Source organism: Scyliorhinus torazame, chromosome 4 (genome assembly GCF_047496885.1).
Source record: "Scyliorhinus torazame isolate Kashiwa2021f chromosome 4, sScyTor2.1, whole genome shotgun sequence".
Classification (NCBI taxonomy): Eukaryota; Metazoa; Chordata; class Chondrichthyes; order Carcharhiniformes; family Scyliorhinidae; genus Scyliorhinus; species Scyliorhinus torazame.
In genome coordinates, this window is record NC_092710.1 from 369,107,211 (window position 1) to 369,395,568 (window position 288,358).

Consider the following 288,358-nt stretch of genomic DNA (forward strand, 5'->3'; position numbering starts at 1 on the left):
CAGGTCCTCTTTCCTAGTCTTACCTATGTTGTTAGTCCCATCCTGGACGACAACAACTGGATCCTCCCCCTCCCTCTCCAAAATCCTTTCAAGCCGATCAGAGATGTCCCTCACCCTGGCACCGGGCAGGCAACATACCATGCGGGACTCACGATCTGGCTTACAAAGGATGTCATCAATCCCCCTAATTATATAATCCCCTACAACTACCACTTGTCTTTTTGCTCCCCCCTCTTGAATGGCTTCCTGTACCACGGTGCATTGGTCAGTCAACGCATCCTCCCTGCAGCCCTCTTCCTCATCCACACAGGGAGCAAGTACCTCATACCTGTTGGACAAGGTCAAGGGCTGAGGCTCCTCAACTCCTGAACTCAGGATCCCCCAACCTGCCTCCCTTGCTGTCACACCACTCTGTCCCTGACCACTGTCCGAATTAACAGTACTTATTCTACCGGGTGTGACTGCCTCCTAAAACAAAGCATCCAGGTAATGTTCCCCCTCCCTGATGTGCCGCAGTGTGTGCAGCTCGGTCTCCAGCTCATCAATTCTGAGCCGAAGTTCCTCGAGCAGCCAACACTTGCTGCAGATGTGGTCACTGACGGTCTCAATGGGATCCGCCAGTTCCATCATCATACAGCAACAACACATCACCTGTCCAGCCATATTCAACTAGTTAATTAATTTAAATTTAAAAAAAAAAAAAAAAAAATTTTTTTATATAACCTCAAGCATAAACCCGAACAGCAACAAAAACACAGCCCTCTCTCGCCACTCACCCGAATTCAGTCACTCACCTAAACTCAGTCACTCACCCGAACTCAGTCACTCACCTAAACTCAGATGCACTCTGTTCCAATCAGCACTCAGTCACTCACCTAAACTCAGATGCACTCTGTTCCAATCAGCACTCAGTCACTCACCTAAACTCAGATGCACTCTGTTCCAATCAGCACTCAGTCACTCACCTAAACTCAGATGCACTCTGTTCCAATCAGCACTCCGTGACTAAAGGCACTCCTGCCACACCTTTTGTGCACTCACCTCTCCCAGCACTTTCTGACGTGCACTTTCTATTTTGTGGTGCATTTTGTGCCCCTGGTCCTGACCACTGTTAGGAGGCCTGTACATAACTCCCATTATGTTTTTTTTGCCTTTGTGGTTCCTCAACTCTACCCACACAGACTCCACATCATCTGACCCTATGTCATTTAGTGCTATTGATTTAATTTCATTCCTAATTAACAAGGCAAACCCGCCCCCTCTGCCCCCATCTCTGTCTTTTCGATAGGTTGTGAATCCCTGGATGTTTAAATGCCAGTCTTGAACCCCCTGCAACCATGTCTCTCTGATGCCTACCACATCATACCTGCCAGTCACAATCTGGGCCACAAGCTCATCTGCCTTGTTCCGTACACTGCGCGCATTTAAATATAGCACCTTTAATTCTCTATTGACTGTCCCTTTTTGTTTTCTTAGTGTGGTGGACCTTGGTTTACTGAGCCTTTCCATACACTGTGTCATATTTTGTGGGATGGGGACTATCGTAACCTCTCCTGAGTTCTGTCTTTTCGTGCTTTTTTGTATTCCTAAGCAGCTACGCTTCCCACTGATTACTTCACCTCTTGGTTCCCTGACTTTCCCTTCCCCCCCAATCTTTAGTTTAAAGTACTATTGACCACCCTATTTACTCTTTTCGCCAGAACACTGGTCCCAGCTCGGTTCAGGTGGAGACCATCCCAATGGTATAGGTCCCCCCTGTCCCAAAACTGATGCTAGTGTCCCATGAAAAGGAACCCCTCATTCCCACACCACTCTTCAGCCACGTGTTAACATCCCTTATTCTTGCCTCCCTATGCCAATTTGCACGTGACTCGGGCAGTAATCCGGAGATTATGACCCTTGAGGACCTGTTTTTTAATTTGAATCCTAGCTCTTTATAATCTCTAAACAGGTCCTCTTTTCTAGACTTGCCTATGTTGTTGGTACCGACATGGACCACAACAACTGGATCCTCCCCCTCCCTCTCCAGTATCCTTTCAAGCCGGTCAGAGATGTCCCGCACCCTAGCATCGGGCAGGCAACATACCATGCGGGACTCTTTATCCTGCTCACAAAGGATACTATCTATCCCCCTGATAATAGAATCCCCTACAACTACAACTTGCCTATTTACTCCCTCCCCTTGAATGGCCTGCTGAACCATGGTGCCTTGGTCAGCTGACTCATCCTTCCTGCAGCCCTCTTCGCCATCCACACAGGGAGCAAGTGCCTCGTACCTGTTGGACAGGGTCAAGGGCTGAGGCTCCTGAGTTCCTGACTGCTGGTTCCCTTTACCTGCCTGACTTGCAGTCACACCCTGCTGTCCCTGGCCACTGGCAGGATTTAAACTACTTACTCTGACAGGTGTGACTGCCTCCTGAAACAGTGTCCAGGTAAGTCTCCCCCTCCCGGATGTGCCTCAGTGTTTGAAGCTCAGACTCCAGCTCATCAACTCTGAGCCGGAGCTCTTCAAGCAGCCAACACTTACTGCAGATGTGGTCGCTGCAGCTCGCAATGGGATCTGCCAGCTCCCACATCAAGCAGCCCAAGCACATCACCTGACCAGCCATCTCTAATTAATTAATTAGTTTAATTTAAGTTTACGAGTTTAGCTGTGTTTTAAAAAAAATTTGGGGCAGATTTGCTATCAACCAATCAGATCACAGCTTCCCTCTGACGTCACTTTTGGGAAAAAAACTGGAAAACAGGAAGTTACCGTTAGGTTTTTATACTCACAGAGACTGCTCCTCCTCCTCCGAACGGCTTTCCTGGTTACCTCACTGCACCAAATTACCAAATTCTCACTCTGTCTGTGTCTCACGCACTCGGGCTGTGTCTCCTTGACCTGCACAATGCTTACTAATGTGCGCTTTCTGTCTGTCTTTTATACAGACTTTAGGATGACTCACACTAAAACTTCAAAGAGAAGAATACAATGTGTACCTTTGTGCCCCTTAACAGGCCTCACAATCTGGAGATTGTGCTGGTATCTGGAGTTTGTGCTGGTACCTGGAGCTGTGCTGGTATCTGGAGATTGCGCTGGTATCTGGAGATTGCGCTGGTATCTGGAGATTGTGCTGGTATCTGGGGATTGTGCTGGTATCTGGGAATTGTGCTGGTATCTGGGGATTGTGCTGGTATCTGGAGTTTATGCTGGTATCTGGAGTTTATGCTGGTATCTGGAGTTTGAGCTGGTATCTGGAATTTGAGCTGGTATCTGGAGTTTGTGCTGGCATCTGGAGTTTGTGCTGGTATCTGGAGTTTGTGCTGGTATCTGGAGTTTGTGCTGGTATCTGGAGTTTGTGCTGGTATCTGGAGTTTGTGCTGGTATCTGGAGTTTGTGCTGGTATCTGGAGTTTGTGCTGGTATCTGGAGTTTGTGCTGGTACCTGGAGTTTGTGCTGGTACCTGGAGTTTGTGCTGGTACCTGGAGATTGTGCTGGTATCTGGAGATTGTGCTGGTATCTGGAGTTTGAGCTGGTATCTGGGGAATGTGCTGGTATCTGGAGTTTGAGCTGGTATCTGGAGTGTGTGCTGGTATCGAGTGTGTGCTGGTATCTGGAGTGTGTGCTGGTATCTGGAGTGTGTGCTGGTATCTGGAGTGTGTGCTGGTATCTGGAGTGTGTGCTGGTATCTGGAGTGTGTGCTGGTATCTGGAGTGTGTGCTGGTATCTGGAGTGTGTGCTGGTATCTGGAGTGTGTGCTGGTATCTGGAGTGTGTGCTGCTATCTGGAGTGTGTGCTGCTATCTGGAGTGTGTGCTGCTATCTGGAGTGTGTGCTGCTATCTGGAGTGTGTGCTGCTATCTGGAGTGTGTGCTGCTATCTGGAGTGTGTGCTGCTATCTGGAGTGTGTGCTGCTATCTGGAGTGTGTGCTGCTATCTGGAGTGTGTGCTGCTATCTGGAGTGTGTGCTGCTATCTGGAGTGTGTGCTGCTATCTGGAGTGTGTGCTGCTATCTGGAGTGTGTGCTGCTATCTGGAGTGTGTGCTGCTATCTGGAGTGTGTGCTGCTATCTGGAGTGTGTGCTGCTATCTGGAGTGTGTGCTGCTATCTGGAGTGTGTGCTGCTATCTGGAGTGTGTGCTGCTATCTGGAGTGTGTGCTGCTATCTGGAGTGTGTGCTGCTATCTGGAGTGTGTGCTGCTATCTGGAGTGTGTGCTGCTATCTGGAGTGTGTGCTGCTATCTGGAGTGTGTGCTGCTATCTGGAGTGTGTGCTGCTATCTGGAGTGTGTGCTGCTATCTGGAGTGTGTGCTGCTATCTGGAGTGTGTGCTGCTATCTGGAGTGTGTGCTGCTATCTGGAGTGTGTGCTGCTATCTGGAGTGTGTGCTGCTATCTGGAGTGTGTGCTGCTATCTGGAGTGTGTGCTGCTATCTGGAGTGTGTGCTGCTATCTGGAGTGTGTGCTGCTATCTGGAGTGTGTGCTGCTATCTGGAGTGTGTGCTGCTATCTGGAGTGTGTGCTGCTATCTGGAGTGTGTGCTGCTATCTGGAGTGTGTGCTGCTATCTGGAGTGTGTGCTGCTATCTGGAGTGTGTGCTGCTATCTGGAGTGTGTGCTGCTATCTGGAGTGTGTGCTGCTATCTGGAGTGTGTGCTGCTATCTGGAGTGTGTGCTGCTATCTGGAGTGTGTGCTGCTATCTGGAGTGTGTGCTGCTATCTGGAGTGTGTGCTGCTATCTGGAGTGTGTGCTGCTATCTGGAGTGTGTGCTGCTATCTGGAGTGTGTGCTGCTATCTGGAGTGTGTGCTGCTATCTGGAGTGTGTGCTGCTATCTGGAGTGTGTGCTGCTATCTGGAGTGTGTGCTGCTATCTGGAGTGTGTGCTGCTATCTGGAGTGTGTGCTGCTATCTGGAGTGTGTGCTGCTATCTGGAGTGTGTGCTGCTATCTGGAGTGTGTGCTGCTATCTGGAGTGTGTGCTGCTATCTGGAGTGTGTGCTGCTATCTGGAGTGTGTGCTGCTATCTGGAGTGTGTGCTGCTATCTGGAGTGTGTGCTGCTATCTGGAGTGTGTGCTGCTATCTGGAGTGTGTGCTGCTATCTGGAGCTTGTGCTGCTATCTGGAGCTTGTGCTGGTATCTGGAGCTTGTGCTGGTATCTGGAGCTTGTGCTGGTATCTGGAGCTTGTGCTGGTATCTGGAGCTTGTGCCGGTATCTGGAGCTTGTGCCGGTATCTGGAGTGAGTGCCGGTATCTGGAGTGAGTGCCGGTATCTGGAGTGAGTGCCGGTATCTGGAGTGTGTGCCGATATCTGGAGTGTGTGCCGATATCTGGAGTGTGTGCCGGTCTCTGGAGATTGTGCCGGTCTCTGGAGATTGTGCCGGTCTCTGGAGATTGTGCCGGTCTCTGGAGATTGTGCCGGTCTCTGGAGATTGTGCCGGTCTCTGGAGTGTGTGCCGGTCTCTGGAGTGTGTGCCGGTATCTGGAGTGTGTGCCGGTATCTGGAGTGTGTGCCGGTATCTGGAGTGTGTGCCGGTATCTGGAGTGTGTGCCGGTATCTGGAGTGTGTGCCGGTATCTGGAGTGTGTGCCGGTATCTGGAGTGTGTGCCGGTATCTGGAGTGTGTGCCGGTATCTGGAGTGTGTGCCGGTATCTGGAGTGTGTGCCGGTATCTGGAGTGTGTGCCGGTATCTGGAGTGTGTGCCGGTATCTGGAGTGTGTGCCGGTATCTGGAGTGTGTGCCGGTATCTGGAGTGTGTGCCGGTATCTGGAGTGTGTGCCGGTATCTGGAGTGTGTGCCGGTATCTGGAGTGTGTGCCGGTATCTGGAGTGTGTGCCGGTATCTGGAGTGTGTGCCGGTATCTGGAGTGTGTGCCGGTATCTGGAGTGTGTGCCGGTATCTGGAGTGTGTGCCGGTATCTGGAGTGTGTGCCGGTATCTGGAGTGTGTGCCGGTATCTGGAGTGTGTGCCGGTATCTGGAGTGTGTGCCGGTATCTGGAGTGTGTGCCGGTATCTGGAGTGTGTGCCGGTATCTGGAGTGTGTGCCGGTATCTGGAGTGTGTGCCGGTATCTGGAGTGTGTGCCGGTATCTGGAGTGTGTGCCGGTATCTGGAGTGTGTGCCGGTATCTGGAGTGTGTGCCGGTATCTGGAGTGTGTGCCGGTATCTGGAGTGTGTGCCGGTATCTGGAGTGTGTGCCGGTATCTGGAGTGTGTGCCGGTATCTGGAGTGTGTGCCGGTATCTGGAGTGTGTGCCGGTATCTGGAGTGTGTGCCGGTATCTGGAGTGTGTGCCGGTATCTGGAGTGTGTGCCGGTATCTGGAGTGTGTGCCGGTATCTGGAGTGTGTGCCGGTATCTGGAGTGTGTGCCGGTATCTGGAGTGTGTGCCGGTATCTGGAGTGTGTGCCGGTATCTGGAGTGTGTGCCGGTATCTGGAGTGTGTGCCGGTATCTGGAGTGTGTGCCGGTATCTGGAGTGTGTGCCGGTATCTGGTGTTTATGCTGGTATCTGCTCTGAGTGTTGCTGATCTACAGGAGCAGTGAGATGCTGAAAGATTGACTGGCATTGCAGCCATACAGTGTACATTGTTCTCATTGCGTTTTCCAATCTCCACCCATGCGATGTGTAGGTTTGAGCTCAGTCGTCACCCGTAGTCCATCTGGGAGCAGTCTCTTGGAGCAGAACATCGAAGAACAAACAATCTTTCCATGGGAATTATTGACACCTTTCCAGTGCCTCATCTTGGTAAGAAATATATTCCTTACTCCAGACAGGAAACATGACTCGAATGCAACCTGTGAAGTATTGACAAAGCGGATACAAGTTGTGACAAGATGTAGAAAGATGTTTGCAATTGTTGGTGAAGTTCAAAATTAGGGAGTATAAATATGATAGCTACGAGTAAATCTGATCACTTCTGAAGAAGTAATCCTCAACTTGAAAGGTTAACGCTGCTCTTCTCTCCACAAAACCTGAGAACAAAGAACAGCGACACATGACAGCACAGGAACAGACCCTTCGGCCCTCCAAGTCTGCGCCGACCATGCTGCCCGTCTAAATTAAAACCTTCTACACTTCCGGGGTCCATGTCCCTCGATTCGTATCCTGTTCATGTATTTATCAACACGCTCTTTAAATGTCACGATCATATCTGACATAGAACCACCTCCTCCGACAGCGAGGTCCAAGCACCCACCACCCGTTGTGTAAAAAAGCCTCCCTTGCACATCTCCTTTAAACGTTGCCCCTCACATCTTAAACCTATGTCCCGTAGTAATTGACTCTCCCACCTTGGGAAAACCCACCCTGGCATCACACAAGCTCGCCACCCTCACATTGATTCTGTCTACACCTCCCGCTGCATCAGGAAGGCAGGCAGCATTATCAGAGACCCCTCCCACCCAGGCATTACGTCCTTCCTGACCCTTCCATCAGGCAGAAGATACAGAAGTCTGAAGACCCTCACATCCAGACATAGGAACAGCTTCTTCCCCACAGCTACAAGGCTCCTCAACGACTCCCCCTCGGACTGATCTGTTCCCTGTAAGAACACTATTCACGACGCCCTATGCTGCCCTTGCTCATGTATTTGCTTTGTTCGGCCCCTTGTTCCGCACTGTAACCAATCACTGTTTGTCGATGTACCATTTGTCAATGTTCTCTGTTGATTATTCTTTTGTCTATTGTGTTCATTCCCTTGGCCACAGAAAAATACTTTTCACTGTACTTCGGTACATATGACAATAAATCAAATCAAATCAAAAAGCTTCTGACAATCCACTCTGTCTCTGCCCCTCATAATTTTGTAGACTTATATCATGTCGCCCCTCAACCTCTGTCGTTCCAGTGAGAACAAACCGAGTTTATCCAACCTCTCCTCATAGCTAATGCCCTCCATACCAGGCAACATCCTGGTAAATCTCTTCTGCACCCTCTCTGTTATAACCTGCCTACTTACCATTGGCTGGGGACTAATGACAATCCCACAATCCTGTGGGAGTATGAGCTTCCCCAATGAGGGGGGCGGAGAAACCATTAGTAAACTCCTAGTATAAATAAATCTGGCCAGTTCAGGAACCAGCAGGAAGGAGTATGTAGCAAGGGAAGTTACTGCTACTGTTATGTATATATTGCTATAGTAAATAAATGTTATTACTTTGTATCCTTAAAACTCGTGCTGGATTCTTCGTGGCCCTCACAAAACTGGCGACGAAGGTAAAAGTGAATAGCTGTCTACACTGCTGAAGCCACCTCCCTGGATTTTTGTTGGATACAGGTTGGAAGTTGTTTTCTATTACACCATGCCTCTGTACGGACGTTTGGATGTATTTGATGCTGCGCTGGAAAGCTGGAACCAGTACACACAACGGATGCGTTACTATTTCCGGGCAAACAATATCACCGAAAATGAGCGCCAGGTGGTCATATTGCTCACCGCCTGCGGCCCGCATACGTTTGGGGTGATTAGGAGCCTTACGTATCCAGCTGCGCCGGACACCAAAACGTTTGATGAACTTGTGAATATAGTGGGGCAACACTTTAACCCAACCCCGTCCACGATAGTCCAGCGTTACCGGTTAAATACCGCTGAGAGGACCCCTGGAGAATCCCTTGCCGATTTTCTATCCAGGCTACGCAGGATTGCGGAGTACTGTGACTATGGTGAGACCTTGTCAGAAATGTTACGCGACCGTTTGGTTTGCGGTATTAACAATGCGGCCACCCAGAGGAAGTTGTTAGCTGAGCCAATATTGACTTTTCAACAGGCCATTCAAAGAGTATTGTCCCGAGAGAGCGCAGAACGAGGAGTGCAGGAGCTACAGGGAATGGAAGTGCATGCCTTGGGGCGCAACCCCTTCCGTCCGAAAACGTCCCCCCGCACTCCTGCGGTACCTTGGGCGAGGCAACGCCCGGACCGACGCCAGTGGCCGTCGGACATTCCTCCCCGAAGGGAGCCTTCTCCAGAGCCAATGGATGAGGAGCCATGTCCGTGTCAGACTTGTAGGCGCCGACCCCGTCGCGGACGGCGGTCCTGGGGGCGCCAGAGGCGCCGTCGTTCCGACCGAAACTGGGACCAGCCCAGGGGCCGTAACTGGGATCAGCCCAGGGGCCGTACCTTCCATGTGGATGAACCTGCGGCGACTACTCCTGAGGACGTGGAGACGGAGGACGACTGCCTGCAGCTGCATTGTGTGGCAGCTCCCCGTGTGGCCCCCATTAAGGTGACAGTACGGGTCAATGGCCACCCGCTTGAGATGGAGTTGGATACTGGCGCAGCGGTCTCCGTGATCGCCCAGAGGACATTCGACCGCATCAAGCAGGGTGTACAGACCCTTACATGAACCGACTCACAGGCCAGGTTGGCCACCTACACGGGGGAACCACTGGACATTGCAGGAACTACAATGACCCCTGTTGCTTATGGACGCCAGGAGGGGCGTTTCCCACTTATCGTGGTGCGCGGCCATGGACCCAGCCTGTTGGGTCGGGACTGGTTGCGCCATTTGCGGTTGCAATGGCAGCACATCCTCCAAACAGTTTCTGAAGGGTTGACTGAGGTGCTAGGACGATACCCAGAGGTATTCCAGCCTGGTCTGGGGAAAATAAAAGGGGCCGTAGCCCATATCCAAGTCGAACCAGGAGCCACGCCGCGCTATTTCCGGGCACGCCCGGTGCCTTACGCCTCGCTCGAGAAGGTAGAAGGGGAGCTCACTCGTTTGGAGAGTTTGGGTATTATCAGGCCCGCCTGTTTTGCTGACTGGGCAGCACCAATTGTACCTGTAATGAAGCCAGATGCCACAGTTCGCTTGTGTGGCGACTATAAACTTACAGTGAATACGGTTTCCCAACTCGGCCAATATCCAATGCCTCGCATAGAGGATCTCTACGCGAAACTTGCAGGCGGACTCTCGTTCACAAAATTAGATATGAGTCACGCCTACCTGCAGTTGGAGCTGGACCCTGCCTCCCGACCATATGTAACGATTAATACACACCGGGGCCTGTATGAATATACACGGTTGCCCTTTGGAGTATCCTCTGCCTGCGCAATTTTTCAACGTGTTATGGAGGGCATTTTGAGAGGTTTACCACGTGTGGCTGTCTACCTAGATGATGTTTTGATTACAGGGACGTCGGAGCAGGAACATTTGGAAAATCTGGAGGCTGTCCTTTGACGCCTTTCGGAGGCTGGAGTCCGTTTACGTCGCACAAAGTGCATATTTCAGGCTAAGGAAGTAGTCTACCTAGGTTATCGGGTGGACCGCGAAGGTTTGCACCCCGTCGCAGAGAAGGTGCGTGCAATTCAACATGCCCCCACACCGACTGACACTTCGCATCTTCGTTCTTTTCTCGGTCTCGTAAACTATTACGGGAAGTTCCTCCCCAATCTGGCAACTACGCTGGCCCCTTTGCACCTTCTGCTAAAGAAAAATCACACCTGGGTTTGGGGTCAGCCGCAAGAAACCGCTTTCCGGCGGGTAAAGCAACAATTGTCGTCGTCTGGGTTACTAACCCACTATGATCCTGGAAAGCCTTTGCTCGTCACATGTGATGCATCCCCGTATGGTATTGGGGCTGTCCTGTCCCACAAGATGGAGAACGGGGCCGAGCGACCGATAGCTGTCGCCTCCCGCACATTGACTGCAGCGGAGAAGAAGTACGCGCAGATCGAGAAGGAGGGCCTGGCAGTGGTTTTTGCGGTGAAACGCTTCCACCAGTACGTGTATGGCCGCCATTTCACTATCGTGATTGATCATAAGCCCCTGCTGGGACTTTTCAGAGAGGATAAGCCAATACCGCCCATTGCTTCCGCACGGATCCAGCGCTGGGCTTTGTTGCTTGCTGCATACGAGTATCCTCTGGAGCACAAACCAGGTACGCAGATAGCGAATGTCGACGCACTGAGCCGATTGCCTTTATCGACCGGCCCCATGTCGACCCCCACGACCGGTGAGGTGGTTGCAACCCTAAATTTTATGGACACCTTGCCTGTCACGGCAACACAGATCCGTGAGTGGACCCAGACGGAGCCAGTCCTGTCAAAGGTTCGGCACATAGTCCTGTATGGTGGGCAGCATAGACAGCTCCCAGGCGAGTTGCGGGCATTTTCCTACAAGCTGTCAGAATTCAGCGTGGAAGACGGCATCCTCTTGTGGGGGACGCGTGTGATTGTCCCGGAAAAAGGCCAGGAGCTGATACTATCAGACTTGCACAATGGGCATCCAGGCGTGACCAAAATGAAAATGTTGGCCCGGAGTTATGTCTGGTGGCCAGGCCTCGACACCGACATTGAGAAGGTGGCCCAAAACTGCTCCATTTGCCAGGAGCATCAGAAGCTTCCGCCGGCCACGCCCCTACATCACTGGGAATGGCAAGGGCGGCCTTGGGCACGTTTACATGCAGATTTCGCAGGCCCTTTTCAAGGATCCATGTTCCTTCTACTAATTGACGCCCAGTCTAAATGGCTAGAGGTGCATAAGATGCAGGGGACAACGTCCTGCGCAACAATTGAAAAGATGTGTTTATCGTTTAGTACGCATGGCCTCCCCGAGGTGCTGGTATCGGATAACGGCACTCCATTCACGAGTGAGGAGTTTGCGAGGTTCATGAAGATGAACGGCATCCGCCATATCCGCACTGTCCCTTACCACCCGGCTTCAAATGGGTTGGCAGAGCGCGCAGTGCAGACATTCAAAAGAGGCCTAAAGAAGCAGTCTTCCGGATCAATGGACACGAGACTGGCTCGCTTTTTGTTTACGTACAGGACCGCCCCCCATGCAGTGACTGGGGTAGCTCCCGCAGAACTCCTAATGGGCCGGAGACTTCGCACCCGCCTTAGTATGGTTTTCCCGGACATTGGCGCAAAAGTACGCTGCACACAAGAACGGCAGGGACAGGGATTTTCTCGGCATCGGCCGATTCGGCAGTTTGCGCCCGGTGACCCAGTGTTCGTTCGGAATTTTGCTGGTGGTGCCCAATGGGTTCCTGGTGTAATCTTTCGCCAAACGGGCCCTATATCTTACCAAGTGCAAGCCCAGGGTCGTCTCCAGCGCAAACATGTAGACCACATTCGGTCCAGAAGACTATCCCCTCAAAAGATTCCCTGCCCCCGGAGCTCATTTCTACAGCCGCAGAGACCAGAGACAAGGGAAGGTAGTCCTCACAATCTTCCACTGGTGCCTCACTCGAAGCCTGCGCAGGTCGTTACGGAACCGAATGGAGATAGAGACGCTGACATGACGGAGGCAGCAGACTCTGACTCCGAGATGGAGACACATGATGCATCAGAGGGGGAATCCTCAGGTCCATGGGCCGTGGATGTACAACCGTTGCGCCGTTCATCACGGAAGCGCCGGTCTCCGTCTCGTTACACGCCGCCTAATCCAGCGCCGCGTGCAAATGGTGTCCGGCCTGCGGCCAAACGAGTCCGACGCCCTCCTTCGCCAGGGCCTTCGGTGGATTCCTTGGACTTTGAGGGGGAGGGATGTTATAACCTGCCTACTTACCATTGGCTGGGGTCTAATGACAATCCCACAATCCTGTGGGAGTATGAGCTTCCCCAATGAGGGGGGCGGAGAAACCATTAGTAAACTCCTAGTATAAATAAAGCTGGCCAGTTTGGAACCAGCAGGAAGAAGTGTGCAGCAAGGGAAGTTGCTGCTGCTGTTATATATATATATATATATATGTTATTGTAAATAAATGTTATTACTTTGTATCCTTAAAACTCGTGCTGGATTCTTCGTGGCCCTCACAAAACTCTCCAAAGCCTCCACATCCTTCCGGTAGTGTGGTGACCAGAATTGAACACTATATTCCAAGTGTGGCCTAACTAAAGTTCTATACAGCTGCAGCAAAACTTGCCGATTTTTAGACTCAATGCCCAGACCAATGAAGGCAAGCATGCCGTATGCCTTCTTGACTACCTTCTCCACCTGTGCTGCCCCTTTCAGTGACCTGTGGACCTGTACACCAAGATCTCTCTGCTTATCAATATTCATGAGTTTTGCCATTTACTGTATATTTCCCAACTGTATTAGGCCTACCCGAAATGTATTACCACACATTTGTCCGGATCAAACTCCATTTGCAATTTCTCCGCCCAAGTCTCCAACTCATCTATATCCTGCTGTATCCTCTGACAGTCCTCATCACTGTCTGCAATTCCACAAATATCATCCTCTGCTCTTCCGTCATCAGTCATCCTTGTCACCTCCTCAAAAAACTCGATCAAGTTAGTGAGACACGACCTCCCCTTCACAAAACCGTGCTGCCTCTCGCTAATACGTCCACTTGCTTCCAAATGGGAGTAGATCCTGTCTCGAAGAATCCTCTCCAATAATTTCCCTACCACTGACGTAAGGCTCGTCGGCCTGTAATTTCCTGGATTATTCTTGCTAACTTTCTGAAACAAAGCCACAACATTAGCTATTCTCCAATTCCCTTGGGCCACAACCATCTTCCTTTGTATGAGGTACGACTTCAACAAATTTAATCTGTGTTGGTGGAAAATATGAAATTCAGAGAAACTGATCATCACATGTGCTGTCTTTCCCAGATAAAGGTCCTGCGGCGAGAGTGCCTAATCGCGGCAGTGAGGGAGTTTGTTGCAGAGAAGCTTGGACCAGACTTTCTGCCAAGTCCCGCAGTCAACCTCCAGGACGCATTTGATGAGACTGATGCCTACACGCCACTGATATTTCTCGTGTCGCCTGGTGAGGGGAAACAGACTGACCAAAAAACATCAAACAAGTATGGGTGGAGGGGTTGGCAACTTAACGACCCAGGTTTAAATGCAGCGGTTTCAGGAGCTCAACAAAGCTTGGGGAAAGAGGAGACGAGATGAACAATGGAAGGATGGAGGGTGGCAGGAACGGGGAGTGTGTGGAGAGATGGATAGTATCAGTGTGTGTGGAGAGATGGATGGTATCCGTGTGTGTGGAGAGATGGATAGTGTCAGTGTGTGTGGAGAGATGGATAGTGTCAGTGTGTGTGGAGAGATGGATGGTATCAGTGTGTGTGGAGAGATGGATAGTATCAGTGCGTGTGTGGAGAGATGGATAGTATCAGTGTGTGTGGAGAGATGGATAGTATCAGTGTGTGTGGAGAGATGGATAGTATCAGTGAGTGTGTGGAGAGATGGATAGTATCAGTGTGTGTGGAGAGTTGGATAGTATCAGTGTGTGTGTGGAGAGATGGATAGTATCAGTGTGTGTGTGGAGAGGTGGATAGTATCTGTGTGTGTGGAGAGATGGATAGTATCAGTGTGTGTGGAGAGATGGCTAGTATCAGTGTGTGTGGAGAGATGGATAGTATCAGTGTGTGTACGGAGAGATGGATAGTATCAGTGTGTGTGTGGAGAGATGGATAGTATGTGTGTGTGTGTGGAGAGATGGATAGTATCAGTGTGTGTGGAGAGATGGATAGTATCAGTGTGTGTGGAGAGATGGATAGTATCAGTGTGTGTGGAGAGATGGATAGTATCTGTGAGTGTGTGGAGAGATGGATAGTATCAGTGTGTGTGGAGAGATGGATAGTATCAGTATGTGTGGAGAGATGGATAGTATCAGTGTGTGTGTGGAGAGATGGATAGTATCAATGTGTGTGGAGAGATGGATAGTATCAGTGTGTGTGGAGAGATGGATAGTATCAGTGTGTGTGGAGAGATGGATAGTATCAGTGTGTGTGTGGAGAGATGGATAGTATCAGTGTGTGTGGAGAGATGGATAGTATCAGAGTGTGCGGAGAGATGGATAGTATCAGTGTGTGTGGAGAGATGGATAGTATTAGTGTGTGTGGAGCGATGGATAGTATCAGTGTGTGTGGAGAGATGGATAGTATCAGTGTGTGTGGAGAGATGGATAGTATCAGTGTGTGTAGAGAGATGGATAGTATCAGTGTGTGTGGAGAGATGGATAGTATCAGTGTGTGTGGAGAGATGGATAGTATGTGTGTGTGTGTGGAGAGATGGATAGTATCAGTGTGTGTGGAGAGATGGATAGTATCAGTGTGTGTGGAGAGATGGATAGTATCAGTATGTGTGGAGAGATGGATAGTATCAGTGTGTGTGTGGAGAGATGGATAGTATCAATGTGTGTGGAGAGATGGATAGTATCAGTGTGTGTGGAGAGATGGATAGTATCAGTGTGTGTGGAGAGATGGATAGTATCAGTGTGTGTGTGGAGAGATGGATAGTATCAGTGTGTGTGGAGAGATGGATAGTATCAGAGTGTGCGGAGAGATGGATAGTATCAGTGTGTGTGGAGAGATGGATAGTATTAGTGTGTGTGGAGCGATGGATAGTATCAGTGTGTGTGGAGAGATGGATAGTATCAGTGTGTGTGGAGAGATGGATAGTATCAGTGTGTGTAGAGAGATGGATAGTATCAGTGTGTGTGGAGAGATGGATAGTATCAGTGTGTGTGGAGAGATGGATAGTATGTGTGTGTGTGTGGAGAGATGGATAGTATCAGTGTGTGTGGAGAGATGGATAGTATCAGTGTGTGTGGAGAGATGGACAGTATCAGTGTGTGTGTGGAGAGATGGATAGTATCAGTGTGTGTGGAGAGATGGATAGTATCAGTGTGTGTGTGGAGAGATGGATAGTATGTGTGTGTGTGTGGAGAGATGGATAGTATCAGTGTGTGTGGAGAGATGGATAGTATCAGTGTGTGTGGAGAGATGGATAGTATCAGTGTGTGTGGAGAGATGGATAGTATCAGTGTGTGTGGAGAGATGGATAGTATCAATGTGTGTGGAGAGATGGATAGTATCAGTGTGTGTGGAGAGATGGATAGTATCAGTGTGTGTGTGGAGAGATGGATAGTATGTGTGTGTGTGTGGAGAGATGGATAGTATCAGTGTGTGTGGAGAGATGGATAGTGTCAGTGTGTGTGGAGAGATGGATAGTATCAGTGTGTGTCGAGAGATGGATAGTATCTGTGTGTGTGGAGAGATGGATAGTGTCAGTGTGTGTGGAGAGATGGATAGTATCAGTGTGTGTGTGGAGAGATGGATAGTATCAGTGTGTGTGGAGAGATGGATAGTATCAATGTGTGTGGAGAGATGGATAGTATCAGTGTGTGTGGAGAGATGGATAGTATCAGTGTGTGTGGAGAGATGGATAGTATCAGTGTGTGTGTGGAGAGATGGATAGTATGTGTGTGTGTGTGGAGAGATGGATAGTATCAGTGTGTGTGGAGAGATGGATAGTATCAGTGTGTGTGGAGAGATGGATAGTATCAGTGTGTGTGGAGAGATGGATAGTATCAATGTGTGTGGAGAGATGGATAGTATCAGTGTGTGTGGAGAGATGGATAGTATCAGTGTGTGTGTGGAGAGATGGATAGTATGTGTGTGTGTGTGGAGAGATGGATAGTATCAGTGTGTGTGGAGAGATGGATAGTGTCAGTGTGTGTGGAGAGATGGATAGTATCAGTGTGTGTCGAGAGATGGATAGTATCTGTGTGTGTGGAGAGATGGATAGTGTCAGTGTGTGTGTGGAGAGATGGATAGTATCAGTGTGTGTGTGGAGAGATGGATAGTATCAGTGTGTGTGGAGAGATGGATAGTATCAATGTGTGTGGAGAGATGGATAGTATCAGTGTGTGTGGAGAGATGGACAGTATCAGTGTGTGTGTGGAGAGATGGATAGTATCAGTGTGTGTGGAGAGATGGATAGTATCAGTGTGTGTGTGGAGAGATGGATAGTATGTGTGTGTGTGTGTGGAGAGATGGATAGTATCAGTGTGTGTGGAGAGATGGATAGTATCAGTATGTGTGGAGAGATGGATAGTGTCAGTGTGTGTGGAGAGATGGATAGTGTCAGTGTGTGTGGAGAGATGGATAGTGTCAGTGTGTGTGGAGAGATGGATGGTATCAGTGTGTGTGGAGAGATGGATAGTATCAGTGTGTGTGGAGAGATGGATAGTGTCAGTGTGTGTGGAGAGATGGATAGTATCAGTGTGTGTGGAGAGATGGATAGTATCAGTGTGTGTGTGGAGAGATGGATAGTATCAGTGTGTGTGGAGAGATGGATAGTATCAGTGTGTGTGGAGAGATGGATAGTGTCAGTGTGTGTGGAGAGATGGATAGTATCAGTGTGTGTGGAGAGATGGATAGTATCAGTGTGTGTGGAGAGATGGATAGTATCAGTGTGTGTGGAGAGATGGATAGTATCAGTGTGTGTGGAGAGATGGATTATGTACTCTGCGTGCTGCCTGCCCTTCTGTTTTTCCCTTGTTTGGAAATGCGGAGTGCTGGGTGAGTGGTTATGAGTTTGGTGATTGAGTGGAGGAGGGTATATTTTTTTGAATGGTGAGATTTTGATGTGTTGCTGCTGCTGTTGATCAGGAATATATTGCGGATCAGCAGAGCTGTCATTCCAGATTCTTACTGATTATGGTTTGTGTTCTTCGCCAGTTTTTAATATATTTATGGACACAGTTTGCTTTCTCTTCATTGTGTCAATGGAGCCAGTGATGAGCCTTGTACTCTGCAGCCCCATGAGATACATAGCACTGTACACATTCTGGGTGAATTAAACCTTCTTCAGCGATGGTATATCTAGATACAGAACTCTGAAATCTGCATTGATATTTTTCTCTCCAGGTACTGACCCAGTTACTCAGGTGGTCCGTTTTGCTAAAGAAAGTCAGGGTCACACGGACCACCTGAACATGGTGTCTCTGGGTCGGGGCCAGGGGCCCATCGCAGAAGAGCTGATCCACAAAGCTCAGAAGGGGAAGGGGCGTTGGGTCTTTCTGCAGAACTGTCACCTGGCTGCCTTCTTCATGCCCGCACTTCAGGCCATCATCGAATCGTGAGTCCATCCATCATCACTCCATCATCGGGAGGCAGAAACCCATTGTGGACTAGAGTTGGAACCTTAGTATAGCCCCTTATTGAAGTTCACATGACAGTATACCCCCTCTCAGACTCTACTCCCCTTTGAGTGTCCCTTCCCCAAAGGTCTAGCCTCCTTCAGAATATACCCTTCCAAAGACTTTACCCACTGTGAGAAGATTGGCTCCCTGACAGTATAGCCCCCTTAGAGAATACTGTACCTGACTGGATGCCCTCCTTGAGACTGTGCCCCCCTTAAGAGTACATCTATCTGATAGTATCTCCCTTAGACTATGCCACCCCCTTGAGAAGAGCAGCACGGTGGCATAGTGGTTAGCACTGCTGCCTCACATCGCCAGGGACCGACGTTCAAATCCGGCCTTGGGTCACTGTCTGTGACGAATCTGCACATTCTTCTCATGTCTGCGTGGGTTCCCACAGTGCAAAGATGTGCAGGCTAGGTGGATTGGCCAAGCCACATTGCCCCTTATTGTCCAGGGATGTGCAGGTTTGGTGCAGTTAAGGGGTTATGGGGATAGGGCGGGGGAGTGGGCCTGGGTGGGGTGCTCTTTCAGATGATGTTGCAGACTCGATGGGCCGAATGTCCTCCTTCTGCACTGTAGGAATTCTATGATTGTATAATATACACCCGCTGAGTGTACCACCCTCGAATAGTATACTTCCCAGAGCGACCAGAATTGTGCGCAATATTCCAAGTGCGGCCTTATCAGGTTCTATACAACTGTAGAATGACTTGCCAGTTTTTATATTCAATGCCACATCCAATGAAGTCTTACAACACCAGGTTAAAGTCCAACAGGTTTGTTTCGATGTCACTAGCTTTCGGAGTGCTGCTCCTTCCTCAGGTGAATGAAGAGGTATGTTCCAGAAACACATATATAGACAAATTCAAAGATGCCAAACAATGCTTGGAATGCGACCATTAGCAGGTGATTAAATCTTTACAGATCCAGAGATGGGGTAACCCCAGGTTAAAGAGGTGTGAATTGCATCAAGCCAGGACAGTGGGTAGGATTTCGCAGGCCAGATGGTGGGGGATGAATGTAATGTGACATGAATCCCAGGTCCCGGTTGAGGCCGCACTCATGTGTGCGGAACTTGGCTATAAGTTTCTGCTCGGCGATTCTGCGTTGTCGCGCGTCCTGAAGGCCGCCTTGGAGAACGCTTACCCGGAGATCAGAGGCTGAATGCCCTTGACTGCTGAAGTGTTCGCCGACTGGAAGGGAACATTCCTGCCTGGTGATTGTTGCGCGATGTCCGTTCATTCGTTGTCGCAGCGTCTGCATGGTCTCGCCAATGTACCACGCTTCGGGACATCCTGTCCTGCAGCGTATGAGGTAGACAACGTTGGTTGAGTCGCACGAGTACGTACCACGTACCTGGTGGGTGGTGTTCTCACGTGTAATAGTGGTATCCATGTCAATGATCTGGCACGTCTTGCAGAGATTGCCATGGCAGGGTTGTGTGGTGTTGTGGTCACTGTTCTGAAGACTGGGTAGTTTGCTGGAACATACCTCTTCATTCACCTGAGGAAGGAGCAGCGCTCCGAAAGCTAGTGACATCGAAACAAACCTGTTGGACTTTAACCTGGTGGTGTAAGACTTCGTACTGTGCTCACCCCAGTCCAACGCCGGCATCTCCACATCATGACATCCAATGAAGGCAAGCATTCCGTATGCTTTCTTGACTACCTTGTCCGCTTGTGTTGCCACCTTCAAAGACCTGTGGACCTGCACCCAGATCGCTCTGACTTTCTATATTCTTAATAGTTTTTTCCCCTCTATGTTAGACCTACCAAAATGTATTACCTCACATTTGTGTGGGTTAAACTCCATTTACCATTTCTCTGCCCAAGTCTCCAACCTAACCAGCTGTATCTTCGACAATCCTCAACACTATCTGTCACTCCACCAACGTTAGTATCGTCCGCGAGCTCACTAATCAGACCGGCTCCATTGTCCTCCAAATCGTTTATGTACGCCACAAACAACAGAGGCCCCAGCACAGATCCCTGTGGAACACCACTAGTCACAACCTTCCATTCAGAAAAACATCCTTCTACTGCTACCCTTTGCCTTCTGTGACCGAGCCAGTTCTGTAACCATCTTGCCACCTCACCTCTGATCCCGTGTGACTTCACCTTCTGTACCAGTCTGCCATGAGGCACCTTGTCAAAGGCTTTACAGAAGTCCCTGTAAACAACATCTACCACCCTCACTCATCAATCATCTTTGTCACCGCCTCAAAAAACCTGATCAAGTTAGTGAGGCACGACCTCCCCTTCACAAACCACACGGTCTATCGCTAATGAGTCCATTTGTTTCCAAATGGGTATAAATCGTGTCCCTGAGAATTCTCTCCAATAATTTACCGACGTGGGGCTCACCGGCCTATAGTTTCCAGGATTATTCCTGCTACCTTTCTGAAACAACAGTACCACATTAGCTATTCTCCAGTCCTCTGTCCTCTAGTCTCCAAACAAATATTCATCCGGGAGCATCCGGGTGCCCTGGAACCCGCTCGGCGATGTAGAATCATAGAATCTCTACATTACAGAAAGAGGCCATTTGGCCCATCGGGTCTGCACCGACCCTTTGAAAGACTACCCTACCTCGGCTCTATCCCCCACCCTGTAACTCCCCCACCCTGATTTAGCATGTCCAATCACCTAACCTGCCCATCTTTGGACTGTCGAAACCGGAGCACTCGGGGGAAATCCACGCAGACATGGGAAGAACGTGCAAGTTCCACAGAGACAGTCGCCCAAGTTGGGAATTGAACCTGGGTCCCTGGTCCTGTTGTATAACAATCCTGTGAGGACCATCAGGTATAGCAGCAGAATTAGGCCACTCGGCCCATCGAGTCTGCTACGATATTCAATCATGACTCATATTCTTCTCATCCCCATTCTCCTGCCTTCTCCCCATAACCCCTGATCCCCTTATTAATCAAGAACCTATCTATCTCTGTCTTAAAGACACTCAGTGATTTGGCCTCCACAGCCTTCTGCGGCAAAGAGTTCCCCAGATTCACCGCCCGCTGGCTGAAGAAATTCCTCCTCATCTCTGTTTTAACGGATCGTCCCTTCAGTCTGAGATTGTGCCCTCAGGAACTAGTTTTTCCTACAAGTGGAAACATCCTCTCCACGTCCAATCTATCCAGGCCTCGCAGTATCCTGTAAGTTTCAAGAAGATCCTCCCTCATCCTTCTAAACTCCAATGAGTACAGACCCAGAGTCCTCAACTGCCCCACATATGACAAGCTCTTCATTCCAGGGATCATTCTTGTGACCTCCTCTGAACCCTTTCCAAGACCAGCACATCCTTACGGGGCCCAAAACTGCTCACAATACTCCAAATGGGGTCTGACCAGAGCCTTATACAGCCTCAGAAGTACATCCCTGGTCTTGTATTCTCGCCCTCTTGACATGAATGCTAACATTGCATTTGCTTTCTTAACTGCCGACTGAACCTGCACATTAACCTTAAGAGAATCGTGAACAAGGACTCCCAAATCCCTTTGTGCTTCTGATTTTCTAAGCCTTTTCCCATTTGGAAAATAGTCTATGCCTAACTTCCTCCTCCCAAAGTGCGTAACCTCACACTTTTCCACATTATATTCCATCTGCCACTTCTTTGCCCGCTCTCCCAGCCTGTCTAAGTCCTTCTGCAGTCCCCTTGCTTCCTCACTAGTACCTGTCCATCTACAGATCTTTGTATCATCCGCCAACTTAGCAACAGAGCCTTCAGTTCCTTCTTCCAGATCATTAATGCACAAGGACTGCAGTAAATTGAAGGGGTTGATCTTAGATTAGATTAAATGGTCGGCACAACATCGTGGGCCAAAGGGCCTGTATCTGCTGTACTGTTCTATGTTCTATGTGCATTGTGAAAAGTTGTGGTCCCAGCACAGACCCCTGAGGCACACCACTAGTCACCGGCTGCCGTCCTGAAAAAGACCCCTTTATCCCCACTCTCTGCCTTCTGCCAGTCAGCCAATCCTCCATCCATGCCAGGATCTTACCCTGAACACCATGGGCTCTTAACTTATTTAACAGTCTCCTATGTGGCACCTTGTCAAAGGCCTTCTCGGAAATGTAAATAAATCACGTCCACTGGTTCTCCTTTGTCTAACTTGCTTGTTACTTCCTCAAAGAACTCTAACAGATTTGTCAGACACATCCTCCCTTTGACAAAGTCGTGCTGACTCAGTCCTATTTTACCATGCACTTCCAAGTACTTTGCGATCTCATCTTTAATAACAGACCAATCTGACCAATGACCAAAATCAGGCTACCCGGCCTATAATTTCCCGTCATCTGCCTCCCTCCCTCCTTAAACAGTGGTGTTATATTAGCCACTTTCCAGTTCTCTGGGACCCTTCCTGCCTCATCCCCAGCCTCTTCGAGGAGCACCCTAGGATGAATGGTTGGCTCTTGGGGGATAAAGGGTACCCGTAGACGGTCTGCCTAATGATGCCAGTATGGAGGCTGGAGACTGAAACGGAGACCTGGTCCAACGAGGCCCGTGTGGTCACCCGGGCTGTGATTGAGCCGTGCCTCGGACACCTCAGGATGCCGTTATGATGCCTCGACCGCTCCGTTGGTGCCCTGCAGGTACATCGCCCGGAGGGTCGCCCGCTTTGTGATGGTCTGCTGTGTCCACCACGACCTCGCACAGCAGCAGGGTGACGAGATAGTGGTTAGTGATGAGGAACCTGTGGCCACCTCCGAGGAGGAGGAGGATGAGGACGAGGAGGATGAGGCGGTGTCAAACCAGCAGGGGCTGGAGGATGAGGCCAGGGTTAACTGGAGGCCCAGCTGGCAGCTGCAGGACAGGCGGCAGCGGTGAGGGTCCAGTAAGTCCGGAGGGCCAGGGAGGCCCTCATACTCGCCCGATTCAAATGGTCTGGTCCGTCACCCCCCACACCCATTTCCCTCCTTCCCAGGGTCTGTGTCACATCACCCCAGGGTGCTGGGACTGTGTCGGCACCATCAGCGGGTCACTGTCGAGGGCAGGGTGGTGGTGACAACCCCCCAGAGAGCTGAGCGCCAGCGCTCCTCAATCTATGCCATAGTCCGACCCCTGCCTGTCTGCTGAGTGCACACTCACACCCATCACCTGCACGCAGTGTGCCCGAGGAGGGGGAGATGCCTGGAGAGAGGGGCCAAGGGTTCGGAGGTTCTAGGTGTTTCTCCAGGATGCACATCTGAGGTGGGGAAACCGGCTGCTTACCACGTCCCGTGGTCTTCGCTTCCCCTCCCGGGTGTCCTCTGGGGGCTCTGAGGCCGGAGAGCCCGGCTCACTTGTCGGCAGCACATGCACCGCCGTACTGCCCTGTCCCGTATGCTGACCTCGAGACGCAGCGTCAGCAGAGGGGTGGAACTTGTGGGAGCTGGTGGCCACCATCGCCACCCCATGGGATGGGTCCGGGTTGGCACCCCAACAAATGTTCTTTTCCCCTTGATGTTTCTTAACGCGACCCAGACAGATTCCACATTGTCTATGCTGATCCTGAATAGCCCTCAATGTTTCATTCCCATTCTTGGTCACCTTGGTGCCATGTGTCTGTAATCCCCATTGCATCATACCCCATTTACATCTATCTGCGCAAATAATTCATCCATTTTACTTTGAATGCTCTGAGTGTTCAGGTACAAAACTTTAAGTCCTTTTTACGTTCCTTGTCCCATCCCTACTATTTTTTATTACGGTGTCATTATCTGATCCTGGCCCTTGATTTCTCTGCCTATCACTTTTCCTATTCTCCTTGCTGTCTTTTTCTCTTGTTCTTGATTCGACTGCTCTGAATCTTTACATACGTTCCCATCCTCCTGCCATATTACTTTAAGCCCTCCCCAATCTTTAATCTTGCAGAATTTCAGGCTTGTTCAGCATTTTCTCTGAGGTTGAGGGTTTTTGATCTCCAGCTGCCACCATTTTGTGGGGATGTTGGTCATAGAATGATATCTCTTAATTAAGTCTTTGCAGTCTTCAGGCTATTAACCGTAAGTCTTTACTAACAAGCAGAAGGAGTTACGCATGTGCAGTAAAGGATACAGGCTCGGAGTCTTCACCATTGTGGTGTTCTTTGCGTTGCTAAATTCAGGATGGTTGGCGTAGTGTTCACAAAGACCACAAATAGCTTTAAAATGAACAAAGCTATAAATTTATTAACTCTACTAATTTGGATTCAACACTTACTCCTAGATAATGCACAGTTGCGAATAAACATATAATCTACACTCATCTATTACTAATTTTGACACTATTACATTAACTATGATCTGCTCTCACTCACACTATCTTTCCTTCAGTCTGTTCTCTAGCTTTCTTCTCAACCTCTCACCCATAAGGGTTAGCATCAATGTCTTATACATGTGTATAACTAGCTCCCTCTAGTGGTTGATTTAGACATTGCATTAACCCTTGCAGTTCTTACATTTCTGATAATATCCCACCCATGTTTAAGTATTTTCCCATCTCTGCTCAGCACCCCTGGGTTTGGCCCTGTGCATTATTATATCACTGTGTGGGTACTCAGCCCCACATTAACCCTGTATGTGTTAACCGTTTTAGTTGCTGTGATATGAAGAGTCTAAAGTTCTTCTTCCTTTTCACCAAACACCATTTATTTCACTACCACAGCCTCTGCACAAAACTCTTAACAACACACCACCTGACAGAGGCCACCTGAAGCCCCTTTACATATCGGTGTCAATTAAATGAATACTTAACATAAATGAGACAACTAATTGCAATGTCTCTTAACCCATTACTTAACAATCGCCCTTTCCTTGGAGAAAAAATAATAATTAGGTGAAAACAAAATTTCAAGAAACTCAAAAACACACACATGATGTCCCCCCCTTTTTCTTTTTGTTTGGACGAGAAAAAAAACAGTCACAGAAACAAGCGCCCTTCATTAACAATATCCAAAAGTTTCTGTGAACTCGCCCCTCTTTTCGGAAAACAGTCTGACAATTGATAGCTCCTGTCGACCCATTTAATTTTTGTTATTTCCCCTCTGTCCAACATCTGCTTCAAACTTGCGATGTCTATCCGTAACCTCTTTTCATTGACACTTTTTGTAGAGTGCACATTTTCCCACAGGGATTTATTGTCAATGTGACAGTCAATAGGTATATTACCCAAATCCCCTAATCCCAAAATTTCTGTCAATATCATACTTATATAAAAGGCCATATCCACCGCCTCTACAAGGCTTGACGTCTCAGCAGCCAAAGTGCTTTTTACCACTCTCCTTATTTGCTTAGTTTCCCACACAAGCGGGCAACATTTACCATTGTTCCCCAAAAGGAAAATTATAAAACCTCCTGCGCTTGAAACCCCATCACATAAATTTGCGTAGGACGCATCACTATAAACTATGAGTTTCAAGTGCTTAAGGTCACCTAAAACCGGGAACTTCAAAACACACTCCTGCATTTTCAGTTTGGCCAACGCTTTATTTGCTCTTATTATGTCTTCCACTTTGGGATCATTCATTTTTGTACTCCATTCTAAGACATCAAAACTCACGTCCGGTCTAGTCTGTCTACCTAACCAGGTCAGTTGCCTAATTAAACTTCGCAGTTGCTCTTTTTCTATCTTTGAAACCATTGCGGCTTTCTGTGAAACTCGGCCACGACTAATTGCTATTGGGCTGATGCTTTCCAAATAAGATTGCTGACGTAAAGTTGCCCCTAACTTAGTCTGTCCAATTTCCAGTCCAATATATTTAAATGCACCGGAAGCCTGGCTTCCAACCCTGAATTCTTTCCTCAATACAGAGATTACAATAGCTTCAAAATCACTAGTCCCACCCCACAAAAAATCATCGACATGCATCATAAAAATGCCAGAAAGATTTCCTTTATAATGCCAGTAAAACATTGCAGGATCTGCTTTCAACTGGTAACAGCCTAACTTTAACAAAACTGACCTTACCGAAAAATACCAGACTCTAGATGCAACATTTAATCCATATACACATTTGTTCAACTTCCAGAGTACCCCTTCTGTGTTAGCTGCTTCTTTAGGAGGACGGAGAAAAATGTCTCTCTGGAGCTGATGCCCCTGCAAAAAGGCAGCTTTTATATCCATAGATTTGCATTCCCATGCCTTTGTGGCTAATACAGCCAAGAAGATCTTTAAAATAACCTTTCCTGCTGTAGGTGAATCTACCCTTAAATCCTGATCTTCTAAGTTTTCTTCAAATCCCCTTGCCACAAGCCTGGCCTTTGCCTTATAAGTTCCATCCGGAAGAACCTTTTCCGTGCAAATCCATCTGTGGGATAGAGCTCTTTGTCCCCTATCCGGTACTTCCGTGTATAACCCAAATTGACTCCAACTATGCAGTTCTTGCTGTTTAGCATCTTTGATAACTTTTTCATCTAATTTATTTGAAGCCACCAAAATCTCACGTGCATGTGGGCTTCTACTCCTATTAGTATTCGTAGTCTTACTCATGTTCCGAGGTCTTGATAAACTACGTCCCCTCTCCCGCCTGGTCTCTCGTTCTGTACTGCTGCTGCTTGATCTTTCCCTTCTGCTGTGGGATGTTCTTTCAATGTTTCTCGACCTTTTCCTGCGGACCTGTTCACTATCCGATGTACTATCTGAACTGGCACTGTGTTTCTGTGCCCTCCATTTTTGAACTTTGGTTTCCCAATCCATTGTCTTGACTCCTTCCCCTGAATGCTGTACATTCAACCAATGTTTATACTTTCGAGTGGCCTTCCCTGCTCTACTAATAACAGTTGCATCCTTCCATTGACTAGATCCTTCAGGCAAGTATGTCACTTTTGTACCAACTTTTGGCAGTTGCCCTTTCGGAAAAATGGCCTGTTTTAATTCACCAGAAGTGTTGTGTTCCTCCACAGAAACACTGTCTATGTCAGTTAATTGGTCCTCATACTTCTGTAACACATGCGTACCAGATGACTCTGGTTCCTCGTCATGTCTGTCTGCTCTGTCTAAATTTGAAAATTTGTAATCTGTACCCATTATCCTTGATGAATGGACCCTAACAGTTTGATTACCATGTTGCAAAATAAATGTTTTGCCATCTATGCCTATGATCTTCCCTGGGCCTTTCCATTCATTAGAATTGTCTCTCTCATAGTATACCATGCCTCCTTGCTGAAAAACGGCATCTGATGGCCGTACGTTATGTCTTAAAGCTCTGCGAATTCTTTCAGAGACTTCTGCTTCCAAAAAAGCTTTTCTACTGCTATGTAATGCATTTAAATGTTCAGCAGAACCAGAGCTAATTGTAGTCCCCTCCCAAGCTGGAGGCTGGTCATCCAAAATGGACGGAATTTTAGGATTTCTACCAAACACTAATTGATAAGGATTATAGCCCCCAACCATTTGCAATGAATTCTTTGCATGTACTGCCCATGCTAAAGCTGAATTTAGCTTGCAATTTGGTCGATCTGCCAAAATTTTCCAAAGCATGTCATCGATGACAGCATGATTTCTTTCACAGACACCATTACTAAATGGGCTTTCTGCAGCCGTATTCATAACTGTGATATTCATGTTTTCACACATATCCCTAAACTCATCATTAGCAAATTCTCCCCCATTGTCCGTCAGGAATTTTGCCGGTGGACCCATTCCTCTCCCTATCCATTTTTCCACGATTTGATCCAGAATTACCCTCTTTTCTTTACTTCGTACAATCGTTGATTGACTAAATCTGGTTGCTAAATCTACAAAATGCAAAATAAATATATTATTTGCTTTATCCCAGATCTTAAGGTCCATGGCCACAATGTCGTTAAAATCCCTGGCCAAAGGTAGGGTTACTATCGGTCGTGCTGGTGTCCTTCTGTACTTCCTACAAACTTCACAGCAATCACTAACCTGTTCTATCAGTTTAGTATAGTCGTCATCCCTTACCCCTGCATCCTTTTATAAATTTTTCAGCCTCCGAGGAGACGGATGTGCAAATTGCCTATGCAGTTTTAATACCACAAGCTTTTAATCAGCTAAAGTCCCATTTTTAACACATCCTTAACCACTCTACTTGAAAAATTATTTGTCAGTTATGGAATACAATAGTGTCCCGACTGTGTAAATTGTAAGTCCACCGTCTTTCCAAAAAGTGTTGCCTTATCCTGTTCCATATCCAGTTTCATGTGTGCTTTCTTCATCGACGGTCATCCGTGCTAATGAAATGATTCACTCCGGCAATATTGCAAGCGATCACCACTTTTTTCAGCGACTTCAGAGTATTATCCCCAAACCTGAAACTTGTGGAACTTTCAAATTCCTTAACCTTGTTACGATTTTCAACATTCAAAGAGTCCAGGTAACATTTTAACCAGTCAATTCCACACACAGTAGATGCGCAGCCACTGTCCAATCAGCACAGTTGAAGGATTCTGCAACCAACACCCTCATTACCGGCGTAAAACTGCTTGTCAATAGGACAATGCCTTCTTTCTGGTCACTATCTTTTTCCTCTTCTGAATCTTCCGTGTCATGTTTCGCTTCAAACACTCTATCATAACGAGTTGGACAGTTGAAAGCATAATGATATTGAGAGTCACATCAAAAACATCGATTTATCATGCCCCGTGCATTTCTGGGGTTCATCTTCCTATTGTAGGTTCTAACTGGGTTTCTGTCTTCATAATTTCCTTGTCTCAGTCTCCGTCGATAGTCTTGAGCCCTGTTCGTAGCCATACGATTTCGCCATCCTGTTAGTAGTGTATCTTCCATATTCTGCCTTATTGCAGGCATCAATTGCCTATTTGGGTCATCAGAGCCATCGGAATCGAATGTTTCCCCAGAAACTTTTGTGAAGCTTTTGTCATTTGTTCGAATAAGGGGCGTCATTCTCCGACCCCCCGCCGGGTTGGAGAATGGCCGTTGGCCGCCGTGAATCCCGCCCCTTCCGGTTGCCGAAGTCTCCGGTACCGGATATTCGGCGGGGGCGGGAATCGGGCCGTGCCGGTTGGCGGGCCCCCCCGCTGGATTCTCCGGCCCGGATGGGCCGAAGTCCCGCCGATAAATTGCCTGTCCCGCCGGCGTGGATTAAACCACCTTTTGAACGGCGGGACAAGGCGGCGGCGCGGGTGGGCTCCGGGGTCCTAGGGGGGGCGCGGGGCGATCTGACCCCGGGGGGTGCCCCCACGGTGGCCTGGCCCGCGATCGGGGCCCACCGATCCGCGGGCGGGCCTGTGCCGTGGGGGCACTCTTTCCCTTCCGCCTCCGCCACGGTCTCCACCATGGCGGAGGCGGAAGAGACTCCCTCCACTGCGCATGCGTGGGAAACGTTCAGCGGCCGCTGACGCTCCCGCGCATGCGCCACCCCGACATGTCATTTCCGCGCCAGCTGGCGGGGCAACAAAGGCCGTTTACGCCAGCTGGCGGGGCGGAAATTCCTCCGTCGTCGGCCTAGCCCCTCAATGTTGGGGCTCGGCCCCCAAAGATGCGGAGCATTCCGCACCTTTGGGGCGGCGCGATGCCCGTCTGATTGGCGCCGTTTTGGGCGCCAGTCGGCGGACATCGCGCCGTTTTGGGAGAATTTCGCCCAAGGTATCCTTATCAGTAAACTGAACTCCTGTCAAAACCAGGAGCCTATCCATGTTGCTCACTCTAGCACAGTCCAGTAATGTAAAGGCCAACACAGACTGTGGAAATTCCAGGTTGTGTTTCTGCAGCCTTTTATATAGTCTGCCAAATTCCATTATATAGTCTTCCATGGAGATATCCTCCATTTTCCGGAACTTATCAAAATCCGACCATGCTTCATACGCACTTAACAAGTCATCTTTCTTATAAATCTTATCCAAATAATGTAATAAAGTCTCCAGACCTTCTTCTGAGTCTAACTCTTCCAATTCCAGCTCAGAAAGCACTTTGTTTCGGATTTTACTGCCATATGGTAGAGAAAGAGCCAATGCCATACCTTGTTTTCTCTTTCCCAAAGCAGTTACTTTAGTCCACATAACTACTGCATTTCTCCATTGGTCGTACGATTCCCTTTCAGAAAATAAGGGAGGATAGTCATATCCAGCCATCTTTATCCTCGGTTCAGCCATATAGCCCTCTTTTTTTTTTTTCCTGTTCTCACTCACTCCTTGGTTTTATCTGGAAAAGTTGTATCTTTCAACCCTTCACATTTACACAGCAACCATCCTCTGCTACCACTTGTTAGACGTTTTAGTTGCTGTGAAATGAAGAGTCTAAAGTTCTTGTTCCTTTTCACCAAACACCATTTATTTCACTTCCACAGCCTCTGCACAAAACTCTTAACAACACACCACCTGACAGAGGCCACCTGAAGCCCCTTTACATATCAGTGTCAATTAATGGATACTTAACATAAATGAGACAACTAATTGCAATGTCTCTTAACCCATTACTTAACAGTATGTGCCAGACCCTTAAACTACAGTTGTTGCCAAATCCTCAAGCATTGCATTTGTGTCATTCTTTCTAGGTTCAGAAAACCAGAAGTGCACATGGACCCTAACTTCAGGCTATTACTGAGCTCCAAGTCTGACTACACATTTCCCATCTCCATTCTTCACCATGGAGTGAAGGTAAGGTGACAGTTGACTGGTTCTAGCCCCGTAATAGACATTTCATAGAACTGCAACGTCCTGTCATGGCCTGCTGTGTGGAAGTGTGTGCGCAGAATCACCAGAGAGTGGGCGATGTCCAATGTCCGGTAGACTTCCTGCCAAGGGTGACCGGTGAACCATTGGTGAGCTGAGGATGACAAGAAGCACGCTGGAACCAAGGGGGTGGGGGGGTAGCAGCTCAGTGTAAAATCAGTACAGATATTATTTTGAAGAATGTCCATTTGGCTCTTTGAAAGGTCGCAGTGGAGCCCCCACAGGGCCTGAAGAACAAGCTGCTGACCAGCTTTGGAAGCAGTGGCTCCGGGGAAGTGACAGAAGGAATCTTCATGAAGGAGAACAAAGGGCTGAGCTGGAGGAGGCTGCTTTTCAGTTTGTGTTTCTTCAACGCCATCATCCAGGAAAGGAACAAGTACGGGGCTTTGGGCTGGAATATCCCGTATGAGTTCACCTCTTCGGACCTGGAGGTATGTACAAACTTACAGAAAACGCATCTCATTGTGCAAAAACAGGTGGCAGGTCAGAAGATTGGGCAGAATATAAGGAACAGTAAAAGATGACAAACAGATTAATAATGGGGAAAGGTTAGAGTTTGAAAGAAAGCTCGTCAGAAATATAAAAACAGAGGGCGCGATCCGCCGGCCGCGTTGCGCTCTCGCCCGAGCGCGGTGCCGTGTGGCCTGTGAATCCCGGGAGAGACCTCTCGCTGGCTCAGTGGCAATCTTCACTCCTCGTGGGATCCAGCCAAGTCCAGCCAGACAACCGAGTCAGGACCCTGCCCACAAGGGGCGATGCCAAACGGCACCCGCCAAAGTTTTAAACCGCCTTCGGTGAATTTACCCGATACTCACCGGCCTCACAGGATCCAGCGGCCTCCCCAGCCGGGCACCGTTCAGCACTGATCCACACTAAGGTGGACCAGCACTCAGGGGGTCTCCCAGGGGCACTGCCAAGGTGCCTGAGTGCCACTGCCAAGCTGGCAGGTGCACTGCCTGGGTGCCAGGGCGGCAGTGCAAAGGGTCCAGGCCCAAGAGGGGCTATGTCCATGAAAGGAGGGTAGAGGGGGGGATTGGTGGTGTAAGTAGGGGCCACCGGGAGGTTGGGGTTATGGGTGGGGGCCCTGGAAGGGACGGGGCCTGTAAGTGGGCGTGGGGGGGGTCTGAAGAGAGGAGGATCCCCAGGGGCCCCATAGTGGGGTGTCCTCGCTTGGGGGAGTGTGGGGTAGCGCCCTTGTGTGTGGGGTGTGACATTGCCCATGGGTCCAGTGTGTGGGGGGCCCACAGGCTCACTAAGAGATCTGAGTTCAGCTCCCCAGTGCTAAATAAAATTCAAAATGTCTGTTAAACCAGTGAGAAACTCCCCAGGGCCCAAAAAGTGACTCAGCTGGATTCTCCGTTCCTTAGACTAAGGGCGCAATTCTCCTGAAATATTGTGGTAGGGAGCAGGAATTGCTGCGAGCTTCCCGGTGCTCAGCCCAGCTAGGCTGACAATGCAATTCAACGTTAACTGCCAGGCGCCAAACAGTTTGCGATGCAACCGGCCCACTCACTGCGAAATCGGGATCTCGCAGGAGCGTGATGAGAAACCAATTATCACCATTTAAGCTCCATTTCCATACAATTAACGGGAGCCACCCCATATCCAACGGCCTCCCGTCATTCAGCGGCCTCCCCAGCAAGGCATATAGAGGCATATAAAATGATCAGGGGGTTAGATAGGGTGGACAGTGAGAGCCTTCTCCCGCGGATGGAAATGGCTGGCAGGAGGGGACATAGCTTTAAACTGAGGAGTAATAGATATAGGACAGAGGTCAGAGGTGGGTTCTTTACGCAAAGAGTGGTGAGGCCGTGGAATGCCCTACCTGCTACAGTAGTGAACTCGCCAACATTGAGGGCATTTAAATGTTTATTGGATAAACATATGGATGATAATGGCATAGTGTAGGTTAGATGGCTTTTGTATCGGTGCAACATCGTGGGCCGAAGGGCCTGTACTGCGCTGTATCGTTCTATGTTCTAAGTGTTCACACTGCGCCAATTAGTACTCCTCTTGAGAAACGTGAGGGGCTTCTGTCATGAGCCGAGGAGGGGGGTAGCCATCTTTGCTCACAAGCAAAGAGTTTGGGGGCGCGGGGATTGCCATCCCAGTGCTCGGTGGGGGTGGGGGACACTCGGCTGGGGGTGGGGGATCCTCCGCAGGGGAGGGCCGCCATGGGCGGGTGGGGGGGAGGCGCTGGGGTGGCAACCGGGGGGCAACCGCTTGCAATACCACCATGCCAAGCCCTGGATCATCTACCCATTCCGGGCAACACTTGTAGCTTCCCACCTGCCTCAACGACCACCTGCAACCCCCCACCGCTGCCGAGGCCTCCGGCTGCGCAGCTGAAAGCTATTGCCAATAGCGAATTGCCAATTGTAGTCACAGGTGCCAAGTGGATTCCCATGGATGGAGAGGCCATGTAGCATGTGGGGGTCAATGCCTAGCATCCCAAACACACCCTGATACCTGGACAGTGCTTGAACACTGCAGGAGGCAACACCACACATGCAACATCCAAACGCCCAGGGTTGTGACACAGCTCCGGGGACATGGCCAAGGCCAGAGGGTGGGTGAGCACCATGGGGAGGGGGTGGGGAGATGCGTGGAGAGATGGGCAAAGTGTTCAGAGGTCAGCCCGCCTTGCGGAAGGAAGTGACAGATGCATCATAATGGTTGCGCAAATAGGTGTTTAATGTGTTGTACAAACCCCACTCCGTTTACCCCCCCACCCCCCGCCCCGGTGTCCTCAGTGGTCCTCTACGCGTTTGGTCCTCCTAGCTCCTACCGCTACGCCAAGGTGTTTCCCCAGGATTCACATCTGAGGGAGAGGCTGCCAGCTGCCGACCTCGTCCCGTGGCCTTTGACGCTCTTGGCGGGCGTTCTCTGGGGGTTCTAGGGTCAGAGGAGTCCAGCTCACTTGTCGGCGGCACATATACAACCGCGTCGCCCTGTCCCGTCTGCAACCTCATCAGGGAGGTGGAATTCGGAGGAGCTGGTGGCCACCGTCGCCACTCCATAGGACGGGTCCAGGTTGGCACTCAGCGTCCACTCTTCCCGCACGGTGCCCATAAGGCCCTGGGTTCACCTTGGGGCGGAGGGACAGCTGGTCCGAGCCACGGCATCATCCGGCTCTGCCAGCCCTGGTGGTTCCCCATGGACCGCACCATGGTGGGTCTCGGTGGGGGGGGCGGAATGGTGGGGATGGGGGATGGGAGGGGTGGTGGTGGGTGGGGGGGGGGGGCTGAGTGGGAATGGTGGGTGTGGGGGAGGGGCTCGGGCTGAGTGGGAATGGTGGGTGTGGGGGAGGGGCTCGGGCTGAGTGGGAATGGTGGGTGTGGGGGAGGGGCTCGGTCTGAGTGGGAATGGTGGGTGGGGGAGGGGCCCGGGCTGAGTAGGAATGGTGAGTGTGGGGGAGGGGCTGAGTGGGAATGGTGGGTGTGGGGGGGCTGAGTGGCAATGGTGGGTGTGGGGGGCTGAGTGGGAATGGTGGGTGTGGGGGAGGGGCTGAGTGGCAATGGTGGGTGTGGGGGGGGCTGAGTGGCAATGGTGGGTGTGGGGGGCTGAGTGGGAATGGTGGGTGTGGGGAGGGGAAGGCTGAGTGGGAATGGTGGGTGTGGGGGAGGGGCTCGGGCTGAGTGGGAATGGTGGGTGTGAGGGAGGGACTCGGGCTGAGTGGGAATGGTGGGTGTGGGAGGGGAAGGCTGAGTGGGAATGGTGGGTGTGGGGGAGGGGCTCGGGCTGAGTGGGAATGGTGGGTGTGGGGAAGGGGCTCGGGCTGAGTGGGAATGGTGGGTGTGGGGGAGGGGCTCGGGCTGAGTGGGAATGGTGGGTGTGGGGGAGGGGCTCGGGCTGAGTGGGAATGGTGGGTGTGGGGGAGGGGCTCGGTCTGAGTGGGAATGGTGGGTGGGGGAGGGGCCCGGGCTGAGTAGGAATGGTGAGTGTGGGGGAGGGGCTGAGTGGGAATGGTGGGTGTGGGGGGGCTGAGTGGCAATGGTGGGTGTGGGGGGCTGAGTGGGAATGGTGGGTGTGGGGGAGGGGCTGAGTGGCAATGGTGGGTGTGGGGGGGGCTGAGTGGCAATGGTGGGTGTGGGGGGCTGAGTGGGAATGGTGGGTGTGGGGAGGGGAAGGCTGAGTGGGAATGGTGGGTGTGGGGGAGGGGCTCGGGCTGAGTGGGAATGGTGGGTGTGAGGGAGGGACTCGGGCTGAGTGGGAATGGTGGGTGTGGGGAGGGGAAGGCTGAGTGGGAATGGTGGGTGTGGGGGAGGGGCTCGGGCTGAGTGGGAATGGTGGGTGTGGGGAAGGGGCTCGGGCTGAGAGGGAATGGTGGGTGTGGGGGAGGGGCTCGGGCTGGGTGGGAATGGTGGGTGTGGGGAAGGGGCTCGGGCTGAGAGGGAATGGTGGGTGTGGGGGAGGGGCTCGGGCTGGGTGGGAATGGTGGGTGTGGGGAAGGGGCCCGGGCTGAGCGAATGGTGGATGTGGGGGAGGGGCTCGGGCTGAGTGGGAGTGGTGGGTGTGGGGGAGGAGCTCGGGCTGGGTGGGAATGGCAGGTGTGGGGGAGGGGGAGGGCTGAGTGGGAATGGTGGGTGTGGGGGAGGGGCTCGGGCTGAGTGGGAATGGTGGGTGTGGGGGAGGTGCTCGGGCTGAGTGGTAATGGTGGGTGTCGTGGAGGGGAGGGCTGAGTGGGAATGGTGGGTGTGGGGGAGAGGCTCGGGCAGGGTGGGAATGGTGGGTGTCGTGGAGGGGAGGGCTGAGTGGGAATGGTGGGTGTGGGGAGGGGAAGGCTGAGTGGGAATGGTGGGTGTGGGGGAGGGGCTCGGGCTGAGTGGGAATGGTGGGTGTGAGGGAGGGACTCGGGCTGAGTGGGAATGGTGGGTGTGGGGAGGGGAAGGCTGAGTGGGAATGGTGGGTGTGGGGGAGGGGCTCGGGCTGAGTGGGAATGGTGGGTGTGGGGAAGGGGCTCGGGCTGAGAGGGAATGGTGGGTGTGGGGGAGGGGCTCGGGCTGGGTGGGAATGGTGGGTGTGGGGAAGGGGCTCGGGCTGAGAGGGAATGGTGGGTGTGGGGGAGGGGCTCGGGCTGGGTGGGAATGGTGGGTGTGGGGAAGGGGCCCGGGCTGAGCGAATGGTGGATGTGGGGGAGGGGCTCGGGCTGAGTGGGAGTGGTGGGTGTGGGGGAGGAGCTCGGGCTGGGTGGGAATGGCAGGTGTGGGGGAGGGGGAGGGCTGAGTGGGAATGGTGGGTGTGGGGGAGGGGCTCGGGCTGAGTGGGAATGGTGGGTGTGGGGGAGGTGCTCGGGCTGAGTGGTAATGGTGGGTGTCGTGGAGGGGAGGGCTGAGTGGGAATGGTGGGTGTGGGGGAGAGGCTCGGGCAGGGTGGGAATGGTGGGTGTCGTGGAGGGGAGGGCTGAGTGGGAATGGTGGGTGTGGGGGAGAGGCTCGGGCAGGGTGGGAATGGTGGGTGTGGGGGAGGGGCTCGGGCTGAGTGGGAATGGTGGATGGGGGGAAGGGCTCGGGCTGAGTGGGAATGGTGGGTGTGGGGAGGGGGAGGGCTGAGTCGGAATGGTGGGTGTGGGGGAGGGAGGGCTGAGTGGGAATGGTGGGTGTGGGGAGGGGAGGGCTGAGTGGGAATGGTGGGTGTGGGGGAGGGGAGGGATGAGTGGGAATGGTGGCTGTGGGGGAGGGGAGGGCTGAGTGGGAGTGGTGGGTGTGGGGGAGGGGCCCGGGTTGAGTGGGAATGGTGGGTGTGGGGAGGGACTCGGGCTGAGTGGGAACGGTGGGTGTGGGGGAGGGGCTCTGGCTGAGTGGGAATGGTGGGTGTGGGGAGGGGCTCGGGCTGGGTGGGAATGGTGGGTGTGGGGAGGGGCTCGGGCTGAGTGGGAATGGTGGGTGTGGGGGAGGGGCTCGGGCTGAGTAGGAATGGAGGGTGTGGGGAGGGGCTCGGGCTGAGTGGGAATGGTGGGTGTGGGGGAGGGGCTTGGGCTGAGTGGGAATGGTGGGTGTGGGGAGGGGGAGGGCTGAGTGGGAATGGTGGGTGTGGGGGAGGGGCTCAGGCTGAGTGGGAATGGTGGGTGTGGGGAGGGGCTCGGGCTGGGTGGGAATGGTGGGTGTGGGGGAGGGGCTCGGGCTGGGTGGGAATGGTGGGTGTGGGGAGGGGCTCGGGCTGAGTGGGAATGGTGGATGTGGGGAAGGGGAGGGCTGAGTGGGAATGGTGGGTGTGGGGGAGGGGCCTGGGCTGAGTAGGAATGGTGAGTGTGGGGGAGGGGCTGAGTGGGAATGGTGGGTGTGGGGGGGCTGAGTGGCAATGGTGGGTGTGGGGGGCTGAGTGGGAATGGTGGGTGTGGGGGAGGGGCTGAGTGGCAATGGTGGGTGTGGGGGGGGGCTGAGTGGCAATGGTGGGTGTGGGGGGCTGAGTGGGAATGGTGGGTGTGGGGAGGGGAAGGCTGAGTGGGAATGGTGGGTGTGGGGGAGGGGCTCGGGCTGAGTGGGAATGGTGGGTGTGAGGGAGGGGCTCGGGCTGAGTGGGAATGGTGGGTGTGGGGAGGGGAAGGCTGAGTGGGAATGGTGGGTGTGGGGGAGGGGCTCGGGCTGAGTGGGAATGGTGGGTGTGGGGAAGGGGCTCGGGCTGAGAGGGAATGGTGGGTGTGGGGGAGGGGCTCGGGCTGGGTGGGAATGGTGGGTGTGGGGAAGGGGCTCGGGCTGAGAGGGAATGGTGGGTGTGGGGGAGGGGCTCGGGCTTGGTGGGAATGGTGGGTGTGGGGGAGGGGCCCGGGCTGAGCGAATGGTGGATGTGGGGGAGGGGCTCGGGCTGAGTGGGAGTGGTGGGTGTGGGGGAGGAGCTCGGGCTGGGTGGGAATGGCAGGTGTGGGGGAGGGGGAGGGCTGAGTGGGAATGGTGGGTGTGGGGGAGGGGCTCGGGCTGAGTGGGAATGGTGGGTGTGGGGGAGGTGCTCTGGCTGAGTGGTAATGGTGGGTGTCGTGGAGGGGAGGGCTGAGTGGGAATGGTGGGTGGGGGGGAGAGGCTCGGGCAGGGTGGGAATGGTGGGTGTCGTGGAGGGGAGGGCTGAGTGGGAATGGTGGGTGTGGGGGAGAGGCTCGGGCAGGGTGGGAATGGTGGGTGTGGGGGAGGGGCTCGGGCTGAGTCGGAATGGTGGGTGTGGGGGAGGGAGGGCTGAGTGGGAATGGTGGGTGTGGGGAGGGGAGGGCTGAGTGGGAATGGTGGGTGTGGGGGAGGGGAGGGATGAGTGGGAATGGTGGCTGTGGGGGAGGGGAGGGCTGAGTGGGAGTGGTGGGTGTGGGGGAGGGGCCCGGGTTGAGTGGGAATGGTGGGTGTGGGGAGGGACTCGGGCTGAGTGGGAACGGTGGGTGTGGGGGAGGGGCTCTGGCTGAGTGGGAATGGTGGGTGTGGGGAGGGGCTCGGGCTGGGTGGGAATGGTGGGTGTGGGGAGGGGCTCGGGCTGAGTGGGAATGGTGGGTGTGGGGGAGGGGCTCGGGCTGAGTAGGAATGGTGGGTGTGGGGGAGGGGCTCGGGCTGAGTGGGAATGGTGGGTGTGGGGGAGGGGCTTGGGCTGAGTGGGAATGGTGGGTGTGGGGAGGGGAGGGCTGAGTGGGAATGGTGGGTGTGGGGGAGGGGCTCAGGCTGAGTGGGAATGGTGGGTGTGGGGAGGGGCTCGGGCTGGGTGGGAATGGTGGGTGTGGGGAGGGGCTCGGGCTGGGTGGGAATGGTGGGTGTGGGGAGGGGCTCGGGCTGAGTGGGAATGGTGGATGTGGGGGAGGGGAGGGCTGAGTGGGAATGGTGGGTGTGGGGGAGGGGCTCGGGCTGGGTGGGAATGGTGGGTGTGGGGGAGGGGCTCGGGCTGAGTGGGAACGGTGGGTGTGGGGGAGGGGCTCGGGCTGAGTGGGAATGGTGGGTGTGGGGGAGGGGCTCGGGCTGTGTGGGAATGGTGGTTGTGGGGGAGGGGCTTGGGCTGAGTGGGAATGGTGGGTGTGGGGGAGGGGCTCGGGATGAGTGGGAATGGTGGGTGTGGGAGAGGGGCTCGGGCTGGGTGGGAATGGTGGGTGTGGGGGAGGGGCTTGGGCTGAGTGGGAATGGTGGGTGTGGGGGAGGGGCTCGGGCTGGGTGGGAATGGTGGGCGTGGGGGAGGGGCTCCGGCTGGGTGGGAATGGTGGATGTGGGGGAGGGGAGGGCTGAGTGGGAATGGTGGGTGTGCGGGAGGGGCTCGGGCTGAGTGGGAATGGTGGGTGTGGGGGAGGGGCTCGGGCTGAGTGGGAATGGTGGGTGTGGGGGAGGGGAGGGCTGAGTGGGAATGGTGGGTGTGGGGGAGTGGAGGGCTGAGAGGGAATGGTGGGGAGGGGGAGGGCTGAGTGGGAATTGTGGGTGTGGGGGAGGGGAGGGCTGAGTGGGAATGGTGGGTGTGGGGGAGAGGCTCGGGCTGAGTGGGAATGGTGGGTGTGGGGGAGGGGCTCGGGCTGAGTGGGAATGGTGGGTGTGGGGGCGGGGCTTGGGCTAAGTGGGAATGGTGGGTGTGGGGGAGGGGCTCAGGCTGAGTGGGAATGGTGGGTGTAGGGGAGGGGCTCGGGCTGGGTGGGAATGGTGGGTGTGGGGGAGGGGAGGGCTGGGTGGGAATGTTGGGTGTGGGGGAGGGGGAGGGCTGGGTGGGAATGGTGGGTGTGGGGGAGGGGCTCGGGCTGAGTGGGAATGGTGGGTGTGGGGGAGGGGAGGGCTGAGTGGGAATGGTGGGTGTGGGGGAGGGGAGGGCTGAGTGGGAATGGTGGGTGTGGGGAGGGGCTCGGGCTGAGTGGGAATGGTGGGTGTGGGAAGGGGGAGGGCTGAGTGGGAATGGTGGGTGTGGGGGAGGGGAGGGCTGAGTGGGAATGGTGGGTGTGGGGAGGGGCTCGGGCTAAGTGGGAATGGTGGGTGTAGGGGAGGGGCTCGGGCTGGGTGGGAATGGTGGGTGTGGGGAGGGGGAGGGCTGAGTCGGAATGGTGGGTGTGGGGGAGGGAGGGCTGAGTGGGAATGGTGGGTGTGGGGAGGGGAGGGCTGAGTGGGAATGGTGGGTGTGGGGGAGGGGAGGGATGAGTGGGAATGGTGGCTGTGGGGGAGGGGAGGGCTGAGTGGGAGTGGTGGGTGTGGGGGAGGGGCCCGGGTTGAGTGGGAATGGTGGGTGTGGGGAGGGACTCGGGCTGAGTGGGAACGGTGGGTGTGGGGGAGGGGCTCTGGCTGAGTGGGAATGGTGGGTGTGGGGAGGGGCTCGGGCTGGGTGGGAATGGTGGGTGTGGGGAGGGGCTCGGGCTGAGTGGGAATGGTGGGTGTGGGGGAGGGGCTCGGGCTGAGTAGGAATGGAGGGTGTGGGGAGGGGCTCGGGCTGAGTGGGAATGGTGGGTGTGGGGGAGGGGCTTGGGCTGAGTGGGAATGGTGGGTGTGGGGAGGGGGAGGGCTGAGTGGGAATGGTGGGTGTGGGGGAGGGGCTCAGGCTGAGTGGGAATGGTGGGTGTGGGGAGGGGCTCGGGCTGGGTGGGAATGGTGGGTGTGGGGGAGGGGCTCGGGCTGGGTGGGAATGGTGGGTGTGGGGAGGGGCTCGGGCTGAGTGGGAATGGTGGATGTGGGGGAGGGGAGGGCTGAGTGGGAATGGTGGGTGTGGGGGAGGGGCCTGGGCTGAGTAGGAATGGTGAGTGTGGGGGAGGGGCTGAGTGGGAATGGTGGGTGTGGGGGGGCTGAGTGGCAATGGTGGGTGTGGGGGGCTGAGTGGGAATGGTGGGTGTGGGGGAGGGGCTGAGTGGCAATGGTGGGTGTGGGGGGGGCTGAGTGGCAATGGTGGGTGTGGGGGGCTGAGTGGGAATGGTGGGTGTGGGGAGGGGAAGGCTGAGTGGGAATGGTGGGTGTGGGGGAGGGGCTCGGGCTGAGTGGGAATGGTGGGTGTGAGGGAGGGGCTCGGGCTGAGTGGGAATGGTGGGTGTGGGGAGGGGAAGGCTGAGTGGGAATGGTGGGTGTGGGGGAGGGGCTCGGGCTGAGTGGGAATGGTGGGTGTGGGGAAGGGGCTCGGGCTGAGAGGGAATTGTGGGTGTGGGGGAGGGGCTCGGGCTGGGTGGGAATGGTGGGTGTGGGGAAGGGGCTCGGGCTGAGAGGGAATGGTGGGTGTGGGGGAGGGGCTCGGGCTTGGTGGGAATGGTGGGTGTGGGGGAGGGGCCCGGGCTGAGCGAATGGTGGATGTGGGGGAGGGGCTCGGGCTGAGTGGGAGTGGTGGGTGTGGGGGAGGAGCTCGGGCTGGGTGGGAATGGCAGGTGTGGGGGAGGGGGAGGGCTGAGTGGGAATGGTGGGTGTGGGGGAGGGGCTCGGGCTGAGTGGGAATGGTGGGTGTGGGGGAGGTGCTCGGGCTGAGTGGTAATGGTGGGTGTCGTGGAGGGGAGGGCTGAGTGGGAATGGTGGGTGTGGGGGAGAGGCTCGGGCAGGGTGGGAATGGTGGGTGTCGTGGAGGGGAGGGCTGAGTGGGAATGGTGGGTGTGGGGGAGAGGCTCGGGCAGGGTGGGAATGGTGGGTGTGGGGGAGGGGCTCGGGCTGAGTCGGAATGGTGGGTGTGGGGGAGGGAGGGCTGAGTGGGAATGGTGGGTGTGGGGAGGGGAGGGCTGAGTGGGAATGGTGGGTGTGGGGGAGGGGAGGGATGAGTGGGAATGGTGGCTGTGGGGGAGGGGAGGGCTGAGTGGGAGTGGTGGGTGTGGGGGAGGGGCCCGGGTTGAGTGGGAATGGTGGGTGTGGGGAGGGACTCGGGCTGAGTGGGAACGGTGGGTGTGGGGGAGGGGCTCTGGCTGAGTGGGAATGGTGGGTGTGGGGAGGGGCTCGGGCTGGGTGGGAATGGTGGGTGTGGGGAGGGGCTCGGGCTGAGTGGGAATGGTGGGTGTGGGGGAGGGGCTCGGGCTGAGTAGGAATGGTGGGTGTGGGGGAGGGGCTCGGGCTGAGTGGGAATGGTGGGTGTGGGGGAGGGGCTTGGGCTGAGTGGGAATGGTGGGTGTGGGGAGGGGAGGGCTGAGTGGGAATGGTGGGTGTGGGGGAGGGGCTCAGGCTGAGTGGGAATGGTGGGTGTGGGGAGGGGCTCGGGCTGGGTGGGAATGGTGGGTGTGGGGAGGGGCTCGGGCTGGGTGGGAATGGTGGGTGTGGGGAGGGGCTCGGGCTGAGTGGGAATGGTGGATGTGGGGGAGGGGAGGGCTGAGTGGGAATGGTGGGTGTGGGGGAGGGGCTCGGGCTGGGTGGGAATGGTGGGTGTGGGGGAGGGGCTCGGGCTGAGTGGGAACGGTGGGTGTGGGGGAGGGGCTCGGGCTGAGTGGGAATGGTGGGTGTGGGGGAGGGGCTCGGGCTGTGTGGGAATGGTGGTTGTGGGGGAGGGGCTTGGGCTGAGTGGGAATGGTGGGTGTGGGGGAGGGGCTCGGGATGAGTGGGAATGGTGGGTGTGGGGGAGGGGCTTGGGCTGAGTGGGAATGGTGGGTGTGGGGGAGGGGCTCGGGCTGGGTGGGAATGGTGGGCGTGGGGGAGGGGCTCGGGCTGGGTGGGAATGGTGGATGTGGGGGAGGGGAGGGCTGAGTGGGAATGGTGGGTGTGCGGGAGGGGCTCGGGCTGAGTGGGAATGGTGGGTGTGGGGGAGGGGCTCGGGCTGAGTGGGAATGGTGGGTGTGGGGGAGGGGAGGGCTGAGTGGGAATGGTGGGTGTGGGGGAGTGGAGGGCTGAGAGGGAATGGTGGGGAGGGGGAGGGCTGAGTGGGAATTGTGGGTGTGGGGGAGGGGAGGGCTGAGTGGGAATGGTGGGTGTGGGGGAGAGGCTCGGGCTGAGTGGGAATGGTGGGTGTGGGGGAGGGGCTCGGGCTGAGTGGGAATGGTGGGTGTGGGGGCGGGGCTTGGGCTAAGTGGGAATGGTGGGTGTGGGGGAGGGGCTCAGGCTGAGTGGGAATGGTGGGTGTAGGGGAGGGGCTCGGGCTGGGTGGGAATGGTGGGTGTGGGGGAGGGGAGGGCTGGGTGGGAATGTTGGGTGTGGGGGAGGGGGAGGGCTGGGTGGGAATGGTGGGTGTGGGGGAGGGGCTCGGGCTGAGTGGGAATGGTGGGTGTGGGGGAGGGGAGGGCTGAGTGGGAATGGTGGGTGTGGGGGAGGGGAGGGCTGAGTGGGAATGGTGGGTGTGGGGAGGGGCTCGGGCTGAGTGGGAATGGTGGGTGTGGGAAGGGGGAGGGCTGAGTGGGAATGGTGGGTGTGGGGGAGGGGAGGGCTGAGTGGGAATGGTGGGTGTGGGGAGGGGCTCGGGCTAAGTGGGAATGGTGGGTGTGGGGGAGGGGAGGGATGAGTGGGAATGGTGGCTGTGGGGGAGGGGAGGGCTGAGTGGGAGTGGTGGGTGTGGGGGAGGGGCCCGGGTTGAGTGGGAATGGTGGGTGTGGGGAGGGACTCGGGCTGAGTGGGAACGGTGGGTGTGGGGGAGGGGCTCTGGCTGAGTGGGAATGGTGGGTGTGGGGAGGGGCTCGGGCTGGGTGGGAATGGTGGGTGTGGGGAGGGGCTCGGGCTGAGTGGGAATGGTGGGTGTGGGGGAGGGGCTCGGGCTGAGTAGGAATGGAGGGTGTGGGGGAGGGGCTCGGGCTGAGTGGGAATGGTGGGTGTGGGGGAGGGGCTTGGGCTGAGTGGGAATGGTGGGTGTGGGGAGGGGGAGGGCTGAGTGGGAATGGTGGGTGTGGGGGAGGGGCTCAGGCTGAGTGGGAATGGTGGGTGTGGGGAGGGGCTCGGGCTGGGTGGGAATGGTGGGTGTGGGGGAGGGGCTCGGGCTGGGTGGGAATGGTGGGTGTGGGGAGGGGCTCGGGCTGAGTGGGAATGGTGGATGTGGGGGAGGGGAGGGCTGAGTGGGAATGGTGGGTGTGGGGGAGGGGCCCGGGCTGAGTAGGAATGGTGAGTGTGGGGGAGGGGCTGAGTGGGAATGGTGGGTGTGGGGGGGCTGAGTGGCAATGGTGGGTGTGGGGGGCTGAGTGGGAATGGTGGGTGTGGGGGAGGGGCTGAGTGGCAATGGTGGGTGTGGGGGGGGCTGAGTGGCAATGGTGGGTGTGGGGGGCTGAGTGGGAATGGTGGGTGTGGGGAGGGGAAGGCTGAGTGGGAATGGTGGGTGTGGGGGAGGGGCTCGGGCTGAGTGGGAATGGTGGGTGTGAGGGAGGGGCTCGGGCTGAGTGGGAATGGTGGGTGTGGGGAGGGGAAGGCTGAGTGGGAATGGTGGGTGTGGGGGAGGGGCTCGGGCTGAGTGGGAATGGTGGGTGTGGGGAAGGGGCTCGGGCTGAGAGGGAATGGTGGGTGTGGGGGAGGGGCTCGGGCTGGGTGGGAATGGTGAGTGTGGGGAAGGGGCTCGGGCTGAGAGGGAATGGTGGGTGTGGGGGAGGGGCTCGGGCTTGGTGGGAATGGTGGGTGTGGGGGAGGGGCCCGGGCTGAGCGAATGGTGGATGTGGGGGAGGGGCTCGGGTTGAGTGGGAGTGGTGGGTGTGGGGGAGGAGCTCGGGCTGGGTGGGAATGGCAGGTGTGGGGGAGGGGAGGGCTGAGTGGGAATGGTGGGTGTGGGGGAGGGGCTCGGGCTGAGTGGGAATGGTGGGTGTGGGGGAGGTGCTCGGGCTGAGTGGTAATGGTGGGTGTCATGGAGGGGAGGGCTGAGTGGGAATGGTGGGTGTGGGGGAGAGGCTCGGGCAGGGTGGGAATGGTGGGTGTCGTGGAGGGGAGGGCTGAGTGGGAATGGTGGGTGTGGGGGAGAGGCTCGGGCAGGGTGGGAATGGTGGGTGTGGGGGAGGGGCTCGGGCTGAGTCGGAATGGTGGGTGTGGGGGAGGGAGGGCTGAGTGGGAATGGTGGGTGTGGGGAGGGGAGGGCTGAGTGGGAATGGTGGGTGTGGGGGAGGGGAGGGATGAGTGGGAATGGTGGCTGTGGGGGAGGGGAGGGCTGAGTGGGAGTGGTGGGTGTGGGGGAGGGGCCCGGGTTGAGTGGGAATGGTGGGTGTGGGGAGGGACTCGGGCTGAGTGGGAACGGTGGGTGTGGGGGAGGGGCTCTGGCTGAGTGGGAATGGTGGGTGTGGGGAGGGGCTCGGGCTGGGTGGGAATGGTGGGTGTGGGGAGGGGCTCGGGCTGAGTGGGAATGGTGGGTGTGGGGGAGGGGCTCGGGCTGAGTAGGAATGGTGGGTGTGGGGGAGGGGCTCGGGCTGAGTGGGAATGGTGGGTGTGGGGGAGGGGCTTGGGCTGAGTGGGAATGGTGGGTGTGGGGAGGGGAGGGCTGAGTGGGAATGGTGGGTGTGGGGGAGGGGCTCAGGCTGAGTGGGAATGGTGGGTGTGGGGAGGGGCTCGGGCTGGGTGGGAATGGTGGGTGTGGGGGAGGGGCTCGGGCTGGGTGGGAATGGTGGGTGTGGGGAGGGGCTCGGGCTGAGTGGGAATGGTGGATGTGGGGGAGGGGAGGGCTGAGTGGGAATGGTGGGTGTGGGGAGGGGCTCGGGCTGGGTGGGAATGGTGGGTGTGGGGGAGGGGCTCGGGCTGAGTGGGAACGGTGGGTGTGGGGGAGGGGCTCGGGCTGAGTGGGAATGGTGGGTGTGGGGGAGGGGCTCGGGCTGTGTGGGAATGGTGGTTGTGGGGGAGGGGCTTGGGCTGAGTGGGAATGGTGGGTGTGGGGGAGGGGCTCGGGATGAGTGGGAATGGTGGGTGTGGGGGAGGGGCTCGGGCTGGGTGGGAATGGTGGGTGTGGGGGAGGGGCTTGGGCTGAGTGGGAATGGTGGGTGTGGGGGAGGGGCTCGGGCTGGGTGGGAATGGTGGGCGTGGGGGAGGGGCTCGGGCTGGGTGGGAATGGTGGATGTGGGGGAGGGGAGGGCTGAGTGGGAATGGTGGGTGTGCGGGAGGGGCTCGGGCTGAGTGGGAATGGTGGGTGTGGGGGAGGGGCTCGGGCTGAGTGGGAATGGTGGGTGTGGGGGAGGGGAGGGCTGAGTGGGAATGGTGGGTGTGGGGGAGTGGAGGGCTGAGAGGGAATGGTGGGGAGGGGGAGGGCTGAGTGGGAATTGTGGGTGTGGGGGAGGGGAGGGCTGAGTGGGAATGGTGGGTGTGGGGGAGGGGCTCGGGCTGAGTGGGAATGGTGGGTGTGGGGGAGGGGCTCGGGCTGAGTGGGAATGGTGGGTGTGGGGGCGGGGCTTGGGCTAAGTGGGAATGGTGGGTGTGGGGGAGGGGCTCAGGCTGAGTGGGAATGGTGGGTGTAGGGGAGGGGCTCGGGCTGGGTGGGAATGGTGGGTGTGGGGGAGGGGAGGGCTGGGTGGGAATGTTGGGTGTGGGGGAGGGGGAGGGCTGGGTGGGAATGGTGGGTGTGGGGGAGGGGCTCGGGCTGAGTGGGAATGGTGGGTGTGGGGGAGGGGAGGGTTGAGTGGGAATGGTGGGTGTGGGGGAGGGGAGGGCTGAGTGGGAATGGTGGGTGTGGGGAGGGGCTCGGGCTGAGTGGGAATGGAGGGTGTGGGAAGGGGGAGGGCTGAGTGGGAATGGTGGGTGTGGGGGAGGGGAGGGCTGAGTGGGAATGGTGGGTGTGGCGAGGGGCTCGGGCTAAGTGGGAATGGTGGGTGTGGGGAGGGGGAGGGCTGAGTGGGAATGGTGGGTGTGGGGGAGGGGAGGGCTGAGTAGGAATGGTGGGTGTGGGGGAGGGGAGGGCTGAGTGGGAATGGTGGGTGTGGGGGAGGGGCTCGGGCTGAGGGGGAATGGTGGGTGTGGGGGAGGGGCTCGGGCTGAGTGGGAATGGTGGGTGTGGGGGAGGGGCTCGGGCTGAGTGGGAATGGTCGGTGTGGGGGAGGGGCTCGGGCTGAGGGGGAATGGTGGGTGTGGGGGAGGGGCTCGGGCTGAGTGGGAATGGTGGGTGTGGGGGAGGGGCTCGGGCTGAGTGGGAATGGTCGGTGTGGGGGAGGGGAGGGCTGAGTGGGAATGGTGGGTGTGGGGAGGGGCCCGGGCTGAGGGAATGGTGGGTGTGGGGGAGGGGAGGGCTGAGTGGGAATTGTGGGTGTCGGGGAGGGGCTCGGGCTGAATGGGAATGGTGGGTGTGGGGGAGGGGCTCGGGCTGGGTGGGAATGGTGGGTGTGGGGAGGGGCTCGGGCTGAGTGGGAATGGTGTATGTGGGGGAGGGGAGGGCTGAGTCGGAATGGTGGGTGTGGGGGAGGGGCTCAGGCTGACTGGGAATGGTGGGTGTGGGGGAGGGGCTCGGGCTGAGTGGGAATGGTGGGTGTAGGGGAAGGGGCTCGGGCTGAGTGGGAATGGTGGATGTGGGGGAGGGGAGGGCTGAGTGGGAATGGTGGGTGTGGGGGAGGGGCTCGGGCTGAGTGGGAATGGTGGGTGTGGGGGAGGTGCTCGGGCTGAGTGGGAATGGTGGGTGTGGGGGAGGGGCTCGGGCTGAGTGGGAACGGTGGGTGTGGGGAGGGGGAGGGCTGAGTGGGAATGGTGGGTGTGGGGGAGGGGAGGGCTGAGTGGGAATGGTGGGTGTGGGGGAGGGGAGGGCTGAGTGGGAATGGTGGGTGTGTGGGAGCGGCTCGGGCTGAGTGGGAATGGTGGGTGTGGGGAGGGGCTCGGGCTGAGTGGGAATGGTGGGTGTGGGGGAGGGGCTCGGGCTGAGTGGGAATGGTGGGTGTGGGGGAGGGGCTCGGGCTGGGTGGGAATGGTGGGTGTGGGGGAGGGGCTTGGGCTGGGTGGGAATGCTGGGTGTGGGGGAGGGGCTCGGGCTGGGTGGGAATGGTGGGTGTGCGGGAGGGGCTTGGGCTGGGTGGGAATGCTGGGTGTGGGGGAGGGGAGGGGAGGGCTGAGAGGGAATGGTGGGTGTGGGGGAGGGGCTCGGGCTGAGTGGGAATGGTGGGTGTGGGGGAGGGGCTCGGGCTGAGTGGGAATGGTGGGTGTGGGGGAGGGGCTCGGGCTGAGTGGAAATGGTGGGTGTGGGGGAGGGGCTCGGGCTGAGTGGGAATGGTGGGTGTGGGGAGGGGCTCGGGCTGTGGGAATGGTGGGTGTGGGGGAGGGGAGGGGAGGGCTGAGAGGGAATGGTGGGTGTGGCGGATGGGCTCGGGCTGAGTGGGAATGGTGGGTGTGGGGGAGGGGCTCGGGCTGAGTGGGAATGGTGGGTGTGGGGGAGGGGCTCAGGCTGAGTGGGAATGGTGGGTGTGGAGGAGGGGCTCGGTCTGAGTGGGAATGGTAGCTGGGGGAGGGGCCCGGGCTGAGTAGGAATGGTGAGTGTGGGGGAGGGGCTGAGTGGCAATGGTGGGTGTGGGGGGGCTGAGTGGCAATGGTGGGTGTGGGGGGCTGAGTGGGAATGGTGGGTGTGGGGGAGGGGCTGAGTGGCAATTGAGAGGTGTGGGGGGGCTGAGTGGCAATGGTGGGTGTGGGGGGCTGAGTGGGAATGGTGGGTGTGGGGAGGGGAAGGCTGAGTGGGAATGGTGGGTGTGGGGAGGGGCACGGGCTGAGTGGGAATGGTGGGTGTGAGGGAGGGGCTCGGGCTGAGTGGGAATGGTGGGTGTGGGGGAGGGGAAGGCTGAGTGGGAATGGTGGGTGTGGGGGAGGGGCTCGGGCTGAGTGGGAATGGTGGGTGTGGGGAAGGGGCTCGGGCTGAGAGGGAATGGTGGGTGTGGGGGAGGGGCTCGGGCTGGGTGGGAATGGTGGGTGTGGGGGAGGGGCCCGGGCTGAGCGAATGGTGGGTGTGGGGGAGGGGCTCGGGCTGAGTGGGAGTGGTGGGTGTGGGGGAGGAGCTCGGGCTGGGTGGGAATGGCAGGTGTGGGGGAGGGGAGGGGCTGGGTGGGAATGGCAGGTGTGGGGGAGGGGAGGGCTGAGTGGGAATGGTGGGTGTGGGGGAGGGGCTCGGGCTGAGTGGGAATGGTGGGTGTGGGGGAGGTGCTCGGGCTGAGTGGGAATGGTGGGTGTCGTGGAGGGGAGGGCTGAGTGGGAATGGTGGGTGTGGGGGAGAGGTTCGGGCAGGGTGGGAATGGTGGGTGTCGTGGAGGGGAGGGCTGAGTGGAAATGGTGGGTGTGGGGGAGAGGCTCGGGCAGGGTGGGAATGGTGGGTGTGGGGGAGGGGCTCGGGCTGAGTGGGAATGGTGGATGGGGGGAAGGGCTCGGGCTGAGTGGGAATGGTGGGTGTGGGGAGGGGGAGGGCTGAGTGGGAATGGTGGGTGTGGGGGAGGGAGGGCTGAGTGGGAATGGTGGGTGTGGGGAGGGGAGGGCTGAGTGGGAATGGTGGGTGTGGGGAGGGGAGGGCTGAGTGGGAATGGTGGGTGTGGGGGAGGGGAGGGCTGAGTGGGAATGGTGGGTGTGGGGGTGGGGCCCGGGTTGAGTGGGAATGGTGGGTGTGGGGAGGGACTCGGGCTGAGTGGGAACGGTGGGTGTGGGGGAGGGGCTCGGGCTGAGTGGGAATGGTGGGTGTGGGGAGGGGCTCGGGCTGGGTGGGAATGGTGGGTGTGGGGAGGGGCTCGGGCTGAGTGGGAATGGTGGGTGTGGGGGAGGGGCTCGGGCTGAGTAGGAATGGTGGGTGTGGGGGAGGGGCTCGGGCTGAGTGGGAATGGTGGGTGTGGGGGAGGGGCTTGGCTGAGTGGGAATGGTGGGTGTGGGGAGGGGGAGGGCTGAGTGGGAATGGTGGGTGTGGGGGAGGGGCTCAGGCTGAGTGGGAATGGTGGGTGTGGGGAGGGGCTCGGGCTGGGTGGGAATGGTGGTTGTGGGGGAGGGGCTCGGGCTGGGTGGGAATGGTGGGTGTGGGGGAGGGGCTCGGGCTGAGTGGGAATGGTGGATGTGGGGGAGGGGAGGGCTGAGTGGGAATGGTGGGTGTGGGGGAGGGGCTCGGGCTGGGTGGGAATGGTGGGTGTGGGGGAGGGGCTCGGGCTGAGTGGGAACGGTGGGTGTGGGGGAGGGGCTCGGGCTGAGTGGGAATGGTGGGTGTGGGGGAGGGGCTCGGGCTGTGTGGGAATGGTGGTTGTGGGGGAGGGGCTTGGGCTGAGTGGGAATGGTGGGTGTGGGGGAGGGGCTCGGGATGAGTGGGAATGGTGGGTGTGGGGGAGGGGCTCGGGCTGGGTGGGAATGGTGGGTGTGGGGGAGGGGCTTGGGCTGGATGGGAATGGTGGGCGTGGGGGAGGGGCTCGGGCTGGGTGGGAATGGTGGATGTGGGGGAGGGGAGGGCTGAGTGGGAATGGTGGGTGTGCGGGAGGGGCTCGGGCTGAGTGGGAATGGTGGGTGTGGGGGAGGGGCTCGGGCTGAGTAGGAATGGTGGGTGTGGGGGAGGGGCTCGGGCTGAGTGGGAATGGTGGGTGTGGGGGCGGGGCTTGGGCTAAGTGGGAATGGTGGGTGTGGGGGAGGGGCTCGGGCTGAGTGGGAATGGTGGGTGTAGGGGACGGGCTCGGGCTGAGTGGGAATGTTGGGTGTGCGGGAGGGGCTCGGGCTGGGTGGGAATGGTGGGTGTAGGGGAGGGGCTCGGGCTAAGTGGGAATGGTGGGTGTGGGGAGGGGGAGGGCTGAGTGGGAATGGTGGGTGTGGGGGAGGGGAGGGCTGAGTAGGAATGGTGGGTGTGGGGGAGGGGAGGGCTGAGTGGGAATGGTGGGTGTGGGGGAGGGGCTCGGGCTGAGGGGGAATGGTGGGTGTGGGGGAGGGGCTCGGGCTGAGTGGGAATGGTGGGTGTGGGGGAGGGGCTCGGGCTGAGTGGGAATGGTCGGTGTGGGGGAGGGGCTCGGGCTGAGGGGGAATGGTGGGTGTGGGGGAGGGGCTCGGGCTGAGTGGGAATGGTGGGTGTGGGGGAGGGGCTCGGGCTGAGTGGGAATGGTCGGTGTGGGGGAGGGGAGGGCTGATTGGGAATGGTGGGTGTGGGGAGGGGCCCGGGCTGAGGGAATGGTGGGTGTGGGGGAGGGGAGGGCTGAGTGGGAATGTGGGTGTGGGGGAGGGGCTCAGGCTGAGTGGGAGTGGTGGGTGTGGGGTTGGGGCTCGTGCTGAGTGGGAACGGTGGGTGTGGGGGAGGGGCTCGGGCTGAGTGGGAATGGTGGGTGTGGGGGGGCTCGGGCTGAGTGGGAATGGTGGGTGTGGGTAGGGGCTCGGGCTGAGTGGGAATGGTGGGTGTGGGGAGGGGCTCGGGCTGAGTGGGAATGGTGGGTGTGGGGGAGGGGCTCGGGCTGAGTGGGAATTGTGGGTGTCGGGGAGGGGCTCGGGCTGAGTGGGAATGGTGGGTGTAGGGGAGGGGCTCGGGCTGAGTGGGAATGTTGGGTGTGCGGGAGGGGCTCGGGCTGGGTGGGAATGGTGGGTGTAGGGGAGGGGCTCGGGCTAAGTGGGAATGGTGGGTGTGGGGAGGGGGAGGGCTGAGTGGGAATGGTGGGTGTGGGGGAGGGGAGGGCTGAGTAGGAATGGTGGGTGTGGGGGAGGGGAGGGCTGAGTGGGAATGGTGGGTGTGGGGGAGGGGCTCGGGCTGAGGGGGAATGGTGGGTGTGGGGGAGGGGCTCGGGCTGAGTGGGAATGGTGGGTGTGGGGGAGGGGCTCGGGCTGAGTGGGAATGGTCGGTGTGGGGGAGGGGCTCGGGCTGAGGGGGAATGGTGGGTGTGGGGGAGGGGCTCGGGCTGAGTGGGAATGGTGGGTGTGGGGGAGGGGCTCGGGCTGAGTGGGAATGGTCGGTGTGGGGGAGGGGAGGGCTGAGTGGGAATGGTGGGTGTGGGGAGGGGCCCGGGCTGAGGGAATGGTGGGTGTGGGGGAGGGGAGGGCTGAGTGGGAATGTGGGTGTGGGGGAGGGGCTCAGGCTGAGTGGGAGTGGTGGGTGTGGGGTTGGGGCTCGTGCTGAGTGGGAACGGTGGGTGTGGGGGAGGGGCTCGGGCTGAGTGGGAATGGTGGGTGTGGGGGGGCTCGGGCTGAGTGGGAATGGTGGGTGTGGGTAGGGGCTCGGGCTGAGTGGGAATGGTGGGTGTGGGGAGGGGCTCGGGCTGAGTGGGAATGGTGGGTGTGGGGGAGGGGCTCGGGCTGAGTGGGAATTGTGGGTGTCGGGGAGGGGCTCGGGCTGAGTGGGAATGGTGGGTGTGGGGGAGGGGCTCGGGCTGGGTGGGAATGGTGGGTGTGGGGAGGGGCTCGGGCTGAGTGGGAATGGTGTATGTGGGGGAGGGGAGGGCTGAGTCGGAATGGTGGGTGTGGGGGAGGGGCTCAGGCTGACTGGGAATGGTGGGTGTGGGGGAGGGGCTCGGGCTGAGTGGGAATGGTGGGTGTAGGGGAAGGGGCTCGGGCTGAGTGGGAATGGTGGATGTGGGGGAGGGGAGGGCTGAGTGGGAATGGTGGGTGTGGGGGAGGGGCTCGGGCTGAGGGAATGGTGGGTGTGGGGGAGGGGAGGGCTGAGTGGGAATGTGGGTGTGGGGGAGGGGCTCAGGCTGAGTGGGAGTGGTGGGTGTGGGGTTGGGGCTCGTGCTGAGTGGGAACGGTGGGTGTGGGGGAGGGGCTCGGGCTGAGTGGGAATGGTGGGTGTGGGGGGGCTCGGGCTGAGTGGGAATGGTGGGTGTGGGTAGGGGCTCGGGCTGAGTGGGAATGGTGGGTGTGGGGAGGGGCTCGGGCTGAGTGGGAATGGTGGGTGTGGGGGAGGGGCTCGGGCTGAGTGGGAATTGTGGGTGTCGGGGAGGGGCTCGGGCTGAGTGGGAATGGTGGGTGTGGGGGAGGGGCTCGGGCTGGGTGGGAATGGTGGGTGTGGGGAGGGGCTCGGGCTGAGTGGGAATGGTGTATGTGGGGGAGGGGAGGGCTGAGTCGGAATGGTGGGTGTGGGGGAGGGGCTCAGGCTGACTGGGAATGGTGGGTGTGGGGGAGGGGCTCGGGCTGAGTGGGAATGGTGGGTGTAGGGGAAGGGGCTCGGGCTGAGTGGGAATGGTGGATGTGGGGGAGGGGAGGGCTGAGTGGGAATGGTGGGTGTGGGGGAGGGGCTCGGGCTGAGTGGGAATGGTGGGTGTGGGGGAGGTGCTCGGGCTGAGTGGGAATGGTGGGTGTGAGGGAGGGGCTCGGGCTGAGTGGGAACGGTGGGTGTGGGGAGGGGGAGGGCTGAGTGGGAATGGTGGGTGTGGGGGAGGGGAGGGCTGAGTGGGAATGGTGGGTGTGGGGGAGGGGAGGGCTGAGTGGGAATGGTGGGTGTGTGGGAGCGGCTCGGGCTGAGTGGGAATGGTGGGTGTGGGGAGGGGCTCGGGCTGAGTGGGAATGGTGGGTGTGGGGGAGGGGCTCGGGCTGAGTGGGAATGGTGGGTGTGGGGGAGGGGCTCGGTTTGGGTGGGAATGGTGGGTGTGGGGGAGGGGCTTGGGCTGGGTGGGAATGCTGGGTGTGGGGGAGGGGCTCGGGCTGGGTGGGAATGGTGGGTGTGCGGGAGGGGCTTGGGCTGGGTGGGAATGCTGGGTGTGGGGGAGGGGCTCGGGCTGAGTGGAAATGGTGGGTGTGGGGGAGGGGCTCGGGCTGAGTGGGAATGGTGGGTGTGGGGAGGGGCTCGGGCTGTGGGAATGGTGGGTGTGGGGGAGGGGAGGGGAGGGCTGAGAGGGAATGGTGGGTGTGGGGGAGGGGCTCGGGCTGAGTGGGAATGGTGGGTGTGGGGGAGGGGCTCGGGCTGAGTGGGAATGGTGGGTGTAGGGGAGGGGCTCAGGCTGAGTGGGAATGGTGGGTGTGGAGGAGGGGCTCGGTCTGAGTGGGAATGGTAGGTGGGGGAGGGGCCCGGGCTGAGTAGGAATGGTGAGTGTGGGGGAGGGGCTGAGTGGCAATGGTGGGTGTGGGGGGGCTGAGTGGCAATGGTGGGTGTGGGGGGCTGAGTGGGAATGGTGGGTGTGGGGGAGGGGCTGAGTGGCAATTGAGAGGTGTGGGGGGGCTGAGTGGCAATGGTGGGTGTGGGGGGCTGAGTGGGAATGGTGGGTGTGGGGAGGGGAAGGCTGAGTGGGAATGGTGGGTGTGGGGGAGGGGCTCGGGCTGAGTGGGAATGGTGGGTGTGAGGGAGGGGCTCGGGCTGAGTGGGAATGGTGGGTGTGGGGGAGGGGAAGGCTGAGTGGGAATGGTGGGTGTGGGGGAGGGGCTAGGGCTGAGTGGGAATGGTGGGTGTGGGGAAGGGGCTCGGGCTGAGAGGGAATGGTGGGTGTGGGGGAGGGGCTCGGGCTGGGTGGGAATGGTGGGTGTGGGGGAGGGGCCCGGGCTGAGCGAATGGTGGGTGTGGGGGAGGGGCTCGGGCTGAGTGGGAGTGGTGGGTGTGGGGGAGGAGCTCGGGCTGGGTGGGAATGGCAGGTGTGGGGGAGGGGGAGGGCTGAGTGGGAATGGTGGGTGTGGGGGAGGGGCTCGGGCTGAGTGGGAATGGTGGGTGTGGGGGAGGTGCTCGGGCTGAGAGGGAATGGTGGGTGTCGTGGAGGGGAGGGCTGAGTGGGAATGGTGGGTGTGGGGGAGAGGTTCGGGCAGGGTGGGAATGGTGGGTGTCGTGGAGGGGAGGGCTGAGTGGGAATGGTGGGTGTGGGGGAGAGGCTCGGGCAGGGTGGGAATGGTGGGTGTGGGGGAGGGGCTCGGGCTGAGTGGGAATGGTGGATGGGGGGAAGGGCTCGTGCTGAGTGGGAATGGTGGGTGTGCGGAGGGGGAGGGCTGAGTGGGAATGGTGGGTGTGGGGGAGGGAGGGCTGAGTGGGAATGGTGGGTGTGGGGAGGGGAGGGCTGAGTGGGAATGGTGGGTGTGGGGGAGGGGAGGGCTGAGTGGGAATGGTGGGTGTGGGGGAGGGGCCCGGGTTGAGTGGGAATGGTGGGTGTGGGGAGGGACTCGGGCTGAGTGGGAACGGTGGGTGTGGGGGAGGGGCTCGGGTTGAGTGGGAATGGTTGGTGTGGGAGGGGCTCGGGCTGGGTGGGAATGGTGGGTGTGGGGAGGGGCTCGGGCTGAGTGGGAATGGTGGGTGTGGGGGAGGGGCTCGGGCTGAGTAGGAATGGTGGGTGTGGGGGAGGGGCTCGGGCTGAGTGGGAATGGTGGGTGTGGGGGAGGGGCTTGGGCTGAGTGGGAATGGTGGGTGTGGGGAGGGGGAGGGCTGCGTGGGAATGGTGGGTGTGGAGGAGGGGCTCAGGCTGAGTGGGAATGGTGGGTGTGGGGAGGGGCTCGGGCTGGGTGGGAATGGTGGTTGTGGGGGAGGGGCTCGGGCTGGGTGGGAATGGTGGGTGTGGGGGAGGGGCTCGGGCTGAGTGGGAATGGTGGATGTGGGGGAGGGGAGGGATGAGTGGGAATGGTGGGTGTGGGGGAGGGGCTCGGGCTGGGTGGGAATGGTGGGTGTGGGGGAGGGGCTCGGGCTGAGTGGGAACGGTGGGTGTGGGGGAGGGTCTCGGGCTGAGTGGGAATGGTGGGTGTGGGGAGGGGCCCGGGCTGAGGGAATGGTGGGTGTGGGGGAGGGGAGGGCTGAGTGGGAATGTGGGTGTGGGGGAGGGGCTCAGGCTGAGTGGGAGTGGTGGGTGTGGGGTTGGGGCTCGTGCTGAGTGGGAACGGTGGGTGTGGGGGAGGGGCTCGGGCTGAGTGGGAATGGTGGGTGTGGGGGGGCTCGGGCTGAGTGGGAATGGTGGGTGTGGGTAGGGGCTCGGGCTGAGTGGGAATGGTGGGTGTGGGGAGGGGCTCGGGCTGAGTGGGAATGGTGGGTGTGGGGGAGGGGCTCGGGCTGAGTGGGAATTGTGGGTGTCGGGGAGGGGCTCGGGCTGAGTGGGAATGGTGGGTGTGGGGGAGGGGCTCGGGCTGAGAGGGAATGGTGGGTGTGGGGGAGGGGCTCGGGCTGGGTGGGAATGGTGGGTGTGGGGGAGGGGCCCGGGCTGAGCGAATGGTGGGTGTGGGGGAGGGGCTCGGGCTGAGTGGGAGTGGTGGGTGTGGGGGAGGAGCTCGGGCTGGGTGGGAATGGCAGGTGTGGGGGAGGGGGAGGGCTGAGTGGGAATGGTGGGTGTGGGGGAGGGGCTCGGGCTGAGTGGGAATGGTGGGTGTGGGGGAGGTGCTCGGGCTGAGAGGGAATGGTGGGTGTCGTGGAGGGGAGGGCTGAGTGGGAATGGTGGGTGTGGGGGAGAGGTTCGGGCAGGGTGGGAATGGTGGGTGTCGTGGAGGGGAGGGCTGAGTGGGAATGGTGGGTGTGGGGGAGAGGCTCGGGCAGGGTGGGAATGGTGGGTGTGGGGGAGGGGCTCGGGCTGAGTGGGAATGGTGGATGGGGGGAAGGGCTCGGGCTGAGTGGGAATGGTAGGTGTGGGGAGGGGGAGGGCTGAGTGGGAATGGTGGGTGTGGGGGAGGGAGGGCTGAGTGGGAATGGTGGGTGTGGGGAGGGGAGGGCTGAGTGGGAATGGTGGGTGTGGGGAGGGGAGGGCTGAGTGGGAATGGTGGGTGTGGGGGAGGGGCCCGGGTTGAGTGGGAATGGTGGGTGTGGGGAGGGACTCGGGCTGAGTGGGAACGGTGGGTGTGGGGGAGGGGCTCGGGTTGAGTGGGAATGGTGGGTGTGGGAGGGGCTCGGGCTGGGTGGGAATGGTGGGTGTGGGGAGGGGCTCGGGCTGAGTGGGAATGGTGGGTGTGGGGGAGGGGCTCGGGCTGAGTAGGAATGGTGGGTGTGGGGGAGGGGCTCGGGCTGAGTGGGAATGGTGGGTGTGGGGGAGGGGCTTGGGCTGAGTGGGAATGGTGGGTGTGGGGAGGGGGAGGGCTGCGTGGGAATGGTGGGTGTGGAGGAGGGGCTCAGGCTGAGTGGGAATGGTGGGTGTGGGGAGGGGCTCGGGCTGGGTGGGAATGGTGGTTGTGGGGGAGGGGCTCGGGCTGGGTGGGAATGGTGGGTGTGGGGGAGGGGCTCGGGCTGAGTGGGAATGGTGGATGTGGGGAGGGGAGGGATGAGTGGGAATGGTGGGTGTTGGGGAGGGGCTCGGGCTGGGTGGGAATGGTGGGTGTGGGGGAGGGGCTCGGGCTGAGTGGGAACGGTGGGTGTGGGGGAGGGTCTCGGGCTGAGTGGGAATGGTGGGTGTGGGGGAGGGGAGGGCTGAGTGGGAATGGTGGGTGTGGGGAGGGGCCCGGGCTGAGGGAATGGTGGGTGTGGGGGAGGGGAGGGCTGAGTGGGAATGTGGGTGTGGGGGAGGGGCTCAGGCTGAGTGGGAGTGGTGGGTGTGGGGTTGGGGCTCGTGCTGAGTGGGAACGGTGGGTGTGGGGGAGGGGCTCGGGCTGAGTGGGAATGGTGGGTGTGGGGGGGCTCGGGCTGAGTGGGAATGGTGGGTGTGGGTAGGGGCTCGGGCTGAGTGGGAATGGTGGGTGTGGGGAGGGGCTCGGGCTGAGTGGGAATGGTGGGTGTGGGGGAGGGGCTCGGGCTGAGTGGGAATTGTGGGTGTCGGGGAGGGGCTCGGGCTGAGTGGGAATGGTGGGTGTGGGGGAGGGGCTCGGGCTGGGTGGGAATGGTGGGTGTGGGGAGGGGCTCGGGCTGAGTGGGAATGGTGTATGTGGGGGAGGGGAGGGCTGAGTCGGAATGGTGGGTGTGGGGGAGGGGCTCAGGCTGACTGGGAATGGTGGGTGTGGGGGAGGGGCTCGGGCTGAGTGGGAATGGTGGGTGTAGGGGAAGGGGCTCGGGCTGAGTGGGAATGGTGGATGTGGGGGAGGGGAGGGCTGAGTGGGAATGGTGGGTGTGGGGGAGGGGCTCGGGCTGAGTGGGAATGGTGGGTGTGGGGGAGGTGCTCGGGCTGAGTGGGAATGGTGGGTGTGAGGGAGGGGCTCGGGCTGAGTGGGAACGGTGGGTGTGGGGAGGGGGAGGGCTGAGTGGGAATGGTGGGTGTGGGGGAGGGGAGGGCTGAGTGGGAATGGTGGGTGTGGGGGAGGGGAGGGCTGAGTGGGAATGGTGGGTGTGTGGGAGCGGCTCGGGCTGAGTGGGAATGGTGGGTGTGGGGAGGGGCTCGGGCTGAGTGGGAATGGTGGGTGTGGGGGAGGGGCTCGGGCTGAGTGGGAATGGTGGGTGTGGGGGAGGGGCTCGGGCTGGGTGGGAATGGTGGGTGTGGGGGAGGGGCTTGGGCTGGGTGGGAATGCTGGGTGTGGGGGAGGGGCTCGGGCTGGGTGGGAATGGTGGGTGTGCGGGAGGGGCTTGGGCTGGGTGGGAATGCTGGGTGTGGGGGAGGGGCTCGGGCTGAGTGGAAATGGTGGGTGTGGGGGAGGGGCTCGGGCTGAGTGGGAATGGTGGGTGTGGGGAGGGGCTCGGGCTGTGCGAATGGTGGGTGTGGGGGAGGGGAGGGGAGGGCTGAGAGGGAATGGTGGGTGTGGGGGAGGGGCTCGGGCTGAGTGGGAATGGTGGGTGTGGGGGAGGGGCTCGGGCTGAGTGGGAATGGTGGGTGTGGGGGAGGGGCTCAGGCTGAGTGGGAATGGTGGGTGTGGAGGAGGGGCTCGGTCTGAGTGGGAATGGTAGGTGGGGGAGGGGCCCGGGCTGAGTAGGAATGGTGAGTGTGGGGGAGGGGCTGAGTGGCAATGGTGGGTGTGGGGGGGCTGAGTGGCAATGGTGGGTGTGGGGGGCTGAGTGGGAATGGTGGGTGTGGGGGAGGGGCTGAGTGGCAATTGAGAGGTGTGGGGGGGCTGAGTGGCAATGGTGGGTGTGGGGGGCTGAGTGGGAATGGTGGGTGTGGGGAGGGGAAGGCTGAGTGGGAATGGTGGGTGTGGGGGAGGGGCTCGGGCTGAGTGGGAATGGTGGGTGTGAGGGAGGGGCTCGGGCTGAGTGGGAATGGTGGGTGTGGGGGAGGGGAAGGCTGAGTGGGAATGGTGGGTGTGGGGGAGGGGCTAGGGCTGAGTGGGAATGGTGGGTGTGGGGAAGGGGCTCGGGCTGAGAGGGAATGGTGGGTGTGGGGGAGGGGCTCGGGCTGGGTGGGAATGGTGGGTGTGGGGGAGGGGCCCGGGCTGAGCGAATGGTGGGTGTGGGGGAGGGGCTCGGGCTGAGTGGGAGTGGTGGGTGTGGGGGAGGAGCTCGGGCTGGGTGGGAATGGCAGGTGTGGGGGAGGGGAGGGCTGAGTGGGAATGGTGGGTGTGGGGGAGGGGCTCGGGCTGAGTGGGAATGGTGGGTGTGGGGGAGGTGCTCGGGCTGAGAGGGAATGGTGGGTGTCGTGGAGGGGAGGGCTGAGTGGGAATGGTGGGTGTGGGGGAGAGGTTCGGGCAGGGTGGGAATGGTGGGTGTCGTGGAGGGGAGGGCTGAGTGGGAATGGTGGGTGTGGGGGAGAGGCTCGGGCAGGGTGGGAATGGTGGGTGTGGGGGAGGGGCTCGGGCTGAGTGGGAATGGTGGGTGTGGGGGAGAGGTTCGGGCAGGGTGGGAATGGTGGGTGTCGTGGAGGGGAGGGCTGAGTGGGAATGGTGGGTGTGGGGGAGAGGCTCGGGCAGGGTGGGAATGGTGGGTGTGGGGGAGGGGCTCGGGCTGAGTGGGAATGGTGGATGGGGGGAAGGGCTCGGGCTGAGTGGGAATGGTGTATGTGGGGGAGGGGAGGGCTGAGTCGGAATGGTGGGTGTGGGGGAGGGGCTCAGGCTGACTGGGAATGGTGGGTGTGGGGGAGGGGCTCGGGCTGAGTGGGAATGGTGGGTGTAGGGGAAGGGGCTCGGGCTGAGTGGGAATGGTGGATGTGGGGGAGGGGAGGGCTGAGTGGGAATGGTGGGTGTGGGGGAGGGGCTCGGGCTGAGTGGGAATGGTGGGTGTGGGGGAGGTGCTCGGGCTGAGTGGGAATGGTAGGTGTGAGGGAGGGGCTCGGGCTGAGTGGGAACGGTGGGTGTGGGGAGGGGAGGGCTGAGTGGGAATGGTGGGTGTGGGGGAGGGGAGGGCTGAGTGGGAATGGTGGGTGTGGGGGAGGGGAGGGCTGAGTGGGAATGGTGGGTGTGTGGGAGCGGCTCGGGCTGAGTGGGAATGGTGGGTGTGGGGAGGGGCTCGGGCTGAGTGGGAATGGTGGGTGTGGGGGAGGGGCTCGGGCTGAGTGGGAATGGTGGGTGTGGGGGAGGGGCTCGGGCTGGGTGGGAATGGTGGGTGTGGGGGAGGGGCTTGGGCTGGGTGGGAATGCTGGGTGTGGGGGAGGGGCTCGGGCTGGGTGGGAATGGTGGGTGTGCGGGAGGGGCTTGGGCTGGGTGGGAATGCTGGGTGTGGGGGAGGGGCTCGGGCTGAGTGGAAATGGTGGGTGTGGGGGAGGGGCTCGGGCTGAGTGGGAATGGTGGGTGTGGGAGGGGCTCGGGCTGTGGGAATGGTGGGTGTGGGGGAGGGGAGGGGAGGGCTGAGAGGGAATGGTGGGTGTGGGGGAGGGGCTCGGGCTGAGTGGGAATGGTGGGTGTGGGGGAGGGGCTCGGGCTGAGTGGGAATGGTGGGTGTAGGGGAGGGGCTCAGGCTGAGTGGGAATGGTGGGTGTGGAGGAGGGGCTCGGTCTGAGTGGGAATGGTAGGTGGGGGAGGGGCCCGGGCTGAGTAGGAATGGTGAGTGTGGGGGAGGGGCTGAGTGGCAATGGTGGGTGTGGGGGGGCTGAGTGGCAATGGTGGGTGTGGGGGGCTGAGTGGGAATGGTGGGTGTGGGGGAGGGGCTGAGTGGCAATTGAGAGGTGTGGGGGGGCTGAGTGGCAATGGTGGGTGTGGGGGGCTGAGTGGGAATGGTGGGTGTGGGGAGGGGAAGGCTGAGTGGGAATGGTGGGTGTGGGGGAGGGGCTCGGGCTGAGTGGGAATGGTGGGTGTGAGGGAGGGGCTCGGGCTGAGTGGGAATGGTGGGTGTGGGGGAGGGGAAGGCTGAGTGGGAATGGTGGGTGTGGGGGAGGGGCTAGGGCTGAGTGGGAATGGTGGGTGTGGGGAAGGGGCTCGGGCTGAGAGGGAATGGTGGGTGTGGGGGAGGGGCTCGGGCTGGGTGGGAATGGTGGGTGTGGGGGAGGGGCCCGGGCTGAGCGAATGGTGGGTGTGGGGGAGGGGCTCGGGCTGAGTGGGAGTGGTGGGTGTGGGGGAGGAGCTCGGGCTGGGTGGGAATGGCAGGTGTGGGGGAGGGGGAGGGCTGAGTGGGAATGGTGGGTGTGGGGGAGGGGCTCGGGCTGAGTGGGAATGGTGGGTGTGGGGGAGGTGCTCGGGCTGAGAGGGAATGGTGGGTGTCGTGGAGGGGAGGGCTGAGTGGGAATGGTGGGTGTGGGGGAGAGGTTCGGGCAGGGTGGGAATGGTGGGTGTCGTGGAGGGGAGGGCTGAGTGGGAATGGTGGGTGTGGGGGAGAGGCTCGGGCAGGGTGGGAATGGTGGGTGTGGGGGAGGGGCTCGGGCTGAGTGGGAATGGTGGATGGGGGGAAGGGCTCGGGCTGAGTGGGAATGGTGGGTGTCGGGGAGGGGCTCGGGCTGAGTGGGAATGGTGGGTGTGGGGGAGGGGCTCGGGCTGGGTGGGAATGGTGGGTGTGGGGAGGGGCTCGGGCTGAGTGGGAATGGTGTATGTGGGGGAGGGGAGGGCTGAGTCGGAATGGTGGGTGTGGGGGAGGGGCTCAGGCTGACTGGGAATGGTGGGTGTGGGGGAGGGGCTCGGGCTGAGTGGGAATGGTGGGTGTAGGGGAAGGGGCTCGGGCTGAGTGGGAATGGTGGATGTGGGGGAGGGGAGGGCTGAGTGGGAATGGTGGGTGTGGGGGAGGGGCTCGGGCTGAGTGGGAATGGTGGGTGTGGGGGAGGTGCTCGGGCTGAGTGGGAATGGTGGGTGTGAGGGAGGGGCTCGGGCTGAGTGGGAACGGTGGGTGTGGGGAGGGGGAGGGCTGAGTGGGAATGGTGGGTGTGGGGGAGGGGAGGGCTGAGTGGGAATGGTGGGTGTGGGGGAGGGGAGGGCTGAGTGGGAATGGTGGGTGTGTGGGAGCGGCTCGGGCTGAGTGGGAATGGTGGGTGTGGGGAGGGGCTCGGGCTGAGTGGGAATGGTGGGTGTGGGGGAGGGGCTCGGGCTGAGTGGGAATGGTGGGTGTGGGGGAGGGGCTCGGGCTGGGTGGGAATGGTGGGTGTGGGGGAGGGGCTTGGGCTGGGTGGGAATGCTGGGTGTGGGGGAGGGGCTCGGGCTGGGTGGGAATGGTGGGTGTGCGGGAGGGGCTTGGGCTGGGTGGGAATGCTGGGTGTGGGGGAGGGGCTCGGGCTGAGTGGAAATGGTGGGTGTGGGGGAGGGGCTCGGGCTGAGTGGGAATGGTGGGTGTGGGGAGGGGCTCGGGCTGTGCGAATGGTGGGTGTGGGGGAGGGGAGGGGAGGGCTGAGAGGGAATGGTGGGTGTGGGGGAGGGGCTCGGGCTGAGTGGGAATGGTGGGTGTGGGGGAGGGGCTCGGGCTGAGTGGGAATGGTGGGTGTGGGGGAGGGGCTCAGGCTGAGTGGGAATGGTGGGTGTGGAGGAGGGGCTCGGTCTGAGTGGGAATGGTAGGTGGGGGAGGGGCCCGGGCTGAGTAGGAATGGTGAGTGTGGGGGAGGGGCTGAGTGGCAATGGTGGGTGTGGGGGGGCTGAGTGGCAATGGTGGGTGTGGGGGGCTGAGTGGGAATGGTGGGTGTGGGGGAGGGGCTGAGTGGCAATTGAGAGGTGTGGGGGGGCTGAGTGGCAATGGTGGGTGTGGGGGGCTGAGTGGGAATGGTGGGTGTGGGGAGGGGAAGGCTGAGTGGGAATGGTGGGTGTGGGGGAGGGGCTCGGGCTGAGTGGGAATGGTGGGTGTGAGGGAGGGGCTCGGGCTGAGTGGGAATGGTGGGTGTGGGGGAGGGGAAGGCTGAGTGGGAATGGTGGGTGTGGGGGAGGGGCTAGGGCTGAGTGGGAATGGTGGGTGTGGGGAAGGGGCTCGGGCTGAGAGGGAATGGTGGGTGTGGGGGAGGGGCTCGGGCTGGGTGGGAATGGTGGGTGTGGGGGAGGGGCCCGGGCTGAGCGAATGGTGGGTGTGGGGGAGGGGCTCGGGCTGAGTGGGAGTGGTGGGTGTGGGGGAGGAGCTCGGGCTGGGTGGGAATGGCAGGTGTGGGGGAGGGGAGGGCTGAGTGGGAATGGTGGGTGTGGGGGAGGGGCTCGGGCTGAGTGGGAATGGTGGGTGTGGGGGAGGTGCTCGGGCTGAGAGGGAATGGTGGGTGTCGTGGAGGGGAGGGCTGAGTGGGAATGGTGGGTGTGGGGGAGAGGTTCGGGCAGGGTGGGAATGGTGGGTGTCGTGGAGGGGAGGGCTGAGTGGGAATGGTGGGTGTGGGGGAGAGGCTCGGGCAGGGTGGGAATGGTGGGTGTGGGGGAGGGGCTCGGGCTGAGTGGGAATGGTGGGTGTGGGGGAGAGGTTCGGGCAGGGTGGGAATGGTGGGTGTCGTGGAGGGGAGGGCTGAGTGGGAATGGTGGGTGTGGGGGAGAGGCTCGGGCAGGGTGGGAATGGTGGGTGTGGGGGAGGGGCTCGGGCTGAGTGGGAATGGTGGATGGGGGGAAGGGCTCGGGCTGAGTGGGAATGGTGTATGTGGGGGAGGGGAGGGCTGAGTCGGAATGGTGGGTGTGGGGGAGGGGCTCAGGCTGACTGGGAATGGTGGGTGTGGGGGAGGGGCTCGGGCTGAGTGGGAATGGTGGGTGTAGGGGAAGGGGCTCGGGCTGAGTGGGAATGGTGGATGTGGGGGAGGGGAGGGCTGAGTGGGAATGGTGGGTGTGGGGGAGGGGCTCGGGCTGAGTGGGAATGGTGGGTGTGGGGGAGGTGCTCGGGCTGAGTGGGAATGGTAGGTGTGAGGGAGGGGCTCGGGCTGAGTGGGAACGGTGGGTGTGGGGAGGGGAGGGCTGAGTGGGAATGGTGGGTGTGGGGGAGGGGAGGGCTGAGTGGGAATGGTGGGTGTGGGGGAGGGGAGGGCTGAGTGGGAATGGTGGGTGTGTGGGAGCGGCTCGGGCTGAGTGGGAATGGTGGGTGTGGGGAGGGGCTCGGGCTGAGTGGGAATGGTGGGTGTGGGGGAGGGGCTCGGGCTGAGTGGGAATGGTGGGTGTGGGGGAGGGGCTCGGGCTGGGTGGGAATGGTGGGTGTGGGGGAGGGGCTTGGGCTGGGTGGGAATGCTGGGTGTGGGGGAGGGGCTCGGGCTGGGTGGGAATGGTGGGTGTGCGGGAGGGGCTTGGGCTGGGTGGGAATGCTGGGTGTGGGGGAGGGGCTCGGGCTGAGTGGAAATGGTGGGTGTGGGGGAGGGGCTCGGGCTGAGTGGGAATGGTGGGTGTGGGAGGGGCTCGGGCTGTGGGAATGGTGGGTGTGGGGGAGGGGAGGGGAGGGCTGAGAGGGAATGGTGGGTGTGGGGGAGGGGCTCGGGCTGAGTGGGAATGGTGGGTGTGGGGGAGGGGCTCGGGCTGAGTGGGAATGGTGGGTGTAGGGGAGGGGCTCAGGCTGAGTGGGAATGGTGGGTGTGGAGGAGGGGCTCGGTCTGAGTGGGAATGGTAGGTGGGGGAGGGGCCCGGGCTGAGTAGGAATGGTGAGTGTGGGGGAGGGGCTGAGTGGCAATGGTGGGTGTGGGGGGGCTGAGTGGCAATGGTGGGTGTGGGGGGCTGAGTGGGAATGGTGGGTGTGGGGGAGGGGCTGAGTGGCAATTGAGAGGTGTGGGGGGGCTGAGTGGCAATGGTGGGTGTGGGGGGCTGAGTGGGAATGGTGGGTGTGGGGAGGGGAAGGCTGAGTGGGAATGGTGGGTGTGGGGGAGGGGCTCGGGCTGAGTGGGAATGGTGGGTGTGAGGGAGGGGCTCGGGCTGAGTGGGAATGGTGGGTGTGGGGGAGGGGAAGGCTGAGTGGGAATGGTGGGTGTGGGGGAGGGGCTAGGGCTGAGTGGGAATGGTGGGTGTGGGGAAGGGGCTCGGGCTGAGAGGGAATGGTGGGTGTGGGGGAGGGGCTCGGGCTGGGTGGGAATGGTGGGTGTGGGGGAGGGGCCCGGGCTGAGCGAATGGTGGGTGTGGGGGAGGGGCTCGGGCTGAGTGGGAGTGGTGGGTGTGGGGGAGGAGCTCGGGCTGGGTGGGAATGGCAGGTGTGGGGGAGGGGGAGGGCTGAGTGGGAATGGTGGGTGTGGGGGAGGGGCTCGGGCTGAGTGGGAATGGTGGGTGTGGGGGAGGTGCTCGGGCTGAGAGGGAATGGTGGGTGTCGTGGAGGGGAGGGCTGAGTGGGAATGGTGGGTGTGGGGGAGAGGTTCGGGCAGGGTGGGAATGGTGGGTGTCGTGGAGGGGAGGGCTGAGTGGGAATGGTGGGTGTGGGGGAGAGGCTCGGGCAGGGTGGGAATGGTGGGTGTGGGGGAGGGGCTCGGGCTGAGTGGGAATGGTGGATGGGGGGAAGGGCTCGGGCTGAGTGGGAATGGTGGGTGTGGGGAGGGGGAGGGCTGAGTGGGAATGGTGGGTGTGGGGGAGGGAGGGCTGAGTGGGAATGGTGGGTGTGGGGAGGGGAGGGCTGAGTGGGAATGGTGGGTGTGGGGGAGGGGAGGGCTGAGTGGGAATGGTGGGTGTGGGGGAGGGGCCCGGGTTGAGTGGGAATGGTGGGTGTGGGGAGGGACTCGGGCTGAGTGGGAACGGTGGGTGTGGGGGAGGGGCTCGGGTTGAGTGGGAATGGTGGGTGTGGGAGGGGCTCGGGCTGGGTGGGAATGGTGGGTGTGGGGAGGGGCTCGGGCTGAGTGGGAATGGTGGGTGTGGGGGAGGGGCTCGGGCTGAGTAGGAATGGTGGGTGTGGGGGAGGGGCTCGGGCTGAGTGGGAATGGTGGGTGTGGGGGAGGGGCTTGGGCTGAGTGGGAATGGTGGGTGTGGGGAGGGGGAGGGCTGCGTGGGAATGGTGGGTGTGGAGGAGGGGCTCAGGCTGAGTGGGAATGGTGGGTGTGGGGAGGGGCTCGGGCTGGGTGGGAATGGTGGTTGTGGGGGAGGGGCTCGGGCTGGGTGGGAATGGTGGGTGTGGGGGAGGGGCTCGGGCTGAGTGGGAATGGTGGATGTGGGGGAGGGGAGGGATGAGTGGGAATGGTGGGTGTGGGGGAGGGGCTCGGGCTGGGTGGGAATGGTGGGTGTGGGGGAGGGGCTCGGGCTGAGTGGGAACGGTGGGTGTGGGGGAGGGTCTCGGGCTGAGTGGGAATGGTGGGTGTGGGGGAGGGGAGGGCTGAGTGGGAATGGTGGGTGTGGGGAGGGGCCCGGGCTGAGGGAATGGTGGGTGTGGGGGAGGGGAGGGCTGAGTGGGAATGTGGGTGTGGGGGAGGGGCTCAGGCTGAGTGGGAGTGGTGGGTGTGGGGTTGGGGCTCGTGCTGAGTGGGAACGGTGGGTGTGGGGGAGGGGCTCGGGCTGAGTGGGAATGGTGGGTGTGGGGGGGCTCGGGCTGAGTGGGAATGGTGGGTGTGGGTAGGGGCTCGGGCTGAGTGGGAATGGTGGGTGTGGGGAGGGGCTCGGGCTGAGTGGGAATGGTGGGTGTGGGGGAGGGGCTCGGGCTGAGTGGGAATTGTGGGTGTCGGGGAGGGGCTCGGGCTGAGTGGGAATGGTGGGTGTGGGGGAGGGGCTCGGGCTGGGTGGGAATGGTGGGTGTGGGGAGGGGCTCGGGCTGAGTGGGAATGGTGTATGTGGGGGAGGGGAGGGCTGAGTCGGAATGGTGGGTGTGGGGGAGGGGCTCAGGCTGACTGGGAATGGTGGGTGTGGGGGAGGGGCTCGGGCTGAGTGGGAATGGTGGGTGTAGGGGAAGGGGCTCGGGCTGAGTGGGAATGGTGGATGTGGGGGAGGGGAGGGCTGAGTGGGAATGGTGGGTGTGGGGGAGGGGCTCGGGCTGAGTGGGAATGGTGGGTGTGGGGGAGGTGCTCGGGCTGAGTGGGAATGGTGGGTGTGAGGGAGGGGCTCGGGCTGAGTGGGAACGGTGGGTGTGGGGAGGGGGAGGGCTGAGTGGGAATGGTGGGTGTGGGGGAGGGGAGGGCTGAGTGGGAATGGTGGGTGTGGAGGAGGGGCTCAGGCTGAGTGGGAATGGTGGGTGTGGGGAGGGGCTCGGGCTGGGTGGGAATGGTGGTTGTGGGGGAGGGGCTCGGGCTGGGTGGGAATGGTGGGTGTGGGGGAGGGGCTCGGGCTGAGTGGGAATGGTGGATGTGGGGGAGGGGAGGGATGAGTGGGAATGGTGGGTGTGGGGGAGGGGCTCGGGCTGGGTGGGAATGGTGGGTGTGGGGGAGGGGCTCGGGCTGAGTGGGAACGGTGGGTGTGGGGGAGGGTCTCGGGCTGAGTGGGAATGGTGGGTGTGGGGGAGGGGAGGGCTGAGTGGGAATGGTGGGTGTGGGGAGGGGCCCGGGCTGAGGGAATGGTGGGTGTGGGGGAGGGGAGGGCTGAGTGGGAATGTGGGTGTGGGGGAGGGGCTCAGGCTGAGTGGGAGTGGTGGGTGTGGGGTTGGGGCCCGTGCTGAGTGGGAACGGTGGGTGTGGGGGAGGGGCTCGGGCTGAGTGGGAATGGTGGGTGTGGGGGGGCTCGGGCTGAGTGGGAATGGTGGGTGTGGGTAGGGGCTCGGGCTGAGTGGGAATGGTGGGTGTGGGGAGGGGCTCGGGCTGAGTGGGAATGGTGGGTGTGGGGGAGGGGCTCGGGCTGAGTGGGAATTGTGGGTGTCGGGGAGGGGCTCGGGCTGAGTGGGAATGGTGGGTGTGGGGGAGGGGCTCGGGCTGGGTGGGAATGGTGGGTGTGGGGAGGGGCTCGGGCTGAGTGGGAATGGTGTATGTGGGGGAGGGGAGGGCTGAGTCGGAATGGTGGGTGTGGGGGAGGGGCTCAGGCTGACTGGGAATGGTGGGTGTGGGGGAGGGGCTCGGGCTGAGTGGGAATGGTGGGTGTAGGGGAAGGGGCTCGGGCTGAGTGGGAATGGTGGATGTGGGGGAGGGGAGGGCTGAGTGGGAATGGTGGGTGTGGGGGAGGGGCTCGGGCTGAGTGGGAATGGTGGGTGTGGGGGAGGTGCTCGGGCTGAGTGGGAATGGTGGGTGTGAGGGAGGGGCTCGGGCTGAGTGGGAACGGTGGGTGTGGGGAGGGGGAGGGCTGAGTGGGAATGGTGGGTGTGGGGGAGGGGAGGGCTGAGTGGGAATGGTGGGTGTGGGGGAGGGGAGGGCTGAGTGGGAATGGTGGGTGTGTGGGAGCGGCTCGGGCTGAGTGGGAATGGTGGGTGTGGGGAGGGGCTCGGGCTGAGTGGGAATGGTGGGTGTGGGGGAGGGGCTCGGGCTGAGTGGGAATGGTGGGTGTGGGGGAGGGGCTCGGGCTGGGTGGGAATGGTGGGTGTGGGGGAGGGGCTTGGGCTGGGTGGGAATGCTGGGTGTGGGGGAGGGGCTCGGGCTGGGTGGGAATGGTGGGTGTGCGGGAGGGGCTTGGGCTGGGTGGGAATGCTGGGTGTGGGGGAGGGGCTCGGGCTGAGTGGAAATTGTGGGTGTGGGGGAGGGGCTCGGGCTGAGTGGGAATGGTGGGTGTGGGGAGGGGCTCGGGCTGTGGGAATGGTGGGTGTGGGGGAGGGGAGGGGAGGGCTGAGAGGGAATGGTGGGTGTGGGGGAGGGGCTCGGGCTGAGTGGGAATGGTGGGTGTGGGGGAGGGGCTCGGGCTGAGTGGGAATGGTGGGTGTGGGGGAGGGGCTCAGGCTGAGTGGGAATGGTGGGTGTGGAGGAGGGGCTCGGTCTGAGTGGGAATGGTAGGTGGGGGAGGGGCCCGGGCTGAGTAGGAATGGTGAGTGTGGGGGAGGGGCTGAGTGGCAATGGTGGGTGTGGGGGGGCTGAGTGGCAATGGTGGGTGTGGGGGGCTGAGTGGGAATGGTGGGTGTGGGGGAGGGGCTGAGTGGCAATTGAGAGGTGTGGGGGGGCTGAGTGGCAATGGTGGGTGTGGGGGGCTGAGTGGGAATGGTGGGTGTGGGGAGGGGAAGGCTGAGTGGGAATGGTGGGTGTGGGGGAGGGGCTCGGGCTGAGTGGGAATGGTGGGTGTGAGGGAGGGGCTCGGGCTGAGTGGGAATGGTGGGTGTGGGGGAGGGGAAGGCTGAGTGGGAATGGTGGGTGTGGGGGAGGGGCTAGGGCTGAGGGGGAATGGTGGGTGTGGGGAAGGGGCTCGGGCTGAGAGGGAATGGTGGGTGTGGGGGAGGGGCTCGGGCTGGGTGGGAATGGTGGGTGTGGGGGAGGGGCCCGGGCTGAGCGAATGGTGGGTGTGGGGGAGGGGCTCGGGCTGAGTGGGAGTGGTGGGTGTGGGGGAGGAGCTCGGGCTGGGTGGGAATGGCAGGTGTGGGGGAGGGGGAGGGCTGAGTGGGAATGGTGGGTGTGGGGGAGGGGCTCGGGCTGAGTGGGAATGGTGGGTGTGGGGGAGGTGCTCGGGCTGAGAGGGAATGGTGGGTGTCGTGGAGGGGAGGGCTGAGTGGGAATGGTGGGTGTGGGGGAGAGGTTCGGGCAGGGTGGGAATGGTGGGTGTCGTGGAGGGGAGGGCTGAGTGGGAATGGTGGGTGTGGGGGAGAGGCTCGGGCAGGGTGGGAATGGTGGGTGTGGGGGAGGGGCTCGGGCTGAGTGGGAATGGTGGATGGGGGGAAGGGCTCGGGCTGAGTGGGAATGGTGGGTGTGGGGAGGGGGAGGGCTGAGTGGGAATGGTGGGTGTGGGGGAGGGAGGGCTGAGTGGGAATGGTGGGTGTGGGGAGGGGAGGGCTGAGTGGGAATGGTGGGTGTGGGGGAGGGGAGGGCTGAGTGGGAATGGTGGGTGTGGGGGAGGGGCCCGGGTTGAGTGGGAATGGTGGGTGTGGGGAGGGACTCGGGCTGAGTGGGAACGGTGGGTGTGGGGGAGGGGCTCGGGCTGAGTGGGAATGGTGGGTGTGGGGAGGGGCTCGGGCTGGGTGGGAATGGTGGGTGTGGGGAGGGGCTCGGGCTGAGTGGGAATGGTGCGTGTGGGGGAGGGGCTCGGGCTGAGTAGGAATGGTGGGTGTGGGGGAGGGGCTCGGGCTGAGTGGGAATGGTGGGTGTGGGGGAGGGGCTTGGGCTGAGTGGGAATGGTGGGTGTGGGGAGGGGGAGGGCTGCGTGGGAATGGTGGGTGTGGAGGAGGGGCTCAGGCTGAGTGGGAATGGTGGGTGTGGGGAGGGGCTCGGGCTGGGTGGGAATGGTGGTTGTGGGGGAGGGGCTCGGGCTGGGTGGGAATGGTGGGTGTGGGGGAGGGGCTCGGGCTGAGTGGGAATGGTGGATGTGGGGGAGGGGAGGGATGAGTGGGAATGGTGGGTGTGGGGGAGGGGCTCGGGCTGGGTGGGAATGGTGGGTGTGGGGGAGGGGCTCGGGCTGAGTGGGAACGGTGGGTGTGGGGGAGGGGCTCGGGCTGAGTGGGAATGGTGGGTGTGGGGGAGGGGCTCGGGCTGTGTGGGAATGGTGGTTGTGGGGGAGGGGCTTGGGCTGAGTGGGAATGGTGGGTGTGGGGGAGGGGCTCGGGATGAGTGGGAATGGTGGGTGTGGGGGAGTGGCTCGGGCTGGGTGGGAATGGTGGGTGTGGGGAGGGGCTTGGTCTGAGTGGGAATGGTGGGTGTGGGGGAGGGGCTCGGGCTGGATGGGAATGGTGGGTGTGGGGGAGGGGCTCGGGCTGGGTGGGAATGGTGGATGTGGGGGAGGGGAGGGCTGAGTGGGAATGGTGGGTGTGCGGGAGGGGCTCGGGCTGAGTGGGAATGGTGGGTGTGGGGGAGGGGCTCGGGCTGAGTAGGAATGGTGGGTGTGGGGGAGGGGCTCGGGCTGAGTGGGAATGGTGGGTGTGGGGGCGGGGCTTGGGCTAAGTGGGAATGGTGGGTATGGGGGAGGGGCTCAGGCTGAGTGGGAATGGTGGGTGTAGGGGAGGGGCTCGGGCTGAGTGGGAATGGTGGGTGTGGGGGAGGGGCTCGGGCTGGGTGGGAATGGTGGGTGTGGGGAGGGGCTCGGGCTGAGTGGGAATGGTGTATGTGGGGGAGGGGAGGGCTGAGTCGGAATGGTGGGTGTGGGGGAGGGGCTCAGGCTGACTGGGAATGGTGGGTGTGGGGGAGGGGCTCGGGCTGAGTGGGAATGGTGGGTGTAGGGGAAGGGGCTCGGGCTGAGTGGGAATGGTGGATGTGGGGGAGGGGAGGGCTGAGTGGGAATGGTGGGTGTGGGGGAGGGGCTCGGGCTGAGTGGGAATGGTGGGTGTGGGGAGGTGCTCGGGCTGAGTGGGAATGGTGGGTGTGAGGGAGGGGCTCGGGCTGAGTGGGAACGGTGGGTGTGGGGAGGGGAGGGCTGAGTGGGAATGGTGGGTGTGGGGGAGGGGAGGGCTGAGTGGGAATGGTGGGTGTGGGGGAGGGGAGGGCTGAGTGGGAATGGTGGGTGTGTGGGAGCGGCTCGGGCTGAGTGGGAATGGTGGGTGTGGGGAGGGGCTCGGGCTGAGTGGGAATGGTGGGTGTGGGGGAGGGGCTCGGGCTGAGTGGGAATGGTGGGTGTGGGGGAGGGGCTCGGGCTGGGTGGGAATGGTGGGTGTGGGGGAGGGGCTTGGGCTGGGTGGGAATGCTGGGTGTGGGGGAGGGGCTCGGGCTGGGTGGGAATGGTGGGTGTGCGGGAGGGGCTTGGGCTGGGTGGGAATGCTGGGTGTGGGGGAGGGGCTCGGGCTGAGTGGAAATGGTGGGTGTGGGGGAGGGGCTCGGGCTGAGTGGGAATGGTGGGTGTGGGGAGGGGCTCGGGCTGTGGGAATGGTGGGTGTGGGGGAGGGGAGGGGAGGGCTGAGAGGGAATGGTGGGTGTGGGGGAGGGGCTCGGGCTGAGTGGGAATGGTGGGTGTGGGGGACGGGCTCGGGCTGAGTGGGAATGGTGGGTGTGGGGGAGGGGCTCAGGCTGAGTGGGAATGGTGGGTGTGGAGGAGGGGCTCGGTCTGAGTGGGAATGGTAGGTGGGGGAGGGGCCCGGGCTGAGTAGGAATGGTGAGTGTGGGGGAGGGGCTGAGTGGCAATGGTGGGTGTGGGGGGGCTGAGTGGCAATGGTGGGTGTGGGGGGCTGAGTGGGAATGGTGGGTGTGGGGGAGGGGCTGAGTGGCAATTGAGAGGTGTGGGGGGGCTGAGTGGCAATGGTGGGTGTGGGGGGCTGAGTGGGAATGGTGGGTGTGGGGAGGGGAAGGCTGAGTGGGAATGGTGGGTGTGGGGGAGGGGCTCGGGCTGAGTGGGAATGGTGGGTGTGAGGGAGGGGCTCGGGCTGAGTGGGAATGGTGGGTGTGGGGGAGGGGAAGGCTGAGTGGGAATGGTGGGTGTGGGGGAGGGGCTAGGGCTGAGTGGGAATGGTGGGTGTGGGGAAGGGGCTCGGGCTGAGAGGGAATGGTGGGTGTGGGGGAGGGGCTCGGGCTGGGTGGGAATGGTGGGTGTGGGGGAGGGGCCCGGGCTGAGCGAATGGTGGGTGTAGGGGAGGGGCTCGGGCTGAGTGGGAGTGGTGGGTGTGGGGGAGGAGCTCGGGCTGGGTGGGAATGGCAGGTGTGGGGGAGGGGGAGGGCTGAGTGGGAATGGTGGGTGTGGGGGAGGGGCTCGGGCTGAGTGGGAATGGTGGGTGTGGGGGAGGTGCTCGGGCTGAGAGGGAATGGTGGGTGTCGTGGAGGGGAGGGCTGAGTGGGAATGGTGGGTGTGGGGGAGAGGTTCGGGCAGGGTGGGAATGGTGGGTGTCGTGGAGGGGAGGGCTGAGTGGGAATGGTGGGTGTGGGGGAGAGGCTCGGGCAGGGTGGGAATGGTGGGTGTGGGGGAGGGGCTCGGGCTGAGTGGGAATGGTGGATGGGGGGAAGGGCTCGGGCTGAGTGGGAATGGTGGGTGTGGGGAGGGGGAGGGCTGAGTGGGAATGGTGGGTGTGGGGGAGGGAGGGCTGAGTGGGAATGGTGGGTGTGGGGAGGGGAGGGCTGAGTGGGAATGGTGGGTGTGGGGGAGGGGAGGGCTGAGTGGGAATGGTGGGTGTGGGGGAGGGGAGGGCTGAGTGGGAATGGTGGGTGTGGGGGAGGGGCCCGGGTTGAGTGGGAATGGTGGGTGTGGGGAGGGACTCGGGCTGAGTGGGAACGGTGGGTGTGGGGGAGGGGCTCGGGCTGAGTGGGAATGGTGGGTGTGGGGAGGGGCTCGGGCTGGGTGGGAATGGTGGGTGTGGGGAGGGGCTCGGGCTGAGTGGAAATGGTGGGTGTGGGGGAGGGGCTCGGGCTGAGTAGGAATGGTGGGTGTGGGGGAGGGGCTCGGGCTGAGTGGGAATGGTGGGTGTGGGGGAGGGGCTTGGGCTGAGTGGGAATGGTGGGTGTGGGGAGGGGGAGGGCTGCGTGGGAATGGTGGGTGTGGAGGAGGGGCTCAGGCTGAGTGGGAATGATGGGTGTGGGGAGGGGCTTGGGCTGAGTGGGAATGGTGGGTGTGGGGGAGGGGCTCGGGCTGGATGGGAATGGTGGGCGTGGGGGAGGGGCTCGGGCTGGGTGGGAATGGTGGATGTGGGGGAGGGGAGGGCTGAGTGGGAATGGTGGGTGTGCGGGAGGGGCTCGGGCTGAGTGGGAATGGTGGGTGTGGGGGAGGGGCTCGGGCTGAGTAGGAATGGTGGGTGTGGGGGAGGGGCTCGGGCTGAGTGGGAATGGTGGGTGTGGGGGCGGGGCTTGGGCTAAGTGGGAATGGTGGGTGTGGGGGAGGGGCTCAGGCTGAGTGGGAATGGTGGGTGTAGGGGAGGGGCTCGGGCTGAGTGGGAATGTTGGGTGTGCGGGAGGGGCTCGGGCTGGGTGGGAATGGTGGGTGTAGGGGAGGGGCTCGGGCTGGGTGGGAATGGTGGGTGTGGGGGAGGGGAGGGCTGGGTGGGAATGTTGGGTGTGGGGGAGGGGGAGGGCTGGGTGGGAATGGTGGGTGTGGGGGAGGGGCTCGGGCTGAGTGGGAATGGTGGGTGTGGGGGAGGGGAGGGCTGAGTGGGAATGTTGGGTGTGGGGGAGGGGAGGGCTGAGTGGGAATGGTGGGTGTGGGGAGGGGCTCGGGCTGAGTGGGAATGGTGGGTGTGGGGAGGGGAGGGCTGAGTGGGAATGGTGGGTGTGGGGAGGGGAGGGCTGAGTGGGAGTGGTGGGTGTGGGGAGGGGCTCGGGCTAAGTGGGAATGGTGGGTGTGGGGAGGGGGAGGGCTGAGTGGGAATGGTGGGTGTGGAGGAGGGGAGGGCTGAGTAGGAATGGTGGGTGTGGGGGAGGGGAGGGCTGAGTGGGAATAGTGGGTGTGGGGAGGGGAGGGCTGAGTGGGAATGGTTGGTGTGGGGAGGGGAGGGCTGAGTGGGAATGGTGGGTGTGGGGGAGGGGCTCGGGCTGAGTGGGAATGGTGGGTGTGGGGAGGGGAGGGCTGAGTGGGAATGGTGGGTGTGGGGGAGGGGCTCGGGCTGAGTGGGAATGGTGGGTGTGGGGGAGGGGCTCGGGCTGAGTGGGAATGGTCGGTGTGGGGGAGGGGAGGGCTGAGTGGGAATGGTGGGTGTGGGGGAGGGGCACGGGTTGAGTGGGAATGGTGGGTGTGGGGGAGGGGCACGGGTTGAGTGGGAATGGTGGGTGTGGGGAGGGGCCCGGGCTGAGGGAATGGTGGGTGTGGGGGAGGGGAGGGCTGAGTGGGAATGTGGGTGTGGGGGAGGGGCTCAGGCTGAGTGGGAGTGGTGGGTGTGGGGAGGGGCTCGGGCTGAGTGGGAACGGTGGGTGTGGGGGAGGGGCTCGGGCTGAGTGGGATTGGTGGGTGTGGCGGGGCTCGGGCTGAGTGGGAATGGTGGGTGTGGGGAGGGGCTCGGGCTGAGTGGGAATGGTGGGTGTGGGGGAGGGGCTCGGGCTGAGTGGGAATTGTGGGTGTCGGGGAGGGGCTCGGGCTGAGTGGGAATGGTGGGTGTGGGGGTGGGGCTCGGGCTGGGTGGGAATGGTGGGTGTGGGGAGGGGCTCGGGCTGAGTGGGAATGGTGGATGTGGGGGAGGGGAGGGCTGAGTCGGAATGGTGGGTGTGGGGGAGGGGCTCAGGCTGAGTGGGAATGGTGGGTGTGGGGGAGGGGCTCGGGCTGAGTGGGAATGGTGGGTGTGGGGGAGGGGCTCGGGCTGAGTGGGAATGGTGGATGTGGGGGAGGGGAGGGCTGAGTGGGAATGGTGGGTGTGGGGGAGGGGCTCGGGCTGAGTGGGAATGGTGGGTGTGGGGGAGGTGCTCGGGCTGAGTGGGAATGGTGGGTGTGGGGGAGGGGCTCGGGCTGAGTGGGAACGGTGGGTGTGGGGAGGGGGAGGGCTGAGTGGGAATGGTGGGTGTGGGGGAGGGAAGGGCTGAGTGGGAATGGTGGGTGTGGGGGAGGGGAGGGCTGAGTGGGAATGGTGGGTGTCGGGAGGGGCTCGGGCTGAGTGGGAATGGTGGGTGTGGGGGAGGGGCTCGGGCTGAGTGGGAATGGTGGGTGTGGGGGAGGGGCTCGGGCTGGGTGGGAATGGTGGGTGTGGGGGAGGGGCTTGGGCTGGGTGGGAATGCTGGGTGTGGGGGAGGGGCTCGGGCTGGGTGGGAATGGTGGGTGTGCGGGAGGGGCTTGGGCTGGGTGGGAATGCTGGGTGTGGGGGAGGGGCTCGGGCTGAGTGGAAATGGTGGGTGTGGGGGAGGGGCTCAGGCTGAGTGGGAATGGTGGGTGTGGGGAGGGGCTCGGGCTGAGTGGGAATGGTGGGTGTGGGGGAGGGGAGGGGAGGGCTGAGAGGGAATGGTGGGTGTGGGGGAGGGGCTCGGGCTGAGTGGGAATGGTGGGTGTGGGGGAGGGGCTCGGGCTGAGTGGGAATGGTGGGTGTGGGGGAGGGGCTCAGGCTGAGTGGGAATGGTGGGTGTGGGGAGGGGAGGGGAGGGCTGAGAGGGAATGGTGGGTGTGGGGGAGGGGCTCGGGCTGAATGGGAATGGTGGGTGTGGGGGCGGGGCTCGGGCTCAGTGGGAATGGTGGGTGTGGGGGAGGGGCTCGGGCTGAGTGGGAATGGTGGGTGTGGGGGAGGGGCTCGGGCTGAGTGGGAATGGTGGGTGTGGGGGAGGGGAGGGCTGAGTGGGAATGGTGGGTGTGGGGGAGGGGCTCGGGCTGAGTGGGAATGGTGGGTGTGGGGGATGGGCTCGGGCTGGGTGGGAATGGTGGATGTAGGGGAGGGGCTCGGGCTGGGTGGGAATGGTGGGTGTGGGGGAGGGGGAGGGCTGGGTGGGAATGGTGGATGTAGGGGAGGGGCTCGGGCTGAGTGGGAATGGTGGGTGTGGGGGAGGGGAGGGCTGACTGGGAATGGTGGGTGTGGGGAGGGGAGGGCTGGGAGGGAATGGTGGGTGTGGGGGAGGGGGAGGGCTGGGTGGGAATGGTGGGTGTGGGGGAGGGGGAGGGCTGGGTGGGAATGGTGGGTGTGGGGGAGAGGCTCGGGCTGAGTGGGAATGGTGGGTGTGGGGAGGGGCTCGGGCTGAGTGGGAATGTTGGGTGTGGGGGAGGGGAGGGCTGAGTGGGAATGGTGGGTGTGGGGAGGGGCTCGGGCTGAGTGGGAATGGTGGGTGTGGGGGAGGGGCTCGGGCTGAGTGGGAATTGTGGGTGTGGGGGAGGGGAGGGCTGAGTGGGAATGGTGGGTGTGGGGACGGGCTCGGGCTGAGTGGGAATGGTGGGTGTGGGGGAGGGGCTCGGGCTGAGTGGGAATGATGGGTGTGGGGGAGGGGCTCGGGCTGGGTGGGAATGGTGGGTGTCGGGGAGGGGCTCTGGCTGGGTGGGAATGGTGGGTGTGGGGAGGGGCTCGGGCTGAGTGGGAATGGTGGGTGTGGGGGAGGGGCTCGTGCTGAGTGGGAACGGTGGGTGTGGGGAGGAGCTCGGGCTGAGTGGGAATGGTGGGTGTGGGGGAGGGGCTCGGGCTGAGTGGGAATGGTGGGTGTGGGGAGGGGCTCGGGCTGAGTGGGAACGGTGGGTGTGGGGGAGGGGCTCGGGCTGAGTGGGAATGGTGGGTGTGGGGAGGGGCTCGGGCTGAGTGGGAATGGTGGGTGTGGGGGAGGGGAGGTCTGAGTGGGAATGGTGGGTGTGGGGGAGTGGCTCGGGCTGAGTGGGAATGGTGGGTGTGGGGAGGGGGAGGGCTGAGTGGGAATGGTGGGTGTGGGGGAGGGGCTCGGGCTGAGTGGGAATGGTGGGTGTGGGGGAGGGGAGGGCTGAGTGGGAATGGTGGGTGTAGGGGAGGGGCTCGGGCTGAGTGGGAATGGTGGGTGTGGGGGAGGGGCTCGGGCTGTGTGGGAATGGTGGGTGTGGGGGTGGGGCTCGGGCTGGGTGGGAATGGTGGGTGTGGGGGAGGGGCTCGGGCTGAGTGGGAATGGTGGGTGTGGGGGAGGGGCTCGGGCTGAGTGGGAATAGTGGGTGTGGGGGAGGGGCTCGGGCTGAGTGGGAATGGTGGGTGTGGGGGAGGGGCTCGGACTCAGTGGGAATGGTGGGTGTGGGGGAGGGGCTCGGGCTGTGTGGGAATGGTGGGTGTGGGGAGGGGCTCGGGCTGGGTGGGAATGGTGGGTGTGGGGAGGGGCTCCGGCTGAGTGGGACTGGTGGGTGTGGGGGAGGGGCTCGGGCTGAGTGGGAATGGTGGGTGTGGGGAGGGGCTCGGGCTGAGTGGGAATGGTGGGTGTGGGGAGGGGAGGGCTGAGTGGGAATGGTGGGTGTGGGGGAGGGGCTCGGGCTGAGTGGGAATGGTGGGTGTGGGGGAGGGGCTCGGGCTGAGTGGGAATGGTGGGTGTGGGGGAGGGGAGGGCTGAGTGGGAGTGGTGGGTGTGGGGGAGGGGCTCGGGCTGAGTGGGAAAGGTGGGTGTGGGGGAGGGGCTCGGGCTGAGTGGGAATGGTGGGTGTGGGGGAGGGGCTCGGGTTGAGTGGGAATGGTGAATGTGGGGGAGGGGCTCGGACTGAGTGGGTGTGGTGGGTGTGGGGGAGGGGCTCGGGCTGAGTGCGAATGGTGGGTGTGGGGGAGGGGCTCGGGCTGGGTGGGAATGGTGGGTGTGGGGGAGGGGCTCGGGCTGAGTGGGAATGGTGGGTGTGGGGGAGGGGAGGGCTGGGTGGGAATGGTGAATGTGGGGGAGGGGCTCGGACTGAGTGGGAGTGGGGGTGTGGGGGAGGGGCTCGGGCTGAGTGGGAGTGGTGGGTGTGGGGGAGGGGCTCGGGCTGAGTGGGAACGGTGGGTGTGGGGAGGGGGAGGGCTGAGTGGGAATGGTGGGTGTGGGGGAGGGAAGGGCTGGTTGGGAATGGTGAGTGTGGGGGAGGGGCTCGGGCTGAGTGGGAATGGTGGGTGTGGGGAGGGGGAGGGCCGAGTGGGAATGGTGGGTGTGGGGGAGGGGCTCGGGCTGAGTGGGAATTGTGGGTGTGGGGGAGGGGAGGGCTGAGTGGGAATGGTGGGTGTGGGGGAGGGGAGGGCTGGGTGGGAATGGTGGGTGTGGGGGAGGGGCTCGGGCTAAGTGGGAATGGTGGGTGTGGGGGCGGGGAGGGCTGAGTGGGAATGGTGGGTGTGGGGGAGGGCCTCGGGCTGAGTGGGAATGGTGGGTGTGGGGGCGGGGCTCGGGCTGAGTGGGAATGGTGGGTGTGGGGGAGGGGCTCGGGCTGAGTGGGAATGGTGGGTGTGGGGGAGGGGCTCGGGCTGGGTGGGAATGGTTGGTGTGGGGGAGGGGCTCGGGCTGAGTGGGAATGGTGGGTGTGGGGGAGGGGAGGGCTGGGTGGGAATGGTGAATGTGGGGGAGGGGCTCGGACTGAGTGGGAGTGGTGGGTGTGGGGGAGGGGCTCGGGCTGAGTGGGAGTGGTGGGTGTGGGGGAGGGGCTCGGGCTGAGTGGGAATGGTGGGTGTGGGGAGGGGTAGGGCTGAGTGGGAATGGTGGGTGTGGGGGAGGGGAGGGCTGGGTGGGAATGGTGAGTGTGGGGGAGGGGAGGGCTGAGTGGGAATGGTGGGTGTGGGGGAGGGGCTCGGGCTGAGTGGGAATGGTGGGTGTGGGGGAGGGGCTTGGGCTCAGTGGGAATGGTGGGTGTGGGGGAGGGGCTCGGGCTGAGTGGGAATGGTGGGTGTGGGGGCGGGGCTTGGGCTCAGTGGGAATGGTGGGTGTGGGGGAGGGGCTCGGGCTGAGTGGGAATGGTGGGTGTGGGGGAGGTGCTCGGGCTGAGTGGGAATGGTGGGTGTGGGGGAGGGGAGGGCTGAGTGGGAATGGTGGGTGTGGGGGAGGGGCTCGGGCTGAGTGGGAATGGTGGGTGTGGGGGATGGGCTCGGGCTGGGTGGGAATAGTGGGTGTGGGGGAGGGGCTCGGGCTGAGTGGGAATGGTGGGTGTGGGGGATGGCCTCGGGCTGAGTGGGAATTGTGGGTGTGGGGGAGGATCTCGGGCTGAGTGGGAATGGTGGATGTAGGGGAGGGGCTCGGGCTGGGTGGGAATGGTGGGTGTGGGGGAGGGGAGGGCTGAGTGGGAATGGTGGGTGTGGGGAGGGGAGGGCTGGGTGGGAATGGTGGGTGTGGGGAGGGGGAGGGCTGGGTGGGAATGGTGGGTGTGGGGGAGGGGGAGGGCTGGGTGGGAATGGTGGGTGTGGGGGAGAGGCTCGGGCTGAGTGGGAATGGTGGGTGTGGGGAGGGGCTCGGGCTGAGTGGGAATGGTGGGTGTGGGGGAGGGGCTCGGGCTGGGTGGGAATGGTGGGTGTGGGGAGGGGCTCGGGCTGAGTGGGAATGGTGGGTGTGGGGGAGGGGCTCGGGCTGAGTAGGAATGGAGGGTGTGGGGGAGGGGCTCGGGCTGAGTGGGAATGGTGGGTGTGGGGAGGGGAGGGCTGAGTGGGAATGGTGGGTGTGGGGGAGGGGAGGGATGAGTGGGAATGGTGGCTGTGGGGGAGGGGAGGGCTGAGTGGGAGTGGTGGGTGTGGGGGAGGGGCCCGGGTTGAGTGGGCATGGTGGGTGTGGGGAGGGACTCGGGCTGAGTGGGAACGGTGGGTGTGGGGGAGGGGCTCTGGCTGAGTGGGAATGGTGGGTGTGGGGAGGGGCTCGGGCTGGGTGGGAATGGTGGGTGTGGGGAGGGGCTCGGGCTGAGTGGGAATGGTGGGTGTGGGGGAGGGGCTCGGGCTGAGTAGGAATGGAGGGTGTGGGGGAGGGGCTCGGGCTGAGTGGGAATGGTGGGTGTGGGGGAGGGGCTTGGGCTGAGTGGGAATGGTGGGTGTGGGGAGGGGGAGGGCTGAGTGGGAATGGTGGGTGTGGGGGAGGGGCTCAGGCTGAGTGGGAATGGTGGGTGTGGGGAGGGGCTCGGGCTGGGTGGGAATGGTGGGTGTGGGGGAGGGGCTCGGGCTGGGTAGGAATGGTGGGCGTGGGGAGGGGCTCGGGCTGAGTGGGAATGGTGGATGTGGGGGAGGGGAGGGCTGAGTGGGAATGGTGGATGTGGGGGAGGGGCCCGGGCTGAGTAGGAATGGTGAGTGTGGGGGAGGGGCTGAGTGGGAATGGTGGGTGTGGGGGGGCTGAGTGGCAATGGTGGGTGTGGGGGGCTGAGTGGGAATGGTGGGTGTGGGGGAGGGGCTGAGTGGCAATGGTGGGTGTGGGGGGGGCTGAGTGGCAATGGTGGGTGTGGGGGGCTGAGTGGGAATGGTGGGTGTGGGGAGGGGAAGGCTGAGTGGGAATGGTGGGTGTGGGGGAGGGGCTCGGGCTGAGTGGGAATGGTGGGTGTGGGGAGGGGAAGGCTGAGTGGGAATGGTGGGTGTGGGGAGGGGCTCGGGCTGAGTGGGAATGGTGGGTGTGGGGAAGGGGCTCGGGCTGAGAGGGAATGGTGGGTGTGGGGGAGGGGCTCGGGCTGGGTGGGAATGGTGGGTGTGGGGAAGGGGCTCGGGCTGAGAGGGAATGGTGGGTGTGGGGGAGGGGCTCGGGCTTGGTGGGAATGGTGGGTGTGGGGGAGGCGCCCGGGCTGAGCGAATGGTGGATGTGGGGGAGGGGCTCGGGCTGAGTGGGAGTGGTGGGTGTGGGGGAGGAGCTCGGGCTGGGTGGGAATGGCAGGTGTGGGGGAGGGGGAGGGCTGAGTGGGAATGGTGGGTGTGGGGGAGGGGCTCGGGCTGAGTGGGAATGGTGGGTGTGGGGGAGGTGCTCGGGCTGAGTGGTAATGGTGGGTGTCGTGGAGGGGAGGGCTGAGTGGGAATGGTGGGTGTGGGGGAGAGGCTCGCGCAGGGTGGGAATGGTGGGTGTCGTGGAGGGGAGGGCTGAGTGGGAATGGTGGGTGTGGGGGAGAGGCTCGGGCAGGGTGGGAATGGTGGGTGTGGGGGAGGGGCTCGGGCTGAGTCGGAATGGTGGGTGTGGGGGAGGGAGGGCTGAGTGGGAATGGTGGGTGTGGGGAGGGGAGGGCTGAGTGGGAATGGTGGGTGTGGGGGAGGGGAGGGATGAGTGGGAATGGTGGCTGTGGGGGAGGGGAGGGCTGAGTGGGAGTGGTGGGTGTGGGGGAGGGGCCCGGGTTGAGTGGGAATGGTGGGTGTGGGGAGGGACTCGGGCTGAGTGGGAACGGTGGGTGTGGGGGAGGGGCTCTGGCTGAGTGGGAATGGTGGGTGTGGGGAGGGGCTCGGGCTGGGTGGGAATGGTGGGTGTGGGGAGGGGCTCGGGCTGAGTGGGAATGGTGGGTGTGGGGGAGGGGCTCGGGCTCAGTAGGAATGGTGGGTGTGGGGGAGGGGCTCGGGCTGAGTGGGAATGGTGGGTGTGGGGGAGGGGCTTGGGCTGAGTGGGAATGGTGGGTGTGGGGAGGGGAGGGCTGAGTGGGAATGGTGGGTGTGGGGGAGGGGCTCAGGCTGAGTGGGAATGGTGGGTGTGGGGAGGGGCTCGGGCTGGGTGGGAATGGTGGGTGTGGGGGAGGGGCTCGGGCTGGGTGGGAATGGTGGGTGTGGGGAGGGGCTCGGGCTGAGTGGGAATGGTGGATGTGGGGGAGGGGAGGGCTGAGTGGGAATGGTGGGTGTGGGGGAGGGGCTCGGGCTGGGTGGGAATGGTGGGTGTGGGGGAGGCCTCGCGCTGAGTGGGAACGGTGGGTGTGGGGGAGGGGCTCGGGCTGAGTGGGAATGGTGGGTGTGGGGGAGGGGCTCGGGCTGTGTGGGAATGGTGGTTGTGGGGGAGGGGCTTGGGCTGAGTGGGAATTGTGGGTGTGGGGGAGGGGCTCGGGATGAGTGGGAATGGTGGGTGTGGGGGAGGGGATCGGGCTGGGTGGGAATGGTGGGTGTGGGGGAGGGGCTTGGGCTGAGTGGGAATGGTGGGTGTGGGGGAGGGGCTCGGGCTGGGTGGGAATGGTGGGCGTGGGGGAGGGGCTCGGGCTGGGTGGGAATGGTGGATGTGGGGGAGGGGAGGGCTGAGTGGGAATGGTGGGTGTGCGGGAGGGGCTCGGGCTGAGTGGGACTGGTGGGTGTGGGGGAGGGGCTCGGGCTGAGTGGGAATGGTGGGTGTGGGGGAGGGGAGGGCTGAGTGGGAATGGTGGGTGTGGGGGAGTGGAGGGCTGAGAGGGAATGGTGGGGAGGGGGAGGGCTGAGTGGGAATTGTGGGTGTGGGGGAGGGGAGGGCTGAGTGGGAATGGTGGGTGTGGGGGAGGGGCTCGGGCTGAGTGGGAATGGTGGGTGTGGGGGAGGGGCTCGGGCTGAGTGGGAATGGTGGGTGTGGGGGCGGGGCTTGGGCTAAGTGGGAATGGTGGGTGTGGGGGAGGGGCTCAGGCTGAGTGGGAATGGTGGGTGTAGGGGAGGGGCGCTGGCTGGGTGGGAATGGTGGGTGTGGGGGAGGGGAGGGCTGGGTGGGAATGGTGGGTGTGGGGGAGGGGCTCGGGCTGAGTGGGAATGGTGGGTGTGGGGGAGGGGCTCGGGCTGAGCGAATGGTGGGTGTGGGGGAGGGGCTCGGGCTGAGTGGGAATGGTGGGTGTGGGGGAGGGGCTCGGGCTGAGTGGGAATGGTGGGTGTGGGGGAGGGGCTCGGGCTGAGCGAATGGTGGGTGTGGGGAGGGGAGGGCTGAGTAGGAATGGTGGGTGTGGGGGAGGGGCTCGGGCTGAGTGGGAATGGTGGGTCTGGGGAGGGGAGGGCTGAGTGGGAATGGTGGGTGTGGGGGAGGGGCTCGGGCTGAGTGGGAATGGTGGGTGTGGGGAGGGGAGGGCTGAGTAGGAATGGTGCGTGTGGGGGAGGGGCTCGGGCTGAGTGGGAATGGTGGGTGTGGGGGAGGGGAGGGCTGGGTGGGAATGGTGGGTGTGGGGAGGGGAGGGCTGAGTGGGAATAGTGGGTGTGGGGAGGGGGAGGGCTGAGTGGGAATGGTGGGTGTGGGGAGGGGAGGGCTGAGTAGGAATGGTGCGTGTGGGGGAGGGGCTCGGGCTGAGTGGGAACGGTGGGTGTGGGGGAGGGTCTCGGGCTGAGTGGGAATGGTGGGTGTGGGGGAGGGGAGGGCTGGGTGGGAATGGTGGGTGTGGGGGAGGGGAGGGCTGGGTGGGAATGGTGGGTGTGGGGGAGGGGCTCGGGCTGAGTGGGAATGGTGGGTGTGGGGGAGGGTCTCGGGCTGAGTGGGAATGGTGGGTGTGGGGGAGGGGCTCGGGCTGAGTGGGAATGGTGGGTGTGGGGGAGGGGCTCGGGCTGAGTGGGAATGGTGGGTGTGGGGGAGGGGCTCGGGCTGAGTGGGAATGGTGGGTGTGGGGGAGGGGCTCGGGCTGAGTGGGAATGGTGGGTGTGGGGGAGGGGCTCGGGCTGAGTGGGAATGGTGGGTGTGGGGGAGGGGCTCGGGCTGAGTGGGAATGGTGGGTGTGGGGGAGGGGCTCGGGCTGAGTGGGAATGGTGGGTGTGGGGGAGGGTCTCGGGCTGAGTGGGAATGGTGGGTGTGGGGGAGGGTCTCGGGCTAAGTGGGAATGGTGGGTGTGGGGGAGGGGCTCGGGCTGAGTGGGAATGGTGGGTGTGGGGGAGGGGCTCGGGCTGAGTGGGAATGGTGGGTGTGGGGGAGGGGCTCGGGCTGCGTGAACTATGCTGAGGTCAGAAGGAAGTCTTTCCTTGTCCATGGACTGACCAATAGCTGTAGCCAGCTGCCTGGAATGTGAGCTGGTGCCGGGAAAAGGGTGAAGTTGGATTTCTCTGACAGTCAGATAGCCAATCACTGACGATACATTTTATGGCAATCCATCTGTGAGCTGCTGCTTCTTGTGAGATATAACTTTGTGATCTCCTCTGACAACTCCTCCCTCTGACCCTAGGTGGCTATTCTGAACCTGGAAATGCTCATTCATCATGAGGCGGCCATCCCGTGGACAGCTTTACGCTACCTGACAGGAGAAGTGGTGTATGGAGGCCGGGTTACTGACAACTGGGACAGACGATGTCTCAAAAGCACTCTGGACTGGTTTTACTCACCAGAGGCTCTGAAGGAAGGTTCCAGCTTCTCGACTGATGGGGTGAGACGACATCTGTGATGCACTTCGCTGTTCCCCTCTCAGTCAGTCATTGCACAGTCAGCTCTGTTCTATGTGCAGCTGACTGCCTGACCTCGTGTCCTCCGCTCACACTCTCCTCTAGGTGCTGACTGCCTGACCTCATGTCCTCCGCTCACACTCTCCTCTAGGTGCTGACTGTCTCCGTGTCCTCCTCTCACACTCTCCTCTAGGTGCTGACTGTCTCAGTGTCCTCCTCTCACACTCTCCTCTAGGTGCTGACTGCCTGACCTTGTGTCCTCCGCTCACACTCTCCTCTAGGTGCTGACTGTCTCAGTGTCCTCCTCTCACACTCTCCTCTAGGTGCTGACTGCCTGACCTTGTGTCCTCCGCTCACACTCTCCTCTAGGTGCTGACTGTCTAAGTGTCCTCCGCTCACACTCTCCTCTAGGTGCTGACTGTGTCCCAGTGTCCTCCTCTCACACTCTCCCCTAGGTGCTGACTGCCTGACCTCGTGTCCTCCTCTCACACTCTCCTCTAGGTGCTGACTGTCCCAGTGTCCTCCTCTCACACTCTCCCCTAGGTGCTGACTGCCTGACCTCGTGTCCTCCTCTCACACTCCTCTAGGTGCTGACTGTCTGTCCCAGTGTCCTCCTCTCACACTCCTCTAGGTGCTGACTGCCTGACCTCGTGTCCTCCTCTCACACTCTCCTCTAGGTGCTGACTGTCCCAGTGTCCTCCTCTCACACTCTCCCCTAGGTGCTGACTGCCTGACCTCGTGTCCTCCTCTCACACTCTCCTCTAGGTGCTGACTGTCTGTCCCAGTGTCCTCCTCTCACACTCTCCTCTAGGTGCTGACTGCCTGACCTCGTGTCCTCCTCTCACACTCTCCTCTAGGTGCTGACTGTCAGTCCCAGTGTCCTCCTCTCACACTCTCCTCTAGGTGCTGACTGTCCCAGTGTCCTCCTCTCACACTCTCCTCTAGGTGCTGACTGTCTGTCCCAGTGTCCTCTTCTCACATTCTCCTCTAGGTGCTGACTGTCAGTCCCAGTGTCCTCCTCTCACACTCTCCTCTAGGTGCTGACTGTCAGTCCCAGTGTCCTCCTCTCACACTCTCCTCTAGGTGCTGACTGTCAGTCCCAGTGTCCTCCTCTCACACTCTCCTCTAGGTGCTGACTGTCCCAGTGTCCTCCTCTCACACTCTCCTCTAGGTGCTGACTGTCTGTCCCAGTGTCCTCCTCTCACATTCTCCTCTAGGTGCTGACTGTCTGTCCCAGTGTCCTCCTCTCACATTCTCCTCTAGGTGCTGACTGTCTGACCCAGTGACCTCCTCTCACATTCTCCTCTAGGTGCTGCTGACTGTCCCAGTGTCCTTTTCTCACATTCTCCTCTCGGTGCTGCTGACTGTCTGACTGCGTGGGTTTCCTCCATGTGCTGCGGTTTTCTCCCATAGTTCAAAGATGTACAGGCTAGGTGGATTGGCCGTGATAAATTGCCCCTTAGTTATCCAGGGATGTGAAGACTGAGGTTATGGGGTTGCAGGGATAGGGTGTGACATGGATTGGTGCGGGTCAATGGGCCAAATGGCCTCCTTCTACACTTTAGGGATTCTGGAGCACTGGGCTAAATCGCTGGCTTTTAAAGCAGACCCAGGCAGGCCAGCAGCACGGTTCAATTCCCGTACCAGCCTCCCCGAACAGGCGCCGGAATGTGGAGACTAGGGGCTTTTCACAGTAACTTCATTTGAAGCCTACTTGTGACAATAAGGGATTTTTCATTTCATTCAAATGCCTTATTCCAAAAAGCTGTTGAGGTTGAAAATTTCAGACTGAGATGAACAGATTTTAGATAGGCAAGGGGAATGAAAGTTATGGAACCAAGACATGTGGAAACACTTGAGGTAGAGTTCAGCTTACAATCTAATTGAATGATAGGACAAGCTGGAGAGGCTGAATGGTCTCCAGATCTTTAATACCCTTACTCTACATCATTAGGTTTACTGTATGATCTCCGAGAACATGGATTTGCTGCAGTGTATAAACTACATTGAATCACTGCCAGACACTGATTCTCCGGATATCTTTGGAATGCATCCGAACGCTGAGAAGGCGTATCTGGAAAGCCAAGCCAAGGCGTTCATGGACACCATCAACAGCATCGAACCGCATCTGAGTGCTGGGGTACAGACAATCAGGTCAGTTCAGCATCGTGCTTCAGGCACCAAGTGGGGGCCCAATGGGCGCTGTTGTATCTTTTAATTCACTTCAGAAGAAATAGACAGCCGTAGCCAGTGTGTTTGCTGCCAGATTAACGGAGGTTTATTGAATAGGTCGTCACCGGACACGGTGACTAGACTCCCCAAAAAGCCTGTGAAGTAGCCAATGATACACGTAAGCCATGGGACTTGGCTCATAAAGGGACATTGCACACGATAACAACGGCCCTCTCCCTTTACCTTGAAGGTCCAACACCACGAAGAACTAGTATTTTAACATTTACATCGACAGGGTGAGCAGCCCTTATCCAAAATGCTTGAAGCCGAGTGTCTATTGGATTTCAGAATTTTTCAGATTTCGGAATATAATGTGTATTTGCAGAACATTCGGACCTGTGCATGTGTGGTGCATTGAGACTGCACATGTGTGGTGCGTTAGGACTGCACATGTGTGGTGCATTGAGACTGCACATGTGTGGTGCATTGAGACTGCGCATGTGTGGTGCATTGGGATTGCGCATGTGTGGTGCGTTGGGGTTGCGTATGTGTGGTGCGTTGGAGTTGCGTATGTGTGGTGCATTGGGACTGCGCATGTGTAGTGCGTTGGGACTGCGCATGTGTGGTGCATTGGGACTGCGCATGTGTAGTGCGTTGGGACTGCGCATGTGTGGTGCATTGGGACTGCGTATGTGTGGTGCATTGGGAACTATACATGTGTGGTGCATGGGGAACAGTGCACGTGTGGTGCGTTGGAAAACTGTACATGTGCGGTGCATTGGGACTGCACAGGAGTGGTGCATTGGGAACTGTACATGTGTGGTGCATGGGGAACTGTACATGTGTGGTGCATGGGGAACTGTACATGTGCGGTGCATGGGGAACTGTACATGTGTGGTGCATGGGGAACTGTACATGTTCGGTGCATGGGGAAATTGTACATGTGTGGTGCATGAGGAACTGTACATGTGTGGTGCATGGGGAACTGCATGCGTGGTGCATGGGGAACTGCATGCGTGGTGCATGGGGAACTGCATGCGTGGTGCATGGGGAACTGTACATGTGTGGTGCATGGGGAACTGAACATGTGTGGTGCATGGGGAACTGTACATGTGTGGTGCATGGGGAACTGCATGCGTGGTGCATGGGGAACTGCATGCGTGGTGCATGGGGAACTGTACATGTGTGGTGCATGGGGAACTGAACATGTGTGGTGCATGGGGAACTGCATGTGTGGTGCATGGGGAACTGTACATGTGTGGTGCATGGGGAACTGTACATGTGCGGTGCGTTGGAAACTGCATGTGTGGTGCGTTGGAAAAAGTGCATGTGCGGTGTATTGGAAACCATGCATGTGTGGTGCATGGGCAGCTGTGCATGTGCGTTGCATTGGAAACTTCCCGTAACAGCCTCCCCAAAGGCACATGAAGGAAATTGCAGATATCTAGGTTTTTGGCACGCCCAATCCCCTGCGCTCCTCCCGGCCCCTTCCCTCCTCCCCGGGCCCCTCCCTCCTCCCGGCCCCCTCCCTCCTCCCGGCCCCTTCACTCCTCCCGGCCCCTTCCCTCCTCCCGGCCCCCCTCCCTCCTCCCGGCCCCTTCACTCCTCCCGGCCCCTTCACTCCTCCCGGCCCCTTCCCTCCTCCCGGCCCCGGCCCCTCCCTCCTCCCCGGCCCCCTCCCTCCTCCCGGCCCCCTCCCTCCTCCCGGCCCCTTCCCTCCTCCCGGCCCCTTCCCTCCTCCCGGCCCCTTCCCTCCTCCCGGCCCCGGCCCCCTCCCTCCTCCCGGCCCCTTCCCTCCTCCTGGCCCCCTCCCTCCTCCCGGCCCCTCCCTCCTCCCGGCCCCCTTCACTCCTCCCGGCCCCTTCACTCCTCCCGGCCCCTTCCCTCCTCCCGGCCCCTTCCCTCCTCCCGGCCCCTTCCCTCCTCCCGGCCCCTTCACCTCCTCCCGGCCCCTTCCCTCCTCCCGGCCCCTTCCCTCCTCCCGGCCCCGGCCCCTCCCTCCTCCCGGCCCCTTCCCTCCTCCTGGCCCCCTCCCCTCCTCCCGGCCCCTTCACTCCTCCGGCCCCTTCACTCCTCCCGGCCCCTTCACTCCTCCCGGCCCCTTCCCTCCTCCCGGCCCCCTCCCTCCTCCCGGCCCCCTCCCTCCTCCCGGCCCCCTCCCTCCTCCCGGCCCCCTTCCCTCCTCCCGGCCCCTTCCTCCTCCCGGCCCCTTCCCTCCTCCCGGCCCCTTCCCTCCTCCCGGCCCCTTCACTCCTCCCGGCCCCTTCACTCCTCCCGGCCCCTTCCCTCCTCCCGGCCCCTCCCTCCTCCCGGCCCCCTCCCTCCTCCCGGCCCCCTCCCTCCTCCCGGCCCCTTCCCTCCTCCCGGCCCCCTCCCTCCTCCCGGCCCCCTCCCTCCTCCCGGCCCCTTCCCTCCTCCCGGCCCCCTCCCTCCTCCCGGCCCCCTCCCTCCTCCCGGCCCCTTCCCTCCTCCCGGCCCCTTCCCTCCTCCCGGCCCCCTCCCTCCTCCCGGCCTATTCCCTCCTCCTGGCCCCCTCCCTCCTCCCGGCCCCTTCCCTCCTCCCGGCCCCTTCCCTCCTCCCGGCCCCTTCACTCCTCCCGGCCCCCTCCCTCCTCCCGGCCCCCTCCCTCCTCCCCGGCCCCTTCCCTCCTCCCGGCCCCTTCCCTCCTCCCGGCCCCTTCCCTCCTCCCGGCCCCTTCCCTCCTCCCGGCCCCTTCCCTCCTCCCGGCCCCCTCCCTCCTCCCGGCCCCCTCCCTCCTCCCTCCTCCCGGCCCCCTCCCTCCTCCCCGGCCCCCTCCCTCCTCCCGGCCCCCTCCCTCCTCCCGGCCCCCTCCCTCCTCCCGGCCCCCTCCCTACTCCCGGCCCCTTCCCTCCTCCCGGCCCCTTCCCTCCTCCCGGCCCCTTCCCTCCCCCCGGCCCCTTCCCTCCCCCCGGCTCCTTCCCTCCTCCGGCCCCCTCCCTCCTCCCGGACCCTTCCCTCCCCCCGGCCCCTTCCCTCCTCTCGGCCCCTTCCCTCCCCCCGACCCCTTCACTCCCCCCGGCCCCCTCCCTCTTCCGACTCCTTCACTCCTCCCGGCCCCAACCCTCGTTTTGTCTTTCATTGCTAGAGAGATGGAGTTCAAGACTAGTGAGGTTATGCTGCAATTGTATAGGGTGTTGGTGAGGCCGCATCTGGAGTATTGTGTTCAGTTTTGGTCTCCTTGCCTGAGAAAGGACATATTGGCACTGGAGGGAGTGCAGAGGAGATTCACTAGGTTGATCCCAGAGTTGAGGGATTAGATTATGACGAGAGGTTGAGTAGACTGGGACTGTACTCACTGGAGTTTAGAAGGATGCGGGGGGATCTTATTGAGACATATAACAATTATGAAGGGAATAGATAGGATAGATGCGGGCAGGTTGTTTCCACTGGCAGGTGAAAGCAGACTAGGGGCATAGCCTCAAAATAAGGGGAGGTAGATTTAGGACTGAGTTTAGGAGGAACTTCTTCACCCAAAGGGTTGTGAATCTCTGGAATTCCTTGCCCAGTGAAGCAGTTGAGGCTCCTTCTTTAAGCGTTTTTAAGAAAAAGATAGATGCCTTTCTAAAGAATAAAGGGATTCGGGGATATGGTGTACGGGCCGGAGAGTGGAGCTGAGTCCACAAAGATCAGCCATGATCTCATTAAATGGCGGAGCAGGCTCGAGGGGCCAGATGGCCTACTCCTGTTCCTAGTTCTTATGTTCTTATGTTCAGGGCCAGTGAGGGGTTTCAGGGCCAATGAGGGGGTTCAGGGCCAATGAGGGGGTTCAGGGCCAATGAGGGGTTCAGGGCCAATGAGGGGGTTCAGGGCCAATGAGGGGGTTCAGGGCCAATGAGGGGGTTCAGGGCCAATGAGGGGGTTCAGGGCCAATGAGGGGGTTCAGGGCCAATGAGGGGGTTCGGGGCCAATGAGGGGTTTCGGGGCCAATGAGGGGTTTCGGGGCCAATGAGGGGTTTCGGGGCCAATGAGGGGGTTTCGGGGCCAATGAGGGGTTTCGGGGCCAATGAGGGGTTTCGGGGCCAATGAGGGGTTTCGGGGCCAATGAGGGGTTTCGGGGCCAATGAGGGGTTTCGGGGCCAATGAGGGGTTTCGGGGCCAATGAGGGGGTTTCGGGGCCAATGAGGGGGTTTCGGGGCCAATGAGGGGTTTCAGGGCCAATGAGCGGGTTTCAGGGCCAATGAGGGGGTTTCGGGGCCAATGAGGGGTTTCGGGGCCAATGAGGGGTTTCGGGGCCAATGAGGGGTTTCGGGGCCAATGAGGGGTTTCGGGGCCAATGAGGGGTTTCGGGGCCAATGAGGGGTTTCGGGGCCAATGAGGGGTTTCGGGGCCAATGAGGGGTTTCGGGGCCAATGAGGGGTTTCGGGGCCAATGAGGGGGGTTTCGGGGCCAATGAGGGGTTTCAGGGCCAATGAGGGGTTTCAGGGCCAATGAGCGGGTTTCAGGGCCAATGAGGGGGTTTCAGGGCCAATGAGGGGTTTCAGGGCCAATGAGGGGGTTCAGGGCCAATGAGGGGGTTCAGGGCCAATGAGGGGGTTCAGGGCCAATGAGGGGGTTCGGAGTCAATGAGGGGGTTGAGGTTTTATGTGGGGGTTTGTGATCAAAGACGGGGTTCGGGGATAATGAGGGTTTTCAGGCTCAGTCACCAGTTTGAGTGTCGATGAGCGGGTTCAGGATCGACAAGTGGGCTCAGGGCCAATATTGGGGTGAACGGTCAATGGGGTTCAAGGTCAATGGGGGTTCAGGGTCATTGAGGAGGTTCACTGCCAATGAGGGGGGTTGAGGTCATCGAGTGGTTGAGGGTGTGATTGAGTGTCAGGGAGGGGGTTCTGGCATCAGGAGGGGGAACTGGGTGTTTTTGGAGGGTGGTGTTGAGAGGGTCTCTGAGTAACAGCACGCATTGGGGTTTCAATCCCATGTGTTAGTCATTGGGACTTTTAACAGCTTCCACATAATGGCCTCTATCAGACTGAACGAGGTGCATCTTTACTTGTTGCTTTTCAGGGAGCAATGGAGTGAAGGTGAAATAGTGCTGGAGAAAGCTGAGGGCTTGCTGAAGAAGCTGCCTCAAACAGTGGAGGGCATATACGAATCAGATGACACCTTGATGGACTTGACCCACCTGCTGGCTTTACCCTCCTGGACAAAATATGTTGCAGCGATTCAAGGTGGGGCTGGGCTCTGGAAACAGTCAGATTTTAAGATTTTAGTCACAAGGTAATATTACGAAATGGATCTCACTGGTAAGGGGTATCGGCTTCCAAACCTACGGCCGCTACCATCTAGAAAGACAAGGGTGGCAGGTACCAACGTGTTCCCCTCCAAGTCACACACCAACTTGTCCTGAAAATATATAGATGTTCCTTCACTGTCGCTGGGTCAAAACCCTGGAACTCCCTTCTGTCCCTACCTACATCCCTAGAATGAATTCAAAAAGAACTGCTCTGGAAGCATCACCCTAACTTTTGTGTCTAGGTCTATGAAGTAGGCATTGAACCCACTGTCATGATATTCAAACACACACATCATGATAGACACACCAACAGACAAATCAGAACACACAACACCACAACCAATCACAGAAAGATATAAAAGCACAGACACGACCCCCGGTGGTCAGTATTAGCTGCAGAGGAGGACCAGGACAGATCTGCTACCAAACACACTCGGAGACAGCACGTGCAGAGTATCCAGAACGAACTGTATTATAAGAGTTAAAATAATATAGAGTTGTACCACATACAACTGTGTTGGCTCATCTGTGCACCAGAGCACCCAACACCACACCCACAAACACCTGGCTTCGAGACATGAGTGCCATCTATTGAGTGGCAGCTGAGAACGATGGAGGTTTCAGTTACAGCCAGCTCCCTCCACCCCACAAACCGTCTCCATCCCAACTGTGCTCCCTACTCATTACTCTCTGGTTAATACAAATAACCTTTATTAGTGTCACAAGTAGGCTTGCATTAACATTCCAATGAAGTTACTGTGAAAAGCCCCTAGTCGCCACATTCCGGCGCCTGTTCGGGTCACAGAGGGAGAATTCAGAATGTCCAATTCACCAACAGCACGTCTTTCGGGACTTGTGGGAGGAAACCGGAGCACCCGGAGGAAACCCACGCAGACACGGGGAGAACGTGCAGACTCTGCACAGACAGTGACCCAAGCCGGGAATCGAACCTGGTGAGTCACTGGATGTTTCTCACTGCATGTCATCTCAGCAAGACCCACAGGAATTATCTGAAGTCAGAGGAAGAGATAAAGAGACTGCTGATTTATTATGGGCAGCACGGTAGCACAGTGGTTAGCACTGCTGTTTCACAGCGCCAGGGACCCAGGTTCGATTTTCGGCTTGGGTCACTGTCTGTGCGGAGTCTGCACATTCTCCCTGCGCCGGAATGTGGAGACTAGGGGATTTTCACAGGAACTTCATTGCAGTGTTAATGTAAGCCTACTTGTGACACTAATAAATATTATTATTATTATTACTGCCCCACCCGTGAGTGTCACTGCCTCATCCTTCAGACAAAGTCAGTTGCCTTTGTCCAAAGCTTCAGCTTGGGCGGTGTTCCTGCTTTCCTCATTATTGTGCCCATCTCGTCCCCAGGCTACGATTGTTTGGCAAACTCAGCACTGCTGACCATTTTGAGGCAGGAGATCCATCGATTTAACCGGCTGCTGTCAGTGGTTTGTTCGTCACTTCGCTCCCTGTGCCTTGCGGTGAAGGGACAGATTATCCTCACCGATGCTCTTGAGGACGCCTACAACTCCTTTCTCAGCATGAAGATGCCCACACTTTGGCAGGTAAGTTATTGACTATTGCTGAGGCATCCTACATCCAATAAGATGGAAAGTACTCTGTGGCAGAGCAGGCGGTCCTGGCAACACAGACTCACAGGTCAATAAACTTCCAAAGGACATGGAGAGGTTGGTGGAATGGGCTGACAAGTGACAGAGGAAATTTAATGTAGCCAAGTGTAAAGTGATTCGCTTTGGTGGGTAGTGCAAGGAGAAGTAACATAAAATAAAGGACACAATTCTAAAGGGAATGCTGGATCAGAGGAATCTGGAGGTATATACACACGAATTGGTGAAGGTGGCAGGGCAGGTTAAGGTATATGGGATCCTGGCCTTTATAAATAGAGGGAAAGGGGACAAAAGCAAGGATCGGTTGCTTGGTTGTCCAAAACCTGGATATTGCCAAAATGAAAGACATGTTGCACTAATCAAGACAAATGTAAGAATGCCAAATTTCAAATGATCAATTAGCAAGTCGGCTCTGATTGGCCGAGGCATTGCCATGGAGAAAACAACGGGGAACTATAGGCTCTTCAAGCTCCTGTGTAATTCAAAAAAGGAGCAAAGCGTGAAAAGATTTGTTTGGTTTGCAGGGGATGGGCCCTGTGTATGAATGTATTAGTACACTTTGAGTCAGTGTAACTGAGCCACGCTCCAAGTTTGACTGATTATCTGAAATTAGTTGCTACCACAGCTGTTAGCACATTCAGGATTGTTCAGCAAGTGCTGCCCAATCACATCTAACATTAGATGTTTTGTTTTAGATTTTGCAAGCGTGGGCTGGTTATGTACCATCTGTACTATTATGAACAGCCAGAAGAATATGTTTTTTTTTCAATCAGACAAGCATTCCGGCTGTTGGAATGGGCTGTTGGAATACATTCATACACGGGGACTGTTCTCTGCAAACGAAAGGAATCTGTTCGAGCCATGCATTTTTGTGAATGACGTGGAAACACTGGGAGCCTGTAGTGCCCTGTTGCTTTCTCCATGGCAACACATAAGCCAATCAGAATCGACTTGCCAACCAATCAGCACCCTTTTCGGCAGCACGGTTGTACAGTGGTTAGCACTGTTGCTTCACAGCGCCAGGGCCCCAGGTTCGAGTCCCAGCTTGGGTCACTGTCTGTGCGGAGTCTGCACATTCTCCCCGTATCCGCGTGGGTTTCCTCCGGGAGCTCCGGTTTCCTCCCACAAGCCCCGAAAGACGTGCTGTTGGGTGGATTGGACATCCTGAATTCTCCCTCTGTGACCTGAACAGGCGCCGGAATATGGCGACTAGGGGATTTTCACAGTAACTTCATTGCAGTGTTAATGTAAACCTACTTGTGACAATAATAAAGATTATTAATAGATTATCATTATTGTTACTGGACTAGTAATCCAGAGATCCAAAGTACTTTGGGGTCCCAGGTTTGAATCCTGCCACTGCAGATGGTGAAATTTGAATTCAATAGAATGATGATTAAAAGTTTAATGATGACCATGAAACCATTGTCGATTGTTGTAAAAACCCATCTGGTTCACTAATGTCCTTTAGGGAAAGAGTTTGTCGTCCTTACCTAGTATTACCTGGTCTGGCCTACATGTGACTCCAGATCCACAGCAGTGTGGTTAACTCTTAAATGCGCTCAGTGATGGGCAAGAAATACTGACCCATCCAGCAACACCCACATCCCATGAACACATTCTTTAAAATGATCAAGAAAATAAGTTCAGAGATCTGGGGCAAAATTCTCTGGTATCGGCGCGATTTCCGCCGACTGGCGCCCAAAACGGCGCAAAACAGTCGGGCATCGCGCCGCCCCAAAGGTGCGGAATGCTCCGCATCTTGGGGGGCCGAGCCCCAACCTTAAGGGGCTAGGCCCGCGCCGGACGAATTTCCGCCCCGCCAGCTGGAGGAAAAGGCCTTTGGTGCCCCGCCAGCTGGCGCGGAAATGACCTCTCCGGGCAGCGCATGCGCGGGAGCGTTAGCGGCCGCTGACGGCTTTCCCGCGCATGCGCAGTGGAGGGAGTCTCTTCTGCCTCCGCCATGGTGGAGACCGTGGCGAAGGCAGAAGGAAAAGAGTGCCCCCACGGCACAGGACCGCCCGTGGATCGGTGGGCCCTGATCGCGGGCCAGGCCACCGTGGGGGCACCTCCGGGGCCAGATCGCCCTGCGCCCCCCCCCCCCAGGACCCCGGAGCCCGCCCGCGCCGCCTTGTCCCGCCGGTAAGAGGGGTGGTTTAATCCACGCCGGCGGGACAGGCATTTTAGCAGCGGGACTTCGGCCCATCCGGGCCGGAGAATCGCGGGGGGGGGGGGGCCCGCCAACTGGCGCGGCGCGATTCCCGCCCCCGCCAAATATCCGGTGCCGGAGAATTCGGCAACCGACGGGGGCGGGATTCACGCCAGCCCCCGGCGATTCTCCGACCCGGCGGGGAGTCGGGGAATCTCGCCCCTGAAGAGAAGTTTATGAAGGAAACTAGAAAAATAAAAAGAAGTGTCCAAGAAATCTGGAGTTAAATGAACTGAGGCCAAGATATTATTCAGAAGAATTAAAGGAAGAGCAATCAAAGTGTTCTGATTTGAAGACACAATTGCAGTAACCAGATTTAGATGAACCAGCGTTAGGTGAAATGTTTGATGTCATTTTAATACAGTCTTTAATAGCTTTAATACAGAGAATTAAAGCTATTGTGAGCTGTTTGCACAGTCGTCAAGAGAAAGAAATCCTAAAGGGATTGGTGTAAAATTCTGGACTGGATTCGCTGTAAATTCTGGACTGGATTTCAGAATGTAAACCACTGAGGGAAAGCATTATTATCAGAGAAGATTTTAAAGTGTGGTTTTGGGAGTAGAGTTTGAACACTCTTGTGTGATTATCATCTTGGAGGATTCTGAGGAGAAATCCACAGACACTAACTTGAGTTCAGAGTAGTGTGTGTATTTAACCACGGCCAATCTGTGTGCTTAAAAGGGACTTTATGTTAATAGAGTCATAGAGGTTTACAGCATGGAAACAGGCCCTTCGGCCCAGCTTGTCCATGCTGCTCAGTTATTACCACTAAGCTAGTCCTAAATGCCTGCATTTGGCCCATAACCCTCTATGCCCATCTATACCCATATAACTGTCTAAATGCTTTTTAAACAACAAAATTGTACCGCCTCTACTACTGCCCGTTCCAGACGCTCACCACCCGCTGTGTGGAAAAAATTGCCGCTCTGGACCCTTTTGTATCTCTCCCCTCTCACCTTAAACTGATGCGCTCTAGTTCTAGACTCCCCTACTTCTGGGAAAAGATGTTGACTATCTACCTTATCCATGCCCTCATGGGCAGCATGGTGGCGCAATGGTTAGCATTGCTGCCTCATGGCGCTGAGGTCCCAGGTTTGATCCCGGCCCTGGCTATTCTCCCACATTTATGGACGGCACAGGAGCACAGTGGTTAGCACTGTGGCTTCACAGCTCCAGGGTCTCAGGTTCGATTCCCGGCTTGGGTCACTGTCTGTGCGGAATCTGCACGTTCTCCCCGTGTCTGCGTGGGTTTCCTCCGGGTGCTCCGGTTTCCTCCCACAGTCCAAAGATGTGCAGGTTAGGTGGATTGACCATGCTAAATTGCCCTTGGAGTCCCAAAAAAACACGTTAGTGGGGTTACTGGGTTACGGGGATAGGGTGGAGGTGTGGTCTTAAGTGGGGTGCTCTTTCCAAGGGCCGGTGCAGACTTGATGGGCCGAATGGCCTCCTTCTGCACTGGACATTCTATATGATTCTATATGATTCTGCACCTCATGAACTAGAGGCAATCCAAAACTGTTCTGCCCATGTCTCTACTCCTAGTGAATCCCATTTAGTCATCTCTCTCACTGACTAGTCAGACAATGCCTCCACTTTAAAATTTTCATCCTTGATTTCAAGTTCCTCCAGCTACACAAACTGCCAAGATGCCTGCGTCGTCTAATTCAGAGCAAGCATCCTCTGAATTTTAATCCAATTTGAATCGTTCCATCATTGGTGGTCGTGACTTCAGCTGCCTAGGGTCCAAGGTCTGGAGAACCCTTCTTAAACCTCCTCACCTCAGGCCCTTGCTTTCCCCCCAAGACTCTCCTTAAAGCTTACCATTTTGACCAAGCTCCATGTTGAGGTGCCCTCGCACTGTCTGACCTGCCCCAGCCGCACCCACCTTTCTCAGTGGGCCTGCCGAGGCTCCAGAATTGACAACCCTCTAATTATACTGGCAGCATTGTCCTCAATGGAAAGGCAAACACTGACGCAGCCAATGGGGCGGATTGGTCAGGGAGTGGCGGCCATTCTTCTGCTAAGTGGGAGATTGGGATTCCTAGTTGTTGCTGCAGGAGAATCCAGCTCTGAGTATATTGTGAGTGGGCGGACGGAGTATAAAGTGAAGATGTGTGAACTGCTTCATTTTGGTCGAAACAATTGAACAACAGAATGTTTTTAATTCATGAGAAATTATCAAATTGTTTTGTTCGGGGCGATTTCGACCAACTTGTTAATGTCGGTCCAGGAAGCAATTCGGAAGGAAAATGGCATATTGCAAGGGGATTGGGGTATGAGAATAAAGAAATCTTGGAGGACTTTGGTGAAACCTCAGCCGGCATACTGGGTCCAGGTTTGGTCTTCATATTTAAGGACGGATTTGCTTCCATCAGGAGACACGGTAGCACAGTGGTTAGCACTGTTGCTTCCCAGCGCCAGGGTCCCAAGTTCGATTCCTGGCTTGGGTCACTGTCTGTGCAGTGTCTGCACGTTCACCCTATATCTGCGTGCGTTTACTCCAGGTGCTCCGGTTTCCTCCCGAAAGACTGCTGTTAGATGTATTGAACATTCTGATTTCTCCCTCTGTGACCCGAACAGGCGCCAGAGTGTAACGACTGGGGGATTTTCACAGTAACTTCCTTGCAGTGTTAATGTAAGCATACTTGTGACAATAATAAAGATTATTACATTGGAGGCAGAACAGCAAAGGTTCACTCGATTGGTTCCTGTGATGAAAGGATTCTCCGATGACAGGAGGCTGAATATGAGCATGCAAACAATGAGCCATTTAGCCCCTCAAGCCTGCTCCATCATCGAATAAAATCATGGCTGATCTGACAGTAATGTCAAGTCTCCATCCCGTCAGACCCCGATAACCTTTCACCCCCTTGCTCAGATGAACACGGGTCTCTGGAGTTCAGAAGAATGAGTCAATCTCAGAAGAATGCTCAATCGTAAGGGGATTGGACAGGCGGTTCTGCGGACGCAATCGAGACTCCAGGATGGTATGTTGCCTCCCTGGTGCAAGGGTCAAGGATGTCTCAGAGCGGCTGCAGAACACTCTGGGGGGGGAGGGTGAACAGCCAGCTGTCGTGGTGCACATAGGCACCAACGATATAGGTAAAAAATGGGACGAGGTCCTACAAGCTGAATTTAGGGACTTAGGAGTTAAACTGAAAAGTAGGACCTCAAAGGTAGTAATCTCAGGATTGCTACCAGTGCCACGAGCTAGTCAGAGTAGGAATGTCAGGATAGAGAGGATGAATGCGTGGCTCGAGAGATGGTGCAAGAGGGAGGGATTCAAATTCCAGGGGCATTGGAACCGCTCTGGGGGAGGTGGGACCAGTACAAACCGGACGGTCTGCACCTGGGCAGGACTGGAACTGATGTCCTCGAAGGGATGTTTGCTAGAGCTGTTGGGGAGAGTTTAAACTAATGTGGCAGGGGGTGGGAAACGATGCAGGAAGTTGGAAGGTAGTAAAACAGGGACAGAAATAAAAGGCAGTAAGGGGGAAAGTGTAAGGCAGAGAAGCCAGAGTCAAAAATCAAAAAGGGCGACAGTACAAGGTACAGTGACTGAGGGGAGCTCAGTGAATAGGACCAGGAATACTAAAAGAAATAAAACGGGAAGTGAAAACATTAATGGTAAGTGACGTGGCAGGTTGTTACAGGAAGATATGGGTTCAACGACAAGGAAAATTAGGAGAAATGTTAAGAGGAAATATAACTTAGGAGAGGTTACTGATAGAGGTGTTAAGATTCAAAGCAGAGGTAAAAAAGCCAACATAAGTGTACTTTACCTGAATGCTCGCAGTATTCGGAATAAGGTACATGAGTTGATGGCACAAATCATCGTGAATGACTATGATTTCGTGGCCATTACTGAAACATGGTTAAAGGATGGTCACGACTGGGAGTTAAATATCCAAGGGCATCAAACTATTCGGAAGGACAGTGTGGATGGTAAGGGAGGTGGTGTAGCTCTGTTATTTAAGGATGACATCTGGGCAATAGTAAGGGATGACATCGGTGCTATGGAGGATAAGGTTGAATCCATTTGGGTGGAAATCAGGAATAGTAAGGCGAAAAAGTCACTGATAGGAGTAGTCTATAGGCCACTAAATAGTAACATTATGGTGGGGCAGGCAATAAACAAAGAAATAACGGATGCATGTAGAAATGATACAGCAGTTATCATGGGGGATTTTAATCTACATGTCGATTGGTTAAATCAGGTCGGTCAAGGCAGCCTTGAGGAGGAGTTTGTAGAATGTATCCGTGATAGTTTCCTAGAACAGTATGTAATGGAACCTACGAGGCAACAAGCGGTCCTAGATCTGGTCCTGTGTAATGAGACAGGATTGATTCATGATCTCAAAGTTAGGGATCCTCTCGGAAAGAGCGATCACAATATGGTGGAATTTAAAATACAGATGGAGGGTGAGAAGGTAAAATCAAACACTAGTGTTTTGTGCTTAAACAAAGGAGATTACAATGGGATGAGTGAAGAACTAGCTAAGGTAGACTGGGAGCAAAGACTTTATGGTGAAACAGTTGAGGAATAGTGGAGAACCTTCCAAGCAATTTTTCACACTGCTCAGCAAAGGGTTATACCAACAAACAGGAAGGACAGTAGAAAGAGGGAAAATCGACCGTGGATATCTAAGAAAATAAGGGAGTGTATCAAATTGAAGGAAAAAGCATACAAAGTGGTAAAGGTTCGTGGGAGACTAGAGGACTGGGAAATCTTTAGGGGGCAACAGAAAGCTACTAAAAAAGCTACAAAGAAGAGTAAGATAGATTATGAGAGTAAACTTGCTCAGAATATAAAAACAGATAGTAAAAGTTTCTACAAATACATAAAACAAAAAAGAGTGGCTAAGGTAAATATTGGTCCTTTAGAGGATGAGAAGGGAGATTTAATAATGGGAGATGAGGAAATGGCTGAGGAGCTGAACAGGTTTTTTGGGTCGGTCTTCACAGTGGAAGACGCAAATAACATGCCAGTGACTGATGGAAATGAGGCTATGACAGGTGAGGACCTTGAGAGGATTGTTATCACCAAGGAGGTAGTGATGGGCAAGCTAATGGGGCTAAAGGTAGACAAGTCTCCTGGACCTGATGGAATGCATCCCAGAGTGCTAAAAGAGATGGCTAGGTAAATTGCAAATAGCAAAATTCACTAGACTCTGGGGTGGTCCCGGCGGATTGGAAATTAGCAAACGTGACACCACTGTTTAAAAAAGGAGGTAGGCAGAAAGTGGGTAATTATAGGCCAGTGAGCTTAACTTCGGCAGTAGTGAAGATGCTGGAATCTATCATCAAGGAAGAAATAGCGAGGCATCTGGATGGAAATTGTCCCATTGGGCAGACGCAGCATAGGTTCAGAAAGGGCAGGTCGTGCCTAACTAATTTAGTGGAATTTTTTGAGGACATTACTAGTGCGGTAGATAACGGGGAGTCAATGGATGTGGTATATCTGGATTTCCAGAAAGCCTTTGACAAGGTGCCACACAAAAGGTTGCTGCATAAGATAAAGATGCATGGCATTGAGGGGAAAGTAGTAGCATGGATAGAGGATTTGTTAATTAATAGAAAGCAAAGAGTGGGGATTAATGGGTGTTTCTCTGGTTGGCAATCAGTATCGAGTGGTGTCCCTCAGGGATCAGTGTTGGGCCCACAATTGTTCACAATTTACATAGATGATTTGGAGTTGGGGACCAAGGGCAATGTGTCCAAGTTTGCAGACGACACTAAGATAAGTGGTAAAGCAAAAAGTGCAGAGGATACTGGAAGTCTGCAGAGGGATTTGGATAGGCTAAGTGAATGGGCTAGGGTCTGGCAGATGGAATACAATGTTGACAAATGTGAGGTTATCCATTTTGGTAGGAATAACAGCAAAAGGGATCATTATTTAAATGATAAAATATTAAAACATGCTGCTGTGCAGAGAGACCTGGGTGTGCTAGTGCATGAGTCGCAGAAAGTTGGTTTACAGGTGCAACAGGTGGTTAAGAAGGCAAATGGAGTTTTGTCCTTCATTGCTAGAGGGATGGAGTTTAAGACTAGGGAGGTTCTGCTGCAATTGTATAAGGTGTTAGTGAGGCCACACCTGGAGTATTGTGTTCAGTTTTGGTCTCCTTACTTGAGAAAGGGAGCAACTGTTTTACTCAAAGGGTTGTAAATATTTGGAATTCTCTGCCCCAAGAGGGGGAGAGAAGCTAATTCTTGCGCATTTAGGCTGAGTTGACAGGTTTTGGCAGCGTTAAGGCAGATGATCACCATGATCATTTTAAATGGCGGAGCAGGAGTGAGGGGTTATGTGCCTATTTCTTAAGTTCTTAAGTAAATATGATGCCAATAAGAAGTGCGTACGACACAAAGGGACTTTCAGAAAACACTGCTAGGTTATTAAAAGTTGGTGAGCATTTCTTTTTTTGAAGTTGCATGTCTCTCACATATTTATTTTTTCCGACCCTGATTAGCTCCATTCATATGAATCCTGCAAGCCTCTTGGGCCCTGGATTGCTGACCTGATTGAACGAGTGACGTTCTTCAAAACCTGGTCAAAACAGTTTGTTACAACTGCTCAACAAAGGTAATGTTCTGACCACAGCAAATGTTAATTGCTGAGAAAAACATATCCCAGAGGAAAACTTGGTTTACGGACCCTATCTGGTTTTTTGTATTCTGAAAATGAGAAAAAATTGCAACAGCAAGAAGCCCAGTAACACTTTTGGGACTTTAAAAATACAAATTGAATGCTTTGTTAACTAAGGATTAAAATTAAAGGCTTTTTTAACAAAAAGAAATGAACATTTAAGCATACACGGTTACAGTTACACAGCTAAGATTTGTCTTACAAAATATTACCCCCCCCACAAGAAAACACCTTCCAGGCAACACCAATAGAGTCATAGGGCATGACTAACCAAAGATAACCAGAGTCCGTTCTTGGCACCATGAGAGTGGTCATTCTTGGCTGTTGTAGCACAGGGAATGGGCCCACTATCTGAAGGCACTCTGCTGTGTTTTCGGGCCCCAGCAGGGCATACCCTCCCTGAGGCTGCAGTTAGTGTAATTTCCTGCACAGAGGTGCCCCAATGAGTGGAGCGCATGGCACCCGAACCATGACTCCCCCAACGCGAACCACAGACTTAACTCACCTCCCCAAGGCACCAGCTGCGGGGTCCTCGAATACCCTGAACCCGACCTCACATTCCCCAGTGCCTGTATACACATTCCCCAGTCTCTGGATACACATTCCCCAGTCTCTGGATACACATTCCCCAGTCTCTGGATACACATTCCCCAGTCTCTGGATACACATTCCCCAGTCTCTGGATACACATTCCCCAGTCTCTGGATACACATTCCCCAGTCTCTGGATACACATTACCCAGTCTCTGGATACACATATCCAGTGCCTGTATACACATTCCCCAGTCTCTGGATACACATTCCCCAGTCTCTGGATACACATTCCCCAGTCTCTGGATACACATTCCCCAGTCTCTGGATACACATTCCCCAGTGCCTGTATACACATTCCCCAGTGCCTGTATACACATTCCCCAGTCTCTGGATACACTTTACCCAGTCTCTGGATCCACATTCCCCAGTCTCTGGATCCACATTGCCCAGTCTCTGGATGCACATTCCCCAGACTCTGGTTACACATTACCCAGTCTCTGGATGCACAGTACCCAGTCTCTGGATACACAGTACCCAGTCTCTGGATACACAGTACCCAGTCTCTGGATACACAGTACTCAGTCTCTGGATACACATTCCACAGTCTCTGGATACACATTCCCCAGTCTCTGGATGCACATTACTCAGTCTCTGGATGCACAGTACCCAGTTTCTGGATGCACATTACCAGTCACTGGATACACATTGCCCAGTCTCTGGATACACATTCCACAGTCTCTGGATACAAATTACCCAGTCTCTGGATGCACAGTACCCAGTCTCTGAATACACATTCCCCACCCTCTGGATACACATTACCCAGTCTCTAGATACGCATTCCCCAGTCTCTGGATACACATTCCCCAGTCTCTGGATACAGATTCCCCAGTCCCTGGAGACACATTCCCCAGTCACTGGATATACATTTCCCAGTCTCTGGATACACATTCCCCAGTCTCTGGATACACATTCCCCAGTCTCTGGATACACATTACCCAGTCTCTGGATACATATTACACTGTCTCTGGATACACATTACCCAGTCTCTGGAGACGCATTCCCCAGTCACTGGATATACATTTCCCAGTCTCTGGATACACATTCCCCAGTCTCTGGATGCACATTCCCCAGTCACTGGATATACATTTCCCAGTCTCTGGATACTCATTCCCCAGTCTCTGGATAGTCATTACCCAGTCTCTGGATACAAATTACCCTGTCTCTGGATACACATCACCCAGTCTCTGGATACACATTACCCAGTCTCTGGATACACATTACTCAGTCTCTGGATACACATTACTCAGTCTCTGGATACACATTCCCCAGTCTCTGGATGCACATTACCCAGTCTCTGGATACACATTACCCAGTCTCAGGATGCACATTACCCAGTCTCTGGATGCACATTACCCAGTCTCTGGATACACATTACCCTGTCTCTGGATACCCATTACCCTGTCTCTGGATAAACATTACCCGGTCTCTGGATACACATTCCCCAGTCTCTGGATACACATTCCCCAGTCTCTGAATACACATTCCCCAGTCTCTGGATACACATTACTCAGTCTCTGGATGCACATTACCCTGTCTCTGGATACACATTACCCTGTCTCTGGAGACACATTCCCCAGTCTCTGGATGCACATTCCCCAGTCTCTGGATACACATTACCCAGTCTCTGGATACACATTACCCAATCTCTGGATACACATTACCCTGTCTCTGGATACACATTACCCAGTCTCTGGAGACACATTACCCAGTCTCTGGATACAGAGAACCCAGTCTCTGGATACACAGTACCCAGTCTCTGGATACACAGTACCCAGTCTCTGGATACACTTTCCAGTCTCTGGATGCACATTACCCAGTCTCTGGATGCATATTACCCAGTCTCTGGATACACATTACCCAGTCTCTGGACAGACATTACCCAGTCTCTGGATACACTTTCCAGTCTCTGGATGCACATTATCCAGTCTCTGGATACACATTACCCAGTCTCTGGATACATATTACATAGTCTCTGGATACACAGTACCCAGTCTTTGGATACACAGTGCCCAGTCTCTGGATACACATTACCCAGTCTCTGGATACACATTACCCAGTCTGTGGATACACATTCCCCAGTCTCTGGATGCACATTGCCCAGTCTCTGGATACACATTGCCCAGTCTCTGGATACATATTCCCAGTCTCTGGATGCACATAACTCAGTCTCTGGATGCACAGTAACCCAGTTTCTGGATACACATTACCCAGTCTCTGGATACACATTACCAGTCACTGGATACACATTGCCCAGTCTCTGGATACACATTCCACAGTCTCTGGATACAAATTACCCAGTCTCTGGATGCACAGTACCCAGTCTCTGAATACACATTCCCCACCCTCTGGATACACATTACCCAGTCTCTAGATACACATTCCCCAGTCTCTGGATACACATTCCCCAGTCTCTGGATACACATTCCCCAGTCTTTGGATACAGATTCCCCAGTCCCTGGAGACACATTCCCCAGTCACTGGATATACATTTCCCAGTCTCTGGATACACATTCCCCAGTCTCTGGATACACAATCCCCAGTCTCTGGATGCACATTACCCAGTCTCTGGATACATATTACCCTGTCTCTGGATACACATTCCCCAGTCTCTGAATACACAATCCCCAGTCTCTGGATACATATTACCCAGTCTCTGCATACACATTACCCAGTCTCTGGATACACATTCCCCAGTCTCTGGATACAGATTACCCAGTCTCTGGATACACATAACCCAGTCTCCGGACACACATTACCCAGTCTCTGCATACACATTACCCAGTCTCTGGATACACATTCCCCAGTCTCTGGATACACATTACCCAGTGTCTGGATGCACATCCCCCAGTCTCTGGATACACATTTCCCAGTCTCTGGATGCACAGTACCCAGTCTCTGGATGCACAGTACCCAGTCTCTGGATACACATTACCAAGTCTCTGGATAAACATTACCCAGAATCTGGATACCCATTAACCCGTCTCTGGATACACATTACCCAGTCTCTGGATACACATTCCCCAGTCTCTGAATACACATTCCCCAGTCTCTGGATACACATTACTCAGTCTCTGGATACACATTGTTCAGTAACTGGATTCACGTTACCCAGTCTCTGGACACACATTACCCAGTCTCTGGATACACATTACCCAGTCTCTGGATACACTTTCCAGTCTCTGGATGCACATTACCCAATCTCTGGATACACATTACCCAGTCTCTGGATACACATTACCCAGTCTCTGGATACACATTCCCCAGTCTCTGAATACACATAACCCCAGTCTCTGGATACATATTACCCAGTCTCTGGATACACATTACCCAGTCTCTGGATACACATTACCCAGTTTCTGGATACACATTACCCAGTCTCTGGATTCACATTACCAGCCACTGGATACACATTCCCCAATCTCTGGATACACGTTCCCCAGTCTCAGGATGTACATTACCCAGTCTCTGGATACACATTACCCAGTCTCTGGATACACATTACCCTGTCTCTGGAGACACATTCCCCAGTCTCTGGATGCACATTCCCCAGTCTCTGGATACAAATTACCCAGTCTCTGGATACACATTTCCCAATCTCTGGATACACATTACCCAGTCTCTGGATACACATTACCCAGTCTCTGGATACACATTACCCAGTCTCTGGATACAGAGAACCCAGTCTCTGGATACACAGTACCCAGTCTCTGGATACACAGTACCCAGTCTCTGGATACAATTTCCAGTCTCTGGATGCACATTACCCAGTCTCTGGATGCACATTACCCAGTCTCTGGATGCACATTACCCAGTCTCTGGATACACATTACCCAGTCTCTGGAAAGACATTACACAGTCTCTGGATACACTTTCCAGTCTCTGGATGCACATTATCCAGTCTCTGGATACACATTACCCAGTCTCTGGATACACATTCCCCAGTCTCAGAATACACACTCCCCAGTCTCTGGATACATATTACCCAGTCTCTGGTACACAGTACCCAGTCTTTGGATACACAGTACCCAGTCTCTGGATACACTTTCCAGTCTCTGGATGCACATTACCCAATCTCTGGATACACATTACCCAGTCTCTGGATACACATTACCCAGTCTCTGGATACACATTCCCCAGTCTCTGAATACACATAACCCCAGTCTCTGGATACATATTACCCAGTCTCTGGATACACATTACCCAGTCTCTGGATACACATTACCCAGTTTCTGGATACACATTACCCATTCTCTGGATTCACATTACCAGCCACTGGATACACATTCCCCAATCTCTGGATACACGTTCCCCAGTCTCAGGATGTACATTACCCAGTCTCTGGATACACATTACCCAGTCTCTGGATACACATTACCCTGTCTCTGGAGACACATTCCCCAGTCTCTGGATGCACATTCCCCAGTCTCTGGATACACATTACCCAGTCTCTGGATACACATTTCCCAATCTCTGGATACACATTACCCAGTCTCTGGATACACATTACCCAGTCTCTGGATACACATTACCCAGTCTCTGGATACAGAGAACCCAGTCTCTGGATACACAGTACCCAGTCTCTGGATACACAGTACCCAGTCTCTGGATACAATTTCCAGTCTCTGGATGCACATTACCCAGTCTCTGGATGCACATTACCCAGTCTCTGGATGCACATTACCCAGTCTCTGGATACACATTACCCAGTCTCTGGAAAGACATTACACAGTCTCTGGATACACTTTCCAGTCTCTGGATGCACATTATCCAGTCTCTGGATACACATTACCCAGTCTCTGGATACACATTCCCCAGTCTCAGAATACACACTCCCCAGTCTCTGGATACATATTACCCAGTCTCTGGTACACAGTACCCAGTCTTTGGATACACAGTACCCAGTCTCTGGATACACATTACCCAGTCTCTGGATACACATTACCCAGTCTGTGGATACACATTCCCCAGTCTCTGGATGCATATTACCCAGTCTCTGGATACACATTCCCCAGTCTCTGGATGCACATTCCCCAGTCTGTGGATACACATTCCCCAGTCTCTGGATACACATTATTCAGTCTCTGGATGCACAGTACCCAGTTTCTGGATACACATTACCCAGTCTCTGGATACACATTACCAGTCACTGGATACACATTGCCCAGTCTCTGGATACAAATTACCCAGTCTCTGGATGCACAGTACCCAGTCTCTAGATACACATTCCCCAGTCACTGGATACACATTCCCCAGTCTCTGGATACAGATTTCCCCAGTCCCTGGAGACACATTCCCCAGTCACTGGATATACATTTCCCAGTCTCTGGATACTCATTCCCCAGACTCTGGATACACATCACCCAGTCTCTGGATACAAATTACCCTGTCTCTGGATACACATCACCCAGTCTCTGGATACACATTACCCAGTCTCTGGATACACATTACCCAGTCTCTGGATACACATTACCCAGTCTCTGGATACACATTTGCCAGTCTCTGGATGCACAGTACCCAGTCTCTGAATATACATTCCCCACCCTCTGGATACACATTACCCAGTCTCTAGATACACATTCCCCAGTCTCTGGATACACATTCCCCAGTCTCTGGATACACATTACCCAGTCTCTGGATGCACATTATCCAGTCTCTGGATGCGCATTCCCTAGTCTCTGGATACAGATTACCCAGTCTCTGGATACACAGTACCCAGTCTCTGGATACCCATTACCCTGTCTCTGGATACACATTACCCAGTCTCTGGATACACATTACCCAGTCTCTGGATACACATTCCCCAGTCTCTGGATACACATTCCCCAGTGCCTGTATACACATTCCCCAGTCTCTGGATACACATTACTCAGTCTCTGCATACACATCACCCAGTCTCTGGACACACATTCCCCACTCTCTGGATACAGTCCCCAGTCTCTGGATACACATTACCCAGTCTCTGGATACACATTCCCCAGTCTCTGGATACACATTCCCCAGTCTCTGGATGCACATTACCCAGTCTCTGGATGCACAGTACCCAGTCTCTGGATACACATTACCCAGTCTCTGGATACATATTACCCAGTCTCTGGATACACATTCCCCAGTCTCTGGATACATATTACCCTCTCTCTGTATCCACATTACCCAGTCTCTGGAGACACATTCCCAAGTCACTGGATATACATTTCCCAGTCTCTGGATACACATTCCCCAGTCTCTGGATACAGATTACCCAGTCTCTGGATACAAATTACCCAGTCTCTGGATACACATCACCCAGTCTCTGGATACACATTACCCATTCTCTGGATACACATTACCCAGTCTCTGGATACACATTTGCCAGTCTCTGGATCCACAGTACCCAGTCTCTGAATACACATTCCCCACCCTCTGGATACACATTACCCAGTCTCTAGATACACATTCCCGAGTCTCTGGATACACATTCCCCAGTCTCTGGATACACATTCCCCAGTCCCTGGAGACACATTCCCCAGTCACTGGATATACATTTCCCAGTCTCTGGATACACATTCCCCAGTCTCTGGATACACATTATCCTGTCTCTGGATACAAATTACCCAGTCTCTGGATACACATCACCCAGTCTCTGGATACACATTACCCAATCTCTGGATACACATTACCCAGTCTCTGGATACACATTTCCCAATCTCTGGATACACATTACCCAGTCTCTGGATACAAATTACCCAGTCTCTGGATACACATTACCCAGTCTCTGGATACAGAGAACCCAGTCTCTGGATGCACAGTACCCAGTCTCTGGATACACAGTACCCAGTCTCTGGATACACACTCCCCAGTCTCTGGGTACATATTACCCAGTCTCTGGATACACAGTACCCAGTCTTTGGATACACAGTACCCAGTCTCTGGATACACATTACCCACTCTCTGGATACACATTACCCAGTCTGTGGATACACATTCCCCAGTCTCTGGATGCACATTACCCAGTCTCTGGATGCACAGTACCCAGTTTCTGGATACACATTCCCCAGTCTCTGGATACACATTACCAGTCACTGGATACACATTGCCCAGTCTCTGTATACACATTCCACAGTCTCTCGATACAAATTACCCAGTCTCTGGATGCACAGTACCCAGTCTCTAGATACACATTCCCCAATCTCTGGATACACATTCCCCAGTCTCTGGATACAGATTCCCCAGTCCCTGGAGACACATTCCCCAGTCACTGGATATATATTTCCCAGTCTCTGGATACTCATTCCCCAGACTCTGGATACACATTACCCAGTCTCTGGATACAAATTACCCTGTCTCTGGATACACATCACCCAGTCTCTGGATACACATTACCCAGTCTCTGGATACACATTACCCAGTCTCTGGATACACATTTGCCAGTCTCTGGATGCACAGTACCCAGTCTCTGAATACACATTCCCCACCCTCTGGATACACATTACCCAGTCTCTAGATACACATTCCCCAGTCTCTGGATACACATTCCCCAGTCTCTGGATACACATTACCCAGTCACTGGATACACATTGCCCAGTCTCTGGATGCGCATTCCCTAGTCTCTGGATACAGATTACCCAGTCTCTGGATACACAGTACCCAGTCTCTGGATGCACATTACCCAGTCTCTGGATACACATTACCCAGTCTCTGGATACCCATCACCCTGTCTCTGGATAAACATTACCCAGTCTCTGGATACACATTCCCCAGTCTCTGAATACACATTCCCCAGTCTCTGGATACACATTACTCAGTCTCTGCATACACATCACCCAGTCTCTGGACACACATTCCCCACTCTCTGGATACAGTCCCCAGTCTCTGGATACACATTACCCAGTCTCTGGATTCACATTCCCCAGTCTCTGGATGCATATTACCCAGTTTCTGGATACACAGTACCCAGTCTTTGGATACACAGTACCCAGTCTCTGGATACACAGTACCCAGTTTCTGGATACACATTACCAGTCACTGGATACACATTCCCCAATCTCAGGATACACATTCCCCAGTCTCTGGATGCACATTACCCAGTCTCTAGATACACATTACCCTTTCTCTGGATACACATTACCCTGTCTCTGGATACACATCACCCAGTCTCTGGATACACATTACCCAGTCTCTGGATACACATTACCCAGTCTCTGGACACACATTCCCCAGTCTCTGGATGCACATTACCCTGTCTCTGGATACACATAACCCAGTCTCCGGACACACATTACCCAGTCTCTGCATACACATTACCCAGTCTCTGGATACACATGCGCCAGTCTCTGGATACACATTACCCAGTGTCTGGATACACATTCCCCAGTCTCTGGATACACATTTCCCAGTCTCTGGATGCACAGTACCCAGTCTCTGGATGCACAGTACCCAGTCTCTGGATACACATTACCAAGTCTCTGGATAAACATTACCCAGAATCTGGATACCCATCAACCCGTCTCTGGATACACATTACCCAGTCTCTGGATACACATTACCCAGTCTCTGGATACACATTCCCCAGTCTCTGAATACACATTCCCCAGTCTCTGGATACACATTACTCAGTCTCTGGATACACATTGTTCAGTAACTGGATTCACGTTACCCAGTCTCTGGAAACACATTACCCAGTCTCTGGATACAAATTACCCAGTCTCTGGATACATATTACCCAGTCTCTGGATACACATTACCCAGTCTCTGGATACACATTACCAGTCACTGGATACACATTCCCCAGTCTCTGGATACACATTACCCAGTCTCTGGATACACATTACCCAGTCACTGGATACACATTCCCCAGTCTCTGGATACACATTACCCAGTCTCTGGATACACATTTTCCAGTCTCTGGATACACATTCCCCAGTCTCTGAATACACATTCCCCAGTCTCTGGATACATATTACCCAGTCTCTGGATACACATTACCCAGTCTCTGGATACACATTACCCAGTTTCTGGATACACATTACCCAGTCTCTGGATTCACATTACCAGTCACTGGATACACATTCCCCAGTCTCTGGATACACGTTCCCCAGTCTCAGGATGTACATTACCCAGTCTCTGGATACACATTACCCAGTCTTTGGATACACATTACCCTGTCTCTGGAGACACATTCCCCAGTCTCTGGATGAACATTCCCCAGTCTCTGGATACACATTACCCAGTCTTTGGATACACATTTCCCAATCTCTGGATACACATTAACCAGTCTCTGGATACACATTACCCAGTCTCTGGATACAGAGAACCCAGTCTCTGGATACACAGTACCCAGTCTCTGGATACACAGTACCCAGTCTCTGGATACAATTTCCAGTCTCTGGATGCACATTACCCAGTCTCTGGATGCACATTACCCAGTCTCTGGATGCACATTACCCAGTCTCTGGATACACATTACCCAGTCTCTGGACAGACATTACCCAGTCTCTGGATACACTTTCCAGTCTCTGGATGCACATTATCCAGTCTCTGGATACACATTACCCATTCTCTGGATACACATTCCCCAGTCTCAGAATACACACTCCCCAGTCTCTGGATACATATTACCCAGTCTCTGGATACACAGTACCCAGTCTTTGGATACACAGTACCCAGTCTCTGGATACACATTACCCAGTCTCTGGATACACATTACCCAGTCTGTGGATACACATTCCCCAGTCTCTGGATGCATATTACCCAGTCTCTGGATACACATTCCCCAGTCTCTGGATGCACATTCCCCAGTCTGTGGATACACATTCCCCAGTCTCTGGATACACATTATTTAGTCTCTGGATGCACAGTACCCAGTTTCTGGATACACATTACCCAGTCTCTGGATACACATTACCAGTCACTGGATACACATTGCCCAGTCTCTGGATACAAATTACCCAGTCTCTGGATGCACAGTACCCAGTCTCTAGATACACATTCCCCAGTCACTGGATACACATTCCCCAGTCTCTGGATACAGATTTCCCCAGTCCCTGGAGACACATTCCCCAGTCACTGGATATACATTTCCCAGTCTCTGGATACTCATTCCCCAGACTCTGGATACACATCACCCAGTCTCTGGATACAAATTACCCTGTCTCTGGAAACACATCACCCAGTCTCTGGATACACATTACCCAGTCTCTGGATACACATTACCCAGTCTCTGGATACACATTTGCCAGTCTCTGGATGCACAGTATCCAGTCTCTGAATATACATTCCCCACCCTCTGGATACACATTACCCAGTCTCTAGATACACATTCCCCAGTCTCTGGATACACATTCCCCAGTCTCTGGATACACATTACCCAGTCACTGGATACACATTGCCCAGTCTCTGGATGCGCATTCCCTAGTCTCTGGATACACAGTACCCAGTCTCTGGATGCACATTACCCAGTCTCTGGATACACATTACCCAGTCTCTGGATACCCATTACCCTGTCTCTGGATAAACATTACCCAGTCTCTGAATACACATTCCCCAGTCTCTGGACACACATTACTCAGTCTCTGCATACACATCACCCAGTCTCTGGACACACATTCCCCACTCTCTGGATACAGTCCCCAGTCTCTGGATACACATTACCCAGTCTCTGGATACACATTCCCCAGTCTCTGGATACACATTCCCCAGTCTCTGGATGCACATTACCCAGTCTCTGGATACATATTACCCTCTCACTGGATACACATTACCCAGTCTCTGGAGACACATTCCCCAGTCACTGGATATACATTTCCCAGTCTCTGGATACACATTCCCCAGTCTCTGGATACACATTACCCAGTCTCTGGATACAAATTACCCAGTCTCTGGATACACATCACCCAGTCTCTGGATACACATTACCCAGTCTCTGGATACACATTACCCAGTCTCTGGATACACATTTGCCAGTCTCTGGATCCACAGTACCCAATCTCTGAATACACATTCCCCACCCTCTGGATACACATTACCCAGCCTCTAGATACACATTCCCCAGTCTCTGGATACACATTTCCCAGTCTCTGGATACAGATTCCCCAGTCCCTGGAAACACATTCCCCAGTCACTGGATATACATTTCCCAGTCTCTGGATACACATTCCCCAGTCTCTGGATACACATTACCCAGTCTCTGGATACAAATTACCCAGTCTCTGGATACACATCACCCAGTCTCTGGATACACATTACCCAATCTCTGGATACACATTACCCAGTCTCTGTATACACATTTGCCAGTCTCTGGATGCACAGTACCCAGTCTCTGAATACACATTCCCCACCCTCTGGATACACATTACCCAGTCTCAAGATACACATTCCCCAGTCTCTGGATACACATTCCCCAGTCACTGGATACACATTGCCCAGTCTCTGGATGCGCATTCCCTCGTCTCTGGACACAGATTACCCAGTCTCTGGATACACAGTACCCAGTCTCTGGATGCACATTACCCAGTCTCTGGATGCACATTACCCAGTCTCTGGATACCCATTACCCTGTCGCTGGATAAACATTACCCAGTCTCTGGATACACATTTCCCAGTCTCTGAATACACATTCCCCAGTCTCTGGATACACATTAATCAGTCTCTGCATACACATCACCCAGTCTCTGGACACACATTCCCCTGTCTCTGGATACACATTCACCAGTCTCTGGATACACATTACCCAGTCTCTGGATACACATTACCCAGTGACTGGATACACATTCCCCATCCTCTGGACACACATTACCCAGTCTCTGGATATACATTCCCCAGTCTCTGGATACACATTCCCCAGTCTCTGGATACACATTCACCAGTCTCTGGATACACATTACCCAGGCTCTGGATACACATTCCCCAGTCTCTGGATACACATTCACCAGTCTCTGGATACACATTACCCAGTCTCTGGATACACATTCCCCAGTCACTGGATACATATTGCCCAGTCTCTGGATGCGCATTCCCTCGTCTCTGGATACAGATTACCCAGTCTCTGGATACACAGTACCCAGTCTCTGGATGCACATTACCCAGTCTCTGGATGCACATTACCCAGTCTCTGGATACCCATTACCCTGTCGCTGGATAAACATTACCCAGTCTCTGCATACACATCACCCAGTCTCTGGACACACATTCCCCTGTCTCTGGATACACATTCACCAGTCTCTGGATACACATTACCCAGTCTCTGGATACACATTACCCAGTGACTGGATACACATTCCCCATCCTCTGGACACACATTACACAGTCTCTGGATACACATTCCCCAGTCTCTGGATACACATTCACCAGTCTCTGGATACACATTACCCAGGCTCTGGATACACATTCCCCAGTCTCTGGATACACATTCACCAGTCTCTGGATACACATTACCCAGTCTCTGGATACACATTACCCAGTGACTGGATACACATTCCCCACCCTCTGGACACACATTACCCAGTCTCTGGATACACATTACCCAGTCTCTGGATACACATTGTCCAGTAACTGGATTCACGTTACCCAGTCTCTGGACACACATTACCCAGTCTCTGGATACACATTATACAGTCTCTGGATACACATTACCCAGCCTCTGTATACACATTACCCAGCCTCTGGATGCACATTTCCCAGTCTCTGGATACGCATTACCCAGTCTCTGGATACACATTCCCCTGTCTCTGGATGCACATTACCCAGTCTCTGGATACACATTACCCAGTCTCTGGATACACATTACCCAGTCTCTGGATACACATTCCCCAGTCTCTGGATACACATTCCCCAGTCTCTGGATACACATTACCCAGTCTCTGGATACACATTACCCAGTCTCTGGATACACATTACCCAGTCTCTGGATACACATTACCCAGTCTCTGGATACACATTCCCCAGTCTCTGGATACACATTCCCCAGTCTCTGGATACACATTACTCAGTCTCTGGATGCACAGTACCCAGTTTCTGGATACACATTACCCAGTCTCTGGATACACATTACCAGTCACTGGATACACATTGCCCAGTCTCTGGATACACATTCCACAATCTCTGGATACACATTGCCCTGTCTCTGGATACACATTCCCCTGTCGCTGGATACACATTCCCCAGTCTCTGGATGCACATTACCCAGTCTCTGGATACATATTACCCTGTCTTTGGATACACATTACCCAGTCTCTGGAGACACATTCCCCAGTCACTGGATATACATTTCCCAGTCTCTGGATACACATTCCCCAGTCTCTAGATACACTTTACCCAGTCTCTGGATACAAATTACCCAGTCTCTGGATACACATCACCCAGTGTCTGGATACACATTACCCATTCTCTGGATACACATTACCCAGTCTCTGAATACACATTCCCAATCCTCTGGACACACATTACCCAGTCTCTGGATATACATTCCCCAGTCTCTGGATACACATTCACCAGTCTCTGGATACACATTACCCAGGCTCTGGATACACATTCCCCAGTCTCTGGATACACATTCACCAGTCTCTGGATACACATTACGCAGTCTCTGGATACACATTCCCCAGTCACTGGATACATATTGCCCAGTCTCTGGATGCGCATTCCCTCGTCTCTGGATACAGATTACCCAGTCTCTGGATACACGTTCCCCAGTCTCTGGATACACATTCACCAGTCTCTGGATACACATTACCCAGTCTCTGGATACACATTGTCCAGTAACTGGATTCACGTTACCCAGTCTCTGGACACACATTACCCAGTCTCTGGATACACATTATACAGTCTCTGGATACACATTACCCAGCCTCTGTATACACATTACCCAGCCTCTGGATGCACATTTCCCAGTCTCTGGATACGCATTACCCAGTCTCTGGATACACATTCCCCAGTCTCTGGATGCACATTACCCAGTCTCTGGATACACATTACCCAGTCTCTGGATACACATTACCCAGTCTCTGGATACACATTCCCCAGTCTCTGGATACACATTCCCCAGTCTCTGGATACACATTACCCAGTCTCTGGATGCACATTACCCAGTCTCTGGATACACATTACCCAGCCTCTGGATACACATTACCCAGTCTCTGGATACACATTACCCAGTCTCTGGATACACATTCCCCAGTCTCTGGATACACATTCCCCAGTCTCTGGATTCACATTACTCAGTCTCTGGATGCACAGTACCCAGTTTCTGGATACACATTACCCAGTCTCTGGATACACATTACCAGTCACTGGATACACATTGCCCAGTCTCTGGATATACATTCCACAATCTCTGGATACACATTGCCCTGTCTCTGGATACACATTCCCCTGTCGCTGGATACACATTCCCCAGTCTCTGGATGCACATTACCCAGTCTCTGGATACATATTACCCTGTCTTTGGATACACATTACCCAGTCTCTGGAGACACATTCCCCAGTCACTGGATATACATTTCCCAGTCTCTGGATACACATTCCCCAGTCTCTAGATACACTTTACCCAGTCTCTGGATACAAATTACCCATTCTCTGGATACACATCACCCAGTCTCTGGATACACATTACCCATTCTCTGGATACACATTACCCAGTCTCTGGATACATATTTGCCACCCTCTGGATACACATTACCCAGTTTCTAGATACACATTCCCCAGTCTCTGGATACACATTCCCCAGTCTCTGGATACAGATTCCCCAGTCCCTGGAGACACATTCCCCAGTCACTGGATATACATTTCCCAGTCTCTGGATACACATTCCCCAGTCTCTGGATACACATTACCCAGTCTCTGGATACAAATTACCCAGTCTCTGGATACACATCACCCAGTCTCTGGATACACATTACCCAATCTCTGGATACACATTACCCAGTCTCTGGATACACATTTGCCAGTCTCTGGATGCACAGTACCCAGTCTCTGAATACACATTCCCCACCCTCTGGATACACATTACCCAGTCTCTAGATACACATTCCCCAGTCTCTGGATACACATTCCCCAGTCTCTGGATACAGATTCCCCAGTCCCTGGATACACATTCCCCAGTCTCTGTATACACATTACCCAGGCTCTGGATACACATTCCCCAGTCTCTGGATACGCATTCACCAGTCTCTGGATGCACATTACCCAGTCTCTGGATACACATTACCCAGTGACTGGATACACATTCCCCATCCTCTGGACACACATTACCCAGTCTCTGGATACACATTACCCAGTCTCTGGATACACATTGTCCAGTAACTGGATTCACGTTACCCAGTCTCTGGACACACATTACCCAGTCTCTGGATACACATTACCCAGTCTCTGGATACACATTACCCAGTTACTGGATACACATTCCCCATCCTCTGGACACACATTACCCAGTCTCTGGATACACATTACCCAGTCTCTGGATACACATTGTCCAGTAACTGGATTCACGTTACCCAGTCTCTGGACACACATTACCCAGTCTCTGGATACACATTATACAGTCTCTGGATACACATTACCCAGTCTCTGTATACACATTACCCAGTCTCTGGATGCACATTCCCCAGTCTCTGGATACGCATTACCCAGTCTCTGGATACACATTACCCAGTCTCTGGATGCACATTACCCAGTCTCTGGATACACATTACCCAGTCTCTGGATACACATTACCCAGTCTCTGTATACACATTACCCAGTCTCTGGATACACATTCCCCAGTCTCTGGATACACATTCCCCAGTCTCTGGATACACATTACTCAGTCTCTGGATACACATTACCCAGTCTCTAGATACACTTTACCCAGTCTCTGGATACACTTTCCAGTCTCTGGATGCACATTACCCAGTCTCTGGATACACATTCCCCAGTCTCTGGATACACATTACCCAGTCTCTGGATACACGTTCCAGTCTCTGGATACACATTCCCCAGTCTCTGGATACACGTTCCAGTCTCTGGATGCACATTATCCAGTCTCTGGATGCACATTACCCAGTCTCTGGATACACATTACCCAGTCTCTGGATACACATTACCCAGTCTCTGGATGCACAGTACTCAGTCTCTGGATACACAGTACCCAGTCTCTGGATACACATTATCCAGTGTCTGGATACACATTACCCAGTCTCTGGATACACATTACCTTGTCTCTGGATACACATTACCCAGTCTCTGGATGCACATTACCCAGTCTCTGGATACACATTACTCAGTCTCTGGATACACATTACCCAGTCTCTAGATACACTTTACCCAGTCTCTGGATACACTTTCCAGTCTCTGGATGCACATTACCCAGTCTCTGGATACACATTACCCAGTCTCTGGATACACATTACCCAGTCTCTGGATACACGTTCCAGTCTCTGGATGCACATTATCCAGTCTCTGGATGCACATTACCCAGTCTCTGGATACACATTCCCCAGTCTCTGGATACACATTACCCAGTCTCTGGACACACATTACTCAGTCTCTGGATTCAGATTGCCCAGTCTCTGGATACACTTTACCCAGTCTCTGGATACACTTTACAGTCTCTGGATGCACATTACCCAGTCTCTGGATACACATTACCCAGTCTCTGGATACACATTACCCAGTCTCTGGACAGACATTACCCAGTCTCTGGATACACGTTCCAGTCTCTGGATGCACATTATCCAGTCTCTGGATGCACATTACCCTGTCGCTGGATAAACATTACCCGGTCTCTGGATACACATTCCCCACTCTCTGGATACACATTCCCCAGTCTCTGGATACACATTACCCAGTCTCTGGATACACATCACCCAGTCTCTGGATACACATTACCCAGTCTCTGGATACACATTACCCAGTCTCTGTATACACATTACCCGGTCTCTGGATACACATTCCCCACTCTCTGGATACACATCACCCAGTCTCTGGATGCACATTACCCAGTCTCTGGATACACATTGCCCAGTCTCTGGATACACATTCCCCAGTCTCTGGATACACATTACCCAGTCTCTATATACACATTACCCAGTCTCTGGATGCACATTACCCAGTCTCTGGATATACATTACCTAGTCTCTGAACACACATTCCCCAGTCTCTGGATACACATTACCCAGTCTCTATATACAGATTACTCAGTCGCTGGATACACATTACCCAGTCTCTGGATACACCTTCCAGTCTCTGGATACACATTCCCCAGTCTCTGGATACACATTACCCAGTCTCTGGATACACATTACCCTGTCTCTGGACACACATTACCCAGTCTCTGGATACATATTCCCTCGTCTCTGGATACAAATTACCCAGTCTCTGGATACACGTTCCAGTCTCTGGATACACATTCCCCAGTCTCTGGATACACGTTCCAGTCTCTGGATGCACATTATCCAGTCTCTGGATGCACATTACCCAGTCTCTGGGTACACATTACCCAGTCTCTGGATACACATTACCCAGTCTCTGGATGCACAGTACTCAGTCTCTGGATACACAGTACCCAGTCTCTGGATACACATTATCCAGTGTCTGGATACACATTACCCAGTCTCTGGATACACATTACCTTGTCTCTGGATACACATTACCCAGTCTCTGGATGCACATTACCCAGTCTCTGGATACACATTACTCAGTCTCTGGATACACATTACCCAGTCTCTAGATACACTTTACCCAGTCTCTGGATACACTTTCCAGTCTCTGGATGCACATTACCCAGTCTCTGGATACACATTACCCAGTCTCTGGATACACATTACCCAGTCTCTGGATACACGTTCCAGTCTCTGGATGCACATTATCCAGACTCTGGATGCACCTTACCCAGTCTCTGGATACACATTCCCCAGTCTCTGGATACACATTACCCAGTCTCTGGACACACATTACTCAGTCTCTGGATTCAGATTGCCCAGTCTCTGGATACACTTTACCCAGTCTCTGGATACACTTTACAGTCTCTGGATGCACATTACCCAGTCTCTGGATACACATTACCCAGTCTCTGGATACACATTACCCAGTCTCTGGACAGACATTACCCAGTCTCTGGATACACGTTCCAGTCTCTGGATGCACATTATCCAGTCTCTGGATGCACATTACCCTGTCGCTGGATAAACATTACCCGGTCTCTGGATACACATTCCCCACTCTCTGGATACACATTCCCCAGTCTCTGGATACACATTACCCAGTCTCTGGATACACATCACCCAGTCTCTGGATACACATTACCCAGTCTCTGGATACACATTACCCAGTCTCTGTATACACATTACCCGGTCTCTGGATACACATTCCCCAGTCTCTGGATACACATCACCCAGTCTCTGGATGCACATTACCCAGTCTCTGGATACACATTGCCCAGTCTCTGGATACACATTCCCCAGTCTCTGGATACACATTACCCAGTCTCTATATACACATTACCCAGTCTCTGGATGCACATTACCCAGTCTCTGGATATACATTACCTAGTCTCTGAAGACACATTCCCCAGTCTCTGGATACACATTACCCAGTCTCTATATACAGATTACTCAGTCGCTGGATACACATTACCCAGTCTCTGGATACACCTTCCAGTCTCTGGATGCACATTATCCAATCTCTGGATGCACATTACCCAGTCTCTGGATACACATTACCCAGTCTCTGGATACACATTTCCAACTCTCTGGATACACATTCCCCAGTCTCTGGATACACATTACCCAGTCTCTGGATACACATTACCCTGTCTCTGGACACACATTACCCAGTCTCTGGATACATATTCCCTCGTCTCTGGATACAAATTACCCAGTCTCTGGATACACAGTACCTAGTCTCTGGATGCACATTACCCAGTCTCTGGATGCACATTACCCAGTCTTTGGATACACATTCCCCAGTCTCTGGATACAGATTTCCCCAGTCCCTGGAGACACATTCCCCAGTCACTGGATATACATTTCCCAGTCTCTGGATACTCATTCCCCAGACTCTCTATACACATCACCCAGTCTCTGGATACAAATTACCCTGTCTCTGGATACACATCACCCAGTCTCTGGATACACATTACCCAGTCTCTGGATACACATTACCCAGTCTCTGGATACACATTTGCCAGTCTCTGGATGCACAGTACCCAGTCTCTGAATATACATTCCCCACCCTCTGGATACACATTACCCAGTCTCTAGATACACATTCCCCAGTCTCTGGATACACATTCCCCAGTCTCTGGATACACATTACCCAGTCACTGGATACACATTGCCCAGTCTCTGGATGCGCATTCCCTAGTCTCTGGATACAGATTACCCAGTCTCTGGATACACAGTACCCAGTCTCTGGATGCACATTACCCAGTCTCTGGATACACATTACCCAGTCTCTGGATACCCATTACCCAATCTCTGGATACACATTACCCAGTCTCTGGATACACATTACCCAGTCTCTGGATACACATTACCCAGTCTCTGGATAAACATTACCCAGTCTCTGGATACACATTCCCCAGTCTCTGAATACACATTCCCCAGTCTCTGGACACACATTACTCAGTCTCTGCATACACATCACCCAGTCTCTGGACACACATTCCCCACTCTCTGGATACAGTCCCCAGTCTCTGGATACACATTACCCAGTCTCTGGATACACATTCTCCAGTCTCTGGATACACATTCCCCAGTCTCTGGATGCACATTACCCAGTCTCTGGATACATATTACCCTCTCTCTGGATACACATTACCCAGTCTCTGGAGACACATTCCCCAGTCACTGGATATACATTTCCCAGTCTCTGGATACACATTCCCCAGTCTCTGGATACACATTACCCAGTCTCTGGATACAAATTACCCAGACTCTGGATACACATCACCCAGTCTCTGGATACACATTACCCATTCTCTGGATACACATTACCCAGTCTCTGGATACACATTTGCCAGTCTCTGGATCCACAGTACCCTGTCTCTGAATACACATTCCCCACCCTCTGGATACACAACCCAGTCTCTAGATACACATTCCCCAGTCTCTGGATACACATTCCCCAGTCTCTGGATACAGATTCCCCAGTCCCTGGAGACACATTCCCCAGTCACTGGATATACATTTCCCAGTCTCTGGATACACATTCCCCAGTCTCTGGATACACATTACCCAGTCTCTGGATACAAATTACCCAGTCTCTGGATACACATCACCCAGTCTCTGGATACACATTACCCAATCTCTGGATACACATTACCCAGTCTCTGGATACACATTTGCCAGTCTCTGGATGCACAGTACCCAGTCTCTGAATACACATTCCCCACCCTCTGGATACACATTACCCAGTCTCTAGATACACATTCCCCAGTCTCTGGATACACATTCCCCAGTCTCTGGATACAGATTCCCCAGTCCCTGGATACACATTCCCCAGTCTCTGGATACACATTACCCAGTCACTGGATACACATTGCCCAGTCTCTGGATGCGCATTCCCTCGTCTCTGGATACAGATTACCCAGTCTCTGGATACACAGTACCCAGTCTCTGGATGCACATTACCCAGTCTCTGGATGCACATTACCCAGTCTCTGGATACCCATTACCCTGTCGCTGGATAAACATTACCCAGTCTCTGGATACACATTTCCCAGTCTCTGAATACACATTCCCCAGTCTCTGGATACACATTAATCAGTCTCTGCATACACATCACCCAGTCTCTGGACACACATTCCCCTGTCTCTGGATACACATTCACCAGTCTCTGGATACACATTACCCAGTCTCTGGATACACATTACCCAGTGACTGGATACACATTCCCCATCCTCTGGACACACATTACCCAGTCTCTGGATATACATTCCCCAGTCTCTGGATACACATTCCCCAGTCTCTGGATACACATTCACCAGTCTCTGGATACACATTACCCAGGCTCTGGATACACATTCCCCAGTCTCTGGATACACATTCACCAGTCTCTGGATACACATTACCCAGTCTCTGGATACACATTACCCAGTGACTGGATACACATTCCCCACCCTCTGGACACACATTACCCAGTCTCTGGATACACATTACCCAGTCTCTGGATACACATTGTCCAGTAACTGGATTCACGTTACCCAGTCTCTGGACACACATTACCCAGTCTCTGGATACACATTATACAGTCTCTGGATACACATTACCCAGTCTCTGTATACACATTACCCAGCCTCTGGATGCACATTTCCCAGTCTCTGGATACGCATTACCCAGTCTCTGGATACACATTCCCCAGTCTCTGGATGCACATTACCCAGTCTCTGGATACACATTACCCAGTCTCTGGATACACATTACCCAGTCTCTGGATACACATTCCCCAGTCTCTGGATACACATTCCCCAGTCTCTGGATACACATTACCCAGTCTCTGGATGCACATTACCCAGTCTCTGGATACACATTACCCAGTCTCTGGATACACATTACCCAGTCTCTGGATACACATTACCCAGTCTCTGGATACACATTCCCCAGTCTCTGGATACACATTCCCCAGTCTCTGGATACACATTACTCAGTCTCTGGATGCACAGTACCCAGTCTTTGGATACACATTACCAGTCACTGGATACACATTGCCCAGTCTCTGGATACACATTCCACAATCTCTGGATACACATTGCCCTGTCTCTGGATACACATTCCCCAGTCACTGGATACACATTCCCCAGTCTCTGGATGCACATTACCCAGTCTCTGGATACATATTACCCTGTCTTTGGATACACATTACCCAGTCTCTGGAGACACATTCCCCAGTCACTGGATATACATTTCCCAGTCTCTGGATACACATTCCCCAGTCTCTAGATACACTTTACCCACTCTCTGGATACAAATTACCCAGTCTCTGGATACACATCACCCAGTCTCTGGATACACATTACCCATTCTCTGGATACACATTACCCAGTCTCTGGATACATATTTGCCTCCCTCTGGATACACATTACCCAGTCTCTAGATACACATTACCCAGCCTCTGGATGCACATTTCCCAGTCTCTGGATACGCATTACCCAGTCTCTGGATACACATTCCCCAGTCTCTGGATGCACATTACCCAGTCTCTGGATACACATTACCCAGTCTCTGGATACACATTACCCAGTCTCTGGATACACATTCCCCAGTCTCTGGATACACATTCCCCAGTCTCTGGATACACATTACCCAGTCTCTGGATGCACATTACCCAGTCTCTGGATACACATTACCCAGTCTCTGGATACACATTACCCAGTCTCTGGATACACATTACCCAGTCTCTGGATACACATTCCCCAGTCGCTGGATACACATTACCCAGTCTCTGGATACACCTTCCAGTCTCTGGATACACATTCCCCAGTCTCTGGATACACATTACCCAGTCTCTGGATACACATTACCCTGTCTCTGGACACACATTACCCAGTCTCTGGATACATATTCCCTCGTCTCTGGATACAAATTACCCAGTCTCTGGATACACGTTCCAGTCTCTGGATACACATTCCCCAGTCTCTGGATACACGTTCCAGTCTCTGGATGCACATTATCCAGTCTCTGGATGCACATTACCCAGTCTCCGGGTACACATTACCCAGTCTCTGGATACACATTACCCAGTCTCTGGATGCACAGTACTCAGTCTCTGGATACACAGTACCCAGTCTCTGGATACACATTATCCAGTGTCTGGATACACATTACCCAGTCTCTGGATACACATTACCTTGTCTCTGGATACACATTACCCAGTCTCTGGATGCACATTACCCAGTCTCTGGATACACATTACTCAGTCTCTGGATACACATTACCCAGTCTCTAGATACACTTTACCCAGTCTCTGGATACACTTTCCAGTCTCTGGATGCACATTACCCAGTCTCTGGATACACATTACCCAGTCTCTGGATACACATTACCCAGTCTCTGGATACACGTTCCAGTCTCTGGATGCACATTATCCAGACTCTGGATGCACCTTACCCAGTCTCTGGATACACATTCCCCAGTCTCTGGATACACATTACCCAGTCTCTGGACACACATTACTCAGTCTCTGGATTCAGATTGCCCAGTCTCTGGATACACTTTACCCAGTCTCTGGATACACTTTACAGTCTCTGGATGCACATTACCCAGTCTCTGGATACACATTACCCAGTCTCTGGATACACATTACCCAGTCTCTGGACAGACATTACCCAGTCTCTGGATACACGTTCCAGTCTCTGGATGCACATTATCCAGTCTCTGGATGCACATTACCCTGTCGCTGGATAAACATTACCCGGTCTCTGGATACACATTCCCCACTCTCTGGATACACATTCCCCAGTCTCTGGATACACATTACCCAGTCTCTGGATACACATCACCCAGTCTCTGGATACACATTACCCAGTCTCTGGATACACATTACCCAGTCTCTGTATACACATTACCCGGTCTCTGGATACACATTCCCCAGTCTCTGGATACACATCACCCAGTCTCTGGATGCACATTACCCAGTCTCTGGATACACATTGCCCAGTCTCTGGATACACATTCCCCAGTCTCTGGATACACATTACCCAGTCTCTATATACACATTACCCAGTCTCTGGATGCACATTACCCAGTCTCTGGATATACATTACCTAGTCTCTGAAGACACATTCCCCAGTCTCTGGATACACATTACCCAGTCTCTATATACAGATTACTCAGTCGCTGGATACACATTACCCAGTCTCTGGATACACCTTCCAGTCTCTGGATGCACATTATCCAATCTCTGGATGCACATTACCCAGTCTCTGGATACACATTACCCAGTCTCTGGATACACATTTCCAACTCTCTGGATACACATTCCCCAGTCTCTGGATACACATTACCCAGTCTCTGGATACACATTACCCTGTCTCTGGACACACATTACCCAGTCTCTGGATACATATTCCCTCGTCTCTGGATACAAATTACCCAGTCTCTGGATACACAGTACCTAGTCTCTGGATGCACATTACCCAGTCTCTGGATGCACATTACCCAGTCTTTGGATACACATTCCCCAGTCTCTGGATACAGATTTCCCCAGTCCCTGGAGACACATTCCCCAGTCACTGGATATACATTTCCCAGTCTCTGGATACTCATTCCCCAGACTCTCTATACACATCACCCAGTCTCTGGATACAAATTACCCTGTCTCTGGATACACATCACCCAGTCTCTGGATACACATTACCCAGTCTCTGGATACACATTACCCAGTCTCTGGATACACATTTGCCAGTCTCTGGATGCACAGTACCCAGTCTCTGAATATACATTCCCCACCCTCTGGATACACATTACCCAGTCTCTAGATACACATTCCCCAGTCTCTGGATACACATTCCCCAGTCTCTGGATACACATTACCCAGTCACTGGATACACATTGCCCAGTCTCTGGATGCGCATTCCCTAGTCTCTGGATACAGATTACCCAGTCTCTGGATACACAGTACCCAGTCTCTGGATGCACATTACCCAGTCTCTGGATACACATTACCCAGTCTCTGGATACCCATTACCCAATCTCTGGATACACATTACCCAGTCTCTGGATACACATTACCCAGTCTCTGGATACACATTACCCAGTCTCTGGATAAACATTACCCAGTCTCTGGATACACATTCCCCAGTCTCTGAATACACATTCCCCAGTCTCTGGACACACATTACTCAGTCTCTGCATACACATCACCCAGTCTCTGGACACACATTCCCCACTCTCTGGATACAGTCCCCAGTCTCTGGATACACATTACCCAGTCTCTGGATACACATTCTCCAGTCTCTGGATACACATTCCCCAGTCTCTGGATGCACATTACCCAGTCTCTGGATACATATTACCCTCTCTCTGGATACACATTACCCAGTCTCTGGAGACACATTCCCCAGTCACTGGATATACATTTCCCAGTCTCTGGATACACATTCCCCAGTCTCTGGATACACATTACCCAGTCTCTGGATACAAATTACCCAGTCTCTGGATACACATCACCCAGTCTCTGGATACACATTACCCATTCTCTGGATACACATTACCCAGTCTCTGGATACACATTTGCCAGTCTCTGGATCCACAGTACCCTGTCTCTGAATACACATTCCCCACCCTCTGGATACACAACCCAGTCTCTAGATACACATTCCCCAGTCTCTGGATACACATTCCCCAGTCTCTGGATACAGATTCCCCAGTCCCTGGAGACACATTCCCCAGTCACTGGATATACATTTCCCAGTCTCTGGATACACATTCCCCAGTCTCTGGATACACATTACCCAGTCTCTGGATACAAATTACCCAGTCTCTGGATACACATCACCCAGTCTCTGGATACACATTACCCAATCTCTGGATACACATTACCCAGTCTCTGGATACACATTTGCCAGTCTCTGGATGCACAGTACCCAGTCTCTGAATACACATTCCCCACCCTCTGGATACACATTACCCAGTCTCTAGATACACATTCCCCAGTCTCTGGATACACATTCCCCAGTCTCTGGATACAGATTCCCCAGTCCCTGGATACACATTCCCCAGTCTCTGGATACACATTACCCAGTCACTGGATACACATTGCCCAGTCTCTGGATGCGCATTCCCTCGTCTCTGGATACAGATTACCCAGTCTCTGGATACACAGTACCCAGTCTCTGGATGCACATTACCCAGTCTCTGGATGCACATTACCCAGTCTCTGGATACCCATTACCCTGTCGCTGGATAAACATTACCCAGTCTCTGGATACACATTTCCCAGTCTCTGAATACACATTCCCCAGTCTCTGGATACACATTAATCAGTCTCTGCATACACATCACCCAGTCTCTGGACACACATTCCCCTGTCTCTGGATACACATTCACCAGTCTCTGGATACACATTACCCAGTCTCTGGATACACATTACCCAGTGACTGGATACACATTCCCCATCCTCTGGACACACATTACCCAGTCTCTGGATATACATTCCCCAGTCTCTGGATACACATTCCCCAGTCTCTGGATACACATTCACCAGTCTCTGGATACACATTACCCAGGCTCTGGATACACATTCCCCAGTCTCTGGATACACATTCACCAGTCTCTGGATACACATTACCCAGTCTCTGGATACACATTACCCAGTGACTGGATACACATTCCCCACCCTCTGGACACACATTACCCAGTCTCTGGATACACATTACCCAGTCTCTGGATACACATTGTCCAGTAACTGGATTCACGTTACCCAGTCTCTGGACACACATTACCCAGTCTCTGGATACACATTATACAGTCTCTGGATACACATTACCCAGTCTCTGTATACACATTACCCAGCCTCTGGATGCACATTTCCCAGTCTCTGGATACGCATTACCCAGTCTCTGGATACACATTCCCCAGTCTCTGGATGCACATTACCCAGTCTCTGGATACACATTACCCAGTCTCTGGATACACATTACCCAGTCTCTGGATACACATTCCCCAGTCTCTGGATACACATTCCCCAGTCTCTGGATACACATTACCCAGTCTCTGGATGCACATTACCCAGTCTCTGGATACACATTACCCAGTCTCTGGATACACATTACCCAGTCTCTGGATACACATTACCCAGTCTCTGGATACACATTCCCCAGTCTCTGGATACACATTCCCCAGTCTCTGGATACACATTACTCAGTCTCTGGATGCACAGTACCCAGTCTTTGGATACACATTACCAGTCACTGGATACACATTGCCCAGTCTCTGGATACACATTCCACAATCTCTGGATACACATTGCCCTGTCTCTGGATACACATTCCCCAGTCACTGGATACACATTCCCCAGTCTCTGGATGCACATTACCCAGTCTCTGGATACATATTACCCTGTCTTTGGATACACATTACCCAGTCTCTGGAGACACATTCCCCAGTCACTGGATATACATTTCCCAGTCTCTGGATACACATTCCCCAGTCTCTAGATACACTTTACCCACTCTCTGGATACAAATTACCCAGTCTCTGGATACACATCACCCAGTCTCTGGATACACATTACCCATTCTCTGGATACACATTACCCAGTCTCTGGATACATATTTGCCTCCCTCTGGATACACATTACCCAGTCTCTAGATACACATTACCCAGCCTCTGGATGCACATTTCCCAGTCTCTGGATACGCATTACCCAGTCTCTGGATACACATTCCCCAGTCTCTGGATGCACATTACCCAGTCTCTGGATACACATTACCCAGTCTCTGGATACACATTACCCAGTCTCTGGATACACATTCCCCAGTCTCTGGATACACATTCCCCAGTCTCTGGATACACATTACCCAGTCTCTGGATGCACATTACCCAGTCTCTGGATACACATTACCCAGTCTCTGGATACACATTACCCAGTCTCTGGATACACATTACCCAGTCTCTGGATACACATTCCCCAGTCTCTGGATACACATTCCCCAGTCTCTGGATACACATTCCCCAGTCTCTGGATACACATTACTCAGTCTCTGGATGCACAGTACCCAGTCTCTGGATACACATTACCAGTCACTGGATACACATTGCCCAGTCTCTGGATACATATTCCACAATCTCTGGATACACATTGCCCTGTCTCTGGATACACATTCCCCAGTCGCTGGATACACATTCCCCAGTCTCTGGATGCACATTACCCAGTCTCTGGATACATATTACCCTGTCTTTGGATACACATTACCCAGTCTCTGGAGACACATTCCCCAGTCACTGGATATACATTTCCCAGTCTCTGGATACACATTCCCCAGTCTCTAGATACACTTTACCCACTCTCTGGATACAAATTACCCAGTCTCTGGATACACATCACCCAGTCTCTGGATACACATTACCCATTCTCTGGATACACATTACCCAGTCTCTGGATACATATTTGCCTCCCTCTGGATACACATTACCCAGTCTCTAGATACACATTCCCCAGTCTCTGGATACACATTCCCCAGTCTCTGGATACAGATTCCCCAGTCCCTGGAGACACATTCCCCAGTCACTGGATATACATTTCCCAGTCTCTGGATACACATTCCCCAGTCTCTGGATACACATTACCCAGTCTCTGGATACAAATTACCCAGTCTCTGGATACACATCACCCAGTCTCTGGATACACATTACCCAATCTCTGGATACACATTACCCAGTCTCTGGATACACATTTGCCAGTCTCTGGATGCACAGTACCCAGTCTCTGAATACACATTCCCCACCCTCTGGATACACATTACCCAGTCTCTAGATACACATTCCCCAGTCTCTGGATACACATTCCCCAGTCTCTGGATACAGATTCCCCAGTCCCTGGATACACATTCCCCAGTCTCTGGATACACATTACCCAGTCACTGGATACACATTGCCCAGTCTCTGGATGCGCATTCCCTCGTCTCTGGATACAAATTACCCAGTCTCTGGATACACAGTACCCAGTCTCTGGATGCACATTACCCAGTCTCTGGATGCACATTACCCAGTCTCTGGATACCCATCACCCTGTCGCTGGATAAACATTACCCAGTCTCTGGATACACATTCCCCAGTCTCTGAATACACATTCCCCAGTCTCTGGATACACATTACTCAATCTCTGCATACACATCACCCAGTCTCTGGACACACATTCCCCTGTCTCTGGATACACATTCACCAGTCTCTGGATACAAATTACCCAGTCTCTGGATACACATTACCCAGTGACTGGATACAAATTCCCCATCCTCTGGACACACATTACCCAGTCTCTGGATATACATTCCCCAGTCTCTGGATACACATTACCCAGGCTCTGGATACACATTCCCCAGTCTCTGGATACACATTCACCAGTCTCTGGATACACATTACCCAGTCTCTGGATACACATTACCCAGTGACTGGATACACATTCCCCATCCTCTGGACACACATTACCCAGTCTCTGGATACACATTACCCAGTCTCTGGATACACATTGTCCAGTAACTGGATTCACGTTACCCAGTCTCTGGACACACATTACCCAGTCTCTGGATACACATTACCCAGTCTCTGGATACACATTACCCAGTCTCTGGATACACATTACCCAGTCTCTGGATACACGTTCCAGTCTCTGGATGCACCTTATCCAGTCTCTGGATGCACACTACCCAGTCTCTGGATACACATTACCCAGTCTCTGGATACACGTTCCAGTCTCTGGATGCACATTACCCAGTCTCTGGATACACATTACCCAGTCTCTGGATACACATTACCCAGTCTCTGGATGCACAGTACCCAGTCTCTGGATACACAGTACCCAGTCTCTGGATACACATTATCCAGTGTCTGGATACACATTACGCAGTCTCTGGATACACATTACCTTGTCTCTGGATACACATTACCCAGTCTCTGGATGCACATTACCCAGTCTCTGGATGCACATTACCCAGTGACTGGATACACATTCCCCATCCTCTGGACACACATTACCCAGTCTCTGGATACACATTACCCAGTCTCTGGATACACATTGTCCTGTAACTGGATTCACGTTACCCAGTCTCTGGACACACATTACCCAGTCTCTGGATATACATTATACAGTCTCTGGATACACATTACCCAGTCTCTGTATACACATTACCCAGTCTCTGGATGCACATTCCCCAGTCTCTGGATACGCATTACCCAGTCTCTGGATACACATTACCCAGTCTCTGGATGCACATTACCCAGTCTCTGGATACACATTACCCAGTCTCTGGATACACATTACCCAGTCTCTGTATACACATTACCCAGTCTCTGGATACACATTCCCCAGTCTCTGGATACACATTCCCCAGTCTCTGGATACACATTACTCAGTCTCTGGATACACATTACCCAGTCTCTAGATACACTTTACCAAGTCTCTGGAGACACTTTCCAGTCCCTGGATGCACATTACCCAGTCTCTGGATACACATTACCCAGTCTCTGGATACACATTACCCAGTCTCTGGATACACGTTCTAGTCTCTGGATGCACATTATCCAGTCTCTGGATGCACATTACCCAGTCTCTGGATACACATTACCCAGTCTCTGGATACACGTTCCAGTCTCTGGATGCACATTATCCAGTCTCTGGATGCACATTACCCAGTCTCTGGATACACATTACCCAGTCTCTGGATGCACGTTCCAGTCTCTGGATGCACATTATCCAGTCTCTGGATGCACATTACCCAGTCTCTGGATACACATTACCCAGTCTCTGGATACACATTACCCAGTCTCTGGATACACATTACCCAGTCTCTGGATACACGTTCTAGTCTCTGGATGCACATTATCCAGTCTCTGGATGCACATTACCCAGTCTCTGGATACACATTATCCAGTCTCTGGATACACGTTCCAGTCTCTGGATGCACATTATCCAGTCTCTGGATGCACATTACCCAGTCTCTGGATACACATTACCCAGTCTCTGGATGCACGTTCCAGTCTCTGGATGCACATTATCCAGTCTCTGGATGCACATTACCCAGTCTCTGGATACACATTACCCAGTCTCTGGATACACATTACCCAGTCTCTGGATGCACAGTACCCAGTCTCTGGATACACAGTACCCAGTCTCTGGATACACATTATCCAGTCTCTGGATACACATTACCCAGTCTCTGGATACACATTACCTTGTCTCTGGATACACATTACCCAGTCTCTGTATACACATTACCCAGTCTCTGCATGCACATTACCCAGTCTCTGGATACGCATTACCCAGTCACTGGATACACATTACCCAGTCTCTGGATGCACATTACCCAGTCTCTGGATACACATTACCCAGTCTCTGGATACACATTACCTAGTCTCTGGATACACATTCCCCAGTCTCTGGATACACATTCCCCAGTCTCTGGATACACATTACTCAGTCTCTGGATACACATTACCCAGTTCTCTAGATACACTTTACCCAGTCTCTGGATACACTTTCCAGTCTCTGGATGCACATTACCCAGTCTCTGGATACACATTACCCAGTCTCTGGATACACATTACCCAGTCTCTGGATACACGTTCCAGTCTCTGGATGCACATTATCCAGTCTCTGGATGCACATTACCCAGTCTCTGGATACACATTCCCCAGTCTCTGGATACACATTCCCCAGTCTCTGGATACACATTACCCAGTCTCTGGATACACATTACCCAGTCTCTGGATACACGTTCCAGTCTCTGGATGCACATTATCCAGTCTCTGGATGCACATTACCCAGTCTCTGGATACACATTCCCCAGTCTCTGGATACACATTCCCCAGTCTCTGGATACACATTACCCAGTCTCTGGACACACATTACCCAGTCTCTGGACACACATTACTCAGTCTCTGGATACACATTGCCCAGTCTCTGGATACACTTTACCCAGTCTCTGGATACACTTTACAGTCTCTGGATGCACATTACCCAGTCTCTATATACACATTACTCAGTCGCTGGATACACATTCCCCAGTCACTGGATACAAATTCCCCAGTCTCTGGATATACATTACCCTGTCTCTGAAGACACATTCCCTAGTCTCTGGATACACATTACCCAGTCTCTATATACACATTACTCAGTCGCTGGATACACATTACCCAGTCTCTGGATACACCTTCCAGTCTCTGGATGCACATTATCCAGTCTCTGGATGCACATTACCCAGTCTCTGGATACACATTACCCAGTCTCTGGATACACATTCCCCACTCTCTGGATACACATTCCCCAGTCTCTGGATGCACATTACCCAGTCTCTGTACACACATTACCCAGTCTCTGGATACATATTCCCCAGTCTCTGGATACACATTACCCAGTCTCTGGATACACATTACCCAGTCCCTGGATGCACATTACCCAGTCTCTGTACACACATTACCCAGTCTCTGGATACACATTCCCCAGTCTCTGTACACACATTAGCCAGTCTCTGTACACAAATTACCCAGTCTCTGGATGCACATTACCCAGTCTCTGTACACACATTACCCAGTCTCTGGATACATATTCCCCAGTCTCTGGATACACATTACCCAGTCTCTGGATACACATTACCCTGTCTCTGTACACACATTACCCAGTCTCTGTACACACATTACCCAGTCTCTGGATACATATTCCCCAGTCTCTGGATACACATTACCCAGTCTCTGGATACACATTACCCAGTCTCTGTACACACATTACCCAGTCTCTGGATACACATTACCCAGTCTCTGGATGCACATTACCCATTCTCTGTACACACATTACCCAGTCTCTGGATACACATTACCCATTCTCTGTACACACATTACCCAGTCTCTGGATACACATTACCCAGTCTCTGTACACACATTACCCAGTCTCTGGATACACATTACCCAGTCTCTGGATGCACATTACCCAGTCTCTGTACACACATTACCCAGTCTCTGGATACACAGTACCCAGTCACTGGATATAAATTGAAAATGAAATTCGTTCATTTTCACAAGTAGGCTTCAAATGAAGTTACTGTGAAAAGCCCCCTGTCGCCACATTCCGGCGCCTGTTCGGGGAGGCTGGTACGGGAATTGAACCGTGCTGCTGGCCTGCTTTGGTCTGCTTTAAAAGCCAGCGATTTAGCCCAGTGTGCTAAACCAGCTAAATTGTAAAGGCTGTGGATAAATATTGGTCAGGATGCTGATATCATTATTCAGTTTATGATGTTCTTACATTCCAAATGTCTCTCTATTCAATAGGCTTTCATCCCAGACATCACCTGGTTCCATTTCACCTGGAAAGGTGCCTGAGGAGTTTGGCAGTGCCACACCACGTGCATTTTGGATCTCCGCATTCTTCTTTCCACAGGGTAACTATCTGAAATAATGTACTGGTCTCTCACATACTGAACACCTGGACTGGTCAATCACATACTGAACACCTGGACTGGTGTCTCATACACTGAACACCTGGACTGGTCTCTCAGATACTGAACACCTGGACTGGCCTCTCATACACTGAACACCTGGACTGGTCTCTCAGATACTGAACACCTGGACTGGTCTCTCAGATACTGAACACCTGGACTGGTCTCTCAGGTACTGAACACCTGGACTGGTCTCTCACATACTGAACACCTGGACTGGTCTCTCACATACTGAACACCTGGACTGGTCTCTCAGATACTGAACACCTGGACTGGCCTCTCATACACTGAACACCTGGACTGGTCTCTCAGATACTGAACACCTGGACTGGTCTCTCAGATACTGAATACCTGGACTGGTCTCTCAGGTACTGAACACCTGGACTGGTCTCTCAGATACTGAACACCTGGACTGGCCTCTCAGATACTGAACACCTGGACTGGTCTCTCAGGTACTGAACACCTGGACTGGTCTCTCACATACTGAACACCTGGACTGGTCTCTCACATACTGAACACCTGGACTGGTCTCTCAGATACTGAACACCTGGACTGGTCTCTCATACACTGAACACCTGGACTGGTCTCTCAGATACTGAACACCTGGACTGGTCTCTCAGATACTGAACAACTGGACTGGTCTCTCAGGTACTGAACACCTGGACTGGTCTCTCACATACTGAACACCTGGACTGGTCTCTCACATACTGAACACCTGGACTGGTCTCTCAGATACTGAACACCTGGACTGGTCTCTCATACACTGAACACCTGGACTGGTCTCTCATATACTGAACACCTGGACTGGTCTCTCAGATACTGAACACCTGGACTGGTCTCTCAGGTACTGAACACCTGGACTGGTCTCTCATATACTGAACGCCTGGACTGGTCTCTCATACACTGAACACCTGGACTGGTCTCTCAGATACTGAACACCTGGACTGGTCTCTCAGGTACTGAACACCTGGACTGGTCTCTCATATACTGAACGCCTGGACTGGTCTCTCATACACTGAAAACCTGGACTGGCCTCTCAGATACAGAACACCTGGACTGGTCTCTCAGATACTGAACACCTGGACTGGTCTCTCAGATACTGAACACCTGGACTGGTCTCTCAGATACTGAACACCTGGACTTGTCTCTCACATACTGAACACCTGGACTGGCCTCTCAGATACAGAACACCTGGACTGGTCTCTCATATACTGAACACCTGGACTGGTCTCTCAGATACTGAACACCTGGACTGGCCTCTCAGATACAGAACACCTGGACTGGTCTCTCATATACTGAACACCTGGACTGGTCTCTCAGATACTGAACACCTGGTCTGGTCTCTCAGATACTGAACACCTGGACTGGCCTCTCAGATACTGAACACCTGGTCTGGTCTCTCAGATACTGAACACCTGGACTGGTCTCTCAGATACTGAACACCTGGACTGGTCTCTCATATACTGAACACCTGGACTGGTCTCTCAGATACTGAACACCTGGACTGGCCTCTCAGATACTGAACACCTGGACTGGTCTCTCAGATACTGAACACCTGGACTGGCCTCTCAGATACTGAACACCTGGACAGGCCTCTCAGATACTGAACACCTGGACTGGTCTCTCAGATACTGAACACCTGGACTGGTCTCTCAGGTACTGAACACCTGGACTGGTCTCTCATACACTGAAAACCTAGACTGGCCTCTCAAATACAGAACACCTGGACTGGTCTCTCAGATACTGAACACCTGGACTGGCCTCTCAGATACTGAACACCTGGACTGGTCTCTCATATTCTGAACAGCTGGACTGATCTCTCAGGTACTGAACACCTGGACTGGTCTCTCAGATACTGAAAACCTGGACTGGCCTCTCAGATACAGAACACCTGGACTGGTCTCTCAGATACTGAACACCTGGACTGGTCTCTCAGATACTGAACATCTGGACTGGTCTCTCATATATTGAACACCTGGACTGGTCTCTCATATACTGAACACCTGGGCTGGTCTCTCAGATACAGAACACCTGGAATGGTCTCTCATATACTGAACACCTGGACTGGTCTCTCAGACACTGAACACCTGGACTGGTCTCTCATATACTGAACACCTGGTCTGGTCTCTCATATACTGAACACCTGGACTGGTCTCACATATACTGAACACCAGGACTGGCCTCTCAGATACTGAAAACCTGGACAGGTCTCTCAGATACTGAACACCTGGACTGGTCTCTCATATACTGAACACCTGGGCTGGTCTCTCAGATACAGAACACCTGGACTGGTCTCTCAGATACTGAACACCTGGACTGGTCTCTCAGGTACTGAACACCTAGACTGGTCTCTCAGATACAGAAAACCTGGACTGGTCTCTGAGATACTGAACACCTGGACTGGCCTCTCAGATACTGAACACCTGGACTGGTCTCTCAGATACAGAACACCTGGACTGGCCTCTCAGATACTGAACACCTGGACTGGTCTCTCATACACTGAAAACCTGGACTGGTCTCTCAGATACTGAAAACCTGGACTGGCCTCTCAGATACAGAACACCTGGACTGGCCTCTCAGATACTGAAAACCTGGACTGGCCTCTCAAATACAGAACACCTGGACTGGTCTCTCAGATACTGAACACCTGGACTGGTCTCTCATATACTGAACACCTGGACTGGTCTCTCATATTCTGAACAGCTGGACTGGTCTCTCAGGTACTGAACACCTGGACTGGTCTCTCATATACTGAACACCTGGACTGGTCTCTCATATTCTGAACAGCTGGACTGGTCTCTCAGGTACTGAACACCTGGACTGGTCTCTCAGATACTGAAAACCTGGACTGGCCTCTCAGATACAGAACACCTGGACTGGTCTCTCAGATACTGAACACCTGGACTGGACTCTCAGATACTGAACACCTGGACTGGTCTCTCATATACTGAACACCTGGGCTGGTCTCTCAGATACTGAACACCTGGACTGGTCTCTCAGGTACTGAACACCTGGACTGGTCTCTCAGATACTGAACACCTGGACTGGTCTCTCAGATACTGAACACCTGGACTGGTCTCTCAGATACTGAACACCTGCACTGGTCTCTCAGATACTGAACACCTGGACTGGTCTCTCAGATACTGAACATCTGGACTGGTCTCTCATATACTGAACACCTGGACTGGTCTCTCATATACTGAACACCTGGACTGGTCACTCAGATACTGAACACCTGGACTGGTCTCTCATACACTGAACACCTGGACTGGTCTCTCAGATACTGAACACCTGGACTGGTCTCTCAGATACTGAACACCTGGACTGGTCTCTCATATACTGAACACCTGGACTGGTCTCTCATATTCTGAACAGCTGGACTGGTCTCTCAGGTACTGAACACCTGGACTGGTCTCTCAGATACTGAAAACCTGGACTGGCCTCTCAGATACAGAACACCTGGACTGGTCTCTCAGATACTGAACACCTGGACTGGTCTCTCAGATACTGAACACCTGGACTGGTCTCTCATATACTGAACACCTGGGCTGGTCTCTCAGATACAGAACACCTGGACTGGTCTCTCAGATACTGAACACCTGGACTGGTCTCTCAGGTACTGAACACCTGGACTGGTCTCTCAGATACAGAAAACCTGGACTGGTCTCTCAGATACTGAACACCTGGACTGGCCTCTCAGATACTGAACACCTGGACTGGTTTCTCAGATACTGAACACCTGGACTGGTCTCTCAGATACTGAACACCTGGACTGGTCTCTCATATACTGAACACCTGGGCTGGTCTCTCAGATACAGAACACCTGGACTGGTCTCTCAGATACTGAACACCTGGACTGGTCTCTCAGGTACTGAACACCTGGACTGGTCTCTCAGATACAGAAAACCTGGACTGGTCTCTCAGATACTGAACACCTGGACTGGCCTCTCATATACTGAACACCTTGACTGGTCTCTCAGAGACTGAACACCAGGACTGGCCTCTCACATACTGAACACCTGGACTGGTCTCTCATATACTGAACACCTGGACTGGCCTCTCAGATACTGAACACCTGGACTGGTCTCTCATACACTGAAAACCTGGACTGGCCTCTCAGATACACAAAACCTGGACTGATCTCTCAGATACTGAAAACCTGGACTGGCCTCTCAGATACAGAACACCTGGACTGGTCTCTCATATACTGAACACCTGGACTGGTCTCTGATATACTGAACACCTGGACTGGTCTCTCAGATACTGAAAACCTGGACTGGCCTCTCAGATACTGAACACCTGGACTGGTCTCTCATATACTGAACACCTGGACTGGCCTCTCAGATACAGAACACCTGGACTGGCCTCTCAGATACTGAACACCTGGACTGGTCTCTCAAATACAGAACACCTGGACTGGCCTCTCAGATACTGAAAACCTGGACTGGCCTCTCAGATACTGAACACCTGGACTGGTCTCTCAGATACTGAACACCTGGACTGGTCTCTCATATACTGAACACCTGGACTGGTCTCTCATATTCTGAACAGCTGGACTGGTCTCTCAGGTACTGAACACCTGGACTGGTCTCTCAGATACTGAAAACCTGGACTGGCCTCTCAGATACAGAACACCTGGACTGCTCTCTCAGATACTGAACACCTGGACTGGTCTCTCAGATACTGAACACCTGGACTGGTCTCTCATATACTGAACACCTGGGCTGGTCTCTCAGATACTGAACACCTGGACTGGTCTCTCAGGTACTGAACACCTGGACTGGTCTCTCAGATACTGAACACCTGGACTGGTCTCTCAGATACTGAACACCTGGACTGGTCACTCAGATACTGAACACCTGGACTGGCCTCTCATATACTGAACACCTGGACTGGTCTCTCAGGTACTGAAAACCTAGACTGGCCTCTCATATACTGAACACCTGGACTGGTCTCTCATATACTGAACACCTGGACTGGTCTCTCAGATACTGAACACCTGGACTGGTCTCTCAGATACTGAACACCTGGACTGGTCACTCAGATACTGAACACCTGGACTGGCCTCTCATATACTGAACACCTGGACTGGTCTCTCAGGTACTGAAAACCTAGACTGGCCTCTCATATACTGAACACCTGGACTGGTCTCTCATATACTGAACACCTGGACTGGTCTCTCAGATACTGAACACCTGGACTGGTCTCTCAGATACTGAACACCTGCACTGGTTTCTCAGATACTGAACACCTGGACTGGTCTCTCAGATACTGAACACCTCGACTGGTCTCTGATATACTGAACACCTGGACTGGTCTCTCAGATACTGAAAACCTGGACTGGCCTCTCAGATACTGAAAACCTGGACTGGTCTCTCATATACTGAACACCTGGACTGGCCTCTCAGATACAGAACACCTGGACTTGCCTCTCAGATACTGAACACCTGGACTGGTCTCTCAAATACAGAACACCTGGACTGGCCTCTCAGATACTGAAAACCTGGACTGGCCTCTCAAATACAGAACACCTGGACTGGTCTCTCAGATACTGAACACCTGGACTGGTCTCTCATATACTGAACACCTGGACTGGTCTCTCATATTCTGAACAGCTGGACTGGTCTCTCAGGTACTGAACACCTGGACTGGTGTCTCAGATACTGAAAACCTGGACTGGCCTCTCAGATACAGAACACCTGGACTGGTCTCTCAGATACTGAACACCTGGACTGGTCTCTCAGATACTGAACACCTGGACTGGTCTCTCATATACTGAACACCTGGGCTGGTCTCTCAGATACTGAACACCTGGACTGGTCTCTCAGGTACTGAACACCTGGACTGGTCTCTCAGATACTGAACACCTGGACTGGTCTCTCAGATACTGAACACCTGGACTGGTCACTCAGATACTGAACACCTGGACTGGCCTCTCATATACTGAACACCTGGACTGGTCTCTCAGGTACTGAAAACCTAGACTGGCCTCTCATATACTGAACACCTGGACTGGTCTCTCATATACTGAACACCTGGACTGGTCTCTCAGATACTGAACACCTGGACTGGTCTCTCAGATACTGAACACCTGGACTGGTCACTCAGATACTGAACACCTGGACTGGCCTCTCATATACTGAACACCTGGACTGGTCTCTCAGGTACTGAAAACCTAGACTGGCCTCTCATATACTGAACACCTGGACTGGTCTCTCATATACTGAACACCTGGACTGGTCTCTCAGATACTGAACACCTGGACTGGTCTCTCAGATACTGAACACCTGCACTGGTCTCTCAGATACTGAACACCTGGACTGGTCTCTCAGATACTGAACACCTGGACTGGTCTCTCATACACTGAACACCTGGACTGGTCTCTCAGATACTGAACACCTGGACTGGTCTCTCAGATACTGAACACCTGGACTGGTCTCTCAGATACTGAACACCTGGACTTGTCTCTCATACACTGAACACCTGGACTGGTCTCTCAGATACTGAACACCTGGACTGGTCTCTCAGATACTGAACACCTGGACTTGTCTCTCATACACTGAACACCTGGACTGGTCTCTCATATACTGAACACCTGGACTGGCCTCTCAGATACTGAACACCTGGACTGGTCTCTCAGATACTGAACACCTGGACTGGTCTCTCAGATACTGAACACCTGGACTTGTCTCTCATACACTGAACACCTGGACTGGTCTCTCAGATACTGAACACCTGGACTTGTCTCTCAGATACTGAAAACCTGGACTGGTCTCTCATATACTGAACACCTGGACTGGCCTCTCAGATACTGAACACCTGGACTGGTCTCTCAGATACTGAATACCTGGACTGGTCTCTCAGATACTGAACACCTGGACTGGTGTCTCATGTACTGAACACCTGGACTGGCCTCTCAGATACAGAACACCTGGACTGGTCTCTCAGATACTGAACACCTGGACTGGTCTCTCATATACTGAACACCTGGACTCGTCTCTCAGGTACTGAACACCTGGACTGGCCTCTCAGATACAGAACACCTGGACTGGCCTCTCAGATACTGAAAACCTAGACTGGTCTCTCAGATACTGAACACCTGGACTGGTCTCTCACATACTGAACACCTGGACTGGTCTCTCAGATACTGAACACCTGGAATGGTCTCTCACATACTGAACACCTGGACTGGTCTCTCACATACTGAACACCTGGACTGGCCTCTCAGATACAGAACACCTGGACTGGTCTCTCAGATACTGAACACCTGGACTGGTCTCTCACATACTGAACACCTGGACTGGCCTCTCAGATACTGAACACCTGGACTGGTCTCTCACATACTGAACACCTGGACTGGTCTCTCAGATACTGAACACCTGGACTGGTCTCTCAGATACTGAACACCTGGACTGGTCTCTCACATACTGAACACCTGGACTGGTCTCTCAGATACTGAACACCTGGACTGGTCTCTCATATACTGAACACCTGGACTGGTCTCTCATATTCTGAACAGCTGGACTGGTCTCTCAGGTACTGAACACCTGGACTGGTCTCTCAGATACTGAACACCTGGACTGGTCTCTCAGATACTGAAAACTCTGGACTGGCCTCTCAGATACAGAACACCTGGACTGGCCTCTCAGATACTGAACACCTGGACTGGCCTCTCAGATACAGAACACCTGGACTGGCCTCTCAGATACAGAACACCTGGACTGGTCTCTCATATACTGAAAACCTGGACTGGCCTCTCAGATACAGAACACCTGGACTTGTCTCTCATATACTGAACACCTGGACTGGTCTCTCAGATACTGAACACCTGGACTTGTCTCTCATATACTGAACACCTGGACTGGTCTCTCAGATACAGAACACCTGGACTTGTCTCTCATATACTGAACACCTGGACTGGCCTCTCAGATACAGAACACCTGGACTGGTCTCTCAGATACTGAACACCTGGACTTGTCTCTCATATACTGAACACCTGGACTGGTCTCTCAGATACTGAACACCTGGACTGGCCTCTCAGATACTGAACACCTGGACTGGCCTCTCAGATACAGAACACCTGGACTGGCCTCTCAGATACAGAACACCTGGACTGGTCTCTCATATACTGAAAACCTGGACTGGCCTCTCAGATACAGAACACCTGGACTTGTCTCTCATATACTGAACACCTGGACTGGTCTCTCAGATACAGAACACCTGGACTGGCCTCTCAGATACAGAACACCTGGACTGGTCTCTCATATACTGAAAACCTGGACTGGCTTCTCAGATACAGAACACCTGGACTTGTCTCTCATATACTGAACACCTGGACTGGCCTCTCAGATACTGAACACCTGGACTGGCCTCTCAGATACAGAACACCTGGACTGGCCTCTCAGATACAGAACACCTGGACTGGCCTCTCAGATACAGAACACCTGGACTGGTCTCTCAGATACTGAACACCTGGACTGGCCTCTCAGATACAGAACACCTGGACTGGTCTCTCAGGTACTGAACACCTGGACTGGTCTCTCACATACTGAACACCTGGACTGGTCTCTCACATACTGAACACCTGGACTGGTCTCTCATATACTGAACACCTGGACTGGTCTCTCAGATACTGAACACCTGCACTGGTCTCTCAGATACTGAACATCTGGACTGGTCTCTCATATACTGAACACCTGGACTGGTCTCTCATATACTGAACACCTGGACTGGTCTCTCAGATACTGAACACCTGCACTGGTCTCTCAGATACTGAACACCTGGACTGGTCTCTCAGATACTGAACATCTGGACTGGTCTCTCATATACTGAACACCTGGACTGGTCTCTCATATACTGAACACCTGGACTGGTCTCTCATATACTGAACACCTGGACTGGTCACTCAGATACTGAACACCTGGACTGGACTCTCAGATACAGAACACCTGGACTGGTATCTCATACACTGAACACCTGGACTGGTCTCTCATATACTGAACACCTAGACTGGTCTCTCAGATACTGATCACCTGGACTGGTCTCTCATACACTGAAAACCTGGACTGGTCTCTCAGATACTGAACACCTGGACTGGTCTCTCACATACTGAACACCTGGACTGGCCTCTCAGATACAGAACACCTGGACTGGTTTCTCAGATACTGAACACCTGGACTGGCCTCTCAGATACAGAACACCTGGACTGGCCTCTCAGATACTGAACACCTGGACTTGTCTCTCATATACTGAACACCTGGACTGGTCTCTCACATACTGAACACCTGGACTGGTCTCTCATATACTGAACACCTGGACTGGTCTCTCAGATACTGAACACCTGGACTGGTCTCTCAGATACTGAACACCTGGACTGGTCTCTCATATACTGAACACCTGGACTGGTCTCTCAGACACTGAACAGCTGGACTGGCCTCTCAGATACTGAACACCTGGACTGGTCTCTCAGATACTGAACACCTGGACTGGTCTCTCAGACACTGAACACCTGGACTGATCTCTCAGATACTGAACACCTGGACTGGCCTCTCAGATACAAAACACCTGGACTGGTCTCTCAGAAAGTGAACACCTGGACTGGTCTCTCATATACTGAACACCTGGACTGGTCTCTCATATACTGAACACCTGGACTGGTCTCTCAGATACAGAACACCTGGACTGGTCTCTCAGATACTGAATACCTGGACTGGCCTCTCATACACTGAACACCTGGACTGGTCTCTCATATACTGAACACCTGGACTGATCTCTCAGATACTGAACACCTGGACTGGCCTCTCAGATACAAAACACCTGGACTGGTCTCTCATATACTGAACGCCTGGACTGGTCTCTCATATACTGAACACCTGGACTGGTCTCTCATATACTGAACACCTGGACTGGTCTCTCATATACTGAACACCTGGACTGATCTCTCAGATACTGAACACCTGGACTGGCCTCTCAGATACAAAACACCTGGACTGGTCTCTCATATACTGAACGCCTGGACTGGTCTCTCATATACTGAACACCTGGACTGGTCTCTCATATACTGAACACCTGGACTGGTCTCTCAGATACAGAACACCTGGACTGGTCTCTCAGATACTGAATACCTGGACTGGCCTCTCATACACTGAACACCTGAACTCGTCTCTCAGATACAGAACACCTGGACTGGTCTCTCAGATACTGAACACCTAGACTGGTCTCTCAGGTACTGAACACCTGGACTGGTCTCTCAGATACTGAACACCTGGACTGGTCTCTCAGATACTGAAAACCTGATCTGGTCTCTCATATACTGAACACCTGGACTGGTCTCTCAAATACTGAACACCTGGACTGGTCTCTCATATACTGAACACCTGGACTGGTCTCTCAGATACTGAACACCTGGACTGGTCTCTCAGATACTGAAAACCTGATCTGGTCTCTCATATACTGAACACCTGGACTGGTCTCTCAAATACTGAACACCTGGACTGGTCTCTCATATACTGAACACCTGGACTGGTCTCTCATATTCTGAACAGCTGGACTGGTCTCTCAGAAAGTGAACACCTGGTCTGGTCTCTCATATACTGAACACCTGGACTGGTCTCTCAAATACTGAACACATGGACTGGTCTCTCATATACTGAACACCTGGACTGGTCTTTCATATACTGAACACCTGGACTGGTCTCTCATATACTGAACACCTGGACTGGTCTCTCATATACAGAACAGCTGGACTGGTCTCTCATGTACTGAACACCTGGACTGGTCTCTCATATACTGAACACCTGGACTGGTCTCTCATATACTGAACACCTGGGCTGGTCTCTCAGATACTGAACACCTGGACTGGTCTGTCAGGTACTGAACACCTGGACTGGTCTCTCAGATACTGAACACCTGGACTGGTCTCTCAGATACTGAACACCTGGACTGGTCACTCAGATACTGAACACCTGGACTGGCCTCTCATATACTGAACACCTGGACTGGTCTCTCAGGTACTGAAAACCTAGACTGGCCTCTCATATACTGAACACCTGGACTGGTCTCTCATATACTGAACACCTGGACTGGTATCTCAGATACTGAACACCTGGACTGGTCTCTCATATTACTGAACGCCTGGACTGGTCTCTCAGATACTGAACACCTGGACTGGCCTCTCATATTCTGAACACCTGGACTTGTCTCTCAGAATGTGAAAACCTGATCTGGTCTCTCATATACTGAACACCTGGACTGGTCTCTCAAATACTGAACACCTGGACTGGTCTCTCATATACTGAACACCTGGACTGGTCTCTCATATACTGAACACCTGGACTGGTCTCTCATATTCTGAACAGCTGGACTGGTCTCTCAGAAAGTGAACACCTGGACTGGTCTCTCATATACTGAACACCTGGACTGGTCTCTCATACACTGAAAACCTGGACTGGTCTCTCAGAAACTGAACACCTGGACTGGTCTCTCATATACTGAACACCTGGATTGGTCTCTCATATTCTGAACACCTGGACTGGTCTCTCACACACTGAACACCTGGACTGATCTCTCGGATACTGAACACCTGGACTGGCCTCTCAGATACTGAACACCTGGACTGGTCTCTCATATACTGAACACCTGGACTGGTCTCTCATATACTGAACACCTGGACTAGTCTCACAGATACTGAACACCTGGACTGGTCACTCATATACTGAACACCTGGACTGGTCTCTCAGATACTGAACACCTGGACTGGTCTCTCAGATACTGAACACCTGGACTGGTCTCTCATATACTGAACACCTGGACTGGTCTCTCATATACTGAACACCTGGACTAGTCTCACAGATACTGAACACCTGGACTGGTCACTCATATACTGAACACCTGGACTGGTCTCTCAGATACTGAACACCTGGACTGGTCTCTCAGATACTGAACACCTGGACTGATCTCTCAGATACTGAACACCTGGACTGGTCTCTCACATACTGAACACCTGGACTGGTCTCTCATATACTGAACGCCTGGACTGGTCTCTCATATACTGAACGCCTGGACTGGTCTCTCATATACTGAACACCTGGACTGGTCTCTCAGATACAGAACACCTGGACTGGTCTCTCAGATACTGAATACCTGGACTGGCCTCTCATACACTGAACACCTGGACTGGTCTCTCATATACTGAACACCTGGACTGATCTCTCAGATACTGAACACCTGGACTGGCCTCTCAGATACAAAACACCTGGACTGGTCTCTCATATACTGAACGCCTGGACTGGTCTCTCATATACTGAACATCTGGACTGCTCTCTCATATACTGAACACCTGGACTGGTCTCTCATATACTGAACACCTGGACTGATCTCTCAGATACTGAACACCTGGACTGGTCTCTCAGATACAGAACACCTGGACTGGTCTCTCAGATACTGAATACCTGTACTGGCCTCTCATACACTGAACACCTGGACTGGTCTCTCAGATACAGAACACCTGGACTGGTCTCTCAGATACTGAACACCTAGACTGGTCTCTCAGGTACTGAACACCTGGACTGGTCTCTCAGATACTGAACACCTGGACTGGTCTCTCAGATACTGAAAACCTGATCTGGTCTCTCATATACTGAACACCTGGACTGGTCTCTCAAATACTGAACACCTGGACTGGTCTCTCATATACTGAACACCTGGACTGGTCTCTCAGATACTGAACACCTGGACTGGTCTCTCTGATACTGAAAACCTGATCTGGTCTCTCATATACTGAACACCTGGACTGGTCTCTCAAATACTGAACACCTGGACTGGTCTCTCATATACTGAACACCTGGACTGGTCTCTCATATTCTGAACAGCTGGACTGGTCTCTCAGAAAGTGAACACCTGGTCTGGTCTCTCATATACTAAACACCTGGACTGGTCTCTCAAATACTGAACACATGGACTGGTCTCTCATATACTGAACACCTGGACTGGTCTTTCATATACTGAACACCTGGACTGGTCTCTCATATACTGAACACCTGGACTGGTCTCTCATATACTGAACAGCTGGACTGGTCTCTCATGTACTGAACACCTGGACTGGTCTCTCATATACTGAACACCTGGACTGGTCTCTCATATACTGAACGCCTGGACTGGTCTCTCATATACTGAACACCTGGACTGGTCTCTCATATACTGAACATCTGGACTGGTCTCTCAGATACTGAACACCTGGACTGGCCTCTCATATTCTGAACACCTGGACTTGTCACTCAGAATGTGAAAACCTGATCTGGTCTCTCATATACTGAACACCTGGACTGGTCTCTCAAATACTGAACACCTGGACTGGTCTCTCATATACTGAACACCTGGACTGGTCTCTCATATACTGAACACCTGGACTGGTCTCTCATATTCTGAACAGCTGGACTGGTCTCTCAGAAAGTGAACACCTGGACTGGTCTCTCATATACTGAACACCTGGACTGGTCTCTCATACACTGAAAACCTGGACTGGTCTCTCAGAAACTGAACACCTGGACTGGTCTCTCATATACTGAACACCTGGACTGGTCTCTCATATTCTGAACACCTGGACTGGTCTCTCACACACTGAACACCTGGACTGATCTCTCGGATACTGAACACCTGGACTGGCCTCTCAGATACTGAACACCTGGACTGGTCTCTCATATACTGAACACCTGGACTGGTCTCTCATATACTGAACACCTGGACTAGTCTCACAGATACTGAACACCTGGACTGGTCACTCATATACTGAACACCTGGACTGGTCTCTCATATACTCAACACCAGGACTGGTCTCTCATATTCTGAACACCTGGACTGGTCTCTCAGATACTGAACATCTGGACTGGACTCTCATATACTGAGCACCTGGACTGGTCTATCATATACTGAACACCTGGACTAGTCTCTCAGATACTGAACACCTGGACTGGTCTCTCACATACTGAACAGCTGGATTGGTCTCTCATATACTGAACACCTGGACTGGTCTCTCAGATACTGAACACCTGGACTGGTCTCTCATATACTGAACACCTGGACTTGTCTCTCATATACTGAACACCTGGACTGTTCTCTCATATACCTAACACCTGGACTGGTCTCTCAGATACTGAACACCTGGACTGGTCTCTCATATACTGAACACCTGGACTGGTCTCTCAGATACTGAACACCTGGACTGGTCTCTCATATACAGAACACCTGGTCTGGTCTCTCATACACTGAACACCTGGACTGGTCTCTCAGATACTGAACACCTGGACTGGTCACTCATATACTGAACACCTGGACTGGTCTCTCAGATACTGAACACCTGGACTGGTCTCTCAGATACTGAACACCTGGACTGGTCTCTCAGACACTGAACACCTGGACTGATCTCTCAGATACTGAACACCTGGACTGGTCTCTCACATACTGAACACCTGGACTGGTCTCTCATATACTGAACGCCTGGACTGGTCTCTCATATACTGAACACCTGGACTGGTCTCTCATATACTGAACACCTGGACTGGTCTCTCAGATACAGAACACCTGGACTGGTCTCTCAGATACTGAATACCTGGACTGGCCTCTCATACACTGAACACCTGGACTGGTCTCTCATATACTGAACACCTGGACTGATCTCTCAGATACTGAACACCTGGACTGGCCTCTCAGATACAAAACACCTGGACTGGTCTCTCATATACTGAACGCCTGGACTGGTCTCTCATATACTGAACACCTGGACTGCTCTCTCATATACTGAACACCTGGACTGGTCTCTCATATACTGAACACCTGGACTGATCTCTCAGATACTGAACACCTGGACTGGTCTCTCAGATACAGAACACCTGGACTGGTCTCTCAGATACTGAATACCTGTACTGGCCTCTCATACACTGAACACCTGGACTGGTCTCTCAGATACAGAACACCTGGACTCGTCTCTCAGATACTGAACACCTAGACTGGTCTCTCAGGTACTGAACACCTGGACTGGTCTCTCAGATACTGAACACCTGGACTGGTCTCTCAGATACTGAAAACCTGATCTGGTCTCTCATATACTGAACACCTGGACTGGTCTCTCAAATACTGAACACCTGGACTGGTCTCTCATATACTGAACACCTGGACTGGTCTCTCAGATACTGAACACCTGGACTGGTCTCTCAGATACTGAAAACCTGATCTGGTCTCTCATATACTGAACACCTGGACTGGTCTCTCAAATACTGAACACCTGGACTGGTCTCTCATATACTGAACACCTGGACTGGTCTCTCATATTCTGAACAGCTGGACTGGTCTCTCAGAAAGTGAACACCTGGTCTGGTCTCTCATATACTAAACACCTGGACTGGTCTCTCAAATACTGAACACATGGACTGGTCTCTCATATACTGAACACCTGGACTGGTCTTTCATATACTGAACACCTGGACTGGTCTCTCATATACTGAACACCTGGACTGGTCTCTCATATACTGAACAGCTGGACTGGTCTCTCATGTACTGAACACCTGGACTGGTCTCTCATATACTGAACACATGGACTGGTCTCTCATATACTGAACGCCTGGACTGGTCTCTCATATACTGAACACCTGGACTGGTCTCTCATATACTGAACATCTGGACTGGTCTCTCAGATACTGAACACCTGGACTGGCCTCTCATATTCTGAACACCTGGACTTGTCTCTCAGAATGTGAAAACCTGATCTGGTCTCTCATATACTGAACACCTGGACTGGTCTCTCAAATACTGAACACCTGGACTGGTCTCTCATATACTGAACACCTGGACTGGTCTCTCATATACTGAACACCTGGACTGGTCTCTCATATTCTGAACAGCTGGACTGGTCTCTCAGAAAGTGAACACCTGGACTGGTCTCTCATATACTGAACACCTGGACTGGTCTCTCATACACTGAAAACCTGGACTGGTCTCTCAGAAACTGAACACCTGGACTGGTCTCTCATATACTGAACACCTGGACTGGTCTCTCATATTCTGAACACCTGGACTGGTCTCTCACACACTGAACACCTGGACTGATCTCTCGGATACTGAACACCTGGACTGGCCTCTCAGATACTGAACACCTGGACTGGTCTCTCATATACTGAACACCTGGACTGGTCTCTCATATACTGAACACCTGGACTAGTCTCACAGATACTGAACACCTGGACTGGTCACTCATATACTGAACACCTGGACTGGTCTCTCATATACTCAACACCAGGACTGGTCTCTCATATTCTGAACACCTGGACTGGTCTCTCAGATACTGAACATCTGGACTGGACTCTCATATACTGAGCACCTGGACTGGTCTATCATATACTGAACACCTGGACTAGTCTCTCAGATACTGAACACCTGGACTGGTCTCTCACATACTGAACACCTGGACTGGTCTCTCATATACTGAACACCTGGACTGGTCTCTCAGATACTGAACACCTGGACTGGTCTCTCATATACTGAACACCTGGACTTGTCTCTCATATACTGAACACCTGGACTGTTCTCTCATATACCTAACACCTGGACTGGTCTCTCAGATACTGAACACCTGGACTGGTCTCTCATATACTGAACACCTGGACTGGTCTCTCAGATACTGAACACCTGGACTGGTCTCTCATATACAGAACACCTGGTCTGGTCTCTCATACACTGAACACCTGGACTGGTCTCTCAGATACTGAACACCTGGACTTGTCTCTCATATACTGAACACCTGGACTGGTCTCTCAGCTACTGAACACCTGGACTGGCCTCTCATATACTGAACACCTTGACTGGTCTCTCAGATACTGAACACCTGGACTGGTCTCTCATATACTGAACATCTGGACTGGTCTCTCAGAAACTGAATACCTGATCTGGTCTCTCATATACTGAACACCTGGACTGGTCTCTCAAATACTGAACACCTGGACTGGTCTCTCATATACTGAACACCTGGACTGGTCTCTCATATACTGAACACCTGGACTGGTCTCTCATATTCTGAACAGCTGGACTGGTCTCTCAGAAAGTGAACACCTGGACTGGTCTCTCATATACTGAACACCTGGACTGGTCTCTCATACACTGAAAACCTGGACTGGTCTCTCAGAAACTGAACACCTGGACTGGTCTCTCATATACTGAACACCTGGACTGGTCTCTCATATTCTGAACACCTGGACTGGTCTCTCACACACTGAACACCTGGACTGATCTCTCGGATACTGAACACCTGGACTGGCCTCTCAGATACTGAACACCTGGACTGGTCTCTCATATACTGAACACCTGGACTGGTCTCTCATATACTGAACACCTGGACTAGTCTCACAGATACTGAACACCTGGACTGGTCACTCATATACTGAACACCTGGACTGGTCTCTCATATACTCAACACCAGGACTGGTCTCTCATATTCTGAACACCTGGACTGGTCTCTCAGATACTGAACATCTGGACTGGTCTCTCATGTACTGAACACCTGGACTGGTCTATCATATACTGAACACCTGGACTAGTCTCTCAGATACTGAACACCTGGACTGGTCTCTCACATACTGAACACCTGGACTGGTCTCTCATATACTGAACACCTGGACTGGTCTCTCAGATACTGAACACCTGGACTGGTCTCTCATATACTGAACACCTGGACTTGTCTCTCATATACTGAACACCTGGACTGTTCTCTCATATACCTAACACCTGGACTGGTCTCTCAGATACTGAACACCTGGACTGGTCTCTCATATACTGAACACCTGGACTGGTCTCTCAGATACTGAACACCTGGACTGGTCTCTCATATACAGAACACCTGGTCTGGTCTCTCATACACTGAACACCTGGACTGGTCTCTCAGATACTGAACACCTGGACTTGTCTCTCATATACTGAACACCTGGACTGGTCTCTCATATACTGAACACCTGGACTGGCCTCTCATATACTGAACAACTTGACTGGTCTCTCAGATACTGAACACCTGGACTGGTCTCTCAGATACAGAACACCTGGACTGGTCTCTCAGATACTGAACACCTGGACTGGTCTCTCATATACTGAACACCTGGGCTGGTCTCTCATATACTGAACACCTGGACTGGTCTCTCATATACTGAACACCTGGACTTGTCTCTCATATACTGAACACCTGGACAGGTCTCTCAGATACTGAACACCTGGACTGGTCTCTCGTATACAGAACACCTGGTCTGGTCTCTCATATACTGAACACCTGGACTGGTCTTTCAGATACTGAACACCTGGACTGGTCTCTCAGATACTGAACACCTGGACTGGTCTCTCATATACTGAACGCCTGGTCTGGTCTCTCATATACTGAACGCCTGGACTGGTCTCTCAGATACTGAACACCTGGCCTGGCCTCTCATATACTGAACACCTTGACTGGTCTCTCATATACTGAACACCTGGACTGGTCTCTCAGATACTGAACACCTGGACTTATCTCTCAGAATGTGATCATCTGGACTGGTCTCTCAGATACTGAACACCTGGACTGGTCTCTCATACACTGAATACCTGGACTGGTCTCTCATATACTGAACACCTGGACTGGTCTCTCAGATACTGAACACCTGGACTGGCCTCTCGGATACTGAACACCTGGACTGGTCTCTCATATTCTGAACACCTGGACTGGTCTCTCACACACTGAACACCTGGACTGATCTCTCGGATACTGAACACCTGGACTGGCCTCTCAGATACTGAACACCTGGACTGGTCTCTCATATACTGAACACCTGGACTGGTCTCTCATATACTGAACACCTGGACTAGTCTCACAGATACTGAACACCTGGACTGGTCACTCATATACTGAACACCTGGACTGGTCTCTCATATACTCAACACCAGGACTGGTCTCTCATATTCTGAACACCTGGACTGGTCTCTCAGATACTGAACATCTGGACTGGTCTCTCATGTACTGAACACCTGGACTGGTCTATCATATACTGAACACCTGGACTAGTCTCTCAGATACTGAACACCTGGACTGGTCTCTCACATACTGAACACCTGGACTGGTCTCTCATATACTGAACACCTGGACTGGTCTCTCAGATACTGAACACCTGGACTGGTCTCTCATATACTGAACACCTGGACTTGTCTCTCATATACTGAACACCTGGACTGTTCTCTCATATACCTAACACCTGGACTGGTCTCTCAGATACTGAACACCTGGACTGGTCTCTCATATACTGAACACCTGGACTGGTCTCTCAGATACTGAACACCTGGACTGGTCTCTCATATACAGAACACCTGGTCTGGTCTCTCATACACTGAACACCTGGACTGGTCTCTCAGATACTGAACACCTGGACTTGTCTCTCATATACTGAACACCTGGACTGGTCTCTCATATACTGAACACCTGGACTGGCCTCTCATATACTGAACAACTTGACTGGTCTCTCAGATACTGAACACCTGGACTGGTCTCTCAGATACAGAACACCTGGACTGGTCTCTCAGATACTGAACACCTGGACTGGTATCTCATATACTGAACACCTGGGCTGGTCTCTCATATACTGAACACCTGGACTGGTCTCTCATATACTGAACACCTGGACTTGTCTCTCATATACTGAACACCTGGACAGGTCTCTCAGATACTGAACACCTGGACTGGTCTCTCGTATACAGAACACCTGGTCTGGTCTCTCATATACTGAACACCTGGACTGGTCTTTCAGATACTGAACACCTGGACTGGTCTCTCAGATACTGAACACCTGGACTGGTCTCTCATATACTGAACGCCTGGACTGGTCTCTCATATACTGAACGCCTGGACTGGTCTCTCAGATACTGAACACCTGGCCTGGCCTCTCATATACTGAACACCTTGACTGGTCTCTCATATACTGAACACCTGGACTGGTCTCTCAGATACTGAACACCTGGACTTATCTCTCAGAATGTGATCATCTGGACTGGTCTCTCAGATACTGAACACCTGGACTGGTCTCTCATACACTGAATACCTGGACTGGTCTCTCATATACTGAACACCTGGACTGGTCTCTCAGATACTGAACACCTGGACTGGCCTCTCATATACTGAACACCTTGACTGGTCTCTCATATACTGAACACCTGGACTGGTCTCTCATACACTGAAAACCTGGACTGGTCTCTCAGATACTGAACACCTGGACTGGTCTCTCATATACTGAACACCTGGACTGGTCTCTCGTATACTGAACACCTGGACTGGTCTCTCATATACTGAACACCTTGACTGGTCTCTCAGATACTGAACACCTGGACTAGTCTCTCAGATACAGAACACCTGGACTGGTCTCTCAGATACTGAACACCTGGACTGGTCTCTCAGACACTGAACAGCTGGACTGGTCTCTCATATACAGAACACCTGGACTGGTCTCTCATATAATGAACACCTCGACTGGTCTCTCATATAATGAACACCTGGACTGGTCTCTCGTATACTGAACACCTGGACTGGTCTCTCAGACACTGAACAGCTGGACTGGTCTCTCATATAATGTACACCTGGACTGGTCTCTCATATACTGAACACCTGGACTGGTCTCTCATATAATGAACACATCGACTGATCTCTCATATAATGAACACCTGGACTGGTCTCTCAGACACTGAACACCTGGACTGGTCTCTCATATACTGAACGCCTGGACTGGTCTCTCATATACTGAACACCTGGACTGATCTCTCAGATACTGAACACCTGGACTGGTCTCTCAGATACAGAACACCTGGACTGGTCTCTCAGATACTGAATACCTGTACTGGCCTCACATACACTGAACACCTGGACTGGTCTCTCAGATACAGAACACCTGGACTGGTCTCTCAGATACTGAACACCTAGACTGGTCTCTCAGGTACTGAACACCTGGACTGGTCTCTCAGATACTGAACACCTGGACTGGTCTCTCAGATACTGAAAACCTGATCTGGTCTCTCATATACTGAACACCTGGACTGGTCTCTCAAATACTGAACACCTGGACTGGTCTCTCATATACTGAACACCTGGACTGGTCTCTCAGATACTGAACACCTGGACTGGTCTCTCAGATACTGAAAACCTGATCTGGTCTCTCATATACTGAACACCTGGACTGGTCTCTCAAATACTGAACACCTGGACTGGTCTCTCATATACTGAACACCTGGACTGGTCTCTCATATTCTGAACAGCTGGACTGGTCTCTCAGAAAGTGAACACCTGGTCTGGTCTCTCATATACTAAACACCTGGACTGGTCTCTCAAATACTGAACACATGGACTGGTCTCTCATATACTGAACACCTGGACTGGTCTTTCATATACTGAACACCTGGACTTGTCTCTCAGAATGTGAAAACCTGATCTGGTCTCTCATATACTGAACACCTGGACTGGTCTCTCAAATACTGAACACCTGGACTGATCTCTCATATACTGAACACCTGGACTGGTCTCTCATATACTGAACACCTGGACTGGTCTCTCATATTCTGAACAGCTGGACTGGTCTCTCAGAAAGTGAACACCTGGACTGGTCTCTCATATACTGAACACCTGGACTGGTCTCTCATACACTGAAAACCTGGACTGGTCTCTCAGAAACTGAACACCTGGACTGGTCTCTCATATACTGAACACCTGGACTGGTCTCTCATATTCTGAACACCTGGACTGGTCTCTCACACACTGAACACCTGGACTGATCTCTCGGATACTGAACACCTGGACTGGCCTCTCAGATACTGAACACCTGGACTGGTCTCTCATATACTGAACACCTGGACTGGTCTCTCATATACTGAACACCTGGACTAGTCTCACAGATACTGAACACCTGGACTGGTCACTCATATACTGAACACCTGGACTGGTCTCTCATATACTCAACACCAGGACTGGTCTCTCATATTCTGAACACCTGGACTGGTCTCTCAGATACTGAACATCTGGACTGGACTCTCATATACTGAGCACCTGGACTGGTCTATCATATACTGAACACCTGGACTAGTCTCTCAGATACTGAACACCTGGACTGGTCTCTCACATACTGAACACCTGGACTGGTCTCTCATATACTGAACACCTGGACTGGTCTCTCAGATACTGAACACCTGGACTGGTCTCTCATATACTGAACACCTGGACTTGTCTCTCATATACTGAACACCTGGACTGTTCTCTCATATACCTAACACCTGGACTGGTCTCTCAGATACTGAACACCTGGACTGGTCTCTCATATACTGAACACCTGGACTGGTCTCTCAGATACTGAACACCTGGACTGGTCTCTCATATACAGAACACCTGGTCTGGTCTCTCATACACTGAACACCTGGACTGGTCTCTCAGATACTGAACACCTGGACTTGTCTCTCATATACTGAACACCTGGACTGGTCTCTCAGCTACTGAACACCTGGACTGGCCTCTCATATACTGAACACCTTGACTGGTCTCTCAGATACTGAACACCTGGACTGGTCTCTCATATACTGAACATCTGGACTGGTCTCTTAAATACTGAATACCTGATCTGGTCTCTCATATACTGAACACCTGGACTGGTCTCTCAAATACTGAACACCTGGACTGGTCTCTCATATACTGAACACCTGGACTGGTCTCTCATATACTGAACACCTGGACTGGTCTCTCATATTCTGAACAGCTGGACTGGTCTCTCAGAAAGTGAACACCTGGACTGGTCTCTCATATACTGAACACCTGGACTGGTCTCTCATACACTGAAAACCTGGACTGGTCTCTCAGAAACTGAACACCTGGACTGGTCTCTCATATACTGAACACCTGGACTGGTCTCTCATATTCTGAACACCTGGACTGGTCTCTCACACACTGAACACCTGGACTGATCTCTCGGATACTGAACACCTGGACTGGCCTCTCAGATACTGAACACCTGGACTGGTCTCTCATATACTGAACACCTGGACTGGTCTCTCATATACTGAACACCTGGACTAGTCTCACAGATACTGAACACCTGGACTGGTCACTCATATACTGAACACCTGGACTGGTCTCTCATATACTCAACACCAGGACTGGTCTCTCATATTCTGAACACCTGGACTGGTCTCTCAGATACTGAACATCTGGACTGGTCTCTCATGTACTGAACACCTGGACTGGTCTATCATATACTGAACACCTGGACTAGTCTCTCAGATACTGAACACCTGGACTGGTCTCTCACATACTGAACACCTGGACTGGTCTCTCATATACTGAACACCTGGACTGGTCTCTCAGATACTGAACACCTGGACTGGTCTCTCATATACTGAACACCTGGACTTGTCTCTCATATACTGAACACCTGGACTGTTCTCTCATATACCTAACACCTGGACTGGTCTCTCAGATACTGAACACCTGGACTGGTCTCTCATATACTGAACACCTGGACTGGTCTCTCAGATACTGAACACCTGGACTGGTCTCTCATATACAGAACACCTGGTCTGGTCTCTCATACACTGAACACCTGGACTGGTCTCTCAGATACTGAACACCTGGACTTGTCTCTCATATACTGAACACCTGGACTGGTCTCTCATATACTGAACACCTGGACTGGCCTCTCATATACTGAACAACTTGACTGGTCTCTCAGATATGAACACCTGGACTGGTCTCTCAGATACAGAACACCTGGACTGGTCTCTCAGATACTGAACACCTGGACTGGTCTCTCATATACTGAACACCTGGGCTGGTCTCTCATATACTGAACACCTGGACTGGTCTCTCATATACTGAACACCTGGACTTGTCTCTCATATACTGAACACCTGGACAGGTCTCTCAGATACTGAACACCTGGACTGGTCTCTCGTATACAGAACACCTGGTCTGGTCTCTCATATACTGAACACCTGGACTGGTCTTTCAGATACTGAACACCTGGACTGGTCTCTCAGATACTGAACACCTGGACTGGTCTCTCATATACTGAACGCCTGGACTGGTCTCTCATATACTGAACGCCTGGACTGGTCTCTCAGATACTGAACACCTGGCCTGGCCTCTCATATACTGAACACCTTGACTGGTCTCTCATATACTGAACACCTGGACTGGTCTCTCAGATACTGAACACCTGGACTTATCTCTCAGAATGTGATCATCTGGACTGGTCTCTCAGATACTGAACACCTGGACTGGTCTCTCATACACTGAATACCTGGACTGGTCTCTCATATACTGAACACCTGGACTGGTCTCTCAGATACTGAACTCCTGGACTGGCCTCTCATATACTGAACACCTTGACTGGTCTCTCATATACTGAACACCTGGACTGGTCTCTCATACACTGAAAACCTGGACTGGTCTCTCAGATACTGAACACCTGGACTGGTCTCTCATATACTGAACACCTGGACTGGTCTCTCGTATACTGAACACCTGGACTGGTCTCTCATATACTGAACACCTTGACTGGTCTCTCAGATACTGAACACCTGGACTAGTCTCTCAGATACAGAACACCTGGACTGGTCTCTCAGATACTGAACACCTGGACTGGTCTCTCAGACACTGAACAGCTGGACTGGTCTCTCATATACAGAACACCTGGACTGGTCTCTCATATAATGAACACCTCGACTGGTCTCTCATATAATGAACACCTGGACTGGTCTCTCGTATACTGAACACCTGGACTGGTCTCTCAGACACTGAACAGCTGGACTGGTCTCTCATATAATGTACACCTGGACTGGTCTCTCATATACTGAACACCTGGACTGGTCTCTCATATAATGAACACATCGACTGATCTCTCATATAATGAACACCTCGACTGGTCTCTCATATAATGAACACCTGGACTGGTCTCTCATATAATGAACACCTGGACTGGTCTCTCGTATACTGAACACCTGGACTGGTCTCTCATATACTGAACACCTGGACTGGTCTCTCGTATACTGAACACCTGGACTGGTCTCTCATATACTGAACACCTGGACTGGCCTTTCATATACTGAACACCTGGACTGGTCTCTCATATACTGAACACCTGGACTGGTCTCTCATATTCTGAACAGCTGGACTGGTCTCTCAGAAAGTGAACACCTGGACTGGTCTCTCATATACTGAACACCTGGACTGGTCTCTCATACACTGAAAACCTGGACTGGTCTCTCAGAAACTGAACACCTGGACTGGTCTCTCATATACTGAACACCTGGACTGGTCTCTCATATTCTGAACACCTGGACTGGTCTCTCACACACTGAACACCTGGACTGATCTCTCGGATACTGAACACCTGGACTGGCCTCTCAGATACTGAACACCTGGACTGGTCTCTCATATACTGAACACCTGGACTGGTCTCTCATATACTGAACACCTGGACTAGTCTCACAGATACTGAACACCTGGACTGGTCACTCATATACTGAACACCTGGACTGGTCTCTCATATACTCAACACCAGGACTGGTCTCTCATATTCTGAACACCTGGACTGGTCTCTCAGATACTGAACATCTGGACTGGTCTCTCATATACTGAGCACCTGGACTGGTCTATCATATACTGAACACCTGGACTAGTCTCTCAGATACTGAACACCTGGACTGGTCTCTCACATACTGAACACCTGGACTGGTCTCTCAGATACTGAACACCTGGACTGGTCTCTCAGATACTGAACACCTGGACTGGTCTCTCAGATACTGAACACCTGGACTGGTCTCTCATATACTGAACACCTGGGCTGGTCTCTCATATACTGAACACCTGGACTGGTCTCTCATATACTGAACACCTGGACTTGTCTCTCATATACTGAACACCTGGACAGGTCTCTCAGATACTGAACACCTGGACTGGTCTCTCGTATACAGAACACCTGGTCTGGTCTCTCAGATACTGAACACCTGGACTGGTCTCTCAGATACTGAACACCTGGACTGGTCTTTCAGATACTGAACGCCTGGACTGGCCTCTCAGATACAGAACACCTGGACTGGTCTCTCATATACTGAACGCCTGGACTGGTCTCTCAGATACTGAACACCTGGCCTGGCCTCTCATATACTGAACACCTTGACTGGTCTCTCATATACTGAACACCTGGACTGGTCTCTCAGATACTGAACACCTGGACTTATCTCTCAGAATGTGATCATCTGGACTGGTCTCTCAGATACTGAACACCTGGACTGGTCTCTCATACACTGAATACCTGGACTGGTCTCTCATATACTGAACACCTGGACTGGTCTCTCAGATACTGAACACCTGGACTGGCCTCTCATATACTGAACACCTTGACTGGTCTCTCATCTACTGAACACCTGGACTGGTCTCTCATACACTGAAAACCTGGACTGGTCTCTCAGATACTGAACACCTGGACTGGTCTCTCATATACTGAACACCTGGACTGGTCTCTCGTATACTGAACACCTGGACTGGTCTCTCATATACTGAACACCTTGACTGGTCTCTCAGATACTGAACACCTGGACTAGTCTCTCAGATACAGAACACCTGGACTGGTCTCTCAGATACTGAACACCTGGACTGGTCTCTCAGACACTGAACAGCTGGACTGGTCTCTCATATACTGAACACCTGGACTGGTCTCTCATATAATGAACACCTCGACTGGTCTCTCATATAATGAACACCTGGACTGGTCTCTCGTATACTGAACACCTGGACTGGTCTCTCAGACACTGAACAGCTGGACTGGTCTCTCATATAATGAACACCTGGACTGGTCTCTCATATACTGAACACCTGGACTGGTCTCTCATATAATGAACACATCGACTGATCTCTCATATAATGAACACCTCGACTGGTCTCTCATATAATGAACACCTGGACTGGTCTCTCATATAATGAACACCTGGACTGGTCTCTCGTATACTGAACACCTGGACTGGTCTCTCGTATAATGAACACCTGGACTGGTCTCTCATATAATGAACACCTGGACTGGTCTCTCGTATAATGAACACCTGGACTGGTCTCTCAGAATGTGAACACCTGGACTGGTCTCTCAGAATGTGAACACCTGGACTGGTCTCTCAGAATGTGAACACCTGGACTGGTCTCTCAGAATGTGAACACCTGGACTGGTCTCTCAGGTGAAGGATGTGGTGGGGTCCATGCCGGTGACTCCCGCAGGGGAGGTGCCTGATCACCAAAACATTTCAGACTCTCCATCTCCCCTCCCCAGCTCTTCCTATCCCTGGCGCACCACATGTACAGCGGGCAGAACAGGATGGCACCATGTCACCTGGGACTCCTGAGCAGCAGCCGGGCCCATCCAGGCCCGGTAGCCCCAGAAGACGCCCGCCAACCGGGTCCCAGGTGGCAGGGCTGGAATCGCAGCAGGCTGCCTCCATACCTGCTATCCCTGGGGAGCCACCTCGGCGTAGTGTCACCCTAGCCCCATGTCCATTCCCCCTCCCGAGCAGGGCGCCCACCCACCCCAGCCAGCCCAACAACTGTCCGGCCCGATAGCCCATCGTAACGTCTCTGCGAGTCCGGCCTCTTCTCTCTCCCTCATCAGCCACAGCATCTGCTTCTCGATGTTTCAAATGAACCTCGCCGTCGGGAATTCCCCCCAGTAGAGGTGGAGAATCGCGGAGGCCCCGGAGAATACGGGGTGAGGCCCATTAATGATGTGCAAACGGTGTTTGCTGTATGTACGGATTGGAACGCATTGACGCCGCTGTCGAGGTACTGGAGAATTGCGATTTGACGTGAACCCGGCGCCCGCTAGAATTTCTGCTTCAAAACTGATTCTCCGCCCGATCGCCTTCCCGATTTCACCGTCGGTCGACAGAGAATCCCAGCCTGTTTTCAAGAAGCAGTTAGATGTAGCACTTGGGGTAAAAGGGATCAAAGGATATGGGGGAAAGTGGGAACAGGCCATTGAGCTGGATAATCAGCCATGATCAGACTGGATGGCAGAACAGGCTCCAAGGGCCGAATAGCCTCCTCCTGCTCCTGTTTTCCAGGTTTCTATGGGGCGTTTTTGAGCCTCTCTCTCTCCGCCTACGAGAAACTCAGAGTGGGATCAAAATCCTGAGCGTCTCCAAATATCCGATTCTCGCCGGCAGATTTGGGTTTTGGAACTGTCACCGCCCCCGCCCCCACCTCCAGTAGAATGGTGCGAACTGCGCCGGGGGGCCGCGAACCTCAGTTTAAAACATTAGCATGCCATCAGCCAGCACCAAACCTTCCTCCCCCACTGCGGAATATTCGGCATGTGATATGACGCTGGTGAGGCTTACAACAGGTTTGGCCAGGCGGGAGGCGGTGGAGGAGCTCCCTCTGGGAGAGCTGGGGGGTGGATAGAGGGACATGCCCTGGCTGTGCCCGGGCACTACCCACTTGCACAGGTTGTCACTGGCAATCTGGCACTGCCAACTTGGCACTAACAGTCTGTGCCACGGGCAGTGGCAGTACCCTAGTGGGAGCCCCGTGTGAGGGTGAGGTACATGTCTGTTGGGCGGAGGGGGGTGAGGGGGGGAGTGAACTTGAGGAAGTGATGCCGGCAATGAATGTCGGCAAGGGGAGGGCCCCCAAGACCTCCGCCATGTGGGCTGCAGTGCTGGCCGAGGTCTGTTTGACGCCGGTTCCCAGCTCCCAGAGGCTCCGGCCCACCAGAGTGATGGCGTAAACCACACCCACCCATTTCTTTTACCAAAGAGTCTCTTGGAACTGACACTTTCCCATCTTTGGGTAAGATTCTGTCACTCCACCATCGGCCGCCTCGACCCCCAGTTCTGGAATTCCTACAGCTCGCCACCTCTCCCTCGCCCTTCACATGTCTCGTCAAAAGCCCCCTCATTGACCAAGCTGTTGATAACCTGACCCAATAGCTCCTTTGGTGGCTCATTGTTGAATAATGTTCTGAACACACATCTGCCTGGCGCCTGACCTGAGCTCGTTAAACTTTTACCACTGCAGGATTTCTCACAGCGCTGTTACAAAACCATGCCCGGAAACATGGGATATCTGTGGATAGGGTCACCTTCGAGTTTCACGTGCAGCCTCCCAGTAGGCAGGCCGAGGATCGCTTGAGCATCTCAAAACACAAAACTCAAATCTGGATGCAAGCCTTCAAGGTGAGTGCATGCTAACTCTGGAATAACATGGTCAGGAGAAATTGTTAGGGAAAGGAGAACAGGGTAGCACAGAGTACAATATATATATGATGATGAGGGGGAGTATATTGGGACAGAGTGGGGTGCATACCCGGGGTGATGATGTGGGGGAGCATGCTGGGGCAGAGTGGGGTGTATACTCGAGGCAGAGTGGGGTATATAACCACCGTGGTGATGAGGAAGAGTATACTGAGACAGAGTGGGGTGTATACCTAGGATGATGATGAGGGGGAGTATACTGGGACATAGTGGGATATATACCCATCGTAATGATGAGGGGGAGTATACCGAGACAGAGTGGGGTTGTACCCAGGGTGATTATGAGGGGGAGTATACTGGCACAGAGTGGGGGTGTATACCCAGGGTGATGATGTGGGGGAGTATACTGGGGCAGAGTGCGGTGTATACCCAGGATGATGATGTGGGGGAGTATATGGATAGAGTGGGGTGCATGCGGAGGGTGATGATGAGGGGGAGTATACTGGGATAGAGTGGGGGTGTATACCCAGGGTGATGATGAGGGGGAGTATACTGGCACAGAGTGGGGGTGTATACCCAGGGTGATGATGAGGGGGAGTATACTGAGGCAGAGTGGGGTGTATACCCAGGATGATGATGTGGGGGAGTATACTGGGATAGAGTGGGTGTACTCGGAGGGTGATGATGAGGGGGAGTATACTGGGATAGAGTGGGGTGTACTCGGAGGGTGATGATGTGGGGGAGTATGCTGGGATAGAGTGGGGTGTATACCCAGGGTGATGATGTGGGGGAGTATACTGAAGCAGTGTGGGGTGTATACACAGGATGATGATGTGGGGGAGTATACTGGGATAGAGTGGGGATATAGCCAGGGTGATGATGAAGAGGAAGTATACTGGGGCAGAGTGAGGTGTATACCCAGGGTGATGATGAATAGGAAGTATACTGGGGCAGTGTGGGGTGTATATCCAGGGTGACGATGAAGAGTAAGTATACTGGGGCAGTGTGGGGTGTATACCCAGGGTGATGATGAAGAGGAAGTATACTGGGGCAGAGTGAGGTGTATATACAGGGTGATGATGAAGAGGAAGTATACTGGGGCAGTGTGGGGTGTATATACAGGGTGATGATGAAGAAAAAGTATACTGGGGCAGAATGAGGTGTATACCCAGGGTGATGATGAAGAGGAAGTATACTGGGGCAGTGTGGGGTGTATACCCAGGGTGATGATGAAGAGGAAGTATACTGGGGCAGTGTGGGGTGTATACCCAGGGTGATGATGAATAGGAAGTATACTGGGGCAGTGTGGGGTGTATACCCAGGGTGATGATGAAGAGGAAGTATACTGGGGCAGTGTGGGGTGTATACCCAGGGTGATGATGAAGAGGAAGTATACTGGGGCAAGTGGGGTGTATACCCAGGGTGATGATGAAGAGGAAGTATACTGGGGCAGTGTGGGGTGTATACCCAGGGTGATGATGAAGAGGAAGTATACTGGGGCAGTGTGGGGTGTATATCCAGGATGACGATGAAGAGGAAGTATACTGGGGCAGAGTGAGGTGTATATCCAGGGTGATGATGAAGAGGAAGTATACTGGGGCAAGTGGGGTGTATACCCAGGGTGATGATGAAGAGGAAGTATACTGGGGCAGTGTGGGGTGTATACCCAGGGTGATGATGAAGAGGAAGTATACTGGGGCAGTGTGGGGTGTATATCCAGGGTGATGATGAAGAGGAAGTATACTGGGGCAGTGTGGGGTGTATACCCAGGGTGATGATGAAGAGGAAGTATACTGGGGCAGTGTGAGGTGTATATCCAGGGTGATGATGAAGAGGAAGTATACTGGGGCAGTGTGGGGTGTATATCCAGGGTGATGATGAAGAGGAAGTATACTGGGGCAGTGTGGGGTGTATACCCAGGGTGATGATGAAGAGGAAGTATACTGGGGCAGTGTGAGGTGTATATCCAGGGTGATGATGAAGAGGAAGTAAACTGGGGCAGTGTGGGATGTACTCGGAGGGTGATGATGAGGGGGAGTATACTGGGATAGAGTGGGGTGTATACCCAGGGTGATGATGTGGGGGAGTATACTGGGATAGAGTGGGGTGTACACCCAGGGTGATGATGTGGGGGAGTATACTGGGATAGAGTGGGGGTATAGCCAGGGTGATGATGAAGAGGAAGTGTACTGGGGCAGTGTGGGGTGTACTCGGAGGGTGATGATGAGGGGGAGTATACTGGGATAGAGTGGGGTGTACTCGGAGGGTGATGATGTGGGGGAGCATGCTGGGATAGAGTGGGGTGTATGCCCAGGGTGATGATGTGGGGGAGTATGCTGGGATAGAGTGGGGTGTACACCCAGGGTGATGATGTGGGGGAGTATATGGACATAGTGGGGTGCACGCGGAGGGTGATGATGAGGGGGAGTATACTGGCAAAGACTGGGGGTGTATACCCAGGGTGATGATGTGGGGGAGTATACTGGGATAGAGTGGGGGTGTATGCCCAGGGTGATGATGTGGGGGAGTATGCTGGGATAGAGTGGGGTGTACACCCAGGGTGATGATGTGGGGGAGTATATGGACATAGTGGGGTGCACGCGGAGGGTGATGATGAGGGGGAGTATACTGGCACAGACTGGGGGTGTATACCCAGGGTGATGATGTGGGGGAGTATACTGAAGCAGTGTGGGGTGTACCCAGGATGATGATGTGGGGGAGTATACTGGGATAGAGTGGGGGTATAGCCAGGGTGATGATGAAGAGGAAGTATACTGGGGCAGTGTGGGGTGTATACCCAGGGTGATGATGAAGAGGAAGTATACTGGGGCAGTGTGGGGTGTATACCCAGGGTGATGATGAAGAGGAAGTATACTGGGGCAGTGTGGGGTGTATACCCAGGGTGATGATGAATAGGAAGTATACTGGGGCAGTGTGGGGTGTATATCCAGGGTGATGATGAAGAGGAAGTATACTGGGGCAGTGTGGGGTGTATACCCAGGATGATGATGAAGAGGAAGTATACTGGGGCAGTGTGGGGTGTATACCCAGGGTGATGATGAAGAGGAAGTATACTGGGGCAGTGTGGGGTGTATACCCAGGGTGATGATGAATAGGAAGTATACTGGGGCAGTGTGGGGTGTATATCCAGGGTGATGATGAAGAGGAAGTATACTGGGGCAGTGTGGGGTGTATACCCAGGGTGATGATGAAGAGGAAGTATACTGGGGCAGTGTGGGGTGTATACCCAGGGTGATGATGAAGAGGAAGTATACTGGGGCAGTGTGGGGTGTATATCCAGGGTGACGATGAAGAGGAAGTATACTGGGGCAGAGTGAGGTGTATATCTAGGGTGATGATGAAGAGGAAGTATACTGGGGCAGTGTGGGGTGTATACCCAGGGTGATGATGAAGAGGAAGTATACTGGGGCAGTGTGGGGTGTATATCCAGGGTGATGATGAAGAGGAAGTATACTGGGGCAGTGTGGGGTGTATACCCAGGGTGATGATGAAGTGGAAGTATACTGGGGCAGAGTGGGGTGTATACCCAGGGTGATGATGTGGGGGAGTATACTGGGATAGAGTGGGGGTGTATGCCCAGGGTGATGATGTGGGGGAGTATGCTGGGATAGAGTGGGGTGTACACCCAGGGTGATGATGTGGGGGAGTATATGGACATAGTGGGGTGCACGCGGAGGGTGATGATGAGGGGGAGTATACTGGCACAGAGTGGGGGTGTATACCCAGGGTGATGATGTGGGGGAGTATACTGAAGCAGTGTGGGGTGTATACCCAGGATGATGATGTGGAGGAGTATACTGGGATAGAGTGGGGGTATAGCCAGGGTGATGATGAAGAGGAAGTATACTGGGGCAGTGTGGGGGGTATAGCCAGGGTGATGATGAATATGAAGTATACTGGGATAGAGTGGGGGTATAGCCAGGGTGATGATGAACAGGAAGTATACTGGGGCAGAGTGAGGTGTATATCCAGGGTGATGATGAAGAGGAAGTATACTGGGGCAAGTGGGGTGTATACCCAGGGTGATGATGAAGAGGAAGTATACTGGGGCAGTGTGGGGTGTATACCCAGGGTGATGATGAAGAGGAAGTATACTGGGGCAGTGTGGGGTGTATACCCAGGGTGATGATGAAGAGGAAGTATACTGGGGCAGAGTGAGGTGTATATCCAGGGTGATGATGAAGAGGAAGTATACTGGGGCAGTGTGGGGTGCATACCCAGGGTGATGATGAAGAGGAAGTATACTGGGGCAGAGTGAGGTGTATATCCAGGGTGATGATGAAGAGGAAGTATACTGGGGCAGTGTGGGGTGTACTCGGAGGGTGATGATGAGGGGGAGTATACTGGGATAGAGTGGGGTGTATACCCAGGGTGATGATGTGGGGGAGTATACTGGGATAGAGTGGGGTGTACACCCAGGATGATGATGTGGGGGAGTATACTGGGACATAGTGTGATATATACCCATCGTAATGATGAGGGGGAGTATACCGAGACAGAGTGGGGTTGTACCCAGGGTGATTATGAGGGGGAGTATACTGGGGCAGAGTGGGGTGTATACCCCGGATGATGATGTGGGGGAGTATATGGACAGAGTGGGGTGCACGCGGAGAGTGATGATGAGGGGGAATATACTGGCACAGAGTGGGGGTGTATACCCAGGGTGATGATGTGGGGGAGTATACTGGGATAGAGTGTGGTGTACCCGGAGGGTGATGATGAGGGGGAGTATACTGGGATAGAGTGGGGTATACTCGGAGGGTGGTGATGAGGGGGAGTATACTGGGATAGAGTGGGGTGTATACCCAGGATGATGATGAGGGGGAGTATACTGGGATAGAGTGGGGTGTACTCGGAGGGTGATGATGAGGGGGAGTATACTGGGATAGAGTGGGGTGTACTCGGAGGGTGATGATGTGGTGGAGTATGCTGGGATAGAGTGGGGTGTATACACAGGGTGATGATGTGGGGGAGTATACTGGGATAGAGTGGGGTGTATACCCAGGGTGATGATGAAGAGGAAGTATACTGGGGCAGTGTGGGGTGTATACCCAGGGTGAAGATGAAGAGGAAGTATACTGGGGCAGTGTGGGGTGTATATCCAGGGTGACGATGAAGAGGAAGTATACTGGGGCAGAGTGAGGTGTATATCCAGGGTGATGATGAAGAGGAAGTATACTGGGGCAGTGTGGGGTGTATACCCAGGGTGATGATGAAGAGGAAGTATACTGGGGCAGTGTGGGGTGTATACCCAGGGTGATGATGAAGAGGAAGTATAGTGGGGCAGTGTGGGGTGTATATCCAGGGTGATGATGAAGAGGAAGTATACTGGGGCAGTGTGGGGTGTATACCCAGGGTGATGATGAAGAGGAAGTATACTGGGGCAGTGTGGGGTGTATACCCAGGGTGATGATGAAGAGGAAGTATACTGGGGCAGAGTGACGTGTATATCCAGGGTGATAATGAAGAGGAAGTATACTGGGGCAGTGTGGGGTGCATACCCAGGGTGGTGATGAAGTGGAAGTATACTGGGGCAGAGTGAGGTGTATATCCAGGGTGATGATGAAGAGGAAGTATACTGGGGCAGTGTGGGGTGTACTCGGAGGGTGATGATGAGGGGGAGTATACTGGGGTAGAGTGGGGTGTATACCCAGGGTGATGATGTGGGGGAGTATACTGGGATAGAGTGGTGGTGTATGCCCAGGGTGATGATGTGGGGGAGTATGCTGGGATAGAGTGGGGTGTACACCCAGGGTGATGATGTGGGGGAGTATATGGACATAGTGGGGTGCACGCGGAGGGTGATGATGAGGGGGAGTATACTGGCACAGAGTGGGGGTGTATACCCAGGGTGATGATGTGGGGGAGTATACTGAAGCAGTGTGGGGTGTATACCCAGGATGATGATGTGGGGGAGTATACTGGGATAGAGTGGGGGTATAGCCAGGGTGATGATGAAGAGGAAGTATACTGGGGCAGTGTGGGGGGTATAGCCAGGGTGATGATGAATATGAAGTATACTGGGATAGAGTGGGGGTATAGCCAGGGTGATGATGAAGAGGAAGTATACTGGGGCAGTGTGGGGTGTATACCCAGGGTGATGATGAATAGGAAGTATACTGGGGCAGTGTGGGGTGTATATCCAGGGTGATGATGAAGAGGAAGTATACTGGGGCAGTGTGGGGTGTATACCCAGGGTGATGATGAAGAGGAAGTATACTGGGGCAGAGTGAGGTGTATATCCAGGGTGATGATGAAGAGGAAGTATACTGGGGCAGTGTGGGGTGTATACCCAGGGTGATGATGAAGAGGAAGTATTCTGGGGCAGTGTGGGGTGTATATCCAGGGTGATGATGAAGAGGAAGTATACTGGGGCAGTGTGGGGTGTATACCCAGGGTGATGATGAAGGGGAAGTATACTGGGGCAGAGTGAGGTGTATATCCAGGGTGATGATGAAGAGGAAGTATACTGGGGCAGTGTGGGGTGCATACCCAGGGTGATGATGAAGAGGAAGTATACTGGGGCAGAGTGAGGTGTATATCCAGGGTGATGATGAAGAGGAAGTATACTGGGGCAGTGTGGGGTGTATACCCAGGGTGATGATGAAGAGGAAGTATTCTGGGGCAGTGTGGGGTGTATATCCAGGGTGATGATGAAGAGGAAGTATACTGGGGCAGTGTGGGGTGTATACCCAGGGTGATGATGAAGGGGAAGTATACTGGGGCAGAGTGAGGTGTATATCCAGGGTGATGATGAAGAGGAAGTATACTGGGGCAGTGTGGGGTGCATACCCAGGGTGATGATGAAGAGGAAGTATACTGGGGCAGAGTGAGGTGTATATCCAGGGTGATGATGAAGAGGAAGTATACTGGGGCAGTGTGGGGTGTACTCGGAGGGTGATGATGAGGGGGAGTATACTGGGATAGAGAGGGGTGTATACCCAGGGTGATGATGTGGGGGAGTATACTGGGATAGAGTGGGGTGTACACCCAGGATGATGATGTGGGGGAGTATACTGGGACATAGTGGGATATATACCCATCGTAATGATGAGTGGGAGTATACCGAGACAGAGTGGGGTTGTACCCAGGGTGATTATGAGGGGGAGTATACTGGCACAGAGTGGGGATGTATACCCAGGGTGATGATGTGGGGGAGTATATGGACAGAGTGGGGTGCACGCGGAGGGTGATGATGAGGGGGAGTATACTGGCACAGAGTGGGGGTGTATACCCAGGGTGATGATGAGGGGGTGTATACTGAGGCAGAGTGGGGTGTATACCCAGGATGATGATGTGGGGGAGTATACTGGGATAGAGTGGGGTGTACTCGGAGGGTGGTGATGAGGGGGAGTATACTGGGATAGAGTGGGGTGTATACCCAGGATGATGATGAGGGGGAGTATACTGGGATAGAGTGGGGTGAACTCGGAGGGTGATGATGAGGGGGAGTATACTGGGATAGAGTGGGGTGTACTCGGAGGGTGATGATGTGGGGGAGCATGCTGGGATAGAGTGGGGTGTATACACAGGGTGATGAAGTGGGGGAGTATACTGGGATAGAGTGGGGTATACTCGGAGGGTGGTGATGAGGGGGAGTATACTGGGATAGAGTGGGGTATACTCGGAGGGTGGTGATGAGGGGGAGTATACTGGGATAGAGTGGGGTGTATACCCAGGATGATGATGAGGGGGAGTATACTGGGATAGAGTGGGGTGAACTCGGAGGGTGATGATGAGGGGGAGTATACTGGGATAGAGTGGGGTGTACTCGGAGGGTGATGATGTGGGGGAGCATGCTGGGATAGAGTGGGGTGTATACACAGGGTGATGAAGTGGGGGAGTATACTGGGATAGAGTGGGGTGTATACCCAGGATGATGATGAGGGGGAGTATACTGGGATAGAGTGGGGTGTACTCGGAGGGTGATGATGTGGTGGAGTATGCTGGGATAGAGTGGCGTGTACACCCAGGGTGATGATGTGGGGGAGTATACTGGGATAGAGTGGGGTGTATACCCAGGGTGATGATGAGGGGGAGTATACTGGGATAGAGTGGGGTGTATACCCAGGGTGATGATGTGGGGGAGTATACTGGGATAGAGTGGGGTGTACACCCAGGATGATGATGTGGGGGAGTATACTGGGATAGAGTGGGGGTGTATGCCCAGGGTGATGATGTGGGGGAGTATGCTGGGATAGAGTGGGGTGTACACCCAGGGTGATGATGTGGGGGAGTATACTGGGATAGAGTGGGGTGTATACCCAGGGTGATGATGTGGGGGAGTATACTGGGATAGAGTGGGGTGTACACCCAGGATGATGATGTGGGGGAGTATACTGGGATAGAGTGGGGTGTATACCCAGGGTGATGATGTGGTGGAGTATACTGGGGCAGAGTGGGGTGTATACCCAGGGTGATGATGTGGGGGAGTATACTGGGATAGAGTGGGGTGTACACCCAGGATGATGATGTGGGGGAGTATACTGGGATAGAGTGGGGGTGTATGCCCAGGGTGATGATGTGGGGGAGTATGCTGGGATAGAGTGGGGTGTACACCCAGGGTGATGATGAAGAGGAAGTATACTGGGGCAGAGTGAGGTGTATACCCAGGGTGATAATGAAGAGGAAGTATACTGGGGCAGTGTGGGGTGTATACCCCGGGTGATGATGAAGAGGAAGTATACTGGGGCAGTGTGGGGTGTATACCCAGGGTGATGATGAAGAGGAAGTATACTGGGGCAGTGTGGGGTGTATACCCAGGGTGATGATGAAGAGGAAGTATACTGGGGCAGAGTGGGGTGTATACCCAGGGTGATGATGAAGAGAAAGTATACTGGGGCAGTGTGGGGTGTATACCCAGGGTGATGATGAAGAGGAAGTATACTGGGGCAGAGTGAGGTGTATATCCAGGGTGATGATGAAGAGGAAGTATACTGGGGCAGTGTGGGGTGTATACCCAGGGTGATGATGAAGAGGAAGTATACTGGGGCAGAGTGAGGTGTATACCCAGGGTGATGATGAAGAGGAAGTATACTGGGGCAGTGTGGGGTGTATACCCAGGGTGATGAAGAGGAAGTAGACTGGGGCAGTGTGGGGTGTATACCCAGGGTGATGAAGAGTAAGTATACTGGGGCAGAGTGGGGTGTATACCCCGGGTGATGATGAAGAGGAAGTATACTGGGGCAGAGTGAGGTGTATACCCAGGGTGATGATGAGGAGGAAGTATACTGGGGCAGTGTGGGGTGTATACCCAGGGTGATGATGAAGAGGAAGTATACTGGGGCAGAGTGAGGTGTATACCCCGGGTGATGATGAAGAGGAAGTATACTGGGGCAGAGTGAGGTGTATACCCAGGGTGATGATGAAGAGGAAGTATACTGGGGCAGTGTGGGGTGTATACCCAGGGTGATGATGAAGAGGAAGTATACTGGTGCAGAGTGGGGTGTATTCCCAGGGTGATGAAGAGGAAGTATACTGGGGCAGAGTGGGGTGTATACCCCGGGTGATAATGAAGAGGATGTATACTGGGGCAGAGTGAGGTGTATATCCAGGGTGATGATGAAGAGGAAGTATACTAGGGCAGTGTGGGGTGGATACCCAGGGTGATGATGAAGAGAAGTATACTGGGGCAGTGTGGGGTGTATACCCCGGGTGATGGTGAAGAGGAAGTATACTGGGGCAGAGTGAGGTGGATATCCAGGGTGATGATGAAGAGGAAGTATACTGGGGCAGTGTGGGGTGTATACCCAGGGTGATGATGAAGAGGAAGTATACTGGGGCAGTGTGGGGTGTCTCCCCAGGGTGATGATGTGGGGGAGTATACTGGGATAGAGTGGGGTGTACACCCAGGATGATGATGTGGGGGAGTATACTGGGATAGAGTGGGGGTGTATGCCCAGGGTGATGAATAGGAAGTATGCTGGGATAGAGTGGCGTGTACACCCAGGGTGATGATGAAGAGGAAGTATACTGGGGCAGAGTGAGGTGTATATCCAGGGTGATGATGAAGAGGAAGTATACTGGGGCAGTGTGGGGTGTATACCCAGGGTGATGATGAAGAGGAAGTATACTGGGGCAGTGTGGGGTGTATACCCAGGGTGATGATGAAGAGGAAGTATACTGGGGCAGAGTGGGGTGTATACCCAGGGTGATGATGAAGAGGAAGTATACTGGGGCAGAGTGAGGTGTATATCCAGGGTGATGATGAAGAGGAAGTATACTGGGGCAGTGTGGGGTGTATACCCAGGGTGATGATGAAGAGGAAGTATACTGGGGCAGAGTGAGGTGTATACCCAGGGTGATGATGAAGAGGAAGTATACTGGGGCAGAGTGAGGTGTATATCCAGGGTGATGATGAAGAGGAAGTATACTGGGGCAGTGTGGTGTGTATATACAGGGTGATGATGAAGAAGAAGTATACTGGGGCAGAATGAGGTGTATACCCAGGGTGATGATGAAGAGGAAGCATACTGGGGCAGTGTGGGGTGTATACCCAGGGTGATGATGAAGAGGAAGTATACTGGGGCAGTGTCGGGTGTATATCCAGGGTGATGATGAAGAGGAAGTATACTGGGGCAGAGTGAGGTGTATACCCAGGGTGATGATGAAGAGGAAGTATACTGGGGCAGAGTGAGGTGTATATCCAGGGTGAATATGAAGAGAACGTATACTGGGGCAGAGTGAGGTGTATACCCAGGGTGATGAAGAGGAAGTAAACTGGGGCAGTGTGGGGTGTATACCCCAGGTGATGATGAAGAGGAAGTATACTGGGGCAGAGTGGGGTGTATACCCAGGGTGATGAAGAGGAAGTAGACTGGGGCAATGTGGGGTGTATACCCAGGGTGATGATGAAGAGGAAGTATACTGGGGCAGTGTGGGGTGTATACCCAGGGTGATGAAGAGGAAGTATACTGGGGCTGAGTAGGGTGTATACCCCGGGTGATGATGAAGAGGAAGTATACTGGGGCATAGTGAGGTGTATACCCAGGGTGATGATGAAGAGGAAGTATACTGGGGCAGAGTGAGGTGTATACCCCGGGTGATGATGAAGAGGGAGTATACTGGGGCAGAGTGAGCTGTATACCCAGGGTGATGATGAAGAGGAAGTATACTGGGGCAGTGTGGGGTGTATACCCAGGGTGATGATGAAGAGGAAGTATACTGGGGCAGAGTGGGGTGTATACCCCGGGTGATAATGAAGAGGATGTATACTGGGGCAGAGTGAGGTGTATATCCAGGGTGATGATGAAGAGGAAGTATCCTAGGGCAGTGTGTGGTGTATACCCAGGGTGATGATGAAGAGGAAGTATACTGGGGCAGTGTGGGGTGTATACCCAGGGTGATGATGAAGAGGAAGTATACTGGGGCAGTGTGGGGTGTATATCCAGGGTGATGATGAAGAGGAAGTATACTGGGGCAGTGTGGGGTGTATACCCAGGGTGATGATGAAGAGGAAGTATACTGGGGCAGTGTGGGGTGCATACCCAGGGTGATGATGAAGAGGAAGTATACTGGGACAGTGTGGGGTGCATACCCAGGGTGATGATGAAGAGGAAGTATACTGGGGCAGAGTGAGGTGTATATCTAGGGTGATGATGAAGAGGAAGTATACTGGGGCAGTGTGGGGTGTATACCCAGGGTGATGATGAACAGGACGTATACTGGGGCAGAGTGAGGTGTATACCCAGGGTGCTGGGACTTTGTGGTGTGTGGCCTGGGTGATGATAGGGAAAGTGTACTGGGACTTTGTGGTGTGTGGCCTGGATGGAGATCAGGGAGATTGTACTGGGACTTTGTGGTGTGTGGCCTGGGTGATGATAGGGAGAGTGTACTGGGACTGTGTGGTGTGTGGCCTGGATGGAGATCAGGGACAGTGTACTGGGACTGTGTAGTGTATGGCCTGCGTGGAGATCAGGGAGAGTGTACTGGGACTTTGTGGTGTATGGCCTGGGTGGAGATCAGGGAGAGTATACTGGGACTTTGTGGTGTATGGCCTGGATGGAGAGCAGGGAGAGTGTACTGGGACTTTGTGGGGTATGGCCTGGGTGGAGATCAGTGAGATGTACTGGGACTTTGTTGTGTATGGCCTGGGTGGAGATTGGGGAGAGTGTGCTGGGACTTTGTGATGTATGGCCTGGGTGGAGATCAGGGAGAGTATACTGGGACTTGGTGGTGTATGGCCTGGATGGAGATCAGGGAGAGTGTAGTGGGACTTGGTGGTGAATGGGCTGGGTGGAAATCAGGGAGAGTGTACTGGGACTTTGTTGTGTATGGCCTGGGTGGAGATTGGGGAGAGTGTGCTGGGACTTTGTGATGTATGGCCTGGGTGGAGATCAGGGAGAGTGTACTGGGACTTTGTTGTGTATGGCCTGGGTGGAGATTGGGGAGAGTGTGCTGGGACTTTGTGATGTATGGCCTGGATGGAGATCAGGGAGAGTGTAGTGGGACTTGGTGGTGTATGGCCTGGGTGGAGATCAGGGAGAGTCGATTTCGGCGGCGTGAGAACAGCTGGTGAGTGGTGAGTCAGTTTCAGCGGGAGCATTGCGGAAGGAGGTTGCTGGGAGGTAAGTCAACCTTTAAAAACACTTGTCTTTGCAGGGGCAGGCCAGTCGATTTCGGCGGCGTGAGAACAGCTGGCTGGTTAGTCAATTTCAGCAGGAGCTGAGAATTTTTCTTTTTTTTTATTTTATTTTAAATTAGTTTTTTAGGCGGGAACAGGGGGCGTCATTCTCCGACCCCCCGCCGGGTCGGAGAATGGCCGTTGGCCGCCGTGAATCCCGCCCCCGCCCCCGCCGAAGTCTCCGAAGGGAGAAAAGTCGGCGGGGCGTTAATGGCGCCGCTGCCGCGGAGAATGTCACGGGTCTGCGCAAGGCAGCCGATTTTCGGCCTGCCGATATTCTCCCTTCCGGATGGGCCGAAGTCCCGTCGACGTGATGACCGTTGACGTCGACGTGAATCAAACCTCCTTTTTATCGGCGTGACCCGGTGCTCCAGGCTCACGCCGACCAGCGAGGAGGTGAGTGACGGCCTGGGGGGTTGGCTCTGGGCAGGAAATGGCGTGGCCGCAGACTGATTGCCTGAGGAGAGGTGTGTCTCGGCTTGTGTGTGTGTGCGGCGGGGGCGGGGGGGGGGGGGGGGGGGGGGGGTGGTTAGAGTAGGCTGGGCTCCGGGGGAGTGCCGGGAGGGGGTCCGTGCCGGGGTGGAGGTTGGGGGGGGGTCCATGCCGGGGTGGAGGTTGGGGGTTGTGGAGGGGGTCCGTGCCGGGGTGGAGGTTGGGGGGGGGTCCATGCCGGGGTGGAGGTTGGGGGTTGTGGAGGGGGTCCGTGCCGGGGTGGAGGTTGGGGAGGGGGTCCGTGCCGGGGTGGAGGTTGGGGGGGGGGGTCCGTGCCGGGGTGGAGGTTGGGGAGGGGGTCCGTGCTGGGGTGGAGGTTGGGGGTTGGGGAGGGGGTCCGTGCCGGGGTGGAGGTTGGGGAGGGGGTCCGTGCCGGGGTGGAGGTTGGGGGGGGGGGGGGGTCCGTGCCGGGGTGGAGGTTGGGGAGGGGGTCCGTGCTGGGGTGGAGGTTGGGGGTTGGGGAGGGGGTCCGTGCCGGGGTGGAGGTTGGGGAGGGGGTCCGTGCTGGGGTGGAGGTTGGGGGTTGGGGAGGGGGTCCGTGCCGGGGTGGAGGTTGGGGAGGGGGTCCGTGCCGGGGTGGAGGTTGGGGGGGGGTCCGTGCTGGGGTGGAGGTTGGGGGTTGGGGAGGGGGTCCGTGCCGGGGTGGAGGTTGAAGGTTGTGGAGGGGGTCCGTGCCGGGGTGGAGGTTGGGGGGGGGTCCATGCCGGGGTGGAGGTTGGGGGTTGTGGAGGGGGTCCGTGCCGGGGTGGAGGTTGGGGGGGGTCCGTGCTGGGGTGGAGGTTGGGGGGGGGTCCGTGCCGGGTGGAGGTTGGGGGTTGGGGAGGGGGTCCGTGCCGGGGTGGAGGTTGGGGAGGGGGTCCGTGCTGGGGTGGAGGTTGGGGGTTGGGGAGGGGGTCCGTGCCGGGGTGGAGGTTGGGGGGGGGTCCATGCTGGGGTGGAGGTTGGGGGTTGTGGAGGGGGTCCGTGCCGGGGTGGAGGTTGGGGGGGAGTCCGAGCTGGGGTGGAGGTTGGGGGGGGTCCGTGCCGGGGTGGAGGTTGGGGGTTGGGGAGGGGGTCCGTGCCGGGGTGGAGGTTGGGGAGGGGGTCCGTGCCGGGGTGGAGGTTGGGGGGGGGGGGGGGGGGGTCCGTGCCGGGGTGGGTGATGGGAGGGCAAATGAGTTGGTCCACCTGGCCAGGTGCCAGCCTCCAACAGTTGGACCCATGCGGTCCATGCCACCTGGCTGGGGGGAGGAGGGGATATGGGCAATGATGACATGTCGTCGTTCCCCTCCCCCCCACCAGGTCGTCATGTTTTCAGATCATCCAGCGATGTTGGCCGCCGTGGTGGCAGCCGCTCATGTCTATGTTGCCCTGGATGAGGAGGAGGAGGAGGAGGAGGAGGAGGAGGAGCGTGCCAGAGAGGCGGCGCAGGCTGCCGCAGAGGGGCAGGCGGCAGCCGCCCAGGCTGGAGGGACACCTGACCGACAGGACGAGGAGGGGGAGGAGGACGTCGCGGCCCCACGGCAACGGAGGCACCCGAGGGCGCCCCGTGTGTACCGGCCCCGGCAGTCATACCAGGACCTCACGGACCGGGAATGCAGGAGGAGACTCCGGATGAGCCGGGAAACCGTGGCACACATCTGCCACCTGCTGGCACACCTGTCACCGCGTGGCACTGGCGGGGGACACCCTCTCCCCGTGTCCGTCAAGGTTACGGTGGCCCTGAACTTTTATGCAACGGGGTCATTCCAGGCACCGAGTGGGGACCTGTCCGGCATATCGCAGACATCGGTGCACCGGTGCATCCGGGCAGTGACAGATGCCCTTTATGCCATGGCGCACCGCTACATCCGCTTCCCCGTGGACCGGGCCAGCCAAGATGCCCGGGCCGTGGGCTTCTCTGCCATTGCCGGGTTCCCCATGGTCCAGGGCGCGATCGATGGGATGCACGTCGCCGTGCGGCCACCTGCAGATAACAGGGCCGTGTTCACTAATAGGAAGGGGACCTATTCGATGAACGTACAGGTGGTCTGCGACCACCACATGATGATCCTGCACGTCTGCGCCCGTCACCCAGGCAGTGTACATGACTCATTCGTGTTGTCGCGGTCATCCATCCCCGGCATGTACGAGGGACGCCATCCCCGGCTGAGGGGCTGGTTGCTGGGCGACAGGGGCTACCCATTGCGATCGTGGCTGATGACGCCTATACGGAGGCCACGCAATGAGGCGGAGAACCGCTACAATGATGCCCATGTAGCGACAAGGGGAGTGATCGAGAGGTGCTTTGGCGTGCTGAAGATGCGTTTCAGGTGCCTGGACCTCTCTGGGGGCGCCCTCCAGTATCGGTCAGATAGGGTCGGCCGCATCATTGTGGTGTGCTGCGTCCTGCACAACATAGCCCAGCAGAGGGGCGATGTGCCGCAGGCAGAGGAGGGCGGAGTGGAGGAGCAGCAGGAAGAGGCCCAGTCCTCCCCAGATGAGGGGGATGGGGGCAATGGTCAGGGCAGACGGGGTAGACACAGACGGGTGGCTGTCCACCGTTACCGGCTGGCCCAGCGGGCACGGGACAGGCTGATAGCCGCCCGCTTCACTGACTAGATGGGCGTGGGAATCGGGTAGTATGGCCACAGACCGCACACCATGACAACAGCCGACCACCCACACCCCCCACCCATCCACCCACCCAGCACCCTCACCCCCCTCCCCAACCCCACACACCCCACCCGCATGCACACCACCCCCCCACTCCCAATTGCCGATCCACCGGCGGCACAACGGGCCGGGCTCACCCAGTTGCGGGTGGACGCGTGTCTATCGTAGGCCATGGAGAATGATGACAACCTGCCTCCGATGAGCTCCTGGCTCTACATCGTTGGACTATGTCTGACCCATGGCCACAGTACCACCATCCACCCGGACCATCCCTGCATGCGGCTGTGACACTGCAGCGCACGGTCCCGTCCTCTGCCCGGGGGATGTTGATGGCGGCCCAGGGGGAAGGGGGCAGACTCACCTGGGGCTGAGGTAAGACCACCCCTCACACACACACTTGCGCTCAACGTACATGACACCCCCGCACACTTTGGACAGAGCACAAAGGCAGCTTCGGTAGGTGTAACATTGACTTTAATAACCAAAGGAGTTCATGCATGTGCCCTAGCGCCTAAAACTCATCTGTGCCCTGCACCCGTGCCAACTTACTCAGTGTCTAATTGTTTAGCCTTACGGGCCCTTTGACTACGTCTACGTGGTTCCCCAGACGGTACAGCAGAACTGGAGGTGGACTCCTGTGATTCCTGCCCTCTGACACTGGATCCCTTTGGCGGCCGTTTCCTGGGGCGTCCTGGCCTAGATGGGCCAGGCTGCGGCCCGGGCGACTGGGATGGCGAGCTGCCAGCCTGTCCTGCCCGTTGCCCACACGATGCACCTGGGACGGAAGGGGGGGAGTCCGAGGTGTCGCGGTGTACCGGGACCTCCCCTACAGAGGGAGCCGGGACGGACCACACCACCTCCTCCTCCCTCGGGGTGCCCGATGGCCCCCAGGCCTCTACATGGGTGGGGGATGCGAACGGACTGGCCATCCGACGCGCCCCCGACATCTGGCGCTGCCAGTCCTGGAGGCCCGTGCTGGTATCGACAGGGGTCTGCAGGTTTGCAGCCATGGAGCCCAGGGGGTTGTCGAACCCTGTCTGCGACAGTGCGACGCCAGCTCGCACATGGCCACTGGCGCCGATGCCCTCAGCGATGGCCTGCTGAGACTGGGCCATGGCCTGCAGAGACTGGGCCATGGCCTGCAGAGACTGGGCTATGGCCTGCTGAGACTGGGCCATGGCCTGCTGAGACTGGGCTATGGCGTTGAGCGCCTCTGCCATCTGGCGCTGGCACTGGCTCATGGCCTCCTGTGAGAGGGCAGCCATTTCCTGGGCCACAGACGCCGCCTGCACGGAAGGCCCCAGGCCTCGCAAACCGTTCCCCATGTCTGACACCGTCGCACCCATTGCCTCCACCGCGGACGCCACCCGTGCGGTGTCAGCCTGGGTGGCACGCATGACCGGGACCACTCCCAGCTCCTGGACGCGGGTGGACTCCTCCACCTGCGACCGCAGCCGCCGCAAGCCACCCGTCACCCTATTCGCTCGTCTCCGTGTCGGTGGTTGCATCGGATCTATGTGTGGGTGTGGTAACTGCAGGAACCCGGGATCCATCTGGGCGGCAGATGTTCGCTTGGCCTGGGCTGCCCTCCGACCGCCCGGTCCCTCTGCTGCTCCTACCTCCACCTGCTGTACCGGGACGGCTGTGTTGTGCGCACCAGTGAGTGTACCAGACGCCTCATCACTAAAGTGCCCAACCGTGGTGAGTGTTTCTGCGATGGTGGAGGGTGTTGGTGACAGCAGTGGCGTTGTGTCGTGCTCTTCGTCCCACTCTGAGTCCATGGCACTTTGGGGTGGGGGTTCGTCTCCACCCATCCACTCTGAGTCACTGTCCGGTATTTCGTCTTCCCGGGTAGGGGTGTCCTGGGTAGTGGTGTCCCGGGTAGTGCTGTCCCGGGTAGTGCTGTCCCGGGTAGTGCTGTCCCGGGTAGTGGTGTCCCGGGTAGTGGTGTCCCGGGTAGGGGTGTCCTGGATAGTGGTGTCCTGGGTAGTGGTGTCCTGGATAGTGGTGTCCTGGATAGTGGTGTCCTGGGTAGTGGTGTCCTGGCTCGGATGTGACGGGGGCCTGTGGCTGCCCCCCTCATCGCTGGGTGGTCGCTCCCGCACGTGACGGGGGTGTCGTCTCCCTGTTGCTCCAGGTCTCTCCGTCTCCCGTGGTCTCCGAGGGGCATCCTGCGGGCGTCGCATGCTGGAGGGTTCGGGTCTCTCCGTCTCCCGTGGTCTCCGAGGGGCATCCTGCGGGCGTCGCATGCTGGAGGGTTCGGGTCTCTCCGTCTCCCGTGGTCTCCAAGGGGCATCCTGCGGGCGTCGCATGCTGGAGGGTTCGGGTCTCTCCGTCTCCCGTGGTCTCCGAGGGGCATCCTGCGGGCGTCGCATGCTGGAGGGTTCGGGTCTCTCCGTCTCCCGTGGTCTCCGAGGGGCATCCTGCGGGCGTCGCATGCTGGAGGGTTCGGGTCTCTCCGTCTCCCGTGGTCTCCAAGGGGCATCCTGCGGGCGTCGCATGCTGGAGGGTCCGGGTCTCTCCGTCTCCCGTGGTCTCCGAGGGGCATCCTGCGGGCGTCGCATGCTGGAGGGTTCGGGTCTCTCCGTCTCCCGTGGTCTCCGAGGGGCATCCTGCGGGCGTCGCATGCTGGAGGGTTCGGGTCTCTCCGTCTCCCGTGGTCTCCAAGGGGCATCCTGCGGGCGTCGCATGCTGGAGGGTGCGGGTCTCTCCGTCTCCCGTGGTCTCCGAGGGGCATCCTGCGGGCGGTCTGCATCTGCGGGGATGGGTGCCTGGACGTTTGGTCCTGCGATACACAATGAAGCATGCATGGTTAGACATCAGGCAGTGATCAGGTGATACGGGAGAGGGGGATATAGGGGAGGGGGGATATGGGGACGGGCTGTTGGTGGCTCACTTGCTCGTGGGGCCCCGACCTCTGCATCAGCAACCTCCCGGTCCTTAGGTCCGCCAGCCAGTTCCAGGGCCCTTTCCTCGTGTACGGTCAGTGGCCTCTCATCAGCGGGCCCTCCTCCAGTCCTCACATGCTCCCTATTGTTGTGTGCGCGCTTCTCCTGGGGGGGGGGGGGGTGGTGGCAGGGGTAAAAGGCAACAGTGTTAGGCAGGTATATGAATGCACGCCATTGGTTGCGCGTGCATTGCAGAGGTTAAGGTTAGGGCTGGATTCACTTGGGGATATGGGGGATATGGGGGAGGGGGGATATGGGGGAGGGGGGATATGGGGAGGGGGGGATATGGGGAATATGGGGGATATGGGGGAAGGGGGGAATATGGGGGATATGGGGGAGGTGGGATATGGGGGAGGGGGGATATGGGGGAGGGGGGAATATGGGGGATATGGGGGAGGGGGGATATGGGGGAGGGGGGATATGGGGGATATGGGGGAGGGGGGATATGTGGGAGGGGGGATATGGGGGAGGGGGGGATATGGGGAATATGGGGGAGGGGGGATATGGGGGATATGGGGGAGGGGGGATATGGGGGATATGGGGGAGGGGGGGATATGGGGGAGGGGGGATATGGGGGATATGGGGGAGGGGGGATATGGGGGAGGGGGGAATATGGGGGATATGGGGGAGGGGGGATATGGGGGAGGGGGGATATGGGGGATATGGGGGAGGGGGGATATGGGGGAGGGGGGATATGGGGGAGGGGGGATATGGGGAGGGGGGATATGGGGGAGGGGGGATATGGGGAGGGGGGATATGGGGAGGGGGGATATGGGGGAGGGGGGGATATGGGGGAGAGGGGATATGGGGGATATGGGGGAGGGGGGATATGGGGGAGGGGGGATATGGGGAGGGGGGGATATGGGGGAGGGGGGATATGGGGGAGGGGGGGATATGGGGGAGGGGGGGATATGGGGGAGGGGGGATATGGGGGAGAGGGGATATGGGGGATATGGGGGAGGGGGGGATATGGGGGAGGGGGGGATATGGGGGAGAGGGGGATATGGGGGATATGGGGGAGGGGGGATATGGGGGAGGGGGGATATGGGGGAGGGGGGGATTTGGGGGAGAGGGGATATGGGGGATATGGGGGACGCTCACCCTGCTTGCTCTGACGAGGTCGTTCACCTTCTTGTGGCACTGGGTGCCTGTCCGTGGTGTCAGGGCCACAGCGGTGACGGCCTCTGCCACTTCCCTCCACAGACGCCGGCTGTGGCGTGGGGCAACTCTGCGGCCGTGCCCGGGATACAGGGCGTCCCTCCTCTGCTCCACCGCATCCAGGAGCGCCTCCACATCGCGTGACTCGAACCTCGGGGCTGAGCGACGGCCAGCCATCAAGTCGGGTGTTGCGGTCGGCTGTTCCGGTCGGGTGGGGGGGAGCTGCGCGGCCTTATGAGCCGTCACGCCGTGCAGCGCGTATGACGCTGCACGGTGTGAACCACTGCGCAAGCGCGGATCCCGTTACGTCGCTGCTAGCCCATTTCGGGCCGCAGACTATCGGCCCATTTTTATGACGTGACGCAAGTGGGATTTGCGCCGTTTTGTGCGCCGATCGGCGGAGTTTCCGCCGATAACGGAGAATTTCGCCCAGGACGTCGACCCGCGGACGTCTGGGAAGACCCTCCCTAATAAATTCTGGTGGAGAGGAAACCCCAGACACGACACGTGTAGTGTCTCCCACCCGCCCTCCTCCTCTAACCTAATAATAAAACCCATTGGTCTGAGGTAAGTACCATATTTTATTATATTATTATTATTTTTTAGCCAGATCTTGGTAGAAAGTTAGAGGAATGGCAGGGAAGGGAGTGCAATGTTCCTCCTGCAGGATGTTTGAGGTGAGGGATGCAGTTAGTGTTTCTGCTGATTTTACCTGCAGGAAGTGCTGCCATCTCCAGCTCCTCCAAGACCGAGTTAGGGAACTGGAGCTGGAGTTGGAAGAACTTCGGATCATTCGGGAGGCAGAAGGGGTCATAGATAGCAGCTTCAGGGAATTAGTTACACCAAAGATTGGAGATAGGTGGGTAACTGTAAGAGGGACTGGGAAAAAACAGTCAGTGCAGGGATCCCCTGCGGTCGTACCCCTGAGAAACAAGTATACCGCTTTGGATACTTGTGGGGGGGACGACTTACCAGGGGTAAGCCATGGGGTACGGGCCTCTGGCACGGAGTCTGTCCCTGTTGCTCAGAAGGGAAGGGGGGAGAGGAGCAGAGCATTAGTAATTGGGGACTCTATAGTCAGGGGCACAGATAGGAGATTTTGTGGGAGCGTGAGAGACTCACGTTTGGTATGTTGCCTCCCAGGTGCAAGGGTACGTGATGTCTCGGATCGTGTTTTCCGGGTCCATAGGGGGAGGGGGAGCAGCCCCAAGTCGTGGTCCACATTGGCACTAACGACATAGGTAGGAAAGGGGACAAGGATGTCAGGCAGGCTTTCAGGGAGCTAGGATGGAAGCTCAGAACTAGAACAAACAGAGTTGTTATCTCTGGGTTGTTGCCCGTGCCACGTGATAGTGAGATGAAGAATAAGGAGAGAGAGCATTTAAACACGTGGCTACAGGGATGGTGCAGGCGGGAGGGATTCAGATTTTTGGATAACTGGGGCTCTTTCTGGGGAAGGTGGGACCTCTACAGACAGGATGGTCTACATCTGAACCTGAGGGGCACAAATATCCTGGGGGGGAGATTTGTTAGTGCTCTTTGGGGGGGGTTAAACTAATGCAGCAGGGGCATGGGAACCTGGATTGTAGTTTTAGGGTAAGGGAGAATGAGAGTATAGAGGTCAGGAGCACAGATTTGACATCGCAGGAGGGGGCCAGTGTTCAGGTAGGTGGTTTGAAGTGTGTCTACTTCAATGCCAGGAGTATACGAAACAAGGTAGGGGAACTGGCAGCGTGGGTTGGTACCTGGGACTTCGATGTTGTGGCCATTTCGGAGACATGGATAGAGCAGGGACAGGAATGGATGTTGCAGGTTCCGGGGTTTAGGTGTTTTAGTAAGCTCAGAGAAGGAGGCAAAAGAGGGGGAGGTGTGGCGCTGCTAGTCAAGAGCAGTATTACGGTGGCGGAGAGGATGCTAGATGGGGACTCTTCTTCCGAGGTAGTATGGGCTGAAGTTAGAAACAGGAAAGGAGAGGTCACCCTGTTGGGAGTTTTTTATAGGCCTCCTAATAGTTCTAGGGATGTAGAGGAAAGGATGGCGAAGATGATTCTGGATATGAGCGAAAGTAACAGGGTAGTTATTATGGGAGACTTTAACTTTCCAAATATTGACTGGAAAAGATATAGTTCGAGTACAATAGATGGGTCGTTTTTTGTACAGTGTGTGCAGGAGGGTTTCCTGAAACAGTATGTTGACAGGCCAACAAGAGGCGAGGCCACGTTGGATTTGGTTTTGGGTAATGAACCAGGCCAGGTGTTGGATTTGGAGGTAGGAGAGCACTTTGGGGACAGTGACCACAATTCGGTGACGTTTACGTTAATGATGGAAAGGGATAAGTATACACCGCAGGGCAAGAGTTATAGCTGGGGGAAGGGCAATTATGATGCCATTAGACGTGACTTGGGGGGGATAAGGTGGAGAAGTAGGCTGCAAGTGTTGGGCACACTGGATAAGTGGGGCTTGTTCAAGGATCAGCTACTGCGTGTTCTTGATAAGTATGTACCGGTCAGACAGGGAGGAAGGCGTCGAGCGAGGGAACCGTGGTTTACCAAGGAAGTGGAATCTCTTGTTAAGAGGAAGAAGGAGGCCTATGTGAAGATGAAGTGTGAAGTTTCGGTTGGGGCGATGGATAGTTACAAGGTAGCGAGGAAGGATCTAAAGAGAGAGCTAAGACGAGCAAGGAGGGGACATGAGAAGTATTTGGCAGGAAGGATCAAGGAAAACCCAAAAGCTTTCTATAGGTATGTCAGGAATAAGCGAATGACTAGGGAAAGAGTAGGACCAGTCAAGGACAGGGATGGGAAATTGTGTGTGGAGTCTGAAGAGATAGGCGAGATACTAAATGAATATTTTTCGTCAGTATTCACTCAGGAAAAAGATAATGTTGTGGAGGAGAATGCTGAGCCCCAGGCTAATAGAATAGATGGCATTGAGGTACGTAGGGAAGAGGTGTTGGCAATTCTGGACAGGCTGAAAATAGATAAGTCCCCGGGACCTGATGGGATTTATCCTAGGATTCTATGGGAGGCCAGGGAAGAGATTGCTGGACCTTTGGCTTTGATTTTTATGTCATCATTGGCTACAGGAATAGTGCCAGAGGACTGGAGGACAGCAAATGTGGTCCCTTTGTTCAAAAAGGGGAGTAGAGACAACCCCGGCAACTATAGGCCGGTGAGCCTCACGTCTGTAGTGGGTAAAGTCTTGGAGGGGATTATAAGAGACAAGATTTATAATCATCTAGATAGGAATAATATGATCAGGGATAGTCAGCATGGCTTTGTGAAGGGTAGGTCATGTCTCACAAACCTTATTGAGTTCTTTGAGAAGGTGACTGAACAGGTAGATGAGGGTAGAGCAGTTGATGTGGTGTATATGGATTTCAGCAAAGCGTTTGATAAGGTTCCCCACGGTAGGCTATTGCAGAAAATACGGAGGCTTGGGATTGAGGGTGATTTAGAGATGTGGATCAGAAATTGGCTAGCTGAAAGAAGACAGAGGGTGGTGGTTGATGGGAAATGTTCAGAATGGAGTACAGTCACAAGTGGAGTTCCACAAGGATCTGTTCTGGGGCCGTTGCTGTTTGTGGTGTGTAGCCTGGGTGATGATAGGGAGAGTGTACTGGGACTGTGTGGTGTATGGCCTGGGTGATGATCAGGGAGTGTGTACTGGGGCTTTGTGGTGTTTCGCCTGGATGGAGATCAGGGAGAGTGTACTGGGACTTTGTGGTGTATGGCCTGGGTGGTGATCAGGGAGTGTGTACTGGGACTTTGTGGTGTATGACCTGGGTGGAGATCAGGGAGAGTATACTGGGACTTTGTGGTGTATGGCCTGGGTGGAGATCAGGGAGAGTGTACTGGGACTTGGTGGTGTATGGCCTGGGTGATGATAGGGAGAGTGTACTGGGAGTTTGTGGTGTATGGCCTGGGTGGAGATCAGGGAGAGTGTACTGGGACTTTGTGATGTATGACCTGGATGGAGATCAGGGAGAGTGTACTGGGACTTGGTGGTGTATGACCTGGAGGGAGATCAGGGAGAGTGTACTGGGACTTTGTGGTGTGTAGCCTGGGTGATGATAGGGAGAGTGTACTGGGACTGTGTGGTGTCTGGCCTGGGTGGAGATCAGGGAGAGTATACTGGGACTTGTTGGTGTATGACCTGGATGGAGGTCAGGGAGAGTGTACTGGGACTTTGTGGTGTGTAGCCTGGGTGATGATAGGGAGAGTGTACTGGGACTGTGTGGTGTATGGCCTGGGTGGAGATCAGGGAGAGTATACTGGTACTTTGTGGTGTATGGCCTGGGTGGAGATCAGGGAGAGTGTACTGGGACTTTGTGGTAATGGCCTGGGTGGAGATCAGGGAGAGTGTACTGGGACTTTGTGGTGTATGGCCTGGGTGGAGATCAGGGAGAGTGTACTGGGACTGTGTGGTGTATGGCCTGGGTGGAGATCAGGGAGAGTGTACTGGGACTTTGTGGTGTATGGCCTGGGTGGAGATCAGGGAGAGTGTACTGGGACTTTGTGGTGTGTGGCCTGGGTGGAGATCAGGGAGAGTGTACTGGGACTTTGTGGTGTGTGACCTGGGTGATGATAGGGAGAGTGTACTGGGACTGTGTGGTGTGTGGCCTGGGTGGAGACCAGGGAGAGTGTACTGGGACTTTGTGGTGTATGGCCTGGGTGGAGATCAGGGAGAGTGTACTGGGACTTTGTGGTGTTCGGCCTGGTTGGATATCAGGGAGAGTGTACTGGGACTTGGTGGTGTATGGCCTGGTTGGATATCAGGGAGAGTGTACTGGGACTTGGTGGTGTATGGGCTGGGTGGAGATCATGGAGAGTGTACTTTGACTTTGTGGTGTATGGCCTGGGTGGAGATCTGCGAGAGCATACTGGTACTTTGTGGTGTATGGCCTGGGTGGTGATCAGGGAGAGTGTACTGTGACTTGGTGGTGTATGACCTGGATGGAGATCAGGGAGAGTGTACTGGGACTTTGTGGTGTATGGCCTGGATGGAGATCAGGGAGAGTGTACTGGGACTTTGTGGTGTGTAGCCTGGGTGATGATAGGGAGAGTGTACTGGGACTGTTTGGTGTATGGCCTGGGTGGAGATCCGGGAGAGTATACTGGTACTTTGTGGTGTATGCCCTGGGTGGAGATCAGGGAGAGTGTACTGGGACTTTGTGGTGTATGGCCTGGGTGGAGATCAGGGAGAGTGTACTGGGACTTTGTGGTGTATGGCCTGGGTGGAGATCAGGGAGAGTGTACTGGGACTGTGTGGTGTGTGACCTGGGTGATGATAGGGAGATTGTACTGGGACTTTGTGGTGTGTGACCTGGGTGATAATAGGGAGAGTGTACTGGGACTGTGTGGTGTGTGGCCTGGGTGGAGACCAGGGAGAGTGTACTGGGACTTTGTGGTGTATGGCCTGGGTGGAGATCAGGGAGAGTGTACTGGGACTTTGTGGTGTAATGCCTGGGTGGAGATCAGGGAGAGTGTACTGGGACTTTGTGGCGTATGGCCTGGGTGTAGATCAGGGAGAGTGTACTGGGACTTTGTGGTGTATGGCCTGGGAGGAGATCAGGGAGATTGTACTGGGACTTTGTGGTGTGTGGCCTGGGTGATGATAGGGAGATTGTACTGGGACTTTGTGGTGTGTGACCTGGGTGATGATAGGGAGAGTGTACTGGGACTTTGTGGTGTATGGCCTGCGTGATGATAGAGAGAGTGCACTGGGACTTTGTGGTGGGTGGTCTGGGTGATGATAGGGAGATTGTACTGGGACTTTGTGGTGTGTGGCCTGGGTGGAGATCAGGGAGAGTGTACTGGGACTTTGTGGTGTGTGGCCTGGGTGGAGATCAGGGAGAGTGTACTGGGACTTTGTGGTGTATGGCCTGGGTGGAGATCAGGGAGAGTGTACTGGGACTTTGTGGTGTGTGGCCTGGGTGATGATAGGGAGAGGGTACTGGGACTTTGTGGTGTATGGCCTGGATGGAGATCAGGGAGAGTGTACTGGGACTTTGTGGTGTATGGCCTGCGTGGTGATCAGGGAGAGTGTACTCGGACTTTGTGGTGTATGGCCTGGGTGGTGATCAGGGAGAGTGTACTGGGACTTTGTGGTGAATGGCCTGGGTGGAGATCAGGGAGAGTGTACTGGGACTTTGTGGTGTATGGCCTGGGTGGAGATCAGGGAGAGTGTACTGGGATTTTGTGGTGTATGGGCTGGGTGGAGATCAGGGAGAGTGTACTGGGACTTTGTGGTGTGTGGCCTGGGTGATGATAGGGAGAATGTGCTGGGACTTTGTGGTGTATGGCCTGGGTGGAGATCAGGGAGAGTGTACTGGGACTTTGTGGTGTATGGCCTGGGTGGAGACCAGTGAGAGTGTACTGTGACTTTGTGGTGTATGACCTGGGTGGAGATCAGGGAGAGTATATTGGGACTTTGTGGTGTATGGCCTGGGTGGAGATCAGGGAGAGTGTACTGGGGCTTTGTGGTAATGGCCTGGGTGGAGATCAGGGAGAGTATACTGGGACCTTGTGGTGTGTGGCCTGGGTGGAGATCGAGGACAGTGTACTGGGACTTTGTGGGGTATGGCCTGGGTGGAGATCAGGGACAGTGTACTGGGACTTTGTGGGGTATGGCCTGGGTGGAGATCAGGGAGAGTGTACTGGGACCTTGTGGTGTGTGGCCTGGGTGGAGATCAAGGACAGTGTACTGGGACTTTGTTGTGTATGGCCTGGGTAGGGATCAGGGAGAGTGTACTGGGACTTTGTGGTGTATGACCTGGGTGGAGATCAGGGAGAGTATATTGGGACTTTGTGGTGTATGGCCTGGCTGGAGATCAGGGAGAGTGTACTGGGACTTTGTGGTGTATGGCCTGGGTGGAGATCAGGGATAGAGTACTGGGACTTTGTGGGGTATGGCCTGAGTGGAGATCAGGGAGAGTGTACTGGGACTTTGTGGTGTGTGGCCTGGGTGGAGATCAGGGAGAGAGTACTGGGACTTTGTGGGGTATGGCCTGGGTGGAGATCAGGGAGAGTGTACTGGGACTTTGTGATGTATGGCCTGGGTGATGATAGGGAGAGTGTACTGGGACTTTGTGGTGTATGGCCTGGGTGGAGATCAGGGAGAGTGTACTGGGACTTTGTGGTGTATGGCCTGGGTGATGATAGGGAGAGTATACTGGGACTTTGTGGTGTATGGCCTGGGTGGAGATCGGGGAGAGTGTACTGGGACTTTGTGGTAATGGCCTGGGTGGAGATCAGGGAGAGTGTACTGGGACTTTGTGGTGTATGGCCTGTGTGGAGATCAGAGAGAGTGTACTGGGACTTTGTGGTGTATGGCCTGGTTGGAGATCAGGGAGAGTGTACTGTGACTTTGTGGTGTATGGCCTGGGTGATGATAGGGAGAGTGTACTGGGACTTTGTGGTGTGTGGCCTGCGTGGTGATCAGGGAGAGTGTACTCGGACTTTGTGGTGTATGGCCTGGGTGGTGATCAGGGAGAGTGTACTGGGACTTTGTGGTGTATGGCCTGGGTGGAGATCAGGGAGAGTGTACTGGGACTTTGTGGTGTATGGCCTGGGTGGAGATCAGGGAGAGTGTACTGGGATTTTGTGGTGTATGGGCTGGGTGGAGATCAGGGAGAGTGTACTGGGACTTTGTGGTGTGTGGCCTGGGTGATGATAGGGAGAGTGTGCTGGGACTTTGTGGTGTATGGCCTGGGTGGAGATCAGGGAGAGTGTACTGGGACTTTGTGGTGTATGGCCTGGGTGGAGACCAGTGAGAGTGTACTGTGACTTTGTGGTGTATGACCTGGGTGGAGATCAGGGAGAGTATATTGGGACTTTGTGGTGTATGGCCTGGGTGGAGATCAGGGAGAGTGTACTGGGACTTTGTGGTGTATGGCCTGGGTGGAGATCAGGGAGAGTGTACTGGGACTTTGTGGTGTGTGGCCTGGGTGATGATAGGGAGAGTGTGCTGGGACTTTGTGGTGTATGGCCTGGGTGGAGATCAGGGAGAGTGTACTGGGACTTTGTGGTAATGGCCTGGGTGGAGATCAGGGAGAGTATACTGGGACCTTGTGGTGTGTGGCCTGGGTGGAGATCAGGGAGGGTGTACTGGGACCTTGTGGTGTGTGGCCTGGGTGGAGATCAAGGACAGTGTACTGGGACTTTGTGGGGTATGGCCTGGGTGGAGATCAGGGACAGTGTACTGGGACTTTGTGGGGTATGGCCTGGGTGGAGATCAGGGAGAGTGTACTGGGACCTTGTGGTGTGTGGCCTGGGTGGAGATCAAGGACAGTGTACTGGGACTTTGTTGTGTATGGCCTGGGTAGGGATCAGGGAGAGTGTACTGGGACTTTGTGGTGTATGGCCTGGCTGGAGATCAGGGAGAGTGTACTGGGACTTTGTGGTGTATGGCCTGGGTGGAGATCAGGGATAGAGTACTGGGACTTTGTGGGGTATGGCCTGGGTGGAGATCAGGGAGAGTGTACTGGGACTTTGTGGTGTGTGGCCTGGGTGGAGATCAGGGAGAGAATACTGGGACTTTGTGGGGTATGGCCTGGGTGGAGATCAGGGAGAGTATACTGGGACTTTGTGGTGTATGGCCTGGGTGGAGATCAGGGAGAGTGTACTGGGACTTTGTGATGTATGGCCTGGGTGATGATAGGGAGAGTGTACTGGGACTTTGTGGTGTATGGCCTGGGTGGAGATCAGGGAGAGTGTACTGGGACTTTGTGGTGTATGGCCTGGGTGATGATAGGGAGAGTATACTGGGACTTTGTGGTGTATGGCCTGGGTGGAGATCGGGAGAGTGTACTGGGACTTAGTGGTAATGGCCTGGGTGGAGATCAGGGAGAGTGTACTGGGACTTTGTGGTGTATGGCCTGTGTGGAGATCAGGGAGATTGTACTGGGACTTTGTGGTGTATGGCCTGGGTGGAGATCAGGGAGAGTGTACTGGGACTTTGTGGTGTATGGCTTGGATGGAGATCAGGGAGAGTACTGGGACTTTGTGGTATATGGCGTGGGTGGAGATCAGGGAGAGTGTACTGTGACTTTGTGGTATATGCTCAGGGTGGGGATCAGGGAGAGTACTGGGACTTTGTGGTATATGGCGTGGGTGGAGATCAGGGAGAGTGTACTGTGACTTTGTGGTATTTGCTCAGGGTGGAGATCAGGGAGAGTACTGGGACTTTGTGGTATATGGCGTGGGTGGAGATCAGGGAGAGTACTGGGACTTTGTGGTATATGGCGTGGGTGGAGATCAGGGAGAGTGTACTGGGACTTTGTGGTGTATGGCCTGGGTGGAGATCAGGGAGAGTGTACTGGGACTTTGTGGTGAATGGGCTGGGTGGAAATCAGAGAGAGTGTACTGGGACTTTGTGGTGAATGGGCTGGGTGGAAATCAGGGAGAGTGTACTGGGACTTTGTGGTGTATGGCCTGGGTGATGATTGTGAGAGTGTACTGGGACTTTGTGGTGTATGGGCTGGGTGGAGATTAGGGAGAGTGTACTGGGACTTTGTGGTATATGGCGTGGGTGGAGATCAGGGAGAGTGTACTGGGACTTTGTGGTGTATGGGCTGGGTGGAGATCAGGGAGAGTGTACTGGGACTTTGTGGTGTATGGCCTGGGTGGAGATCAGGGAGAGTGTACTGGGACTTTGTGGTGTATGGCCTGGGTGATGATAGTGAGAGTGTACTGGGACTTTGTGGTGTATTGGCTGGGTGGAGATTAGGGAGAGTGTACTGGGACTTTGTGGTGTATGGCCTGGGTGATGCTAGGTAGAGTGTACTGGGACTTTGTGGTGTATGGCCTGGGTGGAGATCAGGGAGAGTGTACTGGGACTTTGTGGTGTATGGCCTGGGTTGAGATCAGGGAGAGTGTACTGGGACTTTGTGGTGTATGGCCTGGGTGATGATCGGGAGAGTGTACTGGGACTTTGTGGTGTATGGGCTGGGTGGAGATCAGGGAGAGTGTACTGGGACCTTGTAGTATATGCTCAGGGTGGAGATCAGGGAGAGTGTACTGGGACTTTGTGGTGTATGGCCTGGATGGAGATCAGGGAGAGAGTCCTGGGACTTTGTGGTGTATGGCCTGGTTGATGATCGGGAGAGTGTACTGGGACTTTGTGGTATATGCTCAGGGTGGAGATCAGTGTACTGGGACTTTGTGGTATATGCTCAGGGTGGAGATCAGTGTACAGGGACTTTGTGGTATATGCTCAGGGTGGAGATCAGTGTATTGGGACTTTGTGGTATATGCTCAGGGTGGAGATCAGTGTACAGGGACTGTGTGGTATATGCTCAGGGTGGAGATCAGTGTACAGGGACTGTGTGGTATCTGCTCAGGGTGGAGATCAGTGTACAGGGACTGTGTGGTATATGCTCAGGGTGGAGATCAGTGTACAGGGACTGTGTGGTATATGCTCAGGGTAGAGATCAGTGTACAGGGACTGTGTGGTATATGCTCAGGGTGGAGATCAGTGTACAGGGACTGTGTGGTATATGCTCAGGGTGGAGATCAGTGTACAGGGACTGTGTGGTATATGCTCAGGGTGGAGATCAGTGTACAGGGACTGTGTGGTATATGCTCAAGGTGGAGATCAGTGTACAAGGACTGTGTGGTATATGCTCAGGGTGGAGATCAGTGTACAGGGACTGTGTGGTATATGCTCATGGTGGAGATCAGTGTACAGGGACTGTGTGGTATATGCTCAGGGTGGAGATCAGTGTACAGGGACTGTGTGGTATATGCTCAGGGTGGAGATCAGTGTACAGGGACTGTGTGGTATATGCTCAGGGTGGAGATCAGTGTACAGGGACTGTGTGGTATATGCTCAGGGTGGAGATCAGTGTACAGGGACTGTGTGGTATATGCTCAGGGTGGAGATCAGTGTACAGGGACTGTGTGGTATATGCTCAGGGTGGAGATCAGTGTACAGGGACTGTGTGGTATATGCTCAGGGTGGAGATCAGTGTACAGGGACTGTGTGGTATATGCTCAGGGTGGAGATCAGTGTACAGGGACTGTGTGGTATATGCTCAGGGTGGAGATCAGTGTACAGGGACTGTGTGGTATATGCTCAGGGTGGAGATCAGTGTACAGGGACTGTGTGGTATATGCTCAGGGTGGAGATCAGTGTACAGGGACTGTGTGGTATATGCTCAGGGTGGAGATCAGTGTACAGGGACTGTGTGGTATATGCTCAGGGTGGAGATCAGTGTACAGGGACTGTGTGGTATATGCTCAGGGTGGAGATCAGTGTACAGGGACTGTGTGGTATATGCTCAGGGTGGAGATCAGTGTACAGGGACTGTGTGGTATATGCTCAGGGTGGAGATCAGTGTACAGGGACTGTGTGGTATATGCTCAGGGTGGAGATCAGTGTACAGGGACTGTGTGGTATATGCTCAGGGTGGAGATCAGTGTACAGGGACTGTGTGGTATATGCTCAGGGTGGAGATCAGTGTACAGGGACTGTGTGGTATATGCTCAGGGTGGAGATCAGTGTACAGGGACTGTGTGGTATATGCTCAGGGTGGAGATCAGTGTACAGGGACTGTGTGGTATATTGCCTGGGAGATGACCTGAGGGAGTTTACTGAGCAGGGTAACAAGGTGAAGGGTCCACCATCCAACTGTTCTAATGTACTTTGCTCACAGCACCGCGCCCCTCCTCAAGACGGATCGCTCGTGTTCGGGATTTATCTGGACGGTGCTTGCTGGGATCCCGATAGACAAATCCTCCAGGATTCCAATGTTGGTCACAGATATTATGAGATGCCTGAGATTCATTTCCTCCCTGTCCAGGTGGGTAGAACCTGAAATCAACAGCAGGTATCACTTGATTTAACTTAATACATCACTGTAACCTGGTGGTAAAGCGCAATATTAGGATGGAACAGGAAAGGAAAAGTTCAAGCAAACCATTAGAACAATCCAGCATAGGAACCATTAGAACAATCCAGCATAGGAACCATTAGAACAGTCCAGTACAGGAACCATTAGAACAATCCAGTATAGGAACCATTAGAACAATCCAGTGTAGGAACCATTAGAACAATCCAGCATAGGAACCATTAGAACAATCCAGCATTGGAACCATTAGAACAATCCAGTACAGGAACCATTAGAACAATCCAGTATAGGAACCATTAGAACAATCCAGTATAGGAACCATTAGAACAATCCAGTACAGGAACCATTAGAACAATCCAGTACAGGAACCATTAGAACAATCCAGCATAGGAACCATTAGAACACTCCAGCATAGGAACCATTAGAACAGTCCAGTACAGGAACCATTAGAACAATCCAGCATTGGAACCATTAGAACAATCCAGTATAGGAACCATTAGAACAATCCAGTATCGGAACCATTAGAACAATCCAGTATCGGAACCATTAGAACAATCCAGTATAGGAACCATTAGAACAATCCAGTATAGGAACCATTAGAACAATCCAGTATCGGAACCATTAGAACAATCCAGTATCGGAACCATTAGAACAATCCAGTATAGGAACCATTAGAACAATCCAGTATAGGAACCATTAGAACAATCCAGTATAGGAACCATTAGAACAATCCAGTATCGGAACCATTAGAACAATCCAGTATAGGAACCATTAGAACAATCCAGTATAGGAACGATTAGAACAATCCAGTATAGGAACCATTAGAACAATCCAGTATAGAAACCATTAGAACAATCCAGTATCGGAACCATTAGAACAATCCAGTATAGGAACCATTAGAACAATCCTGTATAGGAACCATTAGAACAATCCAGTATAGGAACCATTAGAACAATCCAGTATCGGAACAATTAGAACAATCCAGTATCGGAACCATTAGAACAATCCAGTACAGGAACCATTAGAACAATCCAGTATCGGAACCATTAGAACAATCCAGTATAGGAACCATTAGAACAATCCAGTATCGGAACAATTAGAACAATCCAGTATCGGAACCATTAGAACAATCCAGTACAGGAACCATTAGAACAATCCAGTATCGGAACAATTAGAACAATCCAGTATCGGAACCATTAGAACAATCCAGTACAGGAACCATTAGAACAATCCAGTATCGGAACCATTAGAACAATCCAGTATAGGAACCATTAGAACAATCCAGTATCGGAACAATTAGAACAATCCAGTATCGGAACCATTAGAACAATCCAGTACAGGAACCATTAGAACAATCCAGTATCGGAACCATTAGAACAATCCAGTACAGGAACCATTAGAACAATCCAGTATAGGAACCATTAGAACAATCCAGTATAGAAACCATTAGAACAATCCAGTATAGGAACAATTAGAACAATCCAGTACAGGAACCATTAGAACAATCCAGTATAGTAACCATTAGAACAATCCAGTACAGGAACCATTAGAACAATCCAGTATCGGAACCATTAGAACAATCCAGTACAGGAACCATTAGAACAATCCAGTATAGGAACCATTAGAACAATCCAGTATAGAAACCATTAGAACAATCCAGTATAGGAACAATTAGAACAATCCAGTACAGGAACCATTAGAACAATCCAGTACAGGAACCATTAGAACAATCCAGTGTTGGAACCATTAGAACAATCCAGTATCGGAACCATTAGAACAATCCAGTATAGGAACCATTAGAACAATCCAGTATAGGAACCATTAGAACAATCCAGTATAGGAACCATTAGAACAATCCAGTATCGGAACCATTAGAACAATCCAGTATCGGAACCATTAGAACAATCCAGTACAGGAACCATTAGAACAATCCAGTATAGGAACCATTAGAACAATCCAGTATAGGAACCATTAGAACAATCCAGTACAGTAACCATTAGAACAATCCAGTACAGGAACCATTAGAACAATCCAGTATCGGAACCATTAGAACAATCCAGTATAGGAACCATTAGAACAATCCAGTATAGGAACCATTAGAACAATCCAGTATCGGAACCATTAGAACAATCCAGTATAGTAACCATTAGAACAATCCAGTACAGGAATCATTAGAACAATCCAGTATAGGAACCATTAGAACAATCCAGTATAGAAACCATTAGAACAATCCAGTATAGGAACAATTAGAACAATCCAGTACAGGAACCATTAGAACAATCCAGTACAGGAACCATTAGAACAATCCAGTGTTGGAACCATTAGAACAATCCAGTATCGGAACCATTAGAACAATCCAGTATGGGAACCATTAGAACAATCCAGTATAGGAACCATTAGAACAATCCAGTATAGGGACCATTAGAACAATCCAGTATGGGAACAATTAGAACAATCCAGCATAGGAACCATTAGAACAATCCAGTATAGGGACCATTAGAACAATCCAGTATAGGAACCATTAGAACAATCCAGTATGGGAACCATTAGAACAATCCAGTATATGAACCATTAGAACAATCCAGTATGGGAACCATTAGAACAATCCAGTATAGGAACCATTAGAACAATCCAGTATGGGAACCATTAGAACAATCCAGTACAGGAACCATTAGAACAATCCAGTATAGGAACCATTAGAACAATCCAGTATGGGAACCATTAGAACAATCCAGTACAGGAACCATTAGAACAATCCAGTATAGGAACCATTAGAACAATCCAGTATAGGAACCATTAGAACAATCCAGTATAGGAACCATTAGAACAATCCAGTATGGGAACCATTAGAACAATCCAGTATGGGAACAATTAGAACAATCCAGTATCGGAACCATTAGAACAATCCAGTACAGGAACCATTAGAACAATCCAGTATAGGAACCATTAGAACAATCCAGTATAGAAACCATTAGAACAATCCAGTATCGGAACCATTAGAACAATCCAGTACAGGAACCATTAGAACAATCCAGTATGGGAACCATTAGAACAATCCAGTATAGGAACCATTAGAACAATCCAGTATAGGAACCATTAGAACAATCCAGTATGGGAACCATTAGAACAATCCAGTACAGGAACCATTAGAACAATCCAGTATGGGAACCATTAGAACAATCCAGTACAGGAACCATTAGAACAATCCAGTATAGGAACCATTAGAACAATCCAGTATGGGAACCATTAGAACAATCCAGTACAGGAACCATTAGAACAATCCAGTATAGGAACCATTAGAACAATCCAGTATAGGAACCATTAGAACAATCCAGTATAGGAACCATTAGAACAATCCAGTATGGGAACCATTAGAACAATCCAGTATGGGAACAATTAGAACAATCCAGTATCGGAACCATTAGAACAATCCAGTACAGGAACCATTAGAACAATCCAGTATAGGAACCATTAGAACAATCCAGTATAGAAACCATTAGAACAATCCAGTATCGGAACCATTAGAACAATCCAGTACAGGAACCATTAGAACAATCCAGTATGGGAACCATTAGAACAATCCAGTATAGGAACCATTAGAACAATCCAGTATAGGAACCATTAGAACAATCCAGTATGGGAACCATTAGAACAATCCAGTACAGGAACCATTAGAACAATCCAGTATAGGAACCATTAGAACAATCCAGTATAGGAACCATTAGAACAATCCAGTATAGGAACCATTAGAACAATCCAGTATGGGAACCATTAGAACAATCCAGTATGGGAACAATTAGAACAATCCAGTATCGGAACCATTAGAACAATCCAGTACAGGAACCATTAGAACAATCCAGTATCGGAACCATTAGAACAATCCAGTACAGGAACCATTAGAACAATCCAGTATAGGAACCATTAGAACAATCCAGTATAGAAACCATTAGAACAATCCAGTATGGGAACAATTAGAACAATCCAGTATCGGAACCATTAGAACAATCCAGTATAGGAACCATTAGAACAATCCAGTATAGGAACCATTAGAACAATCCAGTATCGGAACCATTAGAACAATCCAGTATCGGAACCATTAGAACAATCCAGTATAGGAACCATTAGAACAATCCAGTATAGGAACCATTAGAACAATCCAGTATAGGAACCATTAGAACAATCCAGTATCGGAACCATTAGAACAATCCAGTATAGGAACCATTAGAACAATCCAGTATCGGAACCATTAGAACAATCCAGTATCGGAACCATTAGAACAATCCAGTATAGGAACCATTAGAACAATCCAGTATCGGAACCATTAGAACAATCCAGTATAGGAACCATTAGAACAATCCAGTATAGGAACCATTAGAACAATCCAGTATCGGAACAATTAGAACAATCCAGTATCGGAACCATTAGAACAATCCAGTATGGGAACCATTAGAACAATCCAGTATCGGAACCATTAGAACAATCCAGTATCGGAACCATTAGAACAATCCAGTATCGGAACCATTAGAACAATCCAGTATCGGAACCATTAGAACAATCCAGTATAGTAACCATTAGAACAATCCAGTATAGGAACCATTAGAACAATCCAGTATCGGAACCATTAGAACAATCCAGTATGGGAACCATTAGAACAATCCAGTATCGGAACCATTAGAACAATCCAGGATAGGAACCATTAGAACACTCCAGTATCGGAACCATTAGAACAATCCAGTATCGGAACAATTAGAACAATCCAGTATCGGAACCATTAGAACAATCCAGTACAGGAACCATTAGAACAATCCAGTATAGGAACCATTAGAACAATCCAGTATAGGAACCATTAGAACAATCCAGTATCGGAACAATTAGAACAATCCAGTATCGGAACCATTAGAACAATCCAGTATGGGAACCATTAGAACAATCCAGTATCGGAACCATTAGAACAATCCAGTATGGGAACCATTAGAACAATCCAGTATCGGAACCATTAGAACAATCCAGTATCGGAACCATTAGAACAATCCAGTAAAGTAACCATGAGAACAATCCAGTATAGGAACCATTAGAACAATCCAGTATCGGAACCATTAGAACAATCCAGTATGGGAACCATTAGAACAATCCAGTATCGGAACCATTAGAACAATCCAGCAAAGGAACCATTAGAACAATCCAGTATAGGAACCATTAGAACAATCCAGTATGGGAACAATTAGAACAATCCAGTATCGGAACCATTAGAACAATCCAGGATAGGAACCATTAGAACACTCCAGTATCGGAACAATTAGAACAATCCAGTATCGGAACCATTAGAACAATCCAGTATAGGAACCATTAGAACAATCCAGTATAGGAACCATTAGAACAATCCAGTATCGGAACCATTAGAACAATCCAGTATCGGAACAATTAGAACAATCCAGTATAGGAACCATTAGAACAATCCAGTATCGGAACCATTAGAACAATCCAGTATCGGAACCATTAGAACAATCCAGTATAGTAACCATTAGAACAATCCAGTATAGGAACCATTAGAACAATCCAGCATAGGAACCATTAGAACAATCCAGTATAGGAACCATTAGAACAATCCAGTATGGGAACAATTAGAACAATCCAGTACAGGAACCATTAGAACAATCCAGTATAGGAACCATTAGAGCAATCCAGTATAGGAACCATTAGAACAATCCAGTATAGGAACCATTAGAACAATCCAGTATAGGAACCATTAGAACAATCCAGTATAGGAACCATTAGAACAATCCAGTATAGGAACCATTAGAACAATCCAGTATAGGAACCATTAGAACAATCCAGTATCGGAACCATTAGAACAATCCAGTATAGGAACCATTAGAACAATCCAGTATCGGAACCATTAGAACAATCCAGTATAGGAACCATTAGAACAATCCAGTATCGGAACAATTAGAACAATCCAGTATCGGAACCATTAGAACAATCCAGTACAGGAACCATTAGAACAATCCAGTATAGGAACCATTAGAACAATCCAGTATCGGAACCATTAGAACAATCCAGTACAGGAACCATTAGAACAATCCAGTATCGGAACAATTAGAACAATCCAGTATAGGAACCATTAGAACAATCCAGCATAGGAACCATTAGAACAATCCAGTATAGGGACCATTAGAGCAATCCAGTATAGGAACCATTAGAACAATCCAGCATAGGAACCATTAGAACAATCCAGTATGGGAACAATTAGAACAATCCAGTATCGGAACCATTAGAACAATCCAGTATAGGAACCATTAGAACAATCCAGTATAGGAACCATTAGAACAATCCAGTATAGGAACCATTAGAACAATCCAGTATCGGAACAATTAGAACAATCCAGTATCGGAACAATTAGAACAATCCAGTGTTGGAACCATTAGAACAATCCAGTATAGGAACCATTAGAACAATCCAGTATAGGAACCATTAGAACAGTCCAGTATAGGAACCATTAGAACAATCCAGTATCGGAACAATTAGAACAATCCAGTATAGGAACCATTAGAACAATCCAGTATAGGAACCATTAGAACAATCCAGTATCGGAACAATTAGAACAATCCAGTATCGGAACCATTAGAACAATCCAGTACAGGAACCATTAGAACAATCCAGTATAGGAACCATTAGAACAATCCAGTATCGGAACCATTAGAACAATCCAGTACAGGAACCATTAGAACAATCCAGTATAGGAACCATTAGAACAATCCAGTATGGGAACCATTAGAACAATCCAGTATCGGAACAATTAGAACAATCCAGTATCGGAACCATTAGAACAATCCAGTACAGGAACCATTAGAACAATCCAGTATCGGAACCATTAGAACAATCCAGTATAGGAACCATTAGAACAATCCAGTATAGGAACCATTTGAATAATCCAGTATCGGAACAATTAGAACAATCCAGTATAGGAACCATTAGAACAATCCAGTATCGGAACCATTAGAACAATCCAGCATAGGAACCATTAGAACAATCCAGTATAGGAACCATTAGAACAATCCAGTATCGGAACAATTAGAACAATCCAGTATCGGAACAATTAGAACAATCCAGTGTTGGAACCATTAGAACAATCCAGTATAGGAACCATTAGAACAATCCAGTATAGGAACCATTAGAACAATCCAGTATAGGAACCATTAGAACAATCCAGTATCGGAACAATTAGAACAATCCAGTATAGGAACCATTAGAACAATCCAGTATCGGAACAATTAGAACAATCCAGTATCGGAACCATTGGAACAATCCAGTACAGGAACCATTAGAACAATCCAGTATAGGAACCATTAGAACAGTCCAGTATAGGAACCATTAGAACAATCCAGTATCGGAACAATTAGAACAATCCAGTATAGGAACCATTAGAACAATCCAGTATAGGAACCATTAGAACAATCCAGTATCGGAACAATTAGAACAATCCAGTATCGGAACCATTAGAACAATCCAGTACAGGAACCATTAGAACAATCCAGTATAGGAACCATTAGAACAATCCAGTATCGGAACCATTAGAACAATCCAGTACAGGAACCATTAGAACAATCCAGTATAGGAACCATTAGAACAATCCAGTATGGGAACCATTAGAACAATCCAGTATCGGAACAATTAGAACAATCCAGTATCGGAACCATTAGAACAATCCAGTACAGGAACCATTAGAACAATCCAGTATCGGAACCATTAGAACAATCCAGTATAGGAACCATTAGAACAATCCAGTATAGGAACCATTTGAATAATCCAGTATCGGAACAATTAGAACAATCCAGTATAGGAACCATTAGAACAATCCAGTATCGGAACCATTAGAACAATCCAGCATAGGAACCATTAGAACAATCCAGTATAGGAACCATTAGAACAATCCAGTATCGGAACAATTAGAACAATCCAGTATCGGAACAATTAGAACAATCCAGTGTTGGAACCATTAGAACAATCCAGTATAGGAACCATTAGAACAATCCAGTATAGGAACCATTAGAACAATCCAGTATAGGAACCATTAGAACAATCCAGTATCGGAACAATTAGAACAATCCAGTATAGGAACCATTAGAACAATCCAGTATCGGAACAATTAGAACAATCCAGTATCGGAACCATTAGAACAATCCAGTACAGGAACCATGAGAACAATCCAGTATAGGAACCATTAGAACAATCCAGTATCGGAACCATTAGAACAATCCAGTATCGGAACAATTAGAACAATCCAGTATAGGAACCATTAGAACAATCCAGTATCGGAACCATTAGAACAATCCAGTATCGGAACCATTAGAACAATCCAGGATGGGAACAATTAGAACAATCCAGTATCGGAACCATTAGAACAATCCAGTATAGGAACCATTAGAACAATCCAGTATGGGAACCATTAGAACAATCCAGTACAGGAACCATTAGAACAATCCAGTATCGGAACAATTAGAACAATCCAGTATAGGAACCATTAGAACAATCCAGTATGGGAACCATTAGAACAATCCAGTACAGGAACCATTAGAACAATCCAGTATCGGAACAATTAGAACAATCCAGTATAGGAACCATTAGAACAATCCAGTATCGGAACCATTAGAACAATCCAGTATCGGAACCATTAGAACAATCCAGTACAGGAACCATTAGAACAATCCAGTATCGGAACAATTAGAACAATCCAGTATAGGAACCATTAGAACAATCCAGTACAGGAACCATTAGAACAATCCAGTATCGGAACAATTAGAACAATCCAGTATAGGAACCATTAGAACAATCCAGTATAGGAACCATTAGAACAATCCAGTATCGGAACCATTAGAACAATCCAGTATCGGAACCATTAGAACAATCCAGTATCGGAACCATTAGAACAATCCAGTATAGGAACCATTAGAACAATCCAGTACAGGAACCATCAGAACAATCCAGTATAGGAACCATTAGAACAATCCAGTATAGGAACCATTAGAACAATCCAGTATAGGAACCATTAGAACAATCCAGTATAGGAACCATTAGAACAATCCAGTATCGGAACCATTAGAACAATCCAGTATCGGAACCATTAGAACAATCCAGTATGGGAACAATTAGAACAATCCAGTATGGGAACCATTAGAACAATCCAGTACAGGAACCATTAGAACAATCCAGTATAGGAACCATTAGAACAATCCAGTATAGGAACCATTAGAACAATCCAGTATAGGAACCATTAGAACAATCCAGTATAGGAACCATTAGAACAATCCAGTATCGGAACCATTAGAACAATCCAGTACAGGAACCATTAGAACAATCCAGTATAGGAACCATTAGAACAATCCAGTACAGGAACCATTAGAACAATCCAGTATAGGAACTATTAGAACAATCCAGTATTGGAACCATTAGAACAATCCAGTATCGGAACCATTAGAACAATCCAGTACAGGAACCATTAGAACAATCCAGTATCGGAACCATTAGAACAATCCAGTATAGGAACCATTAGAACAATCCAGTATCGGAACCATTAGAACAATCCAGTATCGGAACCATTAGAACAATCCAGTATCGGAACAATTAGAACAATCCAGTATCGGAACCATTAGAACAATCCAGTATGGGAACCATTAGAACAATCCAGTATGGGAACAATTAGAACAATCCAGTATAGGAACCATTAGAACAATCCAGTATCGGAACCATTAGAACACTCCTGTATAGGAACCATTAGAACAATCCAGTATCGGAACAATTAGAACAATCCAGTATAGGAACCATTAGAACAATCCAGTATTGGAAACATTAGAACAATCCAGTATCGGAACCATTAGAACAATCCAGTATAGGAACCATTAGAACAATCCAGTATCGGAACCATTAGAACAATCCAGTATCGGAACCATTAGAACAATCCAGTATAGGAACCATTAGAACAATCCAGTATAGGAACCATTAGAACAATCCAGTATAGGAACCATTAGAACAATCCAGTATAGGAACCATTAGAACAATCCAGTATAGGAACCATTAGAACAATCCAGTATAGGAACCATTAGAACAATCCAGTATAGGAACCATTAGAACAATCCAGTATCGGAACAATTAGAACAATCCAGTATCGGAACCATTAGAACAATCCAGTATCGGAACCATTAGAACAATCCAGTATAGGAACCATTAGAACAATCCAGTATAGGAACCATTAGAACAATCCAGTATAGGAACCATTAGAACAATCCAGTATCGGAACCATTAGAACAATCCAGTATAGGAACCATTAGAACAATCCAGTATCGGAACCATTAGAACAATCCAGTATAGGAACCATTAGAACAATCCAGTATCGGAACCATTAGAACAATCCAGTATAGGAACCATTAGAACAATCCAGTATAGGAACCATTAGAACAATCCAGTATCGGAACCATTAGAACAATCCAGTATGGGAACCATTAGAACAATCCAGTATCGGAACCATTAGAACAATCCAGTATAGGAACCATTAGAACAATCCAGTTTTGGAACCATTAGAACAATCCAGTATAGGAACCATTAGAACAATCCAGTATGGGAACCATTAGAACACTCCTGTATAGGAACCATTAGAACAATCCAGTATAGGAACCATTAGAACAATCCAGTATCGGAACCATTAGAACAATCCAGTATAGGAACCATTAGAACAATCCAGTATCGGAACCATTAGAACAATCCAGTATAGGAACCATTAGAACAATCCAGTATGGGAACCATTAGAACACTCCAGGATAGGAACCATTAGAACAATCCAGTATAGGAACCATGAGAACAATCCAGTATCGGAACCATTAGAACAATCCAGTATAGGAACCATTAGAACAATCCAGGATAGGAACCATTAGAACAATCCAGGATAGGAACCATTAGAACAATCCAGTATCGGAACCATTAGAACAATCCAGTATCGGAACCATTAGAACAATCCAGTATCGGAACCATTAGAACAATCCAGTATAGGAACCATTAGAACAATCCAGTATAGGAACCATTAGAACAATCCAGTATAGGAACCATTAGAACAATCCAGTATAGGAACCATTAGAACAATCCAGTATCGGAACCATTAGAACATTCCAGTATCGGAACCATTAGAACAATCCAGTATAGGAACCATTAGAACAATCCAGTATAGGAACCATTAGAACAATCCAGTATAGGAACCATTAGAACAATCCAGTATAGGAACCATTAGAACAATCCAGTATAGGAACCATTAGAACAATCCAGTATAGGAACCATTAGAACAATCCAGTATAGGAACCATTAGAACAATCCAGTATAGGAACCATTAGAACAATCCAGGATAGGAACCATTAGAACAATCCAGTATAGGAACCATTAGAACAATCCAGTATAGGAACCATTAGAACAATCCAGTATAGGAACCATTAGAACAATCCAGTATAGGAACCATTAGAACAATCCAGTATAGGAACCATTAGAACAATCCAGGATAGGAACCATTAGAACAATCCAGTATAGGAACCATTAGAACAATCCAGTATCGGAACAATTAGAACAATCCAGCATTGGAACCATTAGAACAATCCAGTATAGGAACCATTAGAACAATCCAGTATAGGAACCATTAGAACAATCCAGTATCGGAACCATTAGAACAATCCAGTATAGGAACCATTAGAACAATCCAGTATAGGAACCATTAGAACAATCCAGTATAGGAACCATTAGAACAATCCAGTATAGGAACCATTAGAACAATCCAGTATAGGAACCATTAGAACAATCCAGTATAGGAACCATTAGAACAATCCAGTATAGGAACCATTAGAACAATGCAGTATAGGAACCATTAGAACAATCCAGTATAGGAACCATTAGAACAATCCAGTATAGGAACCATTAGAACAATCCAGTATAGGAACCATTAGAACAATCCAGTATCGGAACCATTAGAACAATCCAGTATCGGAACCATTAGAACAATCCAGTATAGGAACCATTAGAACAATCCAGTATAGGAACCATTAGAACAATCCAGTATAGGAACCATTAGAACAATCCAGTATAGGAACCATTAGAACAATCCAGTATAGGAACCATTAGAACAATCCAGTATAGGAACCATTAGAACAATCCAGTATAGGAACCATTAGAACAATCCAGTATCGGAACCATTAGAACAATCCAGTATCGGAACCATTAGAACAATCCAGTATAGGAACCATTAGAACAATCCAGTATAGGAACCATTAGAACAATCCAGTATAGGAACCATTAGAACAATCCAGTGTAGGAACCATTAGAACAATCCAGTATCGGAACCATTAGAACAATCCAGTATCGGAACAATTAGAACAATCCAGTATAGGAACCATTAGAACAATCCAGTATAGGAACCATTAGAACAATCCAGTATCGGAACAATTAGAACAATCCAGTATAGGAACCATTAGAACAATCCAGTATAGGAACCATTAGAACAATCCAGTATCGGAACAATTAGAACAATCCTGTATCGGAACAATTAGAACAATCCAGTATAGGAACCATTAGAACAATCCTGTATCGGAACAATTAGAACAATCCAGTACAGGAACCATTAGAACAATCCAGTATCGGAACAATTAGAACAATCCAGTATCGGAACAATTAGAACAATCCAGTATCGGAACCATTAGAACAATCCAGTATAGGAACCATTAGAACAATCCAGTATAGGAATCATTAGAACAATCCAGTATAGGAACCATTAGAACAATCCAGTATAGGAACCATTAGAACAATCCAGTATCGGAACCATTAGAACAATCCAGTATCGGAACCATTAGAACAATCCAGTATAGGAACCATTAGAACAATCCAGTATAGGAACCATTAGAACAATCCAGTATAGGAACCATTAGAACACTCCAGTATCGGAACCATTAGAACAATCCAGTATAGGAACCATTAGAACAATCCAGTATCGGAACCATTAGAACAATCCAGTATAGGAACCATTAGAACAATCCAGTATCGGAACCATTAGAACAATCCAGTATAGGAACCATTAGAACAATCCAGTATAGGAACCATTAGAACAATCCAGTATCGGAACCATTAGAACAATCCAGTATGGGAACCATTAGAACAATCCAGTATCGGAACCATTAGAACAATCCAGTATAGGAACCATTAGAACAATCCAGTATCGGAACCATTAGAACAATCCAGTATAGGAACCATTAGAACAATCCAGTATGGGAACCATTAGAACACTCCTGTATAGGAACCATTAGAACAATCCAGTATAGGAACCATTAGAACAATCCAGTATCGGAACCATTAGAACACTCCTGTATAGGAACCATTAGAACAATCCAGTATAGGAACCATTAGAACAATCCAGTATCGGAACCATTAGAACAATCCAGTATCGGAACCATTAGAACAATCCAGTATAGGAACCATTAGAACAATCCAGTATCGGAACCATTAGAACAATCCAGTATAGGAACCATTAGAACAATCCAGTATGGGAACCATTAGAACACTCCAGGATAGGAACCATTAGAACAATCCAGTATAGGAACCATTAGAACAATCCAGTATCGGAACCATTAGAACAATCCAGTATAGGAACCATTAGAACAATCCAGGATAGGAACCATTAGAACAATCCAGGATAGGAACCATTAGAACAATCCAGTATCGGAACCATTAGAACAATCCAGTATCGGAACCATTAGAACAATCCAGTATCGGAACCATTAGAACAATCCAGGATAGGAACCATTAGAACAATCCAGTATAGGAACCATTAGAACAATCCAGTATCGGAACAATTAGAACAATCCAGCATTGGAACCATTAGAACAATCCAGTATAGGAACCATTAGAACAATCCAGTATAGGAACCATTAGAACAATCCAGTATCGGAACCATTAGAACAATCCAGTATAGGAACCATTAGAACAATCCAGTATCGGAACCATTAGAACAATCCAGTATGGGAACCATTAGAACAATCCAGTATCGGAACCATTAGAACAATCCAGTATCGGAACCATTAGAACAATCCAGTATAGTAACCATTAGAACAATCCAGTATCGGAACAATTAGAACAATCCAGTATGGGAACCATTAGAACAATCCAGTATCGGAACCATTAGAACAATCCAGTATCGGAACAATTAGAACAATCCAGTATAGGAACCATTAGAACAATCCAGTATAGGAACCATTAGAACAATCCAGTATCGGAACAATTAGAACAATCCAGTATAGGAACCATTAGAACAATCCAGTATAGGAACCATTAGAACAATCCAGTATCGGAACAATTAGAACAATCCTGTATCGGAACAATTAGAACAATCCAGTATGGGAACCATTAGAACAATCCAGTACAGGAACCATTAGAACAATCCAGTGTTGGAACAATTAGAACAATCCTGTATCGGAACCATTAGAACAATCCAGTATAGGAACCATTAGAACAATCCAGTATAGGAACCATTAGAACAATCCAGTATAGGAACCATTAGAACAATCCAGTATAGGAACCATTAGAACAATCCAGTATCGGAACAATTAGAACAATCCTGTATCGGAAAAATTAGAACAATCCAGTATAGGAACCATTAGAACAATCCAGTATCGGAACAATTAGAACAATCCTGTATCGGAACAATTAGAACAATCCAGTATAGGAACCATTAGAACAATCCAGTATCGGAACAATTAGAACAATCCAGTATAGGAACCATTAGAACAATCCAGTATCGGAACCATTAGAACAATCCAGTATAGGAACCATTAGAACAATCCAGTATAGGAACCATTAGAACAATCCAGTATCGGAACAATTAGAACAATCCTGTATCGGAAAAATTAGAACAATCCAGTATAGGAACCATTAGAACAATCCAGTATCGGAACAATTAGAACAATCCTGTATCGGAACAATTAGAACAATCCAGTATAGGAACCATTAGAACAATCCAGTATCGGAACAATTAGAACAATCCAGTATAGGAACCATTAGAACAATCCAGTGTTGGAACCATTAGAACAATCCAGTATCGGAACCATTAGAACAATCCAGTATAGGAACAATTAGAACAATCCAGTGTAGGAACCATTAGAACAATCCAGTATCGGAACAATTAGAACAATCCAGTATAGGAACCATTAGAACAATCCAGTATAGGAACCATTAGAACAATCCAGTATAGGAACCATTAGAACAATCCAGTATAGGAACCATTAGAACAATCCAGTATAGGAACCATTAGAACAATCCAGTATCGGAACTATTAGAACAATCCAGTATAGGAACCATTAGAACAATCCAGTATAGGAACCATTAGAACAATCCAGTATCGGAACCATTAGAACAATCCAGTATCGGAACAATTAGAACATTCCAGTATCGGAACAATTAGAACAATCCAGGATAGGAACAATTAGAACAATCCAGTATCGGAACAATTAGAACAATCCAGTATCGGAACAATTAGAACAATCCAGTATAGGAACCATTAGAACAATCCAGTATCGGAACAATTAGAACATTCCAGTATAGGAACCATTAGAACAATCCAGTATCGGAACAATTAGAACAATCCAGTATCGGAACAATTAGAACAATCCAGTATCGGAACAATTAGAACAATCCAGTATAGGAACCATTTGAACAATCCACGATTGGAACCATTAGAACAATCCAGTATAGGAACCATTAGAACTGATGTTTGAATGCTGTGTGTCAGTTACTGATGTTTGAACGCTGTGTGTCAGTTACTGATGTTTGAACACTGTGTGTCAGTTACTGACGTTTGAACGCTGTGTGTCAGCTACTGATATTTGAATGCTGTGTGTCAGTTACTGATGTTTGAACGCTGTGTGTCAGTTACTGATGTTTGAATGCTGTGTGTCAGTTACTGATGTTTGAACGCTGTGTGTCAGTTACTGATGTTTGAACGCTGTGTGTCAGTTACTGATGTTTGAACGCTGTGTCAATTACTGATGTTTGAACGCTGTGTGTCAGTTACTGATGTTTGAACGCTGTGTGTCAGTTACTGATGTTTGAACGCTGTGTGTCAGTTACTGACGTTTGAACGCTGTGTGTCAGCTACTGATATTTGAATGCTGTGTGTCAGTTACTGATGTTTGAAAGCTGTGTATCAGTTACTGATGTTTGAATGCTGTGTGTCAGTTACTGATGTTTGAACGCTGTGTGTCAGTTACTGATGTTTGAACGCTGTGTGTCAGTTACTGATGTTTGAACGCTGTCGGTCAATTACTGATGTTTGAACGCTGTGTGTCAGTTACTGATGTTTGAACGCTGTGTGCCAGTTACTGATGTTTGAACGCTGTGTGTCAGTTACTGATGTTTGAATGCTGTGTGTCAGTTACTGATGTTTGAACGCTGTGTGTAGGTTACTGATGTTTGAATGCTGTGTGTCAGTTACTGATGTTTGAACGCTGTGTGTCAGTTACTGATGTTTGAACGCTGTGTGTCAGTCACTGATGTTCGAACGCTGTGTATCAGTCACTGATGTTTGAATGCTGTGTGTCAGTTACTGATGTTTGAACGCTGTGTGTCAGTTACTGATGTTTGAATGCTGTGTGTCAGTTACTGATGTGTGAACGCTTTCGGTCAATTACTGATGTTTGAACGCTGTGTGTCGGTTACTGATGTTTGAACGCTGTGTGTCAGTTACTGATGTTTGAACGCTGTGTGTCAGTTACTGATGTTTGAACGCTGTGTGTCAGTTCCTGATGTTTGAATGCTGTGTGTCAGTTACTGATGTTTGAATGCTGTGTGCCAGTTACTGATGTTTGAATGCTGTGTGTCAGTTACTGATGTTTGAACGCTGTTGGTCAATTACTGATGTTTGAACGCTGTGTGTCAGTTACTGATGTTTGAATGCTCTGTGTCAGTTACTGATGTTTGAACGCTGTGTGTCAGTTACAGATGTTTGAATGCTGTGTGTCAGTTACTGATGTTTGAACGCTGTGTGTCAGTTACTGATGTTTGAACGCTGTCGGTCAATTACTGATGTTTGAACGCTGTGTGTCAGTTACTGATGTTTGAATGCTGTGTGTCAGTTACTGATGTTTGAACGCTGTGTGTCAGTTACTGATGTTTGAATGCTGTGTGTCAGTTACTGATGTTTGAACGCTGTGTGTCAGTTACTGATGTTTGAATGCTGTGTGTCAGTTACTGATGTTTGAACGCTGTGTGTCAGTTACCGATGTTTGAACGCTGTGTGTCAGTTACTGATATTTGAATGCTGTGTATCAGTTACTGATGTTTGAACGCTGTGTGTCAGTTACTGATGTTTGAATGCTGTTTGTCAGTTACTGATGTTTGAACGCTGTGTGTCAGTTACTGATGTTTGAATGCTGTTTGTCAGTTACTTATGTTTGAACGCTGTGTGCCAGTTACTGATGTTTGAATGCTGTGTACCCGCTCCTGATGTTTGAACGCTGTGTGTCAGTTACTGATGTTTGAACGCTGTGTGTCAGTTACTGATGTTTGAACGCTGTCGGTCAATTACTGATGTTTGAACGCTGTGTGTCAGTTACTGATGTTTGAACGCTGTGTGTCAGTTACTGATGTTTGAACGCTGTGTGTCAGTTACTGATGTTTGAATGCTGTGTGTCAGTTACTGATGTTTGAACGCTGTGTGTCAGTTCCTGATGTTTGAATGCTGTGTGTCAGTTACTGATGTTTGAACGCAGTGTGTCAGTTACTGATGTTTGAACGCTGTGTGTCAGTTACTGATGTTTGAACGCTGTCGGTCAATTACTGATGTTTGAACGCTGTGTGTCAGTTACTGATGTTTGAGCGCTGTGTGTCAGTTACTGATATTTGAATGCTGTGTATCAGTTACTGATGTTTGAACGCTGTGTGTCAGTTACTGATGTTTGAACGCTGTGTGCCAGTTACTGATGTTTGAACGCTGTCGGTCAATTACTGATGTTTGAATGCTGTGTATCAGTTACTGATGTTTGAACGCTGTGTGTGAGTTACTGAAGTTTGAACGCTGTGTGTCAGTTACTGATGTTTGAGCGCTGTGTGTCAATTACTGATATTTGAATGCTGTGTGTCAGTTACTGATGTTTGAACGCTGTGTGTCAGTTACTGATGTTTGAACGCTGTCGGTCAATTACTGATGTTTGAACGCTGTGTGTCAGTTACTGATGTTTGAATGCTGTGTGTCAGTTACTGATGTTTGAACGCTGTGTGTCAGTTACTGATGTTTGAATGCTGTGTGTCAGTTACTGATGTTTGAACGCTGTGTGTCAGTTACTGATGTTTGAATGCTGTGTGTCAGTTACTGATGTTTGAACGCTGTGTGTCAGTTACTGATGTTTGAGCGCTGTGTGTCTATTACTGATATTTGAATGCTGTGTGTCAGTTACTGATGTTTGAACGCTGTGTGCCAGTTACTGATGTTTGAACGCTGTGTGTCAGTTACTGATGTTTGAACGCTGTCGGTCAATTACTGATGTTTGAACGCTGTGTGTCAGTTACTGATGTTTGAATGCTGTGTGTCAGTTACTGATGTTTGAACGCTGTGTGTCAGTTACTGATGTTTGAACGCTGTGTGTCAGTTACTGATGTTTGAACGCTGTATGTCAGTTACTGATGTTTGAACGCTGTGTATCAGTCACTGATGTTTGAATGCTGTGTGTCAGTTACTGATGTTTGAACGCTGTGTGTCAGTTACTGATGTTTGAATGCTGTGTGTCAGTTACTGATGTTTGAACGCTTTCGGTCAATTACTGATGTTTGAACGCTGTGTGTAGATTACTGATGTTTGAACGCTGTGTGTCAGTTACTGATGTTTGAACGCTGTGTGCCAGTTACTGATGTTTGAACGCTGTCGGTCAATTACTGATGTTTGAATGCTGTGTATCAGTTACTGATGTTTGAACGCTTTGTGTCAGTTACTGATGTTTGAATGCTGTGTGCCAGTTACTGATGTTTGAATGCTGTGTGTCAGTTACTGATGTTTGAACGCTGTTGGTCAATTACTGATGTTTGAACGCTGTGTGTCAGTTACTGATGTTTGAATGCTCTGTGTCAGTTACTGATGTTTGAACGCTGTGTGTCAGTTACTGATGTTTGAATGCTGTGTGTCAGTTACTGATGTTTGAACGCTGTGTGTCAGTTCCTGATGTTTGAATGCTGTGTGTCAGTTACTGATGTTTGAATTCTGTGTGTCAATTACTGATGTTTGAACGCTGTGTGTCAGTTACTGATATTTGAATGCTGTGTATCAGTCACTGATGTTTGAACGCTGTGTGTCAGTTACTGATGTTTGAACTCTGTGTGTCAGTTACTGATGTTTGAATGCTGTGTGTCAGTTACTGATGTTTGAACGCTGTGTGTCAGTTACTGATGTTTGAACACTGTGTCAGTTACTGACGGTTGAACGCTGTGTGTCAATTACTGATATTTGAACGCTGGAAGTCAGTTACTGATGTTTGAACGCTCTGTGTCAGTTACTGATGTTTGAACGCTGTGTCAGTTACTGATGTTTGAACACTGTGTCAGTTACTGATGTTTGAACGCTGTGTGTCAGTTACTGATGTTGGAAAGCTGTGCGTCAGTCACTGATGTTGGAACGCTGTGCGTCAGTCACTGATGTTTGAACGTTGTGTGTCAGTTACTGACGTTTGAACGCTGTGTGCCAGTTACTGATATTTGAAAGCAGTATGTCAGTTACTGATGTTTGAACGCTCTGTGTCAGTTACTGATGTTTGAACGCTGTGTGTCAGTTACTGATGTTGGAACGCTGTGTGTCAGTCACTGATGTTTGAACGCTGTGTGTCAGTCACTGATGTATGAACGCTGTGCGTCAGTCACTGATGTTTGAACGCTGTGTGTCAGTTACTGATGTTTGAATGCTGTGTGTCAGTTATTGATGTTTGATCGCTGTGTGTCAGTTACTGATGTTTGAATGCTGTGTGTCAGTTACTGATGTTAGAATGCTGTGTGTCAGTTACTGATGTTTGAACGCTGTGCGTCAGTCACTGATGTTTGAACGCTGTGTGTCAGTTACTGATGTTTGAATGCTGTGTGTCAGTTATTGATGTTTGATCGCTGTGTGTCAGTTACTGATGTTTGAATGCTGTGTGTCAGTTACTGATGTTAGAATGCTGTGTGTCAGTTACTGATGTTTGAACACTGTGTGTCAGTTACTGATGTTTGAACGCTGTGTGTCAGTCACTGATGTTTGAACGCTGTGTGTCAGTTACTGATGTTTGAATGCTGTGTGTCAGTTACTGATGTTTGAATGCTGTGCGTCAGTTACTGATGTTTGAACGCTGTGTGTCAGTTACTGATGTTTGAATGCTGTGTGTCAGTTACTGATGTTTGAATGCTGTGTGTCAGTAACTGATGTTTGATCGCTGTGTGTCAGTTACTGATGTTTGAACGCTGTGTGTCAATTACTGATGTTGGAACGCTGTGCGTCAGTCACTGATATTTGAACGCTGTGTGTCAGTTACTGATGTTTGAACTCTGTCGGTTACTGATGTTTGAACACACTGTGTCAGTTACTGATGTTTGAACGCTGTGTCAGTTACTGACGTTTGAACGCTGTGTGTCAGTTACTGATGTTTGAACGCTGTGCGTCAGTTACTGATGTTTGAAAGCTGTGTGTCAGTTACTGATGTTTGAAAGCAGTATGTCAGTTACTGATGTTTGAATGCTGTGTGTCAGTTACTGATGTTTGAAAGCAGTGTCAGTTACTGATGTTTGAATGCTGTGTGTCAGTTACTGATGTTTGAAAGCAGTATGTCAGTTACTGATGTTTGAACACTGTGTGTCAGTTACTGATGTTTGAACACTGTGTGTCCGTTACTGATGTTTGAATGCTGTGTGTCAGTTACTGATGTTTGAATGCTGTGTGTCAGTTACTGATGGTTGAATGCTGTGTGTCAGTTACTGATGTTTGAACACACTGTGTCAGTTACTGATGTTTGAACGCTGTGTCAGTTACTGATGTTTGAATGCTGTGTGTCAGTTACTGATGTTTGAACGCTGTGCGTCAGTTACTGATGTTTGAACGCTGTGTGTCAGTTACTGATGTTTGAACGCTGTGTGTCAGTTACTGATGTTTGAATGCTGTGTGTCAGTTACTGATGTTTGAATGCTGTGTGTCAGTTACTGATGTTTGAACGCTGTGTGTCAGTTACTGATGTTTGAACGCTGTGTGTCCGTTACTGATGTTTGAACGCTGCGTGTCAGCTACTGATGTTTGAATGCTGTGTGTCAGTTACTGATGTTTGAATGCTGTGTGTCAGTTACTGATGTTTGAACACTGTCCGTTACTGATGTTTGAACGCTGTGTGTCCGTTACTGATGTTTGAACGCTGCGTGTCAGTTACTGATGTTTGAATGCTGTGTGTCAGTTACTGATGTTTGAACGCTGTGTGTCAGCTACTGATGTTTGAATGCTGTGTGTCAGTTACTGATGTTTGAACGCTGTGTGTCCGTTACTGATGTTTGAACGCTGCGTGTCAGCTACTGATGTTTGAATGCTGTGTGCCAGTTACTGATGTTTGAATGCTGTGTGTCAGTTACTGATGTTTGAACGCTGCGTGTCAGCTACTGATGTTTGAATGCTGTGTGTCAGTTACTGATGTTTGAATGCTGTGTGTCAGTTACTGATGTTTGAATGCTGTGTGTCAGTTACTGATGCCGTTACTGATGTTTGAATGCTGTGTGTCAGTTACTGATGTTTGAAAGCAGTATGTCAGTTACTGATGTTTGAACACTGTGTGTCAGTTACTGATGTTTGAACACTGTGTCCGTTACTGATATTTGAACGCTGAGTGTCAGTTACTGATGTTTGAACACTGTGTCCGTTACTGATGTTTGAGCGCTGTGTGTCCGTTACTGATGTTTGAACGCTGTGTGTCAGTTACTGATGTTTGAACGCTGCGTGTCAGCTACTGATGTTTGAATGCTGTGTGTCAGTTACTGATGTTTGAATGCTGTGTGTCAGTTACTGATGTTTGAATGCTGTGTGTCAGTTACTGATGTTTGAACGTTGTGTGTCAGTTACTGACGTTTGAACGCTGTGTGCCAGTTACTGATATTTGAAAGCAGTATGTCAGTTACTGATGTTTGAACGCTGTGTGTCAGTTACTGATGTTGCAACGCTGTGTGTCAGTCACTGATGTTTGAACGCTGTGTGTCAGTCACTGATGTTTGAACGCTGTGCGTCAGTCACTGATGTTTGAACGCTGTGTGTCGGTTACTGATGTTTGAATGCTGTGTGTCAGTTACTGATGTTTGATCGCTGTGTGTCAGTTACTGATGTTTGAATGCTGTGTGGCAGTTACTGATGTTAGAATGCTGTGTGTCAGTTACTGATGTTTGAACGCTGTGTGTCAGTCACTGATGTTTGAACGCTGTGTGTCAGTTACTGATATTTGAATGCTGTGTGTCAGTTACTGATGTTGGAACGCTGTGCGTCAGTCACTGATATTTGAACGCTGTGTGTCAGTTACTGATGTTTGAACTCTGTCGGTTACTGATGTTTGAACACACTGTGTCACTTACTGAGGTTTGAACGCTGTGTCAGTTACTGACGTTTGAACGCTGTGTGTCAGTTACTGATGTTTGAACGCTGTGCTTCAGTTACTCATGTTTGAAAGCTGTGTGTCAGTTACTGATGTTTGAAAGCAGTATGTCAGTTACTGATGTTTGAATGCTGTGTGTCAGTTACTGATGTTTGAAAGCAGTATGTCAGTTACTGATGTTTGAATGCTGTGTGTCAGTTACTGATGTTTGAAAGCAGTATGTCAGTTACTGATGTTTGAACACTGTGTGTCAGTTACTGATGTTTGAACACTGTGTGTCCGTTACTGATGTTTGAATGCTGTGTGTCAGTTACTGATGTTTGAATGCTGTGTGTCAGTTACTGATGGTTGAATGCTGTGTGTCAGTTACTGATGTTTGAACACACTGTGTCAGTTACTGATGTTTGAACGCTGTGTCAGTTACTGATGTTTGAATGCTGTGTGTCAGTTACTGATGTTTGAACGCTGTGCGTCAGTTACTGATGTTTGATTGCTGTGTGTCAGTTACTGATGTTTGAACGTGTGTCAGTTACTGATGTTTGAATGCTGTGTGTCAGTTACTGATGTTTGAATGCTGTGTGTCAGTCACTGATGTTTGAACGCTGTGTGTCAGTTACTGATGTTTGAATGCTGTGTGTCAGTTACTGATGTTTGAATGCTGTGTGTCAGTTACTGATGTTTGAAAGCAGTATGTCAGTTACTGATGTTTGAATGCTGTGTGTCAGTTACTGATGTTTGAAAGCAGTATGTCAGTTACTGATGTTTGAACACTGTGTGTCAGTTACTGATGTTTGAACACTGTGTGTCCGTTACTGATATTTGAACGCTGTGTGTCAGTTACTGATGTTTGAACACTGTGTGTCCGTTACTGATGTTTGAACGCTGTGTGACCGTTACTGATGTTTGAATGCTGTGTGTCAGTTACTGATGTTTGAAAGCAGTATGTCAGTTACTGATGTTTGAACACTGTGTGTCAGTTACTGATGTTTGAACACTGTGTGTCCGTTACTGATGTTTGAACGCTGTGTGTCCGTTACTGATGTTTGAATGCTGTGTGTCAGTTACTGATGTTTGAAAGCAGTATGTCAGTTACTGATGTTTGAACACTGTGTGTCAGTTACTGATGTTTGAACGCTGTGTGTCCGTTACTGATGTTTGAATGCTGTGTGTCAGTTACTGATGTTTGAATGCTGTGTGTCCGTTACTGATGTTTGAATGCTGTGTGTCAATTACTGATGTTTGAAAGCAGTATGTCAGTTACTGATGTTTGAACACTGTGTGTCAGTTACTGATGTTTGAACACTGTGTGTCCGTTACTGATATTTGAACGCTGTGTGTCAGTTACTGATGTTTGAATGCTGTGTGTCAGTTACTGATGTTTGAACGCTGTGTGTCAGTTACTGATGTTTGAATGCTGTGTGTCAGTTACTGATGTTTGAATGCTGTGTGTCAGTTACTGATGTTTGAACGCTGTGTGTCCGTTACTGATGTTTGAACACTGTGTGTCCGTTACTGATGTTTGAACGCTGTGTGTCAGTTACTGATGTTTGAACGCTGTGTGTCAGTTACTGATGTTTGAACGCTGTGTGTCAGTTACTGATGTTTGAATGCTGTGTGTCAGTTACTGATGTTTGAAAGCAGTATGTCTGTTACTGATGTTTGAACACTGTGTGTCAGTTACTGATGTTTGAACGCTGTGTGTCAGTTACTGATGTTTGAATGCTGTGTGTCAGTTACTGATGTTTGAACGCTGTTTGTCAGTTACTGATGTTTGAACGCTGTGTGTCAGTTACTGATGTTTGAACGCTGCGTGTCAGCTACTGATGTTTGAATGCTGTGTGTCAGTTACTGATGTTTGAATGCTGTGTGTCAGTTACTGATGTTTGAATGCTGTGTGTCAGTTACTGATGCCGTTACTGATGTTTGAATGCTGTGTGTCAGTTACTGATGTTTGAAAGCAGTATGTCAGTTACTGATGTTTGAACACTGTGTGTCAGTTACTGATGTTTGAACACTGTGTCCGTTACTGATATTTGAACGCTGTGTGTCAGTTACTGATGTTTGAACACTGTGTGTCCGTTACTGATGTTTGAGCGCTGTGTGTCCGTTACTGATGTTTGAACGCTGTGTGTCAGTTACTGATGTTTGAACGCTGCGTGTCAGCTACTGATGTTTGAATGCTGTGTGTCAGTTACTGATGTTTGAATGCTGTGTGTCAGTTACTGATGTTTGAATGCTGTGTGTCAGTTACTGATGTTTGAACACACTGTGTCAGTTACTGATGTTTGAACGCTGTGTCAGTTACTGATGTTTGAATGCTGTGTGTCAGTTACTGATGTTTGAACGCTGTGCGTCAGTTACTGATGTTTGAATGCTGTGTGTCAGTTACTGATGTTTGAACGCTGTGTGTCAGTTATTGATGTTTGAACGCTGCGTGTCAGTTACTGATGTTTGAATGCTGTGTGTCAGTTACTGATGTTTGAATGCTGTGTGTCAGTTACTGATGTTTGAACGCTGTGTGTCAGTTACTGATGTTTGAATGCTGTGTGTCAGTTACTGGTGTTTGAATGCTGTGTGTCAGTTACTGATGTTTGAACGCTGTGTGTCAGTTACTGATGTTTGAATGCTGTGTGTCAGTTACTGATGTTTGAAAGCAGTATGTCAGTTACTGATGTTTGAACACTGTGGGTCAGTTACTGATGTTTGAACACTGTGTGTCCGTTACTGATATTTGAACGCTGTGTGTCAGTTACTGATGTTTGAACGCTGTGTGTCAGTTACTGATGTTTGAACACTGTGTGTCCATTACTGATGTTTGAACGCTGTGTGTCAGTTACTGATGTTTGAACACTGTGTGTCCGTTACTGATATTTGAACGCTGTGTGTCAGTTACTGATGTTTGAATGCTGTGTGTCAGTTACTGATGTTTGAATGCTGTGTGTCAGTTACTGATATTTGAATGCTGTGTGTCAGTTACTGATGTTTGAATGCTGTGTATCAGTTACTGATGTTTGAAAGCTGTGTATCAGTTACTGATGTTTGAACGCTGTGTGTCAGTTACTGATGTTTGAACGCTGTGTCAGTTACTGATGTTTGAACGCTGTGTGCCAGTTACTGATGTTTGAACGCTGTGTGTCAGTTACTGATGTTTGAATGCTGTGTGTCAGTTACTGATGTTTGAATGCTGTGTGTCAGTTACTGATGTTTGAATGCTGTGTGCCAGTTACTGATGTTTGAATGCTGTGTGTCAGTTACTGATGTTTGAATGCTGTGTCAGTTACTGATGTTTGAATGCTGTGTGTCAGTTACTGATGTTTGAATGCTGTGTGCCAGTTACTGATGTTTGAACGCTGTGTGTCAGTTACTGATGTTTGAATGCTGTGTCAGTTACTGATGTTTGAATGCTGTGTGCCAGTTACTGATGTTTGAACGCTGTGTGTCAGTTACTGATGTTTGAATGCTGTGTCAGTTACTGATGTTTGAATGCTGTGTCAGTTACTGATGTTTGAATGCTGTGTGTCAGTTACTGATGTTTGAATGCTGTGTGTCAGTTACTGATGTTTGAACGCTGTTTGTCAGTTACTGATGTTTGAATGCTGTGTGTCAGTTACTGATGTTTGAATGCTGTGTGTCAGTTACTGATGTTTGAATGCTGTGTGTCAGTTACTGATGTTTGAAAGCTGTGTGTCAGTTACTGATATTTGAATGCTGTGTGTCAGTTACTGATGTTTGAACGCTGTGTGTCAGTTACTGATGTTTGAATGCTGTGTGTCCGTTGCTGATGTTTGAATGCTGTGTGTCAGTTACTGATGTTTGAATGCTGTGTGTCAGTTACTGATGTTTGAACACTGTGTGTCCATTACTGATGTTTGAACGCTGTGTGTCAGTTACTGATGTTTGAACACTGTGTGTCCGTTACTGATATTTGAATGCTGTGTGTCAGTTACTGATGTTTGAATGCTGTGTGTCAGTTACTGATGTTTGAACACTGTGTGTCCATTACTGATGTTTGAACGCTGTGTGTCAGTTACTGATGTTTGAACACTGTGTGTCCGTTACTGATATTTGAACGCTGTGTGTCAGTTACTGATGTTTGAATGCTGTGTGTCAGTTACTGATGTTTGAATGCTGTGTGCCAGTTACTGATGTTTGAACGCTGTGTGTCAGTTACTGATGTTTGAACACTGTGTGTCAGTTACTGATGTTTGAACGCTGTGTGTCAGTTACTGATGTTTGAATGCTGTGTGTCCGTTACTGATGTTTGAACGCTGTGTGTCAGTTACTGATGTTTGAACTCTGTGTGTCCGTTACTGATGTTTGAACGCTGTGTGTCCGTTGCTGATGTTTGAACGCTGTGTGTCCGTTGCTGATGTTTGAACGCTGTGTGTCCGTTGCTGATGTTTAAACGCTGTGTGTCCGTTGCTGATGTTTGAATGCTGTGTGTCCGTTACTGATGTTTGAATGCTGTGTGTCAGTTACTGATGTTTGAATGCTGTGTGCCAGTTACTGATGTTTGAACGCTGTGTGTCCGTTGCTGATGTTTGAACGCTGTGTGTCAGTTACTGATGTTTGAATGCTGTGTGTCCGTTACTGATGTTTGAATGCTGTGTGTCAGTTACTGATGTTTGAATGCTGTGTGCCAGTTACTGATGTTTGAACGCTGTGTGTCCGTTGCTGATGTTTGAACGCTGTGTGTCAGCTACTGATGTTTGAACGCTGTGTGTCCGTTACTGATGTTTGAACGCTGTGTGTCAGTTACTGATGTTTGAATGCTGTGTGCCAGTTACTGATGTTTGAACGCTGTGTGTCCGTTGCTGATGTTTGAATGCTGTGTGTCCGTTACTGATGTTTGAATGCTGTGTGTCAGTTACTGATGTTTGAATGCTGTGTCAGTTACTGATATTTGAACGCTGTGTGCCAGTTACTGATGTTTGAACGCTGTGTGTCCGTTGCTGATGTTTGAACGCTGTGTGTCCGTTACTGATGTTTGAACGCTGTGTGTCAGTTACTGATGTTTGAATGCTGTGTGCCAGTTACTGATGTTTGAACGCTGTGTGTCCGTTGCTGATGTTTGAATGCTGTGTGCCAGTTACTGATGTTTGAACGCTGTGTGTCCATTGCTGATGTTTGAATGCTGTGTGTCCGTTACTGATGTTTGAACGCTGTGTGTCAGTTACTGATGTTTAAACGCTGTGTGTCCGTTGCTGATGTTTGAATGCTCTGTGTCAGTTACTGATGTTTGAACGCTGTGTGTCCGTTGCTGATGTTTGAATGCTGTGTGTCCGTTACTGATGTTTGAACGCTGTGTGTCCGTTGCTGATGTTTGAATGCTGTGTGTCCGTTACTGATGTTTGAATGCTGTGTGTCAGTTACTGATGTTTGAACGCTGTGTGTCCGTTGCTGATGTTTGAATGCTGTGTGCCAGTTACTGATGTTTGAACGCTGTGTGTCCATTGCTGATGTTTGAATGCTGTGTGTCCGTTACTGATGTTTGAACGCTGTGTGTCAGTTACTGATGTTTAAACGCTGTGTGTCCGTTGCTGATGTTTGAATGCTCTGTGTCAGTTACTGATGTTTGAACGCTGTGTGTCCGTTGCTGATGTTTGAATGCTGTGTGTCCGTTACTGATGTTTGAACGCTGTGTGTCCGTTGCTGATGTTTGAATGCTGTGTGTCCGTTACTGATGTTTGAATGCTGTGTGTCCGTTACTGATGTTTGAATGCTGTGTGCCAGTTACTGATGTTTGAACACTGTGTGTCAGTTACTGATGTTTGAATGCTGTGTGCCAGTTACTGATGTTTGAACGCTGTGTGTCCATTACTGATGTTTGAACGCTGTGTGTCAGTCACTGATGTTTGAACGCTGTGTGTCAGTTACTGATGTTTGAACGCTGTGTGTCAGTCACTGATGTTTGAACGCTGTGTGTCCGTTACTGATGTTTGAATGCTGTGTGCCAGTTAATAATATCTGATTCCTGCGTATTGAAGACTTCAGTTGTGGTGTTTTAAAAATCATTTTGTCTCATTTCAGATGGCCCGTCAAAGGACCTCTTCAGATCTCCGTGGAGCGATGCAGGTTGCGGGCAATTTCTATGAGTGTCCCCTGTACAGGACCTCACGGCGGACTGGGTCCCTCTCCTCCACTGGCCAGTCCACCAACTTTGTAATTGCCATCAATCTGCCCAGTGATTTGCCAGGAAATCACTGGGTGACCCGTGGGGTGGCAATGCTTTGCCAGCTGGATGACTAACATCTCCTCCGTCTTGCAGTTGTCCTTTAATGTCTTGTAGTTCGAAATCCAAGCTTAACTCCTGTCTGATTCAATTCTGCCAATCTCTATTCCGCTGGAGTGCATTTATTACCCTTTTAGTCTGTCACAAATTCCAAACTCCATCTTCTCACTGGATCTAATATTCCATTCCCATTGACCCGCAAGTTTACACATCGAAGCCTCCGGAATTCCAATAATCCACTCCACTCCATTCTGATTTCATCAATCTCATTCCTTTCGCAGAATATTCCATTCCCATTTATTCCTACTCCTGTGACAGGACAAGACTGGCCATGATTGGGGAGGAAGCAGAATTGTGTTTGATGTTTGTGTGTCTGAGAATCTACTCAGTGTCCTTCTCCTTTCAGAGGTCCCTCTACCACCTGAGGAGAGTTTGTTTTTTCTATCAGAATAAAAACTATTGCTTTAACTTCTCCACTTTTCCTCACTGTGTTTTTTTTTATTCATTTGCCAGCATCGCTGGTTAGGCCAGCATTTATTACCCATCCCGAGCTGCTCTTCAGAAGGTGGTGGTGAGCTGCCTTCTTGAACCGTGAGGCACGATCAATTTGACCGGAGACAAAGTTGAATTCAACAAACAAAGAACAAAGAACAAAGAAATGTACAGCACAGGAACAGGCCCTTCGGCCCTCCAAGCCCGTGCCGACCATGCTGTCCGACTAAACTACAATCTTCTACACTTCCTGGGTCCGTATCCCTCTATTCCCATCCTATTCATGTATTTGTCAAGATGCCCCTTGAATGTCCCTATCGTCCCTGCTTCCACCACCTCCTCCAGTAGCGAGTTCCAGGCACCCACTACCCTCTGCGTAAAAAACTTGCCTCGTACATCTACTCTAAACCTTGCCCCTCTCACCTTAAACCTATGCCCCCTAGTAATTGACCCCTCTACCCTGGGGAAAAGCCTCTGACTATCCACTCTGTCTATGCCCCTCATAATTTTGTATACCTCTATCAGGTCGCCCCTCAACCTCCTTCGTTCCAGTGAGAACAAACCGAGTTTATTCAACCGCTCCTCATACCTAATGCCCTCCATACCAGGCAACATTCTGGTAAATCTCTTCTGCACCCTCTCTAAAGCCTCCACATCCTTCTGGTAGTGTGGTGACCAGAATTGAACACTATACTCCAAGTGTGGCCTAACTAAGGTTCTATACAGCTGCAACATGACTTGCCAATTCTTATACTCAATGCCCCGGCCAATGAAGGCAAGCATGCCGTATGCCTTCTTGACTACCTTCTCCACCTGTGTTGCCCCTTTCAATGACCTGTGTACCTGTACTCCTAGATCTCTTTGACTTTCAATACTCTTGAGGGTTCTACCATTCACTGTATATTCCCTGCCTGCATTAGACCTTCCAAAATGCATTACCTCACATTTGTCCGGATTAAACTCCATCTGCCATCTCTCTGCCCAAGTCTCCAAACAATCTAAATCCTGCTGTATCCTCCGACAGTCCTCATCGCTATCCGCAATTCCACCAACCTTTGTGTCGTCTACAAACTTACTAATCAGACCAGTTACATTTTCCTCCAAATCATTTATATATACTACAAAGAGCAAAGGTCCCAGCACTGATCCCTGTGGAACACCACTGGTCACAGCCCTCCAATGCGAAAAGCATCCTTCCATTGCTACTCTCTGCCTTCTATGGCCTAGCCAGTTCTGTATCCACCTTGCCAGCTCACCCCTGATCCCGTGTGACTTCACCTTTTGTACTAGTCTACCATGAGGGACCTTGTCAAAGGCCTTACTGAAGTCCATATAGACAACATCCACTGCCCTACCTGCATCAATCATCTTAGTGACCTCCTCGAAAAACTCTATCAAGTTAGTGAGACACGACCTCCCCTTCACAAAACCGTGCTGCCTCTCACTAATACGTCCATTTGCTTCCAAATGGGAGTAGATCCTGTCTCGAAGAATTCTCTCCAGTAGTTTCCCTACCACTGAAGTAAGGCTCACCGGCCTGTAGTTCCCGGGATTATCCTTGCTACCCTTCTTAAACAGAGGAACAACATTGGCTATTCTCCAGTCCTCCGGGACATCCCCTGAAGACAGCGAGGATCCAAAGATTTCTGTCAAGGCCTCAGCAATTTCCTCTCCAGCCTCCTTTTGTATTCTGGGGTAGATTCCATCAGGCCCTGGGGACTTATCTACCTTAATATTTTTTAAGACACCCAACACCTCGTCTTTTTGGATCTCAATGTGACCCAGGCTATCTACACACCCTTCTCCAGACTCAACATCTACCAATTTCTTCTCTTTGGTGAATACTGATGCAAAGTATTCATTTAGTACCTCGCCCATTTCCTCTGGCTCCACACATAGATTCCCTTGCCTATCCTTCAGTGGGCCAACCCTTTCCCTGGCTACCCTCTTGCTTTTTATGTACGTGTAAAAAGCCTTGGGATTTTCCTTAACCCTATTTGCCAATGACTTTTTGTGACCCATTCTAGCCCTCCTGACTCCTTGCTTAAGTTCCTTCCTACTTTCCTTATATTCCACGCAGGCTTTGTCTGTTCCCAGCCTTTTAGCCCTGACAAATGCCTCCTTTTTCTTTTTGACGAGGCCTACAATATCTCTCATCATCCATGGTTCCCGAAAATTGCCGTATTTATCCTTCTTCCTCACAGGAACATGCCGGTCCTGAATTCCTTTCAACTGCCACTTGAAAGCCTCCCACATGTCAGATGTTGATTTGCCCTCAAGCATCCACCCCCAATCTATGTTCTTCAGTTCCCGCCTAATATTGTTATAATTAGCCTTCCCCCAATTTAGCACATTCATCCTAGGACCACTCTTATCCTTGTCCACCAGTACTTTAAAACTTACTGAATTGTGGTCACTGTTACCGAAATGCTCCCCTACTGAAACATCTACCACCTGGCCGGGCTCATTCCCCAATACCAGGTCCAGTACCGCACCTTCCCTAGTTGGACTGTCTACATATTGTTTTAAGAAGCCCTCCTGGATGCTCCTTACAAACTCCGCCCCGTCTAAGCCCCTGGCACTAAGTGAGTCCCAGTCAATATTGGGGAAGTTGAAGTCTCCCATCACCACAACCCTGTTGTTTTTATTTTTTTCCAAAATCTGTCTACCTATTTGCTCCTCTATCTCCCGCTGGCTGTTGGGAGGCCTGTAGTAAACCCCCAACATTGTGACTGCACCCTTCTTATTCCTGATCTCTACCCATATAGCCTCACTGCCCTCTGAGGTGTCCTCCCGCAGTACAGCTGTGATGTTCTCCCGAACCAGTAGCGCAACTCCGCCTCCCCTTTTACATCCCCCTCTATCCCGCCAGAAACATCTAAATCCTGGAACGTTTAGCTGCCAATCCTGCCCTTCCCTCAACCAGGTCTCTGTAATGGCAACAACATCATAGTTCCAAGTACTAATCCAAGCTCTAAGTTCATCTGCCTTACCCGTAATACTTCTTGCATTAAAACATATGCACTTCAGGCCACCAGACCCACTGTGTTCAGCAACTTCTCCCCGTCTGCTCTGCCTCAGAGCCACACTGTCCCTATTCCCTAGTTCTCCCTCAATGCTCTCACCTTCTGACCTATTGCTCCCGTGCCCACCCCCCTGCCATACTAGTTTAAACCCTCCCGTGTGACACTAGCAAACCTCGCGGCCAGGATATTTATGCCTCTCCGGTTTAGATGCAACCCGTCCTTATACAGGTCACACCTGCCCCGGAAGAGCTCCCAGTGGTCCAGATAATGGAAACCCTCCCTCCTACACCAGCTGTTTAGCCACGTGTTTAGCTGCTCTATCTTCCTATTTCTAGTCTCACTGGCACGTGACACAGGGAGTAATCCCGAGATTACAACCCTCGAGGTCCTGTCTTTTAACTTTCTGCCTGGCTCCCTGAACTCCTGCTGCAGGACCTCATGCCCCTTCCTGCCTATGTCGTTAGTACCAATATGTACAACGACCTCTGCCTGTTTGCCCTCCCCCTTCAGGATGCCCTCTACCCATTCGGAGACATCCTGGACCCTGGCACCAGGGAGGCAACATACCATCCTGGAGTCTCTTTCACGTCCACAGAAGCGCCTATCTGTGCCCCTGACTATAGAGTCCCCTATTACTATTACCCTTCTGCGCTTTGACCCTCCCTTCTGAACATCAGAGCCAGCCGTGGTGCCACTGCTCTGGCTGCTGCTGTTTTCCCCTGATAGGCTATCCCCCCCGACAGTATCCAAAGGGGTATATCTGTTCGAGAGGGGGACAACCACAGGGGATTCCTGCACTGGCTGCCTGCCCTTTCTGGTGGTCACCCATTTCTCTGCCTGCACTTTGGGTGTGACCACATTTACATAACTGCGATCTATGACGCTTTCCGCCACCTGCATGCTCCTAAGTGCATCCAATTGCTGCTCCAACCGAACCATGCGGTCTGTGAGGAGCTCCAGTTGGGTGCACTTTCTGCAGATGAAGCCATCCGGGACGCTGGAAGCCTCCCGGACCTGCCACATCTCACAGTCAGAGCACAGCACCCCTCTAACTGACATTGCGTCAATTAATTAAAATCAAAATTTAATTTTTTATTTTTATTTTTTGAATATTTTTTTTTTTAATTTCAAAGTTACTGTTAACTATCTGTTTCCTAGCACTAGATTTCTAATAGAAATGCGAAAGCTAAATATAGTACTCTCCGATCTCTGGCTTAGATACCCCTCTAAATTATAATTCAGTAATTATGTTTAATTAGTTACCAATGCTCAATTTTTTTAATTTAGTGTAGAATCCCAACCAGGCACTCAGGCCACAGCTTTTCTGTGATGTCACTTCAGTTTCCCCCCGACACACACACAGTTTGAAAAAGGTACAAAAGTAAAAATGAGTAAAAATCACTTACTTACCTTCTTAGTGTTAATAATAAAATATGGTACTTACCTCACACCAATGGGTTTTATTATTTGGTTAGAAAAGGAGGGCGGGTGGGAGACACTACACGTGTAGTGTCTCGGGTTTCCTCTCCACCAGAATTTATTGGTGAGGGTCTTCCCAGATGTCCGTGGGTCGAACTTCCTGTTCCCGCCTTAAATACTAAAATATAAAAAAAAACAGAAAAGAGGGACCGAAAACGGGACCAGGTAAGTGTTTTTAAAGGACAGACTTACCTCCCAGCAATCACTTCCGCACTGCCCCCGCTGAAATTGACAAACCAGCTGTTCTTCCGCCGAAATCGACTGGCCTGCCCCTGCAAAGACAAGTGTTTTTAAAGGACAGACTTACCTCCCAGCAATCACTTCCGCACTGCCCCCGCTGAAACTGACTCACCAGCTGTTCTCCCGCTGAAATCGACTGGCCTGCCCCTGCAAAGACAAGTGTTTTTAAAGGACAGACTTACCTCCCAGCAATCACTTCCACACTGCCCCCGCTGAAATTGAATCACCAGCTGTTCTCCCGACGAAATCGACTGGCCTGCCCCTGCAAAGACAAATGTTTTTAAAGGACAGATTTATCTCCCAGCAATCACTTCCGCACTGCCCCCGCTGAAATTGAATCACCAGCTGTTCTCCCGCCGAAATCGACTGGCCTGCCCCTGCAAAGACAAGTGTTTTTAAAGGACAGACTTACCTCCCAGCAGCCACTTCCGCACTGCTCCCGCTGAAACTGACTCACCAGCTGTTCTCCCGCCGAAATCGACTGATTCAAACTGAGGCTTTATTAGTATCTGATGTGTGAACTCCTACAGCAGCTGACGAAATGGCTGCGAGTTGAAGGCCACGGAGCTAGCACACAGGGGCCCAGGTGAACCTGTAGTGCAGGTTCTACCGTACAACCCTTAATATAAGAACACAGTGGTTTACCACATTCACCCCCTGTTAAAATTGAGTCCGGTGGGGGTGGTGGATAACTATGTACAATTCGCAATCTTTAATATTAACCATGATGTGGAGATGCCGGCGTTGGACTGGGGTGAGCACAGTACGAAGTCTTACAACACCAGGTTAAAGTCCAACAGGTTTGTTTCAAATCACTAGCTTTCGGAGCACTGCTCCTTCCTCAGGTGAATGAAGAGGTATGTTCCAGAAACATATATATAGACAAATTCAAAGATGCCAAACATATAGACAAATTCAAAGATGCCAAACAATGCTTGGAATGCGAGCATTAGCAGGTGATTAAATCTTTACAGATCCAGAGATGGGGTAGCCCCAGGGTAAAGAGGTGTGAATTGTGTCAAGCCAGGACAGTTGGTAGGATTTCGCAGGCCAGATGGTGGGGGATGAATGTAATGTGACATGAATCCCAGGTCCTGGTTGAGGCCGCACTCATGTGTGCGGAACTTGGCTACGCGTTTCTGCTCGGCGATTCTGCGTTGTCGCGCGTCCTGAAGGCCGCCTTGGAGAACGCTTACCCGGAGATCAGAGGCTGAATGTCCTTGACTGCTGAAGTGTTCCCCGACTGGAAGGGAACATTCCTGCCTGGTGATTGCTGCGCGATGTCCGTTCATTCGTTGTCGCAGCGTCTGCATGGTCTCGCCAATGTACCACGCTTCGGGACATCCTTTCCTGCAGCGTATGAGGTAGACAACATTGGCCGAGTCGCACGAGTGTGTACCGCGTACCTGGTGGGTGGTGTTCTCACGTGTAATGGTGGTATCCATGTCGATGATCTGGCACGTCTTGCAGAGATTGTCATGGCAGGGTTGTGTGGTGTCGTGGTCACTGTTCTGAAGACTGGGTAGTTAATATTAACAGAACAGTAAAAGAATGTCTCTGGTCATCCGGTGGGCTGGTCAGAGGTTCAGCCGGTCCGGCGCCTTGATCGTCCTCTGAGATCGACCAAGTGGAGCCGGCGATGTTGCTGCTGTCGTGGTCGAAGTTGACTCCGGGAGCGTGCCAAAATCCTCTTCATCAACGGAGGTGGGCAGGGGGAGGACGGACAGTCCTGGGGGGGGTGATGGGGGAGGGAAGGGTGGCGACAGGGGTGGTGAGGGGGTGGAACCAGCTGGTGCCAGGTCTCTGAGGGAGACGGTATCCTGGCGGCCGTCGGGGAATGCCACGTAGGTGTACTGCGGGTTTGGGTGGAGCAGGTGCACCCTTTCCACCAACGGATCCGCCTTGTGGAGCCGCACATATTTACGGAAAAGCACGGTTCCCGGAGCTGTGAGCCAAGTTGGGAGTGATACCCCGGATGTGGACTTCCTGGGGAAGGCAAAAAGACGTTCATGCGGTGTACTGTTAGTAGCAGTGCAGAGTAATGAGCGAATGGAATGTAGTGCATCAGGGGGGACCTCTTGCCAGCGGGAGGACGGGAGATTTCTGGACCAGCTGGACGGCCCTCCAGACCGTCTCATTCTCCCTTTCTACCTGTCCGTTTCCCCGGGGGTTGTAGCTCGTCATTCTGCTGGAGGCGATACCCCTGCTGAGCAGGAACTGACGCAGCTCATCACTCATGAATGAGGATCCCCTGTCACTGTGGATGTAGGCGGGGAAGCTGAACAGAGTGAAGATAGAATTAAGGGCTTTAATGACGGTGGCAGACGTCATGTCGGGGCATGGGATGGTGAAGGGAAAATGGGAGTATTCAGCGACCACACTGAGGAAATACGTGTGTCGGTCGGAGGAGGGGAGGGGGGCCTTTGAAGTCCACGCTGGGGCGTTCAAAGGGGCGGGAGGCCTTCACCAGGTGCGCGCGGTCCGGCCGGTAGAAGTGCGGTTTGCACTCCGCACAGACCTGGCAGCCCCTGGTGATCGTCCTTACTTCCTCGACGGAGCAGGGCAAATTCTGTGCCTTAATGAAGTGGTACAACCGAGTGACCCCTGGTGACAAAGGCTGTCGTGCAAGGCCCAGAGTCGGTCTACCTGTGCGCTGGCACATGTACCTCGGGATAGGGCATCTGGGGGCTCGTTGAGTTTGCCGGGGCGCTGCTTAATCCCGTAGTTATAGGCGGAGAGCTCGATTCTCCACCGCAAGATTTTGTCATTTTTGATCTTGCCCCGCTGTGTGTTGAACATGAAGGCAACTGATCGTTGGTCAGTGAGGAGAGTGAATCTCCTGCCGGCCAGGTAATGCCTCCAATGTCGCACAGCCTCAACGATAGCCTGGGCCTCCTTTTCGACGGATGAGTGCCGAATTTCGGAGGCATGGAGGGTGCGGGAAAAGAATGCCACGGGCCTGCCTGGTTGAGGCTGGCGGCAAGGGCAGCGTCCGATGCGTCGCTTTCTACTTGGAAAGGAAGTGTTTCGTCTGCAGCGTGCATTCCAGCTTTGACAATATCAGCTCTGATCCGGGCGAAGGCCTGTTGGGCCTCGGCCGTCAGGGGGAAATGAGTGGACTGTATGAGTGGGCGGGCCTTGTCCGCATAGTTTGGGACCCACTGGGCGTAATACAAGAAGAGCCCCAGGCAGCGTTTGAGGGCCTTGAGGCAGTGGGGGAGGGGAAGCTCCATGAGGGGGCGCATGCGGTCGGGATCGGGCCCCAGAACTCCGTTCTGGACCACATAGCTGAGGATGGCTAAGCGGTTTGTACGGAACACACACTTCTCCTTGTTATACGTGAGGTTGAGGAGAGTGGTGGTGCAGAGAAATTTAGCGAGGTTGGCGTCGTGGTCCTGCTGATCATGGCCGCAGATGGTCACATTGTCCAGGTACGGAAACGTGGCCCGCAAGCCGTACCGGTCGACCATTCGGTCCATCTCCCTTTGGAAGACCGAAACCCCATTGGTGACGCCGAAGGGGACCCTTAGGAAGTGATATAGCCGGCCGTCTGCCTCGAAGGCCGTGTATGGCCGGTCCGATTTACGGATGGGGAGCTGGTGGTAAGCGGATTTCAGGTCCACCGTTGAGAAGACCCGGTACCGTGCAATCAGGTTAACCATGTCAGATATGCGTGGGAGGGGGTACGCGTTGAGCTGCGTGTACCTGTTGATGGCCTGGCTGTAGTCCACGACCATTCGGTTTTTCTCCCCAGACCTAACCACTACCACTTGAGCTCTCCAGGGGCTGTTACTGGCCTCGATTACTCCCTCCCGAAGCAACCGCTGGACCTCGGACCTGATGAAGGCCTTATCCTGGGTGCTGTACCGTCTGCTCCCGGTGGCAACGGGTTTGCAATCTGGAGTTAGATTGGCAAAGAGGGAAGGAGGATCGACCTTTAGGGTCGCGAGGCTGCACACAGTGAGGGGTGGTAAGTGTCCGCCGAATTTAAGGGTCAGGCTCTGGAGATTGCACTGAAAATCCAGGCCAAGGATGAGTGCAGCGCAGAGGTTAGGGAGGACGTAGAGGCGAAAACCATGGAACTCTACACCTTGGACTGTGAGTGTGACTGTGCAGTACCCCGGATCACTATGCGATGGGATCCGGAGGCCAGGGAGATACTTTGATTGGTAGGGTATACCTTAAGGGAGCAGCGCCTTACCGTATTTGGATGTACAAAGCTCTCGGTGCTCCCGGAATCCAGTAGGCAGTAGGTTGACTTTCACGCTGGTGGATGCGTTGGTCAGAGTATGTGGTCGGGACTGGTCGATTGCCATGGATGCGAGTCGTGGTTGATCGTCGGGTAGTGAGGCGGCCGCTGAGTCAGGGTCCTGAAACGCCGTTGGTCTCCATGTGCTGCGGGGTGGACAGGATGGCGGCGCCCGGAGGTCCTGGGGGGTCACAAGATGGTGGCGCCCATGGAACACACGTTGCGGGGGTGGAGCAAGATGGCGGCGCCCATGAAACGCACGTGTTGTGCGGGGAAGAATATGGCGGCACCCATTGCTCGCACATGGCGTGGGGAGGAGGGGAGGATAGCGGCGCCCATTGTCCGTGACCGGGGCGGTGGGGGCGACCGCTGCCGCACCGCTGCGTAGTGGCCCTTCTTCCCGCAGGCCTTACAAAGGGCAGCGCGGGCAGCGTTGGCGGGGGTGTCTTTGTTGGCCGCAAATATAGCATCGGGGGCCCCCGGAGATCACTGGCTGGCGCGTAGCGCAGGCGTATTGGGTGGGTAGCGCCCCCGCTGGGGCGGCTGCCTGTGGGGCCCATGAAGCGTAGGAGGAGTGGGCCGCGCGGTTGGGGTTCGTAGGACTGTAAATTGCGCAGGGTGACCATCATGGAGAGCGCTAGTGTTTTAGTCTCTGCGAGGTCGCGCGTGGCCCCTTCTAGGAGCCGCTGTCTGATAACATCAGACCCAATCCCAGTTACAAAAGCGTCCCACATAAGGAGATCAGAGTGCTCCTTAGCTGTAACGTCCTGGCAGTCACAATCCCGAACTAGTGGGATCAGGGCCCTCCAGAAGTCCTCGATTGAATCAAGTTTAGTACGCGTTGCGAGCGCGTGTCTGGCGAAGAGCGTATTCGTCTTCTGCTCATAATTTTATTTGAGTCGAGCCATAGCATCAGCGTAATTGGGCGCATCCTGGATCAGCGGGAAGATTTTAGAGCTGAGTCTGGAGTACAAGATTTGAATCTTCTGAGCCTCTGGAACAGAGGGCTTCAAAACAAGCTAGCCAGTGCTGGAAGTCCTTTCTGGCGTCGCTTGCGTGTGGATCCAGCTGCAGGCGATCTGGTTTAATCCAGAGGTCCATCTTCTGAATCAGATACTAATAAATTGAGGCACGATCAATTTGGCTGGAGACGAAGTTGAATTCAAACTGAGGCTTTATTAGCCTCTGAAGTGTGGCCTCCTACAGCAGCTGACGAAATGGCTGCGAGCTGAAGGCCACGCAAATTTATAACCCGGCTCCTGGGTGGAGCTAGCATGCCCAGGTGAACCGGTAGTGCAGGTTCTACCGTACAACCCTTAATATAAGAACACAGTGGTTTACCACAAACCGCTGCAGTCCCTAGGGTGTAGGTACACCCACTGTGCTGTTAGAGAGGGATTCCAGGATTTTGCCCCAGCGACAGTGAAGGAGCTGCGATATATATAAGTCAGGGTGGTGAGTGACTTGGAGGGGAACCTCCAGGTGGTGGGGTTCCCAGGTACCTCCTGCCCTTGTCCTTCTAGATTTGTCCAACATTTTCTCTGAGGGAGTGGGCGGAGGGGCACATTTGCTTATTGTTCTGACTCGAAGGGCTGATGAACAAATTTTGGAAAGATAAAATTTGTCACAATAATAAACTAAATTTCAAAAAAAGTTCAGATTTTAACAAAAGGAACAATTACTGAGCAAACATACCAAAAAGGTCACCGCGATAAATTGTTAAAAGATAGTGGGAGGATTCTCCATCCAGGAGACTCTGTGCTCTCTCCTGAGTAGAATTGTTCCGTTCCCCGCTGGCGACAGATCGGTGCCCAGGGGTGATCCCCTCTCCTTTCCCATGTCCGGAGCTCGCAGGATTCCATCGGGATTCTGGTATTGGGCTGCCGTTTTGAGCAGGCGACTCAATGCCGAGGACTGACAGCCCCCCCCCCCCCCACAATGTAAATACTGCCCCCCACCCAACCCCGCTGCAGACAAGTAGCCTGCCCCAACCACCATGGGAATAACGGACACCCCCTCCACACAGCACGCACGCATGAGTATGACACGACCATCCACAACAGAGACCCCCCAGACACCCCCCCAGGCACCTCCCCAACCGAGACCCCCCAGAGACCCCCCAACAGACGCCCCCAACAGACCCCCCCAACAGAGACCCCCCAACAGAGACCCCCCAACAGAGATCCCGCAAGAGCCGCCCCGAACAGAGACCCCCCAACAGAGACCCCCCAGACACCTCCCCAACCGAGACCCCCCAGACACCCCCTTCACACAGCACGCACGCATGAGTATGACACGACCATCCCCAACAGAGACCCCCCAGACACCCCCCCAGGCACCTCCCCAACCGAGACCCCCCAGAGACCCTCCAACAGACGCCCCCAACAGACCCCCCCAACAGAGACCCCCCCAACAGAGACCCCCCCAACAGAGATCCCGCAAGAGCCGCCCCGAACAGATACCGCCCAACAGAGACCCCCCAGACATCCCCCCAGACACCTCCCCAACCGAGACCCCCCAGACACCCCCCCAGCCACCTCCCCAACCGAGACCCCCCAGACACCTCCCCAACCGAGACCACCCAGAGACCCCCCAACAGACGCACCCAACAGACCCCCCAACAGAGACCCCCTAACAGACACTCCCAACAGAGACCCCCCAACAGAGACCCCTCAACAGAGACCCCCCACCAGAGACCCCCCACCAGAGACCCCCCACCAGAGACCCCCCACCAGAGACCCCCACCAGAGACCCCCAACAGACCCCCCAACAGACCCCCCCAACAGAGACCCCCAACAGTGACCCCCCAACAGACCCCCCAACAGACCCCCCAACAGAGATCCCCCAACAGAGACCCCCCCAACAGAGACCCCCCCAACAGAGACCCCCCCAACAGAGAACCCCCCAACAGAGTCCTCCCAACAGACCCCCCAACAGGGACCCCCCAACAGAGACCCCCCCAACAGAGACCCCCCAACAGGGAACTCCCAACCGACCCCCCCAACAGAGACCCCCCAAAAGAGTCCCCCCAAAAGAGACCCCCCAGAGACCCCCCCAACAGTGACCCCCCCCAACAGTGTCCCACCCAACAGACTCCCCAACAGGGACCCCCCAACAGAGACCCCCAACAGAGACCCCCCAACAGAGACCCCCCAACCGACCCACCCAACAGAGGCCCCCCAAAAGGGACCCCCCAGAGACACCCCCAACAGTGACCCCCCAACAGAGACCCCAACAGAGACCCCCCAACAGAGACCCCCCAACAGAGACCCCCCAACAGAGACACCCCAACAGAGACACCCCAACAGTGACCCCTGAACAGAGACCCCCCAATAGAGACCTACCAACAGACCCACCCAAAAGAGACCCCCCATCAAAGACCCCCCAACAGAGAACCCCCAACAGAGCATCACTCAGAAACTCCTCAACAGCGACCACCCAACAGAGACCCCCCAACAGAGACCCCTCAACAGAGACCCCACAACAGAGAGCCCCCAGAGACACCCCCAACAGAGACCTCCTAGAGAGACCCCCCAACGGACACCCCCTACAGAGACCCTGCAACAGAGACCCCTCGACTGAGACTCTCCAAAAGAGACCCCAAAACAGAGACCCCCCAACAGAGACCCCCCAACAGAGACCCCCCAACAGATAACCCCCCAACAGAGACCTTTCAACCGAGATCCCCAGCAGAGACCCCCAACAGAGACTCCCCAGAGACCCCTCAACAGAGACCCCTCAACAGAGACCCCCCAACAGAGACCCCCCAACAGACCTCCCGAAACAGAGACCCTCCAACAGAGACCCCCAACAGAGACCCCCCAACAGAGACCCCTCAATAAGAGACCCCCCAACAGAGACCCCCCAACAGAGACCCCCCAACAGAGACCCCCCAACAGAGACCCCCCAACAGAGACCCCCCAACAGACCCCCCAACAGAGACCCCCCAACAGACCCCCCAACAGAGACCCCGCAACAGAGACCCCCCACAGAGAACCCCCCAACAGAGACCCCCCAAGAGACCCCCCGAACAGAGACTCCACAACAGAGACCCCCAACAGACCCCCCAATAGAGACCCTCCAACAGAGACCCCCCAACAGAGACCCCCCAACAGAGACCCTCCGAACAGAGACCCCACAACAGAGACCACCAACAGACCCCCAACAGAGACCCCCAACAGAGACCCCGCAACAGACCCCCCCAACAGAGACCACCAACAGACCCCCAACAGAGACCCCCAACAGAGACCCCGCAACAGACCCCCCCAACAGAGACCCCAAACAGAGGCCCCCCAACAGTCCCCCCAATAGAGACCCCCCAACAGTCCCCCCAATAGAGACCCCCCAACAGACCCCCAACAGAGACCCCCCAACAGAGACCCCCAAGAGAGACCCCAACAGAGACTCCTAGAGACCTCCCAAAAGAGACCCCTCAACAGAGACCGTCAACAGAGACCCCTCCAGAGACCTCCCAGAGACCCCCACAACAGATACCCCCCCAGAGACCCCCAACAGACCCTCCCAAAAGAGACCCGCCAACAGAGACCCCTCAACAGAGACCCCCAACTGAGACCCCCCCAACAGAGACCCCCCAGAGACTCCCCCAAATGAAACCCCCCAGAGACCTCCCAGAGACCCCCCCCCAACAGAGACCCCCCCAGAGACCTCCCAGAGACCCCCCCAACAGAGACCCCCCAGAGACCTCCCAGAGACCTCCTAACAGAGACCCTCAACAGAGACCCCGCAACAGGGACCCCCACAACAGGGACCCCCCAGAGACCCCCAACAGTGACCCCCTCCCGCGACCTCCCAGAGACTCCCACAACAGAGACCCCCCCAACAGAGACCCCCAGAGACTACCCCCAGAGACACCCCAACAGAGACCCCCCCCACAGAGACCCCCCCCCACAGAGACCCCCCAGAGACCCCCCCAATGACACGCCCCCAGAGACCTCCCAGAGACCCCCCCCAACAGAGACCCCCAGAGACCATTCAACAGAAACCACCAACAGAAACTCCCAACAGAGACCCCCAGCAAAGACCCCCAATAGAGACCCCCACAACAGAGACCCCCCCAGAGACTCCCCAACAGAGACCCCCGGAGACCCCCCAACAGAAACCCCCAACAGAGACCCCCAACAGAGACCCCCAAGAGAGACCTCCCAACAGAGACCCCCCTGAGACCCCTCAACAGAGACTCCCAGAGACCCCCTCCAGAGACCTCCCAGAGACCCCCACAACAGAGACCCCCAACAGAGACCCCCCAACAGACCACCCCAACAGACCCACCCAACAGAGACCCCCCAACAAACGACCCCAACAGAGACGCCCCAACAGAGACCCCCCAACAGAGACCCCCCAACAGAGACCCCCAACAGACCCCCCAACAGAGACCCCCCAACAGATATCCCCCAACAGACACCCCCTAACAGAGCCCCCAACAGGGACCCCCAACAGAGACCCCTCAACAGAGACCCCTCAACAGAGATCCCCCAACAGAGACCCCCCAACAGAGACCCCCCAAGAGAGACCCCCCAACCGAGACCACCCAACAGACCACCCCAACATAGACCCCGCAACAGAGACACCCAACAGACCCCCCCAACAGAGACCCACCAGAGATCCCCCCCCCAACAGAGACACCCCAGAGACCTCCCAGAGACCCCCCCAACAGAGGCCCCCCCAGAGACCTCCCAGAGACCTCCTAACAGAGACCCCCAACAGAGACCCCGCAACAGGGACCCCCCAGAGACCCCCAACAGTGACCCCCTCCCGAGACCTCCCAGAGACTCCCACAACAGAGACCCCCCCCCAACAGAGACCCCCAAAGACTACCCCCAGAGACCCCTCAACAGAGACCCCTCAACAGAGACCCCCAACAGAGACCCCCCCACAGAGACCCCCCACAGAGACCCCCCCGAGACCCCCCCAGAGACCTCCCAGAGACCCCCCCAACAGAGACCCCCAGAGACCCCTCAACAGAAACCACCAACAGAAACTCCCAACAGAGACCCCCAGCAGAGACCCCCAATAGAGACCCCCACAACAGAGACCCCCCCAGAGACTCCCCAACAGAGAACCCCGGAGACCCCCCAACAGAAACCCCCAACAGAGACCCCAACAGAGACCCCCAAGAGAGACCTCCCAACAGAGACCCTCCCGAGACCCCTCAACAGAGACTTCCAGAGACCTACCAACATAGTCCCCTCAACAGAGACCCCCAACAGAGACCCCCTCCAGAGACCTCCCAGAGACCCCCACAACAGAGACCCCCAACAGAGACCCCCCAACAGACCCCCCAACAGACCCACCCAACAGAGTCCCCCCAACTGACCAGCCCAACAGAGACGCCCCAACAGAGACCCCCAACAGAGACCCCCAAGAGAGACCTCCCACAGAGACCCCCCCGAGACCCCTCAACAGAGACTCCCAGAGACCTATCAACATAGTCCCCTCAACAGAGACCCCCAACAGAGACCCCCCAACAGACCCCCCCAACAGAGACCCCCCAGAGACTACCCCCAGAGACACCCCAACAGAGACCCCTCAACAGAGACCCCCCCACAGAGACCCCCCCCACAGAGACCCCCCAGAGACCCCCCCAATGCCACGCCCCCAGAGACCTCCCAGAGACCCCCCCAACAGAGACCCCCAGAGACCCCTCAACAGAAACCACCAACAGAAACTCCCAACTGAGACCCCCAACAGAGACCCCCCAACAGAGACCCCCCAACAGAGACCCCCCAACCGAGACCACCCAACAGACCACCCCAACATAGACCCCGCAACAGAGACACCCAACAGACCCCCCCAACAGAGACCCACCAGAGATCCCCCCCCCAACAGAGACACCCCAGAGACCTCCCAGAGACCCCCCCAACAGAGGCCCCCCCAGAGAACTCCCAGAGACCTCCTAACAGAGACCCCCAACAGAGACCCCGCAACAGGGACCCCCCAGAGACCCCCAACAGTGACCCCCTCCCGAGACCTCCCAGAGACTCCCACAACAGAGACCCCCCCCCAACAGAGACCCCCAAAGACTACCCCCAGAGACCCCTCAACAGAGACCCCGCAACAGGGACCCCCCCAACAGGGACCCCCCAGAGACCCCCAACAGTGACCCCCTCCCGAGACCTCCAAGAGACTCCCACAACAGAGACCCCCCCAACAGAGACCCCCAGAGACTACCCCCAGAGACCCCTCAACAGAGACCCCTCAACAGAGACCCCCAACAGAGACCCCCCCACAGAGACCCCCCACAGAGACCCCCCAGAGACCCCCCCAGAGACCCCCCAGAGACCCCCCCAACAGAGACCCCCAGAGCCCCTCAACAGAAACCACCAACAGAAACTCCCAACAGAGACCCCCAGCAGAGACCCCCAATAGAGACCCCCACAACAGAGACCCCCCCAGAGACTCCCCAACAGAGACCCCCGGAGAGCCCCCAACAGAAACCCCCAACAGAGACCCCCAACAGAGACCCCCAAGAGAGACCTCCCAACAGAGACCCCCCCGAGACCCCTCAACAGAGACTCCCAGAGACCTACCAACATAGTCCCCTCAACAGAGACCCCCAGCAGAGACCCCCTCCAGAGACCTCCCAGAGACCCCCACAACAGATACCCCCAACAGAGACCCCCCAACAGACCCCCCCAACAGACCCACCCAACAGAGACCCCCCAACAGACCACCCCAACAGAGACGCCCCAACAGAGACCCCCCAACAGAGACCCCCCAACAGAGACCCCCAACAGACCCCCAACAGAGACCCCCCAACAGATATCCCCCAACAGACACCCCCTAACAGAGCCCCCAACAGGGACCCCCAACAGAGACCCCCAACAGAGACCCCCAACAGACCCCCAACAGAGACCCCCCAACAGATATCCCCCAACAGACACCCCCTAACAGAGCCCCCAACAGGGACCCCCAACAGAGACCCCCCAACAGAGACCCCCCAACAGAGACCCCCCAACAGAGACCCCCCAACAGAGACCCCCCAACATAGACACCCCAACATAGACCCCGCAACAGAGACACCCAACAGACCCCCCCAACAGAGACCCCCCAGAGACCCCCCTAACAGAGACCCCCCAGGGACCTCCCAGAGACCGCCCAACAGAGTCCCCCCAACAGAGACCCCTCAACAGAGACCCCCAACTGAGACCCCCCAACAGAGACCCCCCAACAAAGACCCCCCAGAGACCCCCAACAGAGACCCCCCAGAAACCTCTCAGAGACCCCCTAACAGAGACCCCCCCAGAGACCTCCCAGAGACCCCCAAAAGACCCCCCTAACAGAGACCCCCTAACAGAGACGCCCTAACAAACCCCCCAACAGAGGCCCCCCAACAGAGACCCCCCAACAGAGACCCCCAACAGAGACCCCCCAACAGAGACCCCCCAACAGAGACCCCCCCAACAGAGACCCCCAACAGAGACCCCCCAACAGAGACCCCCCAACAGAGACCCCTCAACAGAGACCCCCCAGAAACCCCCAACAGAGACCCCCCCCAGAGACCTGCCAGAGACCCCCCTAACAGAGACTACCCCAGAGACCTCCCAGAGACCCCCCAAACAGAGACCCCCAACAGACACCCCCTAACAGAGACCCCCTAACAGAGACCCCCTAACAGACCCCCCACCAGAGACCCCCCAACAGAGACCCCCCCAAAAGAGACCCCTCAACAGAGACCCCCCAACAGACCCCCCAACAGAGACCCCCCAACAGAGACCCCTCAACAGAGACCCCCCAACAGAGACCGCCCAACAGAGACCCCTCAACAGAGTCCCCCCCCAACAGAGACCCCCCAACAGACCCCCCAACAGAGACCCCCCAACAGAGACCCCTCAACAGAGACCTGCCAACAGAGAGCCCCCAGAAACCCCCAACAGAGACCCCCAACAGAGACCCCCCAACAGAGACTCCTCAACAGAGACCTGCCAACAGAGACCCCCCAGAAACACCCAACAGAGACCCCCAACAGAGACCCCCCAACAGAGACCCCCCAACAGAGACCCCCCAACAGAGACCCCCCAACAGAGACCCCCAGAAACCCCAAACAGAGACCCCCCCCAGAGACCTGCCAGAGACCCCCTAACAGAGACTACCCCAGAGACCTCCCAGAGACCCCCCAACAGAGACCCCCAACAGACACCCCCTAACAGAGACCTCCTAACAGAGACCCCCTAACAGACCCCCCACCAGAGACCCCCCAACAGAGACCCCCCAACAGAGACCCCTCAACAGAGTCCCCCCCCAACAGTGACCCCCCAACAGACCCCCCAACAGAGACCCCCCAACAGAGACCCCTCAACAGAGACCTGCCAACAGAGACCCCTCAGAAACCCCCAACAGAGACCCCCAACAGAGACCCCCCAACAGAGACTCCTCAACAGAGACCTGCCAACAGAGACCCCCAGAAACACCCAACAGAGACCCCCAACAGAGACCCCCCAACAGAGACCCCCTAACAGACCTCGCAACAGAGACCTCCCAACAGAGACCCCCAACAGAGACCCCCCAACAGAGACCCCCCAACAGTGATCCACCAACAGACCCCCCCAACAGAGACCCCCAACCGAGACCCGCAACAGACCCCCCCAATATAGACCCCGCAACAGAGACCCCCAACAAAGACCCCCAACAGAGACCCCCCAACAGAGACACCCAACAGACCACCCAAAAGAGACCCCCAACAGAGACCCCCAACAGAGACTCCCCAGAGACCCCCCCAACAGAGACCCCCCCAGAGACCTCCCAGAGACCGCCCAACAGAGACTCCCCCAGACACCTCCCAGAGTCCCCCCAACAGAGACCCCCCAACAGAGTATCCCTCAGAGACCACCCAACAGAGACCCCCAACAGAGACTCCCCAGAGACCCCCAACAGAGGCGCCCCAGCAAAGACCCCCCAACAGCGACCCCCCAACAGAGATCCCCCAACAGAGAAACCCCAACAGAGTATCCCTCAGAGACCCCTCAACAGAGACCCCCCCAACAGAGACCCCCCCAACAGAGACCCTCAAGAGACCCCCAATAGAGACCCCCCCGAGACCTCACAGAGACCCCCAACAGAGACCCCCAAAAGACACCCCCCAACAGTGACCCCCTAACAGACGCCCCAACAGGGACCCCCCAACAGAGACTCCTCAACAGAGACCCCCCAACAGAGACCCCCCAACAGAGACCCCCCAACAGAGACCCCCCCAACAGAGACCCCCCAACAGAGACCCCCCAACAGAGACCCCCCAACAGACCCCCCAACAGAGACCCCCCAACAGATATCCCCCAACAGACACCCCTAACAGAAACCCCAACAGGGACCCCCAACAGAGACCCCCCAACCGAGACCCCCCAACAGAGACCCCCCAACAGAGACCCCCCAACAGAGACATCCCAACAGAGACCCCCCAACAGAGACCCCCCAACTGAGACCCCCCAACCGACCATCACAACATAGACCCCTCAACAGAGACCCCCAACTGAGACCCCCCAACAGAGACTCCCCAACAGAGACCCCCCAGAGACCCCCAACAGAGACCCCCCAGAAACCTCCCAGAGACCCCCCCAACAGAGACCCCCCCAGAGACCTACCAGAGACCCCCCCTAACAGAGACCTCCCAGAGACCCCCAACAGACACCCCCTAACAGAGACCCCCTAACAGAGACCCCCTAACAGAGACCCCCTAACAGAGACCCCCTAACAGACCCCCCACCAGAGACCCCCCAACAGAGACCCCTCAACAGAGACCCCCCAACAGACCCCCCAACAGAGACCCCCCCAAAAGAGACCCCTCAACAGAGACCCCCCAACAGACCCCCCAACAGAGACCCCCCAACAGAGACCCCTCAACAGAGACCCCCAACAGAGACCGCCCAACAGAGACCCCTCAACAGAGTCCTCCCCAACAGAGACCCCCCAACAGACCCCCCAACAGAGACCCCCCAACAGAGACCCCTCAACAGAGACCTGCCAACAGAGACCCCCCAGAAACCCCCAACAGAGACCCCCAACAGAGACCCCCCAACAGAGACTCCTCAACAGAGACCTGCCAACAGAGACCCCCCAGAAACACCCAACAGAGACCCCCAACAGAGACCCCCCAACAGAGACCCCCCAACAGAGACCCCCCAACAGAGACCCCCCAACAGAGACCCCCCAACAGAGACCCCCCAACAGAGACCCCCCAACAGACCCCCCCAACAGAGACCCCCAACCGAGACCCCCCAACAGACCCCCCCAATATAGAACCCGCAACAGAGACCCCCCAACAGAGACCCCCCAACCGAGACCCCCCAACCGACCACCCCAACATAGACCCCGCAACAGAGACACCCAACATACCCCCCAACAGAGACCCCCCAGAGACCCCCCTAACAGAGACCCCCAGGGACTTCCCAGAGACCGCCCAACAGAGTCCTCCCAACAGAGACCCCTCAACAGAGTTCCCCCCAACAGAGACCCCCCAACAGAGACCCCCCAACAGAGACCCCCTAACAGAGACCCCCTAACAGACCCCCCCACCAGAGACCCCCCAACAGAGACCCCCCCAAAAGAGACCCCTCAACAGAGACCCCCCAACAGACCCCCCAACAGAGACTCCCCAACAGAGACCCCTCAACAGAGACCCCCCAACAGAGACCGCCCAACAGAGACCCCTCAACAGAGTCCCCCCCCAACAGAGACCCCCCAACAGACCCCCCAACAGAGACCCCCCAACAGAGACCCCTCAACAGAGACCTGCCAACAGAGAGCCCCCAGAAACCCCCAACAGAGACCCCCAACAGAGACCCCCCAACAGAGACTCCTCAACAGAGACCTGCCAACAGAGACCCCCCAGAAACACCCAACAGAGACCCCCAACAGAGACCCCCCAACAGAGACCCCCCAACAGAGACCCCCCAACAGAGACCCCCCAACAGAGACCCCCAGAAACCCCAAACAGAGACCCCCCCCAGAGACCTGCCAGAGACCCCCTAACAGAGACTACCCCAGAGACCTCCCAGAGACCCCCCAACAGAGACCCCCAACAGACACCCCCTAACAGAGACCTCCTAACAGAGACCCCCTAACAGACCCCCCACCAGAGACCCCCCAACAGAGACCCCCCAACAGAGACCCCTCAACAGAGTCCCCCCCCAACAGAGACCCCCCAACAGACCCCCCAACAGAGACCCCCCAACAGAGACCCCTCAACAGAGACCTGCCAACAGAGACCCCTCAGAAACCCCCAACAGAGACCCCCAATAGAGACCCCCCAACAGAGACTCCTCAACAGAGACCTGCCAAAAGAGACCCCCAGAAACACCCAACAGAGACCCCCAACAGAGACCCCCCAACAGAGACCCCCTAACAGACCTCGCAACAGAGACCTCCCAACAGAGACCCCCAACAGAGACCCCCCAACAGAGACCCCCCAACAGTGATCCACCAACAGACCCCCCCAACAGAGACCCCCAACCGAGACCCGCAACAGACCCCCCCAATATAGACCCCGCAACAGAGACCCCCAACAAAGACCCCCAACAGAGACCCCCCCAACAGAGACCCCCCCAACAGAGACACCCAACAGACCACCCAAAAGAGACCCCCAACAGAGACCCCCAACAGAGACTCCCCAGAGACCCCCCAACAGAGACCCCCCCAGAGACCTCCCAGAGACCGCCCAACAGAGACTCCCCCAGACACCTCCCAGAGTCCCCCCAACAGAGACCCCCCAACAGAGACCCCCAACAGGGAACCCCCAACAGAGTATCCCTCAGAGACCACCCAACAGAGACCCCCAACAGAGACTCCCCAGAGACCCCCAACAGAGGCGCCCCAGCAAAGACCCCCCAACAGCGACCCCCCAACAGAGATCCCCCAACAGAGAACCCCCAACAGAGTATCCCTCAGAGACCCCTCAACAGAGACCCCCCCAACAGAGACCCCCCCAACAGAGACCCTCAAGAGACCCCCAATAGAGACCCCCCCGAGACCTCACAGAGACCCCCCAACAGAGACCCCCAAAAGACACCCCCCAACAGTGACCCCCTAACAGACGCCCCAACAGGGACCCCCCAACAGAGACTCCTCAACAGAGACCCCCCAACAGAGACCCCCCAACAGAGACCCCCCAACAGAGACCCCCCCAACAGAGACCCCCCAACAGAGACCCCCCAACAGAGACCCCCCAACAGACCCCCCAACAGAGACCCCCCAACAGATATCCCCCAACAGACACCCCTAACAGAAACCCCAACAGGGACCCCCAACAGAGACCCCCCAACCGAGACCCCCCAACAGAGACCCCCCAACAGAGACCCCCCAACAGAGACATCCCAACAGAGACCCCCCAACAGAGACCCCCCAACTGAGACCCCCCAACCGACCATCACAACATAGACCCCTCAACAGAGACCCCCAACTGAGACCCCCCAACAGAGACTCCCCAACAGAGACCCCCCAGAGACCCCCAACAGAGACCCCCCAGAAACCTCCCAGAGACCCCCCCAACAGAGACCCCCCCAGAGACCTACCAGAGACCCCCCCTAACAGAGACCTCCCAGAGACCCCCAACAGACACCCCCTAACAGAGACCCCCTAACAGAGACCCCCTAACAGAGACCCCCTAACAGAGACCCCCTAACAGACCCCCCACCAGAGACCCCCCAACAGAGACCCCTCAACAGAGACCCCCCAACAGACCCCCCAACAGAGACCCCCCCAAAAGAGACCCCTCAACAGAGACCCCCCAACAGACCCCCCAACAGAGACCCCCCAACAGAGACCCCTCAACAGAGACCCCCAACAGAGACCGCCCAACAGAGACCCCTCAACAGAGTCCTCCCCAACAGAGACCCCCCAACAGACCCCCCAACAGAGACCCCCCAACAGAGACCCCTCAACAGAGACCTGCCAACAGAGACCCCCCAGAAACCCCCAACAGAGACCCCCAACAGAGACCCCCCAACAGAGACTCCTCAACAGAGACCTGCCAACAGAGACCCCCCAGAAACACCCAACAGAGACCCCCAACAGAGACCCCCCAACAGAGACCCCCCAACAGAGACCCCCCAACAGAGACCCCCCAACAGAGACCCCCCAACAGAGACCCCCCAACAGAGACCCCCCAACAGAGACCCCCCAACAGAGACCCCCCAACAGACCCCCCCAACAGAGACCCCCAACCGAGACCCCCCAACAGACCCCCCCAATATAGAACCCGCAACAGAGACCCCCCAACAGAGACCCCCCAACCGAGACCCCCCAACCGACCACCCCAACATAGACCCCGCAACAGAGACACCCAACATACCCCCCAACAGAGACCCCCCAGAGACCCCCCTAACAGAGACCCCCAGGGACTTCCCAGAGACCGCCCAACAGAGTCCTCCCAACAGAGACCCCTCAACAGAGTTCCCCCCAACAGAGACCCCCCAACAGAGACCCCCCAACAGAGACCCCCTAACAGAGACCCCCTAACAGACCCCCCCACCAGAGACCCCCCAACAGAGACCCCCCCAAAAGAGACCCCTCAACAGAGACCCCCCAACAGACCCCCCAACAGAGACTCCCCAACAGAGACCCCTCAACAGAGACCCCCCAACAGAGACCGCCCAACAGAGACCCCTCAACAGAGTCCCCCCCCAACAGAGACCCCCCAACAGACCCCCCAACAGAGACCCCCCAACAGAGACCCCTCAACAGAGACCTGCCAACAGAGAGCCCCCAGAAACCCCCAACAGAGACCCCCAACAGAGACCCCCCAACAGAGACTCCTCAACAGAGACCTGCCAACAGAGACCCCCCAGAAACACCCAACAGAGACCCCCAACAGAGACCCCCCAACAGAGACCCCCCAACAGAGACCCCCCAACAGAGACCCCCCAACAGAGACCCCCAGAAACCCCAAACAGAGACCCCCCCCAGAGACCTGCCAGAGACCCCCTAACAGAGACTACCCCAGAGACCTCCCAGAGACCCCCCAACAGAGACCCCCAACAGACACCCCCTAACAGAGACCTCCTAACAGAGACCCCCTAACAGACCCCCCACCAGAGACCCCCCAACAGAGACCCCCCAACAGAGACCCCTCAACAGAGTCCCCCCCCAACAGAGACCCCCCAACAGACCCCCCAACAGAGACCCCCCAACAGAGACCCCTCAACAGAGACCTGCCAACAGAGACCCCTCAGAAACCCCCAACAGAGACCCCCAACAGAGACCCCCCAACAGAGACTCCTCAACAGAGACCTGCCAAAAGAGACCCCCAGAAACACCCAACAGAGACCCCCAACAGAGACCCCCCAACAGAGACCCCCTAACAGACCTCGCAACAGAGACCTCCCAACAGAGACCCCCAACAGAGACCCCCCAACAGAGACCCCCCAACAGTGATCCACCAACAGACCCCCCCAACAGAGACCCCCAACCGAGACCCGCAACAGACCCCCCCAATATAGACCCCGCAACAGAGACCCCCAACAAAGACCCCCAACAGAGACCCCCCCAACAGAGACCCCCCAACAGAGACACCCAACAGACCACCCAAAAGAGACCCCCAACAGAGACCCCCAACAGAGACTCCCCAGAGACCCCCCCAACAGAGACCCCCCCAGAGACCTCCCAGAGACCGCCCAACAGAGACTCCCCCAGACACCTCCCAGAGTCCCCCCAACAGAGACCCCCCAACAGAGACCCCCAACAGGGAACCCCCAACAGAGTATCCCTCAGAGACCACCCAACAGAGACCCCCAACAGAGACTCCCCAGAGACCCCCAACAGAGGCGCCCCAGCAAAGACCCCCCAACAGCGACCCCCCAACAGAGATCCCCCAACAGAGAACCCCCAACAGAGTATCCCTCAGAGACCCCTCAACAGAGACCCCCCCAACAGAGACCCCCCCAACAGAGACCCTCAAGAGACCCCCAATAGAGACCCCCCGAGACCTCACAGAGACCCCCCAACAGAGACCCCCAAAAGACACCCCCCAACAGTGACCCCCTAACAGACGCCCCAACAGGGACCCCCCAACAGAGACTCCTCAACAGAGACCCCCCAACAGAGACCCCCCAACAGAGACCCCCCAACAGAGACCCCCCCAACAGAGACCCCCCAACAGAGACCCCCCAACAGAGACCCCCCAACAGACCCCCCAACAGAGACCCCCCAACAGATATCCCCCAACAGACACCCCTAACAGAAACCCCAACAGGGACCCCCAACAGAGACCCCCCAACCGAGACCCCCCAACAGAGACCCCCCAACAGAGACCCCCCAACAGAGACATCCCAACAGAGACCCCCCAACAGAGACCCCCCAACTGAGACCCCCCAACCGACCATCACAACATAGACCCCTCAACAGAGACCCCCAACTGAGACCCCCCAACAGAGACTCCCCAACAGAGACCCCCCAGAGACCCCCAACAGAGACCCCCCAGAAACCTCCCAGAGACCCCCCCAACAGAGACCCCCCCAGAGACCTACCAGAGACCCCCCCTAACAGAGACCTCCCAGAGACCCCCAACAGACACCCCCTAACAGAGACCCCCTAACAGAGACCCCCTAACAGAGACCCCCTAACAGAGACCCCCTAACAGACCCCCCACCAGAGACCCCCGAACAGAGACCCCTCAACAGAGACCCCCCAACAGACCCCCCAACAGAGACCCCCCCAAAAGAGACCCCTCAACAGAGACCCCCCAACAGACCCCCCAACAGAGACCCCCCAACAGAGACCCCTCAACAGAGACCCCCAACAGAGACCGCCCAACAGAGACCCCTCAACAGAGTCCTCCCCAACAGAGACCCCCCAACAGACCCCCCAACAGAGACCCCCCAACAGAGACCCCTCAACAGAGACCTGCCAACAGAGACCCCCCAGAAACCCCCAACAGAGACCCCCAACAGAGACCCCCCAACAGAGACTCCTCAACAGAGACCTGCCAACAGAGACCCCCCAGAAACACCCAACAGAGACCCCCAACAGAGACCCCCCAACAGAGACCCCCCAACAGAGACCCCCCAACAGAGACCCCCCAACAGAGACCCCCCAACAGAGACCCCCCAACAGAGACCCCCCAACAGAGACCCCCCAACAGAGACCCCCCAACAGACCCCCCCAACAGAGACCCCCAACCGAGACCCCCCAACAGACCCCCCCAATATAGAACCCGCAACAGAGACCCCCCAACAGAGACCCCCCAACCGAGACCCCCCAACAGAGACCCCCCAACAGTGATCCACCAACAGACCCCCCCAACAGAGACCCCCAACCGAGACCCGCAACAGACCCCCCCAATATAGACCCCGCAACAGAGACCCCCAACAAAGACCCCCAACAGAGACCCCCCAACAGAGACCCCCCAACAGAGACACCCAACAGACCACCCAAAAGAGACCCCCAACAGAGACCCCCAACAGAGACTCCCCAGAGACCCCCCCAACAGAGACCCCCCAGAGACCTCCCAGAGACCGCCCAACCGAGACTCCCCCAGACACCTCCCAGAGTCCCCCCAACAGAGACCCCCCAACAGAGACCCCCAACAGGGAACCCCCAACAGAGTATCCCTCAGAGACCACCCAACAGAGACCCCCAACAGAGACTCCCCAGAGACCCCCAACAGAGGCGCCCCAGCAAAGACCCCCCAACAGCGACCCCCCAACAGAGATCCCCCAACAGAGAACCCCCAACAGAGTATCCCTCAGAGACCCCTCAACAGAGACCCCCCCAACAGAGACCCCCCCAACAGAGACCCTCAAGAGACCCCCAATAGAGACCCCCCCGAGACCTCACAGAGACCCCCCAACAGAGACCCCCAAAAGACACCCCCCAACAGTGACCCCCTAACAGACGCCCCAACAGGGACCCCCCAACAGAGACTCCTCAACAGAGACCCCCCAACAGAGACCCCCCAACAGAGACCCCCCAACAGAGACCCCCCCAACAGAGACCCCCCAACAGAGACCCCCCAACAGAGACCCCCCAACAGACCCCCCAACAGAGACCCCCCAACAGATATCCCCCAACAGACACCCCTAACAGAAACCCCAACAGGGACCCCCAACAGAGACCCCCCAACCGAGACCCCCCAACAGAGACCCCCCAACAGAGACCCCCCAACAGAGACATCCCAACAGAGACCCCCCAACAGAGACCCCCCAACTGAGACCCCCCAACCGACCATCACAACATAGACCCCTCAACAGAGACCCCCAACTGAGACCCCCCAACAGAGACTCCCCAACAGAGACCCCCCAGAGACCCCCAACAGAGACCCCCCAGAAACCTCCCAGAGACCCCCCCAACAGAGACCCCCCCAGAGACCTACCAGAGACCCCCCCTAACAGAGACCTCCCAGAGACCCCCAACAGACACCCCCTAACAGAGACCCCCTAACAGAGACCCCCTAACAGAGACCCCCTAACAGAGACCCCCTAACAGACCCCCCACCAGAGACCCCCCAACAGAGACCCCTCAACAGAGACCCCCCAACAGACCCCCCAACAGAGACCCCCCCAAAAGAGACCCCTCAACAGAGACCCCCCAACAGACCCCCCAACAGAGACCCCCCAACAGAGACCCCTCAACAGAGACCCCCAACAGAGACCGCCCAACAGAGACCCCTCAACAGAGTCCTCCCCAACAGAGACCCCCCAACAGACCCCCCAACAGAGACCCCCCAACAGAGACCCCTCAACAGAGACCTGCCAACAGAGACCCCCCAGAAACCCCCAACAGAGACCCCCAACAGAGACCCCCCAACAGAGACTCCTCAACAGAGACCTGCCAACAGAGACCCCCCAGAAACACCCAACAGAGACCCCCAACAGAGACCCCCCAACAGAGACCCCCCAACAGAGACCCCCCAACAGAGACCCCCCAACAGAGACCCCCCAACAGAGACCCCCCAACAGAGACCCCCCAACAGAGACCCCCCAACAGACCCCCCCAACAGAGACCCCCAACCGAGACCCCCCAACAGACCCCCCCAATATAGAACCCGCAACAGAGACCCCCCAACAGAGACCCCCCAACCGAGACCCCCCAACCGACCACCCCAACATAGACCCCGCAACAGAGACACCCAACATACCCCCCAACAGAGACCCCCCAGAGACCCCCCTAACAGAGACCCCCAGGGACTTCCCAGAGACCGCCCAACAGAGTCCCCCCAACAGAGACACCTCAACAGAGTTCCCCCCAACAGAGACCCCCCAACAGAGACCCCCCAACAGAGACCCCCTAACAGAGACCCCCTAACAGACCCCCCACCAGAGACCCCCCAACAGAGACCCCCCAAAAGAGACCCCTCAACAGAGACCCCCCAACAGACCCCCCAACAGAGACCCCCAACAGAGACCCCTCAACAGAGACCCCCCAACAGAGACCGCCCAACAGAGACCCCTCAACAGAGTCCCCCCCCAACAGAGACCCCCCAACAGGCCCCCCAACAGAGACCCCCCAACAGAGACCCCTCAACAGAGACCTGCCAACAGAGAGCCCCCAGAAACCCCCAACAGAGACCCCCAACAGAGACCCCCCAACAGAGACTCCTCAACAGAGACCTGCCAACAGAGACCCCCCAGAAACACCCAACAGAGACCCCCAACAGAGACCCCCCAACAGAGACCCCCCAACAGAGACCCCCCAACAGAGACCCCCCAACAGAGACCCCCAGAAACCCCAAACAGAGACCCCCCCCAGAGACCTGCCAGAGACCCCCTAACAGAGACTACCCCAGAGACCTCCCAGAGACCCCCCAACAGAGACCCCCAACAGACACCCCCTAACAGAGACCTCCTAACAGAGACCCCCTAACAGACCCCCCACCAGAGACCCCCCAACAGAGACCCCCCAACAGAGACCCCTCAACAGAGTCCCCCCCCAACAGAGACCCCCCAACAGACCCCCCAACAGAGACCCCCCAACAGAGACCCCTCAACAGAGACCTGCCAACAGAGACCCCTCAGAAACCCCCAACAGAGACCCCCAACAGAGACCCCCCAACAGAGACTCCTCAACAGAGACCTGCCAACAGAGACCCCCAGAAACACCCAACAGAGACCCCCAACAGAGACCCCCCAACAGAGACCCCCTAACAGACCTCGCAACAGAGACCTCCCAACAGAGACCCCCAACAGAGACCCCCCAACAGAGACCCCCCAACAGTGATCCACCAACAGACCCCCCCAACAGAGACCCCCAACCGAGACCCGCAACAGACCCCCCCAATATAGACCCCGCAACAGAGACCCCCAACAAAGACCCCCAACAGAGACCCCCCAACAGAGACCCCCCAACAGAGACACCCAACAGACCACCCAAAAGAGACCCCCAACAGAGACCCCCAACAGAGACTCCCCAGAGACCCCCCCAACAGAGACCCCCCCAGAGACCTCCCAGAGACCGCCCAACAGAGACTCCCCCAGACACCTCCCAGAGTCCCCCCAACAGAGACCCCCCAACAGAGACCCCCAACAGGGAACCCCCAACAGAGTATCCCTCAGAGACCACCCAACAGAGACCCCCAACAGAGACTCCCCAGAGACCCCCAACAGAGGCGCCCCAGCAAAGACCCCCCAACAGCGACCCCCCAACAGAGATCCCCCAACAGAGAACCCCCAACAGAGTATCCCTCAGAGACCCCTCAACAGAGACCCCCCCAACAGAGACCCCCCCCAACAGAGACCCTCAAGAGACCCCCAATAGAGACCCCCCCGAGACCTCACAGAGACCCCCCAACAGAGACCCCCAAAAGACACCCCCCAACAGTGACCCCCTAACAGACGCCCCAACAGGGACCCCCCAACAGAGACTCCTCAACAGAGACCCCCCAACAGAGACCCCCCAACAGAGACCCCCCAACAGAGACCCCCCCAACAGAGACCCCCCAACAGAGACCCCCCAACAGAGACCCCCCAACAGACCCCCCAACAGAGACCCCCCAACAGATATCCCCCAACAGACACCCCTAACAGAAACCCCAACAGGGACCCCCAACAGAGACCCCCCAACCGAGACCCCCCAACAGAGACCCCCCAACAGAGACCCCCCAACAGAGACATCCCAACAGAGACCCCCCAACAGAGACCCCCCAACTGAGACCCCCCAACCGACCATCACAACATAGACCCCTCAACAGAGACCCCCAACTGAGACCCCCCAACAGAGACTCCCCAACAGAGACCCCCCAGAGACCCCCAACAGAGACCCCCCAGAAACCTCCCAGAGACCCCCCCAACAGAGACCCCCCCAGAGACCTACCAGAGACCCCCCCTAACAGAGACCTCCCAGAGACCCCCAACAGACACCCCCTAACAGAGACCCCCTAACAGAGACCCCCTAACAGAGACCCCCTAACAGAGACCCCCTAACAGACCCCCCACCAGAGACCCCCCAACAGAGACCCCTCAACAGAGACCCCCCAACAGACCCCCCAACAGAGACCCCCCCAAAAGAGACCCCTCAACAGAGACCCCCCAACAGACCCCCCAACAGAGACCCCCCAACAGAGACCCCTCAACAGAGACCCCCAACAGAGACCGCCCAACAGAGACCCCTCAACAGAGTCCTCCCCAACAGAGACCCCCCAACAGACCCCCCAACAGAGACCCCCCAACAGAGACCCCTCAACAGAGACCTGCCAACAGAGACCCCCCAGAAACCCCCAACAGAGACCCCCAACAGAGACCCCCCAACAGAGACTCCTCAACAGAGACCTGCCAACAGAGACCCCCCAGAAACACCCAACAGAGACCCCCAACAGAGACCCCCCAACAGAGACCCCCCAACAGAGACCCCCCAACAGAGACCCCCCAACAGAGACCCCCCAACAGAGACCCCCCAACAGAGACCCCCCAACAGAGACCCCCCAACAGAGACCCCCCAACAGACCCCCCCAACAGAGACCCCCAACCGAGACCCCCCAACAGACCCCCCAATATAGAACCCGCAACAGAGACCCCCCAACAGAGACCCCCCAACCGAGACCCCCCAACCGACCACCCCAACATAGACCCCGCAACAGAGACACCCAACATACCCCCCAACAGAGACCCCCCAGAGACCCCCCTAACAGAGACCCCCAGGGACTTCCCAGAGACCGCCCAACAGAGTCCCCCCAACAGAGACCCCTCAACAGAGTTCCCCCCAACAGAGACCCCCCAACAGAGACCCCCCAACAGAGACCCCCAACAGAGACCCCCCAACAGAGACCCCCCAACAGAGACCCCTCAACAGAGACCCCCCAGAAACCCCCAACAGAGACCCCCCCCAGAGACCTGCCAGAGACCCCCCTAACAGAGACTACCCCAGAGACCTCCCAGAGACCCCCCAACAGAGACCCCCAACAGACACCCCCTAACAGAGACCCCCTAACAGAGACCCCCTAACAGACCCCCCACCAGAGACCCCCCAACAGAGACCCCCCAACAGAGACCCCTCAACAGAGTGCCCCCCAACAGAGACCCCCCAACAGACCCCCCAATAGAGGCCCCCCAACAGAGACCCCTCAACAGAGACCTGCCAACACAGACCCCCCAGAAACCCCCAACAGAGACCCCCAACAGAGACCCCCCAACAGAGACTCCTCAACAGAGACCTGCCAACAGAGACCCCCAGAAACACCCAACAGAGACCCCCAACAGAGACCCCCCAACAGAGACCCCCTAACAGACCTCGCAACAGAGACCTCCCAACAGAGACCCCCCAACAGAGACCCCCCAACAGAGACCCCCCAACAGAGACCCACCAACAGACCCCACCAACAGAGACCCCCAACCGAGACCCCCCAACAGACCCCCCCAATATAGACCCCGCAACAGAGACCCCCAACAGAGACCCCCCAACAGAGACCCCCCAACAGAGACACCCAACAGACCACCCAAAAGAGACCCCCAACAGAGACCCCCCAACAGAGACTCCCCAGAGACCCCCCCAACAGAGACCCCCCCAGAGACCTCCCAGAGACCGCCCAACAGAGACCCCCCCAGAGACCTCCCAGAGTCCCCCCAACAGAGACCCCCCAACAGAGACCCCCAACAGGGAACCCCCAACAGAGTATCCCTCAGAGACCCCCCAACAGAGACCCCCAACAGAGACTCCCCAGAGACCCCCAACAGAGGCGCCCCAGCAAAGACCCCCCAACAGCGACCCCCCAACAGAGACCCCCCAACAGAGAAACCCCAACAGAGTATCCCTCAGAGACCCCTCAACAGAGACCCCTCAACAGAGACCCCTCAACAGAGACCCCCCCAACAGAGACCCTCAAGAGACCCCCAATAGAGACCCCCCGAGACCTCCCAGAGACCCCCCCAACAGAGACCCCCAAAAGACACCCCCCAACAGTGAACCCCTAACAGACCCCCCAACAGAGACCCCCCAACAGAGACCCCTCAACAGAGACCCCCCAACAGAGACCCCCCAACAGAGACCCCCCAACAGAGATCCCCCCAACAGAGACCCCCCCAACAGAGACCCCCAACAGAGACCCCCCAACAGACCCCCCAACAGAGACCCCCCAACAGATATCCCCCAACAGACACCCCCTAACAGAAACCCCAACAGGGACCCCCAACAGAGACCCCCCAACCGAGACCCCCCAACAGAGACCCCCCAACAGAGACCCCCCAACAGAGACCCCCCAACAGAGAGCGCCCAACAGAGACCCCCCAACTGAGACCCCCCAACCGACCATCACAACATAGACCCCGCAACAGAGACACCCAACAGACCCCCCCAACAGAGACCACCCAGAGACCCCCCTAACAGAGACCCCCCAGGGACCTCCCAGAGACCGCCCAACAGAGTCCCCCCAACAGAGACCCCTCAACAGAGACCCCCAACTGAGACCCCCCAACTGAGACCCCCAAACAGAGACCCCCCAACAGAGACCCCCCAGAGACCCCCAACAGAGACCCCCCCAGAAACCTCCCAGAGACCCCCCCAACAGAGACCCCCCCAGAGACCTACCAGAGACCCCCTAACAGAGACCTCCCAGAGACCCCCAACAGACACCCCCTAACAGAGACCCCCTAACAGAGACCCCCTAACAGACCCCCCACCAGAGACCCCCCAACAGAGACCCCCCAAAAGAGACCCCTCAACAGAGTCCCCCCCAACAGAGACGCCCCAACAGAGACGCCCCAACAGAGACCCCCCAACAGAGACCCCCCAACAGAGACCCCCCAACAGAGACCTGCCAACAGAGACCCCCCAGAAACACCCAACAGAGACCCCCACCCAGAGACCTCCCAGAGACCCCCCAACAGAAACCCCCAACAGACACCCCCTAACAGAGACCCCCTAACAGAGACCCCCTAACAGAGACCCCCTAACAGACCCCCCACCAGAGACCCCCCACCAGAGACCCCCCAACAGAGACCCCCCAACAGAGACCCCTCAACAGAGTCCCCCCCAAAACAGACCCCCCAACAGATCCCCCATTAGAGACCCCCCAACAGAGACCCCTCAACAGAGACCTGCCAACAGAGACCCCCCAGAAACCCCCAACAGAGACCCCCAACAGAGACCCCCCACCAGAGACTCCTCAACAGAGACCTGCCAACAGAGACCCCCCCAGAAACCCGCAACAGAGACCCCCAACAGAGACCCCCCAACAGAGACCCCCTAACAGACACCTCCCAACAGAGACCCCGCAACAGGGACCCCCCCAACACGGACCCCCCAGAGACCCCCAACAGTGACCCCCTCCCGAGACCTCCCAGAGACTCCCACAACAGAGACCCCCCCAACAGAGACCCCCAGAGACTACCCCCAGAGACCCCTCAACAGAGACCCCTCAACAGAGACCCCCAACAGAGACCCCCCACAGAGACCCCCCACAGAGACCCCCCAGAGACCCCGCCAGAGACCTCCCAGAGACCCCCCCCAACAGAGACCCCCAGAGACCCCTCAACAGAAACCACCAACAGAAAATCCCAACAGAGACCCCCAGCAGAGACCCCCAATAGAGACCCCCACAACAGAGACCCCCCCAGTGACTCCCCAACAGAGAACCCCGGAGAACCCCCAACAGAAACCCCCAACAGAGACCCCCAACAGAGACCCCCCAACAGAGACCCCCCAACAGAGACCCCCCAACAGACCCCCCCAACAGAGACCCCCAACCGAGACCCCCCAACAGACCCCCCCAATATAGACCCCGCAACAGAGACCCCCAACAAAGACCCCCAACAGAGACCCCCCAACAGAGACCCCCCAACAGAGACACCCAACAGACCACCCAAAAGAGACCCCCAACAGAGACCCCCCAACAGAGACTCCGCAGAGACACCCCCAACAGAGTATCCCTCAGAGACCCCCCAACAGAGACCCCCAACAGAGACTCCCCAGAGACCCCCAACAGAGGCCCCCCAGCAAAGACCCCCCAACAGCGACCCCCCAACAGAGACCCCCCAACAGAGAACCCCCAACAGAGTATCCCTCAGAGACCACTCAACAGAGACCCCTCAACAGAGACCCCTCAACAGAGACCCCCCCAACAGAGACCCTCAAGAGACCCCCAACAGAGACCCCCCCGAGACCTCCCAGAGAACCCCCAACAGAGACCCCCAAAAGACACCCCCCAACAGTGACCCCCTAACAGACCCCCCAACAGAGACCCACCAACAGAGACCCCTCAACCGAGACCACCCAACAGAGACCCCCCCAACAGAGACCCCCCAACAGAGACCCCCCAACAGAGACCCCCCAACAGAGACCCCCCCAACAGAGACCCCCCAACAGAGACCCCCCAACAGAGACCCCCCAACAGAGACCCCCCAACAGAGACCCCCCAACAGAGACCCCCCAACAGACCCCCCAACAGAGACCCCCAACAGATATCCCCCAACAGAGACCCCCCAACAGAGACCCCCCAACAGAGACCCCCCAACTGAGACCCCCCAAACGACCATCCCAACATAGACCCCGCAACAGAGACACCCAACAGACCCCCCCAACAGAGACCCCCCAGAGACCCCCCTAACAGAGACCCCCCAGGGACCTCCCAGAGACCGCCCAACAGAGTCCCCCCAACAGAGACCCCTCAACAGAGACCCCCAACTGAGAGCCCCCAACAGAGACCCCCCAACAGAGACCCCCCAGAGACCCCCAACAGAGACCCCCCAGAAACCTCCCAGAGACCCCCCCAACAGAGACCCCCCCAGAGACCTACCAGAGACCCCCCTAACAGAGACCTCCCAGAGACCCCCAACAGACACCCCCTAACAGAGACCCCCTAACAGAGACCCCCTAACAGACCCCCCACCAGAGACCCCCCAACAGAGACCCCCCAACAGAGACCCCTCAACAGAGTCCACCCCAACAGAGACCCCCCAACAGAGACCCCCCAACAGAGACCCCCCAACAGAGACCCCCCAACAGAGACCCCTCAACAGAGACCTGCCAACAGAGACCCCCCAGAAACACCCAACAGAGACCCCCACCCAGAGACCTCCCAGAGACCCCCCAACAGAGACCCCCAACAGACACCCCCTAACAGAGACCCCCTAACAGAGACCCCCTAACAGAGACCCCCTAACAGAGACCCCCCAACAGACCCCCCCAACAGAGACCCCCAACCGAGACCCCCCAACAGACCACCCAAAATAGACCCCCAACAGAGACCCCCAACAGAGACTCCGCAGAGACACCCCCAACAGAGACCCCCCCAGAGACCTCCCAGAGACCGCCCAACAGAGACCCCCCCAGAGACCTCCCAGAGTCCCCCCAACAGAGACCCCCCAACAGAGTATCCCTCAGAGACCCCCCAACAGAGACCCCCAACAGAGACTCCCCAGAGACCCCCAACAGAGGCCCCCCAGCAAAGACCCCCCAACAGCGACCCCCCAACAGAGACCCCCCAACAGAGAACCCCCAACAGAGTATCCCTCAGAGACCACTCAACAGAGACCCCTCAACAGAGACCCCTCAACAGAGACCCCCCCAACAGAGACCCTCAAGAGACCCCCAACAGAGACCCCCCCGAGACCTCCCAGAGACCCCCCAACAGAGACCCCCAAAAGACACCCCCCAACAGTGACCCCCTAACAGACCCCCCAACAGAGACCCCCAACAGAGACCCCTCAACAGAGACCCCCCAACAGAGACCCCCCCAACAGAGACCCCCCAACAGAGACCCCCCAACAGAGACCCCCCAACAGAGACCCCCCAACAGAGACCCCCCAACAGAGACCCCCCAATAGACCCCCCAACAGAGACCCCCAACAGATATCCCCCAACAGAGACCCCCCAACAGAGACCCCCCAACAGACACCCCCTAACAGAAAGCCCAACAGGGACCCCCCAACAGAGACCCCGCAACAGAGACACCCGAACAGAGACCCCCCAACAGAGACCCCCCAACAGAGACCCCCCAACAGAGACCCCCCAACTGAGACCCCCCAAACGACCATCCCAACATAGACCCCGCAACAGAGACACCCAACAGACCCCCCCAACAGAGACCCCCCAGAGACCCCCTAACAGAGACCCCCCAGGGACCTCCCAGAGACCGCCCAACAGAGTCCCCCCAACAGAGACTCCTCAACAGAGACCCCCCAACAGAGACCCCCCAGAGACCCCCAACAGAGACCCCCCAGAAACCTCCCAGAGACCCCCCCAACAGAGACCCCCCCCAGAGACCTACCAGAGACCCCCCTAACAGAGACCTCCCAGAGACCCCCAACAGACACCCCCTAACAGAGACCCCCTAACAGAGACCCCCTAACAGACCCCCCACCAGAGACCCCCCAACAGAGACCCCCCAACAGAGACCCCTCAACAGAGTCCACCCCAACAGAGACCCCCCAACAGAGACCCCCCAACAGAGACCCCCCAACAGAGACCCCCCAACAGAGACCCCTCAACAGAGACCTGCCAACAGACACCCCCCAGAAACACCCAACAGAGACCCCCACCCAGAGACCTCCCAGAGACCCCCCAACAGAGACCCCCAACAGACACCCCCTAACAGAGACCCCCTAACAGAGACCCCCTAACAGAGACCCCCTAACAGAGACCCCCTAACAGACCCCCCACCAGAGACCCCCAACCAGAGACCCCCCAACAGAGACCCCCCAACAGAGACCCCTCAACAGAGTCCCCCCAACACAGACCCCCCCAACAGACTCCCCAACAGAGACCCCCCAACAGAGACCCCTCAACAGAGACCTGCCAACAGAGATCCCCCAGAAACCCCCAACAGAGACCCCCAACAGAGACCCCCACCAGAGACTCCTCAACAGAGACCTGCCAACAGAGACCCCCCCAGAAACCCGCAACAGAGACCCCCAACAGAGACCCCCCAACAGAGACCCCCTAACAGACCTCCCAACAGAGACCTCCCAACAGAGACCTCCCAACAGAGACCCCCCAACAGAGACCCCCCAACAGAGACCCCCCAACAGAGACCCCCCAACAGAGACCCCCCAACAGAGACCCCCCAACAGACCCCCCCCACAGAGACCCCCAACCGAGACCCCCCAACAGACCCCCCCAATATAGACCCCGCAACAGAGACCCCGAACAAAGACCCCCAACAGAGACCCCCCAACAGAGACCCCCCAACAGAGACACCCAATAGACCCCCCAACAGAGACCCCCAACAGATATCCCCCAACAGAGACCCCCCAACAGAGACCCCCCAACAGAGACCCCCCAACAGAGACCCCCCAACAGACCCCCCATCAGAGACCCCCAACCGAGACCCCCCAACAGACCCCCCCAACAGACCCCCCCAACAGAGACCCCCTAACAGAAAGCCCAACAGGGACCGCCAACAGAGACCCCCCAACAGAGACACCCGAACAGAGACCCCCCAACAGAGACCCCCCAACAGAGACCCCCCAACAGAGACCCCCCAACAGAGACCCCCCAACTGAGACCCCCCAAACGACCATCCCAACATAGACCCCGCAACAGAGACACCCAACAGACCCCCCCAACAGAGACCCCCCAGAGACCCCCCTAACAGAGACCCCCCAGGGACCTCCCAGAGACCGCCCAACAGAGTCCCCCCAACAGAGACTCCTCAACAGAGACCCCCAACTGAGAGCCCCAACAGAGACCCCCCAACAGAGACCCCCCCAGAGACCCCCAACAGAGACCCCCCAGAAACCTCCCAGAGACCCCCCCAACAGAGACCCCCCCAGAGACCTACCAGAGACCCCCCTAACAGAGACCTCCCAGAGACCCCCAACAGACACCCCCTAACAGAGACCCCCTAACAGAGACCCCCTAACAGACCCCCCACCAGAGACCCCCCAACAGAGACCCCCCAACAGAGACCCCTCAACAGAGTCCACCCCAACAGAGACCCCCCAACAGAGACCCCCCAACAGAGACCCCCCAACAGAGACCCCCCAACAGAGACCCCTCAACAGAGACCTGCCAACAGACACCCCCCAGAAACATCCAACAGAGACCCCCACCCAGAGACCTCCCAGAGACCCCCCAACAGAGACCCCCAACAGACACCCCCTAACAGAGACCCCCTAACAGAGACCCCCTAACAGAGACCCCCTAACAGAGACCCCCTAACAGACCCCCCACCAGAGACCCCCAACCAGAGACCCCCCAACAGAGACCCCCCAACAGAGACCCCTCAACAGAGTCCCCCCAACACAGACCCCCCCAACAGACTCCCCAACAGAGACCCCCCAACAGAGACCCCTCAACAGAGACCTGCCAACAGAGATCCCCCAGAAACCCCCAACAGAGACCCCCAACAGAGACCCCCACCAGAGACTCCTCAACAGAGACCTGCCAACAGAGATCCCCCAGAAACCCCCAACAGAGACCCCCAACAGAGACCCCCACCAGAGACTCCTCAACAGAGACCCCCAACAGAGACCCCCCAACAGAGACCCCCTAACAGACCTCCCAACAGAGACCTCCCAACAGAGACCTCCCAACAGAGACCCCCCAACAGAGTCCCCCCAACAGAGACCCCCCAACAGAGACCCCCCAACAGAGACCCCCCAACAGAGACCCCCCAACAGACCCCCCCCACAGAGACCCCCAACCGAGACCCCCCAATAGACCCCCCCAATATAGGCCCCGCAACAGAGACCCCCAACAAAGACCCCCAACAGAGACCCCCCAACAGAGACCCCCCAACAGAGACACCCAACAGACCACCCAAAAGAGACCCCCAACAGAGACCCCCCAACAGAGACTCCCCAGAGACCCCCCAACAGAGACCCCCCCAGAGACTTCCCAGAGACCGCCCAACAGAGACCCCCCCAGAGACCTCCCAGAGTCCCCCCAACAGAGACCCCCCAACAGAGACCCCCAACAGGGAACCCCCAACAGAGTATCCCTCAGAGACCCCCCAACAGAGACCCCCAACAGAGACTCCCCAGAGACCCCCAACAGAGGCGCCCCAGCAAAGACCCCCCAACAGCGACCCCCCAACAGAGACCCCCCAACAGAGAACCCCCAACAGAGTATCTGTCAGAGACCCCTCAACAGAGACCCCTCAACAGAGACCCCTCAACAGAGACCCCCCCAACAGAGGCCCTCAAGAGACCCCCAACAGAGACCCCCCCGAGACCTCCCAGAGACCCCCCAACAGAGACCCCCAAAAGACACCCCCCAACAGTGACCCCCTAACAGACCCCCCAACAGAGAGCCCCCAACAGAGACCCCTCAACAGAGACCCCCCAATAGAGACCCCCCAACAGAGACCCCCCAACAGAGACCCCCCCAACAGAGACCCCCCAACAGAGACCCCCCAACAGAGACCCCCCAACAGACCCCCCAACAGAGACCCCCAACAGACCCCCCAACAGAGACCCCCCAACAGATATCCCCCAACAGACACCCCCGAACAGAGCCCCCAACAGGGACCCCCAACAGAGACCCCCCAACAGAGACCCCCCAACAGAGACCCCCCAACAGAGACCCCCAACAGAGAACCCCCAATCTGAGACCCCCCAACCGAGACCACCCAACCGAACATCCCAACATAGACCCCGCAACAGAGACACCCAACAGAGACCCCCTAACAGACACCTCCCAACAGAGACCCCGCAACAGGGACCCCCCCCAACAGGGACCCCCCAGAGACCCCCAACAGTGACCCCCTCCCGAGACCTCCCAGAGACTCCCACAACAGAGACCCCCCCCAACAGAGACCCTCAGAGACTACCCCCAGAGACCCCTCAACAGAGACCCCTCAACAGAGACCCCCAGAGACCCCTCAACAGAAACCACCAACAGAAACTCCCAACAGAGACCCCCAGCAGAGACCCCCAATAGAGACCCCCACAACAGAGACCCCCCCAGAGACTCCCCAACAGAGAACCCCGGAGACCCCCCAACAGAAACCCCCAACAGAGACCCCCAACAGAGACCCCCAACAAAGACCTCCCAACAGAGACCCCCCAACAGAGACCCCCCAACAGAGACCCCCCAACAGAGACCCCCCAACAGACTCCCCCAACAGAGACCCCCAACCGAGACCCCCCAACAGACCCCCCCAATATAGACCCCGCAACAGAGACCCCCAACAAAGACCCCCAACAGAGACCCCCCAACAGAGACCCCCCAACAGAGACACCCAACAGACCACCCAAAAGAGACCCCCAACAGAGACCCCCCAACAGAGACTCCCCAGAGACCCCCCCAATAGATATCCCCCCAGAGACCTCCCAGAGACCGCCCAACAGAGACCCCCCAGAGACCTCCCAGAGTCCCCCCAACAGAGACCCCCCAAGAGAGTATCCCTCAGAGACCCCCCAACAGAGACCCCCAACAGAGACTCCCCAGAGACCCCCAACAGAGGCCCCTCCAGCAAAGACCCCCAAACAGCGACCCCCCAACAGAGACCGCCCAACAGAGAACCCCCAACAGAGTATCCCTCAGAGACCCCTCAACAGAGACCCCTCAACAGAGACCCCTCAACAGAGACCCCCCCAACAGAGACCCTCAAGTGACCCCCAACAGAGACCCCCCGAGACCTCCCAGAGACCCCCCAACAGAGACCCCCAACAGTGACCCCCTAACAGACCCCCCAACAGAGACCCCCCAACAGAGACCCCTCAACAGAGACCCCCCAACAGAGACCCCCCAACAGATATCCCCCAACAGACACCCCTAACAGAAAACCCAACAGGGACCCCCAACAGAGACCCCCCAACAGAGACCCCCCAACAGAGACCCCCCAACAGAGACCCCCCAACAGAGACCCCCAACAGAGACCCCCCAACAGAGACCCCCCAACAGAGACCCCCCAACAGAGACCCCCCAACAGAGACCCCCCAACAGAGACTCCCCAGAGACCCCCCCAACAGAGACCCCCCCAGAGACCTCCCAGAGACCGCCCAACAGAGACCCCCCCAGAGACCTCCCAGAGTCCCCCCAACAGAGACCCCCCAACAGAGACCCCCAACAGGGAACCCCCAACAGAGTATCCCTCAGAGACCCCCCAACAGAGACCCCCAACAGAGACTCCCCAGAGACCCCCAACAGAGGCGCCCCAGCAAAGACCCCCCAACAGCGACCCCCCAACAGAGACCCCCCAACAGAGAAACCCCAACAGAGTATCCCTCAGAGACCCCTCAACAGAGACCCCTCAACAGAGACCCCTCAACAGAGACCCCCCCAACAGAGACCCTCAAGAGACCCCCAATAGAGACCCCCCGAGACCTCCCAGAGACCCCCCCAACAGAGACCCCCAAAAGACACCCCCCAACAGTGAACCCCTAACAGACCCCCCAACAGAGACCCCCCAACAGAGACCCCTCAACAGAGACCCCCCAACAGAGACCCCCCAACAGAGACCCCCCAACAGAGATCCCCCCAACAGAGACCCCCCCAACAGAGACCCCCAACAGAGACCCCCCAACAGACCCCCCAACAGAGACCCCCCAACAGATATCCCCCAACAGACACCCCCTAACAGAAACCCCAACAGGGACCCCCAACAGAGACCCCCCAACCGAGACCCCCCAACAGAGACCCCCCAACAGAGACCCCCCAACAGAGACCCCCCAACAGAGAGCGCCCAACAGAGACCCCCCAACTGAGACCCCCCAACCGACCATCACAACATAGACCCCGCAACAGAGACACCCAACAGACCCCCCCAACAGAGACCACCCAGAGACCCCCCTAACAGAGACCCCCCAGGGACCTCCCAGAGACCGCCCAACAGAGTCCCCCCAACAGAGACCCCTCAACAGAGACCCCCAACTGAGACCCCCCAACTGAGACCCCCAAACAGAGACCCCCCAACAGAGACCCCCCAGAGACCCCCAACAGAGACCCCCCCAGAAACCTCCCAGAGACCCCCCCAACAGAGACCCCCCCAGAGACCTACCAGAGACCCCCTAACAGAGACCTCCCAGAGACCCCCAACAGACACCCCCTAACAGAGACCCCCTAACAGAGACCCCCTAACAGACCCCCCACCAGAGACCCCCCAACAGAGACCCCCCAAAAGAGACCCCTCAACAGAGTCCCCCCCAACAGAGACGCCCCAACAGAGACGCCCCAACAGAGACCCCCCAACAGAGACCCCCCAACAGAGACCCCCCAACAGAGACCTGCCAACAGAGACCCCCCAGAAACACCCAACAGAGACCCCCACCCAGAGACCTCCCAGAGACCCCCCAACAGAAACCCCCAACAGACACCCCCTAACAGAGACCCCCTAACAGAGACCCCCTAACAGAGACCCCCTAACAGACCCCCCACCAGAGACCCCCCACCAGAGACCCCCCAACAGAGACCCCCCAACAGAGACCCCTCAACAGAGTCCCCCCCAAAACAGACCCCCCCAACAGATCCCCCATTAGAGACCCCCCAACAGAGACCCCTCAACAGAGACCTGCCAACAGAGACCCCCCAGAAACCCCCAACAGAGACCCCCAACAGAGACCCCCCACCAGAGACTCCTCAACAGAGACCTGCCAACAGAGACCCCCCCAGAAACCCGCAACAGAGACCCCCAACAGAGACCCCCCAACAGAGACCCCCTAACAGACACCTCCCAACAGAGACCCCGCAACAGGGACCCCCCCAACACGGACCCCCCAGAGACCCCCAACAGTGACCCCCTCCCGAGACCTCCCAGAGACTCCCACAACAGAGACCCCCCCAACAGAGACCCCCAGAGACTACCCCCAGAGACCCCTCAACAGAGACCCCTCAACAGAGACCCCCAACAGAGACCCCCCACAGAGACCCCCCACAGAGACCCCCCAGAGACCCCGCCAGAGACCTCCCAGAGACCCCCCCCAACAGAGACCCCCAGAGACCCCTCAACAGAAACCACCAACAGAAAATCCCAACAGAGACCCCCAGCAGAGACCCCCAATAGAGACCCCCACAACAGAGACCCCCCCAGTGACTCCCCAACAGAGAACCCCGGAGAACCCCCAACAGAAACCCCCAACAGAGACCCCCAACAGAGACCCCCCAACAGAGACCCCCCAACAGAGACCCCCCAACAGACCCCCCCAACAGAGACCCCCAACCGAGACCCCCCAACAGACCCCCCCAATATAGACCCCGCAACAGAGACCCCCAACAAAGACCCCCAACAGAGACCCCCCAACAGAGACCCCCCAACAGAGACACCCAACAGACCACCCAAAAGAGACCCCCAACAGAGACCCCCCAACAGAGACTCCGCAGAGACACCCCCAACAGAGTATCCCTCAGAGACCCCCCAACAGAGACCCCCAACAGAGACTCCCCAGAGACCCCCAACAGAGGCCCCCCAGCAAAGACCCCCCAACAGCGACCCCCCAACAGAGACCCCCCAACAGAGAACCCCCAACAGAGTATCCCTCAGAGACCACTCAACAGAGACCCCTCAACAGAGACCCCTCAACAGAGACCCCCCCAACAGAGACCCTCAAGAGACCCCCAACAGAGACCCCCCCGAGACCTCCCAGAGAACCCCCAACAGAGACCCCCAAAAGACACCCCCCAACAGTGACCCCCTAACAGACCCCCCAACAGAGACCCACCAACAGAGACCCCTCAACCGAGACCACCCAACAGAGACCCCCCCAACAGAGACCCCCCAACAGAGACCCCCCAACAGAGACCCCCCAACAGAGACCCCCCCAACAGAGACCCCCCAACAGAGACCCCCCAACAGAGACCCCCCAACAGAGACCCCCCAACAGAGACCCCCCAACAGAGACCCCCCAACAGACCCCCCAACAGAGACCCCCAACAGATATCCCCCAACAGAGACCCCCCAACAGAGACCCCCCAACAGAGACCCCCCAACTGAGACCCCCCAAACGACCATCCCAACATAGACCCCGCAACAGAGACACCCAACAGACCCCCCCAACAGAGACCCCCCAGAGACCCCCCTAACAGAGACCCCCCAGGGACCTCCCAGAGACCGCCCAACAGAGTCCCCCCAACAGAGACCCCTCAACAGAGACCCCCAACTGAGAGCCCCCAACAGAGACCCCCCAACAGAGACCCCCCAGAGACCCCCAACAGAGACCCCCCAGAAACCTCCCAGAGACCCCCCCAACAGAGACCCCCCCAGAGACCTACCAGAGACCCCCCTAACAGAGACCTCCCAGAGACCCCCAACAGACACCCCCTAACAGAGACCCCCTAACAGAGACCCCCTAACAGACCCCCCACCAGAGACCCCCCAACAGAGACCCCCCAACAGAGACCCCTCAACAGAGTCCACCCCAACAGAGACCCCCCAACAGAGACCCCCCAACAGAGACCCCCCAACAGAGACCCCCCAACAGAGACCCCTCAACAGAGACCTGCCAACAGAGACCCCCCAGAAACACCCAACAGAGACCCCCACCCAGAGACCTCCCAGAGACCCCCCAACAGAGACCCCCAACAGACACCCCCTAACAGAGACCCCCTAACAGAGACCCCCTAACAGAGACCCCCTAACAGAGACCCCCCAACAGACCCCCCCAACAGAGACCCCCAACCGAGACCCCCCAACAGACCACCCAAAATAGACCCCCAACAGAGACCCCCAACAGAGACTCCGCAGAGACACCCCCAACAGAGACCCCCCCAGAGACCTCCCAGAGACCGCCCAACAGAGACCCCCCCAGAGACCTCCCAGAGTCCCCCCAACAGAGACCCCCCAACAGAGTATCCCTCAGAGACCCCCCAACAGAGACCCCCAACAGAGACTCCCCAGAGACCCCCAACAGAGGCCCCCCAGCAAAGACCCCCCAACAGCGACCCCCCAACAGAGACCCCCCAACAGAGAACCCCCAACAGAGTATCCCTCAGAGACCACTCAACAGAGACCCCTCAACAGAGACCCCTCAACAGAGACCCCCCCAACAGAGACCCTCAAGAGACCCCCAACAGAGACCCCCCCGAGACCTCCCAGAGACCCCCCAACAGAGACCCCCAAAAGACACCCCCCAACAGTGACCCCCTAACAGACCCCCCAACAGAGACCCCCAACAGAGACCCCTCAACAGAGACCCCCCAACAGAGACCCCCCCAACAGAGACCCCCCAACAGAGACCCCCCAACAGAGACCCCCCAACAGAGACCCCCCAACAGAGACCCCCCAACAGAGACCCCCCAATAGACCCCCCAACAGAGACCCCCAACAGATATCCCCCAACAGAGACCCCCCAACAGAGACCCCCCAACAGACACCCCCTAACAGAAAGCCCAACAGGGACCCCCCAACAGAGACCCCGCAACAGAGACACCCGAACAGAGACCCCCCAACAGAGACCCCCCAACAGAGACCCCCCAACAGAGACCCCCCAACTGAGACCCCCCAAACGACCATCCCAACATAGACCCCGCAACAGAGACACCCAACAGACCCCCCCAACAGAGACCCCCCAGAGACCCCCTAACAGAGACCCCCCAGGGACCTCCCAGAGACCGCCCAACAGAGTCCCCCCAACAGAGACTCCTCAACAGAGACCCCCCAACAGAGACCCCCCAGAGACCCCCAACAGAGACCCCCCAGAAACCTCCCAGAGACCCCCCCAACAGAGACCCCCCCCAGAGACCTACCAGAGACCCCCCTAACAGAGACCTCCCAGAGACCCCCAACAGACACCCCCTAACAGAGACCCCCTAACAGAGACCCCCTAACAGACCCCCCACCAGAGACCCCCCAACAGAGACCCCCCAACAGAGACCCCTCAACAGAGTCCACCCCAACAGAGACCCCCCAACAGAGACCCCCCAACAGAGACCCCCCAACAGAGACCCCCCAACAGAGACCCCTCAACAGAGACCTGCCAACAGACACCCCCCAGAAACACCCAACAGAGACCCCCACCCAGAGACCTCCCAGAGACCCCCCAACAGAGACCCCCAACAGACACCCCCTAACAGAGACCCCCTAACAGAGACCCCCTAACAGAGACCCCCTAACAGAGACCCCCTAACAGACCCCCCACCAGAGACCCCCAACCAGAGACCCCCCAACAGAGACCCCCCAACAGAGACCCCTCAACAGAGTCCCCCCAACACAGACCCCCCCAACAGACTCCCCAACAGAGACCCCCCAACAGAGACCCCTCAACAGAGACCTGCCAACAGAGATCCCCCAGAAACCCCCAACAGAGACCCCCAACAGAGACCCCCACCAGAGACTCCTCAACAGAGACCTGCCAACAGAGACCCCCCCAGAAACCCGCAACAGAGACCCCCAACAGAGACCCCCCAACAGAGACCCCCTAACAGACCTCCCAACAGAGACCTCCCAACAGAGACCTCCCAACAGAGACCCCCCAACAGAGACCCCCCAACAGAGACCCCCCAACAGAGACCCCCCAACAGAGACCCCCCAACAGAGACCCCCCAACAGACCCCCCCCACAGAGACCCCCAACCGAGACCCCCCAACAGACCCCCCCAATATAGACCCCGCAACAGAGACCCCGAACAAAGACCCCCAACAGAGACCCCCCAACAGAGACCCCCCAACAGAGACACCCAATAGACCCCCCAACAGAGACCCCCAACAGATATCCCCCAACAGAGACCCCCCAACAGAGACCCCCCAACAGAGACCCCCCAACAGAGACCCCCCAACAGACCCCCCATCAGAGACCCCCAACCGAGACCCCCCAACAGACCCCCCCAACAGACCCCCCCAACAGAGACCCCCTAACAGAAAGCCCAACAGGGACCGCCAACAGAGACCCCCCAACAGAGACACCCGAACAGAGACCCCCCAACAGAGACCCCCCAACAGAGACCCCCCAACAGAGACCCCCCAACAGAGACCCCCCAACTGAGACCCCCCAAACGACCATCCCAACATAGACCCCGCAACAGAGACACCCAACAGACCCCCCCAACAGAGACCCCCCAGAGACCCCCCTAACAGAGACCCCCCAGGGACCTCCCAGAGACCGCCCAACAGAGTCCCCCCAACAGAGACTCCTCAACAGAGACCCCCAACTGAGAGCCCCAACAGAGACCCCCCAACAGAGACCCCCCCAGAGACCCCCAACAGAGACCCCCCAGAAACCTCCCAGAGACCCCCCCAACAGAGACCCCCCCAGAGACCTACCAGAGACCCCCCTAACAGAGACCTCCCAGAGACCCCCAACAGACACCCCCTAACAGAGACCCCCTAACAGAGACCCCCTAACAGACCCCCCACCAGAGACCCCCCAACAGAGACCCCCCAACAGAGACCCCTCAACAGAGTCCACCCCAACAGAGACCCCCCAACAGAGACCCCCCAACAGAGACCCCCCAACAGAGACCCCCCAACAGAGACCCCTCAACAGAGACCTGCCAACAGACACCCCCCAGAAACATCCAACAGAGACCCCCACCCAGAGACCTCCCAGAGACCCCCCAACAGAGACCCCCAACAGACACCCCCTAACAGAGACCCCCTAACAGAGACCCCCTAACAGAGACCCCCTAACAGAGACCCCCTAACAGACCCCCCACCAGAGACCCCCAACCAGAGACCCCCCAACAGAGACCCCCCAACAGAGACCCCTCAACAGAGTCCCCCCAACACAGACCCCCCCAACAGACTCCCCAACAGAGACCCCCCAACAGAGACCCCTCAACAGAGACCTGCCAACAGAGATCCCCCAGAAACCCCCAACAGAGACCCCCAACAGAGACCCCCACCAGAGACTCCTCAACAGAGACCTGCCAACAGAGATCCCCCAGAAACCCCCAACAGAGACCCCCAACAGAGACCCCCACCAGAGACTCCTCAACAGAGACCCCCAACAGAGACCCCCCAACAGAGACCCCCTAACAGACCTCCCAACAGAGACCTCCCAACAGAGACCTCCCAACAGAGACCCCCCAACAGAGTCCCCCCAACAGAGACCCCCCAACAGAGACCCCCCAACAGAGACCCCCCAACAGAGACCCCCCAACAGACCCCCCCCACAGAGACCCCCAACCGAGACCCCCCAATAGACCCCCCCAATATAGGCCCCGCAACAGAGACCCCCAACAAAGACCCCCAACAGAGACCCCCCAACAGAGACCCCCCAACAGAGACACCCAACAGACCACCCAAAAGAGACCCCCAACAGAGACCCCCCAACAGAGACTCCCCAGAGACCCCCCAACAGAGACCCCCCCAGAGACTTCCCAGAGACCGCCCAACAGAGACCCCCCCAGAGACCTCCCAGAGTCCCCCCAACAGAGACCCCCCAACAGAGACCCCCAACAGGGAACCCCCAACAGAGTATCCCTCAGAGACCCCCCAACAGAGACCCCCAACAGAGACTCCCCAGAGACCCCCAACAGAGGCGCCCCAGCAAAGACCCCCCAACAGCGACCCCCCAACAGAGACCCCCCAACAGAGAACCCCCAACAGAGTATCTGTCAGAGACCCCTCAACAGAGACCCCTCAACAGAGACCCCTCAACAGAGACCCCCCCAACAGAGGCCCTCAAGAGACCCCCAACAGAGACCCCCCCGAGACCTCCCAGAGACCCCCCAACAGAGACCCCCAAAAGACACCCCCCAACAGTGACCCCCTAACAGACCCCCCAACAGAGAGCCCCCAACAGAGACCCCTCAACAGAGACCCCCCAATAGAGACCCCCCAACAGAGACCCCCCAACAGAGACCCCCCCAACAGAGACCCCCCAACAGAGACCCCCCAACAGAGACCCCCCAACAGACCCCCCAACAGAGACCCCCAACAGACCCCCCAACAGAGACCCCCCAACAGATATCCCCCAACAGACACCCCCGAACAGAGCCCCCAACAGGGACCCCCAACAGAGACCCCCCAACAGAGACCCCCCAACAGAGACCCCCCAACAGAGACCCCCAACAGAGAACCCCCAATCTGAGACCCCCCAACCGAGACCACCCAACCGAACATCCCAACATAGACCCCGCAACAGAGACACCCAACAGAGACCCCCTAACAGACACCTCCCAACAGAGACCCCGCAACAGGGACCCCCCCCAACAGGGACCCCCCAGAGACCCCCAACAGTGACCCCCTCCCGAGACCTCCCAGAGACTCCCACAACAGAGACCCCCCCCAACAGAGACCCTCAGAGACTACCCCCAGAGACCCCTCAACAGAGACCCCTCAACAGAGACCCCCAGAGACCCCTCAACAGAAACCACCAACAGAAACTCCCAACAGAGACCCCCAGCAGAGACCCCCAATAGAGACCCCCACAACAGAGACCCCCCCAGAGACTCCCCAACAGAGAACCCCGGAGACCCCCCAACAGAAACCCCCAACAGAGACCCCCAACAGAGACCCCCAACAAAGACCTCCCAACAGAGACCCCCCAACAGAGACCCCCCAACAGAGACCCCCCAACAGAGACCCCCCAACAGACTCCCCCAACAGAGACCCCCAACCGAGACCCCCCAACAGACCCCCCCAATATAGACCCCGCAACAGAGACCCCCAACAAAGACCCCCAACAGAGACCCCCCAACAGAGACCCCCCAACAGAGACACCCAACAGACCACCCAAAAGAGACCCCCAACAGAGACCCCCCAACAGAGACTCCCCAGAGACCCCCCCAATAGATATCCCCCCAGAGACCTCCCAGAGACCGCCCAACAGAGACCCCCCAGAGACCTCCCAGAGTCCCCCCAACAGAGACCCCCCAAGAGAGTATCCCTCAGAGACCCCCCAACAGAGACCCCCAACAGAGACTCCCCAGAGACCCCCAACAGAGGCCCCTCCAGCAAAGACCCCCAAACAGCGACCCCCCAACAGAGACCGCCCAACAGAGAACCCCCAACAGAGTATCCCTCAGAGACCCCTCAACAGAGACCCCTCAACAGAGACCCCTCAACAGAGACCCCCCCAACAGAGACCCTCAAGTGACCCCCAACAGAGACCCCCCGAGACCTCCCAGAGACCCCCCAACAGAGACCCCCAACAGTGACCCCCTAACAGACCCCCCAACAGAGACCCCCCAACAGAGACCCCTCAACAGAGACCCCCCAACAGAGACCCCCCAACAGATATCCCCCAACAGACACCCCTAACAGAAAACCCAACAGGGACCCCCAACAGAGACCCCCCAACAGAGACCCCCCAACAGAGACCCCCCAACAGAGACCCCCCAACAGAGACCCCCAACAGAGACCCCCCAACAGAGACCCCCCAACAGAGACCCCCCAACAGAGACCCCCCAACAGAGACCCCCCAACTGAGACCCCCCAACCGACCATCCCAACATAGACCCCGCAACAGAGACCCCCCAGAAACCCCCCTAACAGAGACCCCCCAGGGACCTCCCAGAGACCGCCCAACAGAGTCCCCCCAACAGAGACCCCTCAACAGAGACCCCCAACTGAGACCCACCAACAGAGACCCCCCAACAGAGACCCCCCAGAGACCCCCAACAGAGACCCCTCAGAAATCTCCCAGAGACCCCCCCAACAGAGACCCCCCCAGAGACCTACCAGAGACCCCCCTAACAGAGACCTCCCAGAGACCCCCAACAGACACCCCCTAACAGAGACCCCCTAACAGAGACCCCCTAACAGACCCCCCACCAGAGACCCCCCAACAGAGACCCCCCAACAGAGACCCCTCAACAGAGTCTCCCCCAACAGAGACCCCCCAACAGAGACCCCTAACAGAGACCCCCCAACAGAGACCCCCCAACAGAGACCCCTCAACAGAGACCTGCCAACAGACACCCCCCAGAAACACCCAACAGAGACCCCCACCCAGAGACCTCCCAGAGACCCCCCAACAGAGACCCCCAACAGACACCCCCTAACAGAGACCCCCTAACAGAGACCCCCTAACAGAGACCCCCTAACAGACCCCCCACAGAGACCCCCCACCAGAGACCCCCCAACAGAGACCCCCCAACAGAGACCCCTCAACAGAGTCCCCCCAACACAGACCCCCCCAACAGACCCCCCAACAGAGACCCCCCAACAGAGACCCCTCAACAGACACATGCCAACAGAGACCCCCCAGAAACCCCCAACAGAGACCCCCAACAGAGACCCCCCACCAGAGACTCCTCAACAGAGACCTGCCAACAGAGACCCCCCCAGAAACCCGCAACAGAGACCCCCAACAGAGACCCCCCCAACAGAGACCCACTAACAGACCCCCCAACAGAGACCCCCAACAGAGACCCCCCAACAGAGACCCCCTAACAGACCTCCCAACAGAGACCTCCCAACAGAGACCCCCCAACAGAGACCCCCCATCAGAGACCCCCCAACAGAGACCCCCCAACAGACCCCCCCAACAGAGACCCCCAACCGAGACCCCCCAAAAGACCCCCCCAATATAGACCCCGCAACAGAGACCCCCAACAAAGACCCCCAACAGAGACCCCCCAACAGAGACCCCCCAACAGAGACACCCAACAGAGACACCCAACAGAGACCCCTCAACAGAGACTCCCCAACAGAGACTCCCCAGAGACCCCCCAACAGAGACCCCCCCAGAGACCTCCCAGAGACCGCCCAACAGAGACCCCCAACAGAGACCCCCCAACAGAGACTCCCCAGAGACCCCCCAACAGAGACCCCCCCAGAGACCTCCCAGAGACCGCCCAACAGAGACCCCCCAGAGACCTCCCAGAGTCCCCCCAACAGAGACCCCCCAACAGAGACCCCCAACAGGGAACCCCCAACAGAGTATCCCTCAGAGACCCCCCAACAGAGACCCCCAACAGAGACTCCCCAGAGACCCCCAACAGAGGCCCCCCAGCAAAGACCCCCCAACAGCGACCCCCCAACAGAGACCCCCCAACAGAGAACCCCCAACAGAGTATCCCTCAGAGACCCCTCAACAGAGACCCCTCAACAGAGACCCCTCAACAGAGACCCCCCCAACAGAGACCCTCAAGAGACCCCCAACAGAGACCCCCCCGAGACCTCCCAGAGACTCCCCAACAGAGACCCCCAAAAGACATCCCCCAACAGTGACCCCCTAACAGACCCCCCAACAGAGACCCACCAACAGAGACCCCTCAACAGAGACCCCCCAACAGAGACCCCTCAACAGAGACCCCACAATAGAGACCCCCCAACAGAGACCCCCCAACAGAGACCCCCCCAACAGAGACCCCCCAACAGAGACCCCCCAACAGAGACCCCCCAACAGACCCCCCAACAGAGACCCCCAACAGACCCCCCAACAGAGACCCCCCAACAGATATCCCCCAACAGACACTCCCGAACAGAGCCCCCAACAGGGACCCCCAACAGAGACCCCCCAACAGAGACCCCCCAACAGAGACCCCCCAACAGAGACCCCCAACAGAGAACCCCCAATCTGAGACCCCCCAACCGAGACCACCCAACCGAACATCCCAACATAGACCCCGCAACAGAGACACCCAACAGAGACCCCCTAACAGACACCTCCCAACAGAGACCCCGCAACAGGGACCCCCCCCAACAGGGACCCCCCAGAGACCCCCAACAGTGACCCCCTCCCGAGACCTCCCAGAGACTCCCACAACAGAGACCCCCCCCAACAGAGACCCTCAGAGACTACCCCCAGAGACCCCTCAACAGAGACCCCTCAACAGAGACCCCCAGAGACCCCTCAACAGAAACCACCAACAGAAACTCCCAACAGAGACCCCCAGCAGAGACCCCCAATAGAGACCCCCAACAAAGACCTCCCAACAGAGACCCCCCAACAGAGACCCCCCAACAGAGACCCCCCAACAGAGACCCCCCAACAGACTCCCCCAACAGAGACCCCCAACCGAGACCCCCCAACAGACCCCCCCAATATAGACCCCGCAACAGAGACCCCCAACAAAGACCCCCAACAGAGACCCCCCAACAGAGACCCCCCAACAGAGACACCCAACAGACCACCCAAAAGAGACCCCCAACAGAGACCCCCCAACAGAGACTCCCCCAGAGACTCCCCAACAGAGAACCCCGGAGACCCCCCAACAGAAACCCCCAACAGAGACCCCCAACAGAGACCCCCAACAAAGACCTCCCAACAGAGACCCCCCAACAGAGACCCCCCAACAGAGACCCCCCAACAGAGACCCCCCAACAGACTCCCCCAACAGAGACCCCCAACCGAGACCCCCCAACAGACCCCCCCAATATAGACCCCGCAACAGAGACCCCCAACAAAGACCCCCAACAGAGACCCCCCAACAGAGACCCCCCAACAGAGACACCCAACAGACCACCCAAAAGAGACCCCCAACAGAGACCCCCCAACAGAGACTCCCCAGAGACCCCCCCAATAGATATCCCCCCAGAGACCTCCCAGAGACCGCCCAACAGAGACCCCCCAGAGACCTCCCAGAGTCCCCCCAACAGAGACCCCCCAAGAGAGTATCCCTCAGAGACCCCCCAACAGAGACCCCCAACAGAGACTCCCCAGAGACCCCCAACAGAGGCCCCTCCAGCAAAGACCCCCAAACAGCGACCCCCCAACAGAGACCGCCCAACAGAGAATCCCCAACAGAGTATCCCTCAGAGACCCCTCAACAGAGACCCCTCAACAGAGACCCCTCAACAGAGACCCCCCCAACAGAGACCCTCAAGTGACCCCCAACAGAGACCCCCCGAGACCTCCCAGAGACCCCCCAACAGAGACCCCCAACAGTGACCCCCTAACAGACCCCCCAACAGAGACCCCCCAACAGAGACCCCTCAACAGAGACCCCCCAACAGAGACCCCCCAACAGATATCCCCCAACAGACACCCCTAACAGAAAACCCAACAGGGACCCCCAACAGAGACCCCCCAACAGAGACCCCCCAACAGAGACCCCCCAACAGAGACCCCCCAACAGAGACCCCCCAACAGAGACCCCCCAACAGAGACCCCCCAACTGAGACCCCCCAACCGACCATCCCAACATAGACCCCGCAACAGAGACCCCCCAGAAACCCCCCTAACAGAGACCCCCCAGGGACCTCCCAGAGACCGCCCAACAGAGTCCCCCCAACAGAGACCCCTCAACAGAGACCCCCAACTGAGACCCACCAACAGAGACCCCCCAACAGAGACCCCCCAGAGACCCCCAACAGAGACCCCTCAGAAATCTCCCAGAGACCCCCCCAACAGAGACCCCCCCAGAGACCTACCAGAGACCCCCCTAACAGAGACCTCCCAGAGACCCCCAACAGACACCCCCTAACAGAGACCCCCTAACAGAGACCCCCTAACAGACCCCCCACCAGAGACCCCCCAACAGAGACCCCCCAACAGAGACCCCTCAACAGAGTCTCCCCCAACAGAGACCCCCCAACAGAGACCCCTAACAGAGACCCCCCAACAGAGACCCCCCAACAGAGACCCCTCAACAGAGACCTGCCAACAGACACCCCCCAGAAACACCCAACAGAGACCCCCACCCAGAGACCTCCCAGAGACCCCCCAACAGAGACCCCCAACAGACACCCCCTAACAGAGACCCCCTAACAGAGACCCCCTAACAGAGACCCCCTAACAGACCCCCCACAGAGACCCCCCACCAGAGACCCCCCAACAGAGACCCCCCAACAGAGACCCCTCAACAGAGTCCCCCCCAACACAGACCCCCCCAACAGACCCCCCAACAGAGACCCCCCAACAGAGACCCCTCAACAGACACATGCCAACAGAGACCCCCCAGAAACCCCCAACAGAGACCCCCAACAGAGACCCCCCACCAGAGACTCCTCAACAGAGACCTGCCAACAGAGACCCCCCCAGAAACCCGCAACAGAGACCCCCAACAGAGACCCCCCCAACAGAGACCCACTAACAGACCCCCCAACAGAGACCCCCAACAGAGACCCCCCAACAGAGACCCCCTAACAGACCTCCCAACAGAGACCTCCCAACAGAGACCCCCCAACAGAGACCCCCCATCAGAGACCCCCCAACAGAGACCCCCCAACAGACCCCCCCAACAGAGACCCCCAACCGAGACCCCCCAAAAGACCCCCCCAATATAGACCCCGCAACAGAGACCCCCAACAAAGACCCCCAACAGAGACCCCCCAACAGAGACCCCCCAACAGAGACACCCAACAGAGACACCCAACAGAGACCCCTCAACAGAGACTCCCCAACAGAGACTCCCCAGAGACCCCCCAACAGAGACCCCCCCAGAGACCTCCCAGAGACCGCCCAACAGAGACCCCCAACAGAGACCCCCCAACAGAGACTCCCCAGAGACCCCCCAACAGAGACCCCCCAGAGACCTCCCAGAGACCGCCCAACAGAGACCCCCCAGAGACCTCCCAGAGTCCCCCCAACAGAGACCCCCCAACAGAGACCCCCAACAGGGAACCCCCAACAGAGTATCCCTCAGAGACCCCCCAACAGAGACCCCCAACAGAGACTCCCCAGAGACCCCCAACAGAGGCCCCCCAGCAAAGACCCCCCAACAGCGACCCCCCAACAGAGACCCCCCAACAGAGAACCCCCAACAGAGTATCCCTCAGAGACCCCTCAACAGAGACCCCTCAACAGAGACCCCTCAACAGAGACCCCCCCAACAGAGACCCTCAAGAGACCCCCAACAGAGACCCCCCCGAGACCTCCCAGAGACTCCCCAACAGAGACCCCCAAAAGACATCCCCCAACAGTGACCCCCTAACAGACCCCCCAACAGAGACCCACCAACAGAGACCCCTCAACAGAGACCCCCCAACAGAGACCCCCCAACAGAGACCCCCCAACAGAGACCCCCCAACAGAGACCCCCCCAACAGAGACCCCCCAACAGAGACCCCCAACAGACCCCCCAACAGAGACCCCCCAACAGATATCCCCCAACAGACACCCCCTAACAGAGCCCCCAACAGGGACCCCCAACAGAGACCCCCCAACAGAGACCCCCCAACAGAGACCCCCCAACAGAGACCCCCCAACCGAGACCCCCCAACCGACCATCCCAACATAGACCCCGCAACAGAGACACCCAACAGACCCCCCCAACAGAGACCCCCCAGAGACCCCCCTAACAGAGACCCCCCAGGGACCTCCCAGAGACCGCCCAACAGAGTCCCCCCAACAGAGACCCCTCAACAGAGACCCCCAACTGAGACCCCCCAACAGAGACCCCCCAACAGAGACCCCCCCAGAGACCCCCAACAGAGACCCCCCAGAAACCTCTCAGAGACCCCCCCAACAGAGACCCCCCAGAGACCTACCAGAGACCCCCCTAACAGAGACCTCCCAGACACCCACCAACAGACACCCCCTAACAGAGACCCCCTAACAGAGACCCCCTAACAGACCCCCCACCAGAGACCCCCCAACAGAGACCCCCCAACAGAGACCCCTCAACAGAGTCCCCCCCAACAGAGACCCGCCAACAGAGACCCCCCAACAGAGACCCCCCAACAGAGACCCCCCAACAGAGACCCCCAACAGAGACCCCTCAACAGAGACCTGCCAACAGAGACCCCCCAGAAACACCCAACAGAGACCCCCACCCACAGACCTCCCAGAGACCCCCCAACAGACACCCCCAACAGACACCCCCTAACAGAGACCCCCTAACAGAGACCCCCCAACAGAGACCCCTCAACAGAGTCCCCCCCAACACAGACCCCACCAACAGACCCCCCAACAGAGACCCCCCAACAGAGAACCCTCAACAGAGACCTGCCAACAGAGACCCCCCAGAAACCCCGAACAGAGACCCCCAACAGAGACCGCCCAACAGAGACTCCTCAAAAGAGACCTCCCCAGAAACCCGCAACAGAGACACCCAACAGAGACCCCCCAACAGAGACCCCCTAACAGACACCGCCCAACAGAGACCCCCCAACAGAGACCCCCCAACAGAGACCCCCCAACAGACCCCCCCAACAGAGACCCCCAACCGAGACCCCCCAACAGACCCCCCCAATATAGACCCCGCAACAGAGACCCCCAACAAAGACCCCCAACAGAGACCCCCCAACAGAGACCCCCCAACAGAGACCCCCCAACAGAGACCCCCCAACAGAGACCCCCCAACAGAGACCCCTCAACAGAGACCTGCCAACAGAGACCCCCCAGAAACACCCAACAGAGACCCCCACCCAGAGACCTCCCAGAGACCCCCCAACAGACACCCCCAACAGACACCCCCTAACAGAGACCCCTTAACAGAGACCCCCTAACAGGGACCCCCCACCAGAGACCCCCCAAAAGAGACCCCCCAACAGAGACCCCTCAACAGAGTCCCCCCAACACAGACCCCCCCAACAGACCCCCCAACAGAGACCCCCCAACAGAGACCCCTCAACAGAGACCTGCCAACAGAGATCCCTCAGAAACCCCCAACAGAGACCCCCAACAGAGACCCCCCAACAGAGACTCCTCAACAGAGACCTCCCCAGAAACCCGCAACAGAGACCCCCAACAGAGACCCCCCAACAGAGACCCCCTAACAGACACCTCCCAACAGAGACCCCCCAACAGAGACCCCCCAACAGAGACCCCCCAACAGACCCCCCCAACAGAGACCCCCAACAGAGACCCCCAACCGAGACCTCCCAACAGACCCCCCAATATAGACCCCGCAACAGAGACCCCCAACAAAGACCCCCAACAGAGACCCCCCAACAGAGACCCCCCAACAGAGACACCCAACAGACCCCCCAAAAGAGACCCCCAACAGAGACCCCCCAACAGAGACTCCCCAGAGACCCCCCCAACAGAGACCCCCCCAGAGACCTCCCAGAGACCCCCACAACAGAGACCCCCCCCAGAGACCTCCCAGAGTCCCCCCAACAGAGACCCCCCCAGAGACCTCCCAGAGACCGCCCAACAGAGACTCCTCCAGAGACCTCCCAGAGTCCCCCCAACAGAGACCCCCCAACAGGGACCCCCCAACAGAGACCCCCAACAGAGTTCTGCCTTCAGAGGCCCCCCCAGAAACCCCCAACAGAGACGCCTGAACAGAGACTCCCCAACAGAGACCTACCAACAGACCCCCCAGCAGAGACCCCCAACAGGGAACCCCCAACAGAGTATCCCTCAGAGACCCCCCAACAGAGACCCCCAACAGAGACTCCCCAGAGACCCCCAACAGAGGCCCCCCAGCAAAGACCCCCCAACAGCGACCCCCCAACAGAGACCCCCCAACAGAGAACCCCCAACAGAGTATCCCTCAGAGACCCCTCAACAGAGACCTCCCCAACAGAGACCCTCAAGAGACCCCCAACAGAGACCCCCCAGAGACCTCCCAGAGACCTCCCAGAGACCCCCCAACAGACACCCCCCAACAGTGACCCCCCAACAGAGACCCCCTAACAGACCCCCCACCAGAGACCCCCCAACAGAGACCCCCCAACAGAGAACCCTCAACCGAGACCTGCCAACAGAGACCCCCCAGAAACACCCAACAGAGACCCCCACCCAGAGACATCCCTGAGACCCCCCAACAGAGACCCCCAACAGACACCCACTAACAGAGACCCCCTAACAGAGACCCCCTAACAGAGACCCCCTAACAGACCCCCCACCAGAGACCCCCCACCAGAGACCCCCCAAAAGAGACCCCCCAACAGAGACCCCTCAACAGAGTCCCCCCCAACACAGACCCCCCCAACAGACCCCCCAACAGAGACCCCCCAACAGAGACCCCCCAGAAACCTCTCAGAGACCCCCCCAACAGAGACCCCCCCAGAGACCTACCAGAGACCCCCCTAACAGAGACCTCCCAGACACCCACCAACAGACACCCCCTAACAGAGACCCCCTAACAGAGACCCCCTAACAGACCCCCCACCAGAGACCCCCCAACAGAGACCCCCCAACAGAGACCCCTCAACAGAGTCCCCCCCAACAGAGACCCGCCAACAGACACCCCCCCAACAGAGACCCCCCAACAGAGACCCCCCAACAGAGACCCCCAACAGAGACCCCTCAACAGAGACCTGCCAACAGAGACCCCCCAGAAACACCCAACAGAGACCCCCACCCACAGACCTCCCAGAGACCCCCCAACAGACACCCCCAACAGACACCCCCTAACAGAGACCCCCTAACAGAGACCCCCTAACAGAGACCCCCCACCAGAGACACCCCAACAGAGACCCCCCAACAGAGACCCCTCAACAGAGTCCCCCCCAACACAGACCCCACCAACAGACCCCCCAACAGAGACCCCCCAACAGAGAACCCTCAACAGAGACCTGCCAACAGAGACCCCCCAGAAACCCCCAACAGAGACCCACAATAGAGACCGCCCAACAGAGACTCCTCAACAGAGACCTCCCCAGAAACCCGCAACAGGGACCCCCAACAGAGACCCCCCAACAGAGACCCCCTAACAGACACCGCCCAACAGAGACCCCCCAACATAGACCCCCCAACAGAGACCCCCCAACAGACCCCCCCAACAGAGACCCCCAACCAAGACCCCCCAACAGACCCCCCCAATATAGACCCCGCAACAGAGACCCCCAACAAAGACCCCCAACAGAGACCCCCCAACAGAGACCCCCCAACAGAGACCCCCCAACAGAGACCCCCCAACAGAGACCCCCCAACAGAGACCCCTCAACAGAGACCTGCCAACAGAGACCCCCCAGAAACACCCAACAGAGACCCCCACCCAGAGACCTCCCAGAGACCCCCCAACAGACACCCCCAACAGACACCCCCTAACAGAGACCCCTTAACAGAGACCCCCTAACAGAGACCCCCCACCAGAGACCCCCCAAAAGAGACCCCCCAACAGAGACCCCTCAACAGAGTCCCCCCCAACACAGACCCCCCCAACAGACCCCCCAACAGAGACCCCCCAACAGAGACCCCTCAACAGAGACCTGCCAACAGAGATCCCCCAGAAACCCCCAACAGAGACCCCCAACAGAGACCCCCCAACAGAGACTCCTCAACAGAGACCTCCCCAGAAACCCGCAACAGAGACCCCCAACAGAGACCCCCCAACAGAGACCCCCTAACAGACACCTCCCAACAGAGACCCCCCAACAGAGACCCCCCAACAGAGACCCCCCAACAGACCCCCCCAACAGAGACCCCCAACAGAGACCCCCAACCGAGACCTCCCAACAGACCCCCCAATATAGACCCCGCAACAGAGACCCCCAACAAAGACCCCCAACAGAGACCCCCCAACAGAGACCCCCCAACAGAGACACCCAACAGACCCCCCAAAAGAGACCCCCAACAGAGACCCCCCAACAGAGACTCCCCAGAGACCCCCCCAACAGAGACCCCCCCAGAGACCTCCCAGAGACCCCCACAACAGAGACCCCCCCCAGAGACCTCCCAGAGTCCCCCCAACAGAGACCCCCCCAGAGACCTCCCAGAGACCGCCCAACAGAGACTCCTCCAGAGACCTCCCAGAGTCCCCCCAACAGAGACCCCCCAACAGGGACCCCCCAACAGAGACCCCCAACAGAGTTCTGCCTTCAGAGGCCCCCCCAGAAACCCCCAACAGAGACGCCTGAACAGAGACTCCCCAACAGAGACCTACCAACAGACCCCCCAGCAGAGACCCCCAACAGGGAACCCCCAACAGAGTATCCCTCAGAGACCCCCAAACAGAGACCCCCAACAGAGACTCCCCAGAGACCCCCAACAGAGGCCCCCCAGCAAAGACCCCCCAACAGCGACCCCCCAACAGAGACCCCCCAACAGAGAACCCCCAACAGAGTATCCCTCAGAGACCCCTCAACAGAGACCCCCCCAACAGAGACCCTCAAGAGACCCCCAACAGAGACCCCCCAGAGACCTCCCAGAGACCTCCCAGAGACCCCCCAACAGACACCCCCCAACAGTGACCTCCCAACAGAGACCCCCTAACAGACCCCCCACCAGAGACCCCCCAACAGAGACCCCCCAACAGAGAACCCTCAACAGAGACCTGCCAACAGAGACCCCCCAGAAACACGCAACAGAGACCCCCACCCAGAGACATCCCTGAGACCCCCCAACAGAGACCCCCAACAGACACCCCCTAACAGAGACCCCCTAACAGAGACCCCCTAACAGAGACCCCCTAACAGACCCCCCACCAGAGACCCCCCACCAGAGACCCCCCAAAAGAGACCCCCCACAGAGACCCCCTAACAGAGACACCCTAACAGAGACCCCCTAACAGACCCCCCACAGAGACCCCCCACCAGAGACCCCCCAACAGAGACCCCCCAACAGAGACCCCTCAACAGAGTCCCCCCCCAACACAGACCCCCCCAACAGACCCCCCAACAGAGACCCCCCAACAGAGACCCCTCAACAGACACCTGCCAACAGAGACCCCCCAGAAACCCCCAACAGAGACCCCCAACAGAGACCCCCCACCAGAGACTCCTCAACAGAGACCTGCCAACAGAGACCCCCCCAGAAACCCGCAACAGGGACCCCCAACTGAGACCCCCCAACAGAGACCCCCTAACAGACACCGCCCAACAGAGACCCCCCAACAGAGACCCCCCAACAGAGACCCCCCAACAGACCCCCCCAACAGAGACCCCCAACCGAGACCCCCCAACAGACCCCCCCAATATAGACCCCGCAACAGAGACCCCCAACAAAGACCCCCAACAGAGACCCCCCAACAGAGACCCCCCAACAGAGACCCCCCAACAGAGACCCCCCCAACAGAGACCCCCCAACAGAGACCCCTCAACAGAGACCTGCCAACAGAGACCCCCCAGAAACACCCAACAGAGACCCCCACCCAGAGACCTCCCAGAGACCCCCCAACAGACACCCCCAACAGACACCCCCTAACAGAGACCCCTTAACAGAGACCCCCTAACAGAGACCCCCCACCAGAGACCCCCCAAAAGAGACCCCCCAACAGAGACCCCTCAACAGAGTCCCCCCCAACACAGACCCCCCCAACAGACCCCCCAACAGAGACCCCCCAACAGAGACCCCTCAACAGAGACCTGCCAACAGAGATCCCCCAGAAACCCCCAACAGAGACCCCCAACAGAGACCCCCCAACAGAGACTCCTCAACAGAGACCTCCCCAGAAACCCGCAACAGAGACCCCCAACAGAGACCCCCCAACAGAGACCCCCTAACAGACACCTCCCAACAGAGACCCCCCAACAGAGACCCCCCAACAGAGACCCCCCAACAGACCCCCCCAACAGAGACCCCCAACAGAGACCCCCAACCGAGACCTCCCAACAGACCCCCCAATATAGACCCCGCAACAGAGACCCCCAACAAAGACCCCCAACAGAGACCCCCCAACAGAGACCCCCCAACAGAGACACCCAACAGACCCCCCAAAAGAGACCCCCAACAGAGACCCCCCAACAGAGACTCCCCAGAGACCCCCCCAACAGAGACCCCCCCAGAGACCTCCCAGAGACCCCCACAACAGAGACCCCCCCCAGAGACCTCCCAGAGTCCCCCAACAGAGACCCCCCCAGAGACCTCCCAGAGACCGCCCAACAGAGACTCCTCCAGAGAC

At 54.6% G+C, this 288,358-nt stretch overlaps 1 protein-coding gene across 1 annotated transcript; it reads left to right on the top strand.

Annotated features, from left to right (window-relative positions):
- The first annotated feature begins 6,592 nt into the window (after positions 1 to 6,592).
- Positions 6,593 to 225,535, top strand: LOC140411533 (dynein axonemal heavy chain 6-like). Its single transcript, XM_072500620.1, has 14 exons — positions 6,593 to 6,721; positions 13,536 to 13,692; positions 17,588 to 17,798; positions 30,302 to 30,404; positions 30,683 to 30,910; positions 83,396 to 83,593; positions 85,564 to 85,763; positions 90,805 to 90,968; positions 92,411 to 92,607; positions 101,347 to 101,459; positions 135,040 to 135,149; positions 164,290 to 164,447; positions 195,997 to 196,143; positions 224,862 to 225,535. Exons 1-14 carry the CDS (start codon positions 6,593 to 6,595, stop codon positions 225,078 to 225,080), a joined length of 2,334 nt encoding a protein of 777 aa, XP_072356721.1. The 3' UTR covers positions 225,081 to 225,535.
- Positions 225,536 to 288,358: the final 62,823 nt, after the last annotated feature.

What these genes read in the sequence shown, in the direction of transcription:
- LOC140411533 (XM_072500620.1), top strand. Translation starts at nt 6,593, where the DNA reads ATGCGATGTGTAGGTTTGAGCTCAGTCGTCACCCGTAGTCCATCTGGG. An exon ending in TCACCTCTTCGGACCTGGAG is followed by an intron (nt 30,911 to 83,395) that starts GTATGTACAAAC and finishes CTCTGACCCTAG; the next exon opens with GTGGCTATTCTGAACCTGGA. An exon ending in AGATGCCCACACTTTGGCAG is followed by an intron (nt 92,608 to 101,346) that starts GTAAGTTATTGA and finishes GACCCTGATTAG; the next exon opens with CTCCATTCATATGAATCCTG.